Source organism: Athene noctua, chromosome 3 (genome assembly GCF_965140245.1).
Source record: "Athene noctua chromosome 3, bAthNoc1.hap1.1, whole genome shotgun sequence".
Lineage (NCBI taxonomy): Eukaryota > Metazoa > Chordata > Aves > Strigiformes > Strigidae > Athene > Athene noctua.
In genome coordinates this window covers 30,929,884-31,217,527 of record NC_134039.1, presented here as the reverse complement: position 1 = coordinate 31,217,527, position 287,644 = coordinate 30,929,884, and the positions used below count along the sequence as shown (strand labels likewise).

The 287,644-nt window shown below is 42.7% G+C and overlaps 7 protein-coding genes and 1 long non-coding RNA gene across 13 annotated transcripts in view; 4 read left to right on the top strand and 4 right to left on the bottom strand.

The window, feature by feature from the left end:
- Positions 1–5,980, bottom strand: part of RBX1 (ring-box 1) — a 12,007-nt gene extending 6,027 nt beyond the window's left edge. The window contains exons 1-2 of the mRNA XM_074902546.1: positions 5,836–5,980; positions 3,407–3,485 (exon numbers count right to left, since the gene is read on the bottom strand). Coding sequence (XP_074758647.1) covers positions 3,407–3,485; positions 5,836–5,913 — 157 coding nt within the window. The 5' untranslated portion in view covers positions 5,914–5,980. The remainder of the gene's footprint in view (positions 1–3,406; positions 3,486–5,835) is intronic.
- Positions 5,981–25,035: 19,055 nt separating this feature from the next.
- On the bottom strand, positions 25,036–42,579 carry XPNPEP3 (X-prolyl aminopeptidase 3). Its single transcript, XM_074902545.1, has 10 exons — positions 42,481–42,579; positions 40,697–40,813; positions 37,805–38,212; positions 35,819–36,021; positions 34,905–34,967; positions 33,440–33,553; positions 30,934–31,019; positions 30,096–30,279; positions 28,480–28,600; positions 25,036–27,675 (listed from the first exon to the last, which is right to left on the bottom strand). The coding sequence occupies exons 1-10, from the start codon at positions 42,539–42,541 to the stop codon at positions 27,509–27,511; spliced, it is 1,524 nt and encodes a 507-aa protein (XP_074758646.1). The 5' UTR covers positions 42,542–42,579; the 3' UTR covers positions 25,036–27,508.
- A 374-nt stretch (positions 42,580–42,953) lies between these two features.
- On the top strand, positions 42,954–70,099 carry ST13 (ST13 Hsp70 interacting protein). 3 transcript variants are annotated; one of them, XM_074902543.1, is made up of 12 exons: positions 42,954–43,172; positions 48,564–48,616; positions 50,971–51,033; positions 51,141–51,211; positions 51,737–51,803; positions 52,251–52,335; positions 54,296–54,406; positions 55,747–55,849; positions 59,140–59,256; positions 59,950–60,014; positions 61,194–61,305; positions 65,599–70,099. In XM_074902543.1, exons 1-12 carry the CDS (start codon positions 43,063–43,065, stop codon positions 65,725–65,727), a joined length of 1,086 nt encoding a protein of 361 aa, XP_074758644.1. In that variant the 5' UTR covers positions 42,954–43,062; the 3' UTR covers positions 65,728–70,099. The 3 variants fall into 3 exon arrangements, with proteins under 3 accessions (XP_074758644.1, XP_074758645.1, XP_074758643.1); XM_074902544.1 differs by having other exon boundaries at positions 48,564–48,621; positions 50,988–51,033; XM_074902542.1 differs by having other exon boundaries at positions 42,957–43,172; positions 48,564–48,621; positions 50,964–51,033; ... (1 more) ...; positions 61,205–61,305; positions 65,599–70,096.
- Positions 70,100–77,875: 7,776 nt separating this feature from the next.
- Positions 77,876–99,355, top strand: SLC25A17 (solute carrier family 25 member 17). Its single transcript, XM_074902541.1, has 9 exons — positions 77,876–78,049; positions 83,040–83,100; positions 84,127–84,193; positions 87,174–87,325; positions 89,792–89,908; positions 90,614–90,759; positions 92,393–92,488; positions 97,226–97,308; positions 97,751–99,355. The coding sequence occupies exons 1-9, from the start codon at positions 77,996–77,998 to the stop codon at positions 97,896–97,898; spliced, it is 924 nt and encodes a 307-aa protein (XP_074758642.1). The 5' UTR covers positions 77,876–77,995; the 3' UTR covers positions 97,899–99,355.
- A 32,284-nt stretch (positions 99,356–131,639) lies between these two features.
- On the top strand, positions 131,640–150,549 carry LOC141959111 (uncharacterized). Its single transcript, XR_012633395.1, has 3 exons — positions 131,640–131,754; positions 140,565–140,628; positions 150,436–150,549. It is a non-coding gene; the product is annotated as an uncharacterized LOC141959111 (long non-coding RNA).
- A 106-nt stretch (positions 150,550–150,655) lies between these two features.
- Positions 150,656–231,598, top strand: MRTFA (myocardin related transcription factor A). Its single transcript, XM_074902534.1, has 14 exons — positions 150,656–150,697; positions 200,866–200,931; positions 215,899–215,954; positions 217,518–217,593; positions 218,258–218,419; positions 219,850–220,025; positions 220,491–220,646; positions 221,125–221,375; positions 221,727–221,898; positions 222,180–223,295; positions 224,444–224,593; positions 226,690–226,863; positions 227,263–227,323; positions 227,768–231,598. The coding sequence occupies exons 2-14, from the start codon at positions 200,925–200,927 to the stop codon at positions 228,265–228,267; spliced, it is 3,057 nt and encodes a 1,018-aa protein (XP_074758635.1). The 5' UTR covers positions 150,656–150,697; positions 200,866–200,924; the 3' UTR covers positions 228,268–231,598.
- An 807-nt stretch (positions 231,599–232,405) lies between these two features.
- Positions 232,406–266,632, bottom strand: SGSM3 (small G protein signaling modulator 3). Of its 2 annotated transcripts, none has more exons than XM_074902536.1 (23): positions 266,517–266,632; positions 265,555–265,601; positions 256,309–256,392; positions 254,949–255,034; positions 253,659–253,725; positions 252,033–252,241; positions 251,776–251,883; positions 250,702–250,845; positions 250,098–250,293; positions 249,723–249,868; positions 248,547–248,774; positions 247,548–247,602; positions 240,042–240,169; positions 239,585–239,740; positions 238,979–239,033; positions 238,484–238,533; positions 237,078–237,230; positions 236,909–236,979; positions 236,521–236,569; positions 236,121–236,206; positions 235,661–235,783; positions 234,000–234,060; positions 232,406–233,650 (listed from the first exon to the last, which is right to left on the bottom strand). In XM_074902536.1, the coding sequence occupies exons 3-23, from the start codon at positions 256,313–256,315 to the stop codon at positions 233,570–233,572; spliced, it is 2,259 nt and encodes a 752-aa protein (XP_074758637.1). In that variant the 5' UTR covers positions 256,316–256,392; positions 265,555–265,601; positions 266,517–266,632; the 3' UTR covers positions 232,406–233,569. The 2 variants fall into 2 exon arrangements, with proteins under 2 accessions (XP_074758637.1, XP_074758636.1); XM_074902535.1 differs by having other exon boundaries at positions 232,408–233,653.
- Positions 266,633–268,864: 2,232 nt separating this feature from the next.
- On the bottom strand, positions 268,865–285,563 carry ADSL (adenylosuccinate lyase). 3 transcript variants are annotated; one of them, XM_074902537.1, is made up of 13 exons: positions 285,324–285,561; positions 280,538–280,741; positions 279,385–279,429; positions 278,548–278,627; positions 276,538–276,709; positions 276,195–276,241; positions 275,714–275,804; positions 274,808–274,877; positions 274,295–274,442; positions 272,244–272,334; positions 271,619–271,708; positions 269,320–269,496; positions 268,865–269,009 (listed from the first exon to the last, which is right to left on the bottom strand). In XM_074902537.1, the coding sequence occupies exons 1-13, from the start codon at positions 285,477–285,479 to the stop codon at positions 268,923–268,925; spliced, it is 1,458 nt and encodes a 485-aa protein (XP_074758638.1). In that variant the 5' UTR covers positions 285,480–285,561; the 3' UTR covers positions 268,865–268,922. The 3 variants fall into 3 exon arrangements, with proteins under 3 accessions (XP_074758638.1, XP_074758640.1, XP_074758639.1); XM_074902539.1 differs by lacking the exon at positions 269,320–269,496 and having other exon boundaries at positions 285,324–285,563; XM_074902538.1 differs by lacking the exon at positions 279,385–279,429 and having other exon boundaries at positions 285,324–285,562.
- Positions 285,564–287,644: the final 2,081 nt, after the last annotated feature.

Here is a 287,644-nt window from a genome sequence, read left to right as displayed (position 1 = left end):
CCCTATGAGGAGCAGCCACCGACTTTGGGCTTGTCTAGTTTGGAGAAAAGGAGGACAAGAAGCAACCTCATTGCTCTCTACACTTCCTGAAGAGGGGAAATGGAGATGAAAGTGCTGATCTCTTCTCCCTGGTACCCAGTGATAAGATGCATGGGAATGGTGCAAAACTGCACCAGGGGAGGTTTAGACTGGGCATTAGGAAGCATTTCTGTACTGGATAAGCTCTTCAATTTATTTTTTCAAACTTCAGAGGAACTCCAGAATTTTTCCCTTGCAATTCTCCCCAGTTTCTTAGGAATTATCTGCAGATTTTACTACGTACTTACCCTATGTCTCCCCCCCACCCCCAACATCATATGATTCCTCCTACTTATCACCCCACTGTATGACACTCCGTATTTCCTATTAGTATCACACTCTCAAAATGTATGTACACAGCTATCATCTTCCACTCCTACTTATGACTTCGCAAACTATATATACTTGGTTCTGGTTTTTTATTCTTCTCATAAATCCAAAATCATTCAACCTGTTAAGCATCCCGAGATTCTTCTTTGGATTCTATACAATATATCTATCTTTGTGAAGCTGGAATATCAAACATGGTACTTTGTTTCTCACTATCAAAGAAAGGGGACAGTATTTTGATGGCACATTTTACATAGTTCAAAACTATACCAGTTACCTTACTACAATACTACATTCCACGTTTTAGATCAGAGAGTAATCCGCAATACTAAACATAGTGTTTAGTTAACACTCCCCAACTTACTATGTTGCAATGACAGCACCAGGGAGCAAGCCTTTGAAGAAATCAGGAACACTGCTCAAGTAAAATCTAAATAGGACCTGGGTCTTTCCAGAGAAGAATGAAACCAAAACACTGAAAATCTACTCAACCCTTCTGTACACTTAATACCAAATTGAGGACATGGGGAATCCTTTGACTGTATTATTACAGAGTCACAACGTACATACATGAGAAGAACTGCATGACACCTTAATACTGATGCCTGACTTCATAATGTTAACAATCTTACATTAGCATAGCTGGTGTTACTTATCACTCTTTTAATGTTTTCCCTTTCAAAGTTTCTCTTCACCACTAGGAGAGGGAGACATTTGTATCCCGCATTTTATCAATCCGAATCTTGTGTTGTTCTTCCCTACACATTCTATTAATTTCTCCTCAATTCCCCATCACTTCACATCTTATGTTTGAAAATCTAATTAAAGTGTTGTTTAACATCATTAATGATCTGTATCAAGGAAGTAAGTAAACCCAGAACCAACACTGATCTCAGAACACCAATTTAGATACCCCTTCTATTCTATGTACTGTCAATTTTGTTCTGTCATTTACAGTCCAAGCTTTTCATAACCAGGCTTGGTCATAACCAAATTAATATTGTGTTATGCTTGAGCAACTCAAAAAAGAAAAAAGTTGCCAATGCCCTTTTCCTTCACCGTTTTTCCTAATCTACCCATAAACTCCCAACCCCACACCCATTTCAGTAGGATTTTTTTTTTTTTTTTTTTTTTTTTTTTAAGAACTGACACACAAAATTCACCACTGGAAAATAACATCTGTCTACTCTCCTTCCAGCTCCTCCACATCATTCCATCATCACACGTGCTATTTACTATTTATGAAAAATAGCAAATATATGAGACCGAATTTGGTCTCTCATGAGAGGCACTATTAATTTTGAAGCAGATTCATAGCATGAAACACACCAGCATCCACTATCTTACAACATATCCCACTTACCATGAATAATTATCTTGAATTACACATTTTTATTTATTTATTCTATACATTTGTAAATTCTATTAAATGCAACTTATGTTCTAACAAATCTTTAAAATTCGATTCGCCTGTCAGTGACATGCTTTCCTCTCTAATACATCACAAATCTGGGAGGCTAAGTAGTAGTCTACTGTATACCTCAACTACCTTTCAAAATGGCGGTACTGAAAAAGGAAATCTTTACATCAAAGGACCTCATCATATTTCATAATATCTATTCTCACTTGCTTCTCTTTCGCATTATCATTCCCTTTCTAGTAACCAAGAATAAACTGAGGATGGATGGGCAGTAGCTGGCTCAAAATACAAACGTATCTGTCTCAAAGCAAAGAAGTAAACTTGCTTAACCCATTTTCAGTCCTGTGTGTTACAGTGTATTTTCTCTTTATTAAAAATAACTTCTGAAAGTAGTGTTGTAACTATTATTTATATATGATGTAAGATGAAGTGCATCTCTCACTAGTTGTTACTATAAACCTGAGTCTTATTTTTCTGAAATGTTTTATTTTCATATAGACTTACTGACAGTAAGTTACCATTACCAGTAGTTCCAAGGGCCACTGCATAAAAACAAAGTGCAACAAAACTATCACAAAGGGATCATGACAGGCCATTCCCAGGCACTGCAGCTGTACCTGTTCTTGTTTTGGGGAGTTTCACAATCCTCATATTTTAGTAATATAGCAAATAAGGCGAACTTCTGTCTATCTGGGGTATATTAAAAGCTTCTGTCCCTCATGACTGAAATAAGATGGACATTTATTTACAGTGCCAACAGTATCTTGCCAGTTTGGAGGGGGGAAAAAAAAAGTTTTGTACTCATAACCAATCCTTTAAGTGACTGAAACCAGTGAGATTTCATGTGTGCACACTTAATGCCATTATTACCTTATTTTCCTACATAGCAAGGATATTTGTTAATTGAATCATCAAGATTATACAGCAGAAAGTTAAGCCACTACTAGCAATACACTGGTTTTTATTTAGCATTTGATTATTCTCCTTTGTAATGAACAATTAATCTCTAGGTGGCTACAAAATTCCCCAAACTGTAACATGAACTAACTTATGCAAAGTAGATTTTGTAGAATGATGACTCAAATGAAGTCACCAGTCCAAGCCTTTCCTGGCCAGACACTGGAAGTCTTAGAAGATTTCATCCTAATGAGTGTCACCAAAAAGCTGATACCCATAGCAACATCCCCAAGTCTAAAATTTAATGCCTCTCTTTGTGAGCAATACATGTCAACCCTGAATAATTTCAGTTCCTCCTTGCTCTTTATCATTAATCCTTTTCCTCTTTGTTGCGTCCAAAATACACTCAAGCAACATCATCTTTTCTGTAGATGTGGTACCAAGTGACTCTACTCTTTAAAAGAAAAGGGTGACAGAAAAGCAGTATGGTGGCAGAAGTCACAAAAACAGATTATAGGACTTCACAGCATTACATAAAATTGAGCTTAGTATTTGCACTGTGAAGAATTAGTTCCTAAGTGAGAGCTCCATTTGCTGAATTATACCCTCAACAGGGGAAATTTCAGGTGTGCATCCTGTACAAGTCAAAACTGTCAACTGTATTCCCCACCATTTACTTACATAGATCCATAATATGATTTCTGCAAATGGCACAGTTATCAACCACAATGTCCCATGCCCACAGAGCTACTGCATTCCACTAGAGAGGGGGGAAAAGAAAAAGAAAATCATAATTTTGACTCAATTTACAGCACACAGAAATCTTTGTTATTCCTCAAGATGCCATGTATTTTTTAACGGAAAAGTTGGGATATTAAAAAAAATAATAATCTTAGAAGTCCAGAGTAACTCTTTATCACGAGTTCAGAAGCTTACTAGAAAGCAGTGGTACATCCTCTTACATACCTCCCCGACACAATGTCTCCCTCCAACTTCAGAAACAACATAATTCCCATAGTCCCCTTTTTTTGTGAAACAAATGCAAACATCTGGATTTCTACTCCAGCTCATGACACATCCTCAATTCTGTTGCCTTGCAGAAAGGGCAATCCAGATGCCACTTAGTTAAGAGGAATTTCCATTATTCACAGCAGTTCTTCTAGTAATCATCCCCCTGAGCAATTGGGGCCAATAACTAAAACCATCTCTAATGCTACCCTTCTGACTCTTGAACAATCTCCTCTGCAAAAAGGTTACTAGGCAATGACCTACCAGCAAGGTTGAATATAAAAAAACTGAAAGTACTACTAAATTAACCTTTCAACGACTTTGTTTATAAAAGAAAAACAAAAAAAAGAGATATTTCTGTACCATGCTACTTCAAGGGAAGGGTTGGCTACAAGTTTCCATGGCAATTTTAGAAAACTGATTCAGAATGAGGACTTTAAGACAAGCTACACAGTAAAGCATAGCACCTTTTTATTCCTCCCTATAAATAAACATAATTAAGTCTTTTGTAAATTCATTAAATAGATGGGCTTGCCTTCAATATTCAAAGCAACACAACAGCGTATTGGTAGCCAGGGTAATCTTCATTTACTAAAGTAGTCTAGATATTTTGGTTTTTTCCATATTTTCGGTATATGATTGTTTTGACTGTACCACAGTAAATCTTCTCTACTTTATTCCATTCACGTCTCAATGTTTGCATTGTTTCCCCTCAGTTCAGGATTCTGAAGAAGGAATGCACACTGCCAAGTACTGATAAGCAATATAAATTATCATAAGCACTTCCATTTTTCATTAGAACTGATATAAAAGGTCATCACACTACTACTAGATCTTTTAGGAAATGTGGTGGCAGTGATTCAATTTCTTCTCCGCATCTTCCAACTTTCAGCCTAGCCAGCCTTCTGGCCGAGGTATTCATCTCAGGGACCTCAGCCACACTTCAAGGCAGCCAGAATAAAAGTTCCCAGCACCCTTATCTCTCCCAGACTCTCAGGTACTTAATCTCTTGTCCCATCATGATCTACTCTTATGACCCACAAACCTATACTGAGCCACATATGCAACAGAGGTGCCTTGGTACCTTGCTGGGGAGAAGGAATGTCAATGACACATAAAAGGTGCCATGTCCTGCTCCTTTCCATGCTACAATATCTGTCCTTATTTCCAAAGAACAAGCAGTCCAGTCATCCAAACATCTCCTTCTGTATAGACCCGTACTGACCTAAGGGTTTCCATCAGTACAGATGACAGTTGCATTTCAAACTAAACTACATCTATGAGCAGGAGTCACTGGAAACGTTTGTCGATATCCAGTCCTGGGGTTGTTTCTCCTCAAATTCTACCTTAGTACAAGCCCACACAGCCTCCCTACCTCCTCTGCACACTCCTGTAACAGGTTTGTACTGCTACCAAGATGCAGCTGACAGACAAACTGGTGGCATTGGACAGAAGAGAGATATTATGGCTGTTTTGGGGAAGCAGACAAAGCCAGGGTGACAGGAGAGCATTTGCTGACTCCACACACGTTGTTACGGCTTGATTTAAAGAAGAAGAAAACCTTTTGTTAAAAAAAAGCCACCACACAGATTTATGCAAAGCGTCTTATGCCCTAAGAGGCAGCTCAGGTGGCTGGGCCTGGGTGGCCAAGGCCGGGGAGGAAGCAGCACTCCACCCGTTTCCCGGCCCGAGCTGCCCCGAGGCTCCGCGCAGCTCGGCCCGGCCCGGGAGGGCACGGAGGAGCCGAGGGCGGGCAGGGAAGGCAGCGCTCGTGGGGGGAGCGAGCTGCGGAGTCCCCGGACAGGGGCAGCCCCGTCAGACCTCCCCCGCCCGCCCGCGAGGCCCACGCCAGCCGCGCCCGCTGATTGGCCAGCCTTTGCTCCACGTGCGGCAGCCGGCCTCAGCCATTGGTCCGCACGCATGCCAACACTCCCCGCAGGCACCACCCGCCCCTCCCGCCGCACCGGTGCGGAACCGGGCGCCCGGCTCCGTAAGGGGAGCGGGAAGTCGCCCTCTCCCCCATCCCGTTCGCCGTCACCAGGCTGGCCCCAGCCTCCTCCTCCCTCGGGGACCAGCTGAAGGAGCACGCCGGCGGGCCTCACTTTCTTCACTTCGAAGCGCTTCTTGCCGGCGCCGCTGTTGGTGCCGCTAGGGGTGTCCACATCCATCGCGGCCGCCATTTTGGATGCGTGAATCGCCCGTCCTGCTCCGCGCGCATGCGCGGGGAGGGGGCGGGGCTACCCCGGTGCGGGCAGGGCGGGCGCGGCGGCGCGGGGACGTGCCGCGGGCTCCTGAAGGCGCCGGGCAGGGCGGGGCCGCGCGCCGCTCCCTCACCCCCGCCCCCGCGGGGCTGCACAGCGCGAGGGGAGGGGACGCGCGCGGGGCCGGTGGGGGAGGGGCGCTTAAAGGGACACGCGCCCGGGGCGCTGGGGCGGGTGTGGCCCCGGCCCCGGCCCCGGCCCCGGCCCCGGCCCCGGCCCCGCTCCCGCTCGCCCGTCAGGCGAAGCGGCGGGGGCACCGAGATGCCCCCCAGCCCCGGGCTTCGCTCCCTCGGCAGCCCGCGAGCGCCGCTCTCGCCTCCCCGCGGCCAGGGAGCAGGTGCCGCGGGCCGGGCCGCCCCGTCCCAGGGCCCCGCAAGGGCCCAGCGAGGCGGGAGCAAGACGCGGAGGGGGGAGCCAGGGCGGCAGAGGGGCGAGCGGTGCCTGGGAGCCGGCAGGGGAGCGTGGCGCGGCTCGGGCGGCAGGGCGGGAGGGGATACGGGGTAGGTGACAGGCGCTAGTGTGGGAAACGGCCCCGCTTCGCTGTTGCTGCTGCTGCGGAGGCGCCCCTGTCTCCATCCGCCGAGTCGCAGGGCCGGTTGCCTCGTCCATGGCAGGCAGCCGGAGGAGGCGGCGTGGCCAACGCGGGGTTTGGCTCCTGCCTGCAGGATCGCTTTTAAGTACGACCCCAGCCCCCGCTGCTCTGCGTACTCGGGTTCTGATGCCCGTATAGCATTTCACTAAAATCTCTTGGGATTTGTCTCTGCCCTCACAGGAAGGGCTTCAGCCCTTAAACTTCTGGCTTGTTTTCTTCCATTGTGACTGAACTCCAGCAAGTGCAGAATGAGGTAGGGTCGTTGGTGTTACTACTGTAGCCATTTTGCTCACCAGCAGTGCGGTTTTTATTTTAAACGGAACGTGGAATTACTAGAGACAGAATTCTCATTGTCCGGACTACTCTTTTAGCACGTAAATTAGGCTAACTCTAGTTATAATTAACGTGGGATTTACTTGTGCTGCTGGAGTTGCCCAAGCCCTGCCTATTCTGTTGCAAAGACACAAACAACAGGCATGGGAGCTAGTACTGGGAACTTAGTCTTTTCGTCAGTACACCTCAAAGTACTTTTCTGAGACAGTCAGTAGTAGTATTCCCCAAGACATGGAAAGTGAGGGGAAGATACTCCCCAGCAGGACAAAAGCAGGTCTTGAAATGTCACCCAGCTTTGCAAGTCCTTGTAGACATGCTATCTCTCTGCAGTCAACCCTTTAAAATCAATTTGTACACTGTTGCTGCATGGATGCAGGAAGGAGGAGATAATAGAAGCACAGAAAGGGCATTCCCTTGTGTATGTACAGGAAACCAATATCTATAGTATATCTATTGTAAGCGTTTGGGCCAAATAGCACAGTTCCACTTGGGCTCCATCATATCCATCTTGCTGGATGATACAGTTTTTACTTGTGATCCAGTGCCTGCTGGGACAGGATGTCTGGCAGTCTCCAGATAAATGTTAAACTAAAGTAGGGGTTTGTGGTAAGGACAAGATGATGCCACCGTTGGATGTGTTGGAATAATTTTCAGTGGGATTCATATTTGAAAGACATGTAACACTTGTTGCCTTGAGTTAAGCACATATCTAATATTTGCAGGGTCAGGTTGAGCTTGAAAGTCGCACAGTAAAAGTAAGTTTGAAGAAGAAAAATGCCCTCTCATTTATACACCCTTTAACACCTCTAGTTATCTACATGGAAAGCTTCTATTTCACTTACCTGCCCCTTTTCCCACATGCTGCTCAGCTATGGTGTGTCTCTTACTGCTAACAATAAAATGAAGCTGCACAGATGCAGTTTTTTGTCCTGTTGCTCCTTATTCAGGACTGTAGTGTGAAAGCTGCTGGAAAGGAGTATTTTGAAAATGGGAGATGGGTACTTGAGAAAATTTATTTTTCACCTTCAAGAAAATAGCTTGTCTCAAAGCAGAATTTGCAAGATACTCTTTTTAATAAAAAGATTAATTTTAACCCTAAATCTGTATGGTGATGTCCCCAGTAGGAATCCAGGACATTGAACAAACCAGAGAAATGTTAACATTCATTTTCATTTTGCATGACTACTGCAATATAAAATTACAGTCTTCCCACCTCAGCTGATGTCACCACGGGGGGATGGTTGCCAATGGGCAAAAGCCAGGCAGCCAGCAATCATATGGTCTGGATTTATCTTTCTGTATCTGGCAGCAAAAAGAATATAGCAATGCAGATCTTGAGTCTTGCTAAAACAGTGGTGGTGTTTTCAGAAAAAAGATAACAAGCATGGTGCAAAACAACATATATCTGCATGCTTATTTAGTTACTATTTACTGGTTTGTGTACATAGATCTATAATACCAACAATGGGAAGTGCATTAAGAGATCTCCAGTGTGTTTTGCAAAGTGAGATTAGTGATGGTATTCCATAATAGTCCTGCACTTCATAAAAAGTCCTGAGCTACCCTCTTTACTGTACATTAAATAAACTGGGTTTTGTTGATTTCAGTGCCATTTCTAATTTCTTTCCTCCTAGGAGAAATGCAGCCCCTTAGACCTCTTTTCCCCCCTCCTAGTGCTATACGTTATAGAGAGGTGTCACTAGCTGCTGCAGAAAGGAAGGGTGCAGCTTTGAAAAGAATCAGCCTCAAAAGAAATAAAACACTCTGGTCCAAATTACTAGGGATGCTTTGAAGAATGGATCATTTTTCAAATCACCAGGACATGCAGGGGAAAAAGAGGAGACTGCCAAGCTGACAGACAGACGAAGTGACACAAGACAACTGCTCTGAATATGGTTAGTCCCAATTCAAATGAGACAAAATTCCTCTCGCAGTTGTCAAAAACTGTTCCAAAAGGCAAGGTACCAACAACCTGGTGACTCCAGTGAAATTACCTTCCAAAACCAGTGTCATTTATTTTGGTCATTTCCCTTCTTTACATTCATTCTGTTGGTGGGTTTTTTTTTTTCCTCTGCAGCCACCACCATTTTCCTATGTGGAATTTAGCCTCCAAATTACTTTCACCCTCCATACATGCACCCTTTGAATGTGTGTCCCTGGCTGAACTGCTAGTGGAGGGGCAGCTGCTTGCAGCCCTGGCTCTCCTCACCGCCACCCAAGTGGGGACTGGGCAGAAGGCCTGGCAGTGGTGGTACCAACAAAACTTGCCCCTCCAAGGCACCAGAACAGAGGGATCTGCATGGCAGCGGGTGTATCCCCGGAACTAACCAAGTCAGAAGGAAGAGGCACACAGGAAAGGTTGCTTTGCTTTCCAATCCTTGCTGCCTCAGCCTTTGGCATTCTGCTTCCCAGCCCCGCAGACAAGACGAGCGAGGCATCCTCTGTTACCACGACTCATTCTCAGTGCACACACCAATGCCACAGGACCTTTCTGGGGCACTCAGGTCACTCTCAGGAATTAAACTGCTCTGAAGGAGAGGAGAAAATTTCAACACTTTCAAACATGCTTCAGAGCAACAACTTTCCTTTACTGTACAGTCATGATAGTAGGGAATGGGCCTTCTAAGTGCCAGGAGCAAAGAGTGGGGGAAAAAAAGGGAGGTGGCCCCTTTCTAGGTGCTTGCCAACCTCAAGTTTTTCTGTTGCCTTTCTGTGCTTCACCTTCTCAGTGCTGCCTGATTAAGGTGTGGTTTCAGTGGTGCCCTAAGCAGCGTCAAGCAGGAATTACCTGGTATATGAAACTACTTCCCGTTCAATGGTTGCAAACCAAGGAGTGAAAATCAAGTGCGTTTTATGACTTTGTAAAGAACTGTAGGACTGGCTGGCTGCCCTCGTTGCTGATGCTAATAAAACCATTTGAATTGACTAAATTGGGATTTCGAGCACCCTTTGCTTTTGGATGCCCAAATTGACAGACAGCATTCACAAATTACTATCGGGGCAAAACTGAATCCACTGTCTTCATGTTGCCACAAAACTTCTTGAAGTTGATGAAGTAAGCAAACAACTGCCCACCAAGGCTCTGTAGCATCCCCAGCTGATTCAGTGTGCTTGGCACTGGAAAGCTGAATTCAAAGAACAGAGCCAGAGGGGTAAATTAAGCAATATATCCCATAGATTTTTGGACCAGACTGCTTAGTTTCTGCAGAAACCCAACCCCCCTGCCTCTGTGCATGTTTTCCAGATGATGGTCACATTATACCCCATATAGTACCCCTGGTTTTGCAATCCATTACTAAAACCTCAGGAGAGAAATGGAGCCTCCAGCCCCCAATAATGTAGCTAAAGAGAACAGATGATATTCTGAGAGGAGCAGGTTGTAGCATTTAATGGGATGGTGAGTAATTGTTGCTTTTCTTTTCGTGTGGCATTTTACCTAAAGCTGCTTGATAACTTGCAGGTAAAATAACACACAACCATTGTGACAGCCTGCAGGTAAGTAGGTGCTTGCAAAAACCATTGTACTTAATGACTGCGCCCAATCTCCTGCAGACAGGCTTTCCCCATACATGAAAAAAAGCGGCCGGGGGTGTGGCTCTAGGCTCAACAAATGACACTGTCCCCACAGTGGGCATCTCAGCCCCACACCGTGGCTGACAGCTGCAGCTGAAACAGAGAAACGTCATCAGGACAGACAGACCCCAGTGCATTACAGTGAGGATGCTGAGCTGATGCCACTCTGCTTCAAGAAAGGGTTTGAAGCTATCCCTCCTATGCATCAACACCCCCATGCTCCCCATCCCCATCCTCACCCCCAACTACGGAGCTCCACCTCAGATGGAATCCCACACCAGCCACAACTCCCTGCCACCCCTTTGCAGTTCTGGGCGCCAAGCTGCAGATGCTGATTGCATCTGGCTGTGCTGCCACCTCCCGAGAGAAACCAGCATCCCAGCTTCTGCTCAGAGGAGAGGACATGTTCTGCAGCCAGGCTGGCAGCCTCCACGGAGGTCTCCAGGGGAGCCAGGGGTCTCCATGCCTCCCGTAGATCAGGGAGACAAGACGTGGGCCCAAGAGTCACCATACCTCTAGGTCAGCTGCGGCCTCACCTCTTCTACTCACAAGGCTGAAGAAGAGGTGGGAGAGTGAGACTGCCTACAGTAACCGAGCCAAAAATGCACACACAGGAAAGAGAGAGGGCTTGAGACAGTCCTGCTTTAACCTGAGCTGGGATCCTGAAGAGATGTCAGAGATTGTAAATCAGAGAGAGGGCAAGTCTTTCAGAGGGTAGCAGGAAAGTAGTAGCAGGGGAGTGATTGTTTTTAACCTGAACATCCCAGCAGAACTGCATGAGGTGACAAGAGGCTATGAGATCGTCCAAGTGCAGGAGACAGCACCAGTAACCACACTAGAGACATCATTGGAGTACCAGGTCACAGTCTGGATCTTCGTTGCTTAGACAAGAGTTTTCAAAGTGCCTTTTATCCTTTCAAGGAGGATGCAAAAAAAAGGAGAATGTTATGATAGCTCAATACAAGTAGTTATACTCATCTACTACTGCATGTAAGCAACACTGGAAGATCTGCCAGGCTAATTAACAGTAGCCAGGAAAAACCATGAGAGTAACCAAAGTAGTAACACAAGCTTGCCTGCATATGAAACTCCTACTGATTTGGGAAATCCATGAACCTTCAGTAACAGAGGAGAGGCAGTTCCAGACTGCTGTGTGGGAGACACTAAAACACTGTTTACAGATATTCTTATCTACAACTTGTCCTTAACAGTCTTGAATGTGGGGAGAGAGTCACAGAGAGGGAATAAGCACTAAAATAAGAAAAAAACATTATCAACAAAGGGAGGTCTGGAATCCACCTCCACTGAGTCAAAGGTTTTGATGCTGTTTGAAACGAAGTGGGAACCATCAAGCTACAGCTTTGCATTTGTCTTCCCCCATTAATTCTTTGTCCTCTTTACAAAAAATATAGTATCCCAAAATTCTTCCAAAGATCTCTTCTAACTGAATCAATTTCCTAACTGCAGGTCCTGCTCAACAAGACACAGTTCGTTAGCCTTTGCCATTCTTCTTTGTCACAATAGTAGAGATGCTGCTATTAGTAAAAGCATTTTGTTGAAGCCCCTGGTAGTCATAGCAAAGGCACTATTTGGCAGTTGAAAACTACAAAATCCAAATCCCAAATCCAAGCTGCCTTTTTTTTTTTTTTTTTTTTTTTTTTTTTGTGAGGGGGGAGGAATTTGGAGGTTGAGTCCCAGAGATTCAGGAAAAAAAAAAACACCTAATTTTATACTGCTTCTTCTTGGAAAGACACAAAGGAATGGGAAAAAGTAATTAGGTGGCCCAAAGACATGGCAATTACAGGTGCAAAAAACTATATGGATATTACAAAGGAAGCCAAGAGTGAGGGATCCAGCAGTCCCCTGCCTCCCATACCAGCATAAGCAGGAACAAAAAATTGTGGTACTTAACTCAGATAGTTCTCAGAAGGCAGGATTTCAAGTACTTCTGGCATTTAACTGCTCTCTATCATGAATGCCCAGATAAAGACAATATAGTTAGTTTAGCCTTACTTTGGACTCCACTGGAAAGTTCTTTACAGCATCTAGGTCAGTGAACCAGAGATGGTCTGCCTGCCAGTTCTATACTGAACAATAAAATAAATTTTAAAACTGCCTTACTTCTTTGCAGGTTCATATACCTTGAACGCTGTGTCAAACATCCTTTCCTTTAATTTCAAAGCTCAGCACAACTGGATCTCCAGAACCCCAATGGAAAGAAGGACCATTTGAAGCAGCAAGCTTTCACTGATTGGGAAGCATGAGCTCCCCAGTCCTGACAGCTTCAGGAAATGCAGAAAATAGGAGCAAGCAGAGAAGCAAGTGTAAGGTGCAGGGCCTAGTGCTTTGGTCATTTTTGCTTTTGATAATTTACCACTGCAAAGTGATGTAGTCCCTTCTCCCCACTCCAGTCACTGTGGGTTTTTTGTTTTTTTTTTCTTTCTCCCTCTGCTCACTACATTCATAAATTATATTTTTCAACCCAGTTTAGGATCTGTCGATTCCAATCTGTGCTAGGAGAAAGAGGAAAGAGCCATATCCAGCACTAGGAATACTCTCCCACCTGTTTGCAGTATCAACAAGACTTCACAAATAAAAGAACAAGATGCAACAGCTTCAGGGAGGTCTTAGCAAGACACATAATAAGTTCTATATTGGGTGAGAATTTACTACAACTACAAAGGAGCTAACTCCTTTACCTCAAAATATAGAAATACTCATGAGTTTATCATGGAAGATCCTTATGTTCAAGTTCACTCACATCCTGCAACGTTGTGAGTCTGCAGTTATTCAAGACAACCAGTTGCACAAGTCTGAATGGTAATATTCTAAGTAATTTTGAGGAAGCAGGAAAGCTGGAAAAAGAAAAGAGGCCAGAGATCTGGCAATACCACACATATTCAAACCATCAGCAGTTACCAGACCCTTTTCATACCCTGGAGGAATAAAAACAAAGCCCCACTCTCTTACCTTCCTTTGTTCCTACAACGAGTGACAAAGTACCCACCTTTGCATTTAGATACATTTCTCCTGCTGGGGGCTGGACTGGCAGGGACAGCTTCTGCAAATGCTCATCAACAACAGCCTTTGTTTAGAAAGGGGCCTGAAGCTGAGGAAGAGCACTTAAAACGCTTCCTTCATACAGCAGAACTGTTAATTAAAACATATTTGAGAGTATAAGGAAAACTGTTCACTTTCTTCAGTACTAGGACAGGGGAAAATTGAGCAGATGGCAATTTATCTGGGGAAGAGTGGGGTCGGGGAGGCTGAGGAACCAATAGCCCCCAGAAGACCAGGACTGCAACTTGCATTCCCATGTTATCTGATTAATAACGTTATAATCAGACAAAGCCAATTTTTATAAAAATATATGTTTTTATTTGGGTTCAATCGATTTAGGGTGGAAGCAATAGACAAAGCAGCGCTGGGTGCACGGAGAGCCGCAACTCTGCCACGCACACGCCGAGTTCCAAAAGCAGCGGGTTTTATACTCTTGCGCCATCGTCTTTAACCAGTCTCCTCCCGTCAGGTAGCTGTCCTTTTCCATTTTTTCTTTTCCATTGGGTCATTTGGGTTGCTGGGGTGCGTGTACTCCTCCTGTTGGGTCTTTCGAAAGTCTGGAAGCCTTGGTCTCCTGGCACGCTTTTCTCCTATTGGAACTTTTAAAAGCCTCACGATCTCATCCTTTTGGCGGGCTGTTCTTCAAACAGCAGTTACATGTCAGCTCTAGGTGGGGTTTCTGAGGCACGGTTACATTGTTCCAATCCGATTGGCACACTTTACATTTAATTGTTTAACATTTACAGATCGTTCAAGTGTACCTACCCGCCTTGCCCAGCCTAGCAAATTAGTTACAATAGTTTATTACAGCACCCGCCTTGCTTAACTTAGCAAATTAGTTACAATAGTTTATTACAACAATTAAGTTAGCTGCTTAAACTAAACCAGTTTTTCCTCGATTTACCTTACTATTTCCTTCTATTTACTCCTTTCACCCCTGCCTTCTCTCCCAGTGTTTTTTATTGTATGATTCTATGATTGTATGTTTGCATTTCACTGTATTTTTAAACTCAAATCATTAAAACCCAAGTTTCAGGTTTGCTGATGTGTAGAAATTATCAGGTAATCTCTCCCTTCTACAAATACCCATTTCATTCCATTTTATTCACATTATGAATCAGTATGGAGTGCGGTTCATTTTGCATCTCTCATTTCTTTGCTGTGAGAGCAAAATATGTGAAATTCCCCTGTAGACTTACAGGCTGTGAAGAGAAAGGGGCTTCTCTGCAGTCCTGCAAAGGTCTTTGGTGAGGTTTTGGGAGAGTGGAATAATCTACTCTGTGAAAACACTAGAGCTGCTGTGAAAGCAAGCCAAAAGTTGGAAACCTTAGGTGTCCCAGTCCCTAGCAAACATGAACTAGAGGGGATTTCCTTTAAACTCACTTTGGATCTTTTTAGCCTGTAGGATATGGAGGAGGCCTCCTCCTGCCAGAGTCTGGGGAGTGCTGGTATTACTGATGCCACCCGTCTTGTTCACTGCAGTTACAGCTGCCAAGAGAGAAGAGTGAAAAACACCCCGTCATTTGGCAGTGAACAGGCTTACAAATGCAGCTTTCAGCTGAGCTTTGGTTGTTTGGAAGCTTCTTACCGTGGTTTACAGTCACCCCTCCTTTCCTGACAGGGATGAGCAGATTTCACGCTATTAACTGTATCTCCCTCAGGATCTCTGTTCAAGTTAAAAGAAAGTTCTCAACGAACTTGGAGGGCACATTTGGGACTTGGGTACAACACAACAGTGCTTTATTTGCAGCAGCTTAATTTAAATTGGATTTCACATCAATTTGCTGAACAGCTGAGGAACCCTGTGTGGACACACTTATTTGCCTTAAGAGTTGGCTTAAAATCAGTTCCTAATCGATTTAAGCTCCACTGATCAGATTTAAATACATATTTAAAAGGTCAACACAACCTTTTGCATTGGTTTAATGAAATGATATTGAAAGCAGTGTTCAAGTAAACTGGTGCAGCTCTGTGTAAAAGCTGTCTGAATTAGTGCAATATGGATCGTCAAAAGATGGAGAAATATTTCTTCCCCTTGAAGCTTGCAAATTCAATCTCTTGACTGAACGCTATCAAGACAGAGGCTGATGGATCTCTCCTCTGATGGAGCCATGTATTGATTTTATCATTAGATATACAAAACAAATGCCTAATTCAGTAATAGGCACATTTTATGCCTTCCCTTGATAGCGTTGATCTTAGCCCTACATCTGTATATTTTAACTCAAAATCAGATATATTCCCTCTTCAATACGAAAGTTCAAAATTCAGGCCTGGGAGTGTTTTTGAAATTATGATCTTTAAAAGACTATAATCTGGAAAGAAAAGACCTTTTTAAAAATTTATCTAAATAACAGCGTGAAAGGATCACTTATGTAGGAGCCTGTTTCACTGTTTAACGGGTGCAGATATTCACCATAAATTAAAGGTAATCTGTGCTGAGTAGTTGAATTGCTGAGGAATCACTTCATTGGTATATGAAATATTTACTATGTACAGCTGGACAGCTTGCCAGGAATTCTGATGTAATATTAATGCACAAGAAAGAACATCCTTTCTTCATAAGAGGTGAAAACATAAGCTTTGTTCCTCTTAGTATCTTATACAGAGTTTTTAAAGCTATCTGAATTGTCCATACAAATTTATCTAGAATAACTACTAAGAAAGATCTTTTTAGGTAGAAAATTCTCTCTCTGTTGAGTAAAGTTGCTGTTATAAATATGAATATCCAAAATAAAATACGCTTTTATTTAAATTACATTTTTCTTCACCCTATTTAGAAATTGCCTTTTCCTTATAGAAGAGTGAGAAACCACATATTGCTTTAAACAATTTCAGATGCCCAAAAGAGAAGAGCGATATTGGGATCACTTCAAAAAGCACATGAACTTAGAAGCCAATAACTAACATTTGGCTGGGAATTATTTGCATGTGTCCTTTGAATAAGGAGCACTATTTGCTAAGAATGATTTATGTAGACAATTCAGCTATGGATTTCTGTATTTGTGAAACCATCAAAATATGGTACAAAGGTAGGAGAGACTTCCAGATACTACCTAAATGTTCTGGGTTCCCACTTGTAATATGAGAAATGGGTTTGCTATGTAGAGTAATTGATCTGCATGACAAATACAGGCAAGTTTAGCAATTTGAGAGTGTTATAATATGCAAGAAAAAAGAGCATCAATAGCAGGTTTACACAGACAAGAAGTTTCCAACAAGTGTAGGCCACTTTCCTTGCAGCTGAGGAGCCACATAAAAAACCCAGCCTAAATTAAACAGCAATAAAAGCCAGTATGAACTGTGTTCTATTAAAAAGCTAATATTGAGCCATGAAAGCTCAAGTTTACATGAGCAGCCTATAAAATTCTAATGTAACTATCACCAGGGAACTCTGTAGAAACCATCCCTCTGCAAATCCAAAACTACATTAAAAAAAAAAAAGAACAAACTTGATCTATTTCCAGGACCAGGAATAACAGATGTATACAAATTTGCAAGGTTAAAATTTGTTCTCTGTTCTTGATTCATAAGTGTATGTCACCAAAGTATACAGATAATTTTCAAGGATATGTTTCTCTAAATAGAGTTTTATTCTCTAAACATTATGGCTATGCAGTGGACTGCTTATGATAGTCTGAAGAACTCCTTTAGACCAGCTGTGAACAATAGTATTTATATTATTTTTGCACAGATGCTTGTAAGAGTATATTGAATATTCATGATTTATTCAAATTGCATAGAAAGGACTAGGTGCACAAGGCAGCATCTGTATGTGTGCTGGCTTTGACTCTAGGATGAGGACATTTCATTCACTGAATGGTCAGGGAAAGAGTGCGAAAAAGAGGCAACAATTTTTAATTTATTATCTATAATGCACAGAAAACTGCTGGAAAGCAGTCAGGGGTCAAATCTTTCAAGTTCTTTTTCCCAAGAAGATAAAACTGCCCAAGTAACAAGCGGACAAAGTGTTTCTGCATGAACACTGCATACATTAGGCTAAAACTCTTGTGCTAGTTTACTTTGACTCTAAAATTGCAGTGAAGAAACCATCTTTTTATTATAACATTATTTTAATTAAAAGGGGAATTGTAGCTTCTGACATTAGTGCTATCACATTTATACAGATTTGCAAAAAAAGAACTTTTTTACTCACAGAATGGAAGTTTCTTTCTGGTCCCTTAGGCAGAAGCTCATACAGAGCTTGTAGTCTCACTATATCCAACTAATACAGTAGCAGTCACATGGAGAATGCTCCTTTGAGTAAATGAGTGGCCAGATCAGTTGGGAGAAATTTTTTCCACAATTTGAATGCATTGTTAATACTTAACGCTTCAAAAACTCATTAAAGTATGACAGAGACTTCAGTCACTGCCATCAAGACTGGAATTCTTAAGATCAAAAGTCCTCTCCTAACAACTAAAACATCACTGGGATAACACTGGAAGCACTTGTTCCCGTTTCCAGAGGCTCAGTAATTCTTCAGGTGGCCTTTTTATGAAGCTCAGCTGAGGGTATGATATGCAATAGCAGACTATACAGAAATCATACTTCCAGTCAGAGACTGGAACATACCAGTTCAAGATCAGTCTAATCTCACCTATTTATTTAGGAGTTTTTATACCTGGGAGCAGTAAAAAGGATACTTTAAAATTTCTATGTATTAAAGAGTTACAAAATTAATTATGATTCATATTGTTAACTTTTCTAAATCAGTTAATCTTCTACTTAAAATTTTACTATTTTTATAAATGTGTTTCATCAATAAAAAAGCTAGAAATTAAGAATCTACTTCTGACTTGCCTAGATTTTTATAATAAAAATTTGGTTTTAATCTCCTAGTTTATGTAACAATTTCAAAGGTGGGGGAAGAGGATATGATGTTTGCAACAAGCACAAACTTCAAGAATGCTTCTAGTTACCTTGTGGCAGTTAAATAATATTATTTTGAAAAAATAATACACATAATAAAGGACATAATGCAAATTGTTATTCCTTGACACTGCTGACCTCTGAAAACTTCCTGAAATAGATTAAATATTATAATCAGTCCAGTGTCTCCAGATAAAATGAAATAATGCTTTGTGGCATGAACAGTTTATGAGAGACTGAATGGAAGAGCTTGAGCAGAGCAAAATTCAAAATCACTGACTTGAAAAGATAGAGGAAATGATGAATTCAAAAGAAGCAATAGAAACTGCCCATCACGGTGTGCTCAGTTTGCAGTTAGTGCACAACATAGTCACTCCTCTTGGATTAATTACTGAAAAGAGGAAAGTAGGTGTGTATCTACTTCCCCCTAACTGAATTAAAAAGGAAGCATACAGGAAAGCGCACAGTAGGTGTACACAGGCTTACACCCCTTCTTCTGCAGGCATGGAATAAAGCTCTCATGGAGACATCCTCCTGGTCAGTGCTTGGGGCTGGGACAGGCTGCCTGGGTCAGTCTCCTCCAGACCTTCTCCAAACTTTTTTCAAGGCCAATCCAGGTTACAGACCCTGTAAGAGGTCCTTTTAACTACAGTCCATGTCATTTGTGCATGTTGCAGTGTGCAATCTGGAGCAAGGTTTCCAGTGGAAATATCCTTCTGAAAACATCAGATGACAGGATGGAAAGATCTGCCGCAGTGTGTTTGTTACCTGTTAGATACATGACAGCTGGATCTATAAAAGTTTACCAAGTGGGATGGAAAAATGTTGGAGGTACATGAAATTTGTATCATGCCTGTTAGATTTCAAATGTGAAGCAAGAAAAACAAGGAGACACTGAGGATTTCAAGGGAAGACCTTTGCTGTTGAGGAGATTAAAGTGAACAAATGGAACAGAACACAGATGGTTTCAAGGACGGGCCTTTTCCAAAACACCAGATCCTGAGTCCAGAATGTAAGCTAACAGGCAACATCAGTTCACAAGATTAATCATTTCTCTTCTTTGCACTTACTCTTAAGAATTTGGATTTTTTGTCTTTCACTTTGCATTGGCACAAGTAGAGGGGCACGCCCCAGTGAAGTATGGATCCAGGTCCAGAGGAATCACTTTGCAGCCACTTTTGCAACCTTAATTTTTTAAACAAAGATTATGTTAAGTACTAGTAAAAACTGAATAAAAAGGAGATGGCACTATCTACTGGAAGACTTGATTTTCTTTTGTGTGTACATGTCCAAGATCTTTTCTACCAGGGTAGAGTCATAAAACATATATGTCTCTTCATTGCTTATTTTATTCCTTTCCTTTCTGGTTCTTTGTCCTTCTGGGTTTGTTTTCGTTGTGAAACTGTGAACAGCCCTGTTGTGCAGCTCTGGGGACTCTGAGAAATGCAACTGAAGGAGGACATGAAGTTCAGAGTCATAGATATTTTTACAGAAGTACAGTCACAGTTTCACTGCCAAGGCTAAACTGAACCCAGAGCAGATATCCAAGTTCTTTATTAAACATATAAAATTGCTCCTTAACCTCCCTATAATGCCTGTTGTGGGGGCAGGGGGCAGGCAAAAAAAGGTGCATAGATTTTTAATGATGGAGTGGTTAACAGGTGGAGCAAATGACTGAAAGAAAAAACTCTCCATCTCACCCTTCTCCCTCCCCCCGTCTTCAGATCAAGGCTTGATGCCTGACTGAGGGATCTGTTGCTGTCATCCATGAGCTACCAGACTCAGCACTAAATTGACGAGGTAAAAGGCAATGGTTATAATAGGAAGGCACTCAGACTGCTTGATCAAAGCGTACCTCTACCCTTTCATTCAGTAACTCTATTAACCGAAGGTAGGCAATATTCTAGAGGATTTTCAACTCAGTCCTTCATTAGCTTGTGACTCATTAAAAATGAAGTCCTTAAGAAGTGTAGCATTTGGTGCATTTCTTGTCTTAAATCAGCTTAGAGAAACAGCTTATCAGCCTTCTAATTTATTATTAATGTTCGCTAAAATTTCAGAGAGGTTTGCACACTGGAGGAAAATAGCTCTCACATCTAATTGCTGAAATTAATTTGCAGTTATCCGCATATTAGGAATTTAGGTTTGCACTACAATACTTTTCATTAATTGCTACACTTGTTCTATATTTCTCTAAGAAACTAAGTTAGAATGATACATTTGGGTTCAAAACTCACATAGTTTACGGTTTTGAATTTCAAGAGTAATAATCACATCTTTCAGATATCACATTCTCACCTTTTTTGGAAAGGCACTCCTCAGGTAAGAATCACAGAATGCTGTCTCTTCAGAAGCTTCATACTGCAGGGAAATTACATTATAAAACTGAAGAAACTCCTGAAGATGGAGGCAATGTTAAGGCCACATGGCAGTGATTTACAGTACAATATATTATAGAGATAATGCAATTATTCAAACCCTAAGAATTATAAACCCTGGAAATTCTAAGGTAAAATTAAATTTAACAAGAAATCCAAATAAAGCATAAAGAAATTAAGAATCAAATGTCTAAACAATCTTAGTTCTGTTTGGAGAAAATATCTTCTAAATCTCTAACTAGGTAGAAGTCACAATATTTATTTGCATAATATGTGTGTGTTTGTATATATATATATACTAATACACACATGCTTTTGAAAATGAATCATACCTTTCCGCTTCATAGTGTGTAACTGAAAGTTCATGAGAAACCTCTCTGTTCTGCAGGGAAGGGCAAAAATTACAGCATGCCTTTAAAAATCTCTTAATCATATCCAAGTCCACAAACGTAGAACTATTCTCAATACGAACTGTGTGTTTTTGCCTGGTTACAGTCACCACAGTAACACCCATGTAGCTGTTAAAAAGCTCATCTCCGGGAAAAAAAGAACAGGGTAAAGCATAAATTAGAAAGCAATATACATACCAGATATCTGCAATGCATCACAGGAACCTCAGCAGTACTTTATAGAATCTGACAACTAGTAACAGGTCAGTGCAGCGAGCACACTGCAGGCTACGGCTATTTTGGCTGCAGACTGGTACCTCCACAAGTCTGGAGGGGGAATGGTTAGAAAGACAGTCGGAGATTTAAAGCCTCTGTGACAGGGGCAGCTGCATGGGGACGTGAGGACTGGAGATTCCTGAGCTGTCATTAGGGCCATGCCTCTCTGCCCCTCTGAGAAGACATGTGCAAATGGGTGAAGGAGCAGATGCACGGTGGGTGTGCGAGTAGTCAGCCAGACCTGGCTGCACCGCAGTTTCCGTCCTGTGATGGGGAAGTCTCCTAATCCCTGCTGCCTTATCAAACCTTGTCTATCCAAGAAGCAATGTTAAAAATGTTAAGCAGTTACTAGATTGAAATGGGGTCCTGATGGCACATTAGAACAAGAGCACAGATATGCCAACACAAATTACGAACTTCACAGAGACCACTAAAGAGAAATGATTGGTCTGCCAAAAGGAGATAAGAAAGGGTGTTTGTTGGCAGTATCAGTTGCCTGATTTTGCACTCTGGTAAGAGACCTGCACCAAGAAAGCTCTAATCCCCAAACCATTCTGTATCATTAACAGCTGCACTTTCTCCGAATGACTACAATGCTGGCTAACATGTTCACAACTGAGATGTAATACTATTAATTACAGAGGTATTGCTTGTAAATCCCATAGGCAAAACTGATGTTACGTGTTGCCCTCTGTGCACATTAGACTAGAAAAGCAAAGTATATTATCCCCAAATTTAAAGCATTATCTTTCTGAGTAGAAGATTCACATGATAAGAAGTTACCGGACATCTGTTATTTTCTGGCGCAAGTGTCAGATTGCTTAATCTTAACTTGGATCAGCAGCCAATCCCATTTTCCATTAATCTCTCAAAAGTGGACATAGAGGCAGAAGCCTTGTTCTGCCTAGGCATAAACTGAAGCTGAGCCTCTCTCCCCTTCAGACAGTATTGTTCACATTGGCCCAATTTACTGACAAAAAGCCACAGTCTTTTCTACTTCCCTGGAAAGAATTGCATCCAGTTTTTGCTCGACCTCCAGCTTCTCCTAGCTGAACCACGGAACTGCAGGCTGAGCGTTCCCACCTTCTGCTGCCATGATATTCCTGCCTGAACCATGAAAAAAAAGAGATTCCTTTAAAAGGCCACAGGCTCTTCATGGCCTTGAGAAAACTCACACAGAGCTTCAACTGTTGTTGTTCAACAACAGTTCTGGCCCCCCACAGCATGTCTGAGACGAGCATTCCCAAGAAGCTCCCAAACAGAGACTGCACATCACTCCTGCAGTGCTGCTTGCCCAAACATCCAAGGGGAAGGAACATACTGAACTCTACACTAGCCATTCTCACTCCTGGGTCTACAACCAGCATTCTTGTTAACTTTTTATTTGCTCAAAGATCTGGTCTTACCCAGACAGGAATTGTTTTTTTAGTTTGCCATTGTTAATGGATAACTCTGTCATGGTAGTCAAAAAGGCATACGTGGTATGAGTCAGCAAGAGAAGGTAAAACGCATGGAGGACCTGGAAATTCTCTCTTGTTCTTTCTGCCCATCTTCTGAAGAGCCTGGTTTTGGTTAGCCAAATATCAGGTAGTGCTTCAGAGAAACAACCAGGTGGGCTGAGGCATAGTCACAGAAGACAGGAGTTCACTGCTCCGCTTACATGTAGTGAGGAAGGCTCAGAGCTGGCAGCCAGTTAGGACAGCAAAACAAAGTCCAAGAAGGTGAAAGGAGCCAAGGGGAGAAACTGAGCACCATTGATCCCACTGTGCCTCACTATTCTTTTGATTATAAATTCTGCTTTAAAATGTAACTTATCATTACACCTTTGAAATATAATGAATTTTATGTCAGACCCACTCCTAGAGCCAGCTTTTTGAAAGTGTCCAGATGATGATTTTTAATCAAGTAGAGGCTGAGCATGCATGTAAGGAGCACATGTAACAGAGATGCTGTAATGATCTCAGAAAATTCTAAACTTAAAATGCGGTTTAGATCTGCATACCAATTAATGTCTATATAGGCTTCTAGACAACTCAGTTTAAAAGAAATTAAAAAATGTCAATTTACTGCAGCACAGTTTCGTTATCCAATTACACAAAGTATTAAGCATCTCATCATAATTAAAGCTTTTTTGTCATTTATCTTATATAGATTTTTTTCTAAGTTTAACCCTAACTCTTTCTGCTTTATGGTAATTTTCTGGGGAGTAATTACTAAATTTCCATAGCAGTAATTTGGGTAGCATAAGAACATGTAAACTCAGCTTTGCTCCCCTCATCATAATGAAGATTTTGACTAGAAACCTGCTTTTCCCCCTCACATTATTTAAAGTGACACATGATCAATAACATGAAACTGCATAAAACTTTCTCATATGATAATTCTATTGATTTTTAAAAGAAATAATTAAACTAACTGTTAAGATCACGTTCATCAATACAGTTCGACTCCTTTGTTCCCCCCTCCTGAGTTGGACAAATCATTCAGGGTCTACTGGTTAGCGTATCCAGTTTCCTGGAGATACTGCACCAGTCTGACAACATACTGAACCGCCATTTTATACCCTGTTGTTCTCACATCCATCTGCACACATCCCCACAGCTCCAAATCACACCCTTGTCCTGAATCTTCTCTATTGCATCGTACATTCCCCAAAACATCCATCTCCATTCTCTTTTATGTACTCCCTCAGTTTGCTTTTCCCTTCACCATCAGGTTCCTTTGCAAAATCATGAATGCAATTCTAGGAAAGACATATTGTATTTTTCACAGATAACAGAGATAGAATGCCAAATTGTGTTAAATGCCAAATTTCTTTCCACTTTGATGACAGAAGCGTATCTGCAAATTAGCACCTCTGCTCAGACTGTACTTTAACAGGACTTTACTACTAACTAGTTCTCTGAAAGACAAGGCAGGCCCCTGGTAGAAGGTGAAATGGGAATGCCAAGAAAAGCCTCCTGGGTTTCCGCTAAAAGCAAAGCAGCTTCTCTATAGGGATGGTTGGCTCTCATTTTCTCTCACACTCTGATGCCCTTGAGACCTGTGCCATAGTAGCAATAAAATCTCTCCCCAAGTGAATATACCTCAATTTCTCTTTCACTTCCAGTGATCCCACTAACACCATCAAAGCAGCTGGCAATTTGTGCTGCCACTGAGAGCTGCTCCTGCACCCAAGTGGCTGGAGCAAGGGAGCTTTTCTGTGGCAGAGAGACTGTCAACCTGGCAGTATGGGACAAGCCATTATGGAGGTACACCATAGCAGCTGGAGAAGGGATTCTTTAAAGTTTCTTGATGAAGGTCATGTAAAATGTTCATGGATTTGGTTGTATTCAAGGGACACTGCAGCATGTGTGTAGGTCACAGATGATACGCTGATTATCCACCTCTACAACAAGTGAGAAAAGGCCTTCAAAAATGTAGGTTGGTAAGACTCAAATTTAATACATTCTGCAGAACGCACTCTTCTTTACATGGAACAACAGACTTAAAACATTAGCAGCAGTTTATGCTGAAGAAACTGTGGCTGAACACCGTACAAAAATTACAGAAGATGGTGCAATGCACAGCCTAATTCTGACACACTCAGCATGGTGGAGCACAGCAGCCCTGGCAGACCCATTACTCCCCATTCAGCAGAGTCACAAACACTTCTTCACTGACAGAAATATTCATCTGCAACGTCCTTAAGATCTACTGGTGTTTGCAACTTGCAGGATTTTCCTGAGAGGAGTAGGAATTAGTGTGTGCCTACATTTGGCAATGTTATTTCATGTCCAAGATAGGTTACAGATAATTTATAAATCTTCCTGAAAAACAATGCTCTTTCTGGAGGTGCTTGTATCTCCTCAACAGCCATGCAACTGGATGGCCCAAGAAATGACTGTCTACAAATAGTTTTATTTTAAAAATAACTTTTTAATATGTATTTCAAAGGCTTATTTACAGTAAGTACAATCATTAACTCTGTTAGGTACACAAGCAGTTGTGCAGATCAGCACACACGTTTAGCTCTCAGGTTAATGTAATTTTAAGCTGCTTACATAGTTCCAAAATTCAAGATTTGTCCCAGCTGACATGGCTCTAACAGGTGTAATCAGAACAAGTTACAGATCAGAATAACATAAAAATCATTCATCAATTCTGTGTCCACACTTAACAAGCTTTCCTTCTAACAATTTACATTGTGCATATCACTGTAACGCATGAGCATGTAACAAGGGCTTCTATCAAAGGTTAGCAGATTCTTTGAAATAGTTGAAACTCGATACACTAAACTCTAGAAAAGAATTTACCTTTTGTCCTGTTTAAAAAATAAAATTATGGCATGTCTTGGCTGCCTTTCAAGTGCCAAATTCAAACCACAGTGCATGCACCCAGCTCCCATTAAAAGCAGTGACAGATGCAAAACACTGTCCATTTGGCCTTCACTAAGTGAAATGGAAAGGAAAAAAGAAGAAAAAAAAAAGAGCAGATTTTGCTAGAGGTTACACAGCAACAGATCCAGAGGTTGAACTCAGGAACCCTGACTACCTCCCCAACATGGTTCTGACAACATCCACTGTGGGAAATTATGACAAACTGGAGATGAGGCAGTGACATTGATTAGAAAGCAGTGACATTATAGTGGGGGGGAGGGGAGGACTGAGGATAACAGATGAAAAATACTGAAAGGTACCATCAGAAAGGAAGTAAGATGATGTGATGCAACAGCAAGCATAAATAACAGGAGGTGCACTGATGAGAGCCATTTTTCAGACATGTTAAACAGCTGATTGTCAAAACATTTTCAGTAAATACACAGACAACATGTTTGCCTCTAGTAGGTGTATTTACTACTGCATACAATGGCCTGAGTGGTAGGCTGATGTTGAGGGAAGACAACTCTTCTCTTTACTCCTCGTCCATCATAGCCCCTAACCACATTTGCAGCTACCTCAAAAATATTATCACAGTGCATTAGTTACTGACTGCACTTGGCAAAACCCACAAGGCAGCTGTGATCAAGCCCTCAGTGTTTTCAAAACTTGAATTACCTTAGATTCCATATAAAAGCTGCAAGACTCGTCAAAGGGTAGACTCTTCAAAAATGCATTGCTGAAGTTGCTGGCACTTACAGCATAAACCAGAAAGGTGCTGTGACTGTCCCAGAATAAGACACCTCACATCTAGGTGCCAGCCAGCAGCTCACCAGTGGAGTCCAGTACAGCCAACATGGCCCTACTTCCCAGGATAGAGGTGGGCTCAGAACAGGAGACTGTAAGGGACATCTGGGACAAAAAGAAGGGAATATGGAAGACAGCAAGAATGGCTATGTCCAACCTCCTGAGCCCTATTTATCCCTTCTGAAATTGCCAAACACTACACTAAGCTGAAAGACCATATGAGATGTTTTTCCCTATTGTTGGCCTATTCTGCATATGCCTGAACAAGGCTAAATCACATCCTTATCCTTAAAATACCAGAAGTGTTCTTCCCAGGCTTCAGATTAAACTACCTCTTAACTAAACCCATCTTCCTGACTACCAAAACGCCTCCTTTCAGGGCTCTATAAAAATCAAAGCTGTCTGACACACTTTATTCCCCCTAACTAGCATTTATCAATGCTTCATTTTTTAAATCTAACTGTTGTGAAACTACTGCTAAAGGGAAAAAATGGGACCCTGGTCTCAGCAGTTGCACCTATGCATCTGGAGAGGGACCAGGCAGAAGTCCTGCTGGTGGCACTGACAAAATGCATCTCTCCAAGGGCACCAGAACAGATGGATCCACAAAACAGAGGGATGAATCCACCCCCATGTCCTACAACAACTCAACATCAGCACTGATCAAATCAGAAGCAAAATGCACACAGAAGAGGTTGCTATGCTTTCTCATCCCTCAGTACCAAGCCTTTTGCATTCCACTTCTCAGCCCAGTCTTGGAAACAGCCATCAACTCTCCACACCCTCCATCACTTGACAACTACAGTCATCTACAGGGATCTGCACCCCTGGAGGGCTGTGTCTCCTGAGGAGGATGCAAGAGGCGGAGAAGGGGCATCATAAGCTGCGGCCACAGATCTGCTCGATGTGGTAGATCTCCTTGGGACAGTCAGCAGACAAAATGAGTGGTGCATCCTCTGTTATCACAACATCATCCTCAATGCGCACACCAATGCCACGAAACCTCTCTGGGGCACTCACATCATCCTCAGGGATATAAATGCCTGAAAGATGGAAGGGAATTAAAAAATACAACACTCTGCAGAACATCTCCTTTCCCATACTGCACCACCATGAGAGCAAGATAAGATTTTCAGCAACATAACATGAGTTTGATCCTGAAATTTTTTAATAAGGAAAGCTACTCTTTCCCCTCATTCATGGCAGTTGGTGGGCAAAGAAAGGGAAGTCTTCCTTAGTGCCTACAGACACTAGCATGTTAATAAAAGCCTCCACAATTACAGCTGGCCTTTCTGCACTTCTTGCTCTCAATGCTATATTCACAAGGATGATTTTAACAATGTTCTGAATAGAGAGAGAGAAAAGCCAAGCATTAAATATCAGTTTCCAGCTGACAGCTCTAAGAAAGAAAGATTCATAGTGAAAAGCCTAATTTGCAAAGCTAAGTTGCAAATGCCTGTAATTGCAGACTGCATTGCTTGAGACTTACACTACCAGTGACTGGTAGTAGTTTAGTCACAGTAACACAGAACACAGCACAAGTGAATTCAGCCTGCTTCTCTGTACTGCAATTGACCTGCGCTGCTGTGGGTCAAACAGTAGCAGTCTGAGGTCTATAGTACTTTGCCTTCTGCTGCACAGACACTTTCTGAGAGTTTACTCTCACAATTTATTACCTTGGTTGTGTCTGGGAGGGAAATAAGGTCTTCTAATACTGTAATCATTTTTAATTTCACCGGAAAGGACCTGAATGCTTTGGTCTGAGGGATCAACTTACTACTCAAAGCAATACTGTTATCCTCAGTGTTGGCATGGTTTTGTTCACCACTGACTGCATCGCTTTTTACCTGGTTCAATGGTTATCACCATGCCTGGCTGGAGCGGGAGCGATCGGGATATATCTGGGGTATCATGAACATCCATGCCCAGGTAATGGCCCACATGATGTGGGCAGTACTTCCGAACAGCCTAGCAGAAGACAAAACAAGTGTCATGGAGGCAGTTAAACCCAGCCCAACCTCTTGTTCCAATACAAAAGATGGAGAGAAAAGACATAATAGTTACATCCTTAACTAGTGACCTTACTGCCATGACTAGGTCACCAGGGGCTGTCTTCCATTTACCAGAACTGGAAGGCCCTCAAAACCCACCCATAGCAGGTGCCTATTATGAGCACATTGCAGACTGCCTTTCCCCCTCACTTAAAAGAACAGCCTAAGCCCATCACCACCTCAGTATGTCAGGCAAGAATTTAGTCTTCAGCTCACTGAGCTTTGCTGCCCCAAACCTTTCCATCCCTTAACCATCCAAGCCCTGCATTGCTCCCATCAGAAGACCCTGACAACCAGAAGCAGCTGCTGCGTGATGTGGCAAAGGGGTCTCCTATGAATGACAGAGTGAATGCTGTGCCGATTTCACTCAGCAGCTACAGCAGAATTTTAATCCGCCTCTACAGGGTACTGACACTGTCTCCGCCCCGCATCATCCTAATCCCCCTCCCTCCAGAGGGGAGCTCCCTGACAGCAGGAATCAAAGAGCTAATTCCTCCTCTGACCCACGCTCCTCACATTTACTGAGTACTGAGCTGCAGACGCTGGTCTCATCTGGCTGTGCTGCCGCCTGCCGAGAGAAACTGGCATGCTAGCCTCCTTTCACAGGCGAGAACTCGTGCTGTTACTGCACTGACACTGTAGGACAATTAACCTGGCACACATCTGTCCTGCTGCTGAAGGGGTAGTTCCATCACTTGGTTCCTCCATCTTCCTTGCACTGGCATCAGCAATTATGCAGGTTTACAGTGAGTGAGACTGGATAAACTTCTCTAACTGCAAATCAATCCTCTTTTATCTGCAGGTTCAGCTCTAAAGCAGACCAGTTTCCCAGTCTTGTTCACCAGGTAGCTCTGTGAATCCCAATACTGACACAAAATGATGCAGAACAGGCAGCAGGTGGAATGATGGAGAAGAATGGGCTGCATCTTTTGGTGACACTGCAGATTTATGCTATGTTAAATAGATCAGAAAACTATGACAGCCTGCAGCCAGGTCTGGACCCAGAATTTTGTGTTAGTGCCAATGTCTCTGCAGGTCCCTTCAGACTGTCTGTACTCTAAAGCTGCATCTACACTAAAAAATAGTGCAGACCACTGGTAACAGATCGCAGAGTGAAATAGCAAGTGCTGAGGAACAAATATTCACACTGTGTACGTATAAGACTAGGGGGTTACTTCAGACCCACTTGTGCGCTAAATGGTTGAAACATATCTTCAAGTTTAGCCTTGTCGAAAAGAAATCCAGTCCTGTGCTGAGACCAGCCCACAAGATGAATTAAAGCACTGTGCATGGTGACAATGAGAAGATACATCTCAAAAGCACACTCCTGAACCAAACTAAAGCCACTAATATAACCCAAGGAGAAAACAGTCAGGCCTAGTAGGGGGAAGCTGGGTAAAAAAACCAAGTACCTTGAAGAAGTGACTCTCAGTGCTGCTGCTCTTTAGAATCCCCAGTTCTTTCAGTTTCTGTCCAATAAGGCTCAACATGAGGCTGTAGATATTTTCTAGACTCATGCCTGGGGAGCAGAGGCTCAGGCAGGACTTCTGGATATCCAGGACAGCCTGATATAGTTCTGCTTGGGGTTTGGTAAACCTGAAAAACATTGAGAAAAGGAACAAGGATATTTCTCACAATGAAACCTCTAACAAGAACCTTTTTTGGGGACAAATTCATTTCAGTGTTGGAGCAGGGTAAGTCAGAAGGGAAAGCAACTGGCTCCTTACATGAAATGCCAGACAAGGCATCACTGCAACATGCCCTTCAATACACTGGGTAGAGGGCAGGGTTTCTCATCTGACAAGCTAACTCTGAAGCAAAGTAAGGCAAAGTTACTGCAGGAAAAAGAATGCACTTGAGCCAAAACATACAGGAAATCAAACACACAACCACAGGGACACTACACCAGTGAATTCACAACTGACAGAGCCATGTACAGGTCAACTAAACTCCTGTTTTCTTACACAGAGTCAGTCACAGCTCAATACACAAATGCCCTCTCTGCACTTTAAGCATGCTGTAATAGCCAAAAATAGCAGTAATCACACATATTCATGCAGTAATTAATGAGGCAGGGGGGAATACAACTAATCTTTCAGTGTGAGAAGCTTACATAATTTGATTACTATGAAGAACCACAGAACGGGACACGTTAAAAACTACTCTCAGAGATTAAACACACATACACTCAATCCATCAATTATTTAAGAGCTTCTCAAAGTTCTTCAAAGCAGCCTTATTGCAGCATACCTTCCATTGACGGGCCAGGTACGTGTGATGTCACTTACGTAGCAGGAAGACTCACATCCACCGTCTAGCAAGACCAGTTCACCATCCTGGAGAATAACAGGAAAAAATGCCCTGTCAGTCAGTCCAGCTATTAACTCAATTGATTTTTCTGTCTGACAGCAGGAAAGGAGATTATGTATTTATTTCTGCAAAGCAGCTGCAAAGATGTGAATTCTTTCTGCAGAACAACACCCCAGGTGCTACTGTTTATAAATAGGCTATTCCAGTTGGATTGTTTCTCTGCAAGGTAGTCTCTGACTGTTAGGCTTGTCTACAGCCTGAACTCTTAACATGCTGATTTCCAAACACTTTGGAGTAAAAAAAAGACATTTTCCTTGAACTATTCTGGGCTCAGAGGCATCAAGTCCCATTCACATCTGGATCACTTACTCCAGCAAATTATATCAGTGACTCCTTTCACTAGAAGTTCTCTGATAGTGACTGAGACAGAAGGGTTTCGCAAAAAGCACATAGATTTCTGAGCTACCCACAAGAACACTAACAGTTAAATATTTAGCCTTGTCACAAGGTAGGAGGACCCAGCAAAATCACTTCTTTGGCAGTGTATCACTACTGTAAATGCACCACTGAATAGCTTGTACCATCTTCCCTGTTCTCTTCTAGGACTTTCTTGACTGCTCTGAGATACACTTCTGAATCTAGCTGGTGTTGAAGAAAAAAAATTTGGAGATCTGAACCTCCAATTCACTTCAGTCAAGTCAAAAACTGTTCCATGTCAATTAAATCACTGACTGCACATCTTCCAAAAAGCCAGTGCCAGACTGCACATCTACAAAAAAGACAACGGGCCAGAACAAAATCACTGCTTTGCCTTCCCTCTTTAAAGGGGCTAAACACAAATAGAGCAGTGAGATCTGTGAAAAGTTTGGATTAAATTCTCTATGGATTTACACTACAAGTAATCCAAGGCCTTTTACAGAGATTCACTCCACAGATCCGTGACTGTGCCAGCAGCCATGATTTGGAATGACAAGGAATAATTCTAGCGTATTAAGGGAAAAAGTAAGCAGTAAAATTTCACTGCTAGCAGTACTTCCATTGCTAGCTACTATCAATATGTACAGTTAAGTGCCACAAACACTTACACAGTAGATAAACTCGCAGTGAGCAGATCTCACTACCCCACTAAATACACAGGCGATTAACTAACTATCCATTTCAATTGTATTTTTAACTTTTTCTGAATAGCTGTTTCAATTCTTTAAGTAAAATATGAAATTATAGCACCTGCCCTCTTCCAAGCAATTAAACAAACTAAGTAACAATTTATTGGCTAAGGGAATTCCGCCTGTGGTTTGATTGTCCAGTAAGTGCCTTATCGTCATGCATCTTGTCCTCTTTCTTTAAAGCTGAGTCCACTGAGTGGTGGACTGAATGAAGACCACATGAGGCCATAAGCAGCCTTCAGATGCCTATATAGCAACAAGATCTGCAGGAAGTAGCACACAAAGGAAAAGAAAGAGTCAAGTTTATGGGTTTAACCTCATACTTAACAGTTTGGGAAAAACAAGTGACAGTCATTTAACTGAACAATTTTAACAGAAGCAACTGGACTTTGCTAACATGAGCATGCCTGACCTTGGATGACAGTACAACAAAGGAGGCTTCTTTCTGCCAAAAGCAGCCTGTCATATCTTTTGTATGTCTGTCTCTGCAGATCATTTCAAGGTCTGCTAGCATGCAAGCTTCAAGAAAAGACAATGCTAGTGGAAACTTTCATCCTGCATTAAGACAGAGGAAAAATATGCTACTCTGAAAAGTGAATCATGAGTAGAGCAGTGGGGGAATACCACTTCTGAAAATACTTATCTGAATCTAAAGGTGTATTGTCAGGAAAGCTGGAGAGGGTTCAATTCAATAATATGAATCTTCAAAATAAAACAAGACACATTAATTTGCCTACAGGCATCTAATCCACCTCTCAACATTTAATGCTCATCCTTTTCCTCCTTGTTCCCCTTCCCTGCTTTGCTGGCCTACATGGACTTCAAAACCCTTTTCAGCTTCGCCAGAGCAGGAACACACTATTGCACCTTATGTTGCAAAGCAAGGCCAAACAACACAAGTGACAGCAGAAGGCCTCCCACAGTGCCTTCATTCCGCCTGCTGCGGTGGTCTCTCGCTTTTGTGAGGCTAGCAACTCACCCAGCACTGCACACTGCTGCACACAGTGTGGGAGCAGACATGCTTGCTAAATGAAGTTGTTTGCAAGTCCTTCCACTGTTCTGCAGCAAGTGCAAAGAGGAGAGAAAGAGACTAGACAGAGAGAAATTAATCTGTCACTGACTGTAAAACTAATCAGGGCAGGATTCCTTTCCCCGCTCACTTGAAAATACATATTTAAGAGTTTGATCTGGTCAGTGAAAACAAGAGCAGCTAGAGGATACATATGGGGACAGTGTGCCACAGCACTGCATTTTAAGTTACTGGACAACATATGGTTTACCTTGATGAGCTGATTGTTCTTCACATAGTGCAAAGTGTTTGATCTGTTGCCACCAGCAACAACAGGGGGGTATGCCAAGATGTCAGCACCACGAGCCCGGCACTCAAATTCAAACTGAAATAACATTCAGAGAGGAGGAGTCCGTTAGTGCTGATTCAGGTGATTAACTGCCATGAGGCTATCATAATTCATGTCCTGCAACTGTTTTCTTAATTTGTACAACAAAAAGTGAGTTCGCTAAATGAAAGCAGCATTGAAGGTTTTCCAAGAACACTTGGAGAAAAAAATACAAAACTATCTGCTCTTCAAGAGAGTGTTTTAAGTTTGCATCTGGTCTCATGGAAGCTCTTTCTGGTGCAAGCTGTTCAATACCTTATCAAACATCCATTCTGTTGTCATTAAGTCCAGGTGAGGATTCGTTTTTATATAAAGTAATGCTCTTAGGTGCCATACAACTTTGTGAATTTTCAAAGATCCTAAATGTTAGCATGACAGCAGTCATTTTTTGCTGTTGTCTTTTAAAATTACAAAGTACCAGCATATTTACAGCAGTATCTCTTTTCATGACTCTTTGAACTACAAAGGTCAGAAAGCAGGCACTACCTTGATGTCCGAGGGACAAAAAAAAAAAAAGGCACTGTAAGCCTCAAGATCTTTACCTTTCTTGTGTGGTGAACCTGATGAAAGCATGAAAATGAATAAACTTGTATCTATAAAGACCATCTATATTCTCAATATTTTAATAACATGTCTTCTCTATAATTACCAAAATCACATGGGACAGAACACTCCAAGATGCCTACACGTAGTAGGTTTTATGATCCTGATCTGGAGTCAAAATTTGATCTGTAAAATACACTTTAATTAAAATAATTTCCTTTACAAGTCAGTACTTGTACTCAGTGCCATGTCAGCACAGGCCCATCTATGTTATAACAGAGTGTCAAATCCTGCTGACGTTTCTCAAACAGGCATCTTGCAGCAATTCCTTACAAAATTCCTTACCAAATGCGCAGGCCAGTAAGTCCTTATTTTGTAACTGAGAGGCATCTACACTGCTTCAAGACAGCTGTGGTAATCTGATGTAGTAGGAGGCTAGAGTCAAGAGAAGCAGGCTTTACAAATAGGTGTTATAACTACTTACATTCTGTACAACAGAACTGTATTATAGGATAAGACAACAACTATGTCTCTGTTTCACAGGTTTTGTATGTAACGACAGTAGAAAAAGACATCAATAGCAGATAAACTTAAGACAATCACTATTCCTTCAATAAGAGTACGGAAAGTGCGGCTGAAGAATTCCTCGCACTGAGTTTTCTGTGTGTCATAGAACTACAAGAGTTGGGTAAAGGACAAATCTGCTACAGTGGGAGGCACGTGATAGAGATCTGACACTTCTAGTCTCCTGGAAGGATAAACAACATCCAACCCTTCATCGCACCTGCAACCATGAAGTACTCACCTTTGCATACAGAAAGGCTTCATCCACTGGGGATTTGCTGGCAAACATGGTCTCCATGAAAGCCTATGAAAAAGAAGGACCTTTCAGTTAGTAAAGGAGCCTGAACTTGAGGGAAGTTATTTTTTTTTTTACCTGCTGTCTTTTGAGAAAGGCCTAAAAACAGCTGGGTCAGAACACAGGAACCAGAGGCAGCTGAAAATGCAGAGTGTGGTCAAGACTAGAACTAATTAAGCTCTGTTCCCTGTGAAACTGTATTTAGGGGCTGACTGTGGTTTTCGAAAAAGGATTAGATGATTGAAGCTGATCCCATAGGTTGGCATTTTACAAGTTGTCTCACCTATGGATTCCCTCACTATGAGTGCCTTATGCAGCTTTTCTTTCAGAGAAGGACAAGCTGTGCCTCTCTCTTCTATTTGGTTATTTTAATAATACTTACAAACATAATTGCATTTGAGGTATCTGTCAGATTTGTTTAAAACTGGCCAATGAGTTCAAATGGCATTTGAGAGAAAAGTGGGAATACGGAGACATACACAGGCAATGTGTTCACAAAAATCCTGTTTCCTCAAAATCAACAGGAAGAAAATGGCGTAGGGAAGAAGAGGAGAAGCTGGGAAGAGAGTGAAGAGGCCCCTATTCCTGAATAGATATTGCTCTTAAACAAAGTTGAACAGCTGCTGGCTTGTCTTTGCTAGAGTTACACTAATTGAGAGAAGCTGGTAGTCCAAGCAGTCTTCCTGTTTCTCTTTGTCATGGGGAGGGAGCTGAGCCCAGCCAGTGGTTGAGATACAGCAGTTCAGTAACAGATTAGATCAAAGCTATCCTTCCAACCCATGCCACCCCACCAACAGCCCTCTTCCCTTTCTTCTTTAAAGGAATGCACTGGTTCATTTGCAGAGCACACGACCCCATACCTCTGCTGTCACCCGTCCAGCTATCTTCATCCTTTCAATCTCTGCAGGAGATTTGATCAACCGAAGGTTTTGCACCAGATGTCGGATACCCTGGATGTGGTTTTTGTTCCGAGCTTTTATCTCAGCCAGGGGCTGCATGTAGTCAGAGTGCAGCTCTGTATGCACTGGTTTGGTCAAGTCGTACCAAACAATGTTTGACTCACCTGGAATACAAACCAAAAGCTGACACAGATGAAAATAAAGCTAGAAATATCCTCCCCACACTGAACAAACCTTGCTTCTCCTAAACTAGACCTGCTGGCATATTTGAGAAATTAATTTCCTCTGAATTTGCATTTACAGACCACATAGACACTTCCACTGTTACATGATACTAGCAATCTCTTCAAAATCTGGAAGATTACCAATTCATAGCATGTAGCTTGAATACATGTGCCTTGCACAGATCTATTCAGAGTTTGCAGATCAAAGTTGCGCTCGTGTAAGCTAAGTAGCCATTGCACTGCAGCGGTGCATGTTCTGAACTGTTCTCTCATTTAGCCTGTCCCACCTGACGCTGTAAGACAATTTCCCTTTTACCCATCACATGGAATTGGGCTCATTATCAACTATGCTTCAGAATATCTTTGGGGAACAACTGGTTATTTCAGCCATTCAGAGAAGATGAACTTACTGAGGACAAACATATTTACCTATGTGGAAATGTATTTAGAACATCAGACTTAGCACTCACATTCTCCCCACACAGCATTTTAAATGGGCATGAGTAGAAAAGCCATGCTGAGTCACAGCTAATGTCCACCTAGGCCCTCCTCCTTTGGTGACAGTAGCCATCAGCAGATGCTTACAAAGAGTCTCTAATAAACAAGGCATTTATGAAAGAATATTTCCCTTAGCACATCCTCCCCACTTCTGGTTTCTTCATTTCAAGGCTGCATCTTCATAACAGCAATTAACTGCTTTTCATGGACCTCTCCCCCACACAACTAAAACTTTCTGAATCCATTTATACTTTTGACATTCCAAACTTTCCATGAATGATTTACAACTTAAAAGATGTCAAAACCTGCCATGTGATTATTTCATTCACTGTTCCCTTTGTTTGTAAATTATGAAAAATAGCAATCATTCTTACTCATCCTCTCTGTGCTTTCCATAACCACATACATCTCTCATACCTTACTTTCTGTTTTTCCTTTTTCAAACTGAGCAGGTTTTGTCCAGCATGTATCTCACACACACTCCATACTTTTGAACATCCTTGTTGACCTTTCTGTGACTTTTCTACTTTCGATATATCCTTTTTTGAAACAAAATAACTAGAATATGACGTGGTATTTAAGACTCCTGAACTCACTCTATTTATTTGTGTGATCTGCCAAGCACCTGCCCTTTTTATATTGTCATAAGCCTTCGGTTTCATTTTATAATGCATTCAAGTTCACCCTGGATTATAAATATTGAGGCTACGTGGTGATACTAGGTGCAGAGGCACAAGTCTAAAGGACAGCAGTGTTCATATTTCAAGAGTAAGTCAACATCTAGCTAAAAAAGGTGAGTGAACTAACAATCTCCCTGTGTGGATCATTTTCCAGGTCTATTATGAATAAAATACCTTCAAGTTTCCTATACTTCATCTGGTTCTGGCTCTGTCTGCAAAAAGATACGACTAGAACAGCAACGTTTTGTGATGCTCTCTTGCTTATCCTGTTCCTTACACTTCACCGATGTGCATGCTGGCATTCACATGGGTACACAAGAAATTCAGAGGGGAGGAAATACTATTACTTTCAAAACTACAATTCCATTGGTGGCCCTCAAGAAGCTAACAAGAATTTCCAAATGTCTTTGTCATACCGTCACACCCCCGGCAACTCCCCAGGTTCATGATAGTCTTGAACTGGTGTCACAGACCACCTTCCAAATCCATACCATTCAGACCTTGCAAACCGCCTCTCCTCTCATTTCCCCTCCATCTTTTGTTACCTTTCAGCTTGGCCACCAAGGGTCTGAACTCCTCGATAGTGTAAGCTTCATCTACTCCTGTGAGAGCAATTGCTCCATCCGTGCCTGATCTGGGCCCGTCCCACAGCTCTCGGCTTGGATCTCTCCGGGGCACAAAAAGTATGGATTTGTGAGAGGGTAGCGCTTTTCCAGGAATGCTCTGGAGCACCAGGATGCTGTCAGGCTCCTGGAACCCACAGAGATACAGGAAGTTAGTGTCCTGGTGGAAAACGTAGGGGATGTCATTGCTCATGTAGTACGTGGGGTTGGACAGCAGAATCACTGTGTGGTCCAATCCATCCCAGCCATGGGCTTCCTTCTGGATCAGTGCCATCAGTTTGTGTCGGCGAAGGGCATATTCCACCTGTGACAGTCCTGGAGTTACCTCTCCTACAAATACAAAACAAATCAGATTGAGAAATTCAAGGCACTTGTGATATTTTACTAGTCACATGCCCGATTTCCGCCTACTCCTTGATGCTTTCATATGCATGGCTTCATTGTGGTCCCTCATTAGCCTTTCCATTGCTCTCTCATCCATCACTTCAGCTTCCATCCCTATAGCACATCCTTACTCAATCTGCTCCTCCATCATGCAAAGACAGAAATTTAACAAATTGGATTTTCTGTTACGTATTTCTGCGCAAAAACAGAAATCAAAAAAACCTGGTAGAATTAGTCAAACATCCAAAACAGATGGATGTTTTCAGAAAGACATCTAAAAAAAGGGTAAGGGGCAACGCAAACTGGACTTTGACTGCTGAAAACTGATGAGTTTTACAGCATGTGGACATTGAACAGAAGATTACCTCCTGAGGCTGAGCATTAATTTCCTCAGATAAAGCTAGAATGTCTATTCAAATACACACTAAGTCAACTCATAAAGTAAGCAGTTCTAAACCATAAGGGGCGGATTGAGTGTTACACTACTAGGAGATCAGGCAGAAATGCAGAGGTCAGAGAGTCTAACCAGTCACAAGATTCCAGGCAGAAACAAACTACGAACTGCACGCTGGCATCAGATTCTGAGTAAGAGAAGGAATCTTCTGCAGGGCAGATGTAGCTTTTCTCAATAATTAACAATACAAAATTTTCCAAAGTTAAATACTATAATGACTCTAACTAAACAAATGATCTCTTAGATGAAAGTACATTCTAAACCACTCCAGTCATGGATATGAAGTACAGCAATCAAGATACTCATGAAAACCAGACTGAAGTTGAAAGAACAATCAACAACAGGTTAAGTATGTATTTTTAAAAATGTGAGACTCCTTAACTTTGATTTAAAGTAATACATAAACCTTAACCAGCACTTTGGATAATAACCCTAATTTAACATAGATTGCATTTTCATACTGTTAACCTTCTGCTTTCATAATCTTTTCTTCCTCTTCAATGCAGTGACAATTCTAGAATAAAAACTGAAATATTACTTGTACTGTAAGTGGATTCTTGCATGGGTGGGGTGGGAGGGGAAAGTTCTATCCAGAATGGTTTTCCTTGACAAAAGACAGTTTAAGAAAGTCACATATGTTGTATTTGCATTAAACTTTATGCCTTTTCAACATCATACATCCCCAACACCTATTTGGTGTAAAAGTTGGGGGTTTTTTTAAGAAAAAACCAAAACTACCAAATTCGTTTTACTCTGTAGATCTTGAAATGACAGAGAACACATAAACTGTTTTAATATAATCTGGCCCCATATTTCCTATGCTCCTCTGCATTCCAGTCAGCTTTCTAACTACCACAAACAGTCCACTGAAGTTTAGAAGCTGCAGTAGGGTGGAACATGGGAATCCCATTTGTCTCCTGACTGCAAGGCCTGGAAATTCTCTTTGCCTTAAAGGCATTTACATTTTAAAACAATAATCACAATAAAAAAATGTTGTATTATTTTAAGGAAAACACCACTCCTTCATTAAACTGAAAATTGATACAGGCAGCTAGAATCAATCTCCAGTTTCAGCTGTGAGTACTTTTAAAGTGTCAACGTCATTGACTGTGAGCTGTTAATCAGTGCCCTGAGCAACCTCTAGTATTGAAGTTAGCTCACCTTTGAGCAGGGGTGGACCTAATAACTTCCTGAGGTCCCTTCTGACCCAAGCTATTTTACAGTTAAATATGTAAGTGCATGGTTATATGGTCATCTGTTCTCTCTGTATATCTATCTATGGAAAAAGAACACAGAACCAGAATGTCTTCCTGGACAAATTCTTGAATGTATTTTTACTTCTTTTTTTTTTTTTTAGATTTAATCATGGTCATCTCATTCCTACATGCTCATTTTCATTGATCTCATAACACTGCGCAACCTCAGCGCTTCTTTCATTGGTGCCTTCTAGCTTTAGAGTCTCAAGTCTTTTCTTCTTCTTTTCCTCACAGTTTGAATACTCTCCTGAAAAGATCATGTTCTTCAGATGAGTGTCATCCAACTCTCAGTAAGCCTCTCCCTGATGTTCTTTTCTGAACGACACCTTTATTTTGTGGCCCACAAGACACTGGATATGAAGCATTCTAGCAGCTTGCACAAAGGACTCCCCCTTCATATAAACTGTATTGTATTTGCAGGACAGTGAGCTCCCAAAGATGCTCATGAAAGGTCTACAGTACCCAAGGGTCACCAAGCACTCCATGAGAAAAAGGTAAAAATCTTACATGTGAAGCCTATTTTTTGAATCAGTATAATCTCAGACAAGGTAATTAACTACTAAATATAATTACTGCCATTACTGCCTAATGAAGTTAATCATAAACATCTGAAATCATGGACATCTGTATGATACAGCAAATCAATACTCTGTCCTAAACATCTTAGAAACAGGCAAGAAAGAATACCAATGATCAGCTCATACAGGACCTGAACCTAACCTGGTTTGAGAAGGTGTGGGTGTGTAAAGGGGCTGGGCTGGCCCAAATACCGGTTTGGAATCTTCTTCTGCTGGGCAGGCTGGATGGAATATCTTCGGAGAGCACATGACTTGCAAACTAGAGGAAAAGAAATGCACCATGTCAAGGCAAAAGACCTTTCCAGTTAGCAAATGGCAGAATTATACTCCAGTCATCTGACTCTTAGTAGTATTCACCCAGCTTATATGACATAAATATCCCTCCTTAACTTCTCAATTAGTCGTGTACCGTATTAGTTTATGAAACAACACGCACACAACTCGACTAATCATCAAATATTAATAAAACAGATGGAAAGAAATTAACATATGCTAAACCTGACAATACAGCAAGAAAACCCAGAAAGCTATGTTGGTTTGCACATGCCTGATTCCTACACTTGGTGCTCTCCCTCCATGTCTTCCCTCACTGCAGGGCTTAAAGCACAATACCTGTATATTGTCTTTTCTTGACTATGTCTTCAAAAATACCACTCATATGGAACAATTATACAGTTTTCAAGTCCTTTCCAGTTCTTTTCTTTTACTAATAATGCCACAAAGACGACCTAAAACACCACAGAATTTTGCAGTGGTGCAATTTTTTTTTCTGTATGAAAGATACTCAGAGTCCCTGTTTATGTATTTAACTTACTTGACAGTAGCATTAGCTAAATTGAAAACAGTTCCACAAAAGTATACAGTTATGTATCCCTTTTCCAAACCCACACACAGCCAAAGCAGACACATTTTAAAGAGAATTACAAGTGTGCATTTATGAGCTGGGGTGTACATGTTAATTCAAAATCTAAAATTAAATATCATTGTCACGCACTTTACCAACTGTGGTAAAGGCAGTCAGCCTTTTGCAGCTGAAGAATTACATGTGCCTAGATACAAATCGTCAGACACATGGAAGGAGATGGTAATCAGTTTCCCAACATTCACCAGTTTACGTTTTGGAAACTGGTTCTTTTATGTCGCTTACTATGCGCCTACTACAAAATCAATTCATGCTGCTATAGCATGGCACTGGATTCCTTAGAACAAATGATAATCAAATCTTCACTAGCATAGACAAACACAACACAAGCAAAACAGCTACCTGCCTTTCAGGGATCCGAGACTCAGAGACTTACAGCAAAACATATGGACCATGAATTTTCTGTGGGAGTCAGTATGATTAGCCACTAATTGAAGGTTACTTATGCATGTAACTGATAGTTGTTAACATAAAGCATTGACTATGTGATGACTGACTTGAGTAACAGGCTGGAGACGCAGACAGTGAGATATAAATACAGCTTTTTGTGCAGTTTAAAAAGAGTGTTTTCACTGTTTTTCTCCACCTACACGTAAGACAAACAGAATAGCTTGCAACGAGACGAGAGAACACAACAGGCATTAAATAAAGCAGTATTTCGAAGACAGCAAGGAGCTTTCCACATCGTTAGCTTTATTTTTCAAACAAGCCGTTCATTCCCTCAGATTCGGCTATATTGGGGCTCCAGTTTGGCTGCCGGAGAGAGTCGCCTTCCCACGACCCTCGCACACGCAGCTAAACCGACGCGCGCGGGGGGGGCGGCTGCCTCACTGCTGGCCCACCCCTGAGCGCCGCCACGGTGCCGGGGGAGAGGGAAAGGCTCCGAGCGGCGAGAAGGCTGAGCGTGCCCCAGGCAGCCGGTTACTCGAGCCGGGGCCCGGCGGCCCCGAGCGGGGCTGCGCCGCTGAGGGGAAACGAGGCGCGTGGGGGGAGGAGTCTCTGACCTGAGAAGCCGCGCCAGCCCCTCACCGCCGCTACAAGCCTCCGGCCCGAAAGGCGCGACATATCCGAGCGACGCGGCTAGCGCGGGGCCCACCGGCCCGCCCCCCCCCCCCCGCTGCGGCCCGCACGTGGACGGGCCTTCCCCCGCTGCGGCGCCCGGCGCTGACACCATCAACGGGCGCCAGCGCCCGGCACCGCCCGCCTCTCCTCGCCGCCAATGAGCGGCGCCGCGCCGGCTTAGGCGTCCGTGGAGGCCGCCTGTCTCGCCCACAGGGGAAACGCGAGGAGGGCCCCGGCGGGGCTCCGGCGGCGGGAAGGGGAGCGCGCGGGCGACAACACCGGAGGGGGAGCGATGCTGCGCCTGGCAGGGCTAGGCCGCTGGCAGCCACCGCCGCTTCTAGAACGTTCCCGCCGCTGTGCGGCGGTGGGGCGTGGCCGGGCCCCGGGGCGGGCGTGTCCCGGCGGGCGGGGGAGGGGCCTCGCGGTGGGCGGGGCGGGCTGGAAGCTTCCACGGCGCCGCGCGGCGGTTGGGCAGGGAAGCGAGCGGGTGTTGGGCGCCGCCGCCTCCCCCGCGCCGTTCCGCCATGGACTCGCGGAAGCTGAGCGAACTGCGGGCCTTCGTCAGGCTCTGCAGGCAAAACCCGGGGCTGCTGCACAGCGAGGAGCTGGCCTTTCTCCGCGAGTGGGTGGAGAGGTCGGTCACGGGCCGCGCCGCCGCCGGGGGGGACGGGGGGAGGGGGCGTGCTTCGCCGGTGGGGGCGGGGGTGGCACGTGTCGGCGCGCGGTGTCGGCGCGCGGCCGCGGAAGGGGGGGGGGGTATGTACCGCTCCTGCTGCCGCCGCCGCTCCAGCCCGGTCCCGCTCTGCGGGTCTTCGCCGGTGCGCGGCTCCGGTGCGCTGCCGCCCTCCCTCCCTCCCCTTCCCGCCGCAGGGCGCGCCGGGGTTGCAACTCGAGCGTTAAAAAGACTTGTTATTTTGTTTTGTTTTGTTTTTTAAATTCTGGCTGTTCCCGTTGCAAAAGCCTGCCCCATGGCCATCTCAGTGGCTCGGCTTTCCAGGCTGGAAAGCCCCAGAGTAATACTTACCGAGTTAATTCTCCTATTATGCAGCAGAGTTGGCTAGCCTGTCTTAAAAGGAGCCGAGTTTGTGGGGAGGTGAGTGGTGTTGATTTACATCCTGGTACCCGAAAACATAAAATACCTGACAGTTTTCACACGCGGAATGGTTCCTGCCCCTTGAAGCTTCATGTATCAAGTAGTTGAGATCTTGCTCCTCTTTGAGGGCGCTTCAAACATTTGCTATTTACGCTGCATAGAGTATTCTGTGCACCTGTGGTCTGTCATAGCAGATGCTTTTCAATATAAAAACACCTCTGGGTTCCACCCTGAGCATCCAGAAGCGTCAGGTTGGAAGGGTTGAGGTCCTTTACTGCTGGCGGAGACCCCCCCCAGAGCCCCTGTGTTCAGCTGGGGGGTACCTCTGGCTTTTGTAGCTATAACCCTCGATGTGCTAAGGAACTCTGAGAAGTGAGCAAAGCCCTTGCAGGTGCACGTTTTATGAAAGGGGAACTTAAAAGATTTTTATCTAGTGACAAACTGGGATTTGTGTTAGAAAATTTGCTTTAATCTGCAAGTATTTTAACTATCTTCTGCTGTATAGTACTTATAATTAGTTGAAAAGCTAGTGAGACTTTGTGTGCGTGCATACGTATACAAGTAAATACTGCATTTCACAGTATGTCATAATAAAAGTGGCTGCAATGAACTATTTAATTGGTTTTTTTTACAGTGATGTCTAAAGTTTTTTATGCATCTGAATATTAGTGTGGTTGTAAAACGACTCCTATTTAACTTCACTTGATTTTGTATTACTGATAACTGCACATATGCCTAGGAAAGAAATGCTTGTCTAGTTTATTCCACCGCAGATCTTTAGTTCGTTTAGCTACTGTAAAAGACTTCAGTGCCTCACCCAGATTACTTCCACTGTGTAATTCTTAACGTGTGAGCAGAGTGTTTTGGGAGGGAGAGGAAGAACACTGACTTCTTTTGGCCAAAGAAAGAGTTAGGGACTGGAAAGGTGATGATCTGATTTCTCACTTTCCCCATGTTAATGGGGAGGGCTCCAACTTCCAGATTAATTTTTAGAGTTTGTATTTGTTTAATAGAGAGGTGCTTGTATTATGAGTATAAAAATGTAAGTTTTGAACTGGGTAATGTGTTTTCCGTGTGAAATCTTTACTGGATATCTTTATCTCAGAAGTTAAAAAGTATTTTGAAGTACAATCTCCTATAGCTTTCTTAAATTTACTGTTTTTTTTTTTTACATATTCGGGTAAGTTACACACTTGGATATTTGGAGGAGTAGCAAAATTACTTTTCATGTCAAACTGTCTGGAAGTCTCTTGGGTTGCCCTCTGCCCTTCCATAATAGCGCTATTTGCAGTAGGACTGTTAAGTGTATTTATAGGGTCTTCTCATTTTTTGGAAACTGTTTGAAACTTTGCAGAGTCTGGCTTCAGGTGGAAATAAAATCAGTGAATCTTATCTCTGTCAGGTTTACCTGTATTAATCTGAAAAACAGGTTTAGTCACCAATGTTGTGAGTGATTACAGAATAATGACTGAATAAATGATACTGAAATCCATCATTAAATCTTTAAGCTAAAATTCTTATGATTGATTTTTTTTTTCCCCTTAAAGCTAATGATTCTAACTTAAATTATACTAACTGCTTGTAAAACCAGAATGGGATGCTTTATTTCTGACTAGCTGTTAATATTGCATCAGAAACCTTAAGTCTTACCTGTTTTCATGCACTTGTTATCTTCTAACATCTGTCTAGCTGTTGCATTTAATATAGATGCTATCTGTGTAGAAGGTGTACACTAGTGTATGATTATGTTTGGAAAGTGTTTTGACATCCCTTTTAGTCATGCCTGCTTTTTCATAATTGCATAAAAATGCAAATATTTCTACTTGAATTGTTATGAAGTGAGTCATTAAAGGGGGCATGTTTCAAAAACCTGCAATTGAGCAAAGAAACAATAGTAAACCTTAAAAGTAAAGTACAGAATCCCTAATTGATGAACAGGGATTTTTGCCTTTTTTGTTGTTGTTGTTTTGTTCAAATAGATTTTTGACCCTCTTGAATTCATGGTAATCCAGTTTAAAGATAATTTTGCTGTCAGTGATGAAAGCATATGCAGAAATAACAGTTGCAGTTCTTCCAACAAATTACAAAAGCAGCACTTCTCATCACTGTGATGAGTGGAAGTAAGGAGTCATTCTTGCAGTGGAGTCCTGACAGCTCCCAAGAATTGTTACTGGAATTGCACAACTCTGTTTTAGGACAAATGTTTAATTTAAAATATTTTTGTGTGTGTGTGCTATTTATACGGCTCAGTACCTGCCTTTTCTTACAAGTCTGTCTCAAATATGTGTATACCATTGAGGTTAAATACACTGCAAACTTTGCATGTGTCCTTGCTGTCCTTACTTATTAGTTTAAGTGATTTTAGGGTAAATTGCTTTCGAATTGTCTGGGAATGTAACCCTAGTTTAAATGGAGGATAACTGGATAGTAAAAACTTTCAGGGACTAGGAGTGAAACTGTTTGCCCTGGCAGTTCATGAAGTAACATACTATAAAATGTTTGTGTATATATATATTAGTTAAACGTATCTTATAGACTGTTCTAAGCATGGAGAGTTTTCAGAGAGATGTGAAGAGGGCAAAGATGACAGATCAGGTTGTTTCAGCCTTGAGATGATGCAAGGCGTCAGACTTAAAACCAGCTGATCTTGAGATGGATAATTTGGAATTGCTCAGTAATTTGATTTCTGTGGGTTTTTTTAGCTTGAGCTGTTCTTAAATACATGATTGAAAGGTGGGAATGTTATTGACCTTTTTGAGTTAGAGGGTTCTCAGTCTTTTTCCAGTAAGCAAGGCTTTGAAAGAGTCTTATTGTTTAAAAAAAAAAAAAAAAGTGTTGCCAAAAAGCTTGAGATGGATCTTAACTTGTGAGTATTGTGTTACTCTGGATATTAGCTGTTAGCACCATTAAAATGCTTCAGAATTTGTTGTTTCCGTTGTGTGGAAGATGAGAAGTTCCAAGGCTTCCCTACAGTCTAGAGAAAACTCTGATTTTTACAGACTGGTAGAGAATTATGTGCCCTATTGTCAGCCTACAAGGGTAAAAATTTAGGAGGAACAATTACTACATGTACTGCATTTCTTGTCTAGCTCTATAATGATTTATCAGTCTGCAGTTGTTTAGTCCTTGCAGTATAACTTCGATTAAGTAACATGAATGTTCTAGGGACACATCTAGATTTTTGCAATAGCTTCAAAAGATGCTGGGTTTTGTAACTTGTGGTATTTTTTCTTGACGGTTTATCCTTGTAAACTAGAGGTAGCATAGTGCTGTTTGCTTGCCTTTTGCTACAGGGCCTCATGTCTGGATCTGTCAATCCTACCACCTCCTCCTCCCTCTTCTACCTTCTTTCCCCCAATTCACCCCTGCCCTGTCCTGTCTCACCCCATTCAGGTTTGTTTTCAGCCAGTTTGGGGCCTGACTGTGAGATGGTGCGGGTGACAGGAGGGAGGACAAAGGGGAAATAGACCACAGCAGCCTGACTTAAGAAGCTGTGGGATCTTATCCTTAGGATATATGTTTATGTGGCATTAATTCCTGAAAGAAGATAGTCCTGCACCCTTCCAGGTCCTCCTGCTGTCCTGGTTTAAATCCGTCTGGCAGCCAAACACCTCATGGTTGCTTGCTCACCCTCCCCCACCCGGGGGTGGGGGATAGAATTGGAGTGGTGAAAATAAAATAATAACAATAGAAAGTACAAATGGCTAATGCACAATGCAGTTGCTCACCCCCTGTTGATCAATACCCAGCTTGTTCCTGGCTAGCAATACTGAAATACCAAGATCACACAATTGCAGTCCTGGAAGCGAGAAAGAACCTGCCTCCTTGTTGGCCAACCCTCCTTTACACACAGAACATGATGTTATATGATATGGTATTTTTCACTGGTTAGTTTGGGTCTGGTGCTCTAGCTCTGCTCCCTCCCAGCTTCTTATACACCTGCCTGTGGATAGGACATGGTGAGTTGGAGAGTCCTTGATCTCTTAGCAACAATTGAAAACATCAGTGTATTACCAGCATCTTCTCATACCAAATCCCATACTGAACCCAAAACACAGCACTATTCTGGCTACTAATAAGAAAAGTTAACCTGCCCACTCCCGTTTGTGCGTTTCCTTCTCCTCTCCCCTGCATCATATCTAACCAGTTGTGTGGGGCCCCAAGGAGTGGGTTGAGTGTGTTGAGTTCATAGAAATGTTTTTTCCCTTTGGAGTGTGTGTGGCCAGGGCAGTTGAAAACTATCAGTAGGTGGGAATGTGGGGCAGGGGGTGGATGGGAGTGATAGTTGTGGCAGCCGGCCATTAGATGTGATTAGATGTTGGAGAATTCAGCCTATGCTTATTTCTGGCTGCTAACCAAAGTCGGTATAATATAGAAGTGTGTTCTATATTGAAAGCATGCTGTCTATACATAGAATGCTCCTTAACTTGTAGCTAAGGAAAGACATGAATATTGCAATACATAAGAGAAATGACGTTTTTTCTAGGCAGCAATTTTCTAACTGCATAAGCATTTTAAGCCATTATGCTTCTCTTAACTTCTTTGAACTCTGTTCCAAACATAATTCTAGTTTTAATAAAAATACTTAGTTTTGACTTTAAACATAAGTTACATTTTAAGGAGAAAATCCATTTGAGCCAAGGAGGCAGCTTTTCCCTGGGAGAAAGGGTGGGTGAGTGATGTATGATGTGCATGAATACAAGTCACAGTGGAGTTCTAGGTGAAAGAGCCAACTGACACAGTGTGCATTATGTTGAACTGAGAAAAGAATGGTGGATGTGTGCTTTTTATTTGCTGGTTTTACAGTGAATTGGATCATGGTCTTTTGTGTCACAACAAAAAGCTGAGATTGTCAGCAGGATTATAAAATACATGTCACTATTTTGATAATCTTACTGTTTTGTTTTTTCTCTTTTCTATTTTGCTGAAAAGTATGGGAGGCACAATACCACCTGCTCCAGCCAATGCCTCCACAGAGGAGACAAGTAAGGTGAGATACGAAAAATTTATCTTTGAAAAATAACCTTTGGATTCTGCGAAAATTACTGAGCAGGAGGAGGGGAAAAATTGCTGTCAATTTTTACGCAAATAGGGTGGGTGAATACGCTAGGGTGAGTGAGTGTGGCAGTTCAGTCTGAAGCCTGCCCGTTGCATGTTGTAGATGACTTCTTACGGATGGCTTCCTAGTTATTCCAAGTGTTATCATGCTCCATTTCTCTAATCCTGAATGCCTGATGTTCTGTGTAGTGCACATGCCTGAGCCTTGATTTCTTTGTTTTATATATTCACATTCTTTTCACAAAGAAATATATTTATTTGTTTATACATTCACTGAATATATAAATATATTTAGTGAATATATACATTTTCTATAGTCATTAGTGGATTAAGTTATAATCTTTGCATGAGAAGTATTGTTGAGCATTGGTAGGTAATGAAGTGAACAGTTGAATGATAAACTTTTAAGGCAGTGTTGTGGAAGATGTGTTCATTGTTCTTTGTTCATTTGTTTAAGGAAGATAATAAATTTGGCCTGTAGATATTTATGGCAGGATTTTCACAGAATCATCTAGGTTGGAAAAGACCTTGGAGATCACCTAGTTCAACCATTACCCTAACACTAACTGTTCTCAACTACACTGTATCCCTCAGCTGTATGTCAACCTGACTCTTGAACACCTCCAGTGATGGGGACTTCACCACCTCCCTGGGCAACCCATTCCAATGCCTCACAACCTGTTCTGGAAAGAAATGCTTCCTCATATCCAGCCTAAACCTTCCCTGGGACAACTTGAGGCAATTCTCTTTTGTCCTATCACTTGTTACTTGGTTAAAGAGGCTCATCCCCAGCTCTCTGCACCCTCCTTTCAGGTAGCTGTAGAGGGCGATGAGTCTCCCCTCAGCCTCCTCTTCTCCAGACTAAACACCCCCAGTTCCCTCAGCTGCTCCTCATATGACCTGTGCTCCAGACCCTGCACCAGCTTTGTTGCCCTTCTCTGGACACGCTCGAGTCATTCAATGTCCTTTTTGTAGTGAGGGGCCCAAAACTGAACACAGTCATCGAAGGACTGGGACAGATCCCTTCCCTGTCCCTGCTGGCCACGCTATTGCTGACACAAGCCAGGATGCCATTGGCCTTCTTGGCCACCTGGGCACACTGCTGGGTCCTGTTCAGCCGGCTGTCAATCAACACCCCCAGGTCCCTCTCTGACTGGCAGCTCTCCAGCCACTCCTCCCCAAGCCTGTAGCGCTGCTGGGGGTTGTTGTGGCCCAGGGGCAGGCCCCGGCATTTGGCCTTATTGAAACTCCTCCAGTTGGGCTCAGCCCATGGCTCCAGCCTGTCCAGGTCTCTCTGCAGAGCCTCCCTACCCTCGAGCAGATCAACACTCCCACCCAACTTGGTGTCATCTGCAAACTGACTGAGGGTGCACTCGATCCCCTCGTCCAGATCATCAATAAAGATGTTAAACAGGAGTGGCCCCAAAAACCGAGCCCTGGGGGACACCACTCATGACCGGCAACCAACTGGATTTAACTCCGTTCACCACAACTCTTTGGGCCCGGCCATCCAGCCAGGTTTTTACCTAGTGATTTTTTTTTTTTTTCCCCAAGCTTGAAATTCTTTTTGAAAAAGTAGAATTCTTTTTTGGATTTAACAAGACAGTGGATGCTGGAATTACTGGCTAGTTAGAACTGTATGGCACGATTGTGTGTATCTAGTGAGTATTGTTTGTGACACTGAATATGAAGACAAGCATCTTACATCAGTGACAAAGGAAGATGTGCTAAGTTATGAGATTCAGAGGAAATTAGTAATGTAGTTAGAAGTTGATAGAAAAACATTCTAAGTATGTGTAAGTGGCAAAGATCTTTGACCTTGGCAAATGGAAACAGTATTTTAATTATTGATACCTGCTTATTGTTCACTGCTAAAGGACCTTAGTTTAATAGTATTAGATTGAGAGAATTTTTGATACAGAGAATGTGTGAGGGAAGGCGGGAAGAGAATTGCAAAGAATTGCAAAACTGGTTCTGAATTGGGTATTATCTGGATTACTTGGTTTGATGATCGAATTACACAGTTTGAAGGATGGGCTTGACCAATAATAGAAGTTCATGAGTCAAAATTTGGGCTCTGAATTATTTGCATGTATGATAGACTTAATCTGAGAGGTGAAAAAAGGAGATTTGTATCTTAAAACAGTTTAGCTGTAGAGCAATCTGATGCTTTGGAGATTAATTTTAATTTTTCTGATGCATTGTTATTTATTAGAGTAGGAATAGAATATCAGTCAGAAGTAATGTATGCTTACAAAATCATTTTTCTTTCAGGGCAAAGCAGAGGAACAGCCAGAGGAGCCAGTTAAATCACCTGAACCAGAAAGTGAAGAGAGTGACTTAGGTGTGGAAAATAAATTACTTTACCACAGCTGACCAATTTGGATATGATTCTGGAAATACTCTCTGTTTGTAGATGGAGCTTAATCTTGCTTTTTGTTTTTCCCCCAGAAATTGACAATGAGGGAGTGATTGAACCAGATAATGATGACCCTCAGGAAATGGGAGATGAAAATGTTGAGGTAAGCACAATATTTTCAATGTCTGTGGCAGGAGAAAAGATAGAGAGAGGTTTCCAGTATAGTCAAGGATAGCAGCTGAGGGGGGATGAGTACTAAATCAGCTAGGTAGCCAGCTGTTGCTTTGGGTCTTTTTCTCTTAAATAGAGAACTTACTGGCTTAAAACCACAGTCTTTTCTTAGTCAAGGTTAGAGTCCATCCAAAAGTTAAGTGAGGATTATCAGGTCAGAAAACACCAAAATAATTTATCAAAACACCTGTGAAAACTGGCTGTGTAGAAATCTGCCATTATTCAACTTACCTTTTGAGCATTTTCTAGCTCAGAATAATGGTGGCTAATTCTCCAAGCTGAAAGCAAAGTTTGTTTGGTTGGTTTTTTAAACTGTGATTACAAAGCAAATTAGAAACAAGATACTGGGATGAGAAAACCAAAGGCCCTTTCTTTGGCACTGTATTAGCATGGTAATTCTGGCCTGGACTCTACAGCTTTTGGTTTTTGCGTGTGTTTTTTTTCTTTATTTTCCTAGGTTACTGAAGACATGATGGATCAAGCTAATGAGAAGAAGATCGAAGCGATAAATGCTCTAAGTGAAGGTGATAAATTGTTTTTTGCTGCATATTCAATGACATTAGGTACTGTCTTCCCAATGTAGTTATAATTTTGGGCAGAGCAAGGGGAAATGAGGTACTGCAGCATCTAAATTACAGATAGATCATTTTAGTACTTCCCTACATACTATGATTAGTCTCCAGTGGTTTGTCTTAATGCAGTGAAAAGCTGTGTAATAAAGAGGTGACTTCTGATTTGATTGCATAGAAAGTTAAATGTACAAATTTAACTGGGAAAAGTCTCTCCTCCTCTCCAGCATTAATTTTGGAGTTTGTACTTCAGTAACATACCAAGGAGAAATTGATTTTCCTTTGTTGATAGTGTTTCATTTAAGAAGTGCCTAGGGACATAACATCCTGTAAGGCAGGTTTAGCAAGTTGGATGTAATTTCATTGCGTTATGATTGAAACTTTACTGGTACTCATATGTAGGTGAACTTCAGAAGGCTGTTGACTTGTTCACGGATGCTATCAAGCTGAATCCTTGTTTGGCCATCTTGTACGCCAAGAGGGCAAGGTGAGTCATTATAAACTAGTGATTTATGTTTCTGCCTGTTCTATTATTTTCCTTAAGGAACCTAAATACAATGGCAACTTGAGAATCTATGTAAACTTAAACCGCATGAAGGAAAGGGAAAAGTACACTTCATACATTTTCTGTTGTCAGATTTGCTGAAGCAGCCCTATAAGGAGTCTTGATAATAGAGTAAGTAACAGAATGGTGTTCCAAAATGCATTGTGGTAATATGGCTTTTGGTATGTTGAGTTAGAATAATGCTGGGTAACAAACACTTGTTAAATCTGAAGTTTTATTCTGGGATTAAGATGATGATTGAAATCATGTCCTGTTTAGATGCAAAGTTAATTGTGGATCATGTGAATTCTCTCCCTTTTGTACCCAATAAATCGTTCGCTATGAAGTAGACTGGTTTCTGTTTAACAGTCCTATGACTGAACAGGACACACTATTTCTCAACCCATTCAATACCTACCTCACTGGTAATTACATCTACCTAATTCTTGATGAAGGCCAGAGAAGTCTGGGTTGCAGAAGCAGAAATTCCCACAGATTTTCTTTTTTTCCTCCTTTTACACAAAAACCCCCACTAATAGTTTAGTGAATTTTTTCCATAGCAAGGTATAATTCAAAAGAGTGTTCAACTTCTGATGGCTTTCATGTGATTAAGTAGTGTCCTTTAATTGTTCCATTCTAGTACATCTTAACTGGTACATACCTTCCTCATTTTTCCTTTCCATATTAGAGTTTTTGCACCACTTTTAACACCACTTGTGTACTTTAATACACTGTTGTTGTTGCTGTTATAGGACTGTTTTCAAAGCCTCTTAGAGTGCCATATCTTCTTGGGACTTGGATTAGTAATGAAAAAAACCTAAGATTGTTAGGAAAAGTTTAAAAGTTAACTCAATTTAGCCTCTGGTAGAAATAGGCAGACAATATATTGTAAAACCTGCAGTGTAACAGCAGTGCTGATCAAGTGCTGTGAGTAATCAACCTCTCTGGTGTACTTGGATTTTGGTTTGGGAAAGGGGTTGGGAGGGGCTGTTTGGGAGACTAGGTTTTTGTGCAGAGCAGCATTGGAATATCTCTCATTGGTGAGGTGTAGCTTTGAGACACAGAGAGAATGTGTGACTAAGTTCCTCATTAAGGCTTGTTATAAAGCAAGCACACTTGCAGACACTCTTTAATTGCTGATAAATTGTTTTAGCACACTTGCAGGCACTCTTAACTGTTGATAAATTGTTTTCAAGTAGATGTAAAAGGGCTGAAATTCTGACTTGAAGTATCTTGAATATCAAATACTTTTGTCAGTTCAGGGATGTTTTTTAGTGTTTCCTTCAGAGATTTTTCATATGAAATTCCTGAACCTCCTAAAGTACTGCCCTACTAGTTAATTTGATATGCTTGTGTATTGTAACATTTGCAGTTATTTCACTTAACTGACAAGAGATTGGGGCTACTTTCTGTGTTTGTTTTGTTTTGCCTCTTTTAATTTTGATGACTCATCTCATGTCTCCTTTTGTAATTCCTGCTGATTCTAGCCATTGATCCTTGTAGATTGTATGATAACTCATGCTTTGTCTTACTCTTTTAAAGTCTATATAATATAGCAGGCATAATGATATTGTTGTTTTGTTCAACTGCTAGTTGCCATTGGCTGTAGATGCCAAACACCTTGGAATTGAACTGTCCTTTGCATGCACTAAAGTTACTATTGCTGGCAAGGCTTGAGTCTGAACAATGAATGCTTTTGCTTCTTGCTAATGATTCACCTACGGGGGGGGGGGGGGGGGGACCGAACTAAATTTCAGTGACTTCATTGTCACTATGAAATCTTTTTGAACTCAGCTCTTCAAATTATCTCATTATCTTGCCTGTTAGTCATCCAAAATTATTTCCATCTTAACTTAGTAACTTGGTATTTCAATATGTACAATAAATGTTCTTGTTCCCACAGTGTTTTTGTGAAACTGCAGAAGCCAAATGCTGCCATTAGAGATTGTGACAGAGCCATCAAGATCAATCCTGACTCGGCACAGACCTACAAATGGAGAGGAAAAGCGCATAGGTAGTGAACTGCACTTGTGCTTGATAATCTCTTTACTTACTTGGGGGGAAGAGTTTAGTTTATGCATTCTTTCCTTCTCTTCTGTCTCTGAACTGTCTGTCTTGTACCTGAAAGCAGTAGGCATGAGCCAAGAAACCGTTGTTTGAGTGTATGACTTACAGGAAAGAAAGGATGATGATGATTTTTTTTGATGGCAGTTTGTGAGTAGTCCTTCTGGCATTGTCTTTTTTTTTTATATATAAACATTTTATAATGGCTTAGTGCTGTTCTGAATAGCATTTTCTAATCATTTGCTAAAAATTGTGAGTTCTAGGACTGTGGGCTTTATTTGTTTAGAGGTCTTTTTTCACTTAGTTCAGTTTTTATTTCCTAACCTGTAATTCTTAAACATTTCTTTGCTGCCCTTACTCCATTAGATCCTAGAGCTCTTTTACATAGTAAATTAAACTGCCTAGGGAGCCATTAGCTGCAGTGAAGAGTGGTATTAAGCAAACAGTGTAATCACTTAAAATGGTATTGGGCTAGTGTGCATCCCCCCCCAACTACAGTTAAACTTTTTTTAAATGACAATAAATCGGGAAAAAAAAAAAGTAAGGTGACACTTCTTTCGGTCTGTATAAAAGTGGAAAGAGTAAATGCTAATAGAACTTACCAAAAAAAAGGCATTTTAAACAATGTTCAGAATGGTTTTTTAATGTCTACAGTTTTAATAAACTCCGCATACCCTAAGAGTGAGAAGACTGGAGCTTTGTCTGTAAGCAGAGGTGCTTTGACCATTGAAGAATACCACCATTTTCTTAAATTTTAAATTATCGAGAGTTTGTATAAATGGTTAAGGAGTGCATGCAGTAGCTTGTATGACCTCTTCAACTAAGATAGTTATGCAGGATGTTTAAACCCTCTTTGCTTAGCACTCACTTAAGCTTGAGGTAGTAGTGGTATAGACTTACAGAGAACACAGAATGTGTAGTTTTACACTGAACCACATGCCTACTGGTACAGAGTATTTTTATTAGTGTGCTTCACATGTTTAGGTAGGGTATGTCCTCCCTGTTAGACCCTTCTTGTTTATAGCAAACAATGACACTGGCTGATTGAGGGGGGTTTTTTCTCATTGCTACTTCAAGCAAAAGTTATTGTAAGGGTATGAAGCAAGCAAGTATCCTCTTAATGGCATTGTATTGTGCAGGTTACAGAAAACACCATGATTATTAAACTTCTGTAAGTCCATATAGCTGCACGTAAAAGTGCTGAATGCCACGTGGTTGTAAATATTTTGAAGAACTGTAAGAGTTCAGTTTGCTTTTTCCTTCTGAATGTTGGTGTCATCTGAATTCCAGACTCTTGGGTCACTGGGAGGAGGCTGCTCATGATCTTGCGTTAGCTTGTAAACTGGATTATGATGAAGATGCTAGTGCCATGCTGAAGGAGGTGCAACCAAGAGTAAGTGAGGAGGCATAATGGGGATCCCTCCTCTATTTGTTTGGGTGACATGGCTGCCTTCAAATTCTTCCTGTATGCATTGTCTTGTGGGAATGTGTTCATCTGTCATCTGATGCTTCACACTGAGTTTATAAATACTTTTGTCTTCAATCACAGCTGTTTATGGCTCTGTGTAGAGAAACTGAGTCTCTGGGGCTGGGCATGTAAGTGAACTATGAAATAGTATGTACCTTTTTAAAAATCTTAACAGAAAAATTTGAAGCAGTTGAAGTTTGCCAGGCATTTTAGAATCTAGATTAAAAAAATTCAGAAGAACAAGAGAACATTGATAATGGATATTTTTCAAGACGTTTCTGAATTTAATCAAAGCTTTATCCTAAACACGTTTTACAAGGGAAGGGTTCTTTGCTGTAATTTGTACTTTCGTTAGTCTACCCCATGAGGGCAGCATAAACTCTGTAAGACTGATTTTCAGTTTTTCTCAAGTGGTTGCCCCCAGCATTCTTCTAAAGAAGAACTTTTCTGTAACAAATGTAAGACTATTGACAGGAGGTTTTCTTTTTCATCTGTTTTGCATATTCCTTCAAAATGGTTGACAGTCCACAGATTGCAGCTGTTTCATTGTATTGGGTTTACATGACAAGGTTGGGGGTGGGTGGAGACTGCAGGGCTGGCCTCTTGAAAGAAGAGACAAGGGGCTGCCCATGTGTCAGATGGAGCCAGTTCCAGCTGACTCCAAAACAGACCCACTGCTGGCCAAAGCTGAGCCAGTCAGCAATGCTGGTTGTGCTTCTGTGATAACCCTTTCTTAAATATGTTAGAAAATGCAGCACAACAGCTGAGAGAGAGGGGAGTACAGGGAAAAAAAAAAAAAAAAAAAAAAGAGAGAAGTAACCCTGCAGACACCAAGATCAGTGAAGGAAGGGGAGCAGGTGTGCTAGGCATGGGAGCAGAATTCCTCTGCAGCCCATGGAGAAGATCATGCTTAAGCTGTTTATCTCCCTTGAGCCCATGGAGGGAGACACAGGTACCCACGCTGCAGCCCATGGAGGACCCCATGCTACAGCAAGTGGGTGTGCCCTGAAGGAAGCTGCAGTCCCTGGAGAGTCCACTTTCTGCTGGAGCAGGCTCCTGGCAGAAACTGTAGCCTGCAGAGAGGAGCCCCCACAGAAACTGGTTTTCTGGCAGGAGGTGCAGCCCATGGGGGACCCATGCTGGGACAGTCTGTTTGCTTAAGGACCGTACCCTGTGGGGAGGACCCACACTGGAGCAGTTTGGGAAGGACTGTATCCTATGGGGGGGACTGACAGTGGAGGAGTTTGGGAAGGACTGTATCTTGTGGGTGGACCCAACACTGGAGCAGGAAAAAAGTGTGAGGAGGAAGGAGTGGCAGAGGTGCAGTGTTGTGAACTGACCGCAGCCCCAGTCCCCATGTGACATTTGGGGTGGAGGGAGGAGGTAGAAGAGTGGGGAATGAAGGTGTGAAGTTGAGTTTTGGGAAGAAGGGGATGGGGGGAGGTGGTTTTGGTTTTGTCTTTGTTTCTCATCATCCTATGCTACTTTTAATTGGCAATAAATTAATATAATCTTCCTGATGTTTTGCCCAGGATGGTAGTGGATGAGTGATCTCCCTGTCTTTGTTTCAAGTCAGGAGCTTCATCTTTTCTCTCTCTGTCCTTTTGAGGAGGGGGAGTGAGAGAGTGGCTTAGTGAGCATCTGGCAGCCAGCCAGGCTTAACCCATTCACATGCATAAATGTTCCTTTGTGTAATAACTTCAGCTTTCAGGTTTTCTACCATGTCTTTGTAGCAAAGTTGTAGCAAAGCAACAATGGAAACCATCTTACAACCTATTAGCCTTCTGTGTTGGACTGATCTGTGGTAAACATAATTAGGTTGTAGGTCTCAACCTTTATAAGAGGTATACTTAATGTTTGGCTGAGGGGGAACCTTCTATTTCCCAGTTAATCTGCCCATGCACAGAAACAGCTGAGTATGTCTGTGATACATTGACGTGTAGTTGCCAGCTGTATAGGAATTTGTGTATGTAGGTCAAGGAAAAATATATGATCTTTTCATGGGTGATTTTTTTATCCTTAAGTGAAGATGATACATTCACTTAGTTTATTCACTTCCAGCTTTCCTAGCACTACTTAGTTTGTAGCACTTTCAGCTGAAAGTCTAACTAATTTTAAAAATTCTTAGTTCATTTTGAGAAATACTTAGAAACAATGAAAATCAGAACTTGGAAACTCTTTATTTCATTAAAAAAAAGCAACCACAAAACACTTACCTCTCTCTTAATGAACTATTGAATGGCTGTAACATCAGGTTCCTATAACATGTATTGCATTCACTATCGGTCAGTCCTGCTGCCTGCAGCGTGCTTTCTCTGGCAGATGTACTTCAAGAATGAGATGGTAGGGAATGAGTATCTCCTAGCTAAATAAGTTGTGTTGAAACTTCACTACTTAAAATTTCTTTTTAAAGAGTATTCTGAAAGAAAAGTATCCTTTGTTGTAGTAGTTAGTATCTCCCTCCTTGAACCTTGATTTTGCTGGGTTTTAGTTACAGAAGTGTCACTGGGTAATCATCATACACAATTAGTGAAATCATGAACTATTTTTTGCAATGCTATATAAGGATACATTCTGATTTCAGGAAAGCAGTGCTACAGTTAGTGTTCTGTTGTTACAATGAGCCTTGAGTGAGGGGCCTCAGGGAGTTCACTGCTAACTACCCTCTTCTGCTAGGGCTGTAGATTTAATATACTTGAGAAAAAGTAATAGGAAGCAAACTTTGTCCCCACCAGTCCTTTCTTGATTTGGTTCAGGAATTCTCTGGTTTGCTTATGTGTAGCTATATATGCTGCAGAGGCATCTGAAACAGCAATAACACTATCTAAATATGTGTGTGTGCAGGGGGAATTATACTTCCTGTTCTTGTTCCAGTGAAAATTCCCTTTTCTGGGGCAGTTGCTGGTTTTAGCCTGGGAGAAATTAATATTTCAGCATAAAAGCACAAAGGGACATGGAATGATAACATTAACTATGGTGCAAGTCCCAGAGCTTTACAGCAAAAAAGTATACTATACTACATGTTCCGGTGGATCCAGTTAGGGCTATAGAGAGGAAATGGCAAATGGCTCCTAAACCAAAAGGGCTTTTAGGATGTGAAGTCAGATCTTATTATTAATAATTGGTAAAAGCAGATGGTTATGTTTACATGTATTGAAATATTTGGTGTGATATGCTAGAAATGTATAAGAAATCTTGGTATTCTATTGTAACAGGCACAGAAAATTGCAGAACATCGCCGAAAATATGAGCGGAAGCGTGAAGAAAAGGAAATCAAGGAAAGAATGGAAAGAGTGAAGAAGGCACGGGAGGAGCATGAGAGAGCACAAAGGGTGAATACCTAGGCTTTAACATTTCTTAACAGTTTGGAGAGCGTCATAGTTATTTTGGTTAAAATGAATTGCAGAGAAAAATTACTTTCATTTTAAGTCTTAGAATTACATTTTGGAGAATTGATTTCTGTCTTGGTTACTTGACTAATAGTGAAATCTGGAGAAGAGGCCATTGTACTGCATCTGCTTTTATTGCTTGTGACAAACGCAGGCTCTGGAATCTCTACTAATCCTGTATTTCAATAAATCAGTTATTGTATGACTGTACCAGAATAGTTTTCACTTAAAGTACTTATGTCTCCCCAAGTGGGAGGTTTTAAATTCAGGATAATACCTTGTTCTCTTCCTTGCTTCCTGACATGGTTTGCTTGCTTTCTCTTCATGCTTTACTGATATATTTTAATATATTGCAGGTAGGAGTTAGTTCCAAAAATGTAAGTTGAGAGCTAAACCAAATGCAGTTCATATTCACTAAAAACATATTCTGCATAACTTATCTGCAAAATCATACTAAAGTAGACATCGCTGTTTCTTGCTAGTGGTTTTGTACATAGTGAAGTGCTTTGTTTATTATGATAGCCTACCTGCCTGAAACAGTCTCAGTTATTTTTTTTTCTCCTAAAACCAGTTGAGCAGTAGAAAACAGGCTGCAGTTCCATTGCTTTGTGTGGAATTATGTGCTTTCATCTGCAGGAGGAAGAAGCAAGACGACAGGCAGGAGGAGCTCAGTTTGGTGGTTTCCCAGGTGGCTTCCCAGGTATTTTATTTTTAAGCACCAATACTTGAGGTAGAGGTGACTTGTTTCCGTGTAGAATATTAGAGCCATGGTTTTTGTAGCATTTTTTTTCTCAAGACAGAAAAAAAAAATTTATGACGTTTAGAATCTACTAATAACAGCGCTAATGGGAAGAGGGATGGGATCCTCTCTCTTAAAGAGGATTGCTGGGCAGCAAGCAGAGGGAAGACAGAAATCAATAATGATGAATAACAGAATGAAAGGATTTAGGTCTGGGAAAACAAAGGTGAAGTATTTGTTTAATAATATGTGCTGAAAAACTAGTATAAAAACATTTTCTAAATTACCCAGGGTGCCTCAGACCCATTCTGCTTAAGAACAGTAGTTTGAAAGTTGAAAATTTGGATTGAATTAATATTAGGGGAATCTGTGATGGTTGTAAGCTGTTGAACAGAATAGTTTCTCAGAGGAGGTAGTGCAGTCTACCTTACAGAAAAGCTGTTATTGGACAATTCCACAAAAATTGGGCTTTCCATGATATTTTGGACACAATAAACTGGGGATAATCAAGAGTAAGTACTAATGAAGTAAGTACTCCTGAAGATTGAGAGGTAGTTGAGGTAGTCTGTGTGCATGCTCCAGCTGGATCAGCTTGTCAGGGGAACCAAAGAGACTGTATCTACCCTGCTCACTCAGCACACCTAGGGTAGCTGCTGATTAAGAATTTGAAAACAGAACCTCAAGCATTTTGCTTCAGGGATTTTTTTTTTTTTTTCTTTGTTAGTACAATTTTTTTCAAACCTAAGGTTCTTGCCAAATGTGGAATGTGCTGGGACATACTACTGCTGATCTGCTTTTGCCTTGAATTGTTCACCCCAGGTGTTCAAACTCCTTATGTTCCTGGGCTTGAGACCTACTTCATTTAAGTTAACCAGAAAAGTAACTGCATCTGTGTACAAGGTGCTAGAACCTGACAGTCATTACAAGCCTCCTGTTCATTTGGGTTAAAAACATGGATGAAATAAGATGTAGGTCTTTCTAGAAAGAGAAGGTAAAGACTGCTTTCCATTCAGTGGACCAACTGTAGCCTTATGGAAGATGTGGCTTTAGAGGTGTGGCAAAGGACGTCTGTCTTAGTCTCTCTCAGTGAGTCTCCTGTATATATGAATTAAATGTTTCTCATTGTGCATTCTTCTTGAATTGGATTTTCAGGTGGATTTCCTGGGGCTATGCCTGGAGGTATGCCAGGAATGGCAGGTATGCCAGGTCTCAATGAGATTCTCAGTGATCCAGAAGTCCTTGCGGCCATGCAGGTTAGTATTTGTTAAAATCAAAGCTAAATGTTCTGAATGAGGGAAGAACAGTGCCTGTGAGCTAGGGGAACAAAGAAAGATATGACCCTCTGGATAGCAATGAGATGCTTGCTTATTTCTGTTGTGAAATTCTCTCCTTGTGTGTGGCACCAGACTGCCTGGAATCAATGTTAGCTATTTTTCCAACGGATGGGAGCTTAATTGTAGATGCCCCCCCCTCCCCGCCTAATACTCATCTATGATAGACAAAACTGTCTTCATCTCTTTTGAGTGTCTTTACTGGTTATTTTCCACATGGTATAATTCATTTGCTTCTTTTTTGAGTGCACACACATTGTGGTTAGATAATTATACACAATCAAAAAATTATTGTTAATATTGTTGCAACACAATACATTACAATAATATTGAGGTGATAATTGTCTTTCTCTTAGGGAATTAAGTGTTTGGTTTTTGCCAGAGGCAAAGTAATATCAGAATAGTTCTGCATCTGGCATTTTTTAAATTCATGTTCAGAAAGCTTATTTCTCCAGTGGGCTTGATTAATTGATTGGTTAATTGCTCAATGTCGTGACTACTTTTACACAAGGAAAATATTTCAGCAGATTAAATAGAACATATTTGACAACATCAATTTTGGGGACTGGTGGGCTAAGAAAAATTTGAGCTGTATAGCTCGTATTTGCATACTAGTATGATCAGGTGTAAAAGTGTCTTGTTACTTTTTCTGGATTGCTGTGGTTATACTAGAGTTATGTGGTGTTCTCAGCTCATTGAACAACTATGATCCCCATCCAAATAAAAACATCACAAGGGACCATTATTTGGTATGCCCTGAAATCACAAAAAGGCATCACTTTCCGTGGAAAAGCTCATTGGTTCCCTTAATGGTTGCTGGTGTTTGGAAGCAAACCTTTACTTGGACTGCCCCAGTTAGCAATGTTGACTTGCAGGCAAACCATCCAAAAAAAGTCCATGACTTGCAGTTGTATTCATTACCTGGCTAACTTATGCTGTGATACAGGAGTTTGAAATTAGAGTTGCTGAAAAGAGAACTTTGAGATGCAGCTAAATATTAAGTGCTTGCCACATGCCTTTAAGACTGTTGCATGCTGATTATATACACCCCAATATACTGTAGGACTCTGTTGCAAGGATGTGTGTTGATGGTGTTTTCTGATAATGCAGGCAGGCTTTAAGATGTAGAATCTGTCAGCAAAGCCTTGACTGACCTCTTGCTGTCTCTTGCAGACCTCTTTGTACAAACTTTACATCTAGATATGATTTATTCAGCATTTCATCTATGTCTGCACTGCCACCTCTTCCCAGTGTCCAGCTGACTATGTTCTGGTCCTCTCTGAATAGGCAGTGTAAGCTCTAGTCTTAAAAGACAGTAGTTTCTGCTGCTTGGCTTCTGCTCATGGCAGAATATGTTGATGGATAATGGTAGCTGGCAGCTATTACATAGGGTATCTGAGGTGTTATGAAAAAGTCTGGAGATACTGAATCACACAAGTTTCCCCCAAATCGCTAATCTTAAGATACTATTTTAACTGACAGTATAGTAGAGGCTTTTCATAGTGAGGAGTTATTGCTGAAACTGGAGTATTCGGAGAATAAAGACTACCTTCTCAATCTCTTTAGACTTAGTGACTATTGTCTCATTATCTTTGAGACTATTCTCCATGAGCTAACAGTGAAATATGCCTGAGTCTGTTAACATCTTGGGAAACCTTACAACTGTGTGTGCCTGAACATGAGCTAGGCTAAACCGTTTACACTGTCACCTTCAGCTTGTAATCTGTGGAAACAACCAATGAACCAGATATGGCTGCCTATGGATTGTTTATAAAGTTATTGCTCATCATTGGCATCAAGATAAGAATCTCTGCAAACTTGTGTAAAAACTTCTTTCTTAATGAAGATTTATAGTTCCATTAGCTGAAGATTTATTATCTTCGGGATATTTCCTCTTTTCTTTCTTTTTTCTCTTTTCTTTTTGTTTTTAATTGTGGCTGCATTAGTCTTTTATGCACAGAAGACTCAGTTGCAAAACTTCTGTTGCATTTCTTTTGATAGCTTCTTAATGGTATTAGTTGTGACCTTTTGCAATGACTTCTAATACATACTATTTTAAGCTTATTTGCCCCAAGCTTTTTAATCTCCAGAAGAATTGGCTGAAATTTTTGTGTGTGTTTCTCTTATTTTACTATTTTGGCTGTCTGGAGGGTTCTGTAGTACTTCCTGTCTTGTATGTGCAATTGCTTTCTCTGGACACAAAATGATACTTTGTTTTGGAGAGCTGTCGTGGGTCAAATACAAGTTCTTTTCAAAAGGAGTGAGGCATTAAGATGAATTTATGGATTCTTTTTGACATGTAGTCATGTGTTAGACCCAGACTTCCACCAAAATGTGTAAGATTGAAAAAAGAATAGTGATAACTTTTTCCTTGGAAGTATTTTTCATCCTTCTGCAACTGAAGACTAGAGCATTAGAAAATTGAATGTTTCACTAATGCCATTTTATACAATGGTTCCCATTCCACCTGTGTACTAAATATTTCCTTATGGAAATGTTGTTATCTTCAGCCTTAAACTTAATTCTGATAATGGGGGAGTCCATGCCTTTCAGTACACCACACTGCTCATCAATGTGAAACCCTGGATGCGTTAAACGTTTTTATAAACACAGTCCAAGGTTGAAGGCTTCTGGGGAGTTGCACAAGTACAGAATAATTTACTTGCTGTGAATTTACATGACCATAGAACACGTAGCATAAAATAGGATATTTAACATTCATTTAGGTGTGCTTGGACACAAATCAGTGAATAAGCTTACTCAGCTTTTTGTTCCACATTCATATACAGGTGAAAACACACATTTAACAACATGACACAATCTTTGTAGTCATATGCCCTATTTTGAAGTTGGAAATTCAAGAAGTTTGAGGTTGTGAAAGTCATCTTTTTTTCTTTGCATAGGAATCCTGTAAAGTGGAGAAAATATCTCCAGTGTCTGTTTTCTGAACTTCAGCATCCTATTTTTCATAGAGTTTGCAGATTCCCTTTTGTGAGGGAGACAAAACACTTGTAAATCCTTCTAACAAAGGGTAAGACTTGACTCTTGGTTCCCAACATGTATAAGACATGACTGAACCATGTGGGTGATTTCAGTGGAGTCTACGCCTACCAGGTGCAATTTTGGATCAGACTTGTTAAACAGCTTTTGTCTGTGTCTGATGCTAGAATAGATACAGGATGGTGTTATTGTAGCACAGACAGCATTAAGGACACCAGTTGGTTTTTGATGGTGTCCAAAGACTATATCTGCGGTAGAAATGGGTGAGAAGTCTAGGGAAGAATGTATCTTTTCGGTGAAACTACTTCAGTGTGCTAGAAAGAAGAGCAAGTGAAATTACAGCTAATGCAGATGACTTGTATTGGACATAATAAACTGCTTGCACTTTAGATGAATTAAAGAAAACTTGAATCTTTGCGGAAGTTGCTTATAATGGAAACCATTTTTCCAGGCTGAGATGTGAAATTGGTCTATACAGAGTTATTACAGGGTGCCATTGAAAACATACACATGTAAAATGAGTAAAACCAATTCTAGTTCAGTGGAGGCCAAAGGTGTATTACAAGTACAGAAAAATACAGTTTAATGCATCTCATATTAAATAGGGAAGATTAAGTTGTTATTTTTTTGACCACTAACTTTAATGTGTATGTGAATGTATTTATCAATTGCAACAAACAGTAGTGTGATGAGAGATAGCAAGGTTCTCTTCCAAGTGTTATTTCTCAGAGGAGGTGGGAAGTGACTGAGAATTAGATGCATTTTAAAAAGCCAAACATTGCCACATCATCTGCTCACAGTCCAGCAGATTAAAGTTTCTTCTGTGAAAAGGAAAAGGGGTGAAAGGGATGAGTAGCAGTTGTTGCACAGAGGAGGATTATCCTATCATGCACGCTACTCACATAGATCTCCTGCCTCCTTCAAAAAGTATATGAAGATGTCAGAATAGAAATAATCCAGTAGGTGTGGCTCTGTTTGGCTCCTGTTTTGAGAAAGAATTCTTATCCCCTTTCTCACACATTGAGCTATTACTGTAACAAGTTCAGTAGTGATTCTGGTGTTTACTGATGCAGCATTAACAACGTGCCTGAAACTCTAATCTGGTCTTGTTATGTTAGAAGATGAGCAAGACTAGATTTGTGTTGGAACCATGCACCACTAACTTTTGTAGACTTGTTTTATAAATGCCCTAATTTTTTGCTCTTTGTCCTGCAGGATCCAGAAGTTATGGTTGCGTTTCAAGATGTTGCTCAGAACCCAGCAAATATGTCCAAGTACCAGAACAATCCCAAGGTCATGAATCTCATCAGTAAATTGTCTGCCAAATTTGGCAATAAGCCGTAAAATCCCTGGTTCTTAAAAATCATATCTGGGAAGAATTGGATTTGGCTAACCAGTGTCGCAATAAAACAAACCATTGTACCTCTGATCTTCTTAAGAAGAGATACGGGGTGTTCTAAGAACTGCTATCCAGCCCCAAGTGTTGAGTTTATTCAGTGATTGGTTTACAGCACTCAAATTATATTCAGATGACCTAGTTTGAACCATCCCTCCTTGTCCAAGAGTTGCAACCTTTTATTTTAAGTATTACAGAGTTTCCTTTGAATGAACACTCCTGTAAGAAATTGTAATATTCTAGGAGTGTAAGATAAAAACCTGCTGTTGTGTTGTTTTGGATTTTTTTTTAAATTACTCTTAGTGAGCAAAGAGAAAGGAACTTTAACAGTTGAAGTCTGTCTTAATCCCTTTAGGACAGAAAAGTTGGCCTAGTCACAAATAGCAAAAGTGGGACAAGTCTGAAGAATTAACTGGATAAAGGAATTGTCTGCAAATACAAGTCCTTATTTTTATTTTTATTTTAAATGGGTGACTGACTTTATATAGATATTAAAATTACCAATATAGTCATGCTAGCTAGTTACACACTGGAACTTCTGGCAGTACTGCAAGTAATGTAATATTTTGATCACCACAACTGCAGCAGAGGTACAGTCCTATCCCTTGCACAACCTGTCATGAAGCAGGTATTGCAGACGCCACAGAGGTTTTGTTACTTGCTCAATTCTTGTCCGGCACCTTTATGTAACATTTTATTTATCAGTCTGGGTATGGGAGAGCATCTTACTGTCTGTGCTTGTGCTCTTGTCCTTTCCCAGTTGGCAGGTCCTCCACTGGTTGCACTTGCCCTTTGTTGGGGCCATGCTTACCAGATTTCATTTATTTGGAAACTTTAGGGAAGGAATCTTGTTCCCATCACTACCTCTGTCCCACTGAATGCAAGCCATCCAGAACATGTAAATGCTGAGTTACAAATCAGTGAAGGGGAGAACACCCAACAAAATTGCAGCTCTGGGTTCTGAGTCGGTTTGAGTCCTTACATGCTTAATGATTAAAATTTCTTGGCCAAAGTCCTGCTGTCTCTTTAGAGGTGATGACTCTTCCTTCACCGCATACTGTAGTCTTCCATCTTTTCTTGTATCCTTTTCTTTTAAAAAAAAAGGAAAAATAACAAAAAACCCACCAAAAATCCGAACCAAAACAAAAAGCTGTTGTCATGATTTCATACTTCCATGTTTTTGAGGCTTGTGATATGGAGGAAAAGGTGAAGCAATTGGCGCAAACGGAACATTCATCTAATTTGCAGATGAACAGTGTGGGTATCCTTGAAGCAGTGTCTGTGCTGATGATGTTCAGTTGATTTGTCTACCAATAAAGACAATTGTTGCTTCTGTTTGTCTTAGCTAAAACATTATCTTTCTGTGGAATAATGACCATAGTTACCTGTTTACCATTTGAATCTCAACGTTTATGTTACTCTTTTGTAATTCTGTATCTTAAGCCATAATGGATGTTACCATTTTAAAATAAATATAGATTGGTGTAGGACCTCACAACAGTTGCAAAAAATAAATCCCCAAATGCTTTTTCTCATACTAATGACCCTGCAGAATGAAATGTGAATCTTTTTTGCTTAAGAAATATAGTTCTGAATACTTCTCTTAGCCTTTAAAAATAAAGTATGGTTTTGAAAAATAAAGTTTTTTGGGTTTGTGTAACTTTCTGATAAAACCTATTTTGCTTAAATTAAATGTGGAAGTGCTTTAATGAAACTGTATATATAACTGCGGTTTAAATTGGAACGAAACGCTTAAGGGCTTGTCTTCATGACCAAATGAACTCAAGTTATGATTGGGTGTTGCTGTGTGCCTGGCTTTTGGTCATATTCTTGATCTTCTCCTCCCAAGAGGAGATGCTTGAAGTAGGTCACCCATCAGTATGGGCGGAAACCCAGCTTCTTCATTCAGGCTGGTGCGTGTGTGCTGTGCATGAACTAGAGTATCTTGATTATAGATTTATTCCCTACAGTTTCCTGTTACTTCATCTTAGCTGTTTGTGTTTGTCTACCCATGACTAGTCAAAAGTAAAAAGTTTCCCCAAGCTAGTAGAAACAGTCATATCTGTGTCCTGCCTGCTTGCTTACACATCAGTTGCCCTTATTCAGAGCTGAATAATTCAAGAAAAACGTTCTTCCTAATTTTGATGTTAGCATTGGCAATCTAGCTGAATTCTTGTTCTTGGGGAATGCACATCCTGTAACTCCCTTGGTCTGTGGGGTTTTTGTTTTTAGTGTTATCTGATAAATTAATTGAGGAGCTGTCTGGACTGCATCTCAGTTCCCCGAGTTGGTATGTGGACGTCCAAACAGCTGAACTGGTTTGAACAAAAGGGCAAGTGCAGAAAGTTAACTGCACAGGAGATGAGCAAAGATCCTAAGTTCCAAATGTGGGATACAAGTAGCTCTGTGAGGAAGTTGTTATTTTCAGTGCTTGCTCCAGTATTTACTGGCAGCTCCTTCAGGTTATTTGTTTCCATTGCAGCACAGAGTAGGGGTGGTTGTTACAAGTATAGTGACAGCAATCAACTTGGCTGAGTCTGAATCTCAAAGCTGCCAGTGTGTATGATGGTTCAGCTAGCATAGTGCGGTGTCGGCGGAGCTGACCCAGGCTCGGGTGTGTGTTTCTGCCATTTGAAGCAAGTTGTGTACTGTGCTCTTTGGCCAGTCCAGTGCCACAGATTAGGTGACCTGGTCTGCCAGAGAACGTGATGATACACCTGCAGCTGACTGGTAGTAGAGGGTCATAGCCTTGTTATTGTGTGTGTTTGCCTGAGTGACTTCTCTGTCCTCCGTGGCTCAACTGCTGCCCAAGAGAAAATAAATGACGGGTCAGATTCCACTTCTAGACTGTACTACACAGTGAACCCTATTGTATAGTAATGTTGAGACTGCAAGGCTTGGTGCCTTTACCAGAATTTTTTTGAGAATTTCTCTCATTTCAGTGTTGGGCTGTGAATAAAAGCTATTTGTCTAAGTGGCTTGGTTTGTCTTTGTTGGAAGGCCATAATCAGATGGGCAGGAGCCAGACTGTCAGTGTTGGCTGAAGGCAGGTGGGACAAGAGCTGTGATAGGCCAGAGGCAGAATGGTTCAATAAGTATTAAAAAGCCATGTAAAGGTAAAACCATGTTGTAGAAACAGCTTGTTGCAAGTAGCCAGCAGTAGTATTGGTAGTCTAAAATAGCTGTCTTTAAATACCACTTTGTTCTTGTTTGTTACATTCAGGGCCATTTTAAAGGTTGTACAAGCCATGCTCTCTCATGTGCCTGTACATCCCTCTTCTGTGAGATGTAAGAGCAAGCAGTATTGTTACGGTTGCTTGTAACAACTGCTGTCCAAGTAGAATCCTTCACCCAAAGGGATGGGAGGTTGTGCACCTAGCCAGGGTGAGTTGGATCCAGGTCAGCTTGGTATATACCTTCCTGTGCATTGTGGCATGCTCCTAACTGGAAGCGTTTGGAGGCCCTTTGAAATCCTACAGTGAATCCAGGCTGGGGGATACCGCAGTACATTCAGGGTTGTAGGGCAAGCGGGTGGTTGGAATAATGGTAGATGTGAGAAGGTTGTTTCCTTTCATTGGCTGCAGGGTAGTCTGATAGTGGCTGGTACTGGTACAGAAGTGGACTGGCATCCTCAAACAGAAGGGTGATTCATTAAGGAAAATGGCAGCAGTATTTTCTTCTGATGTCTAGAGAAAGGTGTCTCATAAACCTTATTCAGAGCTTCGCAGATGTAAGCCTCAACCTTACTTGATACATGATGGAGTGAGGGCAGCACTGTAAAAGAGTAATTCTGGATTACCAAAGAGCTGAAATGGAGTAAAAACCAGCAGCTTCCAATTGGATGCAGAGACCACTATGTTGAGTACTACAGGACGAGGCATAGGAGGTCAGTAGTGTGATATAAGCAAATGCGAATACAGACAAAGCAGGAACAGTTTTAATGTGACAAAGAAATGCAGCAGATCAGGTGGTAGCTGGTGAATCTGTGCTATGGAGCAACAAAAAAGTTCAGGTGATTTTGGGCTACAAGTCGTTGATCACCTTGTGAATCGGAGCTTAGGTAAGTCTCATTCTTCTGGTGTGGTCCTCACAAACCGGAACTTTATGTAAGACAAACCTTCCTCCACACTCACTGACTGGAGGTCCTACTGAATGTACATACCAAGGACTTCCCTGTAAATCAGAATGATTGATGAGTAACCAAGATGTTAACTTGTAATCTTGCTAACAAAGTGTTATTACTGTACCTGTCTTTGATGTACAAATACGCTTCTGAAATGTATATTCTAGATGGATAGTCTCAGACAAGCTTGAGAGCTTGTCAATAAATAAATGTATTTGCAGAACGTGTTATGACTTTTTGTGAAGTGGATAACGAACTTTGCACCTTTGTTGTTGCACACATTTCCTAAAACCGTATTTTTAAATGTACAAACATTTCAGTGGCTACAAGGAATACAAGTTGCTACTACATGTAAAAAAATTAAATGTGAAAGATTACACTATTGGGGTAGGAGTTAGTCTTGGAATTTCTTCCTGAAGTACAGCAGCTGAAGCAGTCAGATGGTAAGCATAATTTGTATGGAACAAAGATATTCCGAAAGACGAGGCACTTGTTACTCAGCTGTAAAGTAAATAACAAGGTGGTGAGGTCTAAATTAGTTAATAGTAAAGGGAATTCCGTTATTGAAAGCTTTACCTTCCTAAATCTAATGTTCTCTCTCTGGAGGGTGAGAGTTTCTAGAAGTTAGTTTGCATTTTGCATTTCAAAAAGAAAAGTATTACAGCAGTCACGTAGTAATCAGTGCAGCGTTTAATTAAATTACCTTTTAAAACAGGCTGAAGGTACAAGTTATCAGCAAGTCATCAGAATTAGATGGAAAACTACCAAGGTATTACACTGAGAATGAAGTGGCTGCGCTGCTGCCAACTGCACTGCCTCTCATTAGAGAAAATTCATGCGGAAGCTCAGCCACTAGTGTCTAGTTCTTATCTGGAAAAGCCCCAAGTGCCACCTGTGCTTTTTTCAGATTCTTAAAAATCAATCCAAAAAATGGCTTATTGCTAACAGTTTATACGGAAAAATGAACACAACTGTTCTAAAAAGATTTGCTCTAGCTTTTTTGTGTGTTATCCTACAATAAGGAAAACTGCTTGAGAAAACAGATTTTCAGAAGCCCTTTTTGTAATCCTTGGTATTTTTTCTTTAGTCTCTTGTGTAAAAACTTTTCAAACCAGAAATAAAAAATCAGAACTGGAATGAACTAGTAGCCTTCTGGAAAAAAAAAAACAGAAGACCACAAAAATGTGCGATTAAAACACATATCAGACATTTATCAAGTGCCTGGGAAAAACACCCAACACACCATGGCACCAAAATTTGTGTTTGACAATTACTTAGTCTATGTGAAACTAAAGGTGGCTAAGGAACATTTGGTTTGAACTAGTAAAGCTTTTGAACAAGTAGCATTATAGGAGATTGAATTTAATAATGGCAAGTGCGAGTAATTTAAACTGAAAACTTTTCTGATGTCCCTGAGCCTAGATGAAGTGAGTAGGGAAAACTCAGCAGCATTCCAGAGGCTCATTCAAAATCTGTTCAGTTGAAGTGCACACGCTCAGGTACTTAAGAAATGGGCTATTGAATACATTTGTGATTACAATGCTTGCTTCTGGAATAGGCTGGTCTTTTCACAGTCTTATGCTTAAGCCTGATCTTGCCAAGTTTGTGTGATCAAACATTGTGCTATTTAGGCAGATGTTGTAGTAGGAGTCTACTATAGGCCACCCACCCAGGATACAGAGGTGGATGAAATATTCTATAGGCATTTAGGAGAAATCTCACAATTGCTTGCCCTTGTTCTTGTGGGAGACTTTAACTTCCCAGACATCTGCTGGAAATACAACACAACACAGTGGGACCAGTCCCGGAGATTCCTGGAATGTGTGGGAGATAACTTCCTGATGCAGCTGGTGAGTGAACCGACCAGAGAAGGTTCCCTGCTGGATCTCCTCTCTGTGAACAGAGAAGGACTGGTAGATGATGTGGCAGTTGGAGGCTGACTAGGGCACAGCGATAAAATAGAGTTCTCTATTATTAGAGAGTCCAAGAGAGGGGGAAGCAGGACTGACATCCTGGACTTCGGAAGGGCTGACTTTGTCTTGTTTGGGCACCTGCTTGAAAGGATCCCCTGGGAGACTCTCCTGAAGGATACAGGGGCCCAGGAAGGCTGGGCGCTCTTTAAGAAGGAAGTGTTAATGGCTCAGGAGCAGGCGGTCCCCAGGTGCTCTAAGAGAAGCCGACACCAGAGAAGACCACCCTGGCTGAACAGGAAGCTTTGGCTGCAACTCAGGGAGAAAAGGAGAGTTTACAGCCTTTGGAAGAAGGGGCTAGCCACACACAGTGATTACAAAGGGGCTGTGAGGCTATGCAGGGTGGAAATCAGGAGGTCTATGGCCCAGCTGGAAATTAATCTGCCTTCAGCAATCAAGGACAACAAGAAATGTTTCTATGTCAACAGCAGAAGAAAGACCAGGGAGAGCCTCCATCACCTGCTAGACGCAGGAGGAAACATGGTAACAAGTGATAAGGAAAAGGCTGAGGTGTTTAATGCCTTCTTTTCTCAGTCTTTAATAACAAGACTAGCTGTATTGAGGGAATCCAGCCTCCTCAGCCAGAAGAGAGACTGGGAGGACAACCCCCCTGCATTCCAGGAGGAGACAGTCAGTGACCTGCTGCATCACACAGACATACACAAGTCTATGGGACCAGATGGGATACACCCGAGGGTGCTGAAGGAGCTGGCTGGGGTGTTCGCCAAGCCGCTTTCCATCATTTACCAGCAGTCCTGGCTGACCGGGGAGGTCCCATCTGATTGGAAATTGGCCAATGTGATGCCCATCTATAAGAAGAGTCAGAAGGATGATCCAGGAAATTACAGGCCTGTCAGCTTGGCTTCGGTACGCAGGAAGCTGATGGAGCAGCTCATCCTGAGTGCCATCACACAACACATGAGGGACAACCAGATGCTCAGGCCCAGTCAGCAGGGGTTTATGAAAGGCAGGTGCTGCTTGACAAACCTGATCTCCTTCTATGACAGGGCAACCTGCTTATTGGATGAGGGAAAGGCTGTGGATGTTGTCTACCTTGACTTTAGCAAGGTGTTTGACACCGTTTCCCACAGCATTCTCCTGGTGAAACTGGCTGCTCGTGACTTGGATGGGCACACGCTTTGCTGGGTAAAAACCTGGCTGGATGGCCGGGCCCAAAGAGTTGTGGTGAATGGAGTTAAATCCAGTTGGTGGCCAGTCACAAGTGGTGTCCCCCAGGGCTTGGTTTTGGGGCTGCTCCTGTTTAACATCTTTATTGATGATCTGGACGAGGGGATCGAGTGCACCCTCAGTCAGTTTGCAGATGACACCAAGTTGGGTGGGAGTGTTGATCTGCTCGACGGTAGGGAGGCTCTGCAGAGAGACCTGGACAGGCTGGAGCCATGGGCTGAGCCCAACTGGAGGAGTTTCAATAAGGCCAAATGCCGGGGGCTGCCCTTGGGCCACAACAACCCCCAGCAGCGCTACAGGCTTGGGGAGGAATGGCTGGAGAGCTGCCAGTCAGAGAGGGACCTGGGGGTGCTGATTGACAGCCGGCTGAACAGGAGCCAGCAGTGTGCCCAGGTGGCCAAAGAAGGCCAATGGCATCCTGGCTTGTGTCAGCAATAGCGTGGCCAGCAGGGACAGGGAAGGGATCTTACCCCTGTACTCGGCACTGGTGAGGCCGCACCTCGATTCCTGTGTTCAGTTTTGGGCCCCTCGCTACAAAAAGGACATTGAATGACTCGAGCGTGTCCAGAGAAGGGCAACGGAGCTGGTGCAGGGTCTGGAGCACAGGTCGTACGAGGAGCAGCTGAGGGAACTGGGGGTGTTTAGTCTGGAGAAGAGGAGGCTGAGGGGAGACCTCATCGCCCTCTACAGCTACCTGAAAGGAGGTTGCAGAGAGCTGGGGATGAGTCTCTTTTACCAAGTAACAAGCGATAGGACAAGAGGGAATGGCCTCAAGTTGTGCCAGGGAAGGTTTAGGCTGGATATGAGGAAGCATTTCTTTCCAGAACGGGTTGTTGGGCATTGGAATGGGCTGCCCAGGGCAGTGGTGGAGTCCCCATCCCTGGAGGTGTTTAAGAGTCGGATCAACTTAGCGCTGAGAGATCTGGTGTAGTTGGGAACTGTTAATGTTGGGTTGATGGTTGGACTAGATGATCTTCAAGGTCTTTTCCAACCTAGACAATTCTGTGATTGTGTGAATTCAAGTTGTCCGCACATGCAGTTTCATTTGTTAATCTCTCGTTGCTTTAATCTATGATGTAATGGGAGTATGATCCAGTTTATCAACCTTTTCTGAAAGATAAGGTTTTGCGACAGATTCAGAAAGTCCTTCTGAAAGTAGTAATTAAATCTGTCTTAACATGTTTTCACTCTCCAGTGAATTGAATTTCTAAGTGAAAAAATGAGATGTGCATTTCTAAATTTTTTTTGGTTAACATTAGAATAAGGAGAGTAGTAGGGTAAAATTGGTTTAAGTTCAGAGTTCATCCTGTATTTCCTAAGGAAAGACAGAGCGCAGAGGCAGTCAATTTGACCTCTGGAATCGCTATCAGTATCCTCATTCTTTGTCATGAATCAGAAACAAAGCTGTGGGCCAGCCAAAGAAAATCTTGTCAAGGTTAAAGTTTCTCAAGATCTATTTATTACCTCTTTATACAGGAATCTTCAGTATTAAAATTATGCAAACATGAAATTACTACAGTGCAGTTCATGTACAGAGAATGTGTTTGTATTTGTGGTTGCTTAACTTGGTTCTCTTCTTCTAGGCTTTCTAGTAGAATTGACAAATTTGAGAAAAAGGAGGTAACTTTGGCTTTCTTGTTCTTCAGGAAGCTCCACCTGCACATATTATGTGTTTGCCTGGAAACCATTGAATTTGCAGCATTTCCATGAAGACCTAAGGCCACGTCTGCATGACTTTTTATAGATAGGTTCAATTTTTTTTCCTCCAGAACACACTGGCACATCTTGTTTAACTTGATCTGTAGCATTTCCATTGTTTTTTTGGACAGCTTCACTAGGTCTCTATGTTCCAGCAGTAAAGTAAGTCACTTTTGGAATATTGTAATTCTTGCATTACTTGTTAATATTCTGTTTCACAATATATACAGGGCATAGTGTTGTATTAAAAATGTTGCTGAACAGTAATGGTATAGAACAATTTGGGTGCACATTTATGATGGAAATACAATCTGCAGTACAAACTGACTCTTGGTGAAAGCTTTCCTCTGCACAAGAGGGACAGAATCACAAAGAACAGCAGTAATGTGAGCTTGTGTCCTGCTTGAAGTGTTTCTTCCACAAGCACATGTACCTGGTTGTGCAAAGTTACTTTGTGTGATTGTTCCCTGGTTTTATAAAACCTAAGCTGCTCCTGGCTGCTTTAGTGACAGTGATAGCCAGTGAACTGTGTACACCTTAATTCTAGTTTAAGGTTTGAGTCTTTTGCATGTAGGGGGGTGTCACAGGTGAATTATTAAGTGAAGTCATCATTGTGGCGTTAACTAAAAGGGTTTTATTAATGATTAAATGATGATCAGTTGATGACTGAATATTAAATGGTTATTGAATGGTTATTAAGCAATAATTGAATGGTAATTAAACAATTATATGACAATGATTTAAATTACAATTTAAACAATAATTTAGACAGCGGTCAAACACTCTTCTACTTACTATGCTTCTAATAATTAAGCTGGATATATATAAAAATGCCACTAGCATACAATATACTTTTAGGCCTAATGTAAAATGTCACTTGCCTCATTATAGATATAAGATGCTGGCTAAGGAGGTCTCTCAGCCTCCAGGAGTGATCTTGAGAGGCAGCCTGCTCAAGGGAGGAGATCATTGCCAAGCAATCTGTTGCCGTGCAGGAAAACTCAGTGGGCTCACGGGGGCTACAGGTATTTAGAGTGTAAAGTGATTGACTCGTAGTTAAACTCCTTTTTGGTGTATGTGCAGCTGTAGCAATTTCAGTTTTGTCTAGGAGGCTGGTACTGTTAGCTCCTGATAAAACATGGCCTAAACTCGTTAGTCCCCAAGAAGATATGGCCAAGCCTAATTCTCAGGGTTTGCATTGCAGGGCTGATTTCAGTCAGGCCTGCTTGTCAGTGATGCTGGCACTGGGAGAACGTTTTTCTCAAAGCGAAATGCTTGCTTTAGGCAGAGTAGCATGCGTTCTTTACAGCCTCCTCCACAGAAGGACACTGGACTTTCTTCACAGAAGGGTAAATAAAGGACACCTGGTGACGGAATGTCTTTCCAAAAGGAGATGGCTTACACAGCTGTGTGGTAGTGAAATTCTTGAGAAGTGTGTCATGTGCTAACTGCCCTGTCCGTGTTTAGATAATGGATGGTATGGTGATTCCTACCACAAGTGTAAACTCTAGGAGCTCTTGCAGCTCAAGCAAGAGGCAGTTGGAGAATAACTAAGAACTGCAGACATGAACAAGTTATGACTTTTTTTTCTGTTCAGAGAGAACAAAAGATAATAGAGTAACAATAGAAACAAAAGAGCCCAGGAGTAACATGATACAAAGTTAAGGTGAATATGCATTCTTATCTTTAATTGTAGTTTTTTTCTGAAGTATAGGTGAAGCTAAGAAGAGGAGAAGAATTGTTAACACAGGCAAAACCTTGAAGCTACCCAGAAAAAAGTGTATGATATAAGAATGGAGAAAAAATGAGGGCAGAAACACACACAGATATCATCCCAAGTGATTTTACAAACTGTGGCATGTCCAACCTCATTTCATTTCCTCAACTCCTTCCTATCTTTTAGCACCTCTTCTGCATAAGAGGATTCTTGACATTTTCCAAACTGTGTAGTTAATAGTCTTGTCACTGTGTGCCCTAACTGCTGTGAACAGTGGCTACCCTGTCCTTTGACCTGTGCCTTGTTCTGTCTTTGTAGCGTTTCTCATTCCATCCCCAGCCAGCAAAGGGTGCTACTAGCCTGAGATGCTGTTTGTGATGGGGTGCTCTAGCCACAGGTGCTGGGCAGTCTCTCAGGTGTGAAGGCAGAGGAGGAGTAAGGGCCTACAGACCGGGAAAGAGAGCAAACACAACAGAAAAAGTAACAGGCTTGACTGGTCCACACAGAGTAAGAAGTAAGAAATGACTAGCTTGAAAAACTGTTATTTTAAAGATACTGGACTTTTGTAGAAGGGAAAGGCGCTGCAGTTAGAAAAAGTAGAAACAGAAAGTTAAATTTGTCTCCTCTTCATAATTAGCTGCTTATGTTAAATGTTTGGGAAAGGGAAGCGGGTGGTGGAGAGAAAAGATACTAGTGTAGTTTGTGAGGAAGGAACAATGGATTTCCTCAGTATTCCCAGTATCTACCCTAATTCTGTTGGGGGAGGCAGCAGGTCTGCCACCAGCCTGATTGAAGGAGTTCCGCCTTGATAAGATTCCAGTGTACCCCTGAAAAGAAGGAATGTCTGCTGAATAATCAAGGTAAGAGGAACAATGAGCAAGGAAGCAGGATGCAAGAGCTGCAGTCTCACACCTATGAAGGAGCAGATTAGAAGAGTACAGATTAACCCATAGCAATGCTAATGTTAAAAGACAACTATGTAACCAATCAAATGAACACACGGTTTGGTAAAGCAGATATAAAAGAAGGGTTCTTCAATCAGGCTGGTGGCAGACCCGCTGCCTCCCCCAACATAATTCTGTATTTTTCTTAAGGCCACAGAAATGATTCCAAGCTTCCATGAGGTAAGGTCTACTTGGTGTAGAGAAAAAACCCGATGCACAAAACCAGGTGTCTAAAGAGCACCTTTGATCTGTTCTTCCAACCCGTTTCTCGTAGCCCAGGGATTCCAGTACCGCACGCCCCGCGGCCGGCTCTCTCACAGCCAGGCGCGGCCCCACCACCCCGCTTCCGCCGCCACGGCAGGCCCCGCCCGCCCGGCGGCCGAGGCGCGGCAAGCGCGCATGCGCGGGGCCGGCCGGAGGGCGGGCCCGCTGGCGGCGGGCGGGGCCAGGCGCCACGTGACGGATGGGCGGGCGCGTGCCGTGGCGCGAGGCGGGGAGGCCGTTGGTCGCCGGGATCCCGCCGGTGCTGCGGGGCGGCCGGGCCGGCTGGCGGCGGAGCCCGCGAGAGCCGCGGCCATGTCTTCCATCGCCTCCTACGAGAGCCTGGTGCATGCCGTGTCCGGGGCTGTGGTGAGCCGAGCGAGCGGCTTGGGGCTCCCGCCGCGCAGCCGTTGCGGGCGGCGCCTGGTGGGGGGAGGGGGCGTCTCGGTGGCGGCCGTTGCCTGTGGCGGGGCCGGGGGATCTGGCGGGTGGCGTGTGCCCGGGAAAGCGGGGAGGGCGGGCGGAGCCGCCATAGCAGCCCTGAGGACGTCGCGGGCCGCCTTAAGTCTTTGTTTGCCTGAGGGGTCGCCGCGCCTGCGGGGCGCGGGGCGGGTGAGGCGGTGCGGGCGGGCAGGCCCGGCAGCCCTGGGGTAACCTGGCTGTGGGGCGGAGCTGACACCTGTGGGTGGCCGTGCCCCAGCCCTCACGGTCACGAGGGGGGTTTGGTGTGAGAGCTCCTTGACACGGAGTTTTCAGCTCCGCCGCCCGTCCCGTGCGACCCCGCTGGCAAAGCCCTCGTTTTGCTTGTCACTAGTTTTGGATGTGGGATGGATAAGCCTTGAGGCTTGCTCTTGTTCCGAGCAGCTAGAGCTTCCTCTGAGCTGCAGGGGTGCTCTCTTACAAAGCGAGCATGTAAGCATCTGAAATTGGGCATCAAACTATGAAAATTTAACCCTCCCAGAAGATAGAGGGACAACACTTCAGCCTTGTTAAGAGTTGTATTAAGCATCTGCATTCTCCGATTGTCTTATAAATACTTAAAAAGTTGTAAACCATGTGTAGGCGTTAATCAAAACATAAAGCAAGTGCAGTGCAGCTGGAGGAGTTTTGTATACGTTGTTGAATTAAATTTTTCATATGACACTTGTAAATTAAAAAGCATTTAGTTTCTGTAGATTTTCTAGTATGCCCAGCCCTTGAATGAATGAGTGCTAGCTCTGTAAATAGCAAATCAGCCTTGTACTTCCAACAGATTAAAGAATTCTAGCCCAATGTAGTATGCTGGACTGGACATACTGATGAATTGTAAGCAAGCTGATGCAGCTCTACTCTTGTGTTATTCCAGACTGGCAAGAACACCTAAATGTGTATTTTAGCAATTGCTGATCTACTGTTCTGGCAAAACTTCCTCTTCTAATTTGAGTCCTTTAAAAGAACTTCTAATGGCTTCTATAGGAAGAAAGTCACTAAATGTTAATGAACAACAAAGGGTGATTCTAGAAGGAAGACTCTAAAGAGTGTTTTGTCTTCATCATGAATAAACATGGGATTAGTCTGCTTGTTTAAGCATCAAAGGCAACGGGGATTTTGTTTCCACTGTCAAGAAATTGAACTCTCTCAAATGATGTCGTTATTGAAATACTGCTTGCTCTCCTTTTGCTGGCTTGTGCAGAAGTTAGTGACACTTTATAGCCATCACTGTTAGCTTCTCCCTCTCATAAACAGATCATTCTGATAAGGCTGTGCTTCTGAACAAAGTGTGTGGTAAGAACCAAACTTAAAAATCCAGGCAGAAACGTAAAACTTGTAAAGAAATGGTTTCTCAGGTCTCTTGGTGGTATTAATTAAGATAATGGAAATTGACTATTTTATTTGAAGATGCTTATATGTTGGCATGAAGAACAGAACTTTCTGGAGCTGTTGGACACTTCTGTACCCTTGTGACTTCCAGTTGCTGTCACTAATATTCATATACAATTTAAAGCTCAGGAGCAAGATTTTTTTTTTTCTTTTTAATTTCTTAATGCTTTATGCTGGAAACTTTGATATGTTTTCTTTTACAGTAAAGATGCACTCATCGTTTCAGAGATTTCTGTTTGCTTCCGTAACACATACTTTTTGGCAAGATCTTTGACATGGGTACCAGCTATTCTGATATTGTTTCACCATTTGTTTAAATTATTGTAAAGCACACTGATGTGTGGATATATTTTAAGAATTTAAAAAAAAAAAAGCAACCCACAGAACAGTGCTGAGATAATGAGTCAAAAGAACGTGCTAGATCACAACATGATCATTTCCATTTCTGTTTTAATATGGTGAAAGTTTGTATCTTCTAGGCTACTTGGTCAAACCTGAGATAAATGAATACTCTTGTGAGCAGCAGAAAAATCAGTGCTTGATTTCCTGTGAACTTTAATTGAATTACATAAGTGTTCTCTAACTCCACATGTAGCTATATGAAGTAATCTTTCTATTAAAAAAGCTGTAGGAATGAGAATTTTATGAGTGTTACGGCAGTAGTCAAGCTGCTTTGTTGATTTTCAATGTCAGCTGACAACATAATTTAAAAATTTTATTTCTATTTTAATTTTTAATTTTTTTTAGAAAAAACAAACTTTAGGCTGTCATCCTCCATACCTCCTCTTGGCAGCAGTCATCTCAGGCCATTTGTTCTGGCCACTTACTGTCACCTCTTGGCTACTGCACAGTTTATGTGGTTGTGTTGACTGATCAAGGAACTGATCTGACTGAAAAAGTAGCCCAGTGGAAAAAGTTATTTCCAGACAGATTAGTTTCCTTGTCTGCATTGTCACGTAGGGGCCCAAAAAGTTATGCCACCAGAATGGAGGAGGCGGGGATGCAAATACAGTTGACCAAGAACTGGGATCGTTTAAGCCAGTTCGTACCTGTTCTAGTGATTATTCATCAATAGCATGACTTGGCAAAATGCTGAGATTCAGTGCCAGCAGGGAGGTGGTGGGAAGGCAGAGAGTGAAGCATCACCCTTTCATCAGTAGAGGGTCATACGTTTCAGCATATGTTCCTGCAGTCAGTGATATGAATTACTTTCCCTGCTGCTCTCAAATGCAAATCAGTAAGGAATCTGAGCCCATCTCAAGGGCTTAATTTAATGTTGCTGGGGAAAGGGCTGATCCTGCTCATCCCTCTCATTTCCCTTACTTCTGGCCATGAAACCCTGTCTCATTCATATGATGCTTCTGGCACTCTCTTTGCTGTGTAGTTAAATTGTTCCATTTGTAAACCTAGGAGAAAAGTAACTCTGCTTTTCTGCGTTTATCTCCCTCAATTTAGTGAAAGGAGGGGAGAGGGTACAAATTATCTTTTATTGGCTTTTTATTAATCTATTATATCAGCTAAGTTAGCTCATGACATTCTCTTGAGCTGTGGCTTCATATATGTTTTAAGCCAGTTTGAGTCATTAAGGCTCATCGTGTGGAAATGGTTCAAAGCTGAGCCAGGGGAGGTTTAGTCTGGACATTAGGAAGCATTTCTTTACTGAGAGGGTGATCAAACACTGGAGCAAACTTCCTAGAGGGGTGATTGATGCCTCATCAGTGTTTGAGGCATTTGGATGGACAATAAATACCCTTAATAATATGCTTCTACTTTTGGTCTGCCCTGAAGTGGTCACACAGTTGGACCAGATGAGCGTCATAGATCCAGCTGAAACATTCTATTCTGTACCTTGTGTTCACCCATTTGTCCTGTGTGCTGCTACCCCAACTATTTCCCCATTTCCATTTTCTGATTTTAAGTGCAGGTGTGTGTGGTGTTATGTGGTGGATTGCACTGAGAGGAGGATTCAGGATAAATCTCACTTTGGAAGGATGGAAGCAGGATAATTTGAACAAGGGAAGGTTGGAACTTGTAGTGACTGCAGTCTTGTGGCTGTTCTGTGCATAGGTGTCTGTAACTGATTTGAGGTTGGCTTCAGAGTTGCTATAAGGCAGCTGTCATTAGAAGATATATTTTGGCTCTTTCTGGTACTTTTTTTTGTGCTGGCAGTAGCCTTCTAACTGAAATTTATTTTTTGTAAATTTTTAGTCAGATGGGTTCATGAATCCTACTTTGTGTCCAACTGTGTGCACAGTAGGTATGAAGAATGAGCAGACACAGGACGAGTAAGTACCTGAGAGAGCAGAACCAACCTGTTTGGCTAGAGCCCAAACTAAATGGGTTAAAATAACTAGGTAATTAGGACCAAGTATTTCCTTTCATCTGCTACTTGGTGTTGTGAAAATTAGAGAAACTTAAGTCTTGTTAAGACTTCAACCCAGAGTTGTCTTACGAAACACCACCTGCAAAACAATCCTTTGTTGCTGGTTGTAGAGAAAGGTCCAAGCAGCCTGCTCAGGAGCTGGAGTGTTTCCAGAGGCAAAGCTTGCTTAAATGTATGGCATAACATGGCTCTAGAAAAGTTCAAGTCAGACCATATAGCGTACTTTAAACACAGTGCTTGTGTGACTTGCGATATCCCAGACCTTCCTACCATTTAAACAGTTTGCTTGGCTACTAATGGAAGAGTACCGCAGCTTTAGTAGCCATTTAATGTATTTAATATTACCATACACTGTTAGCAGGTTTGCACCAAGCTAGAGTCTTTTTCAGTTGGATACCAACTAGGTGGAGAGGTAACAGCCGCCTGATACAAATACAGTATTTAACCCTGTTGTAAAGAAGAGTGACTGCTGACTTTTCCATTTAGAAACTAATGGTTGGATTGCACAAGAAGTGAAGAGAGTGTTGGATTCACAGGAAGTGAATCTGGTGACATTGGGGTCATGGTTTAATTCATCATATGTAATTCATGCCATGGGGTGTCTTGGTAGGCAGATCTTTATTGCCTGAATTGGAATTTAGTACAATGTTAGATTAAGTCTTGAAAAACCTGTGTTATCAGTTTTTTAATGAACAAAAGTTTGCTTTTTTTCTTCTCAAAACAAGGTTATCGTAACACAATGGTTGTTTGTGTCATAGTAATTTTTTTTAAAACTAGAAATTGGATACTGAGGCTAATGGAAGTTAGAGAAAGTGCAATATATTTGTCTCCTGACACCCAATTTATCAGCTTTCAGATTTAAAAAATTTATCTTTGGGCAAAAAGCTTCTAATGGTTTTAATTTTAGCTTAATTTAATACAAGTCATAAAAACTCTTTTGTAAGCATGGAACCAAAAATCACTTCAAATAGACATTGTTATTTATGGAGTTTATCACCTTTTCAAACTTACTCAGTAGACTGGCTTCTGGGTGAGAAGTGAAAGGCAACAAAGAGTCTGGCAGGCATCTGTACAAGCAACTGATACACTATATAGCCAGTTTATTTTGTTTTTCAGGGCAGTATGACTGCAATGACTGTATTTTTTCCTTTGGATACAGCTAGGCTTAGACTTCAGGGTAAGTGTCAAACTCTAGTTTTCTTGTGCGATGCTGTTTCTGTTCATCTTGGTTTGGGCACTTCTAAGGGTGGTTGTAGGGGGAACTATCTTGCATGAATAAGAATCTTACCCATGTAACACTAACACCATTTTTCCAGCTGAAGGTAATTCTCCCTTTTGAAAGTATTGAGCAACATTTTAATTAGCTGTGTGATCTGTGGCCAGATGTGGCTTTTAAATGGTTATCTAAGACCAAGAAGAAAATAAAGATGCGAGATTACACAGAATTATGTTTGTGTGTTACTGCTTTTGGCTGCTGAGAACACTTCAAAATGCAGGGGCAGTGTCATGAAAAACTAGCCTAGAATTATTCCTGAGAATGGTTTAAAGGGAAAAGTCAGGGTTAGAACTGGAAGTAGGAACATCTCATATTTACAAAAATGCATCTGGGTATAAATTTTGTTGTTCTAACACTCTATCTTCTAATCAAAAGTCACAGAATCAACATGCATTTTAGCGCTGTTATTAAAGTGCTGTTAAGAACTAGAGGGAGATCATCAGCTAGGTCGTCAGAAATAATGTGGTTGAGAAATGAGAACCATAGCACTGTTGAGCAGCTTTCAATGAAGGAAGAGACAGTGTTTTGCTAAGGTTTAGCTGTTTGCAGATTAACTGATTGCTCTGCTAGTGGTGCTAGTCTGGAGTCCAAGGAACAATTTTGAGAGCAGTTAGGCTCAATTCTAGTTTCTTACCTAATGGAAAAACCTACCTTCAGTTCATGTCACAACTATCAGGTTAGGAATTGGTAACTACAGATACTCTGGTGCGCAACAGAACCTGTTAGTCTGGGGAAGAATAAAAAAAGGAAGTAGCCTTACCTAGCAAATGAAAATAAGGTAATGCTTTCTGGAATTGCTGCAGAAATAGGGAACGTCTGTCCTTTACAAGGAAGAAGGAACATGTTGTTCTGGGGTATGTTCAGAACAGGAAGGATAAGGACTTGAAAACTGGAATAATCTAAAAGTTTGATTCTTTTGTTTTCCAGTTGATGAGAAGCGGAAGTCTAAGACGACACCAGCAGTCCTATTGGAAATAATCAAAGAAGAAGGCTTGTGAGTAGATAATTAATTTTCTGCTTGTCTTCATTTAGTTAAGCTCTAACACTAATCTGAATTTGCTTTTGAAGTGGAACACTTAGCCCACATCTGTCTGGACAGATTTTTACTCTGAATTAAAATGCCCCCATACAAGTGTGATATGACTTGCATAATCTTATGTGTTTGTCTTTAGCTAATTGGGATTAACTTTCTTGAGCACCTTATGCAGTCAGTCTGTTCAGTGATGTAACTGTGTGCCTCCATTAGTGAGGTAGTTGTGACACCTTAGAAATGCAGGTTTGTATGCAAATTTACCTTTGTGTACCTGATAAACCAGCTTTGTCTGCCTGGATTCTTGGGTGTGTCCGTTTCTTATAACCAAGATGAAACTTTTAGGCAGCTGAGCCACTTTCAGCAGGAGAACTGAGACATGTTTCCCACTTGAAAGTTTTTTCTCCTCCTAAGCCTGTAGAAGTAATCAATTGACTCTTTATGCTGGTAAGATTCAAGATATATCTAAAAGCAATTAACTTTCAGCAATACTGTGCTTCAGTATTTGCCACACAGTCTGGTCTGAGCTGAACTGGCTGGGAAAAACAGTTGTATGCATGTCCTTGTTACAAATATTTTCCTAAGTGAATCTCTGGAACTCTAACGTAGAACGGAACTTTCAGGACATTAAAAATTGACAGAAGTTTAGCTTGGCAAATAATATTTTGCCACCTTTCAGTTTGAGCAGTTGGCAGTTGTATGCGTGAGTTCTTGTCAGTCAGTGATCCCTTTTGGTTGCATCCCCGCATTACTTTTGTCACATGAGGGTGGCAGATAAACTTCAATTAAAAAAAGAAAGAAAAAGAAAGTGGACACACTGCAAAAGTGATCATCCTACTTTTCCTGTGAAATGGAAAAATCCGTAATTCTGGCAAGAGAGAAACATTGTTTCTTCCAAAGATATTGGGAAAGCTGGGTTAAGCAATGATGCTAGTTTTACAGATGTGTTTGGAATATAAAAAAGACTGCAAACAACAACAAATCTGAAATGTGGATGTGAGATCATAAACATCTTGTTCACATTAGTTTATAGATTCTCGTCTTGTATTACACTTTTGTGAGATGCTTTTCTCACCTAGATAAAGCAGGTTTAGTTAATGAACTTTCTGTAGAAGTTTATAAACCAGCTTTGCTTTCTTCCCTATGCTTTCATCCTTTTGTAGGTGATATAAAAGGTGTTCACTGGTGTACACTTGAGTTCTTCTCAAGGTTGCAGTTTGGAACACAAACTTAGGTTTTACTTGTGTGCAGAAGTATTTGAGTGTGAATTATGGATGCACTGTAGCACTGACAACTTGAGTCATTAAAATAATGGGTTTTGTCTTAGTGTCATGTTTTGTACTGCAAGATGTTTCATTTGAAAATCATCAGAAGTTGTTCTTAATAAATCAAGCAAAACCAAATGCTCTCAGTTAGAGGACATGGTCCCCAGAGACTGTTTCTCCCTTTCTTTTCCAGCACTGAAAAGATAGGTGATGCAAAAATTGTTTTAATTCTACTTACGACCAACTGTATAGTCAGTTAATTTGTAATTGTAATGGTTATTTGCAGATGTATGGTTAGCAGCTAACCCTGTAACTTCAGAAACAGTCTTAATAATGTGGTGTATTCCCAGCTACCTGGGAGGGAGAGGCACTTGAATGCATCTAAGGTGAAAAACTAACATTTACATCATGAGAACAGTTAGATGCTGCATTTACCAGCCTTGCAAGTCTCCTCTTGGGAAACCCTATATTCTGTGTATTCCTAATATTTTGATGAATACTGAAGAGCCTTCATGATTACTGCTGGTTGTTGAGATTTCTTATGCTCGTAACATGATACCAGTTCTATACCTGTCCTGTGCCACTTCGTGAAAATGTGTATCGTTATTTGGTTTTTGGATGTGTTGTAGAACATGCTGGGGATGTAGGACAACTGTTGAGGTGTCCCTCTTTTACAGGCTCATCAGGCCTGTGAGAGAAGGGAGCTGTGTTAGTCAGCTGTTATGAAATAATTTGTAAATCAAGATAATTTAGTTGATACACAAACAATGATTGTTCACAGCACCTGAAAAATAAGATAGCTGTGAATCATAAGGGGGTATTCAGTTTTTCATCTGTGATTAATCTAGTTAAATTTAAATAGTGCCTTTTTCTCACTTACCTGACTGATTTGCTCACTTACCTGACTGATTTGCTCTAGACTTTACTGCAAGGCATTTATTAGAAATTCTTCCCACCTGCATATCTGATGCTTCGGGTTGCATCCTTTGGAAAACTCTTCTTGGTGGAGTAGTCCATTTTTAAATTTTATGTGAGAATCCAGACATACATTTTTTCTTCCTTACTCTATTTTTTAAATTTTGTATTGAAGGAGTAGTTGTCTTTAATTTTTTTTTCAGTTATGTTAAGCATTGCTTTGTTTCCTTGGAGATGTGAGCATCTCTTTACTGAGATGTTATCTTTTGTATTGGACTGACAGCCTCCGTTTCTCAACGACGATGAGAATTCTCCTCGTGCCTTGGTATGTTTTAGTATATGGTTTGAACAGACTTACCAGTCTGTATGTTAAGATACATACATACTTCAAGCATATGCTCATCCCCTGGATGTTTGTAGTTCACTGCTGGCTGTTGGTAGAGAGCAAATACAGTGGTAATGCTCACCTTTGGAGTGAGCAAGCCCCAAGCTTCTCATTGTAAATATATTGTACCTCTATAGCTCCTTTTCAGTGGAATTCTTCCTGATCACTATAATTTATAAATATAAGTGCTTAATTTTTTTTTTATGGTACCGTCAGGAGTTTAGTATGGTTTGTTATCATTAATGATTAAGGCATATCTCGTTAATATTGTGTGTAGGATATGGTTTTGTATCTCTGGGACCCTCCACCAATATGTAAAATCAACCAGATCATATAAATACATTGCTGATCCTTACCATTACTTTTTGCTCTTCGTTAGGTTGGCACCATATCGAGGATGGTTCCCTGTTATTTCCAGCCTTTGCTGCTCCAATTTTGTTTACTTTTATACATTTAACAGTCTTAAAGCTCTCTGGGTCAAAGGTCAGCATTCAACCACTGGAAAAGACTTGGTTCTTGGTGTTGTTGCAGGTAATACTTAATACCTTTTTGATGAAATTGAGGGGGGGTGTGTTTAGTATATTCTATCTAATGTTTTTCTTTACAAAGTCCACTGGAGGTTATGCTGTTTACACCTCCCACTACATGCAGACCTGCTTTGTGTTACAGCTCTGCTCTTCTGTGTCCTCCCCACCTCATAAGTAGGTGCATAAACTGTCCTGTTGTGAATTCTGGCACAAAGCACAGTGCTGTTGTGTTCTAGTATTTTATTTGTGTCTGCTGTGTTGTTTACCATGGTATCTAAGCATCATCATTTAGATGTTGAAGACAAGTGGCAGGCAGAGGTGGTATTTTTTTTCAGAGGAAAAGATATATGCTAATTCTGAAATATTTCCAGTTAGAATAAAAGTTTTTAATGTAAGCATTTAGGGGTCAGTTTTCAGACTTCTTTAGTGTCATCACCTGAAAGTGACAGTAAGTCCCTAGATATGCAGGTCCAGTGGGACTATATGTTCTTCTTCATCCCTTCCTCTCATGTGGATGCTACAGTGGCTTCTGTGAAGGGATGGTGACATTAGTGGCTTTTCTAGCAAATCCAGTGTGAAAAATTACCACTGTGTGCCTGTGTTTGCCAGTAATACTCTGCAGGAACAATTGCTCGTGCAACCACACTGAAACAAGCTGATTTTTAAAAAAGCTGGCAGAAAAGGCTTGTGATTATTTTGTTTTGTTTGGGGTTTTCTTGGGGTGGGGGGGTGGGGGTGGAGGGGGATGGGTAGGGGAAAGCTTTTTTGTTTACTTTTTGCTAGTTTCTTGTACTTTCATTGTAGGCACAATGAATGGCTGAATAGTTGGGGGAAAGTAAGGAAAGAAAGTTGGCTTTATCACTGGGGTCAAATTCTATATAATTACATTCTGGATAAAAGGCCACAGGAATTAGGGTAACAGTCTATCATTTAAATGACTAGCTGTTCTTCAATGTCAGTAGCTTATATCCTTGTGATGGAATAATATCTGATGTAAAATGAAAAATTCTACTTCAGGTGTTTGCTAGTTCTTACCCATATCTCATTCCTACAACTGGTAGCCAATATAGACTAGAGAAATGCAGTAAAATTCCCTTCCAGTCTGGAAAATAGCATTTTATGTCTTTTCCTTTAACTGGATTTACATGAAAAATTAAAAGTAGACTGCTTCTCTAACCTGTTGCTCCTTTAATGTAATCACATTGACTTTGAGAGATTAATGTGGCTTGCCTTTTCTAGTGCTTGATTTTGCTCAAAACTTTTTTTGAGAGCTGACTGTAGCCCTTATGAAGCATACTGAAATATAGTTATGTTTGCATTCTGCTTTTCTGAATCCTCTTAAAGGAAAGGAAAAAGAACAAACAGGCACAAAAAAATGTGGGTAGTAAAGTTTTGCCTTGTTCAGATTTAATGTTCTTGATAGCGATGTAGTGTGTCCATCTCAATATAACTGAATAATTCAGTCTATCACTCAGAGTTCTACCAAAGCAACCAATGTAAAAGCAATTTCTAATTTCTGTGATACAGAAATATTAATGAGAAAGATCAGAAGCTTGTTTTTTACATAGTTACTTCAGAGTAACTCCCTTGGTCATTACTAAACAGGAGGGACCTGTACCGGGTGATTGCAGAAGTAATGTCACTTAATCCTTCTCCCTCTTAGTTTAGAACTGTATTTTACAATACCTCTTTGTATTGAGATAGCCTTATGTATGCTTGTCTATTTCTCTTCCTTAATTTCTGATACTCAACTTTCAAGCTTTACTGTTAAGGTTTGTCGTATAATCTCTTGCTGCTTCTAAGCCTTACTTAAAATACTTGCAGAATCCTGTGTTTTCAACCCCAAGTGTACTTAATGAATCTAGAAACTAGGTATTCTCATTCTTTTGGCAGTGTAGGAGCTCTATGCTGGTAATCAAGCTTTATGCATTTATCTGTTTTGATCTCTCCCTATAAAATAATTATTCTAACCTTGTCACTCTGTGTTTCTTTCTGAAAGTAGGCAGGCAGCAAGCCATCATGGAGTGAAGTAGGGCATGAAAAAAGTACAGTGTCTTGTGCTCCAGTGTGGTGTGGTGTAGTATGCAGCGAAGTAATAAGTTCACTAGAGAGTCCTTCAACACGTTCATATTTGGTGTGTTTTGTTGTTTGGGGTGGGGGTTCTTAGTTGTGTTTTTTTCTGGTGGGGGTGTTTTTGGTGTTTTTTTTTTAGTTTTGGGGAGGAGTAGGAGAAATGTCTTCCCACTGCATGCAGTCTGCTAACAACTAATTAATGGTGGCACTGTGGGGGGATACCTGAAGTATCTTGTTACAAGTTAAAAGTTTACTTTCACCATATATGGTGTTAATTTTTTTTCCCACCTACCTACCAGTAGTTACAGTAGCGTGTGAATCAAGGTAAAAGGGGACAAGGAAACATTTAGAATCTTCAGGTTCTTTCTGATTTTCTTTGTGGTGTGTCTTGCAATAGGTGTAGTGAATGTACTCCTGACCACTCCTCTTTGGGTAGTGAACACACGTCTGAAGCTGCAGGGAGCAAAATTTAGGAATGAAGACATTGTACCAACCAATTATAAAGGCATAATAGGTAAGCACCTATTATCTTCAACCAAAGGAATATTCATTAAATGAAATATATCAAGGACTCTGAAGTCTGAAGACTATTATTCCTGTAACCAATTTCACCTTGGATTTCTGTGCTTCCCTATCACCTCACAGTCATTTGAGTTTTACAGGAAACTGGACTTGGCCGTTTCTGATGGTAATTAAGCTTATAGTATGCACACTTGTAACTAAAATAACTTTTGCAAAGGCAGGTGTCTTATCACACAAATACTGGAGTGGTACTGAGCCCATTGAGGTGGTAGCTGACAGTCTGAGTGTAGACAGACAATCTGCAAATTAAACTTCACTTACATTAATTTTTTCACCCACATGTTCAGGCTGTCTTCCTTTTAAAAGTAAGTAAATAAATATTGTTGTAATTTTAAAAAAGGTTTGGAAGACCTGAATGTTGCTTCTGAGCTTGTACTAAAAAGAGCAGGGTGTCTGTGCAGATGAGAAGCTTTGTTTATGTTAATGGTGATGTGAGCAAGAATCTCCTTTGTCACTGTTTTTCTGTTAACTTCCAGATTAGAATGGAAGATTTAAAAAGTTGCATAAGAGACTGCAATTAATTTCTCTACATTTTGCATATTATACTTAAACCGTAACTTAACTTTTCTTATATTCTATAGTCAGAATTTTGTACTCAAAATTTTAATGATTTTTTCTTTTCCACCTTCCTTCTCAGATGCCTTTCATCAGATAATAAGAGATGAAGGAGTCTTAGCTTTATGGAATGGGACTTTCCCCTCCTTGCTGCTGGTCTTCAACCCTGCCATACAGTTCATGTTTTATGAAGGCTTTAAACGGAAGCTTTTGAAAAAGCAGCTGCAAGTGAGTATGTTTTGAGGTCAGGCGATGGACATGCTCTGTTATAAGACAGGTTTTTTGATGTATGTTACTTGAGCAAATTCAGAAATGTAGGTTTGGTTTTGGTTCTCGCAGTTTTGTGCCAGACCCTGTTATTTTAATAACACTTTTTTTTTTTCTGATGCCCTCGGTTTTTCAATATCCTTTTTTCCGACGATGGACACTAGAATTGCACATAATGCTGCAACCATACCTCCCTGATTCTCTAAATAGTGGTAGAATTGCTTTTATGTCCCTGCTTTATAATCCCCTTTTTCTTTATTCTTTTTCTTTTTTCTCTGTATCAGATATAGCATCTCGTATAAACTCATGTTGCTTTTATGTTCTAGCAAGCTGAAAAGCATTTGTGCTGCATTTTAGGATAATACAACATACATGTTTAAGCTGCAGTCATTTGTGACTTTAGAATGCGTTTGCCTATATTAAAATGTTAGATCATATCAATATGTTACAAAGCCGTCTTGTTTATCCTCAAGACATAGTGAAATTACTTTTGCATGAGATTTTGCATCATAAATGAAGCTTGGGGTTTTTTACCATCTTTAGTCAATACTGCAGCTGTAGCACTGTGCCTGACAGGTCTATGCACTTTCATTATAGACAATACATTCTTTTGAGTGACGAGCTGAGCTTCCCTCTGCATTGTTATTTGCCCGTTGACTAATTGCTATATTTACTACTTGTGTTTCTTTTAAATTAATTAGTTTTACCTTAAATAAGGGCACGTTTTGAGCATGATCAGTGGAGAGAGAAAATACTCTTTTTTTTTAAATTTTTTTTTTTTTTTTCCCCTCTAGCAATGGTTATTTTTATTTTGGCCAACGTTTTTCTTATCTGATCTTTTTCTGATTGTCTTAACAGATTGACTTTGAGATATGCATGTGTGTGCATATTTCTGATTACAGTCAACATTTTACAAATCTGAGCACATTTTGGTATGGGCACCTGCTTATTTTCCGTGATTAATTCACACTATTAGACAGAGAGGCACTGTAATCAGCTTAGACTTTAACAGTGCATTTGGTGCATTGTGGAACATTGTGGGCTTTAGGGGAGAGGATGGGCTTCCAGCAGGTGTTCTTAACAAATACAGGATGAAATTTTTAGCCTGTGTCATCAAGACTAAAATTCTGCCTGACAGCATAGTGATCATGTCTCAGGATTAAAGTTCAAGGAGCCTTTCACTGTCACATTTTCACAAGTGCTATATGACTTTTTAGTTTAACTGTTGCAAAACCTGAAATGATCATTGACTGATGGTTTAAATGCTTCTTCTCTATCTTGTCTGCTCTTGGTGCTTTAAATCTGTCTAGTTGTATGGCTTTATCTCCACTATATTTTAGTAACCTAGTTATAGTGAGAAATGCAAAAGCTTGTGAGCATTTAGAAGTTATAAATAAACTTTAGTTATAGTTCAACCAATTTACTTTCCCACAACTATTGAAAATGAGAAGACCCAGAGACTTCGTGAAATCTTTATGCCAAAGATATTTAGATAACCTGGTAGCAGGTACCAGTACAGAATCTCCAAACACATACAAGTAACTGGCTGTTTTGGTACTGTGTGGAAGTAATATGTTCTTTATCTGTTGAACAGCTCACATCTTTGGATGCTTTTGTCATTGGTGCAATAGCCAAAGCAGTTGCCACCACCCTCACTTATCCTCTGCAGACAGTACAGTCAATTCTGCGGGTAAGTAATAATTTAATTTCAGGGCAATTGCCTCTGACTTGTTCTGTGTTAATGACTTGGTTTTGTGTTAATGAACCCATCATTTTGGGAGCTCCTTTTGCACGATACAAGTCACTGATAATGATGCCTCTCTTTGATCCTGTACTGACAGATTCTTATAGAACTTGGTGTTACTGGTGCACATTTGTTTCAAATAGCTGGTAGGATCGATAACATAATGCATTGGTACAGTGTCTTATAGAAGCTGATGCACCATACTGCTTTTAGGCACTACAAAAATGTAGATTTACTTCTTTGAATATAAATAGAAAATGTGTCAAGTGGGAAGCTAAAATTAAATCCTCTAAACACAGTTTATTTCCAGATGACCTAGGGTAATCCAAAAAAAGTTCTATTCATAGGTTTTGTTTTATTTGGATGATGACCTGACCTTGTCAGTAACTAGAATATGATCCATCAGGGGAAGCTGAGCTCTCGTAAAGAATATCTTTAACAATTTTCCCAGCATTGTGTGCTGATTGTAGTGGTAATGGAAACACTTGCATTTATTCTTACTTGCAATTTGTATGTATGCTGGATAATGCTGCTACCTTTAGTATGTACCAATATTGTTTTAATACTGAAACAAGACAAATTTGGGGGGGTGGGCGGCAGGGTAGAGACCTGGCCATACATAAGCAAGTGTATTGTACTTTAATTTCTGTGCTTTTTAATCTGTAAAAATACAATGTAATGTAAAAAATTTTTAATCTGTAAAAATACAAAAATAATCAAGCTGTTTCTTGATTATTTTTGTAACATTTAAATATTAATAAATCTTTCCACATGAAATATAATGGTATTTTCCTAAGTAAAGAGAAGCCCTAACTTGCGTGTATGGTAGAGCCATTATGTGTGTTCTAAACCTTGTATAAATTTGGAGAGTCAGTTGAATTATTGAATGTGAGCCTTCCATGCTAACGATAATCACTTTTCAGACTTGTATAACAGGGGATTTTTCTTGTTAATTGTCATCTGGAAAAAGTGATGTTCATGCAAGTTTTCTAATTATTTTAGCTTCTCTCTAGAGTGGACTAAATGTATGTTGATTTTTTGATAGTCTGCAAAAAGAGTTTGCATGCTATATTTCAAACCAACAGTACTTGAATATATTTATTGTGTGGTTGCTGCTGTCCTGAAAAGACAGTGGATGGAAGCTGTGCAGACACAGAAGTTTTTACTTCACCACCCTAATAGTGCATAAAATGGCATCTGCACTGTAGATGTGTCAGCCACGTTGTGGTTGTGCCAGCAGTCATCTTTTCTGAAGTTTTCATAACTTTTGATGATCAACTGAACTAGTGCCTTCATTCAGTGTCTCACCTTGTTTTAACACCCTGGACACATTTCAGGATTTAAACTAGCAACTCAGACTTCTATTACTGAAATGACAGATACAGGAAAAGATTGTAAGCAAATACAGCTTTGCGTGGTTCAACCCCAGTCAGCAACTAAGCCCCACACAGATGCTGCCCCCCCCCTCAGTGGGATGGGAAGAGAATCTAAAGAATAAAGATGAGAAAACTCGTGGGTTGAGATGAAGACAGTTTAATAGGTAAAGCAAAAGCCACATGCACAAGCAAAGCAAAACAAGGAATTAATTCACTGCTTCCCATCGGCAAGCAGGTGCTCAGCCATCTCCAGGAAAGCAGGGCTCCATCACATGTAACAGTGAATTGGGTAGACAAATGCCATCCCTCTGAATGTTCCCCCGCCCCCCACTTCCTCCTCCTTCCTCTAGCTTTATATACTGAGTATGACATGGAATATCCCTTTGGTCAGCTGGGAAACAGCCAGGGCAAGTGACGCCTTCCCAATTTCTTGCACACCCTCAGCCTGCTTACTGTTGGGGTGGTGTGAGAAGCAGAAAAGGCCTTGAGTCTGTAAGCACTGCTCAGCAATAACTAAAACATCCCTGTGTTATTAACACTGTTTTCAGCACAAGTCCAAAGCATAGCCCCACACTAGATACTATGAAGAAAATTAACTCTACCCCAGCCGAAGCCAGCATACAACATCAGTCTGTTTTTAATTTGTGGTGTGTTTTCTGCTGGCATGAAGGAAAACAAAGGAAAGCTGAAGTGCTCTATTTTACCCTTGGCATTGCACAGCAGTGCAATTTTCATGGAGCTACATCAATATAAGAGCTTCAACCCTTGTTCCTTTCCATGGTTGCTATAGAAATGGTTACGGTCTTTTGACTATTACGTCATGTTTCAACTGTCTCCTTTTGGTTTTCTAAACAAAATAATTCTGTCTCTTTCTGACAGTGTCATTCTTCAAAAAAGGGGCAGCTCTCTTAAGTTTTGCTGCCAGCTTGATGTACTAACCATCTCCTGCTTTTACTAGTTTACCTCAGTTGAAGTCAGCTAGTTCACTGCTAGCTTGCCTGAGCAGTGATGAGCTGCCTTTCTGCTAGAGCACAGCTAACTATCAGTGGTAGTGGGATTTTTCTTACAGTGGCCCACTGTAAAATAAGGTGGCCTCTATGCTACTTCTCAATGCCAGTCCATCCTCTTCTGTGATGATGGAGAATATAAGGACCTTATCTCTAGTTCTGCAGTCACTAGGGGTGACTTCTTTCCCTTTGCTCTATGAAAGAAGTAATAGCCAGAAACTCTGCACGCTTCTGGTGAGAACAGCAGGAACATGCATCTGTGATAGGTGTACTCTCTGGTTCAAACTTGTACCACTACTTAATGTGCTTTCTAATCTAAGGCTAGCATTCTATTTGATGAAGTTTTTGTCACTCACACTGTTATGTTAAAAAAAAAAAAGTTATGATGAATAAAGGTTTAGTATCTTCAGAAGTAACATTCTGCTTGAAGTATACTTTGTTTCCAACCCTGCAACTATACAATTTTAGCGGATTTACACACAAGCTATACAAGCTCAATGTAATTGATAAAAACACATCATAATTAAGTTCTATCATCAAAGTAGAAGTACAGGACTCTTTTAAACCTTAAACCTTTAGAATATTAGTATTGTTTGAAAGTTATTAGGGTTCTTTGTAATGAAGTCTCCACACCTTTACTTTCAAGTTTTTGGCAAAGTGCTCTTGTTTCCGCATAATGAACAGCTACCCTGTGTAATTGTTAGTGGTAAGCAGCTTCCAGCCTTGCCATTTAGTATGTCTGTCTCCTTCAGTTATTAAAAATACATGATATTGGTGTTACTCATTATGCAGTGAAACTATTCTTTAGCCTGTGTGTTGGTAAACAGTGGATAAATTGTCTCTGGAGAAATAGCAATACTGTTAATGTTCTTAGTGATACTGGCTGAAAAAGTTATCTTTAAAACTCAAGCCTGTTGCCTGTAGTGTAGAGAATGCTAGTCCCTTTGGGGAATCTTCTGCAGTAATCAGTGAAATATTGACATCCTAGGGAGAAAAAAATGTGGGGTTTTTTTCCCCTCTTAATGAACCTTTGTTTGCAGTACAACAATAGTCTGATACTGGAAAAAAAAGAAGGAAGCACTTAATTCTGGTGTGGTTTGGAAGCCTATGAGTGATCTGGGCAGTGAGTGGTATTGTAACTTGGAACATCGTTAGTATTTTTTTGGGGGTGTATCTCAGTCTTTGACAATAATCCTTAACACTGGTTTATCAGTATCAAATGAGTTGGTTGCTGATGAGAAGATCATGAATTGTGAGCATGCATTTTTCTAATAAAGGGAGATTTCCAATAATGTTCTGTTACTGCTGTTTCTGTCTGAGTTCTTAAGACATACAGCAAAGGGACCTGTGTCATCCTGGAATTTTCTTGTAATTTATGAACTACCTAAATCTTCTTGCATACTCTACGTACTGTCAATGGTAACTTCTTATGCCTCAGTAGTGGCAGTTGCCTGAGTATGTTCTGGGAGAAACTCACCCACAGGCAGTTGCTCAATTTCACCTTTCTTAGCACAAAAACATAATACAGGCTTCAAAAGCTGTTTATGTTGTTAGAAATACAAGTGTGGTAACTCTTGTATATTAATAATTCATAGTTACAGCTTGCTAACAGTACTATTGACCTGTATCAGATAAGAGTCTCAATGAATGCTAGAAAAGGAGTTGTTGAAATTGCTAGTTTAACTCTGAGACATGAAATTACAGCAGCAGCTATCATGCCTGCTGAAAAACAATTTGGGATAACCAAATACAGTGAGTAAAAGAGAAATATTATTTAGGTCAGGTAGGTGGATCAGACAATTCTGGATTCTGTCACAACAGTTCACATGTAAATGTTTTCCTCCAAGACTGGCTGGGCAGATGAATTTTGGATTCAACTATGCAATCTCAATGTACAAATGGTTTGCAGATGTATGAGGCTTTGAATCTTTGTTGAATGAAAGCTGAGCAAGCCAGAAGTAACTTGCTTTGAATGTCCTATTCTTACTAAGGCACCGCAAATCATGCTTTTCAGATCTTGAAAACAGTTTCTTCCAGAGCAACTGAAAGAGACCAACATGTAACACTATTTGAATCCAACTTAAAACCAAACCAGGTTGTTTGTAGCACATGTTGTTTTAATGCTTGCTGTGTGAAGTTCAATAGTGTGGGCTTTGGACTCAGTTCTTCACTGATGACTAGTATAACCTGAAAACTGTTAAAGGAGGTTTAAGATAGGCTCTCCAGGTTTTATGCATATGTTGGGTTCTCTGACTAGCACCATAGGGAAATAGTACAAACAAAATGCTCTTTTTTTTCAGTTTGGACGCCACAGATTGAACCCAGAGAACCGAACACTAGGCAGTCTTAGAAATGTTCTTTACCTTCTTCAACAGAGAGTGAGGTGAGCTTTCTGGGATTTTTTTCTAACATGACATAGAAGACTCGAGTATTACTAATATGTTGAAAATGTTGCTGGATCAGACTTATTTCTTTTTGCCTCTTAAGCTTGCCATCTGAGGCAACCTGGTTTTTGTAATATATTGCAGAATAAGTACACAAAACAAAATTCACTTGAATACTTGTACAGTAAGTGGTATCAAGGATATCTATGGATGCCAATTCAATCACCTCTTGTCTTGAAAAGCAAGTTTCTTGCACAAAAGACTTAACTTTATGCAGAATGTTCTCTTTAATATATTATTCAGCATAGCTGGCACTCGAGATAATTTAAGATTCTTACAGTGTCATTAACTTGTGATATCAATTCTACTTTGTAATGTACTGATTTACTTATAGAAGTCTATTCACACTTGTTTTCTTGATATTTTTTTTTTCCTTCTTAGGCGTTTTGGATTAATGGGACTCTACAAAGGCCTTGAAGCAAAGCTCCTGCAGACAGTCCTTACTGCTGCTCTTATGTTTCTAGTGTATGAGAAACTGACTGCTGCAACCTTCACAGTCATGGGATTAAAGCATTCGCGCAGACATTGAAAAAGGAACCTATGCCAAAGATTATGGGGTCTAGAAAACATGTTCTATTTCTGAGACCAGGCTGGGTAACAAAAGGTCTTCACTTTCTCTGTTTCTTTTTCTTTCTAGCCATCTCCATCTCCATTATTTGGAGAAATTTGAAATACACTCTATAGGACCTGTTGCCATGAATTCAGGGATAGCCCATTCCCTGTTCTTCTGTGGATTCACTGTGTTAAGAAACAAAGCAGAGACCTTATTTAAGCACTTGACATGAAATTTTAACTACTATAAGATTTGGTTGCCTTTCTTGGCAAGCATGAGTATCTTTCACTATGCTTTCTTGTTTTCCCTCAGATCATCCTCAACTATTCTACATTTACCTTCTGTCAGCAGCTGGTGGTCTGTTTTCATGTTATTTTCCTTGACCTGTGTTTGTCACTTCGTATTTGGTTTGTTAAAATATTTTGTAAAGAACAAAATTTTTGATGTAGTTTTTCTTCTAACTTCAAGTATGTTTGTGGCACAGAGTGACAGGATATTACCCCAGATATCTGAAGGTGAGATTTCTGAACAGCTAGAATATACATTACCAGTGAGTAGGCACACTGCATTCTTGAATCCGCCTATTTTGAATCTTGAAAATTTTTAGTACAGATACTGGCTAGATAGAAGGAGCATAACTCTTGCTTCTTCAAGCTGAGTACCTCAAACTGCTTCAAGAAAATGGACTTCTACACAGAAATACATGAAGTTCTGTAACCCTGTTCCTTGTGAGAATATGTGAATGTTCTCATGCAGATGGAGCCCTACCCTATGCTTCAGAAGTGGTATGCCCTCTCAAAAATGTGCTTTATTTTTCCACTGATCTTCCCAGATACTTTCCTGACCATAAAGCATAAAGGTCGTAACTGTTGTCCCAGTTAACAGAAGTGTATATGTTCTTTTTGCATAGTTTTGTTCAGTAGTCCTAGGCATAAAATCCAAATACATCCTGCTGTGTCCATCATTAAGTTTGCAGTAGGATTGTTCTGAAGAACAGTTTTATATTTGAAGTGTTGAGAAATTCTATGGTAGTTTTAACACCAAGAATGTCTGGGAGAAGAATTAAGTGCTGCAGATGTTACTGAATTGATAAATGACACCCTTTTTTTGAATCTCAACAGAGTCGATTCTAAGTATGAAGTTGGAATGCAATTCTGCAGATAATGCTGTCTTTTGAACAAGAATAAAAACCTTTACACTGACTAATTTTTTTAAGAGTATTGGTAGTATCTGTATACAAGAAAAAATGCTCTTAATTCAGTGCTGGGTGCTTTTCAGTCCAAGCTGGATTTACATATGACGGGTAAGAATGAAAAAGTGTAATAAGCTGTAATTATACTTTGATAGCTGACATGAAATGTAATGAAAGACTGTAGACCTTGCCGCTGGAAAAGAAACAATCACAATTCTGAGAATTTCAGTGAAATATTCTTCTGACTGAAATGAATTATCCTGTGAAAAAAATAGTCTGCTGTTTTTTTTTTTTTAATAAGAAATTCAGAATCAGTAGTATGGCTCTTAATAAGCTTCCCCACAATTATTCTGACAGCAGGAATTTCATTGTGGGGAAGCTGAGAGGCTGTTGGCTGTTGGCTTTATGCAAATGCAAAGTGATTCTTATGCCACTTTGGCTGAAATCGGTGTGGCTGCTAGAAGCTTTAGTTCAGCATGTCTCTGGCATGAAGGAGCAATTCCTGAAAATACAGAAATATTTTTCTCATTGCTATACCTGTCAGAAGAAAGGAAATGCTTTCTATCTAGCCAAAAAATACTTGTCTGCCGGCCAGTGTGGTTTCAAAAGGATAAAGAAGTATTTCATTTTAGCAAAAAAGCTGCATACGGAACAATTATAGAGAAGAGTGCTGGCCTTGGCTGTGTCTGTGTTACCAATAAACCTGGAGCAGACATTTTGCACTAAACTCTCTACTTGGCTTTGCTGACCAGCTGTTACATTTTAGCAGTTTCATAAAGGGATGAAAACAAAAACTATTGAAGCCCTGAGCATCTTCAGTCTCCTTTTAGTGATAGACCTATGGTATTTAAAACTTTTTTTGCTCCTGCATTCTGCAGTATTGATTTAGACATTAGACTGAATTAACTGAAAGACGACTAAACCTCATGTGACTGAGTCAAACTAGACTGAGGAATTATTCAGTCGTTTGTTCAATCAGCAGGCAAACTTTTGTGCTACAGGTTGTCCCTCCACCCAAGTTTTCTTAGGCGTGTTTTGAACAGATGGTGACATTTCCATTAGAATTGCTAAAATTATTTCAGGCTTCAAAGGCATATGTATCTGAGATTTTAAAAAGCATAACTTATAATAATTTTCATAAATCTGTCAAAATTTATGAAAGACATTTCTAATCTTGGTACTAAAGTTGTAAGTCACTAATGGTAGATAAATACTGTCCAGAACTAAAACCAAAATACAATACTTTTACTGAAATTTAAAATATATTTATATAAATTATTATTTGCTGATGTGCCCCTCACAAGCAAATGTATAGCTTCAGGAAGTTGGAAGACACGATTTGGCTAATTTGACTTTAATTAGGTCATTTCACTGAAGAAGAAATAAAAAATAGTTGTAGGAGAACTAATATACATTTCTGTGACAAACAGTACAAAAGGTACAAGTGTTCTTTTAGACAACAGTGACTCCTAATTGACGTGGTTTAGGCATTTGAAGCTGGAAATCAACATGGAGACAAGAGTATGAGGTGATGTGGCACAAGAAGCTCTGTACATAAGTACTTGTACTGAGAGCCTCAACTCTGGGATTGCAGTTGCCAGGGCACTGCATTTCTGCTGTGTGGTCAGTATGTAACTACATGTTGCAGCCCAAAAAAAGGTGTCAGTTTGCTTCTAGAGAACCTAACGGAAAATATTTTCACCTTGAAGTAAAAACAACAGGGTTTTTTGGTTTTTGTTGTTTTTTTTTTTTCAAAAAACCCCCGACTATTTTGAGGGAAGAAAGAAGGGAGACATTATTACAGAAGACAGCAGCAGAGAGGATCATCTGTTTTAGCCAGGTTCCATCATCAACAATTCTGTCATTGATTCAGTTTAAGACATTTTAATTTAATCCTGTCCTGTCTGTCTTTTCCCTGCCCTACACTTTGACTGAAGGTAGGAAACTCCTATGGCACCTTAGAGATTGTGAAACAGGTGTCTCCTCAGGTACCTGATGTTTGGAATGAATTCTGCTCCTATTTGTATTCTAGACCAGGTCTCTCATGATTACAGATTGTTTGCCTGTATAGTAGGACAGTATTTAACACATGTTAGCTCATTTTAATGTTATTCAGTAAGCCTCAGGTTAGAGGTCAAGAGCTGATAGGGTATAATGTGTATTCTTTGTCCTAAATAACGTTGTTGAGTTGCTGAATACTGCTGAATAGCTGTATCTGTTGCCAGATGGTTGTGCTTTGCTGGAAGAGTCACTCCATCATGTGTTTCGCTTTTACTGGCTGCACCAAAGAAAGTTATTAAAACCTGAAAGCTGGCACATACCCTTGGTGGGAGGAAAAATGAGATTTACCTCCAGTCTGTCCAAGAGGAATAGAATGCGCTGCACTACAAAGCTTCTCGTACAGATTAATCCTTCCATTATGCATCTTACTGCTCATCTGCTGAGGAAGGTAAAGGGGAGAACTCGCCCTGCTCCTTGCTGACTTTTTGTAGTAAAGGCAAACACGGTCCATCCAGAGGAAGAAAGGTGAACCTTCAAGATAGGGATATTGCTGCACAAGGTTCTGTTGGAAAATGCAGTCATTGCTATTGATGGCATTATTTTTTCCATCACATGTGAAAAACATTTCTCAACCGATAAGTGTGGGGCAGGAGAGCAGAGAGCTGTGGGAGAGCAGGAGCTCTTTACGAGGCCAGTAGTACTTAAACTTGTTGGGTTTTATGTCTTTTTTTTTTTTTTTAATCAATATGATTTACATCAGTGTGTTAGATGGGGAGGTGGGGGTTTCTTGTAATTGTTTGATCACCTGTTCTAAAAGGCTCAATTCTGTGTCTGCAATGGCTGTTTCACATGGAGTGGGGGAGAAGATGCTCTTTGCTTAACAGGCCTCTCTGGCTCTTACAGTTGTCTCTTGCAGCAGAACCCTCACCTGGTTTTGGGGCATGGTCTGATGGTGTAGGCTGCAGAAGCCTCATAAAGCAAATTTTCATGGTACAGAGAGGGGACAGGTCCATCTCTTGCACAAATGGAGCTCTACATGACCGCATGATCTGCATGGGGCTGTTCATGCAGACCCGCTGTAGACTCAGTGTAAAACTTTTACTAGTGGTGACATCAGGATATAATTTACTTAATATTTATAGCTTACAGGTTTTGGTAGTGCTAGATAGAATAGTTTAGCTTTAGGATTTGATCGACAATAGCAAAAGAGCTTGTTTTGAACTGGTGCTATGCCTTGCAATAAGCTGCCTGGTTCAGAATTATTTTAACTTCTCTGTTCTGGTTTGTTTGAAAGAATTGGACTCCAGAACTTTTTGGAAAATAATAACTAAAAAGAGGTCTAGCCACCTTTTTATTTGGCTATTTACAGTTTTCTCTGCTGTTTGTAGTAATGTAGTGAATCCTTCAAGACAGCTGGGAGGACAGCACAGCCACTGTAAGGTAAGGGGCAGAAGCTTGTGCAAATACAGTTTTATTTCTGCATCCCCTGCAGTTGGGAAGGTACCAGTGCAATTACTGTCACTGGAGGAGAGGGAAGACCTGTAATTTGGTGGTGGTCCAGATCAGAAAGCTCAGCAAGACAAGAGTCTACCCCTATAGCTAGAAGCAATGGAGATGTACAAGTGATGGCAAGGACAAAACCTATCTGTGAGAGCTTCCCAGATGTACATCTCCAGCATGTTAACAGATCCTGACATAGCACTTGTGCAGCGGGGCCTGGCTCACAGGGGTGCTATCGCAGCAGCAATGAGCTATGCAGTTCGCATCATCCCCTCAGCTGTATGGGCAGTGAGTCTTCATTTTTACAATCACTGCCTGAAAAATTGGATGCATGTTGTTTTGGAGCTGGAATGGTCTGGATAGGGTTTTTTTCAGAATACCCCATTACTCAGTGCTTTTCATTTGCTGTGTTGCTTGCTGTGATTTTTCAAAGCAGCTGAAGAAAGTAATAGGTGTGTCCAGGTTGCTGGTATTGTCTCTTGGATTTTGGCAGCCAAAATTGCATTAAGGCGTTTAGGAGGTCTCCCAAGTGTGCCGATACACTAGGTTTTAACTGAGTCGGAAACGACTTAAAAGGCACAGGGTTACTGGTTACCTTGGGAACAGCACCGCAGAGGAGCAGATTTTAACAACAGGGAAATCCTCTTCACAATGTTCTATTTGTAGCTTTACCACTAATGAACGCCAACTGGATACATGGACACTGCGTTTGGGGAGATCCATGCAGAAGGGGCCTGGGATCAAACCCCAGAAGCCTTGGTGCAATGGAATTGGCCCCAGTTTATTCACAGGAAAATAACAATTTTCTGACTTCATCCAGTGCTCGGCTCTCGCTGGAATTGCGATCGTTAGCACTTGTTATCCAGCTGTCGTCACAGTGCATGTTGGCCTTATTCTTAGTAACAGCTAATCTCTTCTGTACGTTTACATCCAGATATGGAGAACGTGGAGGTTTTTTTCCCCGATAGGATTTATTTGGAATTAGAGATAAATGCTGACTAGGCTTTGGCAGACTTCGCGGTAGCTTCCTTAACTGAAAATTGTCACTTTACTGTTCTTGGCTTGGCCTTTCTGATCTTAATCTGTGATGGACAGAAGATTTCAGCATGTCTCAGTGGATTAGAGATGTGATAGAGCCCTGCTAAATGTCCCGTTATCTCAGCTGAGTGATGGCACATTGAGAGGCCCAGAGTTACTGTTTTGAACAAAAAAATTTCTCCTGTCCTGTTGTTCTTAGGAAGTTTGTAATTCTTTCAATGTCCTTCAGGAGCTGTGGTGACTTGCTGATGTAAAGGTTTTATGAAGCACTGCCTTTTGTGAATGCTGATGTGAGAAAACTAATTTGACTGTTTTTTCTCATCCTATTTCCTTGTGTACATGTCCATGCCATCCTAAGCCTTGGAGTCACCCGTTGCATACAAAATGAATGTCTTCCTTTCTTCTGAATTATTTCTCCTAGGCTTGCCTTGTGACTGTGAATCAAAAAATACTTTGACATCACAGTTTTGAGATTCTAGCTTTGAGATTCCCCAGACTATAGCAGGCAATGTATGAGGTTTGTATATTTTTTTCACAAGAGCAGACACCCTATTATCTCCCTGTTGCATTTTTACTCTTTTGCATTTTGAAAGATACCATTTGGAGACTTCATATACTGCTTTCAGAACCCTTAAAGGAATAAAACAGAATGTTCCAAGAAAACTGGAATATTGTGTTTAGTGTTAGAGGATAAAGTTGGAAAATTTTCTTCTTTCCTCATAAGGAGGGAAGAGACAAAGAAATGGAGAAGGAAGTAATAATTCTCATTTCCTCATTGCTTTACTCTGGAGCAGATACATCTAAGCTTTATTTATTGCTGAAAGAAAAGCATTTATGGAAGTCTTTTTGTAATGGGGTGGCATGTTGGCCTCACCTTTGAGAACATGTATATTTGACCTTTTAAAAATGCAAACTGACTCTGGAGACCTTGTAGCTCCTGTCTGCAAGACGTTAACTGCTCCTGTAGTGTACCACCAGTTTTCATAGCCAGGTCTAAAACTATTAATCTGTGAAGCTCTGCACTCTTAAGCTCAGCAACCCAACCACGCACCTCTTCTCCTTGAGGAGTCTCTTTTCTTGCTGAGTTAGAGGGGTGCCAGCGGACAGTGTCTGTATTATTTGTATTTTTTGGTGTATTGTATTTTCGGTGTTTTTTTGGTGTGAGGCCGGACACCGGCAGGTGGCAGCCAAGTTCCGCTGCCCTGCCCAGCCCTGCTCTCGCTGCCAGGGACCGGGCAGGGCAGGAGCCCAAGCAGAGGGACTTTTGCGTGATTCAAAAGAAATCAATTTACAGTCTGAAGATTCTGAACCTTAGCCTGGAGTAAGGGCACACCAGGAGCTGGAGATGAGGATAGGCTCAGTACATATCTTTCTGAGGGAGGATGCTCACTTTTGCACAGTGCTATCTGTATCACATGTACCAATTGGTGGGGTTAAATTTTTTCCTTGGTGTCATTATAGCGTTATAGTGAATTAAAATCCTAGATGAACTTAACACTTGTTTTAATATGGGCAAAATTTTTGTTTGATGCCATGTCAGAACATTAATGAACTGAATGTGCTGCCTATTGTGTTGAATGCTGCTGGGAAAAAAATGTTCTAGTTGCATAAATGTTGAATCAAGTAAGGGACCATTTGGTGGGAAGAAAAATAAAGAGCCAAGTGGTGTGTTTCAGTGCAAGACATTTCAGAGGTGAGAGTGAAATTCATGGAGTTATGTGGAATGGAAAAATTAAGTTGCAAAAAGGAAGCATTTGTAGAGTGATTCTGGCAAAACGTTGTGTCTAAATTCGGGACACCCCAGTGATGTGGTTGGATGATATTTTTATGTTGCTGTCACCACTACCAAAACATGCTATGACACTTCAGTGTAATCTTTATTTCACAGATTTTATGTGATTTTTGTGAGTCAATTATTTGGGCTGACAGGTGTTGACGATGTTGCTGCTTGTGATTGTTTACATTCTGGGCAGGTTTCTTGCTAGCATTTGGCTTAAAGATATCACCAAATAATTTCACAGTGCCACTGACAGTCATGATTTCCGTCTCTGCTTTCTGGTTTGTTCATTTGAGTCCCTTCTGGTGAACTGAATGATCCTTCATTCTGGTGATCCTTCCTCTGTCCAACTATGACTTCACCACAGTTCTTATCCTGCCTAAATATACTCTTTTTTCCCCCCTGAAGTTTCCTTTCTAGTTGCATTAGAAAGTCAGAGGTGGATGAAAAAATGTGGCCTGATAGCTGCAGAAACACACTTTTTTCAGTTGTAAAAGCCTGTGTGGTTGTAGGGTGGTTGTAATTGTGGACTTCCTTTGTTTGAGGCAACAATTGAAGACTTCAAAGCATTCTGTTAAGAAAACTGACTCTTTGCAACAAGAACTGTCCCAGGCAGCCATCTCTCCAGTCTCTTTCCAAAAGCTAGAGGGATTTAGGTTAGCTGCCACAGGGCAGTTATCTAGTATTGTATACACTGGAAGAAATGTGAAGGAAAAGTCAAAATCATTTGTTAACTGGACAGAATGACCTTGAACTCCTTTATTCTGTCCTGGCAGATCTTAATGCTCTGTCATTTTCTGTTGATGGAAAGAAGTGTACAGTTCTGGTAGGCAAAGGAAGGGAAAACTGATGTAGCCTCACCCTGCCAGGGCACATCAGCCAAGGAAGGACATGCTTGTTGAAAGGCTTCTTGCAGCACTGTTCTACAAATGTAATTAATGTTAAAACCGCATTAATGAATCTTGACTGTCCTTTCCTGGCTGCTTGTGCATTTAATGTGATATATGTTATCATACCTGAGCATGAAGCTCTTGGCTTTCTAATGCCACATGGCCCTTGGCAGCGGGTGGCAGCAGCAGGGCCATGGCGGAGCCTCTCCAGACCCTGCTCGCCAGCTGCCCTTAAGAGCAGAGGTGCCAGCTGTGCCCCACCAACTTCTACCTGGGGCTTCCTCCTGGCCTCTCTCCTTCCCAGGCATCTCTCAGGCACAGGCTAGAGGAATTTCTTTCTGTTGTTTCCTCACCACAGCCCTCTCTGCTGAGGGATGCCCAAGCCCCTTGGCAACTATATAACCAAGCGAAGCTGTGGCCCGTGGTGCGAGGATGATGGGTCCCATTAAATGTCTGATATCTGCATGCAGGCTGGGTCATGTGTTTAGTGGTACATGCTTTGCCCGACATCCAGCTGGCTCTACTGTATGATACAAACCAGAGCCTAGGGCGTACAGTGCAGTTTGGTCCATGTGAAGAGACCCTCAGTAGCTCCTCAAGAAGGTCTGTGGGCTACCAAGCTCAACAGCATGGGCTCTGCGATCCTTCAGCCATCTTAGTTTGTTTCAGATCATGTCTTTTTCCCAGGTGTCTCATGCTGTGTAGAAAAGGGAACATGTGCTTGATTGTACAGCAAAATGTGGTCCTTTTTTCTGTCTCATGATTGCTAAAACAGGGATAATATCTGACCACACTTCCTGAGAGCAGAGGCCTTTATAAAAATAATTTCCCCGTTCAGTGCTTTGGGGTTAATGCAAATGCCATGTGGATGTGACCTGCTTTTAAGCTTGAGAAGTAAGCTAGTCAGTGCTGACTTTTGCAGCAGTCACCATTGACACAATACCCTCAGCTCGCAGAGATGCGGCCACATCAAGTTCAGGCCAGGTTACAGAAGTCCTCCGTCAGCTTACAAAGCAGGTGTCACCCTGCTTTCATCACCCTGTCTACTTTGGTGGTGCTATTGATAAGATGAAGCAGGAATTGCAGCTTGATGCTTACTTACAGTGCATTGCTCCAATCTAGACACAGCTGTAGAAAGTCTCCTCGTCCACTGAGCACGTAGTGAGAGATGTGAACTCAACCTATCTCCTGCTTTTTCTAACCATAGGCAGAAGTGCTTAGAAAAGTTCAGTGTTACCACCAGGAGAGGCTTTGGATAACCTGGGATGGCAGTTTAACATCTTCCTTCTCTTGGCCATGATGCAACTTGTTGCTGGGGGAGTACACTGAGCCCTCTCAGCCAGTGGGGAACCTTTAGGAGACCTCCTGAACCTCAGCAACTGCTCAGAGATGTTTTAAGCCCAGGAATTCCCCCTGTGATGGCTGCTTTGATGAGCCAGGTTGACTAGTTTGATGCAATTGGTTGCTTCTGGACAGGAGCCTATGCTGTAACCAGCACTGCTACAACTGATAATGATTTATTCCTGCCCTGTCTTGCAAGGAGTCTGGTAAGAGAAGACAAAAATTGCAGGGACTATGAAAGCTGCCTTCCTCCTGGTCTCCTACTGATTGTCCTTTGTGTGATGCTGCATCTTATGGAGAGTTTGTATTTTCTGTCTATCATTGCAGTGATCACTACTATGGAATGTAGGTAAGAAATGCAAGTGTGATTTGAACTCACTTATTGTTTTCAGTAGAGGAATCCCTGGAAAGGTGAGTTTGGTGTGCTGATTATGCAGAAAATATCAGGGATCTTCTTACTAGCTCTTTTACTGAGAAAAGATCTGTCATGAATGAGGATAGTATCAAGCCATTATGTTATAGTTCTGTTTTCTAGTGTTGATCATTTAAAAAGTTGCAAACAGAAAAGGAAGAGAGGGCCTCCTTTCCTCCTTTTTTTCATGGTAATAGGTGGAAAATTTAAGCTTTAAACACTTTCCAATGGAAAGCAAATGTGAAGTTCCTGGTTTAGTTTCCCTTGTGTCACTTTGCTAGGATTGGTACTTGGCAGAAAAGGACAGAAAATGCACATAGTGGAAAAATAGTTTCCTTCTCAATGGCTGGAGTTATTTGGGCAAAATAGGGACATATTTTTTCTCTTCGCTTTTCAGTCTTAGAATGCGAGGTTGGAATGCGGGGGAGTCAGCCGGCTGAACTAATTCTCCTCAGGAGAGAATTAGTAGTTTTACAGAGAATGAGTAATATTTCCCCTTACCCTTTTTCATAGCAGACCCAGAAAAAAAAAAACAAACCAAAAAAAAAGTATGCAAGCTAAAAATACTTAAACGTTTTTCTTGTGGTCATCCTTATCTGGACTATCTCAGCACTTGAGGGAGTTGCAGCATTGAAGATGGATCTTTCATAAGCTAAATGTGATGGGTCAAGGGGTGACTTTGGCTGGGAGTGACCAGCAGCAGTGCCCCCTGCTGCTTTGCCCAAGGCGAGAGCATACGGTTCAGGATAGGAAACCAAAGACCCTGCTGTGTGCAGCCGGTGAATAAGTTCAGGCTGGCTTCTGCACATTCATATGAGCAGCTGATGAACAGTTTTCCTCTGCCCACTCCATGCACTCACTGTTTGATGTTTCATGTCTGACTTACTGCATCCATTTTCCCTTCCTTCCAGGCTTGCTACTTAGCTGGGGCGGGTGACCTGAGGAGTCTGTGTAGGGCAAGACAGTTTGCCTGCAGATGGGAGTTTGAACAGCTTCTTGTCCTGAAGGGTGTGGGACCATCGCCTCTCCTGCCTCCTTCCACTGCCGTTGGGCAAGCCTTACGCCCAAAGGTGGGCTACAGCCAGAAATGTCTGAAAACTCAGCATGGGGTCAGTGGTCAACTTCTTCTGTGCATCAGAAAACAAAAGGAAAATAAATCTGTGGCTTCTTCTAGAACACACAAAAGAGCTTGGCACTCTTACTGGACTGAGAACTGGTCTTGTGAAATTTGGAGTGTTGAATGAAAAATACCAGATGACTCCAATTTGTGATGCTGATTGAGAAAAGTTGTGGGATTGGGGTTGATTTTTCAAAGCAAGCACCTCTTGTTAGGGCTCAAACAGCAGTCACCCATTTTGTATTAAATAGCATGTCCAAGTTTAAGTATTTTTTAAATATAAGATTTCTCTTATAATTTCTCTGGCCAGTCACATACACACGATTTCAATCTCCCTTTGCAGTCTAGACTACTTCTCCAAGCATTCACAAATTTAATTCTTGAATAGATCAGTTGTTTATTAAAGTGGATCTAAGCCTGAGGCAGGAGCCAGCATACTGGCACTGCAGTGCAGGGTGGATGGAGCCAGCACAAGCAGGGCTGGAGAAGCTGTCACTACATCCCCAAGAGCCGAAGCACATCTGGACAGAGCAGTCCCTGGTGTTCCCAGGCAGGATGGGTGAGGAATCCAGTTCCCCCTGCGCCAAGGTCCCTGCACCTCACGGTAGTTTCTTAAAGCACCTTCGGAGCCTCTCAGTGTCCCCTTTGAGATTCCCCAGTGATAGCAGAGGAAAGCAATCCCTCCAGGTTTTGCTGCACAGGAAGGTATGAGGGAGCAGTTGATCAAAATTAATTTCCTGACTGTGTAATTGCAGGAACAGACGTGCCCACATGTGCTGTTCAGGTAAAGCCACTTTATTCTTCAATTCCTGTCAGCTTTTGGAGGCAGATGTGTCCACAAGGGGCTGATGGCCCCATGGCAGGGTGAGCCAGGGACTCTCACTGCCTGAAGGAGGTGATGCATCTGCCTTTTTTTAGGCCCTTTCTTTTCACAGCCCCTACTTTCCCTACCCAAGTTTAAAAAAAAAACAAACAACAAAACAAAACCAAAAAAACCACTAAACAGCCCCAGAATGGAAGAAACCCCACCCAAATCTCCCTGGAAACATTCAAACATGCAGCAATAAGGTAAGTGAAAGGCAACCAAAGTAGCCTTTCTGGAGACTGATTTCTAATGCCACCAACAAAAAAATTGGCGGTGACACCTCCTCCTGCACAGGTAGGGATGCTGCACTTGCAGCTTTGCATTTCATTACAGCTGTGCTGCAGCTGGGAACCTCAGAGAAGAGCTGGGTAGAAGAGGCAAGTAGTGTTGCTGGTTGCCTGTAATGTGAGCGGGTGGCTAATCCACCTGCAAACCTGCTGCCATTTGTGTCCCCTGCTTGTACCACAGCCTGTGTGCTGCTGCTGGCTCCTGCCTCTCACCCTGGATGCTCTGTGGAGGCTGGCATCATTGTCATTGTCACTCGGTCCCTTTGCACAATGCATGGCTCAAGGGACTGTCACACACCCACTCAGGGGTACTTCAGAGTATCTGCTGCTAAAATACAACTGGAAAAACAGTAAACTCTTTCTCAAAAGCCCTCTGCACTTTTCCTTCCCCTGCACCTGGTCCATTAGCATCCCTTCCTCCTACAGCAGCTTTGTGATCTGCCCCAAAAAGCAATGTGTTTGAGTCATTTGGGACCAACAGGGGTTCCGAGGCTTCCAGAAAAGGCTGTTTCTCATGAAGACTGTTCAGGCAGCTGCTGCTTCATGCTTGAAGGGAACCCTGGCCTTGTTGGCTCTGCTGTGCTCAAGAACTGCAGCAATGTGATGTAGCAAAAACCAAAGAAACCGAACCTGAAGCCATGTAGTGTGTCATAGGGTGAAACCAGCTTGTCTGATCCTCCACATATGTGGGAATGCAGTGTCCTTGTGTGCTCATGACAAGGCAAACCTAGCTGAAACAGAAAATCTGCTGTATGGGTATGGGGGCACCATCTGCCCAAGGATGCCTGCTGTCACCCTCTGCAACATCCCGACTGTGTGGTGCAAGGCAGCCAGGACCCAGTGGCAGGCCACGGGTGCCTACACAACTCTGGTGATGTTTGTGGAGGAGCAGGTGTAGGTGGATCCTGGCAGCTGTTAGGAAGCTGTGATGAGGAAGGATTCTATGCAAGCATCCTTCCTTTTCTGCACCTGCTCCCAGTGGACTTTCTGCCTGTCTCATGCCTGCTTGGTCACCACTAATTCCCCACTCCTCTATGCTTGGCAGCCTCCTGCCCCTTGCCCGTAGCATTTCTTGCTGGCTGGCTACTCCCTCAGCACCCTGGGTGAGTTTTCTGGCCTTTCTGGAGGTGACAGCTGACCTGAGGGGCATCAGTTATTTTCAAGTTTGGAATCTGACACCATGGCTGTGCACATCCACCAGCGCCTCAGCAAGCACAGATGGGTTACAGGTGCAAACAGGTGGGCTCCCTCTTCCAGACTCTAAAGTTAAGGGACAGATCAACCCTCTCTTTTGGCTGTTCTTAATAATAAAAACACTTCTTCACCCATCCTAACCACCATCCAGTTCTTCTGGCGTTTCATGCCCATACAGCTTTGCTTCCTCCTGCCTCCACCACAACCCGTCCTCCTACTAATTCTGCTTTGGGCCAAAACATTTGTCTCTTAGACAATCAGCATCTTCAGCCTCTCAGCATGCCAGCAGTCCTGCAACCAGTGCAAGGGATGCACTTAGAGAAAAGGCCGCTTTGGTTTTAGCAGGTGTCAGACACCCTGTGTGCACAAAAGCTGCCAGTGAGGGAGGCGCCATGCCAAGGGTTAGTGATGGGAAAAAAGGAAACTAAGTCATGGTTTTGTACAACATATCACTTTTCATTGTAAGTACATGTGTGAAGGTGGGTGGGTGAGAGCCTATGAAGACTTTCGGAGGAGGTGCTGTGGGGACCAGTGGCAGGGATTGCTGCTCTCCTGCTTTTCCTGTTCATCCCACCTCTGTTTTCCCACTCTCTTTCTCATTTTCTCTCCCCCAGTTAATTTTGTGTCAGTTCAGCTCTTCTTGGCAGGAGCTCAGGCTGCAGTTTTAGCAGGACCTGCTAGTACTGGCAGGGAAACACTGATCTTTCCTGCTGCTGGTTTTCCCCTTTTCCTTCTTCATGGGTCAACTTGCCCAATGATACCCAATTATTGGCGACAATGCCTACATTTCTGGTGGTAGCTCAGAGCTCCTGTTATCTCCCAGCCCATGGAGGCTGCTGGGACCTGTCAATACTTCAGCAAAGGCAAATTTAATCAGCAAGAGATGTTCAGGAAAGACCTTCAGCAGTGCCGGAGGATTTGAGAACAGGGAGCTGCACGCAGGCTCTGGGCGTGGTCCCAGCCCCATGCTGGTGACAATGTGGAGTTTGGGACTGAGCCGTGACTTGGATGCAAGGGTTTTGATGTGACTGAAGGGACTCCTGTCCTTGACCCATGCCTTGCAGTACCGACTGTGCTTGCCCCTGTGTTGGGATCCCTTCCCACTCTGGGGGACCCTATGGGAAGGGAGTACTGTCACCTTGTTTTCTCCGTGGGTGATTGAGTTCCCCAAAACCCCTGGGTTTTTCTCTCCTGACGATCCTGTAACAGGTGCATCCTGTGGGCACTACAGTGGGTGCTGCAGCCATGCCCCACAAGCTCTCTCCCTTCTCCCTCCTGTCCACAGCTTATGAGAGAGCTGTGTGCATTGCCCTGTTCGTCATTCCCCAGACACTGGGAGTGGACCTGGGACATGTGGAGATGTTTGTGTCAGTGAGGTGAGGTTTTGCACCTCCATTCCTGAGACTGTAGAAAAAGGGTGCCAACCCAAACAGCTTGGGAGCTGCTGATGCAACAATCACAGAGGCAGCTGGTGTGAAACCTAGAGGTGTGGGGATGAAATCCTGCCTGCTCAAATGCAGGGCTGGGGTGGCCAAGGCACTCCAGGATCTGAACTGCTGCTCCTCCATGTCCCTGATGGCCCCCTTGGCCAGACCCCAGGTTGCCAGAGGGGAGCTGCTGGCCAAAAGCAGTTTCTCTTCTCTTCCACTATACCAGGGCAGCAGCTTGGAGCAGTTAGACAATAGCAGAGCAAGTTTGACAGGCTTTTAAATTTTATTTATTGGTTATTTTAGCTGTGACATCACCGATTAAGTTGAATACTTTAGTTTAAATCATATTTTTAACAACAGAAGTGAAGTTTATTTCCCACAGAATTTCTCTTTTGTTCTTTGCTTAAATACTCTTGATTAATTACATCCACAGTTTCCTAAACAACTTAATCTGGAAATTAGAGTTTGCAGGGAGGGCCAAGATCTATACATCTGAGAGCAATATTCCTGTCCCCTTTAAACATAATTAATTTGCATTGATTCTTACAGCAATATGAAAACAAAATGAAAGCTGTACAGCAGAGGATAAAAATACATGCCAGTGAAGCCAAGTAAATCAACTGCTGTAGGCTTTGCTCTTCCCCTGCCTTCTGGGAAGGTCTGGGTTGCAAGGCTTGTAAACATAGGTGTGGGCAGGAGGGCACAACAATAGTCCCCTGTATTTTAAAATCACACCGACACCACAGCATTAGATACTGTCACCAGCTATTAGAAAGGGGCTAAGTTACTATTTTGCTCTCGAGCCACTCTGCTTGGTGTATTTGCTTTCAATGCTTTGAAGAGTCCTTCACATCTGATGCGGGAGCAATCAAATGATCCAACTAACCCTCAAAATAGGGACAAACTCATTATATTATTAAGGAAATCTATTTAAAACTGAAGGGAAAGGTGATTGTTCACCTGTCTGAAAACACTGCTTTTTCAAATCAAGCATTGAAGATCTCCCCTAGGACAGCATGCAAGGCTGCTACAATTTAAGTTTACTTTTGCAACAGAAGTAGCAGTTTAGGTTTCTTCAAAGGAGGGAAATCAGCACCCCAGTTTCTCTGGGATACAGAAATCAGCACCTTATCCTGCAGAGCTACTGGTACTGTAGCAGGACAGTCCCCATCTGTATATTCTCTGGGCTCCAAAGATGTTTACAATGTTAATGTTTGAGCAAAGCACTGGGGTTTTTAGCCCTCAGTCACCGGCAGCAGCAGTGGCTCCAGCAGGCACGTAGCTGGTGTGGATGCTGTTGAAGGGGCCCATGTGGTTTTTTGGTGTCTTTACTTCATCTGCATCCCAGGGGGTACAAGCACATGTTCAGGGCTTTCAAGACACTCACCTATTTCAGTTTGTTTGCTTTTTTTTTTTAGCTCCCTGATCATATCTCAGTCTGAGCTAAACAGGATGTTGGCTTTGTGATGTGTGAAAGCAGAAGGTCACCATGAAGGCTTTTCCCTTGAAATCTCTTGCTGCCCTCAAGGGCAAACTGTGTGGGCAGGTTTGGGGTGTTAGTGGCACCAATGCTCACAGCATCCACCCTGCAGCACACAGCTAGCTGCGGTGCTCCACTGGGGCGGGGGTCACCAGGTACTGCTGGGGACACCAGTAGCTGATGCTCTCCAAAGCCACCCATGCTTGGGTGCAGAGAAACTTGTCCTCAAGCTCTCTTCTCTTCCCATAAGGATTTGGCTGGCACAGGCAAGCTGGCTTCCCTGCCGAGCCCCATCCCATTTATCATGCCATATGGGACTGCTAATGGCAGCTGGTTGACATAACAACTGCATTTCACAGCACTGGAAATAGTGTTTCCCATTGCTCGTCTTTCATTTCTGTGATCCCAAGTGGAGGCTTTTGCTATAATTTTGGTTTATTTTCCTCTTGAGGAAGAAATAAACACATTTCTTAGTTTTCTGCTTGGAGCAAAGTGGCTGAGTCAGGACCAAAACCACCTCCAGGCACCCGCTCAGAGTGAAGGTGGGGAGCGAGTGGAATGGGGTGACTGCAGAGCATAACCTCAGTTCCTTCTGCTCCTAAATTCACCTTCCTACGTGTTTCAGACAGGACTTTGCACAGTCAGTAGCCCTCCCTGCTCTTAGGCTCCCTGTCTTTTGGCAGTTTTTCCTTGCACACTTAAGTCTGGAACACTCTGTGTGTCTGCAGCCATTGCCAGCAGCTGGCCAGCCCTGTGAACATCACTTCCAACCAGCCCTCTGAAGTCCCTTTCTCCCTCTGAGCCCTTGTGCATCTCAATTTCTCCAGTAAAGCCTCCTCATCTCCTCAGCAGACCATGAGCTTTGCCTGGTTCCCAGTGTGGTGCAGGGCTGGCACCTCGTGGACCTTTCATCCTCTTGCTGGCTCCAGGAAAGGTGCCAGCTGCTGCAACTGGTGCCTTGGCCAGTGGGGATGTTGGCTGGCTTTGCAGGCAACCCAGTTTCAGTCTGCTCCTTTCAGAAGGGCCTTAGCCAAGAGCCCATGGCTCTTCAACATCCTGGCCATGAGTATCACAGTGCACACCAAGTACTGGTGTGGGTGATGTTGTGAAGGAGCTGCACCATCCATGGGACCTCTCCTCACTGACAGTCTTTTAGCGGCACAAGGGAACACTGATGGCTGGAGGAGGCAGGGCACGATGGCCAAACCATTGCAATTGCATACTGGAGAAACTTCAGGCTGAGATGAGTTGCTTCAGCCTGCAGAGGGACACAGGCAAGGTGTTGGAGAGAAATTGTACCTCATAACGCTAACTTGCAGCGTTTCAGGAAAAAAGGGCAAACAAGCTCTCAGATCTCTGACCCTGGAGCTGCAGGCATCAATGCCTGTCTTGCAGTACATGAGAAATCCCCCAAACATCCCAGGGAAATTCTTTGGCAGATCTTGGGGAGCTGAGTTCAGCATCATCCCTCTTTCCTTGGTTATTCATTTCCCACTTTGAGCTGTCCCAAGCATTCATGTAGTCAAACAGCCCACAAAATCCTGCCTCCTAGATTTCACCTTGTTTATTTTGCATCTGGCTTCCCCTGCTCCAGGGTTCTGTGTCACTCAGCCAGCAGCTGGGCAGGGCCAGGGCAGGGACAATGCAAGGAGGGGAGTGACTGGGGCCACCCTCACCCTGGTATAATCTTCAGTGAAGCCTTCAATGAGCAGCGCAGGGAGCAGATCTGACAAAAAAAAAAAAAAAAAAAAAAGAAAGAAAAAAGCTTTTATGTTTGTTCTTTTAAATTTCTGCTTGATTTTATTTTATAGTTTTTGAAATCCTACCTACTCAGACTGGTTCTCCATGGGATCAGACAGAAGTGTTACTATGGGTGGCACAAGGTCAGTGGGTGGCCTCTCTCAGTGGCCAAGAGGGAGAGGCCAGGCGACCATAACACCATGTGGAAAACCAGTTTACAAATGAAAGAGTAATATTTTCATCACCAATCAAACTTCCTACCTGTAGACCAATGGACAGCAGTGCTGTCAAGCCTTTGCAGCTTCATTTTCACTTGTCCCCATCCAACAGAAATGGCCTAGCAAATGCAATTCTTTGAGTGGTGCTAATGTAATAAAACCTCATGTCCTCCTCCCTCAATGCAAGGACAGAGGACATGGGATGGGGAGGACGGACAGCAACAGCCTGGAGATATTTCCTGGCCACGAGTGAACTTAGTCCCTTCCCAAACAACGAGTGACTGGGACCAGCTCTTCCTGGGCTTTGCTTGATGCAGTCATGCCTAGAGAAACCAGAAACAGCTGGGGTCATGTGGACTGAACTTTAATAGGGCCTCTTGGAGAGGTTCTGACTCAAACAAGGCATGTAGGCAAGGGCCAGCTGAGTCATGGCTGCAGGAGAGACTACAGCCAGCAGATGAAAGGTCTGCATCACCAGGAGCTGTCAGAATGAGTGTTAAATTAAGTGTAAGAGAGACGTGTTTTGCTTAAGGCTTAATTTACTGTTTCTTTACACCATGAAAGCTCACACTCATGCTTTTACTATGCCCTCTGCTTTTTTAACTGATCTCTGACTATGACCAGCTATTTAGCAGCAGTATCTGCCTGGGGTTCAGCCCATGTCCACATGTGGGCAGCTCTTTCAGGGCTGTGGTTGAAGCAAGTTGTGAACTTCAAAAGGACAACCACATGCAACAGCCTTTTTCACCAACTGAGTAAGCATAGCTTGGGCTGCAGGAGGCTCTGAAGTAGGGGTAGCCATCAGCTATGGCAGCAGTGGAAAGCCCAAAAGACATGTAGGAGGAAGCTGAACTGCAAGTAGAATTGGTGTCCATGGCTGTGATTTGAAGAAGAGGTTTTATTAGGGTGTAACACTGTGGGTGCCATTCACTTCTGGGACTTTTTGTATTTGCAAAGTGAATTTACCAGTGAAATCCTGTCCAATGACTGTTTCCCTACTGCTCTTGGAAACTTTACTTTTCATCGCTTCTTTCTGCCCATTGCTCATCAGTCCCCTCAGTGGCACACATAGGTGGTCTTGGTGAACCCATTTCCTCTCCCTCAGATTTCCCCTGAATGTTGCTGCAGCTGGTGGCTCACACAACTGTTCCTTATAGAATCATAGAATCATTTAGGTTGGGAAAGACTTTTAAGATCATTACGTCCAACCTTCTTTATCACCAGAAGCTTTCAAGGGAACCAGCTTGCTAAGACCTGAATTTCTGACACAGAGGGAAAATTTGAAGGTGAGAAAAGGCACTTTCCCAACCACTGCCATTTATCATTGAGTAGTGATAAGAGTGGGGCAGAAAGCCACCCCCCTTCTTTTTTTTTCATGTGAAGATTATCTCTGAACACAGGAACAGACCTGGTCAGTGGAACAAAGTGGGGCAACCATGCAGCCAGATTTCCTTTGGCACATTTGCTTTTCCCACCTCAAACAGTCATCCAAATGTCCTGTGGGTGTTTGTCTAGGGTTTCCAGCCCTGAGCAGGCTTCAGAACATCGGGAAACGCTGGTATAGCCACAGACTGTATGGTGCCTGGTGCCCCGCTGCCCTGCTGGAGAAAGGCAGGCAGGACCAGGGGAGCCCTGTGCTCACACATACAGGCAGGACAGGTCATGCTCACAGCTGGACATCTGAACCCCAGGGGCTGCATTTTCCTGAAGGACTTTTTATGGCAACACCTGTTTAAAGAGATCCAGCCCTCTTCTCCCCCTACCATATTTGGTTTTTAGCCTGGATCAGTTCCTCGATGGGGTTCAACACTTGGCTCTATAGGCCATCGTGCTGGAACTGCAGAGGTGATGGTGTGCTGAGATGCAGCTGAAGAAAGGAACAGCTGGAGATGTAAGGGGAAGCAGTGACTCCGTGAGCATCAGCCTTGCTAGTGAGGACTGTGAATCAGGAGATGATGGTCTCAGACTTCTGTCCAGAGATCTACTTTACAGGCTATACAAATAAAGCCCCAGAGCTAGATCTTTTTCCCCTGAGGACCAAGCCCTTCCCCAACACCACTTCAGGCAGCTCTGCTGCTGGGGACATCCTCCTGCAGAGTGAGGTGCTGGAGCTCATGCTACTGGGTCACGGAGCCCTGCTCACAGCAAATCCAAAACACAAATAAGCATGGACCAAGATGGTCTGATCTCGCTGACATCTGTGTTTTTCCCTCTTGATATCACTAATGAAACAGCTCTTGAGCTGGCAAATATAAGAACACCTTGCCTGTTTTGGACAATGCCTGTTTTTCTCAGGATATGGATGTTTGAACTGCAAGAAAAGACATGCAGCCACGTTTGTTCCTGCTGTTTCTGACCTAGGCTTGTCCAGCTACTTCCATGGTCACATTTTCAGTGGCAAGAACAAATCCCATTGTTGATTCACTGGTGTTACAGGCACATGACTAGCAGCAATAAGAGAGGTAGGTGCTCAGAGAGGATGTAGGTGTTCTTCCTCCACTGCACAAGCCATGCTGCTAGTTATCCTCTGTCCTTCTACATTGCTGCTTCTGCCACAAAACAAAAAGTATAGCTAAATATTACAGATTTCTGAAGGTACATGTGGCTCCTCCATTGGCTTACCTAGCTATAAAACTGCTGACCCAGCAAGATGAACAAGGCTAGATCTCATTATGAGAGGCACAGGGAGGAATACTAATAGCTGAGTTTACCTGACCCTTCCTCTTACCAAGTATTGTTTAACACTGACCAGTGGTATGAGCAGACAGCCTCTATGTTAGGTGTCTGTCTGTGGCCTGTGTTTTCTCAGGAAAATTCCAGCTAAACCAACTCAGCCACTTCTTCAAATCTGACTAGAGGAATCAAGTTTTGTTAGTGTAAAAAGAAAACCACATCCTCTTTTACTAAGATTTTCTAACACAGCCCGGCCCTGAAGCAGGGAGTTCAGATGTGAAGCTAATCTGTCTACTACCCTCTGCTCCACACCTGTTGAGGTTATAAACCTTTAAGTAAAAACACAGATCACTGTCGTCTTGGTTCCTATATCTTCCTCAGTGTGGGCAGGCAATGTCCCCAAAGAATGTGCCATCCTTGGATGGAGCAGAGCTTTCATGGGAATGGTTCCTCCCAACTGTAGGATACTGTTACATTACTGGCATTATTTTACCTGTTTTATATATGATTTTAATTATTACATGGTGTTATATTAATGATAATAACAATAAACTTGAGAGAGACTGTCCCTGGTGTGTTTAGGGCTCCCAGTAGCTGTGTTCAAGTGTAGGAGCTGAGTATGTATTAGTAGAGGGGATAGAGGGGTTACAACAAAAATCAGGAGGTGTGGGAAGAAAATCAGTGGTAGAAATTCAGGGAGCAGTACATACAGCAGACATACAGCAACTGCAGTTTGTGTGGCTCACTTTGCTGGACAGCTGGGACAGGACATACTTAATCTTTTGAAGTATCTGCATGCAGGCAGCACCATGTGAGGGGTGAAGGTCACTCACTACAGGACACAGCCATAGTAGGGACAGTGAATGCCACAACCTCTGGTACCATCAGGGCCAAGATAAATGGGATCTGAAAAGAGGGAGGATTAAGGCTTGGGAGGGAGAGGATGGTGCAGGACTCGGTGGCAAAACAAGAGAGAGGATTTAAACTTGTCTCCGTGTGCTTTGCCAATGGATGGGGCACTGGAGTTCATCTCCCCACCCTGTGTCAGCTGAAGAAGTCCAGAGCCTTCCCCAGCTTATCAGCAGCACAGTCACCCGGGGGGCTGCTGTGTGGAGCAGAGAAAGAGCAGAGCACTGCTGGCACAGCACGTCTCCCCAGCTGCTGAGGGCTGCGATGTGGCTGCAGGCTCTGGCCCGGGGCCAGCTGTGGAGCCTCTTCTGCAAACAACACCCAGGCACCGCTTTGAGCACCGATTTCTGCTATCTTGGATGGGATGGCAAGCTCTGGGCCTGTGGGCTTTGTCCGAAGAACGATTGCAGACACTTGTGTGTGCTAGTAGTTCCTGGGCCTCATATGTCCCTCTCGCAAAACATGCCAAGGATTTTCCCAGATTTAAAAAAAGGTCCATCATTTGGCAGCCAGTTACATCTGCAGATACACGTAAATGAAAATATCCTCAGAGCGCTGCCCTTTAAACAAAAGGCCTGAGTGCTGTGATGGTGGCGTGTTCCTATCGCCTGCCTCCTCCCTGCCAGCAACCATTAGCCATCGCGGGCCCCGAAGCCCTGCAGAGAGGCGAGCGCTGAGCCAGACGCCTTCAGTACAGAAATGGGGGGAGCAGGAAGGAGCAGAATGATGTTCTGCATGGCCCGGCCCTGCTGGGTCCAGGCAGAGTGGGGCTGCGCAGGGACTTGCTGCCCAGCACTGCATTGTGCCCTTTTAAAACTGTCATCCTGCTTTCCAGCAGGAACCCCAGGCTTTTTCATCAAGGCATAAACATGGAGAAAGGAGTGCTTATTGACTGCACATTTGTTTGTTTTAAGACCCAAAGTTTATATAGTTTAAAACTTCCATGTACTGCTTTTGGTGGTGCCTCTGCAACCTGGTAACTTGTATGTGACAGAGAGAAATAAGCAGCAGAGCACTTCAGCATGATCTAACAGTGGAGTTATTTGATCTGGGGCTTGGTATGTACTGAAAATACCAGCAGCTAATGTACTGTGAACATGGTGCAGCAGCAGTTTGCCTCCCTGCTTGCGCAGGAGTCAGATTCATAAAGCTGCCGAGGATGCTCCCCTTTACAGCATTTGTTCCGCTGATCCAGTGACCAGCCTTTTTTTACACACTCATCCACCAAAGTTCAGCCATTAGTATACAGATATTTCTAGCCTTCATTTTAAAAAACCTTCACTGGAAAATAGAAAAAGTCTGCCTGAGCAGCTCAACTTTGATCTGTTTTTGAACATTAACCTGACTTTAAATTTCCACGTCTTTAAACATTTGGTTTAGCTACTGATACAATTTTCTAATACAGTGCATAAATTGAAAGACTATTTCTGTTCTTGACTGAAGTTTTAACATTTCCTGCACTTGGACTGAAGATACTTCATCATATCGTCTAAACCCCAGGGACAGTCTAGTGAAGAGAGAGTGCTGTCAGTGTTGTCAACCAGTGTTATTTTCTCAGTTTCATACACCTCATCTGCACCAGACTCTTACTCAGATCAGACACCTTTTTTTCTCTGCACTTAAAGCTCACCAGAGAAAGGAGGAAACCAAAAAAAGAGAAAAAGAGTATTAATTCTGTAATAAGAAGACAAATCACTCTTGTCAAATTTATTTGCCTCCATAACTGGAAGAAGTACTTTTTATAGACTTTTTATTTTAGACTCAGAAAATCATGATGTGTCTGTCCTCTATGTGCAATGCCCAACAGAAGATTGTGCCATTCACGATATGCGTCATTTACTATACGTGCCAGGTTTCTGTTCAATTTTAATTTACTGCTTCTGAGGCTTTTCAGCCTCTCCCTTTTGGGAATTATTCAAATCAAGCAGAGATTATTGTTGGCTCTTTCCATTTTAGGCAGCCACCATCACCAATAATTTTTTGAGCGGCTCCCATATAAAAACCCATAACAAGAGTGAAGCTCACAGAGAACTCAATGGAGTATCTGGTACTTTTCCTCTTACAAAATAACAGCTTGGAGGAAAGGTTTTGTTTGGTTTCTTAGGCTTTGTACAGTTCCTTATTTTAGGTCGCTTTATTTAGTTTATATTTTTGTTCCTTGCGCTGAGCCAAAATTTTCCTTTTCTCAAATTCACTTGAGTCCTCCTGGCTATCATATTAGTATCACCATAACCACTTTTCCTTCCTTGACATTTATATCCTCCACAGTTTTGTGAATGATTATCACCATTCTCTTCTATATATATAGTTGTAATTATACCAAATTATACATCTGATTTGTTTAAACATTTTAAAGCATGGATTCACCAGGGAAAATTAAACAGACCTTTGAAGTCTTTCTGGACTCCAGGCATCTGTACGCAATATTCAATATCCTCTTTAGAATGAATACTTCTACTCTTTCGCTTGCTGTCTGCCTCCTGGGAAAAGCGTGATCATCCCTGCCAGTCCTGGGCCACTGACTTGACAGTGCAATCCAGCGACAGCTCTCACAACCCATCAAGTACAGGGAGGGATGAGCCAGCTCATTGCACAGCCCACGATGATGTGGACATTTCAGGTGCAAGAGCAGATGAGGATCAGAGGTTGTATGTATCGATGGCAGCAAAGTGATACTGTGCCCAGCAGATAGAGAAGACCGGACATACAGCAACTGCAGTTTGTGTGGCTCACTTTGCTGGACAGCTGGGACAGGACATACTTAATCTTTTGAAGTATCTGCATGCAGGCAGCACCATGTGAGGGGTGAAGGTCACTCACTACAGGACACAGCCATAGTAGGGACAGTGAATGCCACAACCTCTGGTACCATCAGGGCCAAGATAAACCTGCCATGGAGCCAAACCAGGGTAATGCTGATGGGGACATGCCCACAGGAGGCAAGTGATCAAGTCAGCAAGAGGGGACTTCCAACATCTTAGGGAGAAGATTGGTGAATAGAGGCTAAATGTCAGTCTACGGACCCAGCAGTGAGAATAGGGGTACTGGAGAACTCCTGACATCCATAGCAGGGGGAGTGAATATGGGGTGTTCCAGTGTGCAAGACCCCACTGCCCATAAACTGACAGATCACTAAGATGAACCACTGTGGAAACATTGAAGATGTCTAGAACATAGTGGCACCAGAAAAGGTTGGATTTCTTCACTATACCAGAAACAGCAATAGAGATACAGACAATCTCCAGGAGATAGATGATGCCCAAGATACAAGGTTGACCAATACTAGCCTAAGACATGCTCTGAAGACTGTGAAAAAAGAAACACAGTCACAAAATACAGATTTAATATTTTGTTTTCTTATGTTTGGGATAGAATTGAGTGGTGGAAAAAAAACGTGTGAGTCGGTATACCTCCATTTAAGTCTGTCACACTTTGTTTTTCTGCCAATGAAAGTGGCTTGGAAGCTGTCTTTGAAATTCCAGTTCATACCTTTACTAACACACCCCAGCAGTAACAAACATACCGAAGTGAATACCCCTGCAGGCTACTATCCTATCTATGACAGAAACCAGCAGAAGATTACTCCCAGAAAAGTTCAAGAGAAGAATAGGATAATTTGCCCACACAAAAAGTTATTTCTAGTCATGGGCTTTCTGAGGTTGCTCTATGCCCTGAAGCTAGTGGGATTTTATCCCTCAAACATGAAAGAGAGAATAAAAGTAGCAACCCCTAATTATTCTCTTTTTTCCCCTCTTCTAATCCTATTTAAGACTTAAGATGACTCTTGCTCTCCATGATGGTCTGTGAAACCCTCACAAATAACATTATTTTGTAGTAAATACATTTCCTGTACACATGTAACATTATTCTGTTATAAACACATCTCCTGTTACTCATTTTAAAACGTGTCACCTTTCAGGTTCACTGAGTCCTCATCCAGTATAGGAGCAATCAGCACCCAAAAGAGCACCTTTATAGATTTCAGTATTTTCTGCTTTTCTATTATGCTCCCTTTTCTGAATGTCTCCCTGTAAACTACATAATGACAGGGGGCTTCAGCATAGCAGTCTCTCCCTCTCTTTAATCATATCTGCCCTTCAATTCCCAACTTACGGCCTATGTCCAGTATCCAGTTTGTTGAAACGAGATCCCCTGGATATTTCAGGCAAAGCTGCCTCCTGACATTACATACTGGCACCATGCTCATTTCTGGAGAAATCAGCTCTGCAGAGAGTGCTTTATCATCAGGCCCTTTAACCAGATGTTTAACTCTGACTGACAAATGGCTCCCTGCAAACAGCAGTTGCGGAGTGTTGGCATCCAAGGTGCTGAGCAGTCCTTGGTGCTAACCAACCACCCACAGGCACTTCTCTCATTTACGTGGGCTCCAATCAGGTCTGCCCTGGCCAGGAGCCCATCACTCGTGCTATGTTGCCAGCAGCTGGAAGAGTCATTGGTGTCTGCCGGACAATTCTGCCACACAAGGACAGCTTTCTTTGGGAGCAAGTTCATCTGCTCAGTTTCAGTGTTGTGCTGCAACACGGGCAGGGGAAATCGGAAAGCAGCTCCACTTAAATTTCATTTCTACTTCCTTTGTTCATGTCTCTTTTTTTCTTCTGGGATGCTCATTCCTGGATCTGTTATTTTGTAGGAACATCAGGCCTGTCTGAGAGACTGCTGGTGTTCCCCAGATAGCATTAAGCACTTGTTCTTTTTTTCTTTTCATTTGATTCCTCTTTTCTCAGACATAAATCAGAATACTCTAATTTCCCTCCAGAGTTTTTCCCTCCACTGCTTTTAACATATATATTTTGAATGACATTTAAAAATGTTTATTATCACAATTGTAAATCTTGTTATTAAGGCTGGAAGGCTAAATGTTATGTTAACAAGCCCTACCCAGACTAGGGTTTTGGAAATACCAGGCCTGGTACCTGGTTTGAGGTAAACAGATAAAGGTAAACTGAGGCAGAAAAGGAACCTGCAGTCAGATTGGTGAGTACTCAGTGTGCTCTGCCATGCCTCACAATTTCCCTGTGGACCTTGGCTGGGCACTGCCAAATTCCTGCTCCAGGGACTATTTAAATACAGCTAAGCTGTGTGAAGGTGATTGGTAAGATCAAAACACTGAAAAAACACTTTCCCAGTGGTTGGCAATTATTTTCCTCTACTAATTTCTGCCTTTGCGATCTGTTTGCTTTGAAGCCTGCTGGGTCATGTCAGTGTCCAGTTTTTACTGAGCCTCTCAGACGCTCTTGGACAGCACGCTCTATGTCTAGCAGCTCTTCCGGAGAGTGGGACCCCATGGTGCATCTCCCCCAAGCTCTGAAAATAGCTCTGAACTTTCCCAGCCTCTGCATGTGTTCCTTGGAGCTGCAGCCCTGCTGGATGAGTCAGCTCTTTTGGGATTACATTGCAGCTGAAATCAGACCCAGACATTGCAAAGAGAAAACCAAAGATCCTCTTGTACTCACTCGCTCCACGGGAAACATCTAAACAAAGTAAAAATGTGAGTGTCACACACTTCCTCTCCCCATGCTGATTACTCACCACTCTGGGGAGTCCAAGGATTGTGTGGGGATCAAATCTCCTCTTTCCAAATTCTCCATCTGTGCCTTCTCTAGCAATGAAAGAAAGTTGGAGAACATAACTCTATGAAGAGCAGACTTTGGAGTCAGAGCAGCAGCTGGGAAATAATACAGTCCTGATGAGGATGTGCTAAAGCAGAGTGGGCTCCAGCACCTCTTCCTTCTTCACAGCAAGCCACTGGAAGAGGAGGCTCCATCCAAAAGACTGATCTGGCAACAGAAGACTCTTCCCAGCTTCCTCAACTGTTTGATTGTCACAAGCTCTTGCTGCACCCCACATACCTCTGTGAAACGGATAAAGTACAGTGACTACTATAAATGCAGCTGTAGGCATAGAACCACAGGGATTTAAAAACGAATGCAGACCTCTTCTCCTGTTAGTCTCACATTTGTATCACTGGCAAATTATTGACACACAGTCTTCATGTTTCAATTAATCTTTCATGATTCAGTCTGAACACTGAATAGCAGGATAACAAGACTGGATCTTTAAATGTAATGGTCTTTTGAGAAAGTCATCTGCTTTTTGGTTGCTTAAAAACAAAAGGCTAGCAAAAGGGCACTCTGGTAAGTTGCCTCAGATGTTTCCACAACACTTTCAAGTCCAGTGTAATGAAACCTGTTGCTGGGTAAACAAAATCAGTGTGGAAGTATTTATTCTTGCTCCTTACTGGGACATGAGTGGCTTTGCACTGTTCTGAACACAGATGTGAAGATGCTTTCCTTGGCTCTTGAAGTGAGCAAAGAACTTTGAGTGGCTGTCAGGAAGGTAGCTATGATTTCTTACTCCCAAAGGCTGGAAACGCTTACCCCTTACCCTGTAATGCTCTTATCCTTGTTTGGCTGATAGTTGTGTCTGTCTTCCTTACGCAGATCAAATTGCTGTAATTTAGGTGAAGGTGCCACCTTCACAGGTGGCAGAGACTGTAGAATCCTCCTCTGTTCTCTGAAGTTCCTAATTCGTATTGCAAGTCATTGCATTATATCTGTAAGATTCCAAACATTTTGCAGTGGAAGGCCAGATCAGAATTTTGCCCAGGATCACAGTGGAAGGAAGAAGCCCCCCAAACATGTTTCCTAAGAACTTTTCTAACGCCTTATCCATTCAGTATAAAGAAGAATAGACCAATAGCCAAAATTATGATATAAAATGTAGTTTGAAAGGTAATATTTGTAACATCTGAAAAACATTTCCCCTCAAGCTGTTATGGAAAGGCCAGTGTTGGATTAGTGCTTTTGTGTCATTGCCTGTTGCCACTGCACTGTGGGAACAGACCTGGGAGACAGTGAAAACAGTATTAGAGTCAGCCTACGGGAATGGGCAGGAAATGGGGCTTGGGGATACATGACAAACTCTCCTACTACAGAGTTCTCCGTGATTTTGGGGAAGCCGCATTCATGGCTGGTGAGTCATACGCAGCTGGACGATGTGAGTTTGGCTCCATCTATGGGAAGCAGTAAAATACTACAATAACCCTAGAGCTGGTGTCCCAGTTCTTTCAGACCAAGAGACTACAGTCAACCTTTAACTTTTCTCATAAACCACAACGTATTTTTATCACTGCACTTTTGAACCGATGAGTTTGTAAACTGTGTTGTTTACTACGATAAACACTTGCCTACCCCTGCAGATCACAACTTGGAAGCCACAGTTTTAAGTTAATAATTTATGTATTCTTTGATAGAAGACACTGTAATTATTAAGATGGAACTCTGATACTAGTCCACACACTTTTCATATGCACTTACTACTTCCCCAAAAAACTTCTTTATTGGAAATTCTTGTGCTTGGTTTTTGCCAGAAGGACATAGTTTTAAAAAGATTTCAGTTTCTTTTGCTCTCCTTTTCTATATGTTACTCTTTCTTTGAGCAGCTGAGCACACAATCCTCTTTTCTTGAAAAGAACAGAAATGAAGGTAGATTGCTTGCCCAGCAAAGCTTAAGTTAATAGAAATATGTTGATGTTTACCAAATTGAAACTGATGACCCATTTCAAAACAGAAAATCCTTAGTAAGATAGGAAAATGGATTGTCTCTAATGCATTGAACGCAGCCATTGAACTACCTCTGTAAGATGTTTATGTCCTCTCCCAATTCCTTTCTCCAGAGGCACTTGTACTGTGGGGATTATAGGACAGCAACCAGCCACTGATGTGCACGACATGGAAAATAAGAATGAAACAATATAAAGAACATGATTCAATTAAAAAAGTGCAAGCGACTGGCCTCTCTGAAGGCCATGTTAGGCACTTCCTCCAGTCATCTCTTATTCCTGCTTGTCAGGACTTGATTAAACAAGGCTGAGAACATACCATCTCCTCCCAGTTTTACAACACAACCCCATCTCAACTGCTGCTTTTAAAGGTCCCACAGCAGCTCCTAATATAGCAGGACTGCAGTACTACCCCAGGTGGTTGCAGCAGCTGCCCGCTCAGAGCTGGACCATATGCAGAAAAGTGTCTTCACACCCATCTGCTCTCCATAAGAAGCACAGTCTTCAAATGTCTACAGCCCACTACTTCTCCTGTGTACTCAAGTACACATGCACGAACTCCAGCACCTGCTTTTGAACCCTGCTATTCCTTTCCCTGCCCATCCCTGCCGGACACACCCTCCTTGTCAACCTCTGCCCTGCAGCCTGAGAGGGAAGTATAGGCTCTGGCTTGAGGCCATACACGGAAGCTGAGCTGATCAAGTGGCTGACAGTGCTCGGTCTGGTGGAAGAGCTCATTCACCTGCGATGCAGGCAATTATGGCCCAGCAGAAACCATCTACGTACAAGTGCTTGCCAGAGTTGCTGGGGCAGAGGCACCACAGAGGTGGCTTCCCTTGTAGACTAGGTCAGTGTCCTGCAGGAACCTGGCCATGGCAGCTGGCATACAGGCCCTGCCTGAGCCCAGGACTGGCAATCACCCCTGTTTGGCCAAGTGCCTCTGGGAGGAGTTTCCCCAGGGTGCTGGAAAGTCCCTGCACACTCTCACTTCTGCACATGAGCATCTGCTGCTGTGGCCTGTGCAAACCACTGGAAAACCTGGGGTCTTGCTGAGCAGCTAAAATGCATATAACTAGTCAGAAGCCAAGTTAGCAGAATTCATTACTTTCAAAAAAAAAAAACCCAAAAAACCCCACAAAAAAACCTGGAATAGTTAGTTGTGTCAACCCAGTTCTTTCTCCATCAGGAGATGTTTTGTCCATCAGCCTAATGCCAAGACAATAAACATTATTAGGCAAGTTCTGAGTTGTTGGGTCATTGAGGTTTCCTTAATAGCTTATGGTTTTAAGCAGTCATCTTTAGATGGCTGAAGGCCATCCAGCCTTTAAGGTTAAGCTTAGCATTAAGCCATTTTAAGAACTTCATCTTTAGAAACACTCTTAGCTTTGTTCTCTTTTGGTGTTTTTTCCCATTCTTCCTGCTTTTCTTTAAAGAGAAAGGAAATCCAAATGCAAAACTGAATGTAATGCTAAATCAGTGATGACTAAGACAGCAAGTTAGGAAAAATCAAATATTTCTGTACAAGATTCCAAGCTTAGTTGCTCATAGTAGGCACCCAAAAGTAACTTGATTTTGAAATTCTGCAGTAAAGTTCAGAATTAGTCTGTGCTTAGAGTTAGACCCACTGTAATAGATTGAATTCTGCTGTTACACCTCACCAGTGTTTTCTTTGTTCAATATAAATCTTCATCTAACATTAATCAAATGGAAGTCATATACTTGATCTGCTGCCTTTACCAATACTGCAGACTGTTCTTATGCATCTATTAAGAAAATGTTTAGTTCATACTTTATAAGTCTTAAGGAAACTGAAATCTACTGAAAATATCAAAGAGGCCTTCAAAACTAAAACAAAAAATATAGCTTGCATGTAATATGTGTTCTTCACTTCTCATTATTCCTGGTGAATATGAGCAAGCAGATTTCTTGCTTTCTATTTTTCCCTACTGTATCTTTATCAAGGCCTGTAAATAAATACCTTTGGAGATTTAGAAAAATGTAGTAGCAGGTACTGAAAACAACTGGTAATATGTAGAGTGCGTAAATCAGTAGAGACATTAGCAAACCAATGAAACCTAAGCACAGAAATGGAGGGAAAGGCTTCCATCTCTTAAATGTTCATCTGTTTGAAGGAAGATGTAACTTGGTGGGAAGGACTCTGGCTTGTGAATTGAAAATATGGGCATAGCTGTGAGCTTTGCCATCAGTTTGTGGTATGCCCTTGGACACATCATCTCTCTGCCCACACTGTAAACAAATCTATTAACGCATCTCCTAAGCAAACGGTTTCAAGAACAAGCCCTGAACCATTCTTGCTAAAACCAGCAATGTAAAACAGAAAGACATCCATGATTTCTCATCCACTTGGAGTGTTTCTCTCAGATCCCTAAAGATCTATTCTTAGAAAACATGGGAGTAAAGGAAGGTAAATATTCCTGACTTGTCATTTAAACCTAAAACTCTCAGAATTACCATCATCCATGGGAACGCTTCATGTTTTTGACTTTACTGTTTCACTAAACTACCTCTGGAGGGCTAACCCTGTCAAAGAGCATGGAGAAGGATTACATTACATCAAGATTTATGTGCATGGCCAAAGTTGAACTGGATCCCTGGGAATGAAAAGCAAAATGCTGTAAATGTCAGGATTGGAAACCAGGGTGAGATAGCGGCTGAATGGCAGCCACTGGCTAAGTATATGATTCTTCTTAACATTCTTGTATCTTCGAGCTTCTTATAATGAATTTTATAGGTTAATTGTACATGGCACAAACATTTTTTCCTAAATACGTCACATACATTGCATTTATATCATGTCCTCTCGTTCTTTTACTACATGAGAGAATAAGGAAAGGTCAGTCATGCCTTCTTTATACCATTTATTATTGTATACCTTCCTCATGCCCCCTTTTCTTTATTTTGAAAGGCAATCCTAATTTTTTCAGCTTCACGGAGTGAGACCATCCTTCACTGAGCATTGTTACAGCCTCTGACATGATTCATGTCTGTATCTTTTGAGATACCCTAAGCAGGGGTAAGAATAGTATTGTAGGTAAAAGTGCACTGACTATAATGATATTATAATTGTCTACGATGCTCTGTCCTGTTCTTTAGGTATGGCATAATTCCTCTATTTTCTTGACAATCCTGCCCCAGTTAACTAAAGTTGTCATTATGGGCATTTCACCCATTTGCAATTTCTTTTCTCTGCTTCGTATTAAATCAAGAAACAACGCACTTCTCCCAGAGATGCAGCACATCACCTGTCCAGACATTTGGAGGTTTCAGCCAGTGGAGGGGCAGCTGAAGCCTCCAGATCAATGGAAACTTCCAATTCAGTCACAGGTCGGACAGCAATGGCAACATGGCACCCAGCATCTCCTCACAACCTCTGGTGGGGACCTCCCACCACCCCCCCGAGCAGGGCACACACCCAGGCCCATCCTAAGGATTAGGGCAGCACTGCAAAGCTCCCAGGGCTGGGGGGGGCAGGGAGAAGGGGGCAGCCACGTCCGTGACACGCTGCCCTCCCTCAGGGCTGCCCTGCTGGGCCTCGCCTGGCCCACAGTGCCATCTCAGTGCCTCGGGGGCCCCGCCCACTCACCCATTGGCATCAGCCATGCCTTTGCTGCACCATTCCCACAGCACCTTTTGGAAAATATCTCCTTATCAAATAATAAAAACATAACACCAATAAATGTTAAACACCGGCTGCCCCGCGACCGACCCGCCCCCCAACGCACAGGAAGGCCACAAGGCCACCGCTATCCCTTTAAGGGCGAGGACCCGCCCCTCCCCGCGCCCGCCTCCACAAGGGTAGCCCCGCCCCCCTCCACCGGTGACGTCATCCCCGCCTTTCGATTGGCTGTCCGCCCCGTCAGGCACGCGGCGCTAGCCCCGTCCCCGCCCCCTCGCCCGGCCTCGGGCCAGTTAGCTTCCCCAGGTGCTCGCGGTCCATTGGCGAGCTCCGGTGGCGCTCACCCGCGCCTCTCTGCTCTGGTTGGCGGAGCCCAGCGCGTGTCTCCGGAGCAGGGAGGCGCGGGGCGGGCGCTTCCGCGGTTGCGAGGCGCCGGTCGGCGGTGGCGAGGCCGGGTCTCAGGCTCGGGGGAGGCGCCTTTTCGGCGGGCGGGCGGCGGCGGCTCCGCCAGGGACGGGCGGGGTCAGAGCGAGATGGAACCGTGACCGGGTGAGTACGGGGCGCCAGCTCAGCCGGGAGGTGCCAGGCGCCCTCCGCCGCCAGGAGCGAAGAAAGGGGGGTGGGGGCGGGCGCGGGCCCGCCCGCGGGGACCCACCCCGGCGCGGGTCTCGCGCCGCCGCTCGCACCTCTCCTCAGCGGCGGCCGTTGGTGCGGGGCGGGAAGGGGGCAGCGCGTGCCCTTGATGCCGCCCCCCATCCCGCCGCCCTGTCCCCCCACAGCGGGGACGCGGGTGCCCGGTGCGGCTGGACAGCTCCGCTCCGCGGGGCCTCGGCCTCCCCCGAGGGGCCTCCCCTCGCCGGGGTGCACGGCCGCTCCCTCCAGCCGTGGGCTGGCTTCGCCCCCTCCGAAGCCCCCGCGCGTGTTTCCTCTCGGCTCCCGGCTCGCTTTTGCCCCGCTCCGGCCTCTCCCCGCCCTCTCTCTCCGAGAGGGGCTCGGCGCACCGTTTCCACTCTCTTGTCCCGAGCGTCTCGCGTTTAGTAGGTCGGCGGTGGTTTTTTCCGGTGCTCTCTCACCGATTTTACAGGCCTGGTAGTGGTGACAGTAGTTTACAAGGGTTTGTGCGGCAGCAATCTCCTGCTATGCCCACTGCTCCGTGCACACACGTTAAGTGGGGTTAATTTTCCCCACGGAGAAGATGCTTGTTCGTGCTGTGCCTAGGTGCGTATTTAAGGTAACATCCGTGTCTCCAGCGGGAACTAGATCTCCGTCCGTACATATCGTCGTACATATCCTCCGACCAAGGATGACACCTCTGACCATTTGCTATGTGTGTAAGTGGAAATACCCTCTGGAGGCCTCTATGATCTGCCTCTCCGTACCCTTATACTGTATTATGTTAACTGTGTGGTTCTGTTTTACAAGATGAGTGGGCTGAATAAGGTTTCAGGTTTGCTACTGCTGCTTATAGCACTTACTGTCTGGACAAGCATGATACAAGAAAGTATCAGGGCCTCTGCCATGAAACTGCATCTTAATCTACCATCAATAGAAAATACATTCTGAAGGCATTAAAAATGTTTCTGTTTAAGTCTGTAGCTTTGCTGCTGGACCATGGAAACCAAAATGTGCTTTTTGTTTCTTGGTAGGATTTGAAGACACAGGTCTGAGTATTTGGAAAGTATAAAATGTAGCTATTCTGTGCTGAATGTGTCTGTCCTAACATTTCCAGTGTGGGCATTCAGACAATCCAGTATGCAATTCTGTCTTTATTTTAAATTTGTGTTTGACATCAGGGCGAGTTAGCCATGGCATAACTGACTTACTGAAAGTGTGTTTTCTAACTGTGTGTTGGTTTTACTTTCAGGTAAATATACAAACAGCCTTTCAGCACTGATTTAAAAGTGTATTTTGCTGCTTGCACAGAACCCATCAGTAGAACCACTAGAAGTGTAATGCCTTTGGTCTTCATAAGTATTTCCAGAAATACTTCAATCACTTCTGAATATGAAATGAGAGGGACACCCTTTTGTTCTCATTTACTGCAGTGATTAAATGAGTGATCTAATAGTTGTGATTAAATAGAATCTAATAATAGATTTTAAAATAAGTGTATGATCTGAAGCTGACTGTGAACTCCTTTTCTGTTCTTTAGATTCATGCTTTCTGCTGAAAGGAGAAAGAGTCTCAGGGCTGAAAGCAAATGCCATAAGCTTTTCACAAGTAGGCAAATTCACCCTTCTTAATTACCAGGTATTAACTTACTGTGCCCTTTTCAGTCCTTTCTTGCTTATAATTTAGATACCAAATGTGATTTCAGGAAAAGAGTGAAATATTGCTAGTTATAGCTTCTTGGGCATCATATTGTTCTGTACAAAATGTTAAGTACTGCTGTGTTTGTTGGTTCCAATGATTGCAGAAGCAGCTTTAGTTTCTGTTTCATTTAAGCCATCCACTCTAACATCATATTGGAGAGGACCCCCAAATCTTCAGGCAACAAGCAGGATAATGAAATAAAATGCAGAGAGAGGGAGTACAGAAGATGTTTTGACATAGGGCTAAGAGAATATGTTTTTCTTCAAAAAGCAGTCTTAAATTTTCCTCCCCTTGAATATGAAATAATAGGAAGGTCTTGGGTTTGGGGGGGATTATCTGCTTGTGACATTTTTTTATAACTCCAGCTTCTGCTGGCATGATAAACAGCAGCATTTTTCACAGATCCTTTCATCCTTGAACCTCCACATGAAATGTACATTCAGGCAATCAAGATACCCCTTAATTTAATAATAATAATAATAATAAAAAGCCCTACTGAATTTCCTTTACTGTTGAGCCATGATTACATTACTGTGTGGTATTTGGTGGGTGGAGAGGGCAGCTATACTAGATATAGAGGAGGATTAGAGCAAAAAGGGTTTGGATGTTAGAGCAGAAAGTAGATAAATTCTTAGGATCTGTCAAAACATTGCAACGCAGTTAATTGTTACACTCATTTGGAGTGTGTGAGGTGTCTCCATATATGTATGCTTTTTACCTCAAAAGCACAATTTATATCAATCCCAAGAGTCTTTTGTCTTTACTCTCCATACCCACCTGTCCTTCCTGTGTTGTAGATGATATAATCGGGCTGTTTCAATGTCTGTTTACTTGCTGATAACTCACTATTATGATTAAGATTCTTTTTGAAGAGTATGGTTGATTTCCTCGGTGTAAAAAGAGGTAACAATTAGTAAATCTTATTATAATTACGCAATGTTCTTCCTTTAAGATTTTTTTTTTTTCCAAAGCAACTGTGTCCTGAGGGCCAATGTCTTTTCCTGAGAAACTGTTGAAAAGGAAGCAGAAAAAGCAAATGTTCAGTTCTCTGAAACTGTCAAACACCTACTCTGGGAAAGCCAAATCTAATTATTTCCTGCTGGACACATTGCTGAACTGAGACAGAAAACAGAGGATGTGGTTACACAGACGTTTCTTTTAGTGGTGGGGCTGTCTTAAACAGCTCATATTCCCATCTGCCTTTTTTTTTTTTTTTTTTTTTTTTTCTTTTCCCCTCCCCACCTTGTGCTGTCACCTCAGTGGTGATGGTATGCGTGGGGCTGCATGCTGAGCCAGGTTAGAGACCCAATTTTTAATCTGTGCATGTTCTATTCCTCTCCCCCTCAGCCCCCAAAGTGAAAGATGGGGGAGGGCTGAAGGAATGCATAGCTAGAGTGGAGGGGTGGGAATGTGAAAGCGGATTAGTAAGAGCTGCAGCTAAAGGGAACAGTTTTGGAACCACAGTTTAAAACTGTTCCTATGATTCTTTTATTATGTATGTGTGTCAAATAGATGTAATGAATGAGTTTGTGTGAATTCAGGAACTCGTTCCTTTGTCAAGATACTCTGTTCAGTCCTTCAGGGACATAATGTGTGTGGTTAATGTGTGTATTTTACCTTCTCTACTTTGAGTGCTTTATGGAGTGCAAACACTCTTAAGTGGCTTCTTCAAGGGAAATGAATGGCATTGGGATGAGGACAGTTTACATTACCAAGCTTAGGTATGCCGTAGTGGTCAGTCAATGTCTTGAGATTTTTAAAAGCAGGTTGTCCTTGTGGAGGGCAAATGGTGCATGCAGTTTATACAGGCATCTGCCATCAGTCTGATACTGTTTTCAGACAAGAAACAATGCCAGTAACAGTATCTCGCTTTCTTTGATCCTTTTCTCTTTCTGAGACACCTGTTCTCCACACAGATAAATTTTGGAGTTTGTTACTGAGCAAGGTACTGTAATTGTTTAAAATAGATTGGTTTATATTTCAGAAATTGAAGTAATGAATTCAGTTTGTGCGGCATTCCTTTCCCCTTCCCTCCCCCATTTTCTTGTGTGTGTGCAGCATCGTTATTCTTGTGTGACGAAATATTTTGGATTTAGGCACATAGCCATATTGATAACATCTCTGTAAGAAGGTGAAATTTAACACAGTCACAAATCTTTTTATATCTTGAAAGCTAAAGGCTGAACTCTTAATTGGGGATTTTCTTTTGCACCTTAACCTCATGCCATCCATCTGCTTTTGCTCTTCTACCACAAACTAACATGTTGACTACTTCTACTTACCCTTTTTAATTAACTTGTGCTCCCTATTTCAGCTTGTTTTGGCCCTGCTGATCCAGAAAGGCAGGGTTTTTGAGGAGCACAGCAGAAGCAGTGTGGTAGCTGCTGCTGCTGCATGCACCAGCATGTTATTTGTTAACAGGTGATCACTGGGGGCTGCCTCTGTGGCACTGAAATAAAAATTTTCCCCTAGACATGCTCAGGAGCTGCTGCTGCTGTCTCTGCTTGCCATGGGTTCATATTGAAGTGTGTATGTACCACAATGCAGGAGCCTCTGGCTTAAAACAATGCAGAAAATTCCCTATTTTGCCATCTTCCAGTGAGGCAAATAAATGCACTGACTACATATCATCTTCAGAGTACCTTCATGTTATGGGAACAGGAGACTGAAATGATATCTTGAGTTTTATGAAATTAATTTTGTTTTGGAACAGGAGCTGACATCACAGGTTGTTTCAACCTCAGATTAATGCTTCCTGTAATATAAAGCAATTACGACTAGTTCTAGCCATGCTAGGGAGGGGGTGTATATATACACTGTGGTTCCTTGAGTTCTACCCTTTCTGTGGTTTAGTAGAGACACTGAGGATATGTCTTCACTGCATGATTGATCCATATGGTTGACACCCTATTTAGGCTTACTCAAATGAGATCATCCTTTACACAGAGCCATACCCATGTTATGATGAACTCATTCTTTCTGTAACTGTTTATATGTGTGAAGGTACAGCTTTGAGCAAAGATGATACAGGATTCACTTTCTGACAATTACAGGGAAACTTTTCCTCCTTCAGGAAGAAACCTTTGGAAAAGCATTGAAAGACTCCACTCAAATGATCTAAAAAAAAAAATTATTTTTGCTCTCTCTTCTGATTTTTATAGCAATATAGAGAGTTTCCCAACAAAATGTGACTACAGTCTGTATTGTAACTTAATTTCTATTCCACTATGTAAGACAGACTCAAACCTGAGAGGTTTCCCTGAGTGGTTGGTAGGGCCGGGTTAATGTTAGGCCCAATATAACTCTGTCACTAAATTCTCTCTCATACATCCTGTCTGGCATGCTTTACAGGAACAGGTCACTTGGAGTCTGAATCTTTTCAAAGTCTCCATCTGAGAGTTAGTATGGCTGTTAGAAAGATGGGATATGAATTCTGCATTGCCATGTTCAGATCAGGCTTGTGAATCGTGTCAGTGAGTTTCTATGTTGTTCAGACGTGCTCAAATTCCAAGTCCCCAGTGAAGGCAATAAGCCATTGTAATCACTGGAATAGCAGCCATTTGGCTTGAACATGTAAACACTGACATATAAACATTTCCATTGGATGGAGAAGTTTATCAGCAAGATGAGACTTCTGCATTTCTTAGAGATGACACTATTTTTTTCTTCAGAAAATCTAGGACAGTAGAGTTTTGCCTACATTAACTGTATAGTGAAAGGAAAAAGGAGCACTGGGGGAATGTTTTGATTGTGCCTTAAGCAAAGAATAAAAAAAGCAGTTTAACTGTGGAATTTTGCCAGAAAATGTTTCAAATATCAGATTAATCTTTGCTTGCTCACTGCAATGTAGAACTAGTAAAGAGCTTGTCTTTCATTGCAGTTGCAAGGCTGTTCTGATAAATTTTTATGAAGTTTGACTTGTTATTTTTCAGGCAGGGTGTGTTTTCAGGCAGGGTGTGTCTATGTTTTCTGTTGTTCCATCTTCAAGCTGGATTGAAATTCCTTGGGTTGACTAAATAAGGATAATGATAAAAATACGTTATACCTGCAGCATCTCTTAGCTTAATGGTGCACATATTAGAAAAAAAGTCAGTGTCTGTCCATGCCTATTGCAAGCCAGTTTTATCTCCTAGTTGGGGTTCAGATGACTAAGCAGTAAATTGCAGAGTACAATACTTTAACCACCTAAGATTGAGCAGGAACTTCCTTGACAAATAGGACTGAAAGTTTTAAAGTAGGCCTTTTATAGGCCAGAGTATCTGGAATAAAACTTTAGTTCTTAGTGGAGAAAGATAAATATATGCTGTCTTGGAGAATGAGTTATGTGTGGGAGAACAAGGGTCTCTGGACACCTGAGAAGGCTTGTGAAGTGCTGGAAACTCAGAAGAGGTAAATAAACTGAGGCAAGGAAGTTACTGAAATAATTTGTCCTTTTTCCGAGTGTGTGTTTGCATGTACACACACAAACACATGCATGTTCTTTCCTGAAGGATAGTGCTAAGTTTATGCAAAGATGCCAAAAATCACTTGAGTGTATGTGTGTGTTTATGTATGTATTTTTAATCTTCATGCATACGTTAAGAGGTAAGACTTTGAGGTCTTCCGTATTGTGCCAGGTGAGATGTCTGTCCAGCCCCGTGTCTTGTGTTGGCCAGTTGTTGGTAATGAGTGCCTTGAGGGGATATAGAACTGGGGCTATACAGAAAGGTTCTGCCTCAGCCTGCCAGCTGATGAGGGATAGACTGATATATTCTTCAGACCTCGAACATTCAGCAGTTTGAAGTTTTCCTGAGAAAAATATGCTGAAAAAAATACAAATATTCTTTTGACTGGTTATGGGATCCCATTTCTGTAAAAGATAGCCGAAGCTCTGTACCAGGTGGTGGGACAGGCAGACCAAGAAAAGGCTCAATGTTGGAGTGGTCTTGACTCAAATGAGGTTCAGGAGAACATGGATCTTAAGTGCTGGAAATTAAATGCAGCAGCTCAATCAGTGCTGTTGCAATCTTAAATTGGAAGAGAATATCCAGTGAACCAAGATTACTGGAAATTAGGGACTGGCCAGCAATAATCTTCAAATGAAATGAATCTTTAACTTCTCCACACTTTCATGTGTGAAAAGCGGTTTCAGGGGTACCTGTGTCTCAACCCCTGCCCCCCAACAAACACTGATATGAAAAAAAAAAAAAAATCCCACTCAAAACCAAACAGTGCCAAAAACTTGCACTGGAGTAAAGATATAATATATGGATAAATTTCATTAATTTATAATTTGTGGTTTAAAAACCCAACAGCATCAGAAGCAAACATTCCATACCTAAAATTTGATGTTTTGTGCTTAGTGCTGTCAGAAGAACATTCCAGCAAAATTATTTTATCAGGTTATATAACAAACTTTGTCCATCAGATTGGAGTATCAAACTCTTAACAGTGTTTAATTGTTCACTATCTTTGTGGAAGACTTTGCTTGACTTCTTGAGGCCGTTTTGCCTTGCCTTTTAGGAAATCTGCAATTCTGTAAAAAGTACATTGTAGTATATACTTGGTTTTGTGGCCTTGCATCATTATCATATTTTAATTACACTTGTATCAGTTTGGCTGCTTTATTAAAGAAAAACTAATTACTCGTTACGGGTTCTCACATTAACTTAAGTAATTGTAAGTAATTCTCAATGTTAACGTGATGACAAATACTGTAAGAGGTGGCAGAATGGCTTCTTGATTCTGTGGTAGAGACATGATTAATGTGTGCTGACACATTTTATTCAGAGAAAAGTTGAAACATTCTCTGAAAGGGACTGTAAGGGAAGCTTCTAAAGTAGTGGTGTCCTTACTTTTTAATTGGTATCAGTACTGTAAATAATTTCTGCAGATTGTTAATTGGAGGAGAGTTGATCAAGTAGATATGCAATTCATTACCTGTAGCTGCTTCTAAACAACTACCTTCTTTATTTGTTGGGGATCAGGGAATTCTTTCAAATTTTGTGACATTATCCAAGTGTCTAGTTTTGGTCATTCTTTTTTTCAGAAAAGACTGATCAGTCTAATTGGTCTTCCTTCTGATGTTAAACTAGTGGACAGCTTATTATATTTTTTTATCTTTTGATTCATTTTTCCACTCCAGCTATGTTAATGTTTGTGTCCTAAATCCATCTGATCTGAAGTTTGTATCTGGGGAGGTGTCTGGATTTCTTTTATTTTCTCTTATTGACAGAATATCATGACATCTCAACCGCAGTTCTGTTTTTCTGGTGTCTAGGAAGCCCTAAAGTCTGAAAAGCTCAGAGGAGGAAATAGAATGTAGACTTTGTGATAAAACCTTCATGTGATGACTTTAGTCTTTTTTTTTAAAAAAGGTGACTTAAGGATGTAAGAGTGAAAGTATGGCAACTACAAGTCAATTTCTGACTCTTTTTGTTGCTATTTGAGACAACAGTCTTCCAGAGCCTCTGAAGTAATCAATTATTTTCTAGTCAAGTACTGCTGTGCATGTCTGTTAAAACTGTATTGCCAGAGAAAAGTGGTGTATTACTTCAGTACATTTACGAGTTTTTAAGGTGTGCATGATAGTTCCCACCCCCTCCCCCAAATGAGGTTCCCATTGCAGTCTTGACAAATCTGAAATGTATTTTTTTTTACCTTTCCTTGTTTTTGTTTGACTGGTGTAATGAACTAGTAATAACAGTCTCCAACTTCTAGTATTCAGTGTTTAAGAATTATTTCAGTACAAGGACAGGAAGATTGTGTGTATTGTTTGGTGAATATTCTGGCTTAGTAAATCTCAAACAGTGCATTCTTCTGAATGACAAACCAATAGTCCTAAAGTAAAACTGCTCTGCAAGTAGCATGGGTATGTGTATACAAGTGTGGAGTTTTTATGGTATTTCAGTCCGACTTCTGTTGTGTGTGCCAAATGAATTAAACATTATATGAATAAAGAGTCCTAGATAAAGGACTTTGCTCCTTACTCTTAAAGGAGAAAATGGGCTGTAGTTTGGTTTTTTATTTTAGATTTCTGAGTAATTGTGTCCTGTTTTCCCTTTCAGTGATTGGTGAGAGAGCTGCTGGCATGGAAATGAGCTGGGTTTGTCCGTGGGAACTTTAAGTAAGGTATGTATAGTGTTCTCTTTGCTGTCTTTATTTTGCATCTTTTGTTCTCATTGCTGAATTGAAAATGACTTGTGGTCACTAAACATGAGGGATAGTAGTGTGTTAGAGATGGAATGTTTTGAATTTGTACTAGCATCAGGTATGACAGCTGTACAGCAAGGACGTAATAGTGTAAGAGTATAAACGGCACACTCATCCACTTTCCACTGTTGCCCAGTGATCAGTAAGACTTGTCACAAGTTAGCTGGTACTGTGTTCCAAACCTTTTTCAGTGCTACTGATACTTGGCTCCCTAGACTGATTTATTCAAGTATATAAAGGCAGACAAATGTATCTATACAGTAAAACTGTAATGTCTGAAAAACTGTAACTGAGCTTACCATGATACAGTAGCACATGAAAGAGAGGATGATACGTTCAAACTTTGTCTGTGGTCCCAGGCTAAGTCTTATACTAAAGAATAGAAAATGTTTTAATGAATGTTCTAGAACCAGAACAAAAGTCTTGGTTTAGATGTCCTTCGTGTGGTGGCTCTTAGTATTGTTGCTTCAAAGAAAAAAGTAGTGAATGTTGAATTTGATATGCTTTGAATTGGCAAAGAATGGCAGCAGTACCAATTCCCCCACCACTCTACTGCATTCTTCACGCACATTCATTAGATTCATGTGTTGGGGAACACCTCTTGAGTACTTACTACTTCTTTTCAATAAACTGATTAGCTTAGACAAGACAGTAATATTGATATATGCTTCTCTGTGAATCACTGATGAAAATTCTTACCTATTTTTTAATAGTGGGGAAATCCAGGGGTGGAAAATCAGCTCTTGTATGGGGAAAGGTGGAACAGAAGTTCTGGTAACTCAGTCCCAATTGCTGGACTTTCCACTTAAATGAATGTCATGCTGGGTAGCTGCATGAGGAGATGCCAATAAATTCAAAGAAATTTGGATTCAATACCCAGTGTCCATTGATGGGGAGGAGAGGCAAAGTCAGTTCAGATTGGTTTAATTTCTGTAGACAGTTTCATACTGTCATGACTAAAGAATGTGACTGGAGTCAGAAAACTTCTTGCAGACTGTTTCAGACTTTGGTTTCACACTGTACCTAACATGAAGTAACTGAAAGCTGTCAATTTTCAGTGGGCCCTGCTCCTCTGTTTTTTTTTTTTCTTTTTTGATAAGATCTAATGAACCTGTGGTTGCAGGGTTCAGATTGCTAGCGTGATGGGAAGACAAGCATGTTTCAAGGTGTAGCTTTCCATCAGAACAGCAAGCTGAATTGATTTGCTCTGTGACTGCAGAGCCACTAGATTTGAAGGAGAGGTGAGAATTTCAAACTGAGGTGACTCTCAGTCACAGCCCATGATCAGACTGAATTAGCTAAAATGTAAAACTACTTCCTCAGACACACAAAAGTAAGTTTCTAAAACACCTTGCCATAAACTCCTTAAGATTCTTAAATTCTGCAGTTTTGCCTGCTGTTTTGTGCTGACATGAATGCTTGTGCCGGGAACTGAACTGACTAAAATCTAACTACCTTTGTTTTATTACCTTTTTAAAATGTATTTTCTTTTATTTTAGTCTAGATTGGTTCCCTGAGCTATCTTCCTTGCCCAGGTTAAAACTTTGTTATGCCCTAAGTCATTCAGTTCTTGTTCCTAAGTTCAACTTTTCTGCTTTTGAAAGCATATGGTTTCTCGTGAGATCTTATTTCCACACTCCCCTTGACCAATGACTTTCTTGTCCCAATCTGCCCTAAATCCACATTCAGCATGGGTTTCTTCATGCTTTCTCAGCCCCTCAGTCTTCCTGCCATGAATTTCCAAGTCAAAGCTCACATCTGGCTGCAGATTATCAGCATTCCTTTTTCTAGTTTTCTGCAGCCTCCCTGCTTCCACTGGTTGTTAGCATCTGTTGCCAGATGCCTTTGCTGCTGGCTGAATCCATTGCTTCATCTGCTTGCCCCCGTGGGGCGGGGAGGAGTGCTTTGCCTCCGACATGAAAGAAATTTAAAAAAATGCATCAGACAGCAATTGCAAGGAAGTTAGTCAGAAGGTGGTGGAAAACAGGCAATCCTATTCTAAACATACTGTAGTTCATCGTGCATTTCTTTGGCACCAGTGCAGGCTTGCTCTCTTTCACAGCTCTTTCTGTTTTGCTGGCATAGCTGTTTTTGTGGCCATGGTGAGCCCCTCTGGGGAACAGATCCTTCTGGAAAGAAGTGGGTTTTTTCTAGATTATTTTTCATCTGGTCCAGTACATGTTGTCTCCATAAGATTTATGCTGGTTTCACAATGAGGAAGGTATGAGAGTGGGAATGTGTAGCAGACTGCTTAAGTTGGCACTGCAGCTAGATGTAGAAGTGTGCTCTTTGACATTACAGTTAAGTTGATCTTTCAGTGAGCTGCTGTTGCAAAGGCTTGTCAGACCTCTGTGCAGCTGGGAACTCCTGCTTCTTTCTTTGCATCAGAGCTAGTGATTGTGGAGCCACAGGGCACATCCAGCTAGATAACTGGTCCTGCAGAAAAACGGTTTCTAATCTTTTGCAGAGTTAGTCTGCTGGTTCAGCTGACCTGAGTCACTCCATGGGTGTACGCTCATTAGATCAGACAAAAGGGAAGCAGCAAGAACCAATAGTTTGGTAGCAGAAGGCTGGATTCCTCTTTTAATTATGATGTTGAGCTGTATCATGACCAAGGCCTAAAATATACAAGTGTACCCATTGACACATAAGACTTGAACATTGCGTCTTTTTTGCTCTCTTTTGTTCTTTGAACTTCAGTGGAAATTGTTATTTTTTCAGTAGCTATCATCTTTGGTCTCACAAACTAGGTGATTAATTCAGCAAACTGAGAGGTATGATAGAATAACGTGTCTGTAAACTGCTTCAGCAGTCCTGTGAAATTAGTAGAACACTTATTCAAACTTTGAGCTTAAATAAGAACTTAAAAAATTGGTGGGGACTTCATTCTTTTTGAGCAAGGATTGTTTATTATGAATATCATTGTGATTCTCAAAACTAGCTTTGGTATTATCAGTTATTCTGTGTACTCAGAGTTCCATGAGCTTGAAAGCCACAAAGTTCCTTCAAATACATATTGAATAATGAAAAGTGTTTCTTAAAAAACATCTGGAATGCCAAATTACATTTCTTGGCCTGCTATTTGTGGTCTTAAGAAATTGATGTTTGATCATTTTTCAAGACCTCTTTCTATTGCTGCTGGACAGAGTGAAACAAATGTTAGTGTCTTATGAAGGAAATACTTAGGGCTTGAGAAATATGGTTCTTGATGAATGGTTGTTTAAATCATGTGCGAGGCTGTGTTTGTCTACAGCAGAAATCATGTAGTTGATTGCTTTTCACTGGATGTGTTCTTTGCATCTTTTCCCCCTCAGGTCCTAACATCTCTATACGGCTGTTCATGCCTTTTGTCTGATAACATTTCTTGTCACTTTCTTGCTGGCCTGAGCATGTTTTTTGACTCTTGTGATGATAGATTTGCTGGAGTTGATAGCAGAGACTTCTAGTGATGACTCAAAGATGTCTTCTCTTACTGTAATGTTGCTGGCACACTATACATTCAGATTCTTTAGCTCAGATAGAAAGTTGTGCTCATCCATGTTTTACCAGCATCTTTATTCACAGGTGTTGCAGTCTTTGAATTTTTAATAGGGACTTTGTAGAGTAGTGGCTACCCCACCCCCCCCCCCCACCCCCCAGTTACTGTGAAAGTAAAGGAAGTTGATGACTGGTTCATTCTGCAGAAGACAAATGCATGTGGAATATGTGAAAAGAAAATTCCATAATCTCAGAAGGTCTCTAATGGTCTGCATAGTTTGGTTTCTTAAGGTGGTTCCTCAAGAACAAGCTATTACATTGTCAGCATACAGTCTTTGTGATGCTTGCCATGTTTCTTACTGTATTGTATATACTTTAGGGACAGTGTCATTAATTTAACTCTCAATTAACTGGAGAAGGAATTCTGGCAACAGTTGTGTGCCGGGGTTAAGATGACTGACAGGAAACTAAATAATTGTTTTTAATACAGCCTTGGAGGTCTTCCTGTTGGTGACTTTTCTTTGATATCTAAAGATAAAAGGAGTGTATCACTCTGATCGTTACAGCTTTTCAAGCTAATGTGATGCTTCAGCTTCCATCTGCTGCAAACTTCACTTCTCCTGGGTTATTCTTTTGATTTGTGATGCTCTGGGTGATATAGTTGCCTTTGGGCATGTCATGGCATTATCTTCCTCTCTTCTCACTCATTTCAAAGATTCATCCACTTAAAGCCACTTTACCCCAAGATTGCCTCTTCCCTTGGCTGGATGATCTCAGCTGGCATAATCATTTAACAGAAGGCTGCTTTTAAGTTTAAAATTGAAAGGACTGTCTTCTCAAAATAGCCCAGCTGTACACACATGCTGTTGCTGTTAGGTGCTGAAGGTTGCTTAGCAATTCTTAAATTGGTAGGAAATTGCTATTACCCTGGAAACTCAGCCCCAAAATGCAAACAAGGGAAAGCTGTTTATAGAGGTGTCCATGCTTGATTTGGGAATTGTGCTCTCCCATGCTCCACATCACACCCCCCACCCCCCCCCCCCCCCCCAGTTTTTACTTAATTTTTAAAAAATTCCTTTTGTTTCCTGTGTTTTATTCTCATTATTGAGGTTTGACATTAGGGAAGATGGTACTATTCTTTGTTTGTTTCATTTAAATACTGACTGTCAAGATCTTGATTATGCCATGAGTATATGAATAGTGCCAAAATCGAGAGAAGTATAATGCATGAAGACTTGGTGCATGTGTTCATATCCAACAGGAATATTGGATAGATTAAACTGCGTAACAACACCTTAAGGTGACACTGTTTCCAAAAGTAGGCATCCCAGTTTCTTTTTGATTTCCTTGTGGTGCCTCATTCTCCTTCATGCTAGCCCCAGTTTTTGTGTGGCTGGGTGGCAAGCGAGATCAGGAATTGATGCAGATTAAAAGTGGTGGTTTCTGTGTGTGTGGCCATGTCCAATTTAACACAGATCTGTTCCTTGATCTGGTTGAGCCTGTGCTGGCCCACAAGAGGTGAGGAATGGGTAGGCGGGATTGTTCCTTTTGTTGGCAGTGCTAGTTTAGTGTCTAACCAGAGGATGTGGTTTTATGATATAACTAAGTTGATCTAAGCTAGCTCTTGCCGAAAAGGGCAGTCTTGGTAAATGCAAAGTACAATACTTTTTTCATCAAGGAGTAAAATAATCAGGTTTACTGTGTGTTTACTCTGATAAGATGTTGCGATGGCAAGAGGACATACCTAAAAAGCTACCATGTAGAAGCTGCAAAACAATTTAGTCTTTGCAGTTCACAGGTTTGATAATTTTTTTCCAAAAATTCTTATTGGCTACGGTTCTTAATCTTATACCTTACACAAAATTGACTCTGCCCTGTTTGTCTATTTGAAATCAAAGTTTCTTAGATGCCTCCAGATGTCAGAAAAGGATAAAGGTTATTTATATATTTATGAGTAGTCTAATTTTCTTTTGAGTAGCCCCACCTTCTCCCTAGTGTTGTGGTCCATGTTTGTATTGTTGTGGCAGTAATTTTGTGCTTTATATTATAGTAACATAGTTTGAGCACTTCTGGCTCCTAAGAGCTCATGTTGCCCCTACACTAATGGTGACTCAGCTGTGTGTGTAGTTGGCAGTGGACTAGACTGGGGAACTGATTTTGCTGAATACGCAGGAAAAATGGCTGGTTTTCAGCTAACTTGATTCCCCATTTGAAGAAGGGGCAGTGTAGGGACAGAAATAAGCAGCTGGACAGTGATGGACTTGAGGGTTGCTTAAGCTGGTGTTGTTGCTGTAGAACATCTGTGGGATCACAACCACTCTTGTCCTGGAAGCAGCTGGCCCAGAAGTAGAAAAATGCAATGATAGAAAGCTTTTGTCTGGCTGTGCAACAGATGCAAATCCTTGCAGAAACTCATTCCAAAACCTTTATTGAGGATAGAAATGCTTGCTCTTAATACTGTCCATCAGCTTCTGGATGACTCACTTAAAGATTGTGATATGGTCCATTTCTTTGTGGGAAAGTTTCTAGTCTGTTCAGAAATGACAGGAAAACAAACATTTTAGAATTTTAATTAGGTTCTAGATATTAATGTAGCTGACTGATTGATCATTCTGCAATGACAGTTATAGAGTGGTATAACTGTCTGGGAAGTCTAAAAACAGCCTTACTGTTGGTTGCAGAAAAGGATTCCATGCCTTTCCCAGGACTTCCAAATAATTCAACATGGTTGATTATAGATCCTCAGAGCATCTTCCAAATCCCTCTGTCCTCTTCAGACTTTTAATTGAAAACATTAAAATCAAATGCACCCAATTATAGCTTTTGCTGTAGTCTTGTGACTGGATGCGCTTTTTTTTTTTTTTTTTTTTTAAAAGTGGGGATATATTGCATACTAAGACTTGGCATTGCTCTGAAAAAAGTTCTCTTACCCTTAGGTAGTGGTTAGATGTTTGGAAGTACTAATGGTGTAAGCAAGTTTTCTTCCCCTGTGCAGTGCCAGCACAAGTGTTGGTGTTGCTGCATGGCAAACTGCACCAGGGTCCTGATTTAGCTGGAGTGTGAACCAGAAAACTAGCTTTTACACCTGGATCAGTTTTCTCATTGATTTATCATGTGTTATTGCAGATTTTTGTGCTGGCCTGAAATAGGAAGGGATGTGGAGGAAGGAGAAGGCAGGATTTTCTAATGCATTTAATGGTTCGTCCCAGTTCAGTTTCATTTGAGCTGCAACCCTACTTGGAGTAATAGAATTGTTGTCCAGGCTGTTTGAGATGCTCAGAGTCAGACTGTGATTTTTTTGCATTTTGTGGCAATGTTCCCCTGCACTGTGCTGGTTCAGCTGTGGCTTGTATGGGGGAATCGATCCAGCTGAAAAATAACATAGGAAAAACTGCATTTCAGCTCCCTCAGCCTTCTGATATGGTTCTCAGTGTGGCTCTACAAGCACCACTGCTGGTACAATGCAGGACATAGTGGCAGGGTAAGAATGAATGTCAAGGCAAGGTTTGTTTAAGTTGTGTTACCTTTGACGTGGGACAAACATTGAATGACATGACAACTAGGGTTAAGAAGAAGATACCTTCCATCTGTGTCATCTTCTGCATGAGTTAGGAAACCTGCAGGTCCAGCTATCGCTGTGCTGAAGTACTATTGGACAGTTTACTGGAGAAACTCTGGTTTATAATCCCAGTACCAATTAACACCATTTGGCATGGTGTTGGTCAGGGTTACATAGCAAATTGGTGTGCAAGCTTCTCCATTCTCTAGCTGGCTAGCTAGGCTAGACTGCTCTTGCTGTAGCTGGGTGCTGTGCTTTTACATAAAGGATATAGTTTCGGTGGACTGGCTAATGTGAATATACCTAGACTAGGAAATAGATTCTGTTTTACAACACTACTAAAATGGTGTTTGAAATGTGATTTTCCTAGTTCATGCAGGTTACAAATTCCTGTCTAAAAGAAAATCCAGTGTGTCAGAAGTTCCTAAGTACATTTGCTGTTTACCTAGTTGAAGCAGATCTTACATACTTGAGATGTGTCAAGCTTTTTTTCCTCTTTTGGGAAGAGGAAGGAACTCTTTTTCCTGGGTAGATTGAGGAGGGAAGGTTGAATCTCATGCCATTCCAAATCCTTGCTGGGTGACTGTTAGATATGTCTGTCACTTGTTTGTGAATTCAGGCCTGGCTGTGCTTGTCCTCCTGCATGATCTGACCTAATCATCATGTGATACTAGACAAAGTGTAATGTCTCCAGTACATCTTCGATAGAGCAAATTGGCTTTGGCTCCTCTTAAGATGGTGACAGCAGTCCTTACAGCCAGCTTCCTAACTGAGCAATTACTCTTCCTTTTAGCCCCTTTCCACAGGCCTCCCATCCTACAGGGACAGGGCCTGATGCCAATTACATTGGTCATGGTTTAACTCCTGCCAGCCTTTGCAAGGATTGGTACAGTTTAGCAGACTCTGTTACTCCAAGTCTGTGGTTTAAGGGTGTGTCTTTCCAGGCTTTCTGTATCCTTTGTAAAGAGAAGGGAACAATCCCATTTTTTTTCTCTTTGCAGATTACAGTTACAGTTTGCTCTCAAATGGATATGAGTGATGTTAGCTTTGGACAGGAAATATATCAAGGAGTGGGTAGGCACTTTCTAGCCAAATTGTAACTGAAGTAAAACCAAATACTTCATGTGGCAGTAAGGTTTGGCTCAGTCTCATTTGTTTTGTGTAACAAGCACCAGCTTTTATTGGCGTTTTTCGTTGTGTTGGATTTTTTTTTTTTTTCTCTTTTCTCTCCACACTCTTTTCCTTCCTTCTCTTAGGGCATAGGGTCCTGGGAATGAATGTATGACAGCATGGATAAAATAGCATGTATGCATTACCAGTAAATTCTTATTGTTGCTTTGAATATGCACTGAACAAATATTTGAAACAAATGTACTACCACTTATAACTTTGTTCTGGGTATTATAGAGAAAACGTTACTAAGCAACTGAAGTATGAAACTGAAATGGAAGTGGGGGAAAATGTCTATTTGAGCTACTTGATCAGCTATTAATGTTTTGATGTCACACTCCTTCAGGTTAATTACAAGTGTTAAGTGGGGAATACTTAATAAAAGGCATTATTGTTAAAAATGGTGCTCCATGTTTATGCTTTCTGATTGATTGGCAGAGGATTATCTTGATGGTTTTTGCTTTGCTTCTTTGCAGGTTGCTTTTCTTGCAACTTTTTGAAGTTGAAGGTTAGCCTCTGGAAGTACCTTTTGCTTGATAACTCTGCTGCAATATAGTAATTTATGTAGTGGTAGTCTTCTGAGTTTATAATGATTGAAACAGTGGCATACTAAGAAGGAGGAGACTTCCATCTTCATTAATGGAAACCAAATATGATTGCCCTTGTATATTGTCCGTTACTCTTTAAATGTTGACACAGTAACCATTTCACTGGAGACTTTCAGCTATCTTGTTTCTGTTTAAACTACTGAACATAAAAGAATTTTAATTTAACGTAGTGGTAGCTTTTAAATACTTATTTAAAGAATTATGGAAATATCATAAAATATTTTAAAATTGCTTATTTTGTTAAAGCCTTTATATATTGAATATTTCCATTACTGGAACTGAGGTCTTAGAAGGGAAAGCTTTTTTGTTTACTTTATGTGGAATATTTTTCTTGCATTCATTTTCACTGATAGTGAATGGGAAGAGAGAATGGAGCAAGAGAAATGTTTTTTGAAATGCAATCGATTTCACTTGAAAATCCTCATTTGTTGTATTATACATGGCTATCCTTCCAGGTTTATTAGAAAGGATTACTTTACCTGACTGGATTTCAAACTGACAGTTGTCCTGTTAAAACACTGTTATTGATATAAAAGGACAGTAATCAGAGAGTTCAGCAAGATTCTAGATGGGCTGACCTCACTGGAACAACTCAGTCTGTGTCTTCCAAAGATTGAGTTCCTAAACTACCAAAAATTAAGAATGTTCTCTTACTTTTAACGAAAATTATAGCAATCTGTAGTTTCACCAGTAATTTCTATGGTGGTGCTGTTGAAGGTTTATGCAAGTTTATAAACTGCTGAGTTTAGCAAGTTTCAATCACTAGTTGGATTTGAATTGATGATGATAACACAAACACTGTGCTAAAGAACATGTTTCTCCAGAATATGAAGATGCCATGATGAACTGGACATATGGGTTAGGACTCTCATGTGAGATTTATAGTTTGTTTATTTCTGGTTTCTCTTGCAGGTTGCCATCACAAAAGCCAAAGTGGATTTCTCTGGTGTGGTGTGCCTGCCCCCTTCCGTCATTGCTGGAAATGGGCTGGACGGAGGAGGGGCTGGCGAAAATGATGATGAGCCGGTGCTGGTGTCGCTTTCGGCGGTCCCCAGCCCTCAGAGTGAAGCTGTTGCCAATGAGCTGCAGGAGCTCTCCTTGCAGCCCGAGCTGACCCTCAGCCTCCATCATGGCCGAAACCCCAACCTTCCTCCACTCAGTGAAAGGAAGAATGGTAAGTGGTACAGTGCACTCGTGTCTCAGGTAGTATGTCCTCACCAAGGAAGTACTGTTGCATAGTCGTGGTATGTGTTCTGATGATGGGCCTGCTTCTTACAATGTTGTATTTGTATGAAGAACTAATAATCTACAGTTGACAAAACTGATTTACATTGTTCAGTGGAAAGGATTGACAGTACTCCCTGTGGAAGTTCCAGAGAGCTCCAGTGATAAATGCTTTAGATTATTGTTTTGAGTGAATACCAGAAACAATTTCCATTTGCTTTGTGGTGACTTAAAAGTTCTGCAAAGCTTAGGCACTCAGTCAAAGAAAGTGTTAACTCATCTTCAGACTCTAGCCATCTGTAGATTTTTCTTTGCCACCTTGGTCTACACTTGCCAAGGGTGAGTAACTTTCTCACTGCAAATGTCTGAAAGGTTCTGTCATACTTGTTAGAAGGAGGAACAAGACTTAGAGTTAAAAATGAAATATCCCAGTAGGTCTAATTCTAGAGTGAGAATGTTTTTCAAGTTGCAGGTAGCTTATGGACGGCTATGGTATGAATCCCTCTAACTGGTGGGTGATAGTGGAGTGGCAAAATACAGGGTCACTTGGTGACCAGAATTCGTGGGTTTGGAAGAAAGTGAACTGTCTGAAGCTCAGTTTCCCTAGGCTGCCATGAAAGCCTTTGCACATTTGGCATCATCCTGTGACACAATGCTGAAACCATTTGATAACTGGCGGCTTCTGTTTGTGAATTCCTCTTGGTGATCTCCCTTCGTGCCATCCTCTGGGCTATATGTTGGTGGCTCTGGGCAATCTGAAGGTCTTGCTAGAATCTGAATTCTTGCTGTCAACCTTACTTGCAAGATACTATGGATGTGAGCATGGTTGAGTCCTGGGCACATTACAGTGGTGTGCATTATATGCATTACATAGAGTTGCATGGCACAGTGTATTGGGAATGCTGGGGAGCTTTGGAGCCACTTTATAGACAGAACATAATGCTTATGGTAAAGTCACATTAGAGTATGTAAACTGTAGGACTGGAATTTGGATTGGAGGTATACCTCACGTGACATGCTTGGTTCTTCACCTCCAGAAACTGAGCATGTTTTTCTCTGAACAGTGTGTCAGTGTTTTGCTAGAATTGGAAGAATTAATGAACTTAAACACAAAATCTTGCTTTTTAAGAGGATAAAAAGAATTCCTTCCTTCATATACATTATACCATTGTTATATGATTACAGTCATGTTTACAGGCCTTTAAAATGGAGAAGCTTTTCTCCAGAGAAGGAACTGCAAAACCAGAACAAACATCCTTAATGTTGCAGTCCTCTAAGCACAAGATAAAGACAACAGATGAAGTTAAAGGTGGTGGTAAATAGAAGAAATTGGAATATTAGTCAGGATGGCGGATGGTGATCTCAACTAATGGTAGGCTTGGGCATTTTACAGTTATGAAGGCAAGGAGAGATTTCAAATGAAATTTAACTGAGGTAGTAGGTAGAAGGCTTGAAGGCAGCATGGGAAAAGCATATGAGCCTCTGTTTCCACAGCCTGACTGCTGGCCACCTGAAGGTGACATTATGAATTTACTGGAGGCAGGGTTCTTCTCTTCTTAGTGAATAAGACATGATTAAGGGTCCTGAACTGGGAAGAAGCAGTTTATTCTTGATGCCACAGGGAAAGGGATCTTAGTAATGGGAATGGATAAGAGTACTTTTTTAGGAAAATGGAACTTGTAGCAGCATTTTGAATGGATACAACCAGGACACAACAGCATTTGTTGTGGTCAGAGGAAAAGATATTCTGTTACAGAAATGAAAGAGCCTTTATATGATTCAGTTGATTGGGTAGGTTTACAAATTCGTATCTTGGGAATATTTTACAGAAATAGATGGTTTTCCTCTATCATAATGTTATTTTAATGAATTCAACCTTGAAGCTCTGTCATTGTGGGCTGCAAATCTGTTTGACTGGAACAGGTAAAACAGAGTTGGGTTTAAAAAGTATTTGAAAAGGAACATCTCTGCCCATACCTTTTGCCAAAGAAAATTAGGATATTCCCGGAAATGACTCATTAGGTGGGTCTTTATCAGGGTTCAGCACAATAGTGGGAATTTTACTGCTGGAGGTGCAGCTTTTCAGTCAAAGCATAAAGTCCAAAGTCCCTGATCTAAACTGCCTGAATATTTCTTATCTTCAGGGGTATACAATGCTCTTTTCTTCTAGGCTGCAGTATGGTTTTATGTGTTGTTTATGTGTACATTCATTAAAGTATTGTGGGACTGAAAAGTGCTGTTGAAATACGGTTATCTGCAAACTGTCACAGCATAAAAAAAGACTTGGCGGAGTGAGTTGTTGAAAAACATAGCTGATGCATTTTTAATTAATGAACTTGTCCCCTCAAATGGGAACTCTTCAGTTATCTTGAGGTAGAGGTTGCACAGCTGTTGAAAGCTTTTGAGTTTGTTAAGGCTTCTTTTTAAAATATGGTGTAACTTTGTTGTTGTGCCTTTGGCTTCAAACATGTCAAAAAGCCTTTAGAGATGATCTGCCAGTTGAGATGGCAATCTGCTTAAACATTTGAACAATCCAAAGTAGTTGTAGAAGCATATCTTGTGCAGTGAAACTGCTTCTGTGACAACTTGCCAAATTCAAGGTATGAGGAAGATTCAAGCTGAGTGGCAGTGGGAGGGGAGGAGATGGTAAATAACAGACTTGCTGGAAGCTGCGTATCTGTGTCAAAGGGTCTCCTGTTTGCAGTTCTAGACAGGCATTGCTGACTCACAGCTGAACTAACTACTTATGTTGAGCACTTCCAACAGGTTAACCCTTTGTGTAACTCTTGCTTGCAGAAGACTTTATCCGTCAATGTCTGTAAAAAAAAAATATAACATGGATTTGTGCTGAATTTGTTACTTAAGACTGTGGTTCTGGAACATAAACTATTAGCTGAGTTAAAATAGAAATTTCTTTGGCATGTGAAGCATCATGGAATTATGTATACCATGGGAAAACTGGGAGTGGAATCCTGTATGCATGTGCTGCCATATGTACTAGGACAGCGGATTCCTGGATTCCTTTTTTTTTTTTTTCCCTGCTCTTAGAGAACTGAAGAGCAGTAAGAGACAGTTTCTGGGGGTTTCCTTGTTGGTTTGGTTTTGTTTCAGACCCAGACTCCTCTTCTTATTCTTCTCCCTTATCACAGCTACACATTATCCTTGTAGGTGTGTGTACCTACAAGGATAGGTACACCTAGATAGATGGGTGTAAAGACCTTAAACATCTTGACTGAATAGTTCTTATTAAGTTACACTAAATTAAAATGCAATAAAAGCTATTAAGGACATCTGTGAAGTATTGGAACATAACATACAAAACAATTTCTTGTCACTTCAGTGGAAGGAAACCTTATGTGGTAAGGTGTTAGTAAAATATTTTGACACAACTGTTATGTTCTATTCAGGCATCAATCTTAATGTGTAAATTAAGGTGTAGTTATTTAATTTTTCTTTGTGCTTCAGAGTGAATTTTCTACCCAAAATTCGCATTCCTTTTCCTTTTTTACCCATGTTCATCAAGGCCTCAACTTTAACTATGAGAGATGACCTGTGACTGACGCATTTGTTGCCACACAAGCCAAAAAAAGATCATTATAGAGTCATCTGAAGCTCTTAAGTGTATCTTGATTTTTCTCAGTCGCCTGTACTAATATGCCAAAGTAACTTTTTGTAACCCCTCAGGGCTAGAGCAAGGCCCCGATGAATGTGGTTACAAAAAATTGAAAAAACAGGTGATGAATATACAAATCTTATGCAGTTTGATAATTTCTGATCAAAATTGTCATATTTAACTTTCATTTGAAATTATGATAATTGCTTTACTAGCTTATTGACTCTCTTGACACATTTCCCCTAGATGAATTCATAGTTATCTTTGTCCAGAGGTCATGAAAAACATTGTGTTAGAAACCTATCACAGTCCTCATTTCTTCTCACTGTAGGCTGTTTAAGATGAGGTAACATTCTTTTGAATGAACTGTTGCATTTTATGATTACAGGCTTGGACAAAACTTGTACCAGCTTGTAAATCTTTGGGGTTTACTTGATTTGGGATGCTTGCCTTCCGCAAAGTACCATATGCGCTGAGGGAAGAGAGGCTAGTTGGAATGTATGGAATTTCACTATGAGTCAAGTCATGTAACAGGCATATGCTTTAGGTATCAGAAGGTAAAGACCTGAGTGCTGTAAAAATAATGGGATTCATTGTTGCCACATAAACTGTGATTGCACTCACTTGCAAATTGCAGAGTTGAACTCTTTAAATGGGTCTAAGGAGCTATTTTAGTGCCTATGCCCTTTTCCTGTTAAAATATAGGAATAGTGTTTTAAATGTTTATTAGGGCACCTCATTTTATTTTAAAGAATTGTATAGGTGATTGCTCATATAATTAATTTATTAGGTTATATGTTCCTATCTCCATCCCCTTCCTTCCCTTTCCCATCCTGGATTGTCATTACATTGAATTCAGTCAGATTCAGGATTTATTTCAAATACAACTTATTATGGTGCTTTTGCAGATTTTATAGCTGTCTTCTTGTTACTGTAAGTTTAAAAACATTGATAATGTTTTCTTAAAATCATGTCAGAAACTTTCCTTTTAAAAAGAGAATATTGTGACTTGTGAACTCACTTAAGTGTTTAGGCATGTTTGCTTACCAATAAGGGTGATATTTTATTCCCAAGAAAGGGTTTTAAATAGGATTATTCCGAAATTGTTTTCGGTTGTGTTTTTTTTTTTGTTTTGTTTTGTTTTGTTTTGTTTTTTTTGTTCTGGTGTATATCCGACTTCTGGAATAGTTAACTCAAAGTTACATTTAATTACCAAGCGGTGGTTACTGCTTTACCAAGAGCTTACATGTGAAAAAGATTAAGTCTGTATTGTAAAAAAAAGGACCAAGACAGGAAATATATAGATTTCTCTGATCTGTCCTTCACACACATTCCAATGAGGCTTGCTGTTTTCTCTTGTGTGTAAGGGGAATGGTTGTTACAATAAAAACAACCACTCTATCTTGGATAGATTTGTGTTAAGAGACTTTATGTCCCAGGAGACTATAAATTTAGCATGCTGTCTGAAAGTTTCTGATAGAGCTATGAGATTCAGAGCATGATAGAAATGACTGGCCTGCTGCTGATGGGAGCTACTAAACAGCTGAGAAGTGGTAATCTTTTGAAATATTTAAAACAAACTTTTAAATAGTGATGGGGGAATAGTTGAGGTGGAAGGAGTAATGCCAAAGACAGCTTTAATGTGGTGGCTTTAACAAGTTAGGTCTCAACACAGTTTTTGTTTGTTCCTGATCAAGTTAACAATATTAATGCCCTTCTCCAATCACAGATGTGTAATATTCCTCTCCCTTCTGTTTCTCCTTTCCAGTTTCTCTCTTATTTCAGTTTTTGAGGTTTCATCCTTTGAGGTTTCAAGGTTCAGGCCTGATGGATAAACATTAGACATATATTCTGATATTTAAAAAACATTACTTTTTCATGAATTTAAAAGGCTTGCTAAACAAGTCAGACCCAGATCTGGGCAGCTGTTTTGTCTGTGTGAGTAAAAACTTCTGTTGCTTGTTTTGCTGTTTTAAGTATTAAAGGTAGTAATGGGGAAAGGAAATCTGCTTCTTTGAAGGGAGAATGCTGTACAGCAGGATTTTCAGTCTGTTCTACTTAGTCAGTGGCTGCTTCATGCTAGAAAGGTTGTACCATTTCACAGTAGTCAACTGCTGCTAGTATTTAGCAAACTGAATCCTAGGTTTGGGTGATAGCTTGCTCCTGTAATGTGTGGCTTTCCTCATGAAAAATTCAAGCTTTCTGTAATTCATTTATGTTGGGATACTATCAGCTACTTCTGCAGGCTATAACTCTGCCTCTGACATGATCAATACATTACCACAAAGTATAGTGAAGGAATGTCTGCCCAAAGACATTCAGTTGTGCAGTCTTTATCTTCCTTGCTGCTCAAATAGGCAACATCCTGGTTAATGTTTTAAATTTCACCTGTCTGTTCATGGTCACTACTAGTGCACATGTACATACTTCAGGAAGTTAATTGATATTCCTGGACACTGTAGGAAGGATTTCCTTTCCACTTTCTCAGTGCTCCACCTTATCATGTATCACCACAGAAATAAGCATACATTCTGCTGAAAATTGATGGTTTCCTTTATGATGAATATGGATATTCAGGATAGGTGTTAAAGTGACTTATTTCTGTCACTAGTGTCTCTAAACTCCCAGGATACAGTGCACCACTGCAGTTCCTTTCCATAAGGATTGCACAGCAAGAATGAACAGCTAGGCCTGCAATTTTTACCTAGTATGGCTGCAAATCTAGGATGGCGTAAGTGCTGTTTGAATATGAGAAAAGCCCAAATCATCTGATTCTTGTCCTTTTATAACACACTACTGATGTAAGGAGTATGGAAATCAGATAAATACTACAATATCACTGTAAGGGATTTTCCCATATTATTTAAAGCTGCCAAATGAGTTTCTGCTGCCTCCTTTGAAGCCCCAGATGTGTTTGTGTGGGGAAAGGAAGATACATTGCTAAAACCTGCCATGCTCTTCTCTCAGCTGTTGAGCAGCTGTTGGGGGGTTCTTGCATCTGAGTGCTTAGAGAAGCCCTGAAGTTATTTAAGATTGGAGTCAGAAAACAGTGCTAAAGCAGTTTTGCACACCCAGTTACTCATCTTCGTGAATACTGTTGTGGCAGGAGAGGGATTCTGACTTGCTACAGAGGGATTTTAAATCTAAAAATTGGTCTATATCTTTGATGTGGAGCTCAATATATTTTTGGGCTTGGTGCAAATACATGCAGTTACTTACTTAAATGACCTAATGAGAAATGACATTGAGCCTTGGGGAAAAATGGGGAATAAGGGAAAGCTGCTCTGGGGACAGAAGTGTTGAAATTAAAGATAATTAAATTATCTGTTGGGCAAATTACTTGAGACTCTTTAGAGACCAAAATTGAATTTCATTTCTGTTTGGACCAAGTGAGGAAAGACTTAATTCTATTTTTATCTTTTATTTAAGAAATATTTGACTATAAAAGTTTTGTCCACTATCCCAAATAATTTGGAACTGATCATCTGGATGTGGGAAACATGGCTTAATTTTTTTTTTTAACCTCAAGACAGGTTGGATGGAGGCTGTGATCCACAATGGGAAAAGTCAGAAGGAGAAAGGGCATTTTGTTTGTTTTTAAGAAACAGATGTTACCATCTATTTGGAAGAAGTTCCAGCCCTTTGTTACAGTAGATCAGCTTTAGTGATCAGCAAGGGGAGTTGACAGGGATAGGGGAATACTGCAATTATTAAGAAAAAGGACTTGTAAAGATTGAAGAAAAGTCACTGATCTATCAGTAGGATGTGTATGTTTTTGGCCACGTTGTTTCAAAGCTAAGGATGTCTGCATGTTTATGTTAACACTGGGTCTCCTTGTCCTTGGAATGAAATTGCCTCATCAGCAGAGCCCCTTAGGGGACTGAAAGTCTACCCAAGACGTCATCCTTCTCTTTTAAAAGGGAAAAAACCTGCCAGTTCTGGTGTCTCTGACCCCTTCCTCCTCCCTCCCTTTTACTTAAAAGGGCATCGAGGGGCTGAGCTTCTGCAAACTACACATCTTGCATTCCCCTTTGAGTGTTCATTTTTCTTCTAGCAGTAATTTGATTCTGGGCTGTTCCAACTTGCCTGTAGTGAATAAGTAGAGAACTGCATGTTGGAAGACTGAGTTTTCTCAGTAGGCACAGTTTTTATCAGAGAAGGATGAGAATTTCTTGCCAGTTTTGAAAGAGATTAAAGTTGAGAGGTCCTCGTGGATTTTTTTTTTTTTAACATCCATCTGTCCATCTATCCATCTATCCATCTGGAGAGGTCTTTAAGGGATTGTAACTGTTGAGAAAAGGATCAACATGACATTGCTGGAACCAGAAGTGCAGATGACAACACTCCAATCAGGTATCACCTCAAACATATCCCATGGGGTAAATTTGCTTGTGGTCACCAACCTATATAGGCAGTGCCAGGAGGCTATGTGACTTTAAGTAAAGACAAATTTGAGAGCTGTGGTAACTTCCATGTGCAGGTTACAGATGGATACTAGTTGGATGTTAAATACTGATCACTTTAGAGCTTCATCAGAGATAAAATAATCTTTCTGTTCCTCATTTGTTGGTCCCCAGTGTTAAAGTGCCTCATGAAGATTAGAAAATCCCAGTCAAATATAGGACTTGTTTTAAAGACATTTCCTCTGTTTAGCTTTTGGCTGATTTGTGTGACTTTAGTGGTAATTATTTTTCAGTGAAATATATTCTTGATACTTTGGAGAGATTTAAAATTGCATATTTTGTGAAAAACATTTCTGTTTTGTAACTTCCCAGTACTTGTTTTATGTCTTGAAAGGCTGTTTTGTTGAGAATTAAAATGGTATTTTATTTATATGATTTTGTTTTAAATACTATGGTCTTTTTGTGATGTTGTGGTCACCTGTTAGATGTGTTCAGTTGCATTTCTGATGTGCAAGACATGCTAGAGTGAGAATTATCTGTTAATGGCAATCTGATGTATTTCTGTAGGGCATTTTTATCTGAGGCTTTAGAACATTCTGTCGTCATGAAACTTAACAGCTATGTATAGATATGAATGACCTCTGTTCTATGGATGGGATCAAAGACTGGCTGTAACCTTGGTAAGATCTGACTGCAAACTAGTAGTAGCCTTTATTTTATGGTTGTGACATATGGTTGTATTCTTTGTTGTTTAGAGAACCAAAGTACTTCTTTTTCACCTCCTGTTGTAGATAGGAAAGGCAAGAGAAGTATTATGGCAGGGCTACATTTTGTATGGAATACGTAGTTTTTGTCTCAATTCGAAGGGTGTTTGGACACTATACATCATTCTTCTAGTCGTACTCTTGCAGTCTGTGAATTTTGGAGGTAGCATTTAGACATTAGCAAGTTGGTATTGAACAGGATGTGTGTAGTAAGACAGTATCAAATTTGTCTTTATTTTTTTCCTTGATAGGACAGCAGTTACATAAATGCCAGAAAAAGATGTTTACCCCTATGTGCTTTGTTTCTTACAGGTTTTTTAATTGTGGCCATTTTTTTTCTGATTAGGAAGAGCCATGGAATTTACATTTCAGTATTCTCGTAATTTGTGTAAAATTCTGGGGGAACTCACAAAACTTGTTAAAATTAGAGAAACAGTCTTCATATTAATATCACTTTTTAAAGAACTTATTTGTGGTGGTGTTTCTTGTTTCTTTCAAATTATGGAAACTCCTGAGGCTTGCATTTAATTCTTGCGGTGAGAGTTTCTCCCACTAAAGAGTACTTGTATGTAGCTTTCACTTAAGTCAGCTAACCCTAGTCCTAGATGATGTAGTGGCGTTCTGCAATGTTAGGCAATTTCGTGGCAAGCTCATCTTACCTAATGAGGGATACATAATCATTGCACCTCTTCCATCAGTGGCAGCTCTTTTCTCCTGGATCAACCACTGCTGAAAAAATATTAAACAAGAAGCAGGCAAATGTTTATGTAAATGGATTCGCAAGATTGATGGGCAAATTAAGTATAACAACAGGATGAAACCATGTGCATAGTAAGCTTTAAAGATCAGTCTTGAATAATGAAAGTGTATTACAGGTTTCTAGATAAGGAAAATGGCTATTTGATGCTGAGGCCAAATTGTTCAACCTTTTTTTTCTAAAAAAATTAATATTTAGTGATTTCAGCTGCTCTTGATTGCTACTGTTATTTGGCTTAGTGTGGTAATTAAGTTGTTGGGCAAACTACTTGAGACTTTTTAGAGACTGAAATTTGATCTCCTTTCTGTTGAGAGCTATAATCATCTAATGAGGAGAGATAACTTCTCAAGGCTTCTTAGTCCTGATGTTCATCTCCAGAAGCCCTAGTGGAAAGATGGAAGCTAGAAACAGTTGTCCCAGTCAACTTCTCAAGGTTTTTGAACAGCCATTGAAGAAGTAGGAGAATCATGGCCTAAGCTGGGTAAATAAATTATCCTGATAGACCTTACACAGCTCGTACTTCATAGACCAAACCTTCTTAAAGCATGCAGGCTGTAAGACTCTGCTTAGTTAATGCTTGGCTACTGATGGGAGTCCACTCAAGAAGTAACAGTGTCTGAAGCCATAGCTGACAAAGGAAATAATGTTTGTGTTCCATGTTGGTGGGCACATAGAAAGCAGCACCTTTGATACTAAAGATGAGAAGACATTCTTAGTAATTTAGAGAAAGAACCAAGGGGGAGAATACAGCTTCACTATTCTGGGAGCAGAATAGCTTAAGCAGGGAGGGACTGTTTCTTCAGAACAAAACATAAGTGAAGCAGGAACAATGTGACTAGTGAGGTGTACGTTGTATTAACCATAAAAAATTAAACACATCTGTCAAACTGAAAAAGGGAAGAATAAAAAAAATCAATACAAGTGATGACAGCTGAGGAAGAAAATGTAAACGTGAAAATCAGGATGAAAAGACGTTTCAGAAATGCAGTAGACCCAGAAATAATGGTGAAAATAAGAGCAGAAACCTAATTGCTGTATTTGACATTTCATTGGAATAGTGAACTTGTTTAAAGAACTATGTCATTACTGACCCAGTCATTCAAAGAGCGGTCACACACAGTGAGGCAAAATTCTACATTAGTATTCAGGAGTACAGTTTTGGAAACAGCCCTGTGCCAGTTTGCATGTTTCATTCTGTTGCAAATGAAGCTGGTGTGATGTGCAGGTCTATACCAAGCTCTTAACTACGGGAGCTCCCTCATTAAGGCTTTTCTCTAAGAGTCACTTGGTCCTTTTTGCAGCTTTGACTCTCTCAGCATCTGACTCATTTGTTTTCTTTATATTTATTTGCTGATTCCAAAAGCGTGCTGTTTCCTTCCCATTATCCACTTCAACATAATCTCCCTATGTAGCCTCTTTTTTTGTTCCCCTGAAGCCTTTGTATTTTTTCATGCTACTACCTCACTATCCCATATGGAGATCTTGCAAATTCTTTTGCTGTTGGTCACTGTTCGGTCAAGATATGGACTGAATAGTTTGTTGATGTGACCCGACTTTGTTCTGCCACAGATTATTTGACCCATTGAAAGAATGAGTCATGAATATTATTTTCTTTTTCTTTTTCTTTTTTTTTTTAATGAAGAGGGAGGAGTGCAAGAAGAATCCGGGTTTTTTTGACACAATATACAATCCAGTAACGCTTAAAACTGTTTTTGAACAGTCATAAGAGGGACTTACACATGTTAGGGAAATCTCAGGAGTCTTGCATGTCCTGCTGGCATCTATGTGCAAATTTTGTGCTTAAATGGCAAATACGAACTTTCAAAGATAATTTCACTTTTTATTTTAGTTATTCTTGTTCACAAATTTCTTTTTATGACTTCTAGCAGGTGGCTGGGCAGAAACGTGTGCTGCACAGTACACATGCAGAGGTGCAATCAGCTGGATAGATAAACCTTAAATTTCAGTTCACTTTTGCAGACGTTTTGCATGGATTGATAAGAGTTATGGCCACTTAGGGTTCCTTAGAGTCTAACAACACATTGCCAGAATTAATGGACATTAGCACTTGGCCAAATGGCTACTTTTGTCAATGAATTCCACTTCAAAATTTTGCTCTACTTATAACCTTCTTCATTTACTGTTTTGGGTAGCATTGGTTTGTTTCTGTGCACTATACTGTGATTTGCACTGTCTTGATATATGTTGCACGTTAATAATTGTCTGTGTAAGCTTCTTTCTGTGAGTATACTGAAAAAAATTAAGAACTCTTCAACATGGAGTGATCTATTGAATACCATCTTTGGGTTTTTGATATGTTGTTCCATTGACCCACTGAAACAAAGTTTAGAATATTAAAAATTATTAGAGATTGAGCCAGGTATGCAAACCAGAAGCAGGTTGTTCTGAACTGTTAGAAGTGTGGTTTAGATGAACAAGAGGTTTTTTTCCGTGCCTATTTAAAGAACAAAAGAAGTGTTGTTTTGAAGTCAGCACTGTAAATGAGCATAGAAGTAATTCAGTTCTCTATAGTGGATAAAACTTGACTTCTCTGGTCTTACTTGCTTTGTATCCAACTGTTTGTGAAAAGGAACAATTGTTTCAGCTGAAAATTAGTGTCATCTTGAATCGAATGCAAACCCACTCGTTTTCAGGGGGTAAGTTGCATTTTTGAGCTACTTCAGCAGATTTAAGGATATATTAAACTCAATTTAGGACAAACTGATGCTGATCCTATTCATTCTTTCAAAACACACCTCCCCTCCCAGGCTTTTTCTCTTCCCTCTTTTAAGTATGCAAGTTGAAGTGCTTTAGGGATGTCAGCTGCTAAACTACATTTAATGGGAAGAAAGGGGACAGCATGTCTGCGTATTCATGGAAAGGAGGTGTCTCCCTCTTCAGCTCTTTCAGGAGTAACAAATATCAGAGCTGTAGTTTTTGTGGTTGGTTTTCTATTTGCTGTTTTAAATAAAGTTTTAATTCAGTGCTGGCTCTTTTTACTCATAAGAGTAACCTCTCATTCATGCATTAAAACGCCTTATAATTTCATCTTGTCTTTTTCAAGCACCTGTTAGTAGGACTTTTTCCTTACTGTTGTTTTCATTTCCTGGTAAGAGTTTTTTCTAGTTGTGAGTTTTTCCCTCTAGTTTTTGGCATTTAATTTTGTTTCAATAGTAGAACTTAAACTACAGGCATTTCTTTTTTTCTTTTTTCACCTCAACTTGGAATTTCAAGACTGCAATGAGTTCTTGAATCAACACAATCAGGATTTTGCTTTTGCTTTTGGAGGGTGGAGGTGAGGGGAAAACATTCCTAGCTTTATAGTTTGCACCATCACCACTTTAGAAACAGAACTTTTCATTTCAGTTTGGAATCTATGGCATTTGGAAATGTAACCTTTTGTATCTAGGTAGCAAGTTCCTGGGGAGTGTAAAGAGTTCCCTGGTTGCTGGTACAGTTTCAAGATGTATATATTCTGAGCAGTGATAAAGTGATTGTTCACTGGCTTTTAACAAGAATCCTGCATGTGATCCAAAGACTGAACAAAGTTATGTGAGTTTCATCGTCATCATGCAATGGGAATTCTTTCCGAAGCAGCAAATGGGATGTTCCTGAAGTCAGCTTTAAATATGGAAACTTTTATGCTAGAGCTACTAACTACATGAAGTTCTGAGCTGGCTGTTACAAGATGTGGAGTGAGGAGTGCACAACTGTAAGCTGCACATTACTGAGTTATTCCATTCATGAATGATTTGAACATAACCTTTTGCTGCCTTTTATCCCTGTGATTAACCATTGAGTAATCAAATCACTGTGTTGTTGTATTAGCCAAACTAGAGTTAAAGGTTTGTACTGAAACTAAATACATAAAGGATGCTTTTTTTTTTGGTCAAGAATGACAGCCTACAATAAAGACTACTCATTAGAATCACTCAGTTGAGCATTATCTATTTCTACTGACAACTTTAAATTTAAACAAGAAACTGCTGGAAATCTATTAAAACTTGGACTAAGTATTTGTTGCAGTCTTAAATTACCTTTTAAAAATAGTAATTTTTTCTCTATCTGCTTTGAAAATACTCTGTTCATTTTATGCAGCAAGTGTTACACTACAGGTTGAGAAAGAGGGAGTAGGAAAAAATCACCCAGGCGGCTTTTTGTCTTTATCCATTCTGTGAACTAAGATGAACTTGCAAGGGCAGACACAGACTGCATTTGTTCTGAAACACCAAAGATGTGGTAGACACAAAACAATTATTCACCAACTGCTTTGTTTCCTAACCTTACTTATGGCTCCAGCTTACTTTAAGTTATTTCTCAATAGTTACAATTTAAAGGGGAGGGGTGTGTGTGCACATTTTAATCAGTTTCCAGTGAGGTTGTCATCTAAGACTGTCATCACCATACTGCATTTTTTTTTTTGTATCATTCACCAGTTGCTATTAAAAACTAAATGAAAGTTTAAAATGCATGTAACCTCATGTCAGGTTTTATATGCTGTAACTTTAATCATAGCAGAGTCTTCTTGGCTGCTAAATTAATGCATTATGTATAATGGCCCTATTTCATTGTTGTCATCATATTCTGTGTGTTACCCATTCATTTACATGATGAATATGAATCTGCCTTTCTTTAGGAACATAGTTCAAGTGCATGGACAAAATGAAGTAAAAAAGAATTATTTAAATCAGCTTCTTATTTGGCATCTTTAGGCATGATTGTATAAAAAGTACTTAATGATTATTTAAATAGGCTCAGACTGATCATTGTTATCTTGTGGCTCAGACTGATCATAGTCATCTTTGTGGCCTGCCACCAATTTAGGTTCTGGATTAATATCTGAACGTGTGTTATGCTGAGTCGCTCTAAACTGGTATGTTGATTACATCACACATGCTTTGCCTAAAGGGATACAGTGCAGACACACATCCGTTCGGTCTTCCAGTTACCTGGTTACTCCTTGCTATCCAAAGTTTGTCAGCTTTAAGAGGTGACTAATGTTTAACAAAGGGCTCAAGTTTCCATTCCTGTGTGATCGCAGAAATTTACATTAGGGTTTAGATTCAGCTTTTTTTTCTTTGTAATAATGACATTAATGTCCAGTCCATTTTGATTATAAGCATTAACATATGATTTTTTTAAGATATCTAAGCTTCAATATGAATCGGGCTCTAATGTGTGCCCAGAGCTGTATAGGTAAGTGGTGGGGATTATAGATAACTGTTGAGGTTTTGGGAATGTCTCTGATGTTGTTGATTGATGTTATGTGGAAACTGACACAGATAATTTTTAATACTTAACTGTTTGCCATCTGCTTTTACTAGTCTCAAATGACTCCTGCAGCACAACCCCCACCCCACCCCACCCAGAATCCAAACAAACCCCCCCACAAAAGTACAATCCCCAAAACCTGAGGTAACCTACAGCTTTGTGTCACATCTGGATGCTTCTTGTTGCTGAGCTGATGTACCTCAGTTCAGACTTACAGCACCCTCTGCTGTTCTGACCTTAGGGCTCTTCCAAGAAGAGACAAATGGAGAAACCTCAGCTGGTTTTCTTGAGGTGGCCTGAACCTTTTCTGCATTTGTGACTAAGGAAACATGATCCCAGCTTTATGGAGGTGAAACTAGAATCTTTATCTTAATGGAAAAAGTATTGCCCCCTCTCCCCTCAATTTCTTTGTCAAGAGAATTTTACTAACAGAATCAATATAGGAAAGAAGTTTAATTATGTTGGCACAGCTCCCTTTTTTGATTAACTTTGGTGTGGTTTAAGAATGTTGTATAACTTAGCAATAATTTAAGAAAGTAAGGAGTCATAAAGAAACAGAACTGGAATTACCGCTCAGGATCACAGAGCCCACTCCCCTGCTGTTTTAAGTAATCAGGTCATGTACTCCCCTTCATAAATTTATTGAGCACCATTTAAAAAAGTATTAGTTGCTGGTGAGTGAGAAATCTCATGCTGGAAAGCTTTTCCTAGAATTTCTATCTGTGGTTAAAAATCTTCTGGTTTTCAATATTAAATGAGCATGTGTGTCAGTGTCTTTTGGTCCAAATAGCTTTTTGTAGATAAACTGAAGCAAATCTTAATGCAGGTGAAATATTTTCACTACTAAAGAAGCTTCATCCACTTCCAGTATCCTGAAGTAGGCAAGTGCTAAAGTGGTGGCTGCTATTGTGACCTGCTGAATACTGGTTTGTATCTTTCTGTCCTGATGCTTATTTTAAATTGGAACCTCTAAGTAATGTTAATGATACTTTCCAGATATTATGCACAGCATTGGAATCCCAGCAGGTTAGGAACCTATTTAATTATCCAGTGTGAGAAGTAGGTTGAGAAATATATTTATGGTTCTTTATAGTCTTTTCCATTTACTTTGCCCTGATTGTTTTTTCTCAGAAAAGAGCGTATCCTAAATAAAGAAGTTGCAGCTTCCAGTGAAGCACAAGCTAGCTTGATCAGCCTGTAATAAGTGACCTTGATGTAATTTCTGCACCCACCCCCCCGCTGGAGATACTCTGATTGAAGCTGGTTTGCCTTGTATGTATCTTTCAACATTTGAGATATGGATTTTGCGTTCAGTAATGTCAACTCAAATTAAATATATGCCTTTTAAAAATAACTTGATTAGCTTTGATTAATTAAAGTTGCTACCTGACACTGAGGTTACCACTAGTTAAAAATCACAAATCCAAAAACTTTTGGTTAAGCTCTTCAGAAAGTACCTTGATCTTGACTTATTGCAAAACATTCCCAAGGCTTAGAGCCTTCAACATTCTTTCACTAAAAGCTGAAATAAACAGAAAACACTTTGCAGTATGCCTTTGCTGACCCCATGTTACCTGAAACTAAGCAAGAACAAGATCCAGATTAGTAGGCACCTTATGGAGAAACCTCTATTGCTAATCTTATCTTGAAAATGCAGGGACTAACATTTGAGTGTTTGGAACAGTGTAGTGTATGAAAAGTGGTCTTTCAGGCAGGAAAATTTCAGCCCATTTAAAGTTCAAAACATCTTTTAAATTTGATCTAGAAGGTTACTGGCAACCCAAATGGACCAGAAAAGAATAGCAATTTTAAACAGAAATGCAGTCAATATTCTACAGAAGTGGAGTTTTGTTTTGTTTTTTAATTTCTAAATAACTTTAAATGTACTACACACAATCTTATTTCTGAGGTTTTTTTCTTCTTTTGTTATGCTTTGCTTTCTTCTCTTTGTACTGGATGTTTGCATTATAGTGGCAGTCTAAGTTGACTGCTTATAATAAGAGACTGCTCCACTCCTCCCAGTTGTCCTCGGAGAGGGGCACTCACTGCTATGGTTGTTGATTTAGTGCCTGGGAAGAATGAGGGTTTTTTGGACCACTTCCTCATCACTCTCTCACTAAGGGAGCCTGCGTCATTGAGAAACATTTAACCTTCTGGCTCTGAAACAGGACTGGAAACTTTGCTGCAAAATCTAGAAGCTGAAACTAGATCTTGGAAATGTTATTTATGTGAACTACTCTTTCCTTTGATTTAATTAGGACAGGAGATGGCAGAGCTTGATTTAGAGTTTTGAGTAGCTAATAATTTGGAGAGCGAGCAGGAGGGAAAAATTTGTTCTTTCATGAAGAATGATGAGTGACTGGTTTAGGGGAGAAGGAGAGAAAAGTTGGGGGCAGAAGATGGAAAAGTGTGGGAGGCTGTGCAGGGAAAAGCTGTCCTAAGATCATAATTCAGGCATTATCAGATGCTTAAGTAGTTCTCTCTAGTTTGTGTAAGGAGGCTGCCTGCACATAATTTTATTCATGAAACGGTGGTTTCATGGTGCTGACAACAGAAGCTCATCCTGAAAAAGCATTGTGGAACCGGAGTTTTCAGACTTAACTTGAAGCATGAGTTGGTTGTGGAGAGCTAGAGGCCTAAATTGTGATGGGAGCTCTTATTTCCAGAGGTTTGATCAATTAACAGATACTGCCTTTCCCTGTAAACTTTGGTGTGACTACTATGTCATATATATGTTCCCAGATTGTACAGTTCCTTCCCCCACCCCATCTCAGCCACAGGTGATCTAAGACTTGTGCAGAATTTGCAGATGTCTGGCTGCCTTGCTGGCACTACACTCCATTATCTGAGAGGGCAGATGATGTTCAGAAATCCCAGATGTTTCTGCAGCACAATCAATAAATCTGATGTATTTTGAAAATGATATGATTTTGCAAATTAAGTATATAGGGTGCTTGTAGTACAAAGAGTAATCCTGATGCATCCACAGAGTGTTGGATTTATTGTACATGCTCTGACAATCTACACAGCATACGCTTGTATGTTTATCTTCAGGATATTCCAAACAAAAGTGTGGTTGCTTTGTCTCTTGGCGTCCAATCTCTTTATGGCAAAGAGATTGAAACTAAAATGAAGAAGCTTGACTCAAGGGTGAAATAACAGGAAACAGTTTGAACTGACCCAATGATTTGTCATGACCAATGGAAGGGAGGGGAAGGCGCTAGAATTTTCTTCAATCCTGTTTTTCATCATTAGCGTCTCAGTGCACCGGATGCTTAGCCCCAGCTAGCTTGGATGCAATTCGGATGACTGGACTTTGTGAGCAGTCTAATTCAGTTTTGAAAACAAAGCCATTAAAAAAAGTTTTCTGCTTGATCAGTGAGCTTAATTAGCTCAATGAACTTTCTTATGAAACCTAGAGCCATCAAAATGAAGGAATGATAAGTGGAGCATGATGCTAGATTATTTCATCTGGCTTGGGTAACATTATTCAAACTGTCTGTAGTGAATAGTGGAACTGAGTAGGGTAGAAGAGAAACAATTTCACAGAATCACAGAATCGTCTAGGTTGGAAAGGACCTTGAAGATCATCTAGTCCAACTGTTCACCTAACACTGACAGTTCCCAACTACAGCATATCTTTAAGTGCTAAATCAACACTACACTTGAACGCCTTCAAGTATGGAGACTCCAACACTGCCCTGGGCAGCTCATTCCAACGCTTAACAACCCATTCTGTAAAGAAATGCTTCCTCATATCCAGCCTAAACCTTCCCTGGTGCAACTTGAGGCCATTCCCTCTTTTCCTGTCGCTTACTACTAGGCTAAAGAGGCCTTATCCCCAGCTCTCTGCAGCTTCATTTCAGGTAGCTGTAGAGGGTGATAAGGTCTCCCCTCAGCCTCCTCTTCTCCAGACTAAACACCCCCAGTTCCCACAGCTGTTCCTCGTACAACATGTGCTCCAGACCATGCACCAGCTTTGTAGCCCTTCTTTGGACACGTTCGAGTCATTCAATGTCCTTTTTGTAGTGAGGGGCCAAAAACTGAACACAGTCATCGAGGTGCAGCCTCACCAGTGCCAAGTACAGGGGTAAGATCCCTTCCCTGTCCCTGCTGGCCACGCTATTGCTGACACAAGCCAGGATGCCATTGGCCTTCTTGGCCACCTGGGCACACTGCTGGGTCCTGTTCAACCGGCTGTCAGTCAGCACCCCCAGGTCCCTCTCTGACTGGCAGCTCTCCAGCCACTCCTCCCCAAGCCTGTAGCGCTGCTGGGGGTTGTTGTGGCCCAAGGGCAGCCCCCGGCATTTGGCCTTATTGAAACTCCTCCAGTTGGGCTCAGCCCATGGCTCCAGCCTGTCCAGGTCTCTCTGCAGAGCCTCCCTGCCCTCGAGCACATCAACACTCCCACCCAACTTGGTGTCATCTGCAAACTGAGGGTGCACTCGATCCCCTCGTCCAGATCATCAATAAAGATGTTAAACAGGAGTGGCCCCAAAACCGAGCCCTAAGGGACACCACTCATGACCGGCTGCCAACTGGATTTCACTCCGTTCACCACAACTCTCTGGGCCCGGTTGTCCAACCAGTTTTTTCCCCAGCAAAGTGTGCGATTGTCCAAGCCTTGAGCAGCCATTTTTGCCAGGAGAATGCTGTGGGAAACGGTGTCAAAGGCCCTACTAAAGTCAAGGTAAATTACATCTACAGCCTTTCCCTCATCCAGTAAGCAGGTCGCCCTGTCGTAGAAGGAGATCAGGTTTGTCAAGCAGCACCTGCCTTTCATAAACCCCTGCTGACTGGGCCTGAGCATCTGGTTGTCCCACATGTGTTGTATCATGGTGTTTAGGATAAGCTGTTCCATCAGCTTCCCGGGCACCGAAGCCAAGCTGACACGCCTGTAATTTCCTGGATCATCCTTCCAGCCCTTCTTATAGATGGGTGTCACACTGGCCAATTTCCAATCAGTTGGGACCTCCCTGGTCAGCCAGGACTGCTGGTAAATGATGGAAAGTGGCTTGGCGAGCACCCCAGCCAGCTCCTTTAGCACCCTCGGGTGCATCCCATCTGGTACCATAGACTTGTGTATGTCTGACTGTCTCCTGGATGGCAGGGGGATCATTCTCCTAGTCCCTGCCTTCTGGCTGAGGAAGCTGGATTTCCTCTATACAACTAATCTTTTTATTAAAGACTGAGGCAAAGAAGGCATTAAGCACCTCAGCCTTCTCCTCATCATCTGTTACCATGTTTCCTCCTGCATCTAGCATGGGATGGAGACTCCTCCTGGACTTTGTTTTGCTACTGACATATATAGAGATAAATATATACATACATATAGAAACATTTCTTGTTATCCTTGATTGCTGAGGCCAAATTAATTTCCAGTTGGTCTTTAGCCCTCCTGATTTCCACCCTGCATAGCCTCACAGCCTCTTTGTAATCACTGTGTGTGGCTAGCCCCTTCTTCCAAAGGCTGTAAACTCTCTTTTTCTCCCTGAGTTGCAGCCAAAGCTTCCTGTTCAGCCAGGGTGGTCTTCTCTGGTGTTGGCTTTTCTTAGAGCACCTGGGGACTGCCTGCTCCTGAGCCATTAACACTTCCTTCTTAAAGAGCGCCCAGCCTTCCTGGGCCCCTGTATCCTTCAGGAGAGTCTCCCAGGGGATCCTTTCAAGCAGGTGCCTAAACAAGACAAAGTCAGCCCTTTGGAAGTCCAGAATGTCAGTTCTGCTTACCTCTCTCCTGGCCTCTCTAAGAACAGAGAACACTTACTTTGTGATCGTTGTGCCCTAGTCAGCCTCCAACTGCCACATCATCCATTTCAACTCTGAAGTCATCAGTATGATGAGAAAACTGAACAGTAGATCATGAAAACAGTACACAGTGGCAGTAGCTGGGCAGTAAGTCTAGGAGAGAGAAAAAAACAGGCAGCAAGGAAGAACATACAGTGTGTGACAGACTCAATTAAGAAACGTATGAAATTAGAAGTGGGTGCTTTCTCCAGAATGAGGTTTGTCATATTGGAATTTTTTTTGTTTGTTTTTATTCTGAAGTTGTTACTTATCATCTATGAATGGACAAGCAAGCTGCTGGAAAAAGTGTGGTTACACATCCATCACAGAATGGTTGAGGTTGGAATGGATCTCTGGAAGTCATCTTTTCCAACCCCCCTGCTCAGTCAGGGCCATGTAGAGTCAGTTGGCAAGGACCATGTTCAGATTGCCTTTGAGTATCTCCAAGGATTGAGACTTCACAACCTTCCTGGCCAACTTGTGCCCGTGCTCAGTCACCCTCACAGTAAAACAAAAATAAAAGTATTTCCTCGTGTTTAGAGGGAACCTCTTGTGTTTCAGTTTGTGCCTATTGCCTCTGGACCTGTCAGTGTCCACCACTGAGAAGAACATGGCTCTGTCTTCTTTGTATCCTCCTTGCAGGTTGATAAGATCCCCCTGAGTCTTCTCTTTGCCAGGCTGAATAGTTGCAGTGCTCTCAGCCTTTCGTCATAGGAGAGATGATCCTGTCCCCTCATCATCTTCATGCCCCTTTGCTAGACTCTGCCAGTATGTCCATGTCTCTCCTGTACTGGGGAGCCCAGAAATGGACATGGTACTCCAGGTGTGGCCTCATCAGAGCTGAGTAGAGGGGAGGGATCACCTCCCTTGCTCTGCTGGAAATGTTCCTCCTAATGCAGCCCAGCTCACCATTAGCTGACTTTGTCCCAAGGGCACATGGCTGGCTTATATTTAACTTGGTGTCCACCAGGACCCCTAGGTCCTTTTCTCCCAATCTGCTTTCCAGCCACTCAGCCCCCAGCATGTGCTGGTGTACCCTCTGGGCCGAGCTATTCAGCTGGTTTTCAATCCACCTCACTGTTTCCAGCTCATGCTTCCATCAGCTTCTATATGAGGATCTGTCATTGTCATAGGAGACAGTGTAAAAAGCCTCACTGACTCAGGGTAGACAATATTCACTGCTCTCCTCTCTTCTGCCATGTCTTGTCTCTTCACATCGTAGCTCAAACCTAAAGACAGTTTTGCCCAATAGCTCAGGCAAAAATATTTCCTGATAGGAGAGAATTGTGAGTTTATAGTAAATTCTGGATTTACTATAGCATAGTTGTGAAAAGTAAGCATATGGCAATATCTATACTGTTAAAATTGTTTTTGTTTTAAAGAGTTTGTTTGTAAGTGACTTCTGTTAAGGCAGCTGTTACATGTATTGAGAGTGAGCAGCCAAGTCCTGTCAAATCATAAGAACTGGCAGGCTTATAAAAAATGTATCTTTTTCAGTTGCATATCTGTCTTTTAATTTAGATCAACTTGGGGGTTTTTTTTGCGGTCACACTTTAACGGTCCCTGTCTTGTGTCTGGATTCATAAAATAGGTTTGTTATCCAAGGAAGGGTGCTAGGATTTCTAATTCCAGTTCTGACACAGAGACCCTGTGTTATGTGTACATCTCTCTACTTGTTTTAACCCAGTTTATCAAACCAAGGGGTATTTAATAGAATTGAATTCTTTAGAATCTATAAATGTGGGATTCTGACTGATGAGTTCTGGTAGTTCATACAAAATCAACAAAAGCAGATCTTAAAGGGCTACCAGGCAGCTGATGAAAGATAGTGACTGAAGAGACTTCTCTGCATATTCTTTCAGGTGAGCTCACAGATTTAGGAGGGAAGCAGAAAAGAAAGCTGAGGCCTGAATCAGAACATAATGTTCTAAGCACAGTTATCTTTACAGTTATAAGCACTTAGGCTACATGCCTTACAATGCTTTTAAACCAGTTGGGGATTAAAACTCCTCTAAGATTTGGCAAGTTTTGCTGGGACAACAGAAGAGGATACACCCTACTGGTTACTTGCCTTTTCTCTTTGCTTTCATGGCTGGGGTTACCAGCACTCTTGGATATGAGATAAAACTTGTTTTAAATGTAATCATGCTCCCTGCAAAGAAGGCTGTGTCTTTCCTCCCACCTCACTCCCATGCCCTTCTTTTGGGTAACTACATAGGTCAGCTCAAACCATGTGCAGTATTTTATTGTGCTTTTCGTATCTCTCTAAAATCTTTTCTGTTTTAAACTTTTGCCAGTGATGGCAGTATCATGGGCACATAAAATTTGCAGTCTCATGTATGTGAAAAGGTCTTTGGGGCAGAGATTTGGAACACCGATACATGCAGGCTAAATTTAGGATATAAAGTTACAGTGTTATGTTTTGTGGCAGTTCCCTGTACCTGTGAACTTACCCTGAGGTACCAAGTAGTAAAAGCAAGGTAGGTCACCCTGGTTTTCATTGAAGGAAGCTCTTGGCTTTATGGCTGTGTCTGTGAAAAAAAAACGTTTCTTGCTTTAGCCTGGGTTTTGATGCGCTTTTCTTTCCATCCAGACATTGTTCTTTTCAGATGCTTGGAAAGTGTGATTTATTGTGAACTGCATGAATATTTTAGGTCAGTTCAGGGTGTTTGAGGAAAAGACTATGTTTTGGTCTGGTACCTCTGAGTATTGTGACCAAATCATTGGGGAGAGGTACAAATGATGTATCGACTGGGAGAAGTTGTACATTTCATAACAAGAGTCTGTCTTCTGTTGTAGATTTGAACAGCTTCAAGGAAAAGAAACCTTTGCTTTGGTTAATGCAGAATAAGGTTTACTTAAAAATGCAGTCTATGGAGAAGATACGGTAATACTGTCAAAACTGCATCTTCCTGAAGTGATAGGCAAGTGAATCCCATGAAGGCATTAAAGGACTCCTTCCACTATAGCGTAACCAGGATATTTTTCCTGCTAATCAAAAGCTAAATAATTTAGTGGCATGCAGATAAAAACTATCCCGAATCCAGTCTCACACTGTGTCCCTCTTGAGATTTGTGCTTTATGTTGCACTTAAGGTCTGAAATGTCTGCATGTGTGAAGGGGGGATGAGTCCATACTAGATCCTGGAAGGCCTTTCCAGGATCAATGCAGTCTGTTCCATGAGATTAAATGGTTGCATGCCTTGACATTCTCAGGTTTATTTTATGTTGTAGCTAAATATTAAAACTCGAACATGCTATACATTTTTGTATCGAAAACATAAATTTGATTGTTGAAGCCATTATAAAAACTTGAGATTAGCATCTATCCAAGGAATAGCTGAGTTCTGGCATTAAAGGAGGTTGAGCATTTGACACTGGAGGTGATTTATAGATCTTTGGCAATGCAAGAACTGAATTTTGCATTCTAAGGATGAAATTATTTCCTGTCTCAAATAATCCTGACAATAGCTCTTTTTTAGTGTGGGGTGAGATGAGCATCTGTGACAATGGAAAAGGAGACCACCACTTTCAGCGGCAGATAACCACTGAATAGGCTTAGAAGTATCATAAAACTTTCCCTCCTACTTTACCTCATCTAAGCCTCCGCTACTATCTGACTGTGACAAAGCACTTTGAACCATTTTTAGAGAAAAAGTTAACAGTCAAAAAAATCCCATGTCTAAAATTATTAACGTTGGCTACTAACATATTAAATGAATAGGATGGTTTATGGTCTTTTTAGAATTAGACCTTCATTAGTGCATAGTCATTTCAAGCTGAGAAGCAATCTTCTGCAACCACAAAGCGTAAATTTAATAAAAATCTTGATTCTGGGATTGCAATTCTGTATCAGATTAGCCAAGGATAATTATCCTTCGAGCATCAACAATGTTGTTATTGCCCATGTAACTGATGTGTTTCAAGAAGGAACAGTAGCTTTCTGGGAAAAAGTCATAATCCTGTAGTGAGGGTTTACTTAGTAACTATTCTGCTCCTATAAACTGAGAAGAAAATGAAGGGTTTGCTAATCTGTTCACAAGCAGTGCATGAACATTGAGCACAGCCTGGCTGTTTCCTCTCTTGCTTGGGTAGTTTAAAAATAGACCTAATTTTCCAAGTGTTTGCGGGTAGCCCCTTTGTGCAGCAGGAGGGTTTGATAGAGAAGAAACCTTTCATTGTCAGAACCTGAAAGGATGTGGGAGGGAGAAGTGTAGGATATCTTCTGCTCAACAGCCACAGGAATTAGTGACATAACTTCTCAAACTCTTAGACGTGCCTTAACATGAGGAGAAGGGTATCTTTCTCCTGTCCTTTCCTAGTTATTCTCTCCTAAAAAGAAATTGCTGGTTTAAGACAAATTCATACTGTACCCTTTCTGTTCTATCCTGCTCGCTATCCACCTTTGGTCTGGCAGCCAGAACTTCCTCTTGTTTTCTGCTCTCAAGACCAAACCCAAATGTTTTGGGTTTTTTCTGTTTTCATTTGTTCATAGTGGTTTAAATTGAAGCTTAGAATATCTGCAAGAGGAAATGTTTTGAAAAGTCTGATCTCTTGTGCTCAGTGTTCTTCGCTGGGCACAGTATATACTTACATGTCAGTCTTCCTGCCATCTCTGGAAGTTCCTGCTTGTGTGCAGTGGTGGTAGTGGGGAAATGCACATCTGCATGTGTGTGTGTGAGCACATCTGCTTACCCCTGAAGAGGTTAAAGTTATTTGGGGTACATGTGGGTGAATTAGCACACCTAACTGTAGGTGAGAAGGCTGATAAGAACAATTTAAACTTTGTTGAATCTTGGGTGAATCTCTCTTGCTTGAAACCTTTGATTCTTTTATAACAGGTAAACTATTGTACTTAGGTAAGAGCAGGGATCTGTTACTTCCTTTGGTCTTAAGTAATTATTTTAGAGCAAGATGGGTAATAGCTGAACTAAAGGAATATATGGAAATTCTGTTGCAATTCCTGCTGGAGCAGCTCTCAGTTAAGCCCCTCCACTGGAGATACCTGCCCCACGTTTGAGATACTGTACTTGATGTGTGAGCTCTCGCTGTGAAGCTTGTTGGCTTAGCAAAGGTAATTTGAGCTAATCTTTCTAATTTTGCACTGAACAGTGAGAGTGTTCATACTACCAGTTCTGGGGGCTCAGCAGGGGATGATAACTTGAAGAAGGGCTAGTAACTTTGAACTATAAAGAGGTATGCAACAGTGTTTGCATCTAACTAGAATTTATTAACCAAAATGGTAAAAATAACAAATAAAATGTGTTTGGATATGTGTTCTTAATTTACTTGCTTGGGGTTTTATTGTTTGCTTGTTTTGTATGCACAGTGGACTGCAGTTTTTTGGGAACAAGCTATAAAACTTTGTATTAATCCCTCCACTTTCCTCCTGCCCTCTACTGTGAAATTTTCTGCTGTGGAGAGTCTTTTCACTACATTAGCCAGAGAAGTCACCTACTAGTTCCATTTCTTCTCTTGGATAGAAATCTCTACATATGCAACACCCTTTTTTAGTCAAGGAATGTATATGCAGCTTTCTAAAGGATGTCATTGACAGAACTGTTGCCAGTGGTTTTCAAAAGAAAATCCAAGTCAAAAAACCCACAAAGTGAATTTAACCAACTTGTCTTTAAAAGCTACAGTGCTTTCTTTGGCTGTGTAGATGACACGTGAGAGGGTGTAACACTCCCATATAGCAATATTAGGATCACGTTCTGCATAATGCTTTTGTTTTGGTATGATCTAGTAGGGCAGACCTCTGGACTATTTCCTTCTCTATATTCCTGTATATATCTGTATATATTCTTCCTCAGTACAACAGGTCCTGGAGGGAGGGAGAGAGGCATGGACCATAAGTGAACCAACATCTCTGCTTCCCTTCGTCTCTTTCCTTACCTTCTTTTCTGCCCTTGTAGCAATAATGTCTTGGTCTCTTTGCAGGTGACCTTTGGTCAGCAACACTGACAAAGTGAGTTCTTGGTTTGGGGAGAGGAGAAGTGGGAAAAGCAAAGATTTTGGCTTCCTCCTTCTGCCTCTCCTTCCTTCTCAGGTTTGTAGAGTGTGGGAGAGAGGCAGGATTGAGTGACTCAGTGTTAGGGAGAGGGGGATGGGACATCACGGCTGCTGCGTCTCCACACGTCACTTACAATGTTGACTTGACTTACTGGTTGGTAAGTGCTTATCTATGAAGTTAATCAAATGCAGACCAGCGTTGCATTCTTGGGATGAACTGATTCTTCTCAGTCCTGTGTTTTGAAGATAGGGATTGTGGGTTCCATGCGCATGTTTTCAGGGAAAGGGAAACTGACATCTTGGCTGAATCCCAAGGAATGGGGTGCGTGGTAGAGTTTATATATGTGCTGGGGGTTGATTTGGCTCTAGCTGCTGTGCAGAGTTCACTTTGGCAGCTGAAAGATGCAGAGAGAAGCATTTTCAGAATTAGAGACAGTGAGGTAATGAGAAAGTGACATAGGAAAGGAAGTGGCGCGGGGGGGGGGCGGGCGGGGAGGGGAGGGCTCAGAATGCGCCTTGACATCATCTGATAGGTTTTCCAGCCTGTGCAACAGCTATTTTTATGCTTTCAACTCACAGTATTTACAGCTCAATGACGGCCAACTTGCCAAAAGTGTGGGTGGTGGTATATCCCAGAGTGGGTTGGGGGACTGAAGAGCCACTCAAAAACTACGGTAAAGGTCCAGGTTCCCAGGCATGCTTGTTACGGTTGCCTTTTTTTTACGTCTGCATGGTGGTTTACCTTTGCCTACCTGTCATGTCTAGGACTTTTCTGAATGCTGACTGGCATCACTAGCTGTCACCAGCTAGTTGAACAGATAAGAGTATGTAAACTTCAGGCTCTTCCTGAGAACTGGAGAAGCAAGAATGTACAGTGCTCCCAGCTTGGTGTTTCTGCCTCTTCCTGAAGGTCACTGTTGGTGGGAGGCAGGATCCTGGGAATATCCAAAGCAAATTCACATTACATAAATGTGATTCTTAGCTGAGAAAAAGTGACAAAAGTGTCAGTGTGAATTCTGTATTTATTTTGAATTGTAAAATGGTCATAAGACATCAAAGATTTGCAGTGATGTAGGTGCAGCATTCTGTTATTTTTCCAGCTTTTGTCTGCTTGCTAGAAATATCAGAGAGATCTTCAAATGTAGTGGGCTCATATTTCCTTCTGAGGGTTCATCTGGCTTTGACCTCAACTGAGGTCTTCCTCATGTTTCCTGAGTGAGCATATATTGTAGCTGTTTAGCAATACATTGTTTATATTTCATCACTAAATTGTGTGCATGCAGAACCTTGCGGACATTGTGTTGTCTGAGAACATTACTGGCAGAAGAAAGACAGAGAACCTGCATTGAGCTGCAGGGAGGACTGGAGGTGAAAGGAGGCAAAAAATGCACATTTCCTATCTGCTGATTAATTTGAATTTAAAGAACACATTAATTTTTTTGAATAAAAATAGCGATACAGTTCTGTATTATAGCTGAGCTGATACAAAGTCTAGCTTATGTCAAGACTGGTGTATAGCACCTCTCTCCTCAGCTGTGTTCACCAGCCACCAGCTGTGGTGCTCATCCCACCTGTTGGTATTGATGTTTAGTAGGTTGAATTGCCTTATGAAGATACCAGATGAATGTCAGAACTGGTAATAAGGAGGCTGAGAGTGCAAGGCTGGGAGAAGGGCAAAAGGTAAACTGGGAGTGATACTTTTGGTGTAGCAAGCTTTAATCTGTAGTACCTTACAGTTCTGATGCTAACTTTGCACAAGTAAATTTTTGTGTGCTTCTGGAATTTAGAGGTCAAATATCTACAGCAGGGTTAGAACTTAACTTGGAGGTGGTTCACTCTTCCATATTTCTCTTCTAGCACAGAATGGGAATTTGAAAAAGCTGCTGCTTGTATGCTGTCTTGGCTTTTAATGATAGAAAAATAAGAGAAAGTTAATTAATTCATTAAAATTAATTCAAAGTAGTGAGCAAGTAATGATAACTGACATTTAAATACAAATTGCGTTCTGTGCCCCCCAGGCCTAGTGGCAGTAACTAGTGGCAGTATCTGTGCAAGCCGTTTGTGCACCTGATATTTCTTTTTATTTCTGTATGAGGGTATAAATAGTAATGCAGCATCTTGAGGAAGAATACATCCCCACAGTCTGTATCTCGTTTCACACTTGAAAGTCAAAGGATGTAAGGCTCAATATGTCTCATGAACAGATTATGAAAATTGGGCCTGATGTTTTCTAGATCAGAAATCTGTGGAAATGCCTATGTCTTGTTGGTAAAGGTGATCTTTCTGCCAACAGCACTGTTCCCATTTCCAGGGTAAAGCTTGTGCAAGACACTGAATGTTGGACATGCATTGGTGTGGATTGATCCTATTTTTCTGGAGTGGTTAAGCAACTGAAACTCTTGTTGGAAATCCTGCCTCTGCTATGAAACACATTCCCATCTACCCTGCTGATTTCCAAAGTAACTGTCAAAGTTACTCATCAGGTCTTCCTTGTTCTTACAGTGCACTGATATTTCTGTTCATGTGATTATTGATCAGACTTCCAGATCTCTTTTAGAACACTAATACTGTAGGACAAATTTGATGCTGTAGGACAAAATTTTAGAATATCTTGCTCAGCAAAGAAAATATTCATCTGCCTACCATTGAGTCAATCCAGTGTTTTTCTCTCCAAGCTGTTTTCTACATAGGAGGTGAGAAAGAAAGGAATGTTGCATATATATCTAGAGCTCTGCAATAATACATCGAGAGGATCAAATCATCAAGTTAGAGTTGTCAATTATAGCAGCAGAGGGTTGGTTATATCATCAGATTGCCAAAACTGGCAATATATTTCATGTACTATTAGCTACTTGGGGCCCATCTTCTTTCAGTTCTTAAAGTCATCTCCAGAACTTGGGCAACATCTTAGGGCTGTTTTGGCAATACCTGTGTATTGGCGAGTCAGCTGGATGGAGCAGCAACTGGCTCACGTTTCCCAGGTAGTGAGCTGCTAGCTCAGAGGCCCTGGTTGGCAAAGTAATAGCAGTCTTTGACCTCTGTAGCTGAATCTTTGTAATTTCCACCATCCAGATGGTGTATTGCTTGCCAGCAAAAGTAGGACTCAGTCTGGCACAGGATAGTTGTTCTGTAGTTTTTACAGTAATTATGGGACCTGTCTGCACAGAGTATCAGGTCTGATTCAGTGTGCAGTTCTGTGCTGATGCTGAAAGGAGAGATCTGGACAGTGTGTTTCTTCCTCTTCTCGCTCATCCTGGCTTTAGTACTCTTAGAGCCTGCCAGGTCAGCTTCCTGAAGCAGCTCTCTGTGGTGTTATGACCGCTAATGCTCATGCAAAAGCAGGCTCATCTATTTATGCAGTAATTTGACCTTACTGGCCAAAGTTCATTGTGAAACTGAACCTTTACCTGACTTTTACAAATCCTAAATTTAAGATGAGAGCTTGTGTTGAATATACACTAGTTTTTTAGGGATAACGCTCTTATGGAGCTTTACATTATCACCGAAGATATTTTTTTTTACCCACAGGAATTTTAGAGTTTGGATTCTTTTCTGAGTGAAGGTTGAACATTTCAAAGGAAGAAGAGTACTGTTGAAAGTGCTCAGAAATGTCACTGATGCCATCTAGCATTATTACTTAGTAAACATGTGAAATTCTTTATATTAGTTTTAATTTGTAACTTTAAAATGTTAGAATGATTTGTGCAGAGTGTAAGGTCATGTTTCTTAAATCTGATTGAACGACACTTTTCTCAGATACAAGCTTCATTATTAGAGATGTATTTCCCTTGTTACTCCAGCCTTGCTCTATAAAATGGCTTGGATGCCTCTCAAACTATTTGGAGATGAGAAATTTTGGCCTTGATTGGGGGGGGGGGGGTGTGTGCAGAATATGAAATGGAGACTGTTTCAGTAGGGTTTAGAGTATTCACCTTCTCATTTTTGTAATGTCCATGTGGCTGCTATCTTTGCTTCAGGCTTGTAGGATGACACTGATTACTATTAATCTTTTTTCTCTCAGACTTCATTACACCTTTTATGATGCATGCTTTGTGAGATTAAAAACCAACAAAGCCACCAGTTATACTGGTGAGAGTACCTCCTGGCTGTTGCTCAGATGGAGCATGCTTTTCCATGTCCACTTCCAATTCCAGTACCGTGCTGGGCAGGAGGTATAACCAAAGTTTGTCAACGTTATGGCATCTGTTCATGATGTGCATCAAATAAGCTTAAGCTGCAGGTGAGATGACTGCCTGCATACAAGCACAGATTCTGAAGTTTTGATACTTGCAGTAGAGGGTTATTGATTGAGGGCTGCAGATTATCTTCAGGAAGGTGTTTCTACTAGGTTACGAGAAAGTATTTAAGGGAAGAAGAGGTGAGAATGTGTGCTTGTACAGAAGTAGCCTGTTGTTACCTATATGTCATCTCAGAGCAAATGCACATAAGAACTCTGTTTCCCAGATTATCAGTTTAGTTTTCTCCACAACTAAAATTCCATTTCTAATAGTTGAAATAGGAAGGGAAAAAAAGGAGTATGGCTTCTGCACTCAGAGTGGTGGTGTTCTCCTAGCTGTGTGCATGGGGAGGTGCAGGGGGAGAGGGTAGTGCTCAATCACATGACATTGCCTGTCTGGCAGGTGTCTGTAGTGTGAGTAGAGAAACCAACTGTTCACTATTTTGGGTGAATGAGGTTGGCTGTTACTGCAAGTGGCCCCACGAAGAAGTCCACGCATCTGTTGATAAGCACTGCTCTGCATACTGGGATCCTGAATGCTATAGCCGCTTGCTGAAACAGTGAAGTTTTTGTCTGAGCTTTGAGATAGTAGGAAGAAAAGTTTTGCCAAAAGCCTTGCTGATTTTAATCTTTAGATGTTGGCTGTCAGGATTTGTCTGCTTCTTGAGTGTCTCTCTGTTCCTATGCAAGCACAGCCTTGGAATCTAGCAGTAAACTAATTTTTTTTCCCACTCTACTGCTTGGTGCAGTGACTGTAGAGAGGGATTGCGGTAGGGTCTCTTGTGAGGATTAAGCACCCCTTCCACTAGCCTGGGACGCCTCCTGTGTTGCAGAATCTGCCTTCAGGTCCAGGGATTTCCTCTAATATGTTGGATAAAGCCAAGACACTCCAGCCTGCCTATGTCGGGATTGTGCCGCTTGCAGAGACTGTGTCAAAGCAAGGGAAGAGCTGTTCAAGCACGTATCAGGATTCATACCACAGCTTACGAGAAGGTTAGCAGGCTCTGCTTTCTTTGTTGTAGGCACTGTATAATTGGTTTATGGGTTGGGTTTTGGTTGGTTTTTTTGTTTTTTGTTTTTTTTTTTTTTCTCTTGTATATTGAATCTGCCTGCTTTTTCTTTTCTGGGCAGTAGTCCAGATTTTGGGTTTCCCACTGACTCCTGTGACCTGTTGTCCCTGAGTGTGCTCATAAGCATGTCACAGAGCAAGGCTGGAGCTCTGTATGCAGTGATTTACAGTGCCTAGACCTTGGGACAATTTCACTTGCATTTGAAAGTTTTAATTTCAGAGTTTAAATCTCTTCCTCTCCTCTATGTCAATAGGGTTCTTGTGAGCAGTGTTTTAAGGCTGATTTATTAAAAGTGTAAAGGCTTGTTCTGGAGTGACAACTGTGCCTTGAAGGAGATAAGAATATCATGTTTTAAGTTTCAGTATGTTGTTTGGAGAGTGTGAAAGGAGTGGGGTGTGTGTATATCTAAATGTGATTCTGGTTTAGATAATGGGATTCTCCTGCAAATATATGTGGGTTTTTTTATGGGGGTTTGACAATTCTGAAAAATTATGTAGACAGATAGAGGTCAGATTTCAGAGAGTGATATCTGTGAGGAAGGAAGATGATCTGGAGGGATTGAAAGATTGAGAAAATGAAAACAGACAGTGATCATAGTGCACAGCATAATAAATAGCAACAAACAGGACCAGGGAAAAGATTATTAGAGAATGGTCAAATATAACAAAATGCCAGTGGCAAACATAAGATTTATATTTTATCAGAAATACTGGATCTGTCTAGCTACAGGTGAAATTTTAATAGGAACTTGCAGAAGTGAACAAAGGTCTTGAGGACAGTGGCCTCAGAAATAAGGTGATGACTGATTTCAAGGCGAGTAATGTAATCTGAGAGGAGTAGAAAATTACTGTCAGTGACATTTTGGACAGAAAAGTAAAGAGTGGTAGGAGTTAAGGACAAAAAGCCAGATAAAATAAGGCCATGTTTGTTGTAGAAAGATGGCCAGTGTGTGGAAGATGATTTTAGCAGTTGCATTTAGAGGATTTTTCTCTCATGCAGCTCTAGGCCTGCTGAGGCTGCCAAACAAAACTGTTAAATTTCCACCCCCTATTGTCATTCCCCTACCAAGCCTTTTAAACATATATCAAGAGTTAGCTTGTTACTAGATTTTTTAAATTACTGCTATTTTTATTGCTTCTTTTCACTGGTTTGACAAAAAGTACAAACAAATACAGAAAAGGAAAAGAAAACTGAAGCCATGTCTGTGAGTTATAAATCCATTAGTATAGGCAGTATTCCCAGATCACTTTGCTCTGGAGGCAAAGTACTGCAGCACATCCATCTTCAGAGGAAAAAAACAAACCAAAATAAAAAAGCCAGAACTTGCAGCTGTCTTGTACTTGCAAGGCACTGATTTTCACAGAAGGTGAGCACTCTTCATTTGGATGTGCCAGGATATATCTTTCATCCAGTCTCTAAATATCACAAGCTCTACAGTACGATAACATGTAGAATAAGGAAAATGCAGTTCTGTAGTAGTTTAGTCAATATAAAAATGTTTGCTGCTGTCTCAAGTTGAAGTGAATTAAGGTAATTGAAGTCTTCTGTAATTCTGATTATTGAAAAAGCTGTGTTGACTTTGCAAACTCTAGCAATATCATCAGCCTACCCCACGTCTAATTCATTATACTCTAATATCATATGTGCTGAGGAAAGCTACTTTCTACTAGCTACCAGACAGAAAGAGTAGGGAAGAGAAATAGATGCTGCCAGCTTCTTTCATGTCAGAAGAGAAAAGAATGACCCTTTAGCTTTGCTGCTCCTTTCAAGACTCCTGCAGTCTCGAGATGCCTCGTATGCTGTAGCATGCACTGTATTTTGCAGTGAAGAAGCAGATGCACTCACGTGTAAACCCTTTCAGAAGCTCTGGAAATCCAGAACTAGCATTGAGCTGAAACTATAACAACTGTTGTACCTTAGTTTTGGTCACCCTAAAAATGGAACAGCTTAGTTTTGTTATTGCCCAGGACAGAAAATGAATGCACTTCACCACACACAGGTGAATAGGTGCCAGTCTGCTTTCTCCTCTTAGTAAAGCAGAGGAAATAAGGGGTGCCTTTATTATGCTGATAATGCTCACACCTGTTCTCTTAATGAACCTCATGAGAAGTGACTATCTGGAATAGACTCCATAATGTTTCCTTGTCTCTGGAAAACAGATGGTCTCCTAAAACAGATTTATTTATTTTTCTGAATTGGGACTTGACATTGAAGTTTGAGAAATGCTGACCCTTTCCACACAGAAAAGGATTTGACAAGAGGAAGTCAAAGTATATGTTGGGGCAGTTATTTCTAAAATTCCTAGGATTCAGCAATACATAAACATGTTTTCTATTCAAGAATGTGAATGACTTAGTTTTCAAATACTGGAGCCCACTTTGCAGTTCCTAGACTAGTTAGCACAACAGTGTGGTAACCCCTCATGAAAGATATGAAGAGGGAATCACAAGCTTTACAAAATTACAGAAAGCTACTCAAAAACTGATTAGCATTCATGTGAGTCTAGCTTAGAATTAAGTACTTCCAAAAGTAAATTCCAGCTTTTCCTCCTCTGTGCAATGTCTTCCATTCATTGCTCTTATGCTAAACACATTTTTTTGTCAATCCTCCCTTCAGAAATGTTCAATGTGACTTGGGGGCTGACAGTGAAACTCACCTGTCTTTTTCCAAGATTTGTCTTAGGGCCCAGACACACGAACGAGTTCCTGCATGCCATCTGATCTGCGGTAACTGTGTGCACATTCCTGGTGCACAGCAAATGTGAGGTAATTTGAGTTAGCTTAGCCTTTGATTAAACTATTAATATCTGTTCAGTACTTTAAAGAGATCAGGAGTCATGCAAGTGCTTGTTAACATATGGCTTTCTTCACAAGTGGTCTAGACCTTATTGTCCTAAGGCCTCTGGGCCCTGAAGGTACAGCTGGTTGGTGTTGGTGGCCATACCTCACCCAGTAGAGGGCAGAAGAACCTGCACTGGTTCTTCTTGGAACTTGGAAGCTCTCAACACCAAGGAGATCCTCACTGAGACAGCAGCCCCTGCGTCCCAGGCATCTCGCAGCAATTCAGGGTGATATTTTTTGTACAGGTTGATCTCTGTCTCTCTAGTTCAGAGTGTACATGAAGGTGATGTGGGAGATGTCAAAGAGATGCCTCATGCAGATGCATGGGTAAGGAACGTCAGAAACCAGTCACAAAATGTAACAGGTGCATCTCTGAATTACGGCCAGTTATGTCCCACAATTCAGAATTACTTATGCAAATAGTGCTCTGACACAGAAAAACATTTAAAAATGTGTTGAATGTATGGGGAGCTAATATGCTGGCATTTCTTGTGGCAAATCCAGAGTCACACCAGACATATGAAGTTAGATTCCCAGCAGCTTCATGCTGCAACCACTCTTTGCAAATGTGTGTCACAGTGACTGTGACTATGCTTAAAAGGTAAGAGGTGCAGTGAAGATAAGGTAATGATATATTAATGTGAGGTAGTTTGAACTTGGCAGTAAGATGGCAATTTAAATTTCTTTTTGCTTAATTTGTCATTTGAATGTGAAGAATAGAGGTGTTTCAGGGTATTTGTTAATTTTAGGACATGAATCAGAAGCTTAGGGAAAGGGTTAACACTCAATGACCAGGGTTTTTATAAGTCATTTGTTACCAGTGGAAGGAGAGTCACAGCATTATCCGTGGTGTTGAATTCACATATTTTTTCATTCCTGCTGCCCTAATGTGTTTTTGGTTCTTTTGGATATGACATGTTTTCCCCTCTTGGAGTTTACTGAACTATTCCTGTCAGTGTAATGATCCCCAGCTGTTGCTTTAGCCCTAGCTATTTTCATGCTGGGAATGGGAGGAGGAGGAGGAGAGGGACAGAGGCTAGCTTGTTTACCACACTGTGATCTACTTCATTTGTCAAGAAAACATCGACTATAATACTTTCTTTAGCACAAAGCAATACTAAAAGGGAAGAGTTGTAGACTTGGACCTGCAAGAGCAAGGAGATGTAAGCACTCAACACATGCAGAAAACTAATAGAAACTGGGTGTGGTGTGACAAGTACAGCTGTCAATAGCATTTATGCAGACAATGCTTTGAACTAGTTATGATACCAAGTAAAATTTGCAGTAAGTACTTTCCTGCTCTATCAACTGAATTTTCTTCACAGTTGAACTGAGCTTCATGTTCAGTGGCAATGGTGCTGGGATAGTGATAATCCCAGCAACTGGGAAACATGTTAATAAAGCTTGAAAAAACTTGTGTGGCTTTGAACTTATTCATTATTTGATAATTATCTTTTTTTTTTGAGAAAATATCTGTATTTATACTTTTAAACAGTAAATGACTGATGTTTATAATTCCCAGGAGCTGGTAAAAAGTAGCTGCTTTTTTGAAAACAGAACTATCGTACTCCAGATTGCCTGTTTTGCGTCCAGAAACAACTTCTGCAACATGCTTGTTCAGAGTCCTTGCCAGACAGATGTCACTGTGGTTGTCCTGCTCAAAGAAGATAAGGGTCAGTGACAGTTGTGGTTTCTGCTCATGTTTCTGGATCCACATCAGGCTGCATGTGTAAATCTTATCTCAGTACTTGTGTCATCTATAAGATCTGTCACTAATCACCTCAGATTTTTCAGCATTTTGTCACACCTGCAAGTCATTGATCAACAACTTAACGAATATCTATACCAAAAATAAGTGCCTGCTTAGATCTTTCCTTTCGTGCTCCAACTCCCATCTATCCAGTCTTTTCTGAGCATTGAATTACTGATCTTGTCACCTGCTGCATCAATAAATTTTGATCCAAAATGTTAAAGCAGCACATTTCTTGGCAAGAACCTTTGCAGCCTATCATAGAAAACAGGATAGTAGCTTAGGTTTATCGAATGAAAACATCCAGGGAGCCTATGGGGCAAATTTTGTTCCTTTTTCTTGTAACGATGTCTATGTCTGTAGGTGAATGCCTAGTCTGCAGAATGGCAGCATGGAGCATTCATGTTTTTGCTCTTTTACTGTGGCTTGTTGAAGTAGATACAATGTTTTTCCCTGGCAGCATGGAAAATTTACTAACCTGATACCTCCTCAAACCAAGAGCAGGCCTGCAGTAACTAAAGTACATTGCAATATGATGATTACCAATAAGAACTAAAAAATGGGTTTTGCTCATTGGTGTATCCAGGATTTTTCCTGGTGTTCAATGAAATGGGTAGAAGAACTGTGCAGGTGGCCTACTGTCAAAGTTTATTTGGTCTATAATATAGTAAATATTCTTCCAAGAAAAGATGTGAATTTTCCATCTAAAGTTAGACTTAGCCTGATGAAGCTAACAAGAAATGTGAAAGGCTGATAATAAAGAAGAGGATATATTGCTTTGGGACATGGAATCTTTCCAAAATTGACAGTGAAAACTGGTGAATCCAGGCTTTCTGGACAATCTCATTTCAATACAGCCTTTCAGAAGTAAGCAGATATAAAGAAAATATTTTTTTTTAAAATAGCTTTATGAAAGCTTCCAATAGAAGTGCCCATAATGGATTTTTCTCCATGGTAGGGACAGCTATCATCTGTTGCAGCCATTCTTATAAAGACCTCATTGTGTGGTCTTTGTCCCCAAAGGCAGTTCCTGGGCCTGTCACCATTCTGAGGGTGTTTCCTGTAATATCTCTGCTGCACCCTACTAGCTGACACATTTAACACCTTTTTGGTAACCTTCCTCACTGAAACACTTGTTACGGCACAAACATTGTGCTGCCTAGCTGCATTTTTGAGGGGGGATCTGAGTGGTGTTTTTTGGGTGACGGAGGAGATCCACTTTCAGCTTTCTCTGTGGAGGTTCCCCAGCTTCATGCTGCTACATGTTTCTCTAGTATTAAATGTGTGGAGACTATAGCTCTGGTTTTTGTAGGAATTGAATGTGGCAGTAGCTATGTTCTTTGGTAACTCATGTCTGCAAATTTCACAGCTGGAAGCCAAGATGTACAAGTTCCCTTGCGAAATTTTGTCATTATTACAAGCAGCATGTAACCTGTCCCTGCAAACAGTTGTAGGTTTTCTTATTTTGGTGAATGATCTTTCTGATGCTCTTTTGATGATCTTTCTCTTCGCTTTCACTTTCCTAAGCTTTCATACCTCTTTCTGTATTACACTTGTGTGTGAAAGTCCTCCTAAGCCTGCTTGCAGGCTCAAACCCTTTTCCATGCTCTGATGGCAAATTCTCCCTTTTCAGAAGTAGAAGACAGCATTTTAGAAGTAGGTGCCAAACTAGTAGTACCTTTGTGCCTCACCGAGAGACTGTTTTACTGCTGCTAATAATAGGTGTGTCACTGACTGCAGGCAGTTTAGAACGAGATTGTATCTTCAGGACTGACATGTGACTGTGAATCTAACTACAGCCGTTACAAACACTGTCACCACGTAACTATCTCCCCAGTCTCTTTGCTGGAGAGCGCCACAGAAAGGATACATGTCTGCCCTCGCTTGCTTTTGTTCAGTATATTAGCGAAAGCCCACCTCTATTAGCAGTGGGAGAGAATCTTACACTGTGTGTAATGAGTGTGGGAGTATCTGCTGTTCCCAGCAGTCTCCTCTGTGTCCTTCAGTAGAGGACTGAGCTGTCAGTAACATTTTAAACATCTACAGAATTTGTCCACCAGTCTGAAGTCAGTGGTCATACAGGCCATTCTGGACTGCTGAGTTTTTTTAGTTTGCTGATTGACCTGTTACACAGATTTATATTATTTAGATATTTATAGCTATGATAGCACTTAAGAACCACATTAATCTTCATAACCAGATTTGTTTTCAGTGGTGTGGATCTTCCCTGGTGGAAAAACCCAAGAAAGTCAGTCCTGGAGAGCTACAGTCCAGAGTGTTGAAAGAAAGTAAATATCCAAAGAGAAAGGAAGTAAAAAGTAGTAGATATGTGTTGTATGATAGATATGTGTTGTATGATGTCAGGTTAAAGAGTCTAAGGAAATTTGACATGCTTTTTATGTGTAATGCAAATTCTGGGGTTCAACTTCCATACTGGGCTGCTGTTAAGGAACTGATTTCTAATGTTAGAGAGATGTGATGGCCACAGCTGATTCTTGTAACTTTTTTACAAGTAGAAACAGAATTGTAATAGAGTTTGTACTTAAACTGTAAAGAAGGTGTCAGACTGCTGCAGTACAAAGGCCAGGATCTTTACTTGAACCACAGATGCTATGATTGTGGCATGCGTTCTTTTCAAAGATGTTTCTCACTACTGTGAATCAAAGAACTATGGTAATTCCTTGTAGCACCCACCTGAAATTCTTGCTAAGAGAGGATGCTGTAGCTTGGACAAAAGCTGGTGGCAGGAATGCTAACCAGATAAGGAATGCTCTGAGTCTTTATTTTGCATGTAATATGCATGTTGGGCAAAACCACTTTTGTTCCATGTCCTGTGAAATAACTGTCAGCACAATCAAACAACTGAAACTGGGAGATGCTCAAGCTAGCTAATTTAAAATTATAAGGGTCAGCTTTCTGAGTTCCCTATATAACTGGTTAATTACTTCTAAAGAACTGCTGGTTTTGTATTTAAATTTGCATACTTCTAAGTCCTTTTTTCTACCACTTGTGCAAAAACACATTTGCTCTCATTTGCATTTGGTTTCTGTAAACCAAACGTCTTTAAGTGGTTAAGAATCTGAAATGGTCTTGGAAATACAGAATTATTCCATGTTTAAGTGGAAAACCCCAAAACACAGCTCATATGTTGAGGTTCCCAGCTGTTGCCACAGAATTTCTGTTGTATCTCGACCATTAGATGATTTCTGTGAAGGGAGCTTTTTCCATCTGTAGAGGGTGCCCTGTGGCAAAAGAAAGGCTGAATCACTGGCCAACACTAGTCTCTGAGAAGTTTGAGGAAATTTTTGGCCTTGATCTGAGAGGCTGTTAGTATGCTGCAGTGCTGTGCTGTAGCAGAAATTGCAGTATGGGAGGTGAGCTATGAAGGGAAAATATTAGACCATGTCTCTTATTGCTGAAATAGGCATGGGAGGATTTCCTCATTAATTTTAGTATTATAAACATATCTAATCAATCATGTGTTTTATGGATTGTCTTGGCACTGTCTCAAGACTTGATTTTTTTTCTTCTTAGAAACATGGAAAAACGTATTATATCTTCAACCCAGAGTTTTAAATGAAATGAAAAAATGTTCAGATTCTGCTGTATCTCCAAACGACTTTTTTTTTTTTCTGTATAATTTCTCAGAAAAAAATATGAACAACTCTCATGTCTCATCTGTAAGAAAAATAAAAAGGTTGTAGCTCTTTCTTCTTATAAGCAGAAATACCTCTATCTTTACAAAAGAAAAATGAAAATGGTTCAAACTTTTTTTTCCCTTGGTTAGCTTGCTTTTGTGCTGTCACATTAGCAGACAGCTGTAGGTTTAAATGTCAGGATTTATCTACCCATTCCTTCTTTTTCCTTCATTTGTCCCCATCTGCCATGTCATATTAAATTACCTTTGAGAATTTCTTTCTAGGGTCTTTGCAAGGTGGTTAAGGGCAGTGTTAGTTCCTCCTTGTTCCTTGTTTCATGGAAACATAAATCAGTACAGACTGTGACTCAAGTTTACACGGGGAGTTAGGAAATTCTCTGTTTCCCGCCCCCCCCCCCCCCCCCCCCGGCTTCTCTTCCAGCTATAGATAGCAAGAATGGATATATAGATGGCATCGACAATCACTGATTATAGATAATATTTACTGTCTTCTGATACTGGTGTGTCAGTTTTAGGTAGACCTTTCCACTCCGGTATTTTGTTAGGTTATCTTGTTAGGTATCAGGTTATCTTGTTGAATCATGCACAGTAGCCAGATTCCATAGATACGGTTATGTATGTAGTTATTCATACGCTTAGTTTTCACCTAACCAGTATTACTGGGATGAAGTGATTTTATGAGAATCTGTACCTTGCACAGAAAGCAAACCCACTTTTCCTGTTGACAAGCTTGTTGCATATTTTTACATGTTGCATATAAATACAAATACGTAAATAATAAATACACCAGGTTACGTGTATTTGAGGTTAATTTATTAAAATCCTCTTGTATTTTAACAGTTTTAGTGAGTGCTGAAATGGACTATTAGGTATACCAAGATTTTATTGTAAGAGTGAGCTTCTATGCACTCAGTAGAAAGACTTATGTACTAATAGTAATACGTATATCTGATTAAAAAATTTTACTAGAAGACAGAGCTGGCATTGCATTAAAAAGTAGCAATGATTAAAATTGCATTAAATCCCGCTAAATTTTACATGTTTAATGGAAATGGCAGGAGTTAAATCATGAAGGCAAATGCTGTAAAATGCATAGCTACTGCTAGTCTTTATTTTAAATAAACATAAGAATCCTGCAAAATTCAGCATAACTTTCACAGTAATAATCAAGTTTGTGTATATTTAGAGTCATATATGTGAGTAGCATCTGTGAAATAAACACATTCAATTTTGTGCAATATTGAGGACTGAGACTGTAAACTTCTAAGACTATGAACTGGTTCTTCCTTTTGCATCTGCACATTTTACCACCCCAGAAGGCCAGTGCCTTTGAGAACCACTGACAGCAGTAACTATTTTGTCCTGTCTGGAGATTAATCATATTGTGTTGTGATACTTGGACCATACTACTTCTTTTGTTTGTTTTTTAATGCTATGTCTTAACAAACTAAAATTGCTGCAAACAGTGGCTTTATCTTCTACATACAGCTTTTAATTAACATTACTTTGATTTTCACATTGTATCAAATTTGGTCTGAAGCCTCAAAAATAACCTGCTGAGGTAGCTTGTTCTGTGTTCACAGTGTGAGCCAGCTACCTTGTGGTAATATGTGAGGATGGAAATAGATCTTTTTGCTTTTGATTGTGTATTTGCCTCTGATTCCATATTCTTTGGGGACCAGTTTCTTCTGTAGGTTGGGATCTTTGATTCTGCTAAATTAACCATATCAAAGAATCTGTATTTGTCTGTCTCCACTAAGAGAGCTATTTAATGCCTCATAACATTGACTCATTAAAAGATATCATCCTTTGAAAACGTTTTTTAAAAATTATTCCTATTTCATATTTCTCTTCCAACAGCAGCCTCCCAACAAAAAGGGATTGTTGCCCTGTACATGTTCTCTTTGTTTCTAGAAGCCAAAACCAGTCTGGAACATGGTCATATAGACAATGCATCTAATATATCAGGAGGCATGTGTAAGCTGTATGTCATGTCAATGATTTCATATGACCCAGGAAGCTGGAGAAGCTTTGAAGAGTATGATTTTATCAAGAAACAAGCCCTTCTTGTCTTGAGGCTGAGTCTCACTTAATTTTCTCTCTTTCGTCTCTTTTTGTGTCTTAAATGACCAGTCGCTCCCTTTTCTGTACTTTTCAGCTAGTTTTAAAAGCTTCTGGGTATTTGAGAGCCTGAAGGCTTTTGAAAGTGCTGGATAGAAAAAAGCAACCCTAGTCTTATGTGACCCACATTACAACCTTGGCTTATTACTAGCATGTCTACTGTGAAATATTTTGAAAGTTGTTGCTTTGGAGGTGAAGTATCTGTTCTGTTTTTTAAGAATCTCTTGATAGAAGTTTTAGGTCTACAGCAGGCTGAATTGTATTTCTGTTCTCAAAAGCTTACCAGGAGGGTAAGAAAGAAAAGGTGGCTGTGAAAAAAGTTTCAAGTTCTCTATACTAGATCTGCCTTTGATGCAGCTGTATAGCTTTCTTGGTTAAACCTCCTGTTTGGCTTTGTGCCTACAATAGTCTCTGTTGGACAAGCACAGCTAGGCAAGGAGTTTATCACTGTCCCCCAAAGTGATGTGAGACATCTGCACATCTAAGTGTATTGCAGCAGAACATGCTGATTTCTGCAGTGCTGCTGAGAAATCCACTTTCATCATTCATGTGACCTGCAATAGGGAACTGCTCCTGATCCTGGTTTTGTTTCCTATTCCAGATCTGCTTCACAGACCTGTCTTTGGGTGTAGGGAGAGTGATCCCAATCCTACTTCCCACAAAGAGAAGGCCACAGCATGAATATAAATAAGTGTCTTTTGCCTCTAGTGTGAAAGGTTCTTGTAATGGGTTAAGAGACCAAAACAAATTTTCTTTCTATTCTTTACTTTCCCAAACTCCATTTTCTCCCTAGTATGTTTGCTAAGGAAGAGCTGAGGCAACTACCTGCATTTTAATAGCGGTCGTTGCTGCAGTAGAGAAAAGAGGTAGTGGAATGTGAGATAGTCTCACACAGTAAAGAAATAAACTTCTGCTTAACTGTCCCTTTGCCCAGATATGCTCCAAGCTGTTCTTTAAAATGCATTTGAGATGAATAGAACTGTATGGTTCCTATTCCCAACAACAGTGGATGGTTGCAAATTCTGAGGAGCAACAGTGTTATCTGCTACTTCTTCACCCCACAGAGAGACACGAATTTTTGCATCCCCTTCCCAGGGTAGCAAACTGTCATATAATCCCTGCAATTTGAGTGTCATTTACAGTCTGCTTCACTTAAATGCTTCTCTGTTAACTGCACAGTCTGCTTAAATGCAAAGCCAGTGTGTATCCCTCATCAGCAGTTAGTGGATTAAAATGCTCTTAGGCTCAGAAAATTGCCTTTAAAAAAGGCCCCAAAAGTTGGCTTTTCTTTGTTGGTAACCCCCATTCTAGCACATTCTTTGTGATGTGGGGGATGTTGTCGACAGTGCCAGAAAAATGCAGCTCTGAAAAGAACATTGTCCACCTCAGCAATTTGAGTTATTTTCAAAATTAATTTTGACCATTGCATACACACTCATTGATCACAAGCTATCATAGATGAATTTTTCTTATAGCTTCTCATGGACACTACATAAAGTTTGGTAACACTAACCGCACTTTGCTGCTTCTGTACAGAAAGTGTTGCAACTGGAGCTTAGTAAATGCTGCTCTTGCTGGTGTATGAACCAGAATCTTATCTGGTTTCCCGTTGAAGCATGAAAGGGCTAATGAGAGTCAATATTTGTTTTCTAAGCAGGCACAGCTGAAAAATGCTCAGAGACCGTTTTTGGTGTGAGGGAAAAGTTTTCTCACCACACCTCGAAGGGACTGAATTCAGTCATATATGTAGGATATAACCTCCACTGAAAACAACAGCTGATGTGCTACATATTCCAAGGCTGAAATTGGTATTGGTTACTGGTCAAATGTGACTATTTAATCAGAAACTAGGAAGAAAATTCTCTTCTCAATGTAATTAGAAGGGCTGCTGCTGGCTGAATGATAAGTGGAGGGTGGCTTCACTCTTCAAAGCAGTAGTTACATGGCACTGTGATATTTGCTAGAGGCCCCAGTTCTGCACAAATAGCTGTGATGATTTTGTTCAGCAAATATCCCATGTCATTGGAGTCATCTTTTGTGATTATAATTATGTTGCTTGCATAGAGGCTGTTGGTTTAATCTAACAGTGTTATACATTGTACTGAAAATTTGAAAAATATGCATGGCTGAAAATGGTGGCCTAGTGCCACGTTTCCTTAGGCTGTGGTATCTGACCCTCGCAAAGTAAACTCAGTCGGACACCTAGTCAGACATACTCAGTGCTAGGCCAGTGAAAATTCTAAAAATATTCATAGTTACTGAAAGGTAGAGGTGTTGATGAACTAATTGGCAGGTTTCCACCCCAGCTGGTGTTGTATTCTTTATTGTGAGTTAAGTGGATGCTGTAGCACAGGGCTTTCAAAAGAGGTGTGCAGATATGCTGTACAGCGTACAAATAAATGACTGTGAACCCTTATGAGCATTAAAGTGCGTATTTTGCTTTTTACTCCATTTACTTAACAGTTTCACTTTCCTCAGCTTAGATAATGAAGTTAGGCTAATTTCACTTGCTTTCAGTGGTTTCTCTTTCTAATCACATGGCTTATTGATTGGATTGCAAGGATGAATTTTTCTATCGGGCAGATTGCTTTCACTGAATTTACAAAATCGATAAATCATGTCTGTGAGCATACAGCCTATATAATTAATATGTGGTTTATGTCTTAATATGGGGTTTATGTCTTGCCCTCTCTCTTTTTGCACAGGTATCCCAGCCCAAATTCCAGAGAGCTCTGCCTCCCTCAGCCCCTCTATAGGGTTTTGTTTGGCTATAGCAGCCTTCCTTCACTCCTGTTCTGCACTACTGCTCATGCTGTCTCTGTTGTAATCCACCATATGGCTGTGCTTCATCACTACCTTGGTTGGGCAACCTCGAGTATCACTTGGTATTCTTTAGAAGAAAAGATTTTTTAGAAATGTGAACAGACTCCCTTTGGCTGTATGTGTTCAGTATAACATGCACAGGGCCTCACCACAAGATGCAGTTCAGAGCTGTGTGCTTTTCTTTGCTAGTTTTCAAAAAAACAGGAAATATAGAATATTTTTTTAATTTGTTGTAGTAAGCATGTCCTGGTATGTGACGTAGTCTCTAAAGTGAGATCATTTTTTTTCTTTTGAGATGCAGAGGCTGTAGTCTAGCATGGTGTAGAAATAGAAGGGCCTTCAGATATGTACGTGTAAGGGCAGGCACGCTGTTGCAGATTTAGGTGACAAGCTGCAAAAAACAGTTTAGCTCATCATAAATATTTGTTCTTGCTAGTGCTTACTGCTAATGCACTCCTGTACTATGACTAGAGTTATAAGTGTCCTGAAAGCATCCACATAGCTGCAGCCTATATATTAATCATATAGTGCTCTGAGCTGCCACCAGCCATGACCAGGCAGAAGTAAGCTCTGGTCTTCCATTATGCCTGTGGGTTCTTTATTAAGGCAGTTTTAGGGAAAGAGTAACAAAACCCATCACGACTTACTGTATTTCACTAACGTTGTAACTCTACTGATAGTAGCTATAACAGCAATGTTGTTTGTCTCTTATATACCACGCCATCCCACCCCCCTACCACCCTCCAGTTCTTTATCCCTGTTAAACTGCTGGCAGCAGTCCTCTATATCAGCTCCCAGATTTCTCTGGAATGTTTTGCTAATTCTTTGAACAGTTCATTAGAGGTATAAAAACCTTGTTCAGACTTTAACTATATTTCAGAATTTTTTCATACTTGTGAAATAAATAAATTATGCACAATTTCAAGTGGGAAAATCAGATGAGCATATAAAGCCCACGAAATGTTGCATATGCTGTGACACAAGTTGAATGAAAGAGGTGAGTAGAAGGGTACCAGTATGAAACTTTCTAGCTAGCAGGTATATACTCTCCTTTTTAAGATCTGATATATTCTTAATTTGAAAATTAATTTAAAGGTTAAATACAGGGATAAATGAAACAGAAGATTGTTGTTTTATGATTGAAAGACTTACACTTCAGTCTGTCTTTGAGTAACTTCGAATCTCTCTGGTCATTCTAGACCTCTGGCTGAGCTCCATGTACAACAGCCTTGGATCGGCTCTTGGGACATCTGTTAATCTATATATAGGATTCACACACTTGCACACGTAAACAGGTGATCTCCTAAATATATGAAATGTCATTGGGAACTCCAAGTACTTATTTAAGCCAAAATGAATTCAGGAGTGAAGTAATCCTTTTTGCCCTCCTCCCTGCCACAAAGATAAGCTGTATTGGGGGAAAAAAGTGCAGTATGTGCTGATTATAACTTGTGCTTAGTATGTGTGTATGTACCTTCGTAAATCCCAGGAATTACTTAGTGCTTATTAAAAGTATCCTGAAAATGACCTTTTTCCTATTGTACAGTTTAGTCCTCTGGACAGTTGCTAGTTTCTTGCTGTGAGGGGACATAGTGTTTAAAAAGAAAAGGTGCATATAATGGGTGGAGGAGAAGGATAGTAGATGGTAACTGATATAGAAATAAGATATATTTAGAAAATTCATAAGTGAAGCTGAGTTCAGGAAGGGAATTTTAAGTAATTTGATGAAGTCTCTAGCTGCCTGGCTGAGACTAATTTCTAGTAAATCTGGCAACAGCAGGAAGACTTCAGAAGAGCAAAAGACCACAGAATCATCTATGTTGGAAAGGATCTTGGAGATCATCTAATCCAACCGTTCACGTAGCACTGACAGTTCCGAACTGCAGCATATCCTTAAGCTCTAAATCGACCAGTAACATTTTGCATCACTACTGAAAAAGGGTGCGTGAGTAAAGAGTGGCTAATCTGGTATCAGTTCCAAGAAAGAAAAGCTATGGAAAATCTACTAAAGAATTTAGATGGTATAAGAATAGCAGTATAATCATGCTATTCAGCTTTTCAGTTTGTGAAAAAAAGGTCTGCTCAAATGTGATTTTGTTGTTTGGATTTGTCTGGGTGTAATAGACTTTTATAACATCTTTAACTTAGTAGTATGGTATATTTTGGTTTTAAAAAGTATCTTTGAATCTAATGAAGTACTGCTTACATGGATTAAGAACTGACTGTAATCAAAGAAAGTAGAAAAGCATTTCTAGTTGGGATCAGCCCAGTGTGGTCTGGAAGCAAATGCAAGATGGTAATGGTGTGGATGGAACAAAGATTAGTGGAGGAATAAATATGACATTAAAAAAAAATGTTTTAGATAATATAGGCAAACTGAGACAGTTGGGGAAAATGTGCATAAATACAGGTGAGGGCAGAGTTACACACCAAGAAGCAAAAAAATGCCACCCACACCTGTGTGGGACAGTTTTTCGCTGAAAATCCCTGACTCTGGGAAGTGAAAGGTAAATAGTAGGTGTAGTTGGAAATGGGAGGGAAAGTGGATGGTCATATCCAGTAAATAGCAAAGTGTCAAGAAGGGCTAACATATTGCTAGATGTGTAGATGGGAAGACATGAGTAATAATGCATTATAATTATTACTATTAAATATAACATAATAATTAAATATAATTATGAAATAATTATAGTAATAATTATTTGCACTTAAAGTTGGGGAGATGGACCTGATGCTATAGGTCTGTGCCTTGTCTGTATACATTTAGTGAGATGTGCTAATTTAGGGTATGTAAATGAGTCCCTGAAATGTGTCACTAGTGGAAATAATGCCATGCAGTGAGAGATGTAATGTGCCGTTACCTAATAGGGCTGAAATCACTTAATGGAATACTGCTGCTGGAAGGATGAAGTCGCTCTCCCATCTCCTGTTAGAGCTAGCAAATACCTGGCTATACAGACATCCTCTTCAGCTCACTAATGAGACAGAAAACTATTCCCTGTTTTGGTTGGGCTGTAGTCTCTGTCAAGTCAGTAAGTCCAGCCACCAGTCAAGGAAACGTAAGAGATGATGGGGGGAGTGAGAGATTTGACTCTCGCAGCAAGCTGTTAGATAAAGCGCTCGTGTAGATGTGTCATCACCTGATTCGGGTTTTGATCACTTCAAAAGGAATTCAGCAAATGAAGAGCTCTGTGAACAGGCCAGCTGTAAGACTGTATTAGCCCTCATGCTAGCACAGAAGTAGGAGTGCAGTTGCACACTGGGTGGGAGGAAGAGTCTGGGACTACCACTTCTGTTTGCAGTTTCACAGCCAAATGAAGGGCCTGTTCCTTCTTCTCTGTGTTCCCTCCTCCTCCTCTGGCTCTTGGCTGATTCCACACAGAATTAGCATGGTGCTCTGTACACCCTCCCTCTTTCTCTCCCTTCCCTGTACTAAAGGAAGTAGTTTCCTGCCCAGGATGCATATATTAAGAAATCCTAGTTTGGTTTAAGAAACAGAAGAGAGGTAACTTGGCTGCACACTGTGCGCACAGAAGTACTTTGACAGGTAGGAATTATATTCTTACTGTCATAAACCTTTCAAAGAAAGATCCATTAAAAGTCAATGGAAGTGGAAGCTAGACAAATCCAAGTGAAAATTTAAGTGTGCATTTAAGTGAAGGTGATTAGCTGCTGTGCAAAGAACCAAGGAAGAGATGGATCTCTTGTTAACTTCATATGAAGACCAGAACCCTTATGGGAAGATGTATCTTAGTCAAATGCAAGCTGCAAATAGGAGATTGAAAGAAACAGGTAAAATGTGATGATGTGTGTAAGTAGACAGTGACATCTGCTTAAATTTTTTGATCCCTACTTTAAAGAGTGTACAGTATAAATTTGGATATAATGTATGAAATGAATGTATTGGACAAACAAAGTACTTGAGAAAGGAAGCATAAGGGTTGATTGTATAGTTAGACTGTAGAGCAGTTTTGCTCTCTGGTGGTTTCACTACATTTGTGTGGACTTCTCTTATGTTGGACGATACAACAGACATGAGCTTGACAAAGAAATTGAAATTAAAACTGGGAAGATGCCATGCCATTCATTTTATAATAAAGTTTAGAGCTTGGGCTTGATTGCAGGTGGATGTCTGTATCTATTGATGCTCACTCAGGTTTTCCTGAATTGTTGTATGTGTGTGTGCACACATGCACGTGATTTTTTTTCTTCAGTTTTGAAAGGTCCCTTTCATATGGAAGCTGCCTTTGACTGTAAGAACAATCTCTAGAATGTTGTTTTGATTGTATAGTTTAAAGGGAAACTTGTTATAATCTAAATGTGGAAATATGACTATTCCAGAGATCTGTATTAAAAATAAAACCAGATAATTCCATTTCACACAGGTCAAGTGTATGTTCTTTTAAGCTAAAATAAATAGGAAAAATCCTAGTGATAAGGTATTCCTTTTGCTGTGGAACAAGGACACTTCTAGATATATCCATGATATTTCACTTTTGTGAGATGTGTCTCAAGGTGAAGTTCTGAGTTGAGGAAGGAAATTAGCTTTGTAGTTTAGAGTAATGACCAATAATTTTGTCGTATCAATTTAATCTGCACATGGTAATTAGACTTTTCAGGACTCATTAGCAGCTGGTGTGTCACTGTGTATTTATTGAAGGACTGTCAGCCACTGTTTCTCTTTATTTTTTAATATTAATGGTTTGGAAAGAAGTTGGTGCTCTAGAAAGAATTGAGAAACAGGCCTGGCTTTGTGGATTTTTATCACCCTGCCAAGACCCTGCACAACTTCCTCTCCCTGTTGCCCGCAGCAGAATACGGAAACCTGACTGCTGAAGGCCACTTCTGCAATTGCACTGGGGCAGGAGAGCAGGGTGGGAGGGGGGTGTTTTCGTTCTGCTGCTCATTAGTGCCTTGACATCTAAAGAAGAAAACAAGATGCGTTTGAAAATGTCTCTTCAGTTGTTTCTTGTACTGATGGGTTTCCTCCTCTTCCCTCTCTCTGCTGTCACGCAGTGCTGCAGTTGAAGCTCCAGCAGCGACGAACAAGGGAGGAGCTGGTGAGCCAAGGGATCATGCCGCGTAAGTGTCGCTTAAATTCTTTGTCTTGATGATTTATGCATGTTTTTGAGTGGAGAATGGTTACATGTATGATTTGAAATATCAGATTCTCTGTTTCTGCATTAAAAACCTCATATATGAAGAGCCCCACCCTGGCCCACCCAACTTGGTCCTTCTGATGAGTTGGTACGCTAGGTATAGGGCCACCTCTGGTACTGAGGAAGAGAGTAATGGCTCCAAGTGTAACTGTACTCCAAACCAATGTTTATATTTGATCACACTACACAGGATTCTTCTGGAGAACATACTATGTTAGAAGTGCTTATATACTTGACGTATGCTGGTAATCACTCTTTCATCAGGCTTCCTGCCTCTGCAGTTTCTGTTCTTGTTTGTCAGCTCCCCAGACCTCTGAGGCAGTTGAAACTTTGTATGTACATGTTCCATAGACCCACTGAAGACAGGCAGTGCATACAAGATATTAAGCAACAAGGGGTCCTGTTTCATGTTTGTAGGTAGAAAGAGCCCTGTGGACATCAGCCATTCCCTTCAATAGGGAAAGGCAAAATCTGTGGAGCCAGAGAACTTTCGGTTTTTTGGGTGGACACATCAGGATATACCCTAATGCCAAGCTTTAATGAATTTACTGTTGGATTAGTGTTGGAGAAGGTATTTCTTTTGTTTTGTTCCTCTCCTTCCCCCTCAAAAATGCAAAAAGATACCTGAGAAATAGTTTTGACATGCTTTGGTACCTCCAAACTAGATGGCTTACAGGTAACGAGTTTGAAGCAAATGCTTTATTTTTGAGGTCCTCTCAAGTGTCACTTAACAGCTTTAGTAAAGGGCAATGGATCAGGGGTATGTTTTCTTCTTTCAAAAAACTTCCCTCCCCCCCCCCCCCCCCCATTTCACAAACCTTACTTGAAGATAGTGTAGTAATGAGGAGTTTCTCATTCTTTCTATTTCTGGGATGCACACTGTAATACGACACAGTGATGTGACTTAGACTTTGCTAAAGGCGTTAAGGTTAGGCTGTCAGCTCGCTCTCTGAATGAAGAGAACCTGTCAGCAGCACTCTGTCAGCCGAAGTGGCTCACTGGACAGCAGTGACATGCTCAAGATGTTTCTGGGACCCCTACTTAAAATTCTATTACCAAATCAAAAAGGAAAGATTCTCCTATCTGGACATAGCACATCGTGCCTGTCTTCTTATTTTTACCTGGAGAACTCATATATGTGTTTCTACATAACACTTTTACTTGCTTTTGGATGAAAGACTACTGTCCCAGTTACTGTGCCCTTTTACTAATGCTTCCCAGAAGAAAATGTTCCTGACTTCTTTGTGGTCTCCTGCTTTAGGTGGATATTTATGCAAATACTGTATTAACTTATGTTTGGTACTGGCTTTCTTCAAAGTGTGGTTGGTCAGACTTGTGATTCCCGAAAGGGGTCTGTTTTATGGGCCCTTTGAAAATTAGGCCCTTGCAAGTAAGGCACCCAGAGTAATTATTCATTCTTAAATTTGCTTAAAATATAGCTTAAATAACTAGTCTTTGCAGACTTGAGCCCTTCATTTATGTCTTACATGTGAGTTTTATGACGGACCAAAGAAGAACGCTTCGTGAAATATTGTTGTGTAAATACTAGCGACACATGAAAAGGCCCTTTCTGCAATGGAGAAAAACCACCTTAGCATATCTGTTCTAAATATGATTTAAAATTAGTTCCCTCCAAGTCGTGGTATCATTTACCCATACTTGCCAACTGGAAATAACCACACATAGGGAAATGTTTAAAACATTATTTGCCTGTGCCATTTTTAATGAGAAGATCAGATGTGAGATAAATTGTGATACTAAAAGCAAAAGTCCCATTTTTAATATAAGTAGTACAGAGGATGTCTAGGGGCCATGTTCCTCCTGAAGGTGTCTCAGAGCCGTGACAGCTGAAACCTTCTACTTTCAGCAGTTCAGAATAGATGTTTTTACTTACTCCTGGGAGTGTGCAGGTATCTTGTATTCTTTCATCTCTCTGCCCTGTACCCCCTGTCTGTGAAAACATTTAGGTACTTAATCTTGTTCCTCTGTCATCTACTACTAAACATGGCTATACTGGGCCCCATGTCTCCCTCTTTGTTAGTCAGGAACCAAGCCCCACATAGTCCTCTAGGATGATTTAACAAAACTTAAGAGTGGGAATCCAGAGGATGGTTTGGTGTTGAATTAAATGAACCAGAGTGCTCTTTCCATGTGAAATGTTGGTTGGCTTCTGGCCTTTATTTTCCATCTGGAGAGCCTTAACACTCTTTGAAAGAATTGCAGTGGTTGTGGTTGTATCTACATTAGCATTATAGCTTGTGTCAGGAAGGTGCTTTTGAAGTAAAGCTCTTAATTGCATCTGCCTACTGTACGTTGCTTTGCACCATGAAATGAAGTTTGAGAGTTGGATTAAATTGGGATGAAAGTAAACTGGAAAATATTCTGCCTACAGCTAATATGCATTCAGTCCATGAGACCAGACTACAACTTGTCCGGCACCACACTTCCCATTTCACCTTTACAGATAGACTGTGAATGTAAATTCCTCAGCATCAACTGTGTTTCTGTGCAGATTTGGTCTTACTGTGCTATCATACGTGTTCATTTAGATTAATCTTTAATACAGAACAGTTCTTGGATCTTGTAGACAAACAGACATGCAAAAATCCATGAACCAATTGTGGGAGAAGTAAAAGTTTTTGTTTTACATTTAAAGCTATCTAGTGTGCAAACTCACTTTGGTATGTTTGGTTCTCCTGACTGCAATATAAGTCTTACGTGGTGTTTAGATTCTTCTTGGTGCCCTAAAAGATAAATTTTATTTCAGGCTTCCATCAAAACAAGGTTTTTGGGCACTGTAAACCTGAGGAGTGGGAGAAGATGCATTTATGTCACATTGAAGTGAGAGTGAGAGTCACACCACTCTTGCTTTGCCTGTTCAGAACAGAGCTGGGAATTGGTTACTTTGTTCCCGTGTGGAATTTTGTTTATGTGGTAGAGAGGAAAGGCAAATGTTTCAACATTTTTTTACCAAGTACACTTAATCTCGCTTGAATAACATTTCCAGCCCACCAGCCACCTAGAGTAGGGCTGTGCTTCACTAAAAGATTAGTGTAGTGTAGTAAAAATTAAAGCATTTATAAGCAGTGACAGAGGATTCAAAATAATTGGCTTTTATGCTTCATTAATTCTTCTTGCTTTTACCACTTTGTGTAACGTTTTGCTACTATTCATTAGTTGAAGATTAAAATTCTCAATTGCCCATAGAAAAGAGGTGGAAAGCAAGTCTTCATCTGCATCTGACATACCTGTGGTTTGAGCTAGAAGGACTGTATCTAGAAAAAAGAACTGCGTTTTCATATTTATTCAGGTTTTGGCCTATTTTCTGCAAATAGACAAGGTTTTTTGCTGCTTAGATTTTTTTTGCAGCTATGTAGAGGTGATTTTCATCTTCTCATAAAATGCAAGCTAAACAAAATCTGTCTGTGCTCAACTCTTTGAATTCTGTCATGCTGTAGAAGAACAGTCAGATGCTGTCAGTTTTTAGTGTTGAATTTAAAGGTTACAGCTATTGTAAGGTTTTTTTGGGGAATATTAAGCACCCAGTTTTCCACCCTTGAAAAGAATGTTTAAAACAGTAGTTAATGTGCGTGTGAGTAGAAAGATGCGTGAAAAGCATCTTCAACTAAAACAGAAAAAATTTTTAGGGGAAAGATATTTGGCAAATTTAGCAATACTCTGCTTTGCAAATATGTTGTGCTTTTTCTCTTGTGCAAGTTTAAAGCTTCATATGCCCATTGTTTTATCCATCAGGATTGTGATCTTTGGCTTCTGACTGCAAACACAAAATATAGGCAAGCATGCAAGGTCATATGGCACAGTCCTGCAAGAAAGCTGCTGTTGTGACCATCAGATTCACTTAAACTGGCAAAATATAAGTTAAAAATAATTTCTGGGAATGTGCCTTTGTGAATATCTGAAAGATGACACAGGCAGCCTTTGAAAAGGGCATCATCTGGACTGAAAGCTAAAAGGAAGGTGGCTGCAGTACAAGAGAATTTCCAGGAGCTGCTTTTTTGCTTCAGTGTATCTGATGTTTGCCAGTTTTTGTGCCCACATCCAACTACTCTGACTGTATGTTTGTGTTCCAGGGTGCAGTATATACAGGATGCATGAACATATTGAGAATCGAAAAAGGGTGGAGTTTGTGCTGTTTTTCTAATGTGACTGTTTTTACAGGTGCTGAGCTGTTTCCACTCTATAGGTCTGCATTGCCAATGCTCTGATGCAGTTTTCTGCTTGGACATGCAGCCTGTTAGTTTCTTGAGCATATTTCAGAATACAGGATTTGTGAATCTTGTGCTGCTGGGTTTTAGACTTTACTGAGGAGTGTGTATTTTATTTCTGGACTACACCAGGGGAGCATGCTATAGTTCCATTGCAACATGTCACATGATTAGGAATGATTGTAATACAGCAGGCATTGTAATGATTGTAATCTCATTAGGCCTCTCAGTATCACTAGCTGTATTTTGTAGCCATAAGGTTAATGGAGAAAATTTAATATTTGTTATAAAACTAAAATACAGTATTTGCTTTTGGGGGGCTGTGAGACATTGCTTAGAATAAATTCTAAAGGAGTTGCCATTTACTGGGGACACTTAATGATTTGAGGATACAGAACATAGGTTATGCTTTGGCATATCAGTGTTGATCATCACCTAGGCAAATCTTATAACTGGTCTTCTGCATCCAGCACTGCTACCATCAAGAGGTATTGATTTCAGGAAGCAAAATTTTTGCCACCTTTGAGTTTCTAAAGTTAAACCATGTCTCTAGACTTTAACATCTCAACCCCAAAATTTGGCCATACTTGTGTTTCTGTAGGGTAGTTAAAAATGGTATTGCTGCTTTAGCCTTCACCTGATAATCTAAGCTCTTCTCAATTTTATAAAAATAATTTGGTTGATAAAGATTACGCACTTCCAACTTAATTGCATAGCTCTGTATTTAATCATGTTCATATTTTCTTATTAAGCTGCCAGTTTTAAACCTGAAATTTGTCAATATAGTGTATGGGGCAGTAGTTGAAGGAGACCTGCCCTTTGGGGATATAGTCAACTTCTTGTTCCTGTTAGAAACAACAGGTACAGCAGAACATATTAAATGATGTCAAAAACCAAAAGACCTGACCTTATAAATTGTTTAACTGTTAACTGTGAAATAGGAGCTTCTTTTGATGTATGTCAAAGAAAGGAGAGGAAAGCTGTTGAAACATACACAGTTACCTACATGAGCAACATTTTTCATGGCAGGAGCTGTTCTGCAGTCATGCTGATAAATCACTTCAGGTGCAATTCTTAACATCTCAACAATATTTAATCTTCTACATAAAGGCTAGGATAGAAGATGAACTGCTATGCCTACATGGAGTTTTACTGATTTGGAAGTGTTGCAGTGTGGCTATACAGTTGACATCTTAAGATTGTTGTGTGTTATATTTGAACTGCAGATAAACCAATAGCTTTAACACCCTGAAAGAGCTTTTCCTGCTTTGCATACCTCTGCTGCGTATGTGTTCCTGTCGTTCTCTTGTTGCTTTACATATCATGTCTTTGTAGTGATGTTCCCTGTAGATTTTGGAATATATTTGTAGTAACAAAACAAAAATATAGACTTTTACTTCCCTGCTATCTGGTGTCTGCTCTTCTGCCCATTGGTGGCTGCTTCACTTTCATACCTTTTTTCCACAAAACAAGCTGAAACTTTACTTTCATTAACTTTCATTTAGGATAAGGAGTTAAAAACAAATGTGTGGACTGTAAATATTTTTACTCCCAGACTTGTTTAATAAAATGTCCAACCCTGTGAAGTCTTTAAGATCTAAAAAAAACCCCCTATTTTTTAATACTCCCTTTGACCTCTGAAACCTAATTGTTTCCTGGTTTGTTGTGTACAGAATGGAACCTCAAATATAGAGGCTGCAGTGAGACTCTTGATATACTTTATGTTACGCTCTGAGAGTAAGGCTGGAACAGTAAGCAGGTGCCATAAAGCAAACAAAAGCTGTAGAGGACATTTGTAGCCGTGTTTCTGTCTGTAGCATGTAGCACAGAAATCTATAACTGGTTTTACTTTAATTTGATCATCTACCTGTAACTTGTCTCCCGGGAATTATTTGCTGATTCTTTAATCTCTTCTCTCGAAGCACAGTTTCAAAGCCTTGAGGCTTTGTGTGGAGAAGGAGTCCATACATTTAAGCTGAGAGCCTCATGGTCAGGGGCCTCATAACTGCACCTGGCTTGTTTATATTTTTAGATAGCTGTCTGTGTTTGTTTTTGATGTGTTTATATCATCTGTGATTAATAAGGCTTGGTTGGAGTAGGAGAGTTCCTTGTGTTAGTAATGGAAATGTGCTGTTTGCCCTTTCGGAAGCTGTAGAAAGAAGAGGCCATGCTCAGGGGTTTTATAGATTGCAAATAGTCCTTGAACCCTGCAGTGATAAAAGATTTAACTCTGCCAGTTTCAAGTGAAATATAATAATTCAGGAGAGTAAAATCTGGTATGTAATACAGCTTTTTTTCTTCATATTCCCACAGCCATCTTGGGATCATTCTTACTTGTTGGCTGGGAATGGTCTCTCCTTTTTCTTCTCATGGCCCCCACACCTCCTCGAGCCTGGGCACTCTGTGAAGTTGTCAGAAGAGTTTGCAAAGGGTGATTATCCATCCAAGAAGCAGGCTTGAAGTCAGGTCTAGGAATGCATGGATCAAAGGGTTCCAAGTAGAAGTTTGTTGTCTGACTTTCCTCTTCAGTTTGGAGGTGGCATGATCCTAACTGTAATGAAGCTTTATCTTTTTTATTTTTCATTTCAGGATTTAGGTAATGAATCTTTTGAATTGTCTTTTGACAATTCAAGTCTTTAGAATGCCAGTACTTAATGGTGATGGACAAAGTCGGTTATAAATTATCTGTATTTGCTGTAAATGTGCTGTGACACAAAACTGTAGCCGTAGTCACCCGTAGATCTGTTAACTGTTACTATGGGTGACAATTTTCATTTTGCTTCTAGAGAGGATGAACTTTCTGTTTAAATTAACTCAGTTTTGGGTTGAAAAATCTTAGCCCTTTCTGTCAATAATTTTGCATGTTTGTTGTGACAAACCTACGCTTCAGGCCTTGTACACAGTTAAAACTAATGAAAAATTTCAGCTGCATTGTAAGGGAGATACTGCTGTAATAAAGTTACTGACAGTTTTGTGGAGTTGTGGACATGGGCTCTGGAGAGGTGCTTGGCTCAGACCTTGGAAGCAGCTCAGCTGGTACATGGCTCTGTGGCCAGCTGATCTGATCTGAGGCAGGGTTCTGCAGTCCTACCTGTGCAGATGCTTGTGCAACCAGGGCAAGCCCAGTTCAGGAAGCTGGAAAGTGGCTTTTTTGGGGAACAACAGCTCCGTGAGCCAGTACACTGTGCAGGTTCATGAGCATTGATGCAGGAGGAGGGGTGTCTCTATAAGGTAGGATGTCAGAGAGGCAGGACTTAGCTCTGGCTTTCACAACAGCCTGAGCCTCACTAAACAATCTAGTTAATGTGGCTGCCATCTTCCGTACCACCTTTATGGATTGGAATAGTTCGGTAATAGGGAAGATGCCTTAAAGCTGTAGCACTGTAACTGTAATTCCATGCTTTGGCAGTGCTAGCAACAGTAACAACATGGCAAAGAACATTTCTCCGGCCTTTTTTCTGTTTGAGACTAGAAACACTTAAAATTCTTTAATCACAATGACATTGTTATTGAACTGTGTCACTGAGGGGTAAAGCTGTGTTTGGGTGCCAGAGATGTGTTTGTCACCCTTATAAAAATATTTGGGTTGTTTTTTTTAGGTCAATCTTAATTTTCCATTTTCTGAGTCTATATATTTTGGGGTTTGAATAATCACAGTTTACCAGCTGTGGCTTCTTTTCTTACCCTTAACTTGATACTCATATTTTAGCCTCAATCCAAGGGCTCTTAACAATGGCAGGGGTATGAAATCAGCAAGAATTCTCAAGTATGATCAGGTCTGTGTACTGGATGTGAAACTCCTTGGGGCTGTGTAAGGAGAAAAGGGTGTTAACGGAGACCTCCCTTCTCTCACCTGTGTATTCCCCACCTCCTTTTCATATTTCTACAGCATACTTCTCTTTGATACTGTCCCACTGTCAAGATGACAGCTCCTTTTGTGCACGTGACCCGGTTTATGGATACTTTTTTCTTCCATGCAATGAAAAATGTTTTTTGGAAGTGGGGTGAAGATGAAGGGAGGAAGAAAGTGCCAACTGCCTTGCTCTGTGGTTCAAGTTTTGTGTCTCAAACTAAATGCTACACACCAAATGCTATGGGGTGGGAGCCCCACCCTGAACCGACAGAGGAAGTCATGGAGCCTATTTGCAGCACGTTATCTCATCTTTTACGAAAGCATAGTAAACAAGAGAGAGAAACTAGAATTTGGCTGAGAGCAGGGGTGAATAGCTGCAGCAGAAAGCCTTCTGCTGTTTTGAATTAAGTCAGCATGTTTGAGGTTGGGTTTGGATATGACCCGAGCTTCTCTTTGTCATAGCAAAGGAAGATTTTACTTTTCCCTCAGGAACTGAACTAACTGAAGAGCAGAATTCTTAACTCAGTGTTTTGAATTTAGCTGTAGCCTTTCTACAAGCATTGCACGTTGTCTGACCAAGTGATTTGCAGTTCAAATATCACCTTGTTGTCTATGATGAGCTAGATAAATACTATGGCCAAAGAAAGCTCATGTGCCGTCTCTCCTCTGTCAGCCTACATGTCTGATAGCCTCCAATGGTGATCTTACTGATTGCAGAACGTTTAGCTGCCTCTCCTCCTAGAAACTTGAGCTATGAGGACCTGTGAAAACCTTTTTGCCTTTCTTTCTTCTCTTTTAGTTCCTTGCAAACCTTGGTGTCTTCTGTCGGCTGTGTAAGCGAATGCAGGGCGTACAGATATTTTGACTTCTCTTTCTCAGCAGCTGGGTCAGTCCCCTTCCCCTGCTGTGTTTCATTCTTAGAGTGACTGAATTTGGTTCTGATTCTACTGATTTCTCACACTAGATAACAGGAACTTGAAGATCTGCTTATTATTATCTTTGAAAGCTTTGCAAGGCTAAAATCTGCTTTTGTACACTGCAGGGTAAACCCTGAACAGAAATGTTTGAACTATTTTACTCAGCTTTTTGTCTTTGCTGTTATACTGGAGATTTGGGGTTGATTCCTGGGCCTTGGTTCAGTCTGTTTATAGCAGCACCAGTTTGATGCTTTGCAGCAGCATCTCCCTTCATTCACTCATTGCCATCTTCATAATGCACCTTGGGCTGAGGGTACACTGAACTGATGCATTGCAGTTTTGGTCCCTATTTCATAGCAATTAATACATTGCTTTGAAGTGAATATTTGCAATTTCCATCTCTGTGCTTTGTATGGTAAGGTGTGCATCGTTGTAGATGGTCCTGTGTGGTACTGTGTGCTTTGTGGGGTCGGATGGAAGGACAGTAGTTGCAATGTATAGCTGCAAATATTTCTGAAGCAGGGTGGAGACACAAAGCAGTTGCATCATTGATCTCCAGAGAAATTTCTTATGGTAGCTAAGGGAGTGACCACAGATATTAACGCTTCAGGAATTCTAGTGATGAAGCATCAAAATGCTCTACAACAAGTAGCAGAGATGGATGTATGTGGTAGCTAGGATGTATGTGGTAGGAATTTCATTAGATCTTTGCTAGCCAGCCCATCTGTGGTAGGAAAATCACATCCTCCTGTCAGTCATCTAAAGGTGAGGGATAAAGCTCATTCTCCTAACAGTAGATGTTGCAAATTGCCAGATGGTTGTCCAAGTGGGACAAAAGTATGTACAACTCAGTGAAGGGCATCTGCTGGACTGTGCTGTCGCAAACCCTGTCAGTGATGCCCCTTCTATCACTAGGCATTTAAAGTGCTTGTTCAGCTATTTGTAACATCAGGCTGTTTTCCTAAGGTGGGTGGGACAATCTGAAGACATGGTGGCTGTGGTTCAGCAGCGTGGGGGCTCCTGCTGCAGCACTGGCCTTAAACCCAGCCTCTCATTTCTGACTTTGTCTGGCAGGGCAGTTTTTGCTCAGTTTTTCTGACACTATTCTTTGTGAAGCCATGCTGTAAACCAGCATACCAATCCAGGTTAAAATAGCGCTCTCAAAACAGCTGTGATCTGAGTCTACAAAGAGTTTTGTCAGCATAACTGAGTGCTAACATGGTTTGTCCCAGGCCTAGCTACAGGAATGAGGGCAGAAAGTGTCACTGCAGTATATTCATGATGAAATACCATACACATATCTTGTAGAAACAAAATCAGAAAGGCAGTCAAAAGGTATACCTAACTGAAATTGGGCATTGCAGAAGTTACTTTTGCATTCTCAAATATCTCAGCAGTAGTACTAGAAGAGAAATATAGAGGAATTGTTTTCTGCATACAGTGGAAAACAGAAGTTCTCAATACCTAATAATACCATTGTAGTTTGGCCAGTTTGCTTTTTTTTTTTTCTTTGGCATCACCTCTATTCTTGTCGGGGCTCCCTAAAAGTTTTGCTGGCAAAGCTGGCCACACAGTTAGCTAGGTCAAAGATTTGAGCTGAGTTAACTAGTACCTCTTTTTGGGGAGGGGCAAATGCCATGAGGAGGTGCTGGAATTACTTTATGTTGACAGTTCCCTAGTACAGCTCCCTGTGTGGTATGAGTACAATTGGAGAATCAGCTGCAAGGCAGAAATGTGTGGGACATGAGGGAAGGGAAAAAGAGGTCATTGCTTAAGATGGACCTACCACCAGACTAAATATTTGTTGAACTGTCTCTCCAAGAAGTCAGGGTGTTAAATGTCTTTTTATACTTCTTGGATTTAGTAGGGTGCTTGTCACAGGCTTGCCCGGCGTTGTTGTAAGCAAGTTGTGACAACTCGGGGCTGCGTATGCAAGTGGTGAGAGAACAGTATTGGAAATAAAGACTTGGTGTCAGACTGGTAGGATGTGTTGAGCAGGACCTTTTGGGTGGGGAGGGAGAAGGTCAGTGTGATACTATTCCGTATTTTCAGTAATTTGATGTAAACAAGGGAACTGTGCATATTTATTAAACTTGCAGGTTAGTGGGCTGGGAGGACAGGACTAGGACTCTCAATATTTGGATAAGCAGAGAAATACAGAACAAAGAAAAATGCAGAGCTTCTACATTTTGTTATGTATGGCTAGATAGCAACTCTACCTATCTAGCTATCTTCTAGAAGAGGATTGGAGACCTTTCGTGGCTTGTGAGCCAAGCACAAGTGAATATGTTATGTGTTTTATGTACACAGAGGAAAACTGGCTGGGACATATAACTGAGAAGTGTTATTTAACTATCATTTAGCTCTATAAAAGCTGATAAATTTTAATATGGAATATGTACCAAATTTTGTACACTATACTTCAATAAAAATGCAGATCAAATGGAAGGAGACAAAAAGAGAGTAAACAAGGAAGAGTCTGGAAAATGTTACCTATAAGGGAAGGTTGAAACAACTGGCTTTGGTCATTTTATGTAACGAGACTGTAGGAAAACCAAAGTTTTCAAATATATAGGAATAGATGCAAAGAGGAAGAGAATAAATTGTTCAGTGTAATCATTGCAGGTAAGGCAGGGAATAAAGAGTATAAATTGTATGAAGGGAAATGTAAATTAGACATTCAGAAAGGTTTTTAAATAGCAAGGACATCTATGTACTGGGATAATTTCTCTGCAATGATATTGCATTTTTTCGTAAGAGGTCTCTAAGAACAGGATAGACAAACTACTGTAAGGACTAGTTTATTATATCTTATCCAGCCTGTGCAGTCAGAAATCATTAGGGGATTGGAGTTTCTTCATCCCTGTTTTCTGTGGTTATATCTGCTGCTTCAGGGCTGTGGACATGGATCCTGCATCAGTGGTAGAAGTGCTGCCCCATACATACCTGGTTACCACTGCTCCTGCTCCACCAGCTCAGCCCCTCATTTGCATACCCCTTCTGAATGAGCCAGAATAGCTGATATGGCTGAGAACAGTAGAGCTTTGTCAGTATGGGTAATTTTGAGTGCAATGGATAAAGCAGCACTTGGGTGAGCAAGCCAGGAGGGGATATGGGGGGCAGCAATAGTTTTGCAGGGATCAGTGCCAAGCGACTGGGAAGGGCAGTGGTAGGAACTGGAAAAGGGGCATGTCTGCATTGTGGGTGTCCTGTAGAGCTTATCCAGAGCTTTACTGCTTCAGAGTTCTTCATTGGATTTTTTTTTGTTTGTTTGCTATAGTAAAGTTAATAGAGTTGCTCCACAACTCTGGGCTATGTAGTCATTTCAAAGCCAGAAAAATGTGCAAGACTTAGTTAAGTTCGAATGGAGTATGATTTTACAATAGACACCCCCTTCTGGCATGTCAGCCTCATCCTAGAATGCTGAGGGAAGCAGTGAAGGATTTGTGCCCTCTTGACATTTTCAGAGGTCGAATATGAAGTCCTCTGTCATGTTGCCAGCCCAGAGAGCTACAACCCAGTGCTTGTTTCCAGAGGACTAGTCATGAGAGACTGAAATTGTTCTTCTCAAGATTCTTCCTGTAGCAGTTTTGCATTACTTACTATTTAATATGTATGTGTTTTGGGTGAGGGCTTTTATTTTTCTCAGGGATTCTTTTCTTCTTGCTTTGTTCTTCTGTATGCAAGAATTTTCCTGGACTACCTGTGACATCAGCTGAACTCCTGCAGTTGACTTTCTTGACCATTTGCTATGGTCAGGGAAATGTCACTTAAAAGTTCATGTGCTGCCTCTTACTGATGGCAGAGGTAGGCAGGAAGGGGAGAGGAAAGAATTACTGCCATGCCTGCATTTTCTGGTGGTAGAGAGCTTTTGAAGACTCAAGAGAAGAAATCCTGCTTCACTTGTCTCCAGGGTAGATTTTTGTATCAATTTATATATTGCATGGTATCTTTGCCCAAGTGTACCTGAACTTTTATTTCACTTTTCTGTGATATGCATACAATGACAGAAATGGGTGTTTAAGTTCAAGTGTGTACATATTCACAAGCAGTTCATGTGGCTTGAAAAGGGTATTTCCCAATAACATTTGTTGCTTGCTCTTCACCAAAGTGAAGTCAGACTGCTCAGGAGTTGATGTCTCAGCTAGCCAGTGAAGCTTTTTATATTATTTTTGCAGTTATTGCAAAACCATATCTCTACCCTTGCTTTGGTTTATCCCAAAGTGCAATTGGTGCACTCCCATTTTACAGCTTGCATAACTTTCTCTGGTGATCTCTCTCTATAACCAGATTGTATGAAACTATCTTTAATCTGAACATGAACTGTTTGCCCCATCATTGTAGGGGTCTGTACACTCATTCACTATGGTAAGTTTTCAATCACTGTTAATTTATTCTACAAATTATTCTTCATTCACTTCTGTAGTCTGAATCCCACCTGTGATGCCTTGGTGTGTTCAGAGTTCCTGGCATATGGAATAAATTCTACTTTTTACCCCATTGATGTGAGCCTAGAGTGAGTCTGTCTATATTTCATGGAATGTGTGTCTGTCTTAACACTTTGTGTTTGGCTGCTCCATTTTATTCTGTAGGAAAGAGTTTAGAAGTCTACACATGCATTAAAAGTAGTTTCTTACATTGCATTTACTCAAAGGCTTTTATTTTTTTAATAGTCTTCGGAAATTTCATTATGAAGTTACATTTGAGAAATATTTAATCATTGGTCTTAAGTGAAAAATAATATGAGTAGCCTGTATTTCATAGGACTTAGATGCAGTACTCTGGATCTAGTACTTGTACTAACTGTACAAGTTTAGATTTCTGTCTTCAGAAGACTTACATCTTACCTTTAAAGCTGAAGTTTTTTACCTTTGCTGTTTAGCTTGATGGTAATTTAGAAACTTCACCAGGCAGTTTTAATACGAGTATTTCAGAAATATGATCCCTTCAGCGAGTTCTGAATACAAGCCACAATGCAATTGTTTTAAAAATCAAGTTACTTGTGGATTTGGGAAAACTGTGAGGAGCTAGTGACACCGTTGTCACCCTCTTTCTCTGGTTTTACTGTGGGACGTGAGCTTTGTGTGCTCCAGAGGAGCCAGGCAGAGTGAGAGATTCCTCCAGGGTTAGTATGGTCCTGGACAGCAGAGGATCAGTTTCTTAAAACATGATCCATTTTGGCTCTGGATGTATACTGGGCCTGAGGGGGCGAGGAGGTCTGTTATATGGAGAGCTGCTGTTAATTCCTTAAGTCTTGGTTTTCTGTCAACAGACAGATGTACTTTCCTGTCCAAGTGTTCCTGTTCTCACGATAGTTTCTCTTACATGGAACAATATATGTCTTGTGGACCTGCAGAATTTGCAACCAGCCCTTGCATGTACACAAAACACAGGTGCAGATTAAGGAAAGACTTGCAGCTTCCTTTGACATTAAAAGGTAGTAAAGAGGATTTACAGTTCATTAGGATCCTCCCCCATCCTTCCAACCATTTCATGTATCTCTTCAGTGTTTCAGTGCCATTCCCTTACTTAAGGGTCTTGGATATCTTACACTATGTTGAAGCTTGTAACAGGCATTTGTTGGGGGTCTGGTTTTGACTCATGTTGTTGGATCCAACTTTGCGAGTGGTGGTTAGTTTGGCTAGAAGTGTACCAGTATTAGTCTCTACAGCAGCCCACAAAGAGTTGAGGTCAGTTCCTGTAGCTCCTGGGCTGTCAAATGGAGTATGTCAATTCACATTGCTTTATACCAGCTGGAGATCTGGTCCAGTGTGTTGAAAGATGCAGGAGGCAGTTGCGGCAGTATATTTGCTAACTTAGTTGGCCTGAAGGGATGTGCAGTGAAAGAACTTCCATCATTCTAATTCATTCTCTAAATGTTTTCCTCCCAACAGCTCTGAAAAGTCCAGCTGCATTTCATGAACAAAGAAGGAGTTTGGAGCGGGCCAGGGTAAGATGCAATATTGTCTTTAATGTTTTGGGGAAGTCAGGAGTAGTATGTTTTGGTCATCCTGTATTTGTTAATGAGATGCAGAAGGGAATTGTTCATATTCTGGATGTAATACTGTGCTGTGTAGTCAGAGATGTATTGGATGGGGTGTTCTTTAGCTTGTATGTGGTGGTGGTTAACCCTCAGTGAATTAGTAGTGCCTAAAAACCATTGAATATGGTGCCTGGATTTCCCCTGGAGTCGTCTTTCTGGAAGTCACTGGTATTACGCTTCCTCCCTATCCATATACTTTACATTTTTATTTTTATGGTGTCTGTTTTGCCCTAAAATGCACCTATCATGTGGAACTCAGTTCCACCTTTGAAGAAAGTGTATGGTTTTTCAGTTACCTGCATGTGCACTTATCTAGGACATTAGAAACTGAAAATTTAATAGAGAAGATCCCCCTCAAAATCTTGTAACACTGAAATCACTCAGACTAATGGCTCTATAGAAAGAGGAAGTCAGGCGTCACAGAGCACCTTTGCTAACTGGGGGGTTTCTTGATAATTTCTGTTCTTCAAAAGGCCTGTGGGGATAGTTTTTTGTCTGGTTAGCTGATGGGCGCAAGAAAACCTGTTGGGCTAAGTTTTGTTTTAAAAGTGAAAGCAAATAAGTAAAAAAAATAACAGGTGTGATTAAAACCTGTAAGGGAGTCTTAGCACTTTAACATGTGGAATGATTGGAACAGTGGACTTTGCATTAAGACCAGTGTCCCAAAATCTTTTGCTTCTTCCTCCTCCCTTTTCCTAAAACCTTCTTAATAAGGTAATATTTTGGTGTGGGTAATTGAGCAAGTATGGTGCAGTTTTCTGAGTGACTTTAATATTTATTTACACTGAAGGCCCATCCTGATGGCCAGTACTTACCAGTCCATTACCCACTGCTCCCAGATTCCTGTTCCTGGGCTGTGTAGAGGGTAACGTGCTCAGCCCAGACAGGGTCATCTCTGTATATTGCTCTGTAGTGCATTCTCCAAAGACAGAACTTAAAGCAGCTCTAGAAATGAAATGAGTCTTGTTATAGCATTAAGATTGTGCCTGCCAAGGGACTGCATAGGGTCTTTAGCTTAACAAATAACATACTCTTTTATTTGTTTAAAGATATGCCCAAACCACAAGTCAGCCCTGAATGCCAGCAGTATATGAAAGTATTTGCTGTGAACAATGGAACCAGTGCATTTATCTTTCATGCAAAAATAAATGTCTTGAATTTAACCCTGACACAAGTTAGTGGTGTTGCCTAAAAGGGGAAAAGAGGGCTTTAGCTCTTGAGGAAGTCCCTTCCAGTTTGTGTTCTGTGCAGCAGTGCACGGCTAGGCTGAGGCAATTACAGTAAAAGGTCATCTTTAGAATAAGCCTATTCTCTGGGTGCTCTGGGACAGAAGATGTGCCCCTTCTGTGTTTATTTAGATCTCAGTAACAACTAAAGATGGTTCTTTCTCTTGTTTGTGCTGTCCAAGATTACCTCAATCCTGTGTCCGATCAACTGAAATTGGTTCTTGCTTGTCTATTTTTGCTGTAGACAGAGGACTATCTGAAACGGAAAATCCGGTCCCGGCCAGAGAGATCAGAGCTGGTTAGGATGCACATTCTGGAAGGTATGGCACTTACTACACAGAAAAACATCAACAATAAACTTTATCGTCATTACTCATTTAAGAGCTTCCTATTTTGCCTCTGGTCCCCAAGTCTTTCTTTCACTTGGGAGCAGGCAGAACGTCATGCCTGTTGCATGATTTCTTGGGAGTTATTCAGTTCTGCTTACATGAAGATCCTCAGAAGAATCTCTTTATATGAACTCAAATTGTGTAATTTTATGTAGCTGAGTAACAGTGAAATAGAATGACCATGGATTGCTCTTCTACTACGGGAACACACTGTAAAATATCCAAGAGGGAGTGAGGCAGGTTTGATCTAATTAGTGAGCACCTCAGTTTCAGAGAGAGAGTACTATGGCTGCTGCTGAGCACTACATCTTTGGACACAACTGAAAGGGAAAAGATGAATAAGAATTGGTTGAGTCAGTTTGAAAACAGTGAATTTGTCCTATTCTAGAGTCACAGGAGTACTGTAGTTATCTTTATAACTTAAATATATAATCTTTATAGTGCGTAGTTATCTGTTGTTCTCTGCAACTATTTTTCTGTACAGTTATCTACCGTTATCTAGAATTGCCTTTCTGGACAGAAGTAAAATACTGCTGAAGTGCATAGGTTGACCATTGCTGGATTGATGCCATTTTATTTACTTTCCTCCAAACAGAGACCTCAGCTGAACCCTCCTTGCAGGCTAAGCAGCTGAAGCTAAAGAGAGCCAGACTGGCAGATGACCTCAATGAGAAGATAGCGCAGAGGCCAGGTCCCATGGAGCTGGTGGAGAAGAACATCTTGCCCGTAGAATCGAGCCTGAAGGAAGCCATTATTGGTAAAGTGGGAGGAGGATCTGTGTTGAGGGCATTTTCCACAGGTGGCTGTGATTTCCTATCAATTCACCTGCCTGTCTAAGAGACTGCAATTCCATGGTTGGTCTTGTTTTCCTGTTTCAGAATCCCAGGCTTTCAGCCCCAAGCATTCTGAAAAGCAGAACTCCCTCTGGCCCAGATAGTGCTACGGAGGCATTAGCTTATAGGAAGTACGGACATCCCAGAATAACGTGAAAGCAATTGCATACCCTAAAGACTTTGAAAGGCTGTTGAAGATTGAATTCTGTAGATTCTCTTCTTAAAAAATCCCTCTCTCGGTATAATGTGTCTGCAACCTTGGTCAGGGAGAACCCACTGACTTAGATCAGGGAGAGGAGACAGAATATAAACAGGTGTAATGAAACAAAAGCTGTCTGTGAACTTCAAAACTTCATAGGATTCAACCCCTTTAAAAATAAACCAGAACAGATGTAAATCATGCCAGTGTCATTCCAAGGGCTGAAAGGAATGTTGAGGAATAGCCTTCCCACTGCCTCAGCAGTGCTCTTTCCTGTCTTCCCAGACTGAGTAGTCTCTGTGTGTCTGTGGTTTATTCATCCCCTCAAACACACACAGCTACTTTAAAGACAAATGGGACACAACTGTGAGCAAGGTGGAATACTTCTCATGAAAAAAGAAAAGGACAGTGTTGTGGGAGAGCCTGGCTTCACTATTGCACAAGATGTGACTGAAGAAGAGGAAGAGTGAACTTGTGAACTGGAGCATTAGAGATGTGGCTTGCTTCTGACTGAGTGAAGTACATCTCTCTGGATTTCTGTTGCTTTTACGTTAGGTGCAAATGATAGTATTTTCCTGCATGCCAGGATAAATTCGAGATAATGTAATCTAAAAAACATTAGTACATTATACAGATGTACACTCACGTGAATTTATGTCATGAATATGTAGATAGACAGAAATGCTAATAGCAGTCAGGGCCACCGCTTAATCCATAGCTCTTGTTGCTTGTAAGACCAGAGGACAGTTTGGGATGCTGTCTTGAAGAGGGATTCTTCCTTCCACCACACAGGATGAACATCAAAGAAACTATGACTCAACCTTACCCTGTCTAACCTTCTTCTTTGGTGCCAGATGATAATCAAATAAGCCATGCCACAGGTCTGGGTTTGGGCAGAGTTAAGTAGCTCTTGTTACACTTTCTGATCTTGTCTAGCTAAGAAGCAAGAGAAATGGTTCACCCCAGTCTGTATTATTTTATTCTACCTAAAATTGATCTGGTATGTGCTCTGTTCTCTCATTTTTAGCTGGTGCTTTAGGCACAACTCAAACACAACTCTCTCCATGCCTTCATTATCTTTGGGAAACATCTAGTGTCAACGGAAATAATCTCCTACTCCACTTTAAAGGCCACAGTTGATGTTTGTGTTTTCAGTTGGACAGGTGAACTACCCAAAGGTTGCAGACAATTCCTCCTTTGATGAGGACAGCAGTGATGCCCTCTCCCCAGAACAGCCAGCCAGCCATGAGTCCCAGGGGTCTGTCCCATCACCAATGGACTCCCGGATTTGTGAGCCTCTTCCTAGCACCACTGGCACATCACTAGCTCAGGTGAGAATGCGGTGGCCTCCTGCAGTGCCCTGGAGCTTCAAGCTACTGCTGATTAGTGGCAGAGGGTCCTAAAAATTGAGACCAAGGGATCCTTGAAAGGTATATTCTGTGAGATTTCACAAGGGGTCTTAGCTCTGTGTGGTGTTGGTGAAGTCCTGTGGTTATTCAGAAGCCCCCATAGTGGTGCCACGTGGGCAAGGGGGGGCAGTCATTATTTGGCAATACAGCCTGTGTGCGACTGATTCTCTCAGGCAAAGCTGGGAGATACAGGTGTGGGATTTTGTTTCCTTTTCTGCTCTGAGAAGTTGTGCTGCTTCTCAGGGACAGCTGAAGCAGTGGGTTAAAAAAGTCTAATTAATGACTTGAAGCCTGTGCTGCTTCCCTCTAAGTGGACATTTCCTGCACTCTCTTAAACTGTTTCCCTCCTCATACATGTATTCAATATCTCTTTTTCTGTCCCTTCAGGGTACATCCCAATTGCAGATTAGTGCAGACTCCAGTGAAACACTTTTCCTACCTGAACAGCCACCCCCGCCTCTGCCACCACCACCCCTTCTGCCCCCTAGTCTTACCAACGGAGCGGCTCTTACTGCTGCCAAGCCTCCACCAACACTCATTAAGGTACTTTTTTGCCTGATTTCTCCATTGTTGTAGTCTGAAGGAAGATGGTTACTCTGAAGAAGGTTTGGAGTTGGAAGTACTGTGTTGACAGGTGCAAAGGAAGGGAAGCTTATTTCTCACTAGTGTCTTCCTCTGACACTAGTTGTAACATATTTAATAGGTTTTTCTGTTCCACAATGTATTAATCTTCTGTAAAATGGGTCCTGAATGCAAAATGTTTTGAAACAATCAACGTTATCCATAGTCACTGGATGAGCAAGTGATCTGGTGTGCTGGGAAAGGTGACCTGCATTATGGTGCAGTGTAAGCCAGTGTGGGTGCTGTGACTATATTGTTGCCTGTGGAGAAGCATGGATAGGCCCTGAGGTCAAATCTGGAGAATTTTGAAATGAAAATCCCAGTGTGTGTTTTGGTTTACATGGGGTGTTATGCTATTTCAGTGTTTCAATTCTTACTTGCTTCCTTTTCTTCCAAATAGCAAAGCCAGCCCAAGTCTGCTAGTGAGAAGTCTCAGCGCAGTAAAAAAGCCAAGGAGTTGAAGCCGAAAGTCAAGAAGCTTAAATATCATCAGTATATTCCCCCGGACCAAAAGCAGGACAAGGGAGCTCCTCCCATGGATTCATCCTATGCCAAAATACTGCAGCAGCAGCAGCTCTTTCTTCAGCTTCAGATCCTCAACCAGCAGCAGCAGCACTACAACTATCAGACCATCCTGCCAGCCCCACCAAAGTATGGGTCCTAGATGGCAGCTCTCTCTTTGGAAGCACTTGCTTCCCCAGTACTGTTATCGGAGACGATGTGCTCCAGGTGTGAGGTGTGGCAGTGGGGTGTAAGCACTCAATCTTGTTAGGTTATAGCAGGCCTCAAAAAGGGTGGGTGTCAGATGAATCAGACAAAAGCAGCTGAAGTGAGTTGGTTGGCAGAGTAAGGGGCATGGATATAGTCAAAGGCAGTGGTGCACTTTAGTGTCTAGGGTGGAATTAGTGACCCAGATGTTTCTGAATGTATATGTTGACACTGAGGGCCTCCGGTGCCTTTCCACTTTTGTTTCAATGCCTGTGCTTTTTTTTTTCCCTGTAGGCCGCCAGGAGAGCAGCAGAGTGGTGCCAGTGCCCCTGCTGTACGCAATCTCTCTGCCACAGTCAGCAGTGCATCTTCAGTATCCTCTGGTTCCAGTGGCCTGATGCGACAGAACAGTAATGCTGCAGTGGGCAAGCCCGGACCTCTCCCTGCCAACCTAGATGAGATGAAGGTAAATGTCTGTGAAGCTGCACAGCCCCTTTTTTGCTATTGTCCGAGGGCAGTACTGAATCATGTTGCTGCCCCAGAGCAGGGCTGAGATGGACTGACAGGAGTTAGTGATAGCAGCTGGTATTGCTGACCTGCAGTCTGTACCTGCAGAGCAGGTTTACTGGCCTGCAGGAAGGTCAGTTTAGTCCTTTGCCCTGTGGCTCTGGTAGCGGCTAATAGTTGTTCTGGTTGGAGTGTATGTTCTCTCAATGTTGCCCTCTTTTGGTTTTTTCCACATATCAGGTAGCAGAGCTGAAGCAAGAGTTGAAATTGAGGGCCTTGCCTGTCTCGGGCACAAAGACAGACCTGATTGAGCGTCTCAGAGCTTACCAAGACCAGAACGGTGCAGCTGGCCAAACAACCTCCACTCCCAAGCCCAACACAGCAGCCGTCCTCCCAAAAGCTGCTGAAGTGGTGGTAGCCTTCCCAGCTGCCAGGCTGAGCACGGGGCCAGCCCTGGTCACCACTGGCATTGCACCAGCAGAAGTAGTTGTGGCCACAGTCACTGGTGGCGGTGTGATGAAGTTCGGCAGCACAGGTTCGACTCCTCCTGTTTCTCCAACTCCTTCTGAGCGCTCACAGATGAGCACAGGGGATGAGAACTCAGCCACTGGAGACACCTTTGGAGAGATGGTGACTTCACCCCTGACCCAGCTCACCTTGCAGGCGTCTCCTGTGCAATTCCTGGTGAAGGAAGAAAGCTCCAAGTCTGCCTCCTGCAGCATAAATGCCATACCCAGGTCGGAGCGGTGTAGCACTGGTAACAGCAGAGATGCAGAAGTTAGGGACAAAGACCAGATGCTGCAGGAGAAGGACAAGCAGATTGAGGAACTCACCCGTATGCTAAAGCAGAAGCAGCAGCTGGTTGAGATGCTTAGACTACAGCTAGAGCAGGAGAAGCGCTCTCAGCAGTCACTACCAGCCCCAGCAGCTGCAGGAGAAGGAACAGCCCTTGCCTCCAACCCAGTAGCATTTGGCACCCAGGTCAAGAGTGAAAACGGTTTCCTGAGTTGCCAGTCTGCAAAGCAATCCAGTGGCCAAACAGACCAGTTCAGCCCTGCACCAACCGCTAGCCAAATGGACACTTCAAATCCAAGCCCAGTGCCAAAGAAAGCTGTGATGGTGAAGCAGGAGGTGCCAGCTGCGGAAGCAGAGCCACCGTGCCAGGCCCACAGCCCGCAGCTTTTCCTTGGCCAGAAAGGCAGTGCCCTGAGTGACCTCATCAAGGGCACCCCTCCCCCCACCCTCATCACCGACTCCACAGGGACCCACATCGTCCTCACCGTGACCAAGCAGAGTGCTGAGAGGCAGGGCCTCTCGCCCCATGGGAAGGCAGGGAGTAGCTGCCCAGCCTTGCAGGTAGGCAAGGGTTAGATCACAGCCCTGCTCCACGCAGTTGGGTTCCTCTTCCTGCTGTTCAGGTTACCATAGGATGACTTAACACGGTGGAAATTCAATGCAGTAAATACTAAAATGGCTGAGTTGCTTGCTACGATGGCTGGTAGATCATGGCTTTGTAAAACAGAGCAGTGTAAGCAGATCTTCAGCAAAAAGACTGGAATTTGACAGTGATGAACTGTGTACAGCAATGCACAATTGACTGTGTGCATCACGGGCTGTTCAGCATTCTTCCAAACACATGGTTCTGCCTTTTGTCAGGCAGGTTCTCAGGGTTGGAGGACAAGGGTTTGCTGCGATGTTTCACTAGTTTTTGAAGGAACGACTATGTCTATGGTAGTAAAAAACCAGTGGAGTGTATTTCACCTCTTGCCCTTTACTGGAGAGATCATAGACCGAGTGATAGATATGTCACCTTATCTACTGAGAGCTGTAATCAGACCCTGGGAGCAGACTTTTTGCTTTTTGACTGCTCTTTATTTTAATGTGTGTCAGTATTCCAGTGTTAACAGTATTTCATCAGAGATGATCTACTGTTGCCCTGTTGGCATGAGCTCAGCACTTAACAGAAGTGTTCAGAGTGTTTCTTCCAGGAAAGGATAAATATGCCCAGGTTTTATGGCATAAGTCAAACCCCAACATCTTCCATGGCATAAGAGAAGATTTTCATTCTCTGCTGCTATATTTCCTGCACCTTCTGCAGAACAAGTGGCAGCATCTACCCTCAGGGACAGGCACTGTGCAGGCTGCATTTGCTGTGTAGCAGATGAGATGTCTAAATACCAGCATCCAGTGTCACTATTGATACCCCAGGGTATCTCACCTGAACTCCAGATGCTGGTCCAGGCAGGCACAGGTCCTGTATCAGGTCTGCCAGCCCTAGAAGGATGTCATGGATAGCCCAGGATTTCGACTGGGACTACCTCCTCTTTTAGGACTCTGATTCCCATCCCAATCTGATTTCTGTGCTTGATGAAACAGAATGATTGACTAAATTTCCTAAAGAGTGGGGAAGAAAATCCTGCAGAAATCCTTTAAGACAGACAGGCCTTGCTCCATATTGTTTGTGTCTGGGGAGTAACTTCTCACGGATACCCTTTTCTTTCCAGAGAGTACAATCATCGCCCGCTAAAACTTCCAGCCAACCGCCGTGTCAGCTACCTGCAAGCACCCCTCAGCAGCCCACGCAGCAGCAGAAGCAGCAGCCTGTGCAGAAGCAGCAGCAGCCACCCAGAGGACGAAACCAATCTGTCAGAAAGGTAGCTCACTGCCTGCACACTTTTCTTCCTTGTTTTTCTTTGCCTGCTGCCGGTTGCAGAGGTGGAAAGGGGACACACACACGCAATCCTGGTCAGAGACCATCATCGCAGGAAAAGTGAGATCTCACAGCAGCTTCTGCCACAGCTCACAGCTGCACAGAGTGTTTGGTTTTCAGCTTGAATGTGGCAGCAGCAGGGGTGCCTGGCATGGCCTCTCCATTCCCCAGCCTCCTGCTGCACTAGCTGCAATGGAGAGCCTGTCAGGCAGGAGGTTTCCTTCCCTATGGGCATGCTTGGAAGTGATGGGGAGGCTTTACAGCAAAGAGCTCCGGGCTAAACCCTGGCAATTTACTGGCTTCTGCCCTTTGGTCCCATATCTGGGTAGAATACCAGCTGGTGTTTTAAACAAAGCGATGAGAAGCCAGAGTGGGCAGCCTTGGTGCACAGTGGTGTCCCTAACTCTTGAAGGAGTGCTACTAAACTGAAAAGGTGACTCCTGCATGGAAGTGAGTGGTATGTCTGCTACTGAAGGTGGTGTATGAGCCCTGAGAGGGGCAAAAGGATGAGTACTCTGGTACTGATGAACTTGCTGTGATTTCCATTCCTGTGCCTTGGGCATGCCTGTTAATCACCTCTTTTTCTGAAGCGCAGTGCTGGTTCAGGAAAGAGCACCTCTGGCTTTACCCCTTCTCTGGGTGATGGCTCTAAAGAGGCTCCTCTGCTGCCCATATCATCCCTTTCTAGCCTATGTAGTGCTCTCTCTAATATGTAATTAAGATACAGAAAGATTATGAAGAGTTTTTAGAGCTTGGAGGATCACTTCTGAGTCATATCCTGGAAAGGATATGGACAGGAGAGATTTCTAGCTTAGTCAGAGTGGGATACCCACTTTGCAAAGGGTCAGGGCTTTGGTTTGCTTTGAGAACTTTTGAGGAAATGCAGAAGTAAACAAAGGCACCTTTTCCCTCAGACTCCCTTGGCTTGTGTGCTGTGGAGGCATTTGTAGGGATTCTCCTAATCCCTTTGCCTCCCTGTAGGGTCAGAAACCAGGTTGCAGGTGGTCACAGGGCAGCTGCCCCACACCGTATTGTCTTTCTCAGCACCTCCAAACCTGCAGTCCTTCTTCCCCGATGATTTCCACAAACAGTCCCTGAAAATTGCTGCTCCTGGCAAAGCCACCCCACCCAGTGTGTCAAAAAGGCACCCTCGCAGCACATCCCAGTGGCCTGTGCCACAGCACCGATTTCCAGCCCCTCTCAGGAAGAGAGCAGACCCCAGAGCAGCTGGCTGGGGCCGGGGGTTGCTCCTATACATGCAGGTCACAGAACAGATGAACAACTTTCCGGGGAAAACAGGATGGGGAAGAGCATCTACACGTACAAGTGTTGGAACGGGCATTCAGCTACTGCCCGGGGATCACTGCTCCAGGGGAGCAAGCTTCAGTGTGGATCACACCTAATAGCTGTAGAGGCAAAGACTTGATCCACATTTTAACTTCTCTTCTGGGCAGTTGTGTGCTGATTCATCTGGTAAAGCTGAGTCATGAGCACCACTTCCTGCAGCGCCTGGGGTTTCCTTTGGAGGCCTCTGGTGCTGCTGAGTGTTCTCGTGTTCTCCATCCACCATCAGGCTGTGAAACTTGCTGCTAGTGAAGCTTGATTGTGTCCTCAAAACAGGCACTGCAGAGGGAGGTGGGTGAAAGATAGATTCTGAATATATGGAGCAGAGTAGGCTGAACACAACAAGGGAAGTGGCCTCTCTCTCCACAGTGCTAGAGGAATCCCCCACTTGGGCAGATGAGGCTCTCCCCACCCAGGAGTGGCCTGGTGGTGGTTTGTGGTCTGGTTGCTTTAGCATTAGAAAAATCAGCAAAAGATTTCCAGCTGTGAGTTGGAGGGGAAATCTTATCTTCCTCCCCTGCAGCCAGGGCATAGTGCACAGAGCATGTGAAAGAAGCCAGGCAGCTGGGAGCAGAGCAGTGCAGACCTCTGTGCAGCGCTTGCCAAGAGAGGGGGTGATGGTGTCTCAAGCAGCTGAGAGACAGGAGTTGATGTGGGTTTTCCCCTGATCAGCCCTTCTGCCTTCATTCTCAACAGCCCTCATCACAGCCTGGCTCTCCTGCTGCCCCTTCCCCATCCCAGATGGACCTGGAGCAGCAACAGCAGGCGTCGCTTTTTGGAACGCCTCCACCTCGTCTCCCTGTTCCCTCGGTCCCAATGAAAGAGCCACCAGGCTACGAAGAGGCCATGAAGCAACAGCCAAAGGCCCAGGTGAGAGCAGTTCTCCCCGGTTTCCTTGGAGAGCAGGTGAAAAGGTGCCACTGTCAATCTGCTTAGGTCCCTGGTCTGGGCAAGTAACAGAGAATGGAGACACAACTGCTCCTTCCTAGCTGAATTCCTTCTGGAGGGTTTGGGGCAGACCCTAAACCACAGATAGAGATCCCAGGCCACTCGTTGCGCAGTGTTAGTACAGCAGTTGGTGACTACCTTCCCATCCAGTAACAGCCTGGGGTTACAGGGGATTCTGGTGCTGTGCCTCCACATGCTTATTCTTGCTAGATAAGAGCCCCATCCCGGGGTTGAGGGAGGAGAGCCAGCAGCCGAGGGTGTTGCTGGAGGTGGAAGCACCCTTGGGAAATAGGAAGCTAATCCTGTGCTGCTTATCCCCAGGAGAACGGCTGTTCCAGCCAGCAGATGGATGACCTGTTTGACATTCTCATCGAAAGTGGAGGTAAGGAGACAGAGCCAGCAGTTCCCAGTCTTTGGGTTTGAGCCTGGGGATTGTAAAGCACCAAGGGGAGAGGCTGACATGACCCAGCTCTCTGCTTCTGTGTCCCTGCCAGTGCCTTTAGCAGGGACTTTGGCAGTAGTCATTAAGGCACTGAGAGAGATGTCAGTCAGGCATTACAGAACGATATGAAGCTTCTCGGTGGCTCTGCTGCGTCATATCTGGGCACATCACTTCTGTGGTACTGGACAGGGCCTGAATTCCCTGGAAGAGGGCTGAAACTCCACAGCAAGCCAAGCGTGGGCACAGGATGAGTTTCCTTATCCCAGCAGGTGATCAGTGATGGCTGTCTGGGGTGTCCCTGCTGCCCTGGTGGGTGGGAGGGATCCTTCTGGTGTTTGGCCAGGCTTTTCCTCACCCTGGCCTGCCTCTTCGTTCCCTGTACAGAGATTTCTGCTGACTTCAAGGATCAGTCGTCCCCAGCTGGGAAGGAGCCACCCGTGGCCCCAGCCTGTTCCCCCCCGCCCAGCAGCCACCATTCCTCAGAGCTGGCGGTGCCTGTGTCCCTGGGGCAGCCAGTGCCCGTGGGCCGGCTGGAGGACTTCCTGGAGAGCAGCACTGGCCTCCCGCTGCTGACGGCAGGCCACGATGGGCCAGAGCCCCTGTCCCTGATTGATGACCTCCACAGTGAGATGCTGAGCAGCTCGGCCATCCTGGACCACCCGCCTTCACCTATGGACACCTCAGAATTGCACTTTGCTCACGAGCCGTCTGGGGGCATAGCCCTGGATCTGGCAGAGGCTAACTTGGACAGCATGGACTGGCTGGAGCTGCCAGGGGGGCCTGTCATGAGCCTGGCTCCCCTCAGCACTGCGGCTCCCAGCCTCTTTTCCACAGACTTCCTTGATGGACACGATCTGCAGCTGCACTGGGATTCTTGCTTGTAACTCTGTGAGCAGAGACCGAAGGGAATGGGAGTGGGACGGGACGGGCATGCAAGGGGAAGAGGCCAGTCAACCAAAAAAAAAAACCCAACAAACAAAACAAAAAAAGAAAGAAATGAGCTCCCTAGTATTTGTGCTCATCCCCCAACAGTGTCCTTCCTGCATGAAGCCACAGTGGTGGCAGAGGCCGACCCATTGCCCGAGTCACTGCTGCCTGGGCAGCGGGCCAGGCCAGGGCAGGGAGAACGGCTGCTGGGTGGGAGGAAGGCTGCAGGAGCTCTGAGGCTGGTGGCCTCCTGCCCGCTCTGTGCAGCCTGCCCCAGCCCACGGGAGGACGGAGGCAGCAGCCCCTCTTCCTCCAGGCAGGAGCTGCGACGGCAGCGGTGGACGTGGTGCCACCAGGCAGGCGTTCCCTCGTGCCTCAGAGCGGGACTGGCCCTGAGCCCTTCTCCAAAGCGGCACCCCCCGCCTTGTGGGATTGGCGAGTAAGGGGGGTTGTGTCGGTTCAAGGGTTGCAGAAGGAGATTCTACCTCCGTAGCAGGACCCTGAGGCGGGAGCACTGGCTGGGGGCCCCAGCCCTCTGCACCACTTGCCCTCTGTCAGGGGAGGGCCTGATCTGTGTCCAGGTTGCGAGGAGCTGGGCAGAACAGGCACCTTTACCAAATGTCGCCAAAGGGAACCAGGGTTCCCCACCAACCTGGTAATGTCTAAGCTGGTTTCCCAAATATTGCTGAGCTTGGCAGAGGCCTGCCTGCTTGCTTTCACTTGCTTTGGGCTGCAAAACTGATTCTTAAGGTGCTAAAATCCGGGGCCTTAGATGTTAAACCTGTCCTTCACTGCCCCAGAGCCCTGGCTGTGCCTGGCAGCGAGCCTTCAGGCACACCCCCTCCCCCCCAGCTTCCACAGGCACCCCCGGGTGAGCAGGGCAGGCAGCCGGGTGGGGGTCAGGGACAAGAAAGCGTCCATGTGTCCTGGGGAGCGTGTGAGGGGCACAGCCAGCCAGTATCATTAGGGGCCATGTGCAATCTGTCCCCAGCTGTGCTGTTGCCTCCCTGGAGTGGTTGCCCCAGGGGAAAGAACATCAGCCCCAACAGGCAAGGGGGGTGAAGCCACATTGGCAAAAGGGGTATCGTGTGCACAACACAGCTTCTAGCTTGGTAGTGTGACTGCGAGGGCACCTTTCTGGGGACAAGTGGGACCCCAAAAGCAATTAAGGGGCAGCTGACCTCTGCTCTTTCTTCCCTCCAGGCCCACGGGGTACCAGGCAAAAGCAAAGGGCTGCTTCCTGGGAGCTGTGGCCCTGTGGGCAATGAGTACCCCAAACCCTCAGCATCAGGGTGCTGTTGTTCCTTGGGCAGGGTTTTGTGTTGGAAACGCAGGCCTGGGGCTCGCTCTCCTGCCGTTACTCCTGTCCCCTTTAAATCCCTGCATCTCTTAGTCGTAGCTCACAGCCATATTCACCCAGTGGCCACCTCACCTCACAGCTCTCCCTCCAGCCCCGAGCTGGTCCTGCCCGCTCAGGCTGAGGGAGGTGGGGCAGGGCTGGAGGCAGCGGCTCTAGAAATCAAAGGTGCTGACCCTGCCCAGGCAGCAGAAGGGCAAATTGCCATCCTTTTTTAGTGTCTCCTCCAGGATGCTGTGCCCACCTTTCCCTGCACTGGGCTGCAGTGCTGCCTGCTGGGAAGGGGTGGGTGTGGGTGGGCACAGGCTGCTCCCCTGCCCCTTTGGTACCTGCTGCTCTTCTCAGAGGCAGCCTTGCCACATGGGTGCTCCACAGCCGGGCTGGGGGTGCCAGCCCTGCACAGCAGGTGGTCTGCCAACCACTGAACTGGCAGCCAAGTGGGGCCACGCCTGTTTTGCAGCTGAAATTCCTACTTTCCTGAGCACTATTTGATTCTTAACTGCATGGGGAGCCACTTAATCATTTGAAGGGGGAGCCTGCTGGCAGCTTCCTTCCTTTCTGCCCCCTTCTCCTCCCCCAGGTTGTACTCAAGTCAGAGCCTCTTATCTGTGTCCCTCAGTGTCCCCACTGGTGAGGATATGCCCTTCCTTCACCCCACCTGCTTTCTGTTGCCCAAGCTACAGTGTTGTGTCCTGAAAATGAGAATAACTGGGACTGGTGGACACCCCCTTCACCCCCCACTTCTCTCCCAGTGAAGCCCTGATGCTCACTGGGAGCAGTTGCCTTACAGAGCTTCCCCAGGGCAGCTGCCCAGCCCTCAGGCCTGGTGGGCACAGGAAGCAGGGGGCTTCTTAGGGGCAAAGTATGGGTGGGGGATGATCTTTCAAAAGCTAAGGGAAAAAAGCAAGGCCACCTATTTGTCAAACTCAGGCAAAAATCAGCTTCTTCTAGCCCACTGTGAGCGGTAGCCCCCACAAAAAAACAGCTGTGTGATTTCTTTTGTACCAATAATTACAGAGCTGCAACCAGTAAATAAGGAATGAAAATATCTAAGTGCAATGAGCTCTGAGGAGAAGGTGGAAGCACCCTCCCTGCAGTCCTGGCCTGAACCCAGCCCTGGTTCCTCACACTGGGCCAGGCCCCCCAAGTCATCACTGGCAGAGAGAGGCCAATGCCTGTTACTGATCTCCCCCTTCCCAGGGGTTGCTGGTGAAAGGCTGAGCTCACAGCTGCTCCCTTTCACCTTTACCCACCCACCCTCATTTGTAAAACTTTGCAGGAATTTAATTACATTAAATTTGCCCAACATACTTGAAATTGGCTGATGGGCTTGGCCATCAGATTCAAGACAGAATCTTGAGCTTCACCTCCTGAGGAACCCAGCGAACCTGCCTGAGCCCCTCGGCATAAGGGGCTTCTGCCAGGAGAGCCAGCGATAACCCTGTGCCCAGGGGCAGAGGGAAGACGGTGCCTCATCCCAGGAAATACTATAAAGTCTTTTCTCCAAGCAGTGCCCAGAGGAGGCTAGCCCGGTTCTCTGCTTTCTTACTATTATTTGTTTGAATAATAGTTCAATAGTTCTTTGTTGGAAGAGGTATTCCCCTGGACATACATTTTTGCACCCATTGGGAAAAACAAAGTCTGATGTTCTGCCTCTACCTTGAATGTAATCCTGAATCTTTCTGCTGTAACCACTACTTGTTTGTAATGTGTATTTGACTAGCACGCACTCTCCCTCCCGCTATGCAGCAAATGGTGAGGGGCGATCAGCACCATCAGAGCCGGATGGTGTTGGGGCATCGGATCCAGAGCGAGTATTCAACTGGAAAAGGATACAAGTGACAAGTTAATGGGGGAGAGAATGGATCTTTAAATTGAATTATTTTTTCAGTTACAAATATTTGAAAAAAATCCATTTTATTAAAAAAATTCCAAACAGCCACGTGCTTAGAACCTTCTCTGCTATGCTGATGGCAGGGCTTGGGGCCACTCTGCCTCTTCCAGCTAAGGGTGGGTGAACCCTCTGGGTCTTCCTCAAGCCTGAAAAAAAGCAGCTTGAACAGTGACGCCTCATCCCTTCCCGGCCACAGGGAGAGGCCCTCTGTGTATGGAAATCACCTATGCTGCAACTAGAAGTAGGTCTTATGGTGGGAGAAGCACAGGCAGCTTTTACAGCCTCCTCCAGCCCAGCCGAGCCTGGTCCCCAGCTGTCACAGGGGTTACTGGCATTACTTTGACTGAAAACACTCATTTTCACCTCAGTAAATACACTGCAACTTCCACCCTCCTGTGGGCTTGGGCTTCAGACCGCAGGCCTCCCTCGGCCTGGGCCCTATTCCTGTCCCACTCTGCAGATGAGACTCCACCTGCTTTTTCTGGAGAAGCTTTTTGCTGTACAAAAACACCACAGCCACTCCCCACCTGCCCAGCCCTGCTTTCTGTCGGCCCCTTACCCTTCGCTAAGGGCCCTCCTCCTGCAGGTGTCCCCTCACCCCCTAGTTTTGAGTATCTCTTGCTTTTCTGGGGCTCTGCTGCACGCTGAATGTTGGGGAGGCTGGCAGCAGGGGGGCAAGTGCCACCGCTGGCAGCACAACTGCTCCTGCCCCAGCCGCTGCCCAGCCTTGGGACCAGAGCTGATGCAAGGCCAGCGCCGAGGCCCTGTGGTGCCAACGCAGAAATGGGGTCATAATTATCAAATGGCAGAAATGAAGGATTAAATCTAGTCCAGGCCCTGTCAAAAAAGAGATCCAAAGCCCAGCACTCTCCCAAGATGCAGTTTATTTACAAACCCACCGAATAAAGTAAGAATCTAGTGTCATTTCACGAGTAGTTTGTGCTCACAGACAAGCGCTTTCAGTAGAAAGTCACAGACTCCATACCCAGAGCCACCACCACAAAGCAGCAATTCTCCACTCCTGACCTGTGTCCCCGCTGCCGCCGCAGAGCAAGGAGGATGAGTCAGTCTCCCTGAGCCAGCTCCAACCCGAACCCCATCCTGAGCTACAACCGTGCCAAGATATACACGTTCCTGGAGTTAATTTACAGTTTTTTGGTTAATAGTAAAAATAATCTACAGACTAAAATGACAACATGAAACACTCGTTTAGGGGAGAGGCGATTTTTGTCTGCTCCCAGAGGAGACAGGCCCATCCCCTAAAGCTGTTACAGCAGTAACAGGCTAGTGCAGTCAGGCACCTCTTGTCCATGCCCCATGCCAGGGAGGCAGGATGAGGCTGATGCTGGTTCCCCCTTCTCAGCCCTGGCTCTAGGTCAGAGGAACTTGTCCAAGTGCTTCAGGTTTTGCCATCCCCGTCCCCAGCAGGGGCGAGCCCTTGGCTGGCACGGGGCCCGCTGTGCTGTCCCTGCTCCCCTGCAGCAATGAGTCTCTCACCAGCCCGATTCCACTTGCACCCGCGGTGCTGTCTACCAACGGCACCAGATCTCATGGATCAAAGCCACCCCGCGAGGGCTGCCTTGTCCCCAGCGCAACAGCAGCAGACACGCTCACACACCCACACAGCTGCTGGCCTGTGGAGCAGCCTGCGAGGGGCTGCAGGCCAGGCCGCTCCCCCTGGCACCGCGGGGAGGCAGGGCTGGGGCAAGCGGAAGATGGGGGGGGCAGACATGGGGAAGGCTGGGAAGGGACATTTGTTTTTGTGGCCAGAGCACATTTGTCCCTTTGCAGCATCACCCTTGACCACCACCTCCCGTGGGTCTGCAGCTCAGCCTCTTGGCACTGCTGCCATCTGTCCCAGGTGGTCTGGCAGCCCCCCCCCGACGGGGATTTTGTCACAGGTACAAGTGGGTGGGGTGGGGGGAGGGCAGGGGGTGTGACATGGTGGGGGTGGGGGAAAGAAATGTGCGCCATTGAGAAGGTTCCCCAGGATGGGGTGGGGTGGAGGTCACCCATCTATGTCCCAGCTGAAGAGATGGTGCTTCACGAGCATGTCCTGCACCCCTTCCTTCAGCGGCTGCTTCTCCTTCTCCTGCAGGATGACACAGAGACCTGGGTCAGTGCCCTGCACCCAGAGAAGGGGAGGTTGCATCTGCGGGCACAGCCCGAGCATGCCGAGGTCAACGGCAGCCAGACAGAGCAGCCTCCTGCACTTCCCACCGGCACGCAGCTGAGAGGGATAGGCCCTGCGGTTTGGAGAGCACCGGGAAAGGAGGGGCGCGCCCTTTCCCCCTGCCCCAGCTGGGCAGGAGCGGGCAACACCCTCTGCCCGAGCTGCCACACAGCTCCTGCACACAGCCTGCCCTGGCAGGGAGAGCTGCCCCGTCCACAGCCTCTCAGGAGGCAGAGGAAGAGAATGAGAGATGCCACCTACTCACCTCCCTCTTTATTGGCAGCTCCCAGTCCTGAGAGAGGCTGAAGGCAAATTTGCAGAGGACTCTGCAATGGAAGAGAGCGGTGTAACACCCCCACAGCTCCAGAGATCACACTCCCAGCCTGTGCCCAAACTGCTGGCCCCAGGCACACAACTGCACCCACTCCTCAACTTGCCCCAGCACACCACTAAGCTCACAAGGATGAAATATCTTGTTAGTGTTGCAAGGGCAGCACCAGCCATTCATTCTCTGCTTCCCCGTTCCTCTTCGGGCTTTGCATCCTGCCAAGCCCAGGTTGGAAAGAGGAGCTTGAAGACGAGACTAAAGTGCAAACCCTACAGATCCTGGCCCAGCAGCGCAGGGAGGCACAGGCAGCCCCGGGCTCTGCCAGACCGCAAGCACACGGGGCTGAGGGCTGCACACAGCTGGCGAGGGCAGGTTGCACGTTCCTCTCCTGAAAGCAGTCCCCTGCCAGTAGCACCTCAGAGTTTCTGCACCACCCGTGCCCCCTCTCCCCTGGAGTAAGAGAAGTGTCCTGACCCCCATGCACAAGTGCCACATATGGGTGGCACACGGAGGTCCCTCACTGGACCTGGCTCTAGGACAGGGACGCAGCTCGTACCTCCTGGCAGCAAGCTCGTCAGTCCTTCAGGCTCAGGGGAAACTCTGCTGTGGGGGTCTCCTCCAACTCCTGCAGCAGTGAGGGAGCTGGGGCCCTCCCCACAGGAAGCTGGCTGCGAGAATATGACTTAAGCCTCTGCTCCTGCTCCACACAAACCCGGGCCCAGCCATGACCCAGTCTCAGTCCTTCAGCGGTGCTGAACCAGCACTGCCCCCACGCTGTGAGAAAAGGGACACGGCAGCACAGAGGTGGGGGGGACTCCCTTCCTTGCATTCTGCAGCAGCACCAGGAGAACAGAACAGGGCACCCCGAGGTGTGCACACACAGGCCTGCTCCTGGCTACAGGTGCTCCCACCGGGGCTGAAGGCAACCGGGTGGCACAGACAAAAGCCAGTTCCTGCAGGATGGCAGCAGCAGCAAGGCTGGAGCAGTGGTGTGGCGGGTTTGCTCTGTGGCTCCCTGAGACTGGACTTGGCTTTGCAAAGCATGGGAGGGCCAGGAGCACACGGCGTGGGTGTGCACCCTGGGCTCCAGGCGATGTGCTTTGTGCAAGCTCAGGCACTAATGCTGCGTTTAGCCCAACATCTTAGCCCATGCTTAACCAGGAGTCAGACAGTGAGCAACTCCTTCCTGGCTAGTGACAGTCAGTCTCCCTAGCACATTCCCTGCTTGGACTCATGGTGCCTGGCAGAGGACCTGTGGAGTAGGGGGATGGAAAAAGGCAGTGTCTCCATCAGAGTAGGTGCAGGGCACAGCAGGAGGCTGCTGACAGGCAGGCAGAGGCTGCCTGCTTGTCACGACAGCTACCCAGGAGCCAAGCTCTGCTCTTGGATCAGGCAGGCACAGTGCAACACATTAAACTGTCTAGACAGTTGCTGCTGCCTCAGCACACAGAAGAAAATCTCTGCAGTGGGGATGTCTGGGCAGCCCATGCTGCTACTCACTGGAGAGGATCCAAAGCCAGCCATGGCGAGGGCCATCTCCTGCAGAGGAGGAAGAAATCCATTCCAGACCTTGGGGAGGCCCATGAAGACAAACTCACCTCAGCTCACATTTGATCTGCACCCAGCCAGGACTTCGCAGGAACGACCAGGGATGGAACCACTTCTCCACAGTCTGCAGGCTTGAGCACAGCACCTCCAGCCACAAATGCAGCACCTGCTCGCTGCAGCAATGGGATAGGGGCATGTTACCTGCCTGAACCTAGGGAAAGAAGCCCCCTCTCTTTGGGATAGTTTATTTTCAGTCCAAGCTTTGACCCCAATCCACAGTCCTATCCCCAGTGGGAACAGGATAACCCAGGAAACTTGTGTGAGCCACTCCATGCCCTGAGAGTTACTTCCAGTCAGGAGCCAGGCCAGCATGATCAACAAGAAAGGAGCAGGTCCCACTCAGAGGCTGCAGTGGATAGATGGAAACAACCGCTGCCCTTGAGCCCGCTCTGCCCCCTCCCAAGCTCCTTGCACCCACAACGCTGGGGATATCAGGACCGGATCACTCACTTGAGTCCAACACAGATGAGGGAACGAAGCTTCACATCCATCTGTGCATGTGCAGCATCGTGTGTCATGTTCACAGCCTGAACCGCCTGCAGGGAAGAAAGATGTGGCTACCACCTTCTCAGCTGAGCCTTAGGCTGGGCTGGACAGCCATTTCAGCAACATAGCCAAATGCTACCCTCCCCAGAGCTCCCCACCCTCAGCCAGTGCCACCTGCTCACATCAGAGGGGCCCAGACTCCTGATAGCTTCGCTCTGCCTTTTCCCAGGCACCTGGTGTCTCTACTCCTTCCCATCAGGGAAGGTCTGGGAGACTTGAGGACCATAGAAATGGGCATCACTCTCCATGGGAAACTTCGCCCCATTGGGAGCTGGGCTCTGGCTGGGCTGGGGGCAGCACTCACCCGGTAAAGCAGCTCCTCTGGAGTGAGGACTTTTCCATCTTCATCGAGCCTGTAAAAATCACAGCAGAGACCTAGCTAGCTCCAGAGCCATGCCAGGCACATGCAGACCTTTCCCCCTCCACACCCCAAGAGCTCTCTTGCTACTGCTGAGCACACAGGTGACCCTGCAGCCATGAGAGATCAAGACACAGCCCCAGAAGTGAACATGGGAGCCTGCGGAAGGGGACAAGAGACACTGTCAGCCCCAAATGCACACAGGCATAGCAGCCTGCCGACACCACCCCCTGAGGAAGACGGGGCAGACTGTCTCCACCTTCCCAGCAGCAGTTTGATAAGCGTGTAGGTGTAGGGCACAGACCCAGCTGCTTGGCATGAATAGTGGCCTTACCTGTAAGTTTTGCAGAGCACAAGGCGAGAATACACAGAGTCAAAGTCCCGTTCCACTTCCCGACTGGCAGCCTAGTGGGGCAGAGGGACAGTCAGTACCCTCTGCCCTACAGCCCCCTCACCAAGTCCTTTGACAACACAACGCCACGGGGGGAACTGAGACATCTCACCTCTTCAATGAACAGCCAGGGATGGCAGGGCCCTCCCAGCAGAGATGGCTTCTTCAATCCGTGTTCAAATATGGATTTCAAGGCTGGACACAGTGTTCCTCGCACCAAGTCCGTCACCCCTTCTGTGACCGAGTCATCTCCAGCAATGGAGTACTGAGGAACATGAAGAGCCAGCTCTCAGCATAGTGGCGAGGATGCAAAGCATGGAGGTGATCCACGTGCAGCTTCTCTGCAGAGACCTCTTCCACTCCCAGCTGTCCACCAGCCCTTCCCTTCCTTAACCCCTTATGCTTTTTCTGGCTTTTGCATAAAGCACCATGTTCAGTGCTACTCCCCATGGATTTGACAGGACATCAGGACCTTTGTGCCTAGGTGGTGCCCAGGAAACCATGCAGGTGACCCCAGCACCATCCTGGCAGCATTCAGCATGTAGGAAATGTTGTGGTTTGGTGTGGTGCTGGCTGAGCAGGTAAGGTAAGGAGAGGGACTTGAACTGAGGGTCTCTGGGACTCTGTAAGCTGCTAAAAGTTAAGACATGGGGATAGACAGGAAGTCCCAGGTCAGCTGATACTTTGAGGTATCACCCTGACTCCCAAATTAGGATGAGTGGGATCCTCTCTATTTCCACAGTTGGGAGGAGAACTGCTCAGCCGTACAGGGTGTGTTTATACAGAGAGGTGATCTGCATCTAAGGAACCAGCCCTGAGAAGGGGGTGACGAAACAAGTGAGATGTCAGCTCTAGGGGCTTCTCTTGGGGGTCTCAGCCTTTGAGCCCTTCTTTCCTCACTCTCCAAATGCTGAGGAGGAGAGGGAGAACAGCGCCTTTTCTCCAATTGGAAACTGGCTAGGCCAGCAGCTGACGATGTTAGTCTCCTATCTGTCACCCCAGCCTCAGGGCCATGGAGAGGTATCTGCTCTCACCACTGCTGGCTGCGAGAGGAACCGAGACAGAGTGCCCCCAAGCACAGCTGCTTGGGGAGAACCACTGTGGTGACCACAAAGCACAAGCAGGATCCACAGGCACAGCCTCAAAGGAGGAAGAGAGCACAGGCTGTGGGGAGCAGGCAGAAACACCGCCCACAGGATCCTCCTGTGTACCAGCCTGCTGCTTTCTCAGCTTTCCTGAAGTTCATCTCCAGGGCCCTTGCAAGCCCAGGCATCACACTCAGCTACCCCCTGCAGCCCTCTGCGGCCCCTATTCTCCATTCGGTCAGCATGAGGAAGTTGAGCAAACAGGTTCAGGAAGACAAGCTGCCTGATCACATCACTAAGCGCTCAACAGCCAGAGAGACCAAACAGATTCAAGGAGGGCAACAGACAGCTGTTTTCAACTACATTTTTTCAGTTATGACAGGACTCTCTTTTTACGTTGGGGTTTTTTGTTGTTGTGGGGGTTTCTAATTACCTCTTTACTCCGCTCATCCAAGATCTCCACAAATTTTGCAGGAAACCAACCTACAAAGAGTGGACAAAGAGGTGAGCCTGACATGGACACTGAGAAACCCTTACACAGACAAGACCAGAGCCCATTGGAAGTTGAGAATAAATTAGAGTTCACAGGGTCCAACCCCAAAGAAGGAAGCGAGCAGCCTCAATCACAAGAATTAAGGCAACTGAAAGAGGAAGCCAATTCCAGGACACTGCTCCCAAGCAGCAGAGATGACAGGCACCAAACCACCCTGTGACAGGAGGATGGAGCCTAAACCTGCTGTTTGCAGGAAGTAATCAGGCAGCTGCACCACTGCTCTCATACCCTGCTTTAACATTTCCCTTGTCCCTGGCAGATGCTCTGGCTGACTGGCAAAGCCTTTGCTGCAAATGTGCCAGAGCAGTTGCTGTGGAAGAATGGATGCTCCACATCTGGCCCCCCTCCCCACAGTGCAATCCATCTTGCTCTCACCTCTCAGTCCATTCAGCTCTCCCACCCAACAGTGCTCATCCTTCTGGGAAATGATCTGAAAAACAGGGAGTGGGAAACACTGGTTGAAGAGTGCAGTCCCAGGAGGGCTACAGCTGCTCAGTTGTGTGTGCACAATGAGGAACTGTTTTATTCTCGGCTGCTTTGCCAGTGTTCTCTTCTCACCTGGCCCAGGGCCTTCAAGGGCAAAAAGCTACTGCAAATGCAATGTTACCCCTGTTTTCCCCAATTTCAGATAGGATGCTCAGAGCTAAAACACAAATGGATGCTTTTACAGTCTTACCACAGCTTAGTGTGCAGTGTTAAACCTGCACCCAGGTTAGACCAAATCCATCTTCTGCTCAGCTGCATGGCGCCCAGGAAAGGGACTTGGTGGTTGAACTGAGAATGACCCACAAGACAAGGCTCACAGGAACACACTGCCACATCCCCAGGCAGACACAGAAATGCCAGCTGCTTCCCCTGGACTCCTAACTGGGCTCTGAGCTGATCTCCTCCCTTCTTTCCTTGAAGATGAGCAGTGCAGCATCCCACACAAGTTGGGTCTGTATGGGCCTGCCCCGGTCCCTATCTCATAGGCTGACGCACCGTAATGATGTCATTCTTGCGGAAGCCCAGCTCATCGTCATCGTGGCGCTCAAAGTCCAGCAATGCCTTGGCTCGTCGTCGTCGGTTGCGGGAACAGGCCACATAGTTCTCATGGTCCCGCTGGTGGCTCTCCATGCTGTAGTCTGGAGTCAGATCCTAGCATGCATGTGGATGATGAGCAGAGGAATGAAAAGCAACAGATGACTCCCAGCTGATCTGCTACAGCTTGCATGCCCCTGTTCCCAAACCTTTTCCTGCTAGCAGGCAGTAAACCTCCCAGGAGAGTCCTCCATCACCAAGGATGGGTTGAGCAACCCTCATCCTCCACCCAATAGACCTGGCGTGTCCTTTCTCAAGCCCGCACTCCAGGAGCATTTGAACAGCCCTGTCCTGTGGTGGACACTCAACACTCATGCCCGGAGCACACAGCAGTGCAGATCCAGCTGTTACCACTCACAATGCTGCAGTTTTTGGGATCCACACACTGGAAGTGCCGTGCCACCTGGAGAATGGTCTCACGCAGGTCAGCCACCAGCTCCGTCTGCTTGATGTTCTTGGCTTTCAGTGCCTCCAGATCATCATCCCCTGGGGGAGACCACACAGCCAGGGGGAAGGCAAGGCAAGGAAAAAAGGTATGAGGTTTTTTTTTTTTTGTTAAGATTAGAAATCATTGATTCTACAGAAGTCAAAAAAGCCTGACATGAGAAGTGCCTACACTAAGGCAGGTACTTACTGCCAATCTATTCAATAATGTAAATAACCAATACCAATTTGACTGTCTCGGGTTTCAAGGACCTGGTATTTCAAACCACATATGGAACTGGAATATGTAATCTTTGATTTGTCTGGACAACCAAGGTACTGCACACTACTTTAGAGAAGCATTTACGTAGTATACAGACAGCTGAATGGTGGGATGCAAAATTGAGGAACTTTCAAAAATTCTCTTCAACTGAAATTCTCTTGAAACTGAAACAGCTTTTGGTTGAACTACTTCTGATTTTTGCATACTTCACAGGCTGAAAGCATATTCTTCACTGAGTCTTGAAAAAGATTTGTAAAACCAAGATAGCCCACTTTCCCATGTCTGTCTAGAAGTCAGAGCCATGAGAGAAAAGCCACCATCTACTTAAGACCTCCACCGCCCTAAGAGACAGATTTCAGAGGTTTTGGGTATATAGAAATGGTCATAAGTACAAAGTGAAAGTTACCAAAGCATTTTTCCACTGTCACTAATTCCCCCAGGAGTTCTAACAGCCTATCTCTATTAATTTATGCAGAGAGATACCTAAAGAAAATGGATTCTTTAGACAGTTAATGTATCTGAATGCCTTAAAAATTGGGTATATGATCTTTGGGAACAATGAACCATTGGCTTCTTTTTCTAAAAAAATCAGTTTCTTTTAAATTCAAAGAATGAGGAGTTAGCTGGGCTCATTGACAGAGCTTTAAACTAGATTTGAAGGAGGAAGGGGGCAAAACATCGGCCCATCTGAAGTGCATGTATACCAACGCACACAGCATGGGTAACAAACAGGAGGAGCTTGTAGCCGTGATGAAACAGGAAAATTACAATGTTGTTGCTATTACAGAAACACGGTGGGATGTCTCTCATGACTGGAGTGTGCCAATTGATGGTTACAAGCTCTTTAGGAGGGACAGACAGGGAAGGAGAGGAGGTGGGGTGGCTCTGGATGTTAAGGACTGTTACGATTGCTTCGAGCACAGGTGTATGAAGACAGGGTTGAGTGTCCTTGCATTAGAATCAGGGGGACGGCCAACAGGGCAGATGTTGTAGTAGGAGTCTACTATAGGCCACCCAACCAGGACAGAGAGATGGACGAGATATTTTATAGGCATTTAGGTGAAATCTCATGATCGCTTGCCCTTCTTCTTGTGGGCGACTTTAACTTCCCAGACATCTGCTGGAGATACAACACGGTAGAACAAGACTAGTCCCGGAGATTCCTAGAATGTGTGGGAGACAACTTCCTGACGCAACTGTTGAGTAAACCGGCCAGGGACAGTGCCCTGCTGGGTCTCCTCTTTGTGAACAGAGAAGGGCTTGTGGACGACGTGGAGGTCGACTAGGGCACAGCCATCATGAAATAATAGAGTTCTCTGTTCTTAGAGAGGTCAGGAGAGAGCTAAGCAGGACTGACATTCTGGACTTCAGACAGGCTGACTTTGTCTTGTTTAGGTACCTGCTTGAAAGGATCCCCTGGGAGACTCTCCTGAAGGGTACAGGGGCCCAGGAAGGCTGGGCACTCTTTAAGAAGGAAGTGTTAATGGCTCAGGAGCAGGCGGTCCCCAGGTGCTCTAAGAGAAGCCGACACCAGAGAAGACCACCCTGGCTGAACAGGAAGCTTTGGCTGCAACTCAGGGAGAAAAAGAGAGTTTACAGCCTTTGGAAGAAGGGGCTAGCCACACACAGTGATTACAAAGAGGCTGTGAGGCTATGCAGGGTGGAAATCAGAAGGGCTAAAGCCCAACTGGAAATTAATTTGGCCTCAGCAATCAAGGATAACAAGAAAAGTTTCTATAAGTATGTCAGTAGCAAAACAAAGTCCAGGGAGAGTCTCCATCCCCTGCTAGATGCAGGAGGAAACATGGTAACAGATGATGAGGAGAAGGCTGAGGTGCTTAATGCCTTCTTTGGCTCAGTCTTTAATAACAAGGTTAGTTGCATTGATGAAATCCAGCCTCCACAGCCAGAATACAGAGACTGGGAGAACGATCCCCCTGCAATCCAGGAGACAGCCAGTGACCTACTGTATCACATAGACATACACAAGTCTATGGGACCGGATGGGATACACCCGAGGGTGCTGAAGGAGCTGGCTGGGGTGCTCGCCAAGCCACTTTCCATCATTTACCAGCAGTCCTGGCTGACCGGGGAGGTCCCGACTGATTGGAAATTGGCCAGTGTGACACCCATCTATAAGAAGGGTCGGAAGGATGATCCAGGAAATTACAGGCCTGTCAGCTTGACTTCAGTGCCCGGGAAGCTGATGGAGCAGCTCATCCTAAACAGCATCATGCAACACACGAGGGACAACCAGATGCTCAGGCCCAGTCAGCAGGGGTTTATGAAATGCAGGTGCTGCTTGACAAACCTGATCTCCTTCTATGACAGAGTGACCTGCTTATTGGATGAGGGAGAGGCTGTGGATGTAATCTACCTTGACTTTAGTAAGGCCTTTGACACCGTTTCCCACAGCATTCTCCTGGCAAAAATGGCTGCTCAAGGTTTGGACAATCGCATACTTTGCTGGGTAAAAAACTGGCTGGACGACTGGGCCCAGAGAGTTGTGGTGAACGGAGTGAAATCCAGTTGGCGGCCGGTCACGAGTGGTGTCCCCCAGGGCTCGGTTTTAGGGCCACTCCTGTTTAACATCTTTATTGATGATCTGGACGAGGGGATCGAGTGCACCCTCAGTCAGTTTGCAGATGACACAAGGTTGGGTGGGAGTGTTGATCTGCTCGAGGGTAGGGAGGCTCTGCAGAGAGACCTGGACAGGCTGGAGCCATGGGCTGAGCCCAACTGGAGGAGTTTCAATAAGGCCAAATGCCGGGGGCTGCCCTTGGGCCACAACAACCCCCAGCAGCGCTACAGGCTTGGGGAGGAGTGGCTGGAGAGCTGCCAGTCAGAGAGGGACCTGGGGGTGTTGATTGACAGCCGGCTGAACAGGAGCCAGCAGTGTGTCCAGGTGGCCAAGAAGGCCAATGGCATCCTGGCTTGTGTCAGCAATAGTGTGGCCAGCAGGGACAGGGAAGAGATCTTACCCCTGTACTTGGCACTGGTGAGGCCGCACCTCGATTCCTGTGTTCAGTTTTGGGCCTCTCACTACAAAAAGGACATTGAATGACTCGAGCGTGTCCAGAGAAGGGCTACAAAGCTGGTGCAGGGTCTGGAGCACAGGTCGCGAGGAGCAGCTGAGGGAACTGGGGGTGTTTAGTCTGGAGAAGAGGAGGCTGAGGGGAGACCTCATCGCCCTCTACAGCTACCTGAAAGGAAGCTGCAGAGAGCTGGGGATGAGCCTCTTTAGCCTAGTAGTAAGCGACAGGAAAAGAGGGAATGGCCTCAAGATGCACCAAGGAAAGTTCAGACTGGATATTAGGAAGCATTTCTTTACAGAATGGGTTGTTAGGCGTTGGAATGGGCTGCCCAGGGAGGTGGTGGAGTCCCCATCCCTGGAGGTGTTCAAGAGTAGGGTCGATTTAGAGCTTAAGGATATGCTGTAGGTGGGAACTGTGCTAGGCTAACGGTTGGACTAGATGATCTCCAGGGTCCTTTCCAACCTAGATGATTCTGTGATTCTATCTTCATACATCCATTTTTGCTCTCTCCCTAATATACTGATAGAAGATGTGGTAGCTGGATTAACAAAATCAACATTTAAAACAATGTATTTTACACTGAACTCCAATTTTCATACAAACACAGCTTTTATGAAAGACCAAGTAAATCACTGGCTAGCAAACTGGTACTCTGCTTATCTTCTAATAGCATTATAGAAACTAGCATGAGTGAAGTGTGGCCTGAGCTATACAGCTGCTGCAACAGCTATGTACACATGAAGCTTCTGCTTACTGAAAAGTGATTAACAGTATCTTTTAATCCTAAGTGATCCTAATTAAAAAGACCAAAACTTTAAGAACACAAATAAAAGCACAAAACTAGATTGGAAGTTATTTTTATAATCGTTTTCTATTTGCTAAACTAAATGATTAATGAATCAGACACACTGAGCTTAAGAGAAAGCGGAACTTTGCTTCTGGCCCAGAAAAATTGTAGGGTACACTTACTCCCAGTCCAAGCAATGAAAATTAACAAAACCTCCTCCTCCTCGGTGGCCAGGGGTAGGAAATAGAGCATGTAAGAATTTTCACTACAGATTCAGAGGTACAAAGGTTGTAAATAGATAGGTGATCACACAGATGGCGGGGATTCCCAGAAAACTGATGTTGCTAAAACAGAGTGTGACTAAAAAAGAAACTACTCAACCACAGCCACACTAGCTCTCATTTGTAAATGAGACTGCCCTCATTTATATAGATCACTGATTCTTTTTGTCATCATTCAGTCCCTTCTGGCCAAAATACTGTGCTCATCCCTCTGTACTCAGATCAATCCTGTCCAAACACAAGCAGGAGATATGGAAAGCAAGTTCCACACCCTCCTACCTTAGAATATACATGATACAGAGGAAAGTAACTGGGGCTTCCACCAGATTCACCTTGTTGCACCCGACACGCCTGCATGTACATTTCCAAAACAGGAAACCAGTGCCGGATCAGCCACATGTGAGAAGGGTCTATTCTGAGCCTGCAAAGACTGACTAGCTGCACAGTTGTGCAGAGGAGGATTAGCTCTCCGGCATTTCCTTGTTGCAATGCCCATCCAACAGGAAAAGGGCAATATCATGTCTTATTCTCTGCCAAACTAGCTGTTGCTGCTTCTTCTTTCTATTCCTTCATTAGAAATCTGGTCCAACTCCTTGAATTTCACCTAGCAAAAGCCCTGGCCAACCCGATCTAGCATGCAAGAGTCTGGCTTTGACCAGGAAAGGTTGGGCTACAGACATCTAGAGATCCCTTCTAAACAGTGCTGCTGTGACTGTATGACTCCTGTCCAAGTGACTACTAAATCTGTATTCACTGTAAGGAAGAAGAATTAAGTTCTGGGTAAGTTCTTGACAACACCAAGCTGTGTGGTGTGGTCAACATGCTGGAGGGAAGGGATGTGCCATTCAGAGGGACCTTAACAGGCTTGAGAGCTGGGCCCATGCAAACCTCATTAAGGTCAATAAGGCCAAGTACAAGGTCCTGCACATGGGTCGGGGCAATCCCTGGTATCAATACCGGCTGGATTGAGAGCAGCTCTGAGGAGGAGGAGGACTTGGGGTACTGGTGGATGAAAAACCGAGTATTAGTCAGTAATGTGTGCTCACAGTCCAGAAAGCCCACCACATCCTGGGCTGCATCAAGACAAGTGTGGCCAGCACGTCAAGGGAGGTGATTCTCCCCTTTTGCTCCACTCTCATGAGACCCCACCTGCAGTGCTGTGTTCAGCTCTGAGGCTCCCAACATAAGAAGGACATGGACCTGCTTGAGTGAGTCCCAGAGGAGGCCACAAAGATGATCGGGGGCTGGAGCACCTCTCCTGTGAGGACAGGCTGAGAGAGTTGGGTTTGTTCAGCCTGGAGAAGAGGTGGCTCCAAAGAGACCTTACAGTGGCCTTCCAGTACCTAAAGGGGGCTACAGGAAAGATGGGGAGGGAGTTTTTACAAGGACATGTAAGGATGGGATAAAGCGTAATGGTTTTAAACTGACAGAGGATAGATTTAGATTAGATACAAGGACGGAATTATTTTCTGTTAAGGGTGGTGGGACACTGGAACAGGTTGCCCAGAGAGCTTGTGGCTGCCCCCTCCCTGGAAGGGTTCAAGGCCAGGCTGGACGGTGCTTTGAGCAACCTGGTCTAGTGGAAGGTGTCCCTGCCCATGGCAGGGGGTTGGAACTAGATGATCTTTAAGGTCCCTTCCAACCCAAACCATGCTATGATTCTTACTCCCATCCAGACAAGGGCTATGTACCAGCTCTACACAATAACTACCACAGGCAGCAGACTTCACAGTTAAGGTTATTTGACAGTTCCCAGTATAAGGTGAATTGATCACATCCAAGCCTTCCTTCTCCTCACTTGGGCTGAAATTTCCATTCTGGTCATCTGCTTCAGGATGATAACTTCTCTATTTTAACCAGTGTTTTAATCACTAAGAATATTAGGTAAAAACCATGACAGTCATTGTACAGAAACCCCACTAAAATGTGAAAATGCTATCAATCATCTCAGTTCTACTACTGATACATTTTGAAGCATGAACTTGAAATTTATGTTTGTGCATGGATATCACTATCACTTTCATAAAGCTACTCAAACTTGGCCAGGGAGACTCTGAAACACAAGAAGGCTGTATTTGGCAGCTGCCAGTTCAGTCTATACTGAAGGACAACATTACATAAAAGAGGTCTGAGATTAGGTTGCACAAGCAACCTTCCTCCATTTCTTCACTTCATTGGTCTTCTACCATAACTTTTATATGTAACGATGTATGTGCTTGTAGCAAGCCTCTGACAATATATCAGTTTCCCAGGGAACACCAGAAAAGCACTCCTCTGAAAAGATCAGTAAAACCCAGTTTTAAATTTATTTGGGCCATTTCAACCGCAACAGGAACACTATTTGAACCCTGTAAATTCAGTATGTTGTCTTGCTCCAGAAAACACTTTCTGTGGTGAGATGTGGCAATTTCAAGAAAGCTAACCAGTTGCAACGAAGGTGATGACAGTGAGGCTTACAATAGAAAGGGCTATTATGGGGTCACAGAAGCAAGTTACTGTTAAACCCATGCAAAATCTATTCTGACGCTGTGCTTTCTGGACATATGCTGGCTTAGGTCATAAGCGAAGAAAATTAAGACTCAGAAGTGTTCACAATATCGAACTCTCAGAGTAAGGTGGAACATTAGTGATGTTTGCATTTATAAATTTTAATGAGTGATACATTGGACCATAATACCCTGTCTCAGATCTTTAGAGATGATCCTGAACTGAGCAGAGTGAGATCAGGAGAGTACAACATCCAGCCTGTGGACTGCATATAGCCTGCCAGAAAATGCCTTTTACCTGTTGGTCAGTACAAGGAAGACATTACAGCTGGGATGAGCTGCAGCCCACTGTTAGTCAACATTTAAGGACTAACCATCTAACTGAAAATTCACTTTATGAGCTCAGACCAAAGCAAGTGGAAAACTGCACTTCTTCCCGCTCACCCTTCAGTTCTGGATCCCTTCTCTCCTCTTCCCCTGTCCCACTGTTTCCCTGCTTTGCTCACTTCCCTCCCTCCCAGGCTGCTATATCCATCAGCACCACGTGAAAAGCACAGGTTTGTCCTTACCGAAAAGCAGAGAGGTGATGCCAGATTTCCTGCGTTGGGTCCTGCGCCGCACAATCTGAGGGAGAGGGAAGAGAAAAAACAAAGTGCACACATTGGGACAGATTTCAGAAATAAAATAATATCAGTCCTCCACACAGGTCAGCTCTGGGCAAGGTGTCCTGACACCTACCACTGGAAGGGGCAGGCAAGTGAACTGGCAGTTTTAAACAGGAGTTGTTCTAGTTCTAATGCAATGAACCAGCTCTACTGCTTGATCTGCTCCATGTGCAATAAGTTATTTATAGCTCAATTATTATGAAAGCATAACTGAAGTTCAAGAATCAACCGCGATTCGAGTAATTTTAGTTCTAATTCTGCTTGTTGCCAAAAGCAGTTCTACATGTAATTACATATAAATTTCTAAGTGGATGCTTATTACATTTTAGAATTACAGGAGTGTCTTATGATTAGCACACAGAAGAGCATCAAGAATATATCTTCCACACAGGCTTGACAAACAGGAGCTACTACATCTGTAACTGCAGGCTGTAGTCCAAGATTAAACACAGGTGCATTTTTTATTCAGCTTTTCAAAGGCTGCTGCTGTTTTCTGACTCTAGCCTCCAGAGTTATTTTAGTGTATCAGTTTCTTACTAATGGATTAACTCCAATTTCTACTCTGCATGCTCTAAGCAAACTCTGCCAAAAGCATATGCTGTTTCTTTTAGTTTCCATTAATAAAATGCTTCACTTTTCATCATAACACTCATTAATGATAATTACAATCAATGTCAATATCCCTTTCACCTGAGGATTTATCAACCAGGACAGATCTGGCATCATTTCATTAGTACAGACCTTCCTTTCACTTCCCAATACCTTTTATTCACTGGATGAGACAGTGAGCCAAAATCCTCTCAGACAGGAGGACCTCTTGCTCACAAAGACCATTTGGGAGGGAACACGTAAAGGAACAGTAAAAACAGAGCAGCAGAGGCAGATGGGATTCTGTGCACTCACTTTGGATAAATTGTTGGCAGTGGTGCTGGAGTTGAGCAGCTGCCCTTGGTCAGCAATGAGGTAGGCCAAGTGTTTACGACGCTGTGTCTCCACCGCCACATCTGTGAGCGAGCCAGCCACACGCATGGCCTCCCGCAGCAACACATCTGCATCTTCAATCTGACTTGGGATGTCTGAGAGCGTGTTGAAGATTGAGGCAGAGTTCTCAGATTGGATTAGCTCATCTTCCTGCAACGATGCAGTCATTTTGCCACACAGAACAGTGAGCATGACAGTTATGCTCTGCGGGCTGCTAGATGCAATTTTACATTCAGTGTACAGCCTGGGCCAGAAACAATGGAGGTACAACTAGATAATTCCATTAAAACTTCAGTAAAAAGAGTCCAAGCTACCTATGGGAGGGGAACAGAATCTTTTACTACTCTACTGCACTGCAATCTACCCCCAGATTTCTAGCTGGCATGTTTCTGAATCACCGCATCCATCACTGAAGTGAAATCAAATCAGCAAGGAAAGACAAAACAGAAGCTATTCTGTACCCACTACAGACTGGGCACACCAGGGATCTTGTTGGGGACAAGGATACGCAAGCTGCTCAGTCTCACGCACTACAGAGCACCTGCTGTGTCAAACCGTGCTCCACCTTCCCCTTACTCCCAGCAGGCTCATCCTTGCCCTTCACACAGGAAGCTAAACCACAAAATTATAATTTGCATAAAAGGGAAAAGATCGGGCAGTTAAATGTAAGCCAGCCAAATCAAACATAGTTAGGACAATGCTAATCTCTTGGAGCATTCAACGGTGCCATCAAAAGCTTCCCACATGACCACAACCTCGGCTTTGTATCTCTGCTCAGAGTTGGTGCAAAATCCTTAAGTATCTTGGTTTAGGTAAGAGGGACACTCAGGTTGGGATCTAGACTGAACAGAGGGGGGCAGCTGATGAGGTTTAATTATGAGGGAACAAATAAGGTAGGCAGGGGAAACAGCAATTCCTGTATCCTGTAAAGTGCCTTGGAAGTTCTTCCCAGCCCCCAGTTCTGAGGAAGGCAGGAAGTTGTTTTCCTGAGCACATTCCCAAACCACACACAGGAAGCAGATACAAAAACTTCTTGCCCCTAAAACTCAGAATTAAACACTAAAGTTCTATAAAGGAGGAAGAGGAGGTGAGAATTACCTTCATACTGAGCATGCCCAAAGTGAGCTGGAACAGCACCAGAGAGCCCTGGTAGAAGAAGAGGTCCCAAATACGTAGCAGCAGCTTGATGTGGACAACACTAGCGAAAGAGGTGAGGAACCAGTGCAAGGTGATCAAGGAGAGCTCTGTGAATAAAGACACAGGAAAGAAACATGACAAGGGAAGTCAGCCAGCCAGTGAAGATGGACTCTCCTAGGTGCTCTCCTCCCAGATTAAAGATGACCATCCACTGCCTCCAGGGTGAGGAGGTTTGCTCTTAGCCCTGTTGCTCTCCCTTTGTGAAATAAAAGCAACAACTTTTGTCTGCATGTCACCATGGCAAGAAAAGCTATGGTTTTCAGGGCACGCTTTTACCAATGTCGTGCTCTTGGAGCAGCTTGTCCAGGCGGGGCAAGTACTGCACGATGAGCTGTCGCAGGACACGCTGGTCAGTCTGCACACCCATCAGTGTGGTGCTGAAGTAGGAGGCAGGAACCAGTTCCTCAATGATAGCGCACATCATCCAGAAGGCATCTTCCTCCTCCAAGAAGAGCAGCAGGGAGGCAGCCACCTAGGATTTTGAAGGAAGGAGAACTTCATGTCCTAAGAGGAGCAGAATGCTTCCTCCACTTCCTCCATGGAGAGATGGACCAGTATCTAGGTGACCAACAACTTCCTTCACAGCAGCTCTCCTGCAGTCTCCCACTGAAGTGATTTCTCCTCAGTGTAACGCCTGTCCCTCTCCAACAGATGGACTGAATTCTTTCACATCTGTGGACATGTGGTGCTACTCTGCTCTCCCTTCCCCAGGAAAAACATTCCATGTGAAAGGGATTTCCCTTCAGCTCATCTGGAGGCAATAGCGTCTGGCAGCACTGCCTCAAATCACTTGCCCCAGCACAGCCACCACAGACAAAACAATTCCTATCATAAAGACACTCCGAAAGCATATCATAAAGACACTCTGAAAGCAGGTTACCATGCCAGTGCCTTGGCAATATCCAATCTCTGGGTAGAGCCAGGCAAGTCCCCGTAGTATCCTGCGTAGCCGTGGCACCCCAATACTGTTCATGTTGGAGAAACAGGCGTTGCTGGGCATGGTGCGGAGCAAGTCCTTTTCAATCTGCGAGACAGCCATAAGGAAGGACAGGGTCAGCTAACAGCATCTGAACAATTGCCTTCTGCTCTCTGCTTTTCCTCAGGGCCTCTTGCCTGAGGGAACTCTGCTTCCCCACACTAATGCATTAAGTCCTTAGGCACCAAAGAAGATGGCCCTGTCCAAGCACCTGGGTTCAGTTTAACAACATTCACTGTTAAAGTGACATGTGGAAAAGTGCCAATGCAGACAGTGACTCAGCCCCTAGCTTCACCACTGAGAACAGTAGGCATACTAGTTGGGAATTTCATCTGCTTGGATTTCAAACAAGGCTTCCCAACAAACCCATCCCCGGAAGAAACCAACAACCTGACCACATCTATGACAGGGACTTGGAGGTGAACAGCCCACAGATCTCCCTTGAGTAGTGTTGTTCCTCCTTCCAACCATTTTGAACCTAGCTTTGTAGTGAGAGGTGAATATGTGCAGAGCTCAGTTTCTTTTGCCATGGCCTTTGCCTCTTCCCACAAAAGGAGAGGTCAGAGGAAGAGAGAAAACACCCTATAACAGTCTTGGTATTCAGAGACTTTGTATTTGAGAGAACAAAGACAGTCTCTGGAAGCAGCTGCCACTACCTCAACAGAGGTGCATCTGTCAGTCTTTCATCTTTCATTTCCCTCAATGAAAATCAGGATGTTTGATAAGATGCTGTTTTCTAGCCTGCAGGTAGCATGGGTCCAACCCCTTCCCTGCTGTCCTAGGAAGTTGCTGTTCCAAAAAAAAAAAAAAGGAGAAATATGCCCAACAGGATTAAGCTTTAGCAGGATTCAACCACATATGTCCTCTCAACCGTCCCTGCTGCAGGTGGTAGGCAGGCACCCCTTCCTCCTCACACAGCAAATCTTGCCCTCCTCCCCACTCCCTTGCACCCAGTCAGCACTAGGCAGTATCTCCTACCTGCTTGGCAGCAATGGTTTCATCGTTAGAGCTGTTTTTCACAATATCCCGATATGACATCTCTGAATTCCTCTTCTTCTGCAAGGCCCCTGACAGGCGCATCCACAGCTGGGGAGATGAGGTACACAGAGATAGGAAGATCACTAGGACAGCCACAGAAAGCCATAATCTGGCACCCTCTCAAGCAAGAGAAAGTCTCACTCCACTGCCTCTTACTCCAGGCAGGAGAGCCTGCCCAGGACAGGAAGCACTCTTACCTGTGGCCTCATGCTGTGCGGAATGCCAGCTAGCACCAGGGAGCGCAGCTTGTCTGAATGTGGTAGGGTGACCTCAATTTTGTCCCAGGTGAGGTCACCCACGTCATGGTTATGTGTGAATTCCAGATGAGCCTGCCACTTGAGTCTCTGCTGTGGGTCCTCTGTCAGTGGAACTCCCAGAAGCTTGCTGGAGTTTGGCTCAGCACCATCTGCTTCAGCAACGGAAGGAGAATGAAATGGAGGCAAGTGAGAGGGAACAAACACTGGGCAGGGTGGGGAGTAGGAAGGCTGTCTGTAGAAAGCACATTAAAGTCTTCCATCCAGAGCATGGAAAGGCAAAGCTTGGTTTCTAACGGTCTTCATGCAGAAAATTTTATGGTCATAAGCAAAGGGCACTGGGGCCTTGAGAACTAAGAAGCTGCCAGCAGGCTTCTAGTCATTACTTACGATTTAAAGCCGTGTGGCTGGAATTAAACAAGACCCTGGCAGCAGTCATCCTGCTGGGTTTTGTAAGGATCCGTAAATCAGGCTGCCAAAGGCATAGCAAGCCTCAGAGGTGGAAAGCAGAAGCTCTATGCTCGTACAAGTAATGAGGTACAAAATATTAACTTTGGGGATATTTAATCACCAAAAAAGCTTTCATAAGGACATTTCAAAATTCACAATGAGAGATCGCCTTAACCTGAGGCTGGCTTTCCATAATAGATACTTTAGCACAAGTAGTACAAGTCTGATGTAAGGCACTCTGTCCTTCACCATATAACACATCCCAACAATGCAGTCCAAATCCTTCTGATGACTTTATAATGCACAAGTCTATCAAATGTTCTGGCTGAAGAAAATAGCTGTGTTCTGTCCTCATTTCCTGGTCATTGCTTCAGAGAGGATCCTCTATGACTCAAGGTGCTTTGGGGTACACATGCAAGTAACTTCTGCCTTTGCACTGTACAGCCTGAGCCCTGGAAACGTCCTCTCAGAGCACATAAAGCAATTCCTATGTCACCCATTCATTTCTCTTCCTCTTTGCAAAGGCAGACAGCTGCTGTAGTTGAATGCCCAGCTGCAATAGCTCTCCACATCTCCTGTTTTGTTGCCTGCCTCCATATCTTGCAGAAAAAAATCGGGTTCTTCCCCTACAATTTATCCTACACTTTGCCAAGCTGCTGGCGTGGGCAGAACACATACTGCCGCCACTCACCTTGGTCACGAGTTTTTCAACAGACAGCACATGTCACTGTGCCTGCTGTCAGTGCTTACAGTGCTATTGAACATGACAGAGAACCCACTGTGAACTGGGAAAGGTGCCCTTCCCCAGCATGCAGCTGTGAATGGACATGGTAAATTCCTCTTAACTTTTCTCTCTCCTGTTCATGGCACAAGCATAAGAGAATAGAAATGACTCTGCTGAACAGTCTATGCTTCACACTGGCCATAAGCACATCTAACGCACTTAATTACAGTGGTAGGATTGATCAAATTGATTGATTGATCATCATCAAAGATGATGACAGGTGGGTAGAGAAGACCTAGAACAGAATGGTTACAAAATCACCCTGCCATACTCAGAAGCATGGGAAGGGCTGGACACAGGACACAATGGAAGGGGGGGGAAGGGACTGGCTTTACCTTCCTTATCAACTCGGAAACCGAATTCATCATAGTAGAACTCTGGCTGCTCGATGGATTCTTCTTTCTGCAAGACATGAGGGAGGAGAACAGATGCTTTCACCAGTTCAGCACTGAAGAACTGAACAGAGACATGTGGATATTGCCCTATCCAGTTTCTGTCCACACTGTGCTCTCTGAGCAACTAATCTCCTTGCCCTGTTAGTTTTAATGCCCCTCACCATAATTCCTGACTGGGGAGGTGTTGCATGCCATTCCCATTTTGACTTCTCCATGGAAGTTGTGAAGCCCTCTGCCTTCACACCCACATTGATTTTCCCAGCAATTGTTTTTTCCAGCAGAGCATGAGCACCCATGATATCAAGATCAGGACTTCCCAACTGGAGGGGCACGCAGCCTTCCTCATGGACTGAGGAATCCACACACACCAGCTAAAATGGTCTTTACTGTCTGCATCTCTAATACACAGTGGTCCTCTTTACCCCTGCACACACACACTGCAAATACAGCTCCCTGCATTGCTCCATCCCCTGCCTGTTGCTTTCAGATTTTCTCTGAAAGATGGCAGCCAAAACCAGGATTTGCACCTGTGAAGCAAACCCGAATTATAAACCAAAGGAAATTAAGGTCCATGACTCAAATCTCAATTTTCATCATCTGTGCTCATGGTTGGCACTGGTGGATACACACTGGAGGTTACAACCAGACTTTTTTAAGGAGCGAAAACCCACCCTTTCCTGCAAGCCCACCTGGCCCTCATGTGGGGTCTCTCGCAAGACTGCACCCAGGCAGCACCCAAGCAGTGTGCTTCTAGCGTAGCTCCACAATAAGACTTAACCTGCTTCACTGGGCTCAACTGCCTTCAGCAAACACTGCAGGTAAATTATGAAATTCCATGGCTGCTTTCTTCCTTCCTGCTCTGTCCACCTGGTGACAAACCTTGAGGCTAGCATTTCCTGCCATGCACAAGCCATCCAGAGTAGTTTGATGATGACAGAGACTCTCTCAGGGTGTCAACATTTTTACAGTGGAGCAATAGTTGCAAAACAGCAGGGCAATAATTCACACAAGTTTCTTTGTGCTCTGCAAGATCCTGTTGCAAGAGCCAGGATGCAGCCACAAAATACATGAAGTTTAAGCAGCAAATAAGCATCCACAACTGAACCACTGGAGGAGAAGTGCACCTCTCCCTCCTTTTCCGTGTAGCTTTCAGAGACCACCAGAAATCACCAGGGTCCATTTATTTCTGTGCAGAGCCAGAGAACACCCCCTCCCTGCCCCACACTGTACCTGTGTGTATTTTGCCAGGATCTCCTGAGGCCAAATGCTGGGAGTGAGTGCTGAGAAGGGACCCCCAGCAGAGGGAGTGTGATGGCCTAAACAGAAAGAGATCAACATATTGAAGTGAAAACCTCGAAGGACTCCCTTGGAAGACACACACTCGATACACACTGTTCCACCAAGGGAAGGACTCACTCAGCAGTTTGTTACTACTCTAGACATTGAGGCAGCTCCCACTTCACCAAGGAAGCAAGTAATTTCAGGTGGTTTTGTCCCTTATTACTAAGCAAAAGGAACAGAAAGGCCAAATGAAATTCCCGCTAAGAAAGGGACTTTTAGGGAAGAAAAAATAGTTCCATGGCATCATGTGATCTTTCTTCTGCTTGGAAAAGAAGTGCAGTCAGTGCCAAGCCAGGGGAACCATTACCAAAAAAAATTTATTATGGAGAAGTAAACGCCTCCTATGGAGGCACTGGCCCCAGCACCAGCAGCACTCCAGAGCTCTCTGAAACTTTTGTCACCCAGGCACCAAAATGGGCAATCAGAGCCCTCAGCAAGATGCTCAGCTGCCCCCTTTGCTCCAGAAGGGCTGGGATGTTGCAGACCATGTACAGAGAGCTGCAGCAATGAAAGTATGCCTAACATCTTGGTCTTCTGCGTTCAGGATAAGCACCTTTCCAGTCTTAGGTAGCATCCCACTAAATAGCTTCCCTTGGAATAAAAGCAGACATAAGTTTTACAATTAAAGCTGTTAAGCATGTCCCAGGTCTTCCACTATGTACATCACCAGGACAAAGGTTTACTTGGCTTTGACGTATAGTCTCCCCCAGGGTTATATGCCCTGAAATAACCAGTCAGACCAGGAAGAAAGGTTTAGACAAAAACATGGGGTGGAGAGTTGGCCACTGTAGGAGGAGGAGACCTAGTTTTAGCAAAGTTTGTATCTCGGTAGTCCACAGTCAAACTCCAGTAATTCTTCAGCCTTTCTGACTGCTCTAGATCTACCATTGCACAACAAAATCTCTCATGATCGTAAAGTGAGCCACTCACTTTGGGGCAAATCTGGCTGGAGACAAGCACCAAGCCAATCTTATGAAAAATGGTGAAGGCAGACTACATTTCAACCTCCTTTCTCCTCCATGCTCAATGGCTGAAGCAGCTTCTGCAGGTTTCAGCACAGGGTTAAAGAAGGAACTGAGCTCACCCTGAGTGAAAAGACAGCTGGGTCACAAAGAGTGGGTTGATTTCCTCTCCTCCAATTTGATCAGACAGTACGTTAATGTAAAGAATGGCTCTTGGAACCAGTAACTTTCTTTTACTAAATTGCAGCTAAAGAAAGAAGATACTGTGTTCATTTTTGTCAGCTCACCTGACATTGTGCTAGGTAAAGCGGAGTAGCAGAAGCTGTCAGCAGATCCAGAAATGCTGTTCTCAGAGGTGAGAGGTCACTACCCTGTTATAAAAAGAAGAAAAAAATTTTTAAAAAATGGGTGATGAGAGAATTCAATTAGCATCTAAGAACATGGTGGGGGACAGACAGACTCCTCACACACAACTTTTCCCCAGGAAAACGAAATCCCTTAGTATTTAAGTTTCCTCACAGGAAAATTAAATTCCAGAGACTGGAATTTCCTCTTAGTTTCATACCTATGCATCAGCTAGAAAGAGAACACTGTCATTTACCAAATTCCTCATGACAGTAACAGCATTGTTGATTCAGAGAATGTCAAAAAACAAGTCAACTTTCATCCCCTTTGCCATCACATATTGTGAATCCTGTGTTTAATTATGAGTACAAAAAAACTACACTATACATCATCATTCTCTCAGTGTCCATGGAGAAGGGACTGGAATGGTGAAGGAAATTTAAGGGGGTATCATTAGAAGCAATAAGCCTGAAAGATCTTAGGAGTAGTATCACAAACCACAGGAGCAAGTGTATTAGGCTGTGGAATACAGCTCCCTGAAGGGAGCTGGCGAAGCTTCTGACAAGGATTTTCTGTGATGAACTGGGCTATGATGTGGACAATATGCTCTTGAGTACCTCTGCAATGAGCCAGGATCCTCTAATTCAGATGATGACAGAGCTCAGATGATGAAAACAGCCTGCATAGCTCCCCTCCTTAATTTTCCAGATACCATTTCACAGCAGATTTTTATAGGGGCTTTCCAGGAAAACAATGAAATAGTTCAGTAATGAAAGAGATATTTTGGACTTTAAGATCAACTTTGCAACTCTGTGCGTGGGAGACAGCAAGAGCCACCTCCACCAAGCAGATAAAGCCAGTGATGGGATGTAACAGTCACTCAAACTTATTGGGAAAGAACCTGGGAGAAACTAACATTTGCATGTCTGGGATGGGTTTTCCAGCTTCTCCTTTTCAGTAAAGTTACTTATGAATGCAAACCACTAAAAGAAGGAACTTCAGAGATTCACCCAGCAGGCCCTGTCCAAACTGTTCATAGCACTCAATAGTACAAGGTTCTATTGTCTTTGCATCTCAGTGAGCTTTCTAGTGAGTACTTGCAGCCTGGAAGTGGCCTGTCACAGCACTCCAAGATAAGCAGCTGTAAAACACTGCAGAGGCATAAAAAGCATCTATGTCTGAGAACACAAATGATAAGGCTTCTTCCTCCCAGATTTAAACAGTTATCTGCATGAGAAAGGCTGGCACGGATGAACAGACACTGATCTTCTGACACCAACTCTCAGGGGAAAAAGAAAAACAAACCAAAAAACAACCAAAAAAGAGGTCCAGCTTTTGTTTCTGAGAAGTAATGTTATCCACACAATACCCAGTTGCTTACCCATGAAATCTGTAAACATTTTTCTATTCTTCCCGTTACTCTAGCCCCATTATTCTCTTAGCACCAACTCTTCCCTCAATAGATGAAGACATAACAAAATTTACAGAATGAGGTGCACACTCATTTTACATGGGAACACACACAATATGCACACCATGCTGGTAAATCTGCTGACAACACTTATTCCCCTTTGAACATCACTGTGAATGTATTTTGATGCTTTTATTTCAGGTTTATCACTGCCCTGTTCCCGAGGCTGCAATATGTCCTTCTCCCTTGCCCTCTTCCCGCCCAGTTTCCAGTAACTTTTACTGGGAATGCAGTCACTGTTTCAGCCACGTGGTACTTCTGCCATAATTCTTGATTCTCATTACCTGTGCTCTGAATCCATGCCCAGTGCCTCAAGTATGTGAGCAGGGATCCCTCTAGGTCATTATTAACTCATCGCATGTGCAATCACTGCTGAACCAACTTGCTACAGAGGAGCCGGGCCGGTGTGTTAGGCACGTAGATGAGAAAAGACCTCATAACAAGAGAATTAACCACTGTGCTTGGAAAGCAGGGCAGTAGGAGTGCCAAGGCTGAAAGTCTCTCCTCATCCCAGAATAGGTGTAGCAGAGGGGAACACCTCCCCTTGTCCATGTCATCTCACACTGGCCTCCGCCTTGCTGGAGATCACTCCCCTGCCTGCTTCCAGCCCTCCTGTCCCTGACATTAGAGGATTGAACTTGGTGGGCAGGTTCTTCCTGACCCTGGTTCCTATAGAAACCTTCCTGCAAGCACCCATCTGGGACAGGGCTCAGAGAGAGGGTAAGAGGTGCTCACCTTGCTGCTGGCACCAGGGCGTGCAGGAGGGCAGGGTGGGGAGTGTGAATCACACCAAGAGAAGGCTCCTGCTGTGGCACAAGGAGGTGGTGCACTGGAGACTGCCCACTGAGCCAGATGTCTCCAAGAGAAGGTGCTGAGGCCACTACACCAGCCCTGCAGGTCTTCATCACCCTGCTTTCTCCCCATTCCCACTCTATTTCCAGTAAAGCATCACAGGATCCAGGAGGAAGGCTTCCTTGGCACAGCCAGGTGCCACCCAGTGCAAGCCAGAGGAGGATATCTGGCATACGGGATTGATACAGTAAATTCTTTACTTTGACTGATGTATATAAACCTGAAGCAACTCTCAAAACTCTTCTAGCCAGGAGACAGCAAGCAACAACAGGTGGTCCCATGAAGCCTGTGAAATTGCATGCATGAAGTTGCTACAGCTAACTTAGCTGTGTTATTTGCACAGTACACACTTCCGAAAACTATCAACAATAAGGGATACAAAGGAAAAAGCACATCAGATCCAACAAATATTAATGACAACTCCTAAACCCTCAGAACTTTAAAATTAAAACCAGTTTTCACCCATGCATCAAGAAGCATTTCCCATGTTTAAAGGCAATTTGTTTCCTATACAAAACAATTCTGGTGACACAACAGGTAGTGTTCACACTTTGAAAGAAACGCATTTTCTGTTAAAACGCAAATGGTACCTGTTACCTGCAGCTTTACTTTTTGAATTCAGACTCTAAAACAAATCACACCAACCACTGATTTCAGCCTGCTAGAAAACAGCTATAATGACAGTGTGTACCTGAAAAAGAAGGCTGCAAGGGAAGCATGGAGTCAGCAGCTAGTACAGCTATCTGAAGCACTCCAGCTGCAATGCCTTTGTCCGAGTTGCAAATACACACCACACAGGATTATATCCAATTAGTTTATTTTCTGGTGTAGGTGTCCTTTAGAAATTGATGTGTGAAAAGGGGACCTTGCAAATTTACTTCCACTTGGCAATATCAGGCCACCTCTGGACACACATGCTCTTCTGCACAGCTGTAATATGAGATATTTCAATTACCTGGCTTCTTGCAAAACACCAGATAACAATCTCCTGCTGCCTACGTTTTACTTGCTTGGCCTCTTTTGCCATGTGATCTCCACTTAAGCCTGCTGTGGTAGTGCCTGGATATGCTGTCTGGAGCCTTTCGGTAGGATCATCATTTTGGGACAGATACTCCTGCCCAGGAGTGTTATTCCCCTGCTGATTTTAGCAACAAAAAAAGCAAGAATCCACCAAAAAGCACCATACCTCTAGCATACAGACTGTGCAGACGATGAACATTTTACAAAGCAATGTTTTTTTTGTACGCTGAACACATTACTACTAGTAACTGTGCAAGAGCCGTCAGTGACATCATCAGAAGGACAAGCCTAATTCTTTCTAGAATGATTTTCATCCACTGTCATAGGAACAGAGTGTACAACGCTTCCTCTGACAGTAAGCTAGCATGGGGAAAAACTCTGCTTTCCATTATGCTTAATTTTAATATGAAGCAACACATCATGCAGTACATCCCACTGCCACCTCTGGACTGACAGCTGGTTTCCACTGCTCTCTATTCTCGCTTCCTTTATTGAAAAAAAATATGTTTTGGAAGAGAGAAAAGTGACTGCAAACTCACAGTACTCATCTGGAGGCCATGCACTTAGGTGTAGTTCTAGAAGCCTCTTCCAGCTCAGCTTTTAAAATCCCATGTAGATTGCATCCAATTTAACATTTAAAACGACTCTTCCTCCCTCAGAAATCAGACAAAAATCAGACCCTGCACTGAATCCGGCAGTTCATTTCTGTCCTATCACAATGGAAAGCTTGGTTTTCCTAATTAAAATCCTGACTTGCTCATGAAATGCACAAGGGGAGCTCTCAGCAGGAAGCCCTTTTCCTACCCTTCCCCCATCAGCTTCTCCCTCAGGTCAGGCAAAGGCATATCCTGGAGCTGCAAATGCCATTAGTCCCACAAGTCAATATTTGCTTTGCACATATACACTCAGAAGAAAGCTCCAGCTTCACAAACAAGTAGGTAAGTGAACAAAGCACAGCCATACACTTGACCAAGAGATGGGCAAGATGCAACTAATTTCTGTCCCTCTCACCCTGACACCCTGGCTTTTTAAGAGATGCAGAATCCCACGCAGACACTGACACTCACCAACTCCTGGTTAAGGAGTCAATATGGTATTGGTGAACCTGGATCATTCCAGGAACTATCTGTTTAAGACTTACAAACCACAACCAGCCTCACACTGCTTTGGGTGTTGAGCAACACACTAAAAATGCAAGGAGGGAGGTGCTGAGGTGATAGCCTTCATGCTTACTTTCCACCACATGATTTGGAATTAAAAGTTGGGGGACTTTAACTGCCCTCAGCCCACTTTCTCATAGCAGAGAAAGTGTGTTAGAGATAAAAGCCTATGGAAGGCCTAGAGAGGGAGACAAGATCTGCAAAAGCTGCAGAGCCAGGTGGGCTGGCAGGAAGGATGGCAAGCTGCTGACAGCATAATGTCACTGACTGCAGAAGCATCACTCAGGACTCCCAGTGTTGCCCAGCTGCCAACTGGGATCACATACTGACTGCAAGGAGTGTGGCGGGGCAAAGTGCCTCCTCCCAACTGTCCTGGAGCACTATTAGAGTGACACATAACAGAGGCAACAAAAAGTAAACCAACTCTGTGTCTCTTGCCATAAAGCACCTTGCAGACTCCTAGCCACACTGGAAACATAATTTTGTGCAAAAATGTGTGAGTAAAGTGTACTTCTATGCAACAGATCTTCTTCCTGCACTGATACCACGGTGTCCAGCAAGTCTGTCTGCTGTAATGACAGTGCGCCCCACTGGAGCTGAAGGTGCTGAAACATTTTCAGTTTATACAAAAGAAACAGAACAAGTAACTTCCAGTTTTGTATCCATTTCATCTCGATTTTGAAAATAAAGATGTGAAAAAAAGCAGAATCCTGTTTCCTACCACTTATGCATTGGACAGACCGACCACAGATGGACTTCCTGATTGTAGTTCAATGTGTCAAGCTTGCCTCTAAAAAAAAACTTACAAGACACCTACTTACGTAGAATGCAGATACCCTACATATCAACATACATTTTCTTTTCAGACCAGAACTGCCTTTTATTTATCTGGCTCCAAAGCAAACAGATGATTCTTTATGCAGGACAGTTTGAAACAGCCGAAGCTCTTACTTCTCAAAACTGGAGAAAAGGCTTCCCCCATGTGGCTCTTGAAAAAAAACCAGACCAAAATCAGAACAAACTTACTTATGGCTCTGTTGATTCCCTGTGTTGTTAACACAAGCTACCACACTTTTAGCCCTGGAAAGCAGAGGGTGTCTATCCTTACACAGCAGACACTTGGTACCTACTAAGCATGAACTGCACTATTGTGAAGACCCTATTGTTTGCCAAGATCCTTGGGATCAGAGGAGGAGGAAGAGTTTCCTTATTTGAGTGATGAGAGGATATGTGATGGGAATATGAGTGCTCCGCCCATCTCACACAGGAGGATTACAATAGATCGAGCACTGGAACAAGAGGGGGTTTTTTAATCGGGAAAAAAAGGCTGGGATACAAACTAGTGAGGTATCCATTCTAACAATTCTCCTTGTTTCCAACAGAGAGGGAAGAAAACCTGTTCATGCCAAAATGCAGGTCTGCAATCGCCCTAGTATTCAAGGCTTAGCATAAAGCTGATTGATTCCACACTAAACACCACTACACAGATATAATCCAAAGGTTTCTGATTAGTGTCTAAGGGGGCCCCAAACAACTTTTCCATGAGAGTCAACTTCTGCACAATAAACAGACACTTTCACCCAAATAAGCATGGTGCAGGACTGCAAAAGTGTTTTCCCCAAAACTCTCCAGAAGTGGTTTTTACCTTCTGGGCTATGAACTTCTGCAAGTCTGCAAACCATTTATAAGATGTCTGTAGAAGATAATGGCAACTGTCCAGTTTGCTATACAAAAGTTTGAAATAAAATATTTCTGCTAGAAATGCAGAGCTATACCAATCAAAGAAAGGCTGAAAGACATTACTGACAGATATCATTAAGTTTTTTATATGACACTCCTACCCTGAGCAGTGACAAGTGGTGCCATCCAAGGTTCTCTCCATCATCTCCAGAGCCAGCCCTGCAGGCACTCTCCAGGTGAAAAGTTTGATGCTCAAGCTGGTCTCATCCTACTGTTCCCAGTGACAAAGGAACAACAGCCTGAAGGATGGATGGCTCTTCCTTGACATGGCCTCTGACAGATCTGCAAAGCTTTAGCTGTCAGGGTTTGCCATTCTCTTGCTGAGGTGCAAGAAAGACTCAATTCAGGTCACACTCTTGCAGCTTTGTTGTATTAGTGGGTAAAAACCACACTGATGGTCTCGCTTAATTTGGCTCCAGAAAATGGCTTTTTAAGGAAAGTATATCCCACAGCATTCAAAAGTTTTCTCCTTCAGGACTCTGTATGTCCAGAACTTGACTTTCTGAATAGGCTAGTAATACTCAAAACACCTCTCAGGACTGTTTGCAAAGCTCTTATCTAGCGTGTCACGTTAAGACTACTTAGGTCTTGCTCCTGCAGAAATTTATAGGCACAAAATTTATAACTCAAGAGAAAAAAAGCAAACTATAAAAATCACAGAATCATCTATTTGGAAAAGACCTTGAAGACCATCCAGTCCAACCATTAACCTAACACTGACCGTTCTAATGATTGTTAAGATTTGTAACAAAACGAGACAACCCCCCCAATATTTCCAGTGTCTGGGGATCAGGAAGATTTCTTCTCCAGAACAAAAAGGCTGTCAGGTTACAGACATTTTCTCTCATCTCTGAATCATCAGGTACTTCGCAGCCAAGAAATACTGCACTGACTGGGCAGTGACAACAGTTCTCATAGTCATAATAATACCAATACGTTATATTCTTTTCTCCTATCTCATAAAACAAGTGTGTTTTCATTTGTCCTAGGGTTGTGGGTCGTTGGTTTTTTTTTTTTTTTTCCTTAAACCAGAAATAGAATTGCTCTGTGACTGATATAAGTTGTTGCACTCCAGTTTAAAAAAAGCTGAGACTTCCTCAAAGACAAAACAAATGTGGCAGGACATCATCCTCCTTTTCCCTATCTGGTATCAACAGTCACACAGTCAACAAGTGAGATTTTTCCCCAGTGCTCCCAGATATTTACCCTGTGTATGTTTTACGTATCTAAAATCTTGACCGTGTGATGAAAGGTGGCATAGAAAGAAATTTAAACGAGTCTTTGTGCTGCTGAGGATACAAACCTGAAGTGCCAACAACTCTGCGTCTTTTGAGGGGCATTTGGGACACTGCACTCACAACATACAATGAAGCTATTTGTTTACCACATCCTGCTTGACTATTGCAAAATCTCTATATCCTTTCCATTTGAGCTTTGATAGGATCTAGGATAATCAGATTGACACAGACCATCAACAAGGATCAGAAGAGCTGTACGACCACATACACCAAAATATAAGGCCTTACCTTTACCACTGAAGATAAAGTTGCAATACTCCTTAGGATTTACTTTTTAAAAGGTTTTCTTTCCTTCTCATGTTTTGGTGAGAAGTTTGCAATTAATAGCCAGGAAAACAGACATTATCCCAATCACTTCCAAAACAGTTATAACCTCAAATGCACTATCACTTAGGAGGGGCAAACTCAGTGGTTCCTTTGTTAAGGCATCCCAAACACCAGACATGCTAAGCAACTTTGCAACACACAAACCAATTCACTAAGACTGGGACCGAGACTGGCAGCTCATTTCATACAGATCCATTAACCAATAATCTCTACTGTTGCCACCTCAGGTAAAAGATGTTGATTTTTAAAAGCGAAATATTTTGATTACTGCCTATCTTTTAAGATTATCAAGGTCCTTTAGAACACTGATATTTGCAAAAGATACCATTTTGCAGGAAAGCAAGCAACAGGTTAAAAGCACAGCAAGGAAGAGAAACCTAAATGACACCAACAGAGACCCCAAAATTGGAGAATCACTTCAGTCCTGAGCTGGTGTGCAGTACTTCCCTCACCTTATTAGCTGACGTTAACTCTATTATCCCCTGACCAGCTCACTTCCTCCAGAAATATGCCCCTCCTCTCTGCTGCCCCTGATGGATTCCCTTCACCCTTCTCTGGAGGAAGAGTTACTATGAATGACATCTCCCTGAGATTACCAAGACACATTACCAAAACATTGTCCTAAAGAGGAATTAAGAAAAGCGGCACCTGCCATTTTAATCTGTTAAATACAGAATTAACATAACTTTATATCAATATAACACCACCAGTCCCCACCCTGACCTTTTCTCACACCCTTCCTTCCCTTTTATTTTGTGAATTCTCCGGGGTAGGAATCCAACCTTTGTTTCTGCATAGGGAAAGACACACACACAAAGTGCGTGGATCTGGAAATACACAATGAGACAGATCTTTGTTCCAGTGACTGCTTCTTTTCAGCACACCACTCCAGACTCTATAGCAGCTGAAAAACTACTGTAGAATTCAGATTACCCATCAAGCAACTGGTCGTTTCTTCCCGAGTGATTTTAAGATCCAGCCTCCCACTACTCAACACCTCCTGTTCTTAATTCCAGCAAGACTGCTTTTCTCTCCCATCTATTAGCACTAAAGGATCCTCCATTTTCTCAAAGTACTTTTATTACTTTATTCCTACCACCTTCCTACCACCACCATCCCAAACATCACAGCAAGCCATGCAGAGTAAGGCTGAGACATCATGAAGTAGGAAGCTATGACATCACATTAAAAAACCACACACCAACACTGCAATCTACTTGTTTAGAAGGAAAGTACCTGCCTAAATTCAGACATCCCTCAAAAAATTAGGAAGGATGAGAAGCAGACATAGGGAAGAAAATCTTCCTGTCCCACTCTTACCAGCTCTGTGACGAGACACCAGCTGTCCTGGAGCTCACAACCACTGCCTGCAAAGAGATTTAAATCCGTGTCACAGTGGTTCTTCACTCCCTTGCATTTACATCACCAGGTATGAGGAATTACATTTGTCTCCTGACTTCCTTCTAACATTTATTACAGCTGATCTCACAAGGCCTGCAGCGTGTCTATTTATGCCCACTGCCTAGAGGATACTGCCGTATTTCCATCTCTGTTTCGTGACTCTTCCTTTCCCCCGCACCAGCCAGACAGGAGACAAACTGTTTCTCCTCTGGGACACGTCCGAAAAGATGCAGGTGTGGAGGGCAAGTGAGGATGGCAGAGCTGGACGGGTGAGACCACCCGAGAGTCGCAGCCTCGGAGAGGAGAAAAGGCAGTTAGGGGAGAGGCTTCTCCAGGGGAGCTGGAGGGAGCAGGGGTGGGTGGAGGAGACAGAGCCAAGCCTGGGGGAAGCGGGGAGCGGGCAGAGCACGCCCACAGGGACAACGCGCCCCAACCAGCCCAACCGAGCCTGACGAAGAAGCTGTGCACGGTATGAGTCACCCGCTGGAGTCCAGACCCTGCGTCAGCGCAGCAGGTGAGCGGGAGCCGGCCCAGGGGCGGGGGAGAGAAGGGGGGTCCCTCCCTTCCCCCCCGCCGCTGCCTGGCCAGCGGAGCCGCGGCCGCGCACTCCGCGCCCCACACACAGCCCCAGCAGCAGGGCCGCCCCGGCGGCTTTAGTCACCCCGCCTGCCCGAGGGGCACCAGGGGAGGGCTGGGGTGCCGGGGGGTGTGCGGGGCGCCTCACGGGTGGCGCGACCATTCCCGGGGAGCCCGACCGTCGCGGGGGGAGGAGCAGGGCTGACGGACCCGGAGCGCGAGGGGCGGCCCGCCGAGCCCTCCTGCCCGCGGGCAGGACACCCGCCTCCCCCCGCCCGGGCCGCGGCAGCCCCACCAGCACCCACCTGCTCTCCTCGGCGGCGTCCGCGCCGCCGCCCGCCCGCCCGCCGGCCGCGCTGTCCCCACAGGGCGGGCGCCCGACCCCGACCCGGCGGCCCCACACGCCGCTCCGGAGGGCGGCGGGACGCGCATGCGCGGCATCCGGGCGGCGGCGCGGGGCGCTGTGGGGGCTGTAGGCCGCGGCCGGGGGGCCGGCGCCGCCGCACGGTGCTCGGAGAGCCCGGGGACGGCACGAAGGGGGCTCTCGGCGACGGTGAGAAGCGTTGAGCCCCTGAGGCAGAAGAGGTGGCACGAAGGGGTGAGAAGCGCCGCCAGCCTCTGTAGCGGCCTGGGAAGAGGCAGCGGCAGTCCCGCCCGCCGTGCTCACCGCTACAGCTGGTAACGGCCAGCAGCTGGCGAGCAAACCTCTTCACGCTTGGTGAGGCGTCGAGAAGCTACTCCGTTCTTTTCCATCATTCAAGTCTACGCTAATTTCCCCTCCAAGCAGGGCACAGGCCCACTGCCACTCTACTGGTGGGATCTGACAGAGGCTACACGCATACATAACAGAACGAACTGGAAGAGTGGTTCTGTGATCTGGCCTCGTGAATTTGTAATAACTGCTTCAGAAGCACTTCTTGGTGCCGTGCTCCCAACAACCAGTTGGGGAGTGGGGGGAAACTACAGCCCTGGCTGGTGCCTCTGCCAACTCCAATGGAAAAAAGAAAGCGAGGTCCCAAACCGAGCTTTTCTAAAGAGGAGAAGCCTCCAAAAGTACTTCTCTATAATGCCAGTTTTCTAGGAGGGTGACATTTTCCCTGTGTCATTGTTACTACTCTTAAACTTTTCTAGGAAAACAAGTCCAATGTCTCACAGTTGGCAGCCTCTAACCTAGCACAAAGATTTACTTCCAGATGCTGAGAAAAGATACATTAGCCATTCCTTTTCTCTGCACAGGGTTGCGTGTTTTTTTTGTTTGTTTGTGTGTTTTTTTTTTTTTTTATTTTATTTTTTTTATTTTAATCCCACAAAGGACGAACGAAGACCAAAAAAGGAGGACTGCTGCATCTGTCCGTTTTCTTTCTTGGCTATCCATTTAAGTAATAATTTGAAGATTACCAGTGTTCAATTAGAGTTGTCCTTTTCAAACAGATGGCTAATTAAATGTTAATAGCATGAGCTGGCACTTTTAAACACCATAAAACTCATGAATGTTTGAGACATTTGGAATACCATAGCCTAGAGGCAAGGTAAAGCCAGAGCGATCTAGATGAGGGGAGATCATGGCCTGAAGCTTCCCACTTCTGACTACTTAATATAGACAAACCTCTTTAAAACATACTGATTAAACAGGATTTCAAAATACAATGATGGGCTCAAGACCAGGTAGCTTCTTTCAGTTAGTTCTGCTTTTCTTAATTCTCTCCAGCAATCACACTTGAAGAAAGAGTCAAGTAATTCTGATGTCATCTCTGAGAGTCTGAATAAACAGAGGTAAGAGAGAGACTTTTATTGCACTCAACCTAAAGAAATGGCCTGTAATTCAACAAGTGGAAGAAGATGTAAGGGAATCATTCCAGTTTTAAGTCAAAGGGAGAAGAGTTTGGTCCAGTACAGCACAGACATTACAATCCGAACATTCAGGGTTAGAAAGAAGAAAAAAGCTCCTTCTGGCATCAAGTGCATTTCAACATCTTTTTTCTTTCCTTATCAGACAAAACTTAGTTGCAGTAGAGAATGACTTTCACATGCCAAAGCCCACCTGCTTTTCAGGATCAAGCACCTACTGCAAAGGACCTAGGAAAGTAAATCACAGTGGTGGTTCCTAACCCAGACATGTAAATATGATTTTCAGAAGATACAGAGCCACATGTACAGTATTAAACCAGCAAGGGAGCACTGAAGGACCACTAGTTTGATGAGCCAAGAAGTTCCATGGCCTCTCCTTTTCATTATTCCAAATTTTTTTGCCTATTTGCTCCCCAGGTCACAGTACTCTGAAAGCCAGGACAACCTTTTATTATCTTTTGAGACACCTGTGGAGACAGTTTAAGAGCAGATGAATAAGATGGAAATGGAAGTGGGCAGAGTTTCCCTCACCCCTGCTCTTCAACAAGTCATACACGAATGTCAGATGGCACTTGGCATTGCTCTTTAAACAGCTGGCAGGGCTCTGTAAGGGGCCAATGAAAGGGACTGTGATGAAAGTTACCTTGTCACAATCAAGCATTCCTCAGTAACCCAGCACACAATAGGGGGAGGCTTGATTAACAGCAGACAAAGAATGAAAAGCCCATGTGGAATGAAGGTGGCTGTAAACTCTGGGGGTTAAATGTACTGTAGAGAACCAAAACAACAAGACACAGCAAACAGACCCAGTTCAATAAGGCTTTTATTATCTTCCTGCACCAACACACCTTTGGCGAACACACCTAAAGTGCCAGCTCAATTTTCCCACCCATCTTGCTTTGGTATGGAATCAGTGCTGGTCGAACCTCCTCCTTCAGGAACTTTGCCACCTGTTCAAGAAAGATGGGAAAGAGAAAATTAGCAAAAGAAAGGGTTCCCTTCTCCCCATTCAGACCTGCTTGTCTCACTGGGGTCTCTGTTTCACAGGGACACCTAGCAGTCTGATATGTCCAGGGTCAAACATGGGATGCCCACAAGGAAAGACAAGGAAGCCAAGGAAAACAAGAGATCTGCATCTGCCTCAGTAGTATGCACAGAGGTACATAATATGTACACTCTCTGGCACACAAGAGGATGTGGAATTAAAAAACACACTGCATTACAACCTGTAACACCCGTAGCCTCCTTCCACTACTTCACCTGCTGAGGAGCACGTCCAGTGAAGGAGGAGGGATCCAACAGGCTTTCAAGTTGTTTATGGATAGGGCTGAAGTAAGGATCAGCACGAACACGGTCAATGAAGTCATTATCTCCCCCTTCCTGTTTCACAACAGCAGCTGCTTGCTGGGACAGAACACGAATCTTCTCATGGCAATCCTGTGGGAGCAGGGAGAAGAGGATGGGAAAAGAAAAAAGTCATTCCATTGCTACTAACAGCACATGTTCATACCGCTAACTTGTGCGGGAGAGAGAAACATCAAAGCGTACTGCACTGGACAGCATACAAATGAGAGACAGCTTAAACTGCAGTGTCTCATATACCACTATACTAAAACAAGATTTTCTTCATCCTTCCGCATCTGCCCTTTGAGGCTAAAACAGTCTGAATGACACATACGTTCCCTGCTCAGTTATACCATAAACGTATGACACTGCAATCTTTTACACTTCCTTAAACTCCCCAAATACTTTCAGGAGTCACTGTAGGATTTTTTTTCAGTTGTTCTATTCTCTACTTGCATGATTTTTCCAAAGATGGACTATAGTAACTGTTCCCCAAATATTCTATGAACTGTAATAAAGAAATTCCTTATTCACCACTAGTCATCCCCTGTATAGAACATCTTGGGAGCATAACAATGTAAATGAAACCTCTACACGTTTGGTAAAGGGAAAAAAACCTGTCTAACTTAATGAGCAAGGAGACTATATAAACCATGGCTTACATAAGGACAGCCTGAAGGGTAAAAAACCCTTACAAACCCAAGGGCCTTGAGACATTCTCTCTCAAACAACCCTCACATGGCTCTAAGACTGGAAAAACCCTTACAACAATTTTTCTGAAACACTTCCTAATCCCTTCATTTCCTATGGAATCAATCTGTAAAAACAAGGGAACCCAACTGTAGTAAGGGACCACATACAAAATCAGATGTTGCCATGCTAGCCCTAAAATGCAGTTGTGGTTGCATTTACAATGATGTAAGAATTTTCTCCTCACATGTATTATCCTTGATCTATCTTCAGTTAGGAGGAAAATTACCTCCAAAGGCTATCTTGCTCCACCACTGACCCACCTCAGACAAAAAGATTTGTCTTCTAGATGTTTAGAGGAGAGAGCTGTTCAGTGGTGGGGAAAAGAAAGGAGTTTCTATGGTATGAGGTGGGAAAGCATAGGAAATGAGCTGTTCCAGAGTTCCCAGCACATGAAAACAGAACATACTAGTGCAAAAAAGAACAGATTCTGTAAGTGTACTAAGCTCTATAGATTTGCAATTAAACAGCACAAAATAGAGACTGTTTAGTTAAGTATGGAATACTTCAGAAAGAGAACCATCTGAAAAGATAATGAAACCTATCCACACGATGTGACCCATAGTTCGGAAGCTTACTCACTGGCCCAGTGACAAACATCAGACACACAAGAGGTAGGGGGTGGGGAAGGAAAAAGGATGTTTCCTGACTAACATCAAGGGTGAGTTGCCAGAAGTGTTTCAGAGAACTAGAACCACATATCCTACTCAAAGCTTCTAGCAAACACTTTTGCTATTACTATCTTACAAACTTAACTTCTGTCCCAGGTGGAAATAATCATAGAAGGACAAATCACTAACTAAAGGCAAGTGAAAATAAGCTGGTTTATTCACATGTAAATTTGATTATCAGTTTTAAACTGAATTGCAAGATTAAATGATAAGGAAATATAATCTAATTGTGTCTGGATTTATTTACTAAGGAAAACATTTAACTTCAGTTTGCTTGAACACAGAAAACTGAATGAAGGACCACAATCAAAGTTAATAATAAAAAGCACTATACTGAATTAGGGAAGAGTGACACATGAATGAATGGTTCAGAATGGTCTTACTTGCTTTTTTGTTAACAGCACTGATTCATTCTTTTAATTTACAAGGTAGCCAACTGCCAACATGTTCCATTTAAAGAAGCTTGGCCTGTGTTCCAAGTTCCTTCAAACATTTACAAAAGGAAAACGCCTACTAGTATCTAATATAAAAACAGGTCTCCCTCTTCTCCAGCACAGCCAGCCAGATTAGCTCAAACACGCAGTGTTCCTAACAGTAAATACAGATCTCCACAACTGCTCTCTCCTCAGAAAGCAGAGTTTGGCTCTGCAAGCACTAGTGTAATATTATAACTCTGTGGGAGTAGGTGGCGAACAAAGAAAGGTGAGATGGTCAGGACAAGTGCCGAGGTACTTTTGTTTCTCAGGAGTGAAACGCCAGTCAGTGAACAAAGGTGTTTTTGACTGCATTTGTACCTGACGATTGCCCCCTGCTTTCACCATTGCCATGATTATATTTTCTGTGGCCATGAATGGCAGCTCCTGCCGGATCCTCCTCTCAATCACCTTAAACAAAACAAAACAAAACAGAAAAAAGAAACAGCATTACAGGAATTCTACAAACAACTGGGACTCCCAGTGAAGTTTTCCTCTCCCTTTGAATCTCCAAGACTGGACAACGATGTGAAAGATAATTTCTGGTTTTGAAATTAGCTATGGAAATCCAAGTATTGAAGCTGGTAATACTCAGAATCTGTATCTTGTAAGGGACATTAGTGTGGAAAAGATGTGCAAAGAATTTTTTTTTTTAACCTGTAGGTAGGTTACAGGACTGCACCACATCTGCCTTGAGTTCTGCACGTCCACTGTGTAGTGCAGGGGAAAATAACCTTTTTGAGAAATTTTTAATTTACTACCTTTTGGCTTCAACAAGAACCCTTTTATGTCTGTCCTGCAAACAGTGAGAATACAAAACAAAATTCAGAAACCATTTGAACCAACAGATAAAAATGTAATCCTTTGAGAGGGAGGATTGTTATACACCAGCATAGTTGCAGCATTATCAAGGATGCAACACTGCACACATTATCTCCTGCTTTACCTTTGGATATACCACAAGTCCCTCGGAGATATTCTGCAGTGTACTCAGAATGATGTCAGCTGTGAGGAAAGCCTCAGCCAGACACACGCGCCTATGAAACACACATACCCAGGGCCCCAGTTAGCAATCAAGGTCATGTTCCAGTCTACCTTGGATCCAGCTCTTTAGTTTCTGTAAACAGCATGACTGTGGCCCTAAAGCTGGAACTGTTCTCCTTATAGGTGCTTCTTGTTGCTTAAAGGTCACAACCAGGAAAGCTAAAGAACATCTTATAGCAGTAGCTCTCAAGCTGGGGAGATGGCAGGCTTTCAGGGATTTTTTTTTTTGGTCAGTAGAGAAAGGGAGAGAGATGAAGATAAAGGGTAAAGGCGCACACAGAAAGCTCCAAGATAATTCAATCATTACACAGCTAGGAAAGAGGACAGCAGTGTACAGAGCTAGCAAACACGAGACTATCTTCCTGTTGCCCTGTCTACTGATCCTACTCTCCAAGAGTAAGACATGCTGCACTGTCATGCTGTGCTCAGTGGGGAACTGTGATACTCTGCATTTGGTGAGGGCTTCCTCCAAGAGACCAGCTCCTGGTCACAAAGGAAGCTCCTGACAAAAAAGAATGACAAAAATGAAAGGAGGGAAAGGAGAGGAATAGTGGGAACTGAGCTGTATGAGGCAAAAGGCTCTGTCACAATGCAGCAATTATAGCATCATTCATCTGAGATAGCAGTGCCTGGCCCATTCTAAACTGTGATCTTTTAAAATACACTAGTACTTGAACCTTATGCTACACTTAAGGCCCCCAACTTTACCAAACGCTCTTCAGAAGGGCTTTGCTGTTTTGTAGGTTGACTGCATTTTCTCTGGCTTGCTCTCTTTTCACAACACTATAGCTTCAACAAGAAAAATCCAAGGCATAGAATTTTTTAATTGGATTATGAAGTGGACAAATGACCTTTTCTATTAGGGGAGATGAAAATAAAATTTGAAACATTCCAGTACATCTCTCAACACTTGGTAGCTATTGGGAGATAAACACACCATATCAACCAGTATCCAATTTCTTAAATTTACATTGTTTTCCACTGCCTAAGCAGCTCTTTCCTTAAGACTAGCAACAATGGAATAAAGTCCTTTTGGGAAAAGGTCTTCTACGCTTTCATGAAATTTTATGCAGATGTTATGTTTGTGGAGAGATTTTAAAAATAACATTCTCATCAACAATCTGAACACTAGTCTATAGCCAAAACTACTGCTGTTCATTGTTCCACAAGTCCTGTATCATAGAAATCTAAACGATTTCTAAGATTCTAGGAGATCAAATTCAACAAAAGACTACCCTGAAACTAAAACATTTCAAAGGTAAATATCAGGTTTATGCAAATTTAGTACTAACTGGAAAATGGAAGCATTGCATTTAATTGCTGTAATTTACTTTAAAATAATTATAGGTAACTTTTGCTCATCTCAAAATAGTCATCATGAAGAACGAGAAAACAAAGCAGGGTTTGCTGAGCAGTATCTAAAGACCTGCACAGGTTTTCATGAAACATTACTTAAAAAAAATAATGTTTGTGCTCTTTTTTTAGGATCTGAACTACTACTTGTAAAGAACAAAGAGATGAAAATAAGTTTCCTTAGATTATTTGGAGGGTTAAGGGATTACAGATAAAATGTTGAATTATTCTTTAAGAAGTGAAGAGGAGCAAGACCAAAAAACATATTCAAAACAGAGAGGCAGGAAAATTCAAGAATGTAAGAACTGCTATAGTATGCTGTTGAAATAGGAAGACTAGAAGAGCAATTTATTACCACGGCTTCTGCATCCTCTCCCTCTCTCTGCTAGCTTGCTTTGCAGAAGATGTTAAAAAAACCTAACAGGTTTCATCTAGTCTTAGAGAGGAAACCAGTTTGTAGTCTCTAGATTCTATTGAGACTGCTTTTCATCAAGGCAGTAACTTGTGGTTTTAGTTTAAAAATAGTATTTTCTAAACACATCAAAAGACCTTCCTGCACAAGACCTTCTGAAATTGCTGCATTGCATGTTCTAAACAAACCTGTTGGCACTGTCATCCAACGTTCGCTCAAACCACTGCACAGAGGCGGTTTGGAGGGGATCCAGCACCAGCGTCATCAGGTGTCGAGCCAGGCTGCAGCAGCGTTCTGAACGCATTGGATTCCTCTTGTAAGGCATAGCACTTGAACCTGTGAAAGGAGAAAGAGTGACGGAAACTCCTGATGACGGAAACTCCTGATGACGGAAACTCCTGATGACGGAAACTCCTGATGACGGAAACTCCTATGAGTTCATATGTGACTGCTTCTGCTCTCCCTCCAAACCCAGGAAGTGCAGAAATACAAATCTGATTTTACTTACTTAATATCCAGAAACCTTTGGGTAAAGTGCAGATTTTTTTTCCTTTAAAAAAGACCCAAAATACTAACAATGTCAAACCTCAGTTAATTTAAAGCAACTTCTGTCAGTGACATTTTTAAGTTTGCTTAAAAGGGTGCACCAACATAAATAAGATACATACACTAGTCCAAGAAATGTGTCCTGTGTTCCTTACCAATCTGATCTTTCTCAAAAGGCTCCTCTAACTCCTTGAGGTTTGCCAAAAGACGAATGTCAGTACAAATCTAGAAAAAAGCCCAAGAAATTAACAAACAGAACCAAACTAACACACACCATTATATACTCCTGCTAGTGTTCCTGGAGAAGTGTTTACATCTGTGTCTGAGAAGTAAATTGGGACACAGTGAAAAATTTGATAAGAAAAAAAAAAAAAAAAGACACTGCAATCATACTTCACAGTCTAAAAATCCCAGTTAAGAAAACATAAGGAAAAAAAGGTGTCCACTGTGTTAGAACAGAACAGGACTTTACAAAGGGCTAAAATTTGCAGGGAATGCAAGAGATACCAGAAAGGAACAGTGAAAATGTGTAACAAAATTACAGTGATTTGCAAACACAGACAATGTGTGCTCACTGAACCATCCAACCCACAAAACTAAACAAGAATAAAATACCGCAGATCTCTTCAGTCCAAGAGGTGGAGGGAGGGAACAGAAATAAATCCATGAAAAGAATCCACAAGGACAAAGAGATAACAGCATTATCAGAGAAGCAATTAACTAGGAGAAAATGGTGAAATTTAAGAACTCACATACCACTAGGAAAAACATTTACTCTAATTGGATCAATTTAGCATAAATTAGAGTAATATCTGGTGTGGAATTTGTTAACTCATCTTAGAATCTGCTCAGTAAACCTGCTTTATTAGCCACTGGTCTTAAGATCTTTGAGGTCTGACTATGCATGTACCCAGTGGTGAATTTACATGATGACAAAGAGAACAGCTGAACAAGAAACACCAGTTACTATTTCTTGAGAAGTGTTTCATTCCACGAGCACCTTCTGTTCAAGATCTACAACGTTTCCCCTTCTTCCCAATGTATAGAGATAGGTCGCTCACCTTGTGTATAGATGCCCCAAGACTGGCCAGCACAGACAGGACTTCAATATCCACCTTGCGACTATAGGTCTGCCCTGTGACCATATAAGACCTTAAAGTAAACGCAGAAGTTGAGTGCTCCAGACAGATACAACTGTACTGCAAGACTCTGAGCAAGAAGTGACATAGCTTTTGAAGTGGAGAGTTGTCATCCTGCCCTGATGAGAACAACTTTAGATTCAGGCTGTCAATTCTGGGCAGCTTGCAGATGGGAGAGAGAGAAGCAGAGGGAAAATGGACAGCCGTGCTTTGACAGGGAGACAACTTAGGGGGTGAAGTTTCCTGCAGGAAGCTGCAACTGGGAATGGAAGATAGCAAAGGGACACAAGTTAACAGCAGTACAGATGTCAGTTAGACAGCTAGGGGAATCTGGGCCAACAGACAGCAGGAGTCACGCTTTGTTAACAACAGATTTAGGTGACTAAGCATGCTTGTTACATACCGCTTAAATCCTGCCTTTGCAGTCACTAATCTGTCCAGCTCTTCAACCTCAGGGTGAAGAAAAAAACAAAGCAGAGCTCAGAATGTGGCACTTGGGAAGGTCAGCAACAGCAAAAATGATCCTTTGCTTTTCGCAGTTTACTGTCAACACATGTTATACTTGCTGGGAAGCACCCCTCCCAAAACACTGCTCACTTCCACACAGGGCCTTGTCAGCAGGCCCCAAAGGGAATGCACTGCCCTTGTGAATCTGATGCCAGAATCTCCCTGTTCCCCCAAACAGAACAGCATTTCAGGGAGAATCGCAAAGACTGCAAGTCTATGCCCTGGGCTGTCTGACTTACTTTACTATGGTCTCCCTCAAAGAGTTGCAAGAAGCTGGCCTGAGTGCCAGTGGTGCCTTTTACACCCCGAAAGCGCAGGTCATCCCGCGCCCGCTCCAGGTTCTGCAGGTCCATGCACAAGTCCTGAATCCACAAGCAGCTCCGTTTCCCCACGGTGGTGAGCTGCGCGGGTCTGAAAACAACGGAGAACAGGACGCGACTCGTTGGCAATTTGCGCAGTAACTCTGGAAGGCCGCACTTGGCTGCTGAGGCCACCGCAAAGGCTCCTCGCAGGCTGCTCCCTCCGACTCCTCCGAGCCGCGGGCAGCGGAAGAGCCGCCGCCGCCCGGGGGCGCCCCCGCGGATCGAGGGCGCCCCCTGCTGGCCTGCGCCGCCCCAGCGCCGAGGGCTCCGCCCTCAGGGGAGAGAAGCGGCGCGGGGCGGCGGCGGGGGGCAGAATCAGGGCGTGCATCTATCCCCCACCCTATGTCTGTCCGCCCAGGGGGCACCCTGGCTATCTTAAAGCATTGCCGTGAACTTATCAGTGCAGAAACATCTGCATACATGTTGCAATTTTAAATTATTCCTCTAAGGGACCACTCCTTTTTATTTATAAAAACACATTCCTCTGCCTCTGGGCAAACATGCAATAATTCACAACACCGTTAGCCAATGTTTTTTGTAAGACCTCCGCGATGAAATAAATATCTGCAAGCTTTAACCACACTGTCCCCCCCCAAATGTTTTGAGAAGAAAATGGGGGTATTATGCAGTATTTCAAATTACCCACATGAACTCCAAAGACAATCTCTATACTATCTCAAATATGCACATGAACAAGGTGGTCCTGATTAAGCTCAGACATAAAAAGAAAGCATACAAGATGTGGAAGTAGGGATGGGCCATCTAGGAGGAATACAAAGAAACGGTCCTACGCTGCAGAGGTGAGGCTAGGAAAGTCAAAGCCCACTGGGATGAATTTAGTGTGGCATGTGAAAGGCAACAAGAAAGGTCTCTACAAGTACATAAGCAGGAAATGAGGTGGTTAGAGAAAACATGGGCCTATTTGTAAGTGAGGCAGAGGCCCTGCTGATGAAGGACACAGAAAAGGCTGAGGTATCAATGCCTGACCCGATGACCTCGCTCTCCTTTGGGAGAAATTTTAAAGTTGAGTCTAACGTGACCTGTGCTTAATTTCCTTGCCTCTAGTGTTCTGTATTACTGTGGTAGAATATCCAGGCTTATGTCAACGTGTACAGTTTAACGCCTCTGAAAGCAAACTGTCTTCATGAAGCAGCAGATTAATCTACCCCAGCGATACACCTATCCAGATTTTGTTGTCCTTTGATGCAGTGGTCTGCCTAAAAATTCAATTCCTCTCCTCCCCTCCCCTCCCCTCCCTTCTCTTCTCCCCTACCCTACCCTGTCTTATATCCTACCCTATCCTAAAAGCAATGTCAGAAGTGCTGCACAAGAAATGTAAGGTTTCCCAAAAGACAGGAAACAGTATCCTTTTAAACAGAAAAATCCTTCCGATTTTTCTCAGGGATCCATATAGCAATGTATGAAAATAGATGGATACTGTATCATCACTTTAGAAGAAAGCTTCAGCTATAGTGACAGAGTAGCTGTAGCAACAAGTATCCAGTAACAAACCTTTTTAAGCTGCAGTTAAAACTAACTTAAATGACAAAAAACATGAAGAAAATGTGACTGGAAGACAGGCTTACTGCAATTTCCAGTCACGTTTTTTGAAGCAGCCCAGAATATGCATATCTGTGTTCGCCAAGGAAGTCATTCCTTATGAAGCTGTGTTAAAACAGCTGCTGACAACTAGTCAAAGCAACAGTTCAATTTCCTGACACAACTTGGGAGTTAGGCACATACTCCTTTTCTGAACCACCAACAAAGTCTTGATGATGTCCAGCAGTACCAACTGCCACAGGTCAGAGATGGGAAAAAGAAGAATGAAAGCAAGTGGTAGCAGGTCTGTTTAAAAAAAGCATAGCTGACAAACTGATGGCTACTTACTGGTAGTGAGTGAAGCCCAAAGTAGGCAGGTCAGCATAATTCTCAGCAAAGTCGGCCAGCCGGCTGATCACCCTTGCAAGCTGGTGGATGCAGGAAGGATAGAAAAGAGGCAGAATGAGGAAAAAAACCCAACACGGCAGAAGCTAGCATGCTTAAGCACAAAAACACTGTGAGAAAAAGGGGAGGGAAACCACTGTGCAGTCCTTCAGTACTCACTCTAACTGTAGAATACGGTGTGTTTCATTTTTTCAGGGCAAGCACATAATTTCTGCTTGCTATCAAACTCAAATGAGAGATCATACAAGTGGTTGGACTTCAGCTCAAACTAGCCTAGTCCTCATGCCCAACCCAGTCCTGCAGTTGGTTTATCCCTGGATATTTTCTTTATTCCTAGAACTGGTCAGAAATAAAGCTGCTTTGGGTATAATTGACACATGTGCAGTCCAGGGCAAATTGGGTACCAAGACATTCAGGTCAGACAGAGGACACTGCACTATACTGCCACTATATCTGATCCCAGAAAAATTCTATTATATAGCTTCTTGAATGCTGACACATTCCTAGGCATACGGTTAAGGGGATGACTAAGCTGACCCTGAAAGCAATACAGTTGTTTTCTGAAACTAATACCTGTGGTACAGATAAACAAGGAATTGCTTATAATTGCCATGGTGAGCAAAGAAGATTTGGGGAAAGACTTGAGAAAGGAAAGGAAGATAAACATTCACTTTCTTGAGAATAACCCACTTAGGAAAATCCAAGTTAAACACAGGCTGTTCACAGGACATCAGACCTGCCTGCCCACTTCTGAGACACTGTGCACAACTGTCTTCTCACCTTGGGGAGCAGCAGGTTAAACCCATCACGGAGGACAATCAGATCCTGAAAGAATCAAAGAAAGGAAGTTTGGCCATGTCTGAAGGACCAGACATAACAGCTTCTCTCAGAGAGGACCTAAATAATTACAATATGCTTTGTCTGCTCAAAAGTCTCTTCTTAAAATGAAAGCTCTGCTTTCCTTCTTGTACCAGAACTTGCAGTGAACTTATGACAAAAATGCTGGATCCATCAATGTTCCTTCTATACTATCCACAGAAGGTCATACTGGGCAGTAAAAAACCCATTTCCACTGAGTGGGTATGAATGATTATTTTGAGATACTCAGGATGCCCAAGTAATGACAGACTAAGTCATTCATCCCAAGCAGAAAATGCAGGTCCTGTAGGCTAAAGACAGCAGGAAAATAAGTGGACTGATCAGGCAGCAGTCATCTTTACTCCTTCTTTTGAGACTGAGGTATAGCTAGGTGCCAAGTGCCACAAGGAAGGTGGTATTACCTAAAAGTCAAACAGGCTCTCAACTGAGTAGGGTAAAAATAATTACACAGCAGCTTCTCGTATGACAAAAGCGGTTGTGAAGTTGCAATGACTTGGACACAGGGGAACAGCAATATATACTGAGAAATTAGACCTCAGTTTTCACTCAGGTTTAGACAGGCTTTTCACATTTTACAGTTCTATAGAACAGTGGTACTTTCTTTTTCACTTAACACACTTATCCATTCTCTTGGCCACTGAAAAGCTTTGTTTACCCTGAATACAGGAGTTCCAAGAAGCAGTTGAAAGCTCATGGGCTGCATCTACCAAAAGTGGCCTTGCTTTTTAAGTCATTGACCCCTTGTCCCACTGGTATAACCAAGTTTACATGTTCCTGCATGTGTTTGCAACTCATGATTCCTTATCTCCTTGAATATTTAACATGCAAGCAAATCTTCGGGAACAGTTAGTTTCTTCATATCAAAAGAAAGAAGGCAAGAAGAGCTTGCCTTCCTAGCATAGCTAGGATAAAGGGGAATTAACTTCAACTGTAAAACTAATAAAAACGTCTGAAAAAAATCTATTTAATAGAAAAGTTTATGAAGAGCTATCAAATAAGCAACTGTAGCTGTGTATCGCCCAGCTCTGCAGACAGGGAACTGAAAATATATTACCGTATTATCCCCTACATAACAGGAAGTTGCTCCAAGGTGAATGATGGCTGCAGCTTTTGGACAGCAGTGGGCAAAGGTGTGAACGTGGGCCATCACATCATGACGCAGTTTCTTTTCTTCCTCTGCTGCCATCTGGAAGTCAATGTTGTCCAGATTTGCTTCCATCTCCTGTATCTGCTCATCTGTGATAGGAAGCCCAAGGGACTGCAAGGGGAAAAAGTACTTTCTATTTCTTTTTGTCTTGAAGAGACAACCCAAATTGAGACACAAGTTGTTTAGATAATTTACTCCCATGCGGCATCTCACAGAAGCATGGCAATCTGGCATAATCAAGAGCTGTAACAGCAAGTACTTTCATTCTAGGATTGCCAATGTTTTCCAATAGGATAGGATAGTGTTCATGCTAGATGTTCCTCTTCATACTTTCCTCAATAAAGTAGCATCCCTGCAACAACTACAAAAATTGGGCACATGGGGCAAATTGATATAAAAATAGTATAGTTTTAACTTCTTTTAATGAAATTTACCCTTCGGTGGGTACAATCCAGATACCATGTGACAAAGACAGTTTGCGTCAGGAAGAACTCTTTTGACCACAACTAAACCTACACAACTGTAAACAGCAGGCTTAGAACATATGAAAAGGTACCTATGTTTGTACCTTTCCAAAAGACCTAAAGTACTTCATCTCAGTCTGAATCTGGAAGCTTGGAAAATCAGTTACTTGATCTGGAAGCAGAAGATAAATACTCCTAGGTTCCTGTTTAAAAATATTTGCTAAATCTCTTCATCAAGCTAACTTAAAATCAGACTAAGATATCAAACCACAGACTTATACACTGGTGTAACACTTGCACAGCTCTACACTTGAATGAGCTAACTAAGCTGAGAAAAACGTCTTTTGCTGATACTGAGAGTTTAAATGTTTCACAATGAATTTTGCATCAGTGCCTTTTCCAAATTAAAATGCTATTGTCTTATGCATTAGCAATTGGAAGTCACCAAACAGAAAGCTTCAAGGATACAGAATATTTCAAAAGACGGTTCTGTTCAGAATCAAACTGACTGAAAAAATGTTTTGCAGATGTGAAATCTGGAACTAGAAAAGACAGCAAGTGAAGCAGGTATTTCTTCAAGGTCCTCATCAGATAATTAGTACCCACACAATTTAAAATATGATGCTGCCTAAACAACCATGAGTGCCTGGGTAAGGCTGTGGAAAAGCACCTGGCCCCAGACTGCTGCCTTTGAGGTGTACTGATACAGATTTTAACTACCTGAAAGCACACAGGCAACTCTGGAGGAAATACAGCCTTGTGTCAAGATTAAAATCTCATGCCTTGTTCATGCATTCATAATCCATTGGGAAAAGCTGGCCACAGGATGCAGTCACTGACAGCCATACAGAAAGGAAAGAAATAATCTCAGAGAAAAAGGATTCCTATTTTGCCATAGGAATACATGCAAGGTAGGGTAGTGCTGAGGCAAATGCTGTTGTCATGCGTCCACAAACATCATGTAAGGCCTCTTCCCTATGAGTTTTTGCTGATATTGACAGTACCTCTAACTCAATGTCCTCCAAACCTGTCTACCTAAGAAAACTAAGTAGGAAAACTTAGGGTTTTCTCCAAAGCACTACAGGTCAGTGATATGTTCTGTGGACTGTGCTTTTAAAAGGTCATTCCTCTGAGGCTGTTCCAAGACTTTGATGTGCCACTGTAACAACTATGACTGTTCATTCATTCCTATTCCTAAAGGGCAGAGCAGAGATGACATAGAACAACTCCTGCAAACAGAATGAGAACACTGGGCTGCTCATCCAATAAAAAGTGTATGACAAAAATAATGAAACTTAAACTGGACAAAAACCAAAAATAGATCGAGGGCTACTATAGGTCCTTATAAGAGAGAAAACATTCAGATTTCACATATGCAATACATTTTATTAGTCAGTTTGATGCTGCAGGATGTCAAAGCTACTTCTACAAGAAGGAAGAGCTCCACGAAACTTGTACTTGACCTTCAAATAACATATTGTTTAGGTCAAGAGCTCAAGATTAAAAAAAAAAAGATAGATATGTTAATAGAAGTTTCATGATACAGAAGAATTTATGCTAAAAAAATAAACTGGAGTTTTGGGATGTGTATAAACTTACATGCTTCAGGTCTTAACCCAAACTAACGACTGTCACGTGAGAAAAGATTAGTTTAAGGAGCTCTCTCTTACTAATCACAAGCTTTGCTGAGTCTCCTCTTTCAAACTCCTGGTATTGCGTGCTCTAAGGAACAAAATACCAACTGTAAAAACTTTCTTTCTAACCCAGTTTCCAGAGAAATAAATTTTCAGTTCTTGTTTCACATATTCCAAGTGCACTACTTGAAAATTTCTCCCACAAGTAGGATGAATATTGAAACCATTTGCCCAGTCCTGTACTTTACTTAAAACTTTATCCCTAAACTGCATGTCCCTTCTTTTACTACTTCCCTACAACTTTTGGAAAACCTATTGTAAGATCTTCCTAATATTCTGATTTACTACAAAACAAGAGCAAGTATTGCCCACAGTTCATTCCTTTTTCTTTTAATGTACCCAGAAATAAGTATTATGTATCTTCAATAAGGATGATTGGAGAAGCAACATATAGATGTCTTGAAAGTGAGGATAAATACTGGAGTAAATATTGCCCATAGTTTTGTTTTGTTTTGTTTTTTTTTTTTAAATATGCCCCAAAAGAAATACTATGTATCTTCTATAAGGAACCTAAGGAAACTGCTTGTATCTGTAACTAACTGATCACTGACAGGGCTAACAGGTGCTGAAAGTAGCTGACTCTTCCTCCTTCGGTCCAAAGCTGACATCATAAGACAAACTCCCTTGGAATGAGGAGACAAATAAAAATAGTCTTCCTTCTTCCCACTACAGAAAGGGTGCTCAAGAAATTGCAAGATCTGTCTCTGTCTTCTGGGTACAAAACTATGGTGGCAATGGGAGTGAAAGCAAGGGTCAAGAGAACCCCAAGTTCAAAGCTTGGGTGTAGAAATCTAGAAGTCTCACTGTTTCTTTCAGCAGCTTGCTTTCTCCTGTTGGGCAAGTTGAGTGAAGTATTTTGCTCTTGAACAAAAAGTGATGATTATCTGCTGGAATTGATATGACAGTGTTTAAATTATCATGCTTTGAACATGCAAAGCTCCTTAAGCATGCGCTGTTGGTATTGACACTTCCTATACTAGATGAGATGTGCTGTCTGTTCACTCCAGCATCTCAACTGTAAGGTGACTCCTATTTAACACAGCTGTATAATTACATCTTCAGCTTCTAAAACACGATATTTGGTGCAACATGCTATCGATGAGGCCACTGTAGCGGGTATGATCCTTGTAGGGAGAAGGAACACATTGATGACACTGCGTACTGCTTACTCCAGCGTTGTGCTTCTCTGACCTTACACTAACAGCCCGACGTAGTGCTTGGATTGCTGCTTCCTAACAACCACAGTACTTCAAAAATGGAAACTCAAGGACTCTACAAAACAAATGGGCAACTATTAAGTCCGAAATTGAAAGCTATTCTGTCAGAAGGCAGAGTAGATTTGTGTGTTTTTTCTTTTTTTTTTTTGGGAACATATTACAGCTTTTTTCACTGTCAAAAACCTGATATGAGTCTTTCTCTCAGTCACGAGGAATCAGATTAGTACATCTTAAAAACGGACTGTGTCTCAACTAAGAAGTAATAATGGGCTGTACACATGCCCCTAGCTGGAACCAAATTCAAAGAAAGAAGGTTTAGCTTAAACTACATTTAAAAAACGTTAATGCCATAGACTCTACTAACACAACAGTCTGCAATCACATGGACATACTTGCAATCATATGATAACATACCATTACTGCTTCTTAATAGCCAAATAGATAGCAATCTTTTGTGCTGTCAGGTGTCTTTTCTGGTGGCACTCAGCCTGTCAGAAATGTCATAAACATTTCTGAGGTAACTGTTCTGCTCACTCTGGCCAAAACTAAACTTATCTTAGAAAGAAGGTCTATCTAAAAACAACTGGCTGCAGATGCGAGGGGTGGTCCAGCTGGCACAGACTGGCAGCAATTGGATTGAACAAGAGAGCACGTTTCATCAATCACACCTCCTGAAAAGCAAACAGCCGAGCGCTTAAGAAGGACACTAATGTTTGCTCAGCAGGCAACCCGCCCCCCCCAAAGCTTTTACAGAACTAATTTCACAAAAAAGGCAAAAGTGCGAGGGGGCGGGTATGAGACAAGAAGAGGTGATTTGCTGGTACGTGGAGGATTGCGTACAAAGCGTTGTGTAAAACTGGGCTTGCACGCTCCCCCCTCCCCCCCTCCCCCCGCCACCTTCTCCCGCCGAAAGACGCGAAGGGGCGCCTGAAGGTTGTCGCGGCCAGTTCCCTGCCGCTCGCCCCGGGCAGACCCAGGCCACTGCTCGGCCTCTTTCTGCCAGGGCAGCTCCGGGAAGACACGGCGGGCGGTACCGCTGGTCCCCGCTCAGGGGTCAGCCGCGCCGCAGAGGCCCGAGGAGCGACGCGCGCAAAGGGGCGGCGAGCTGCTCCCACAGCCACCCCTCGCACCCGCCGGTAACCGGCCCTGCCCCGCCAGATCCCTGAAGGGTCACTGAAAGGAACCGGGACCGCGGCGTGAAGACGCACCGCCACGACAGTGTGTCCCCGCCCCCGGCCCAGCCTTCATCTCTCGCCAGGGCACAGAGGTGGCGGGGCCTGCTCCCCCCCCAGCCTCAGCGGCCCCCTCCCGCCGTTACCTTCTCAGCCTGGGCGAGGTAAAGCCAGAGGCGGCGCCAGGTGCCGAACTTCTTCCTCTCGCTGAAGTTGAAGCCCATCTCGGCGCTGGCGTATCGCGACACCAGCGGAGAGCGGTAGCGCGCCAGCGCGTCCTCCTCGGCGCCGAGGGTCGCCATGGCAGCAGCGGCGGCGCAGGGCGCGGTGCGATGGCGGCCGCCCGGGGCAGGGAGCCCGCCGGCGGCGGGGTATAAGGGCGGGCAGCGGCCCCGCCCCGCTGTCGCGACTAGGCTCCGCCCCCGGCGCAGAATACGGCGCCGCGGTCGCAGGGCGGGAGGGAAGATGGCGGCGAGGGCGCAGCGGCAGGATACACGGGTGGCAGAATAAACGTGCAGAAACCACCAGTAGTAAATGCTTAGCAGCCAAACACATTTATTAGTCTTTTTCTTTTTTTCCAGGAACCCAAAAATATTTTGTAGTTATAATGTAAGCAACTGAGTTGCACATAATACAATCATATCTTTCAAAAAATAAAAATAAAATAAAAACAAAAAAGCTGTTTAAAAGCCAAAAAAAACCTTCAGAAAACTTATATAAGTATTACACCATCTCTGTTTCAATGAAATGACGACGACTTAATTCCTTATTACTCTTAACTTGTCACACTCCAATAAAACATCACCCTTTTTTTTTCTTTTTTTTTTTTCCTTTTTTTTTTTTTTTTTTTTCTCTAAATCCAGCATGAGAAATACAGTACCTGCTATGGCAAAAATACACATAAAATGCAACATTTCAGCTTATTTGTACATTAGTAGAGTTTAAACATTTTATTGTTGGTTTTTTCTTTTTAAGTGAACCAGTGATTTTAAGTACCACTATACTAAAAGTAAAATAAAAATATAGAAAAGGAGGAGAAGGGGGCAGCCAGCCATACAAGAGCACCTTCTAAAGTGCTGAGTTTCTGTGTCCATGGAAAACCCTTAGGAAGTTCAAACAGCTGTGAGCACAGGGGATGGAAACGAAGGTAAAATCTGGATATGCAAGACATTGTGTTATCTCTACATTCTCCCCATTTGTCCTGTATCTTTCTTTACTGCACACTAGAGAAGGAGGGGAGAAACCAGAACAACAGTAAGAATTTTAGTAAAGGAAGCCATTTCAAGTATAAGAAAAAAAAAACCCACACCACTTATAGGTAACTTGCAAATAGCATCAATATACACACAGCCACTATTTTTATTATTACCATATCTGCTTTTGGGGGACAGTGTTTCAGGCAAGAAGACTTTAGCTGTACCTTCCTGTTACCTATTTATGTGCAAAGTAGAAAAGCTGCCTTTTGTAATTCAGCCATTTTGGACATCGCTGATTTTCTGGTCTGCAACCTCCTCACTCCATTTTGTGAGGAGAGAGGAAGGTGGCATTATTTTACCAAGAAGACTAGATGAAATGAATCTATTTCTCCATTCCTCTTCCAGACACACCCTTCTCTCATCACTTGTTTGCAATGAAGAGAAACCCGCCAAACATCTGATGCCCACCATTAGCCAGTTTCCTGAACAGGTAGAAGGCATTTACCTTTGTAAACATAATCCCTTATGTTTGTGGAACTCAAAGCAGCATTTCGTATCTCCATCCAAGTGGTGGAGATGTAAAATAGATCAGAACACTCCCCCATCACTGCTTTCCTTCCTCCCCTCCCCCCCGCCCCTAGAAAGATTACATTTGGTTACTTTTGTTAGAAGGTGGGGTTTTTTGGTTCTTTGGGGAAAATACTTAGGCATTTAATTCAAAGTAAACATTACAGAATTACCATCAGCAGTCATACTGCTGTTTGTTCTGCTTTCCAGATGAGAAAGAAAAAGCACTGTGCATTAGATATTCTGCGTGTTTTAGACAGGATGCGGCAGAAATGCAAGATACATGTGTGTAAAACCCACAGGTGCACATGCATCATTTCAGCTTCTTTCTCTGAAGAATCACTGTATACGCTTCACCTTGAGCGCTAGCATGAGATGGAGAGGGTGGCATACGGCAACAGTAGAGAGATGTTCCTAAGGCCACAGGGAGCAATGCAGGACAGAGAGGACCAGGGAGCATCAAACAGGAAAGTTTCAGGTACAGAAACCATATTCTTGATATTTCAAAGGCCAAATTCTAAAAGCCATGGGCTCATATGCACATCCCTGAGACGCACATCCAAGAAAGAAGAAACAGCGACCATGTGATCGGAGAGGGGAGAAAGTAGCAGAGGTTCCCTGACAGCTGTGGGATTTACCCACAAGACCTCTTCCCCCACGACCCTCCCAGAGACATTCTAGGAGAGCTGTAAGGCATATATAAA

Bases quoted from the DNA above. Each gene is read 5' to 3' on its own strand.
- XPNPEP3 (XM_074902545.1), bottom strand. From the start codon at position 42,541: ATGTCGCGCCTTTCGGGCCGGAGGCTTGTAGCGGCGGTGAGGGGCTGG. The intron at 34,968-35,818 runs GTATGGGGTCGT...TCTTTTTCATAG, and splicing joins CTGGACGGGTGACAGCAGAG to GCTTTCATGGAGACCATGTT. The intron at 30,280-30,933 runs GTATGCTGCAAT...AATGTTTTTCAG, and splicing joins ACCTGGCCCGTCAATGGAAG to GTTTACCAAACCCCAAGCAG.
- ST13 (XM_074902543.1), top strand. From the start codon at position 43,063: ATGGACTCGCGGAAGCTGAGCGAACTGCGGGCCTTCGTCAGGCTCTGC. The intron at 51,804-52,250 runs GTGATAAATTGT...ACTCATATGTAG, and splicing joins GATAAATGCTCTAAGTGAAG to GTGAACTTCAGAAGGCTGTT. The intron at 61,306-65,598 runs GTTAGTATTTGT...TTTGTCCTGCAG, and splicing joins AAGTCCTTGCGGCCATGCAG to GATCCAGAAGTTATGGTTGC.
- SLC25A17 (XM_074902541.1), top strand. From the start codon at position 77,996: ATGTCTTCCATCGCCTCCTACGAGAGCCTGGTGCATGCCGTGTCCGGG. The intron at 83,101-84,126 runs GTAAGTGTCAAA...TTTGTTTTCCAG, and splicing joins AGCTAGGCTTAGACTTCAGG to TTGATGAGAAGCGGAAGTCT. The intron at 90,760-92,392 runs GTGAGTATGTTT...TCTGTTGAACAG, and splicing joins TTTTGAAAAAGCAGCTGCAA to CTCACATCTTTGGATGCTTT.
- MRTFA (XM_074902534.1), top strand. The intron at 221,376-221,726 runs GTATGGGTCCTA...TTTTCCCTGTAG, and splicing joins ATCCTGCCAGCCCCACCAAA to GCCGCCAGGAGAGCAGCAGA. The intron at 224,594-226,689 runs GTAGCTCACTGC...CATTCTCAACAG, and splicing joins GAAACCAATCTGTCAGAAAG to CCCTCATCACAGCCTGGCTC.
- SGSM3 (XM_074902535.1), bottom strand. The intron at 250,294-250,701 runs GTAACCTGCTTT...TCAAAATCCTAG, and splicing joins ATTGCCAAGGCACTGGCATG to GTGGCTGCCTCCCTGCTGCT. The intron at 248,775-249,722 runs GTAATTCTCACC...GCATCGTTGCAG, and splicing joins TGGGCATGCTCAGTATGAAG to GAAGATGAGCTAATCCAATC.
- ADSL (XM_074902537.1), bottom strand. From the start codon at position 285,479: ATGGCGACCCTCGGCGCCGAGGAGGACGCGCTGGCGCGCTACCGCTCT. The intron at 276,242-276,537 runs GTAAGTCAGACA...CTTCACCCTGAG, and splicing joins TTGAGGGAGACCATAGTAAA to GTTGAAGAGCTGGACAGATT. The intron at 269,497-271,618 runs GTACAAATGCAG...CTGCTCCCACAG, and splicing joins AAGCAGGGGGCAATCGTCAG to GATTGCCATGAGAAGATTCG.